We start from the raw sequence: 288,358 nt of genomic DNA, 5'->3' as shown, positions 1-288,358 counted from the left end.
GAGATGGGTGTGTAGATAATTGAAGGGATGGTATATATGAAAGAAGCGGTGTTACTGAATACTGTATTGCTGAATGCTTGTGGTCTGATTGGCTGTGCCTACACCCCTCCTTTTGCTCCTCCTGGCTGGTTTCTCAGTCTGGTTGTGTTCAGAAGGCGAAGACGTTCACTGTCCTGAGTTCCGGCTCCAGTTACAACATTTCCTCCCTTTCCAGCGCGTTGTCCAACACCAGGCTCGACCTGCTGGACTTGGAGAACTCTACTGCCTGCGATGTCTCGTCCACCTGTCCCTGTTCAGGAACAGAAACGCCAACGCCGATTGGTGGACAACCCAAATGAGGTTCATGTTCTGATGATAAACACCGGAGGGACTATGACCATGGATTTCCAAGATAATGGTGAGTGAGAATATTACAGTCAGAGATAGTCCACAAGGACACATCCAGAACAGGAACATGTCAGCCTTGAGATGTTTCTCCCTAAAACATCCTTAATTCCATATTCTACTAGAAATCCAAAAGTGAATCTGGGATTTGATGGCATTTTTCATGATTTTTTAAAATGGGGCAGTGGATCATTCAGTGGTCACTGAAAACAGACGTAGATTGTAGACACTCGTTACTTAAAGGTAAAGAATAAACTAAAGGGTAGAATGAGGTGACCTTATCACAAATCCTTTAGTGTCTTATTGATGAGATCACATTGCTGTCAGCCGTGAAATGATGGGAAGACACTCAGTGTGGGTAGGAAGTCAGTTAGACATAGGTCTCCTGATTGAGTTAATAGCTCAGCTTTCAGAGTTCATGAGGAGATTAGACACATTGACTCCTAGAACTTGCTCAGATACCTTAAACATATTTTGCTTGGAGTTTTCTTTAAGACAATCCTTTCTTGAATGAGAGCAAGAGAGAGAGAGAGAGAGCATTGCTTCTTTGCCAGCCTGTGCACAACAGGACAACTTTTCAAGTGGCTAAACAGAAACAGAAAGAGCAGAAGCTGCTGCGAGGCAACAAAACAGTACAGATCCAGTAGTGGTTTCCAACTCTGTTTGCCCAATCAATAAAGTAATAAAACTCCACCCTTAAATCTTTGTAAAAACTTTTCTCTAAGTAACTTGGCTTTTTAAAAACAACAATCCCCAGTTCTTTTGACTTTCTAACTCCAAGAAGTCACATGGTGAACTGTCTGCAATCCAGAAATTGTCCAAACCTCCCCTTCTTTTCCAAGTCTCATAATCCACGAATATACATGTATTTCTTACATGGTGCAAAAATTTATGAGAATAGTTTCCAAAGGCATCAGTAATTTCAATAAAATGGAGAAACTGGGTTACTTCTCATTAGCAAAGGGAGATTCAGATGGTTCATGAATGATTGATGATAGTAAAGATACATAGGTGATGAGCATTGTTCGAATAAGTATTGACAACATGTATAAAGAGAGTCAGAAGGGGTCTTGTGGTGGACTGGTTGTGTCCCTATCTCTGAAACATACTGCTACACTCAAGTTCGACTTCAGGATTCGATGACCAGAGAGCTGTGTCACCCATTCAAACAGGTTGATTTAGATAATCTTTTCATAAAGAAAGTCAGTTGAAACACTATGTTAGTGGATAGGAAGTAGAGACCTGTAATGTTGCGGTCTGTGAATAAACATACGAACAAGGAAAAGATTTGCATCCTATTTGTACTTCATCGTCTAACTTGGATCTATTTAACATGGTAGCAGAGAATAATGTCTAAAAGTCAAGATTGGAAACTGAGAAGAATTTTATTTTGGACAAAAGATTGTAAGTAGACTTACTTTTGAGATGAATGGTTGAAAGTACATGCAAAGTGTGAGAGTATGATTTTTGACCAATGTTCTGTAAGTCTGAAACCTATGACCAATGGAACAGTGAAATAGATTGATGGATGTGGATTATGTCCTTATTGAAGGAAAAACAATTGGACTTAGCACTGTCATTTCCTAGCTAAAGTGGAATCAGATATAAAGGATCAATGAAGCTTAATGCTGATCAGTTGATCACTGTCTTCCTTTGTGGACAGATTTCAAACTGCCCTCTCTTCTTTGCAGTCTCCTTCTCCCTTCTCTCTTGCAGCTACCACACCTTCTCAGCCACATTGAAGCCTTCCTCTTTCCCCCCACTCCATTTTAGTTTTCCTCTGTCTGCCACATCCCCTTGTAAACTGCCTCCTTTTCTCTCCCAGCTGTTAGGAATCCTCATTCTTTCAACACCCCTGACTCTACACCCAAAATCTTGCAGACCTCTATCTCCCTAGGCTTTCCCCCCACTACACCTCTTGCAACGTCTTTGTCTCCATGGTCCACTTGACATCTGCATCTTTCCCTAGTCCATTTGAAGAACTCCATATCTCCCCAGCTCCATTGCAGACACCCCTGTCTGCATCCCAATTGACTGGTGACCTCTCCTTCCCAGTTGATTTGCAGCATCCTTTATTCTCTCTAACCTGATTGTGGCCTACCTCTCTCTCACAGCCCCCATTACTACTGTCTGCCTCTTAAATCTTTGCAATCCCCTCAACCCTTGGCCTTTTGCAGCCTTCCTTTAATCTTAACCTCCACAAAAGCAAAATGGTAGCTGTACATCCATCCCTAGTGGCATTAGAAAAATGACTGCTCCCATCTGTGGCAGAGGTCTGTGCTGGGGCTTCAACTTTTACAATAATATAGTTAAGGGAAGAGGAAGCATGGTAACTAAATCTGCAGATGATAGATAGAAACATCAGAAAGTATGTTATGAAGAAGACATAAAGAGTTTGTAGGTGATATGGATAAATTTGAATGGGCAAAAATCTGACAGATAATGTATAATATGAAAGTTGTTCACTTTAGCAGAAAGAATTAAAAAAACACAGTTGTACTTAAACAGAGAAAAAACTGTGGCATTCTGAGGTGTAGAAGGATCTAATTGTTCCATTGCATGAGTCACAAAAAATTAATATGCAGTTTCAGGACACAATCAAGAAGATTAATGAGATGTTTCTATTTACTTTGAGAGCAACTGAACAGAAAAAATTAAAATGTTATGTTTCAGTTACACAGGGCATCAGTGAGACTCTGTCTCAAATATGATGTACAATTTATCAAAAGAAGGACACAAATGTATTGGAATCAATTCAGAAATGGTTTACGAGATTGACACATGGAATGAGCAGGTTTCCTTACAAAGTCTAGAGAGGTTGGGCTTATTTTCACTGGAGTTTATCACAGTAAGGAAAAATTGATTGTGAGTCAGTCTACAACAAAGAAATGATGGTTTAAAATTAAGGTTTGTCCTTTCAGGACAGAAATAAATTTTTTTTTGTCTGCGGTATTGTGTAACCTTGGAATCCTTTGCCTCAGAAGGCAGTAGAGGCTGTGTCATTAATTGTTTTTGGGACTGAGGTAGATGGATTCTTGTTATGCAGAGATTTAAAGGTTATCGGGGCACAAAGGTCATCAATATGGATTTCAGATTGCATACAAATCAGCCATGATCTTAGTGAATGAGGGAACAGGATTGAAGGACCAAATGGTCTATTTATACACCTGGACCTGCTCCCCTCTGCCCCATTTCCATATTACTGGCACTTACCTTTCTAATTGCTCATTGCTTCTTCAATCATAGGTTGGTTTTCTCCTACATTCACTGCTGATAGGTTCATTCGTGGACCTATCAACTTCAAGGTTAGGAGAAGATCACTTTGTGATTTGAAGAACAATTCCTTATCTTTTCCTTCCATTCAACTTACAGAGTGGAGCAATTATTTTCTGATTGGTGACCCCAGTGAGTGGATATTCTAGATTATCTCCCTCCCTTGAAAATGAGTTCGGATGGGTCTTGCTACAAGTATAGCACTAGATGTTCTTAGAATGGCAATGATATGAATAAGCTGATATATATTCAGATTTTTTTTTAGTTCAAACTATAAAGAATGAGTTGATCATCATTACTGTGTGTTTAAAAATCTTTAAATACACAGTAGAAATGATCAACCCATTCTGGGAATTGATTTTATCCCAATGTCAATCTTCATTTCTTTCTTACTAAACTTCTATTTTGATTCATTGTTAAAATAAAGACTGCAACATTGTGTGCTTATGTTTTCATTAAAAAAAACACTTTGGTTAAAAAAATAATAAATTAGGCCTATCCAGCAAGTTTCCTTTTGAAAATCTACTTGTTAGGTACGAACATCAACTGGGCATTTTCCCATAACAGTTGGATCATGACTTTGTTTACTAAGGAACATTGTTGAACTATTAATAGAAGTAAAGATAATGAATATGATTTGCCTGGTCAGGTGTCTTGCACTCCAATTGCCAAAGGGAGTTTGGTGTGCTATAGAGGAAGTTGTGTTATTTTCCAAAGTTCCTTAGATATTGTAGGTGGGCAACAGAAGGCACCAGAGGGTTGGACAGTGGCAACAGTGAAACCTATATTCAAGAAAGTGTATCTCTATGCTTCCAGTAGTGAGAGATCAGTCAGTTTAACATCTATGGTGGTTGAAGTTTTAGAAACAGTAATCTGGGAAATGTGAGAATCTTTGAAAGGCTGCAGAAGAGATTGACTTGACTGGTTCCATGGCTGATGGGTCACAGACTTGAGGTTATGAGTAAGAGATGCAGGGAAAGATGTAGAAAAGCCTTTTATTCAATGAGTTATAATAGTCAAAAGGTCATCGCTTATGAGAATAGTGCAAGCAAAGACAATGATTTTAAGGTAGATTTTCTGGCCATCTGAAAGAAATAAACTTTCAAGGCTATGCAGGTAGAGCAGGGAACGGAACTCATTGGATTGAACTGACAGAAAGGTGGCAGGATCTTAATGGGCTGCATGGACATCTGTACATGAATGACTTAATACGGTAAGAATTTCTCACATTAACATTCCAGATGTGTCTGCATTTAATTGATTTATCAATGACAATCCTCCCTTCATAAGCTTAGGAGATGGAGATACTCACTGCTGACTGCAGTGGTAAGTTTTGTTTGTAGCTCCTCAAATAATTAAACTGTCCATGTCCACATGCTGCAAGACTCATTCAACATTCAAGCTCAGCCAAATGATGGTGAGTTACATTCAAACTCTATCTTGTTTGTCTGTATTATATGCTCACTATCCTTTTCCTTCGGGAATTGAAAGAATTGATGGAAGGATTATCAGATAGATTGATTATTAACCTGTTTAAACTGGATCATGAAATCTCCTCCTTTGCCAGCAAGTAACAGGGCATTCTGACTCAGAGGCAAGGGTGCTACCAGATGATCCACAAAAGCTACCATACTAGGTGATAATCAACAAACAAAAGCATTGTCACCTTAATTTCACATTTAAAGATATTACAACCTAAGTCCCTTGCCACCAATATCCTGTGCATCACCATTTGCCTGCAACTGAATTGGACTGGCCACATAAATTAATAAAACAGGTCAGCTCTTGAGACTCTCCAAAGCACCTGTACCTCCCACAATCAGGAATGCATGCCATTTTTCCACTAGCCCAGAGTGGTAAAAATTCAATCATACTTGAAGCTTATTACCATCCAGGAAAGAGAACTCTACTTGATCATTTCTATGACTTTTCAACAGTATAACCAATCAGCTATTTCCTAGATCCGATGTCAGAAACACATCCGTGGTAATTTTGAACAAAAAATAATTAAAAATTACTTGATACAATAGCACAAATTGCATGTGCCCAGTTTTAGGCTTGGAGACTATGAAGGTCAAATTCTATATATTTAGTTACTTTGCAATAAAAAAAATTGCCCGTTGTGTCTGATCCTATCAAATTCCCAATCACAATGCTAATTTTAGACGTATGAACCTGATAATGTGAATTTAATGAAGGTTGCTATTATGTGAGATGTAAAAGTGTTTCCACCAAATCTTTTGGATTTCTCATTCAGCAGTTACCCCCATGCAAGCTTACTTGTGATTCAGGAGTTACGTTGCGAGTAATCCATATTCATATATCTTGTTATATTGAGACATCTATGACTTTTACACTCATGGAGTAAAGAATGCTTTGTTTCAATGCATGAAGTGACTACATTTTAAAGTATTGATGTAGTTAAAATTCAAGTTGTTCAAAATTGAGTGTGATGCTGTACTTTCATCACTGGAGCATGGCTTCAAATATTCCTCCACAGTAGCTGGGAATAAAGTCTGTCTGTTTTTAAATATTGCTGATGAATTGTTCTTATGATTTCTATCTTGCTGATCTTGGTATGCATGACTGCAATATGTCCTGACAAGACACGTTGATAAAATTTAGAATTAGACTCCCTATTGTGTGCAAAAAGGCTCTTCGGCCCAACAAGTCCACACCGACCCTCTGAACATATTTCACCCAGACCGATTCCCTTACACTTACCCTTGACTCATGCACCTAACCTATACATCCCTGAGCACTACAGGCAATTTAGCATGACAAGTTCACCTAACCTGCGCATCTTTGGATTGTGGGAGGAAAGTGGAGCACCCGGAGAAAACCTACGCAGACATGGGGAGAATGTGCAAACTCCACACAGTTGTCCGAGGCTGGAATCAAACTTAGGCCCCTGGTGCTGTGAGGCAGCAGTGGTAACGACCAAGCTACTGTGCTGCCCAAAATAGAACTGTAAAATTAATAGGGAGCTTTAATGTATGGATCTTAGTGCAATTTGAATTGATTAACTGCTTGAAAATTACATGACTTGCACATTATCAAGAATTTATTTAATAGCCTTGTGTTTTAAAGAAATAAATATGAAGTGAATAAATACACCAATTCCAAACCGAATACTTCTGTGTACATCAAGAAAGATAATCATTATCGTATTGCTAAAGGTAACTGCCTGATGAAGAAAATAAGTTTGGTATTTGGTTATAAGTATGTACTTTTGTTTCTCTCGTTTTAGTACTTGTGCCACAACCAAATGCCCTTGTCAAAATCCTTAAAAAAATGACAATGCTGCATGATGAAGAATATGCTCAAAATTCCAAACTTTACGACTATTATGGCTCACCAGAAAACACTTTTGTTCTTCCGTAAGTAATTCTTTCCTGAATTATATAAACTAAGGAAATACTAAACTTTACAGCTGCATTTTCAACCCTCTTTCTGGTCTGAAGTGTAATTGTAGAGGGACTAAGAAAACATGAGCATCCATTAGTACATCAGTCTGGAGATGTTATCTTTGGTGCTACAAATGTTCACAAGGGTGAGACGAAGGTGGGACAGCACAATGTCTAGGTTGGTATTTCGCCCAACTTCAAATGCCAGATCTCTGATTCTTCTTAGTTCCCACTAGTCCTGTGGAAGACTTTATACAACACCAGTTTCTCCCTTAGATGAGCCCCAGAGCTTGTGGAGTCGAAAGCAGCATTTCATCCAGTTGATTTGACCTGCCTCTGTTCCTGCTCCAGACAGGGAGCCCACTCTTCATGTCAGTTAAGGGCTCACTTCAGAAATATTTGCAATCTTAATCTGTTTCACAACTGTGGTGGAATGTCTCCTTTCTCTTTGCAAAAGTTCAGCCCTTAGAAATGTAGACACTGATTTCAGATTTTGTTAGGATAACATTGAATTAAGTTTCACTTTAATTAGTCACTGCAGCTGATAATTGTTATGAATAGGTGAGGGGGGTGATTAAATCCTCTTTTAACTCCATCTAGGTTGGTCACAACAAAGATTTTTTATCTCTTTCTTCAGCAATTGCTAGCATACTTGTATTAAAGTTAACCATACAAAAATGAAAGTGAGTCAATTTCAAGCTTTTCTTGAGTGAAATAAAGATGAATTTTATTGCTTACTACACTAAGAAAATAAGTTTTTAAAAAATCATCAAAAATCACACACAGAAATACAGGTAATAAGCTTAGAAAGAGGAGGAGGATGTCTGCAGATAAATACAGACATTTGCAGTTTAATATTTTTAGAATCCTTGATCTGTATGGGTGAAACCTGAATCCCAATCTTTTAACTGTTGTCCTATTTCTTCAGGAATAGCAAAGCTTACAGATGTTAAACAATGACATCTTCTATAACCATATAAATAGTAAAAGAGTGGATAACAAGAAGTGGGCTGATTAGAGACCAAAAAGGGAGGCAATGGTCATGGATGAGGTGTTAAGTGAGTACTTTGTATGCCTTTTTATCAAAAAGGACAATTCTGCCCAGGCCATTGTGACAACAGCGGAAGCTATCACTAGAAGGGAACAAAATTAAAAAGGAAGAAGTTGTGGATAAACGTCGCATTTCAAGTTGACAAGGCACTGGGATCGGATGGGATACATCCATGTGTTTTGAAGGAAATGAGAGTAGGAACTGTGAGGCAGAATCCTTCAGCCTCTCCTGGAATTGGGGCAAGTGTCAGAGGAATTGCAAACCTTATGGTCTTGTTCAAGAAAGGTTGTAAGGGTAACCCTAGCAATTTCACACCAGTTAGTTTAGCTTTGGTAGTGGGGAATTTCTTGACATAAATATTTAGGATAGACATAGTGTCACATGAAAATGTGTGAGTTGATTAGAAATAGTCAGCATGGATTTCAAAAGGGGAAATCATATTTAACGCACTTGGTGGCACGGGGGGTGGCTCAGTGGCTAGTACTGCTACCTCACAGTGCCAGAGAATCAGGTTCAATCCCAGCCTTGGGCAACTGTCTGTATGAAGTTTGCACATTCTCCCCATGTCTGCATGACGTCCTCCGTGGCAGATAAAGTTCAATGCAGAGAAGTGTGAGGTGATAGAAAGGACATTGAAAATCAATAGAAAATAGAAGTTACTGGTCTAAAGGAGGTGCAGGAACAGAGAGACCTTAAGCACAATAATTAAAAGTGGTAGGACTGGTGGAGAGAGCAATTAATAAAGCATGTGGTGTCCTTAGCTTCATAAATAGGGGCATAGAGTACAAGAATGAATACATGATGTTAAACTTAGAGAGGAGAATTATTAGACCATAGCTAGATTATTGCTACAGTTTTGGGTGCCACATTAAAGGAAGCATGCAAATGCATTGGAGAAAATGCAGAAGCACTTGACAAGAAATTTACAGAAATGAGGAACTTCAGTTATGAGGATAGATTGAAGAAGTTGGGATTGATCTTCTGAGAATAAGGCTGAGGGGAGATTTTATTGAGGTTTTCAAAATCTTATTTCAAAAGCAGGCTGGATATAGTAGATAGGGTCAACGTGTTCCTGCTTGTAAAAGATAAGAGGACATAGACATAAGGTGATGAGCAAATGAAACAGAAGTGATATGAGAGAAAAAAAACTTCTCTCACAGTCAGTAGAGAGCTACCTGGAACAATGGTGTAGGGAGGTTCAACTCCGACATTGAAGAGGACATTAAATGGTTATTTGGATAAAAGTTTGGAAGGGGAAAAAAAGCACTAGATTAGCACAAGGTAATGATGCTTATTTAACAAGCAGGAGTAGGCATAATGGGCCTTCTACACTATTAATTCTGTGATTCTGCTTAATTCTAATGAGCGATAGTCAGCTTCATTTTAGAGTCTATCACTATAGCATGCAAGTAGAATTAATACAATAGTATTACATTAATCCAGTTGTTACAGTCAAATTTTAAATTTGTAAAGCATCTTGAATGTCATAGTTATATCCCAAGGTATTTCACAGGTGCGCTATAAATGAGACTACAAGACACATAAAATGACATTAGTAAAGAGGGACAAATTTCTGGCCTAATTGGAAAATTTTAGAATGACAGCCAACAATCTTTTAATGCCTAGAGCAATTAAATCTTGTCTTCAGTCTGTTTTGCACATTGAGACCCCATGGAGTTTGTGACATTTACACTCACACTGGAATTGCCTGGGCTAATGCTAGAATTGCCTGGGAAGTTTATGCTTTCAACCAGGGACTGAGTTCAGTGTCAGAGACATCGGCCAAATCTGTGGGACTTACATGCATACTTACCCTAGCAGAAATTGGAGAAAGTGTTGGATATTTTCAAAAGTATTAAGACAGACAATTCCCCAGGACCTGATGGGATGTATTCCAGAATACTGAGGGTGGCAAGTGATGAAATTTCAGGAGTGAGCAGTGGTCCCAGAGGACTCAGGAATAGCCAATGCTGAAGAAGGGCAAAAGAGATAATAGGGAAATTAGAGGTCCGTGAGCTTACATCTGTGTTAGGGAAATTATTGGAGAAGACGTTTAGGTACAGGATTTACTCACATTTGAAAAGCTATTGACTTATTAGCAAAAGGTGGAACAGCTTTGTGTAGGGAGATAATGTCTCACAAACTTGATTGAGTTCTTGAGCAAGTTACAAAGATGATTAATGAGGGCAGGATGGTAAATCCTGTCCATATGGACTTGAACAAAGCCTTTCACAATGTTCTTCTTGGCATGCTGATAAGGAAGTTGAAGTCGAATTGGTGAGCTGGTAAGATGGATACAGACCTGGTTTGGTCATACAAGACAGAAATAGTGGTAGAAGGATGTTTTTCTGACTGGAGGCCTGTGATTAGTGGTGTTACACAGGGGTCAGTGTTTGGACCCTTGTTTTTAATACATGTAAATGATTTAGAAAAGAATGTAGATAGCCCGATTAGTAAGTCTGAGGATGACTCAAAAGTTTGGGAAGCTGCAGATTGTGAAGAGAATTGCCGGAGAATACAGTAGGAAATAGATAGGCTGGACACGAGTGGAGAAACGACAGATGGAATTTAATTCAGAAGAATGCAAGGTCTAAGGCAGAAGGGAAATATATTATAAATGGCAGAACCCTTGGAAGCATGAATAGCAGATAGATCTAGGTGCACAGGTCCACAATTCGCTGAAAATAGCAACACAAGTGGATAAGGTCAAGAAGGCATATGGCTTGCTTGCCTTCATCGATTGGCACTTAGAGTATAAACATTAGCAAGTCATATTGTAGCTGTGTAGAACTTCAGTTAAGCCACATTTGGAATATTGCTTACAGTTCTGGTTGCTGCATTACGAGAAAGATATGGAGGCTTTGGATAGGGTACAGTAAAAGTTTAACAAGATGTTGCCCGGTTCGGAAGGTATTAACTAAGAGGAGAGATTGGTTTGTTTTCACCTGAACCTTGGAGGCTGAGGGGTGACCTGATAGAAGTTTACACAGTTATGAAAAGTTATTATAGAATGGATAGCTAGAGTCTTTTTCCCAAGGTCGAAATGTCAATTACTAGGGGGTGTAGGTTTAAGGTAAGAGGGGACAGTTTAAAGGAGATGTGAGAGACAAGTTTATTTAAACACAGAGAATGCTAAGTGACTGGAATGTGCTGTCAGAAGGGTGGTAGAAGCAGATGGAATATCAACATTTAAGATCCAGTACTGTACTGTTCTTTGTTCTTTAAATTTTACGCTGGTTAATTCAGTTATTAGCTCGTGTAACGGACCTGAGCATCACAACTGATCCTCAAAATCCTCACTTAACCTAACCTCCAATCTAATTCACTGCTCACCCCACCATTCTGTAATCTGACTCAACTGCCCACTCATCCTGACCATCCACCTGATTATACACCAAACAAGACTTGACATGCCACCCAACCTAAGTATTCAGCTGATTGCTTACCGACCCCACTAAGCCCTGGACCTGACTGTCCAATTGACCTGACTTTCCATGTCACTGACATGACTACCTTATCAACTTACTCATCTACCCACTGACTCACTCATTCACTTACGAACCCAAACTGATTCACTAAAATACTTGTGATCTGAATATGACAGCTAGTGCTGTCAAAATGGTACATCTCTCTCCCTTTTTTTCTCCTGTGCTTGAAGTCCTATCCTGGATTGCCTATACTGAACCCTTTCTTCTTCAGCTGTGTATCATAGGTCCTGGCTGAAAAATGGGCAGTACCACTGGGATGCAGAAAACTTCATGAGCAGTGGCAATCTGTAAATAGCTCATGGCCCAAATCTTACTGACAGCACTGCATCTGAAAATAAAGAAATCTGCAAACAGCCCCAATGGAAGGGACCAAAAGACAAGCTTTCTCATCTAAAAACTTTTACAACATCAATCAAAGTCAACACAAAGTAAGCATGAATGAACAGACCAATGGTGTTTCAACAAATGTAGCAAATATCACTTTATATAGTCAATATGTCAAAGACTATTCTTACAAATTTCTCAGGATCAATCCTACTACATATCATGAGTAACCTTAAACTTTTTTAAAATTTTACTGCTGCATGTCAGGTCTTTCACAGTACTTGGCCTTCAAGTCTCTTTTACTGATATCTTGACCTATTTTTTTCCCCTAATCAATCTGTTCAGAGATGTTGTTACATACTTCTGGATTGGGTGTGACATTGGGTTCAGGGACAGGGAAACTACCACTGCACTACAAGGGGGCCCCCTATACTGATAGCTTTACTCCATCCAAGGTCACAAGCTATGATTAACAGCAATAAGGGACACCACAGCATACCCTTTCTTTCTTGATTATGGCAGTCTTAACGGTATAGCTTTTCAGGGCTACTTTTCAACTCATCAGCTTACCACTGGTGAAAATTGCAAGGGCTGTAGGTGCTTCGCTGGATGGGCCAAATTTATTGGTGAACCCTAGTTGTCCTTGAGAAGGCAGTGGTGAACTGCCTCCTTGAACTGCAACAGTCCTTTTGATGTAGGTACACTGACAATGCTGTTAGTGAGGGAATTCCAGGATGTGACGCAATGATACTCAGGGAAAGGTGAGATATTTTCAAGTCAGGATGATGAGTGATTTGGAGGGGAACCTGAAATTAGTGGTGTTAGAAAAAAAATACAGCGCAGTACAGGCCCTTCGGCCCTCGATGTTGCGCCGATCCAAGCCCACCTAACCTACACTAGCCCACTATCCTCCATATGCCTATCCAATCCAGTGCCTCCACATCCTTCCTATAGTATGGCGACCAAAACTGCACACAATACTCCAGTTGCGGCCGCACCAGAGTCTTATACAACTGCAACATGACCTCAGGACTCCAGAACTCAATTCCTCTACCAATAAAAGCCAGTACGCCATATGCTTTCTTCACAGCACTATTTACCTGGGTGGCAACTTTCAGAGATCTGTGTACATGGACACCAAGATCCCTCTGCTCATCCACACGACCGAGTATCCGACCATTAGCCCAGTACTCCATCTTCTTGTTACTCTTACCAAAGTGAATCACTTCACACTTAGCTACATTGAACTCCATTTGCCACCTTTCTGCCTAGCTCTGCAACTTATCTATATCCCGCTGTAACCTGCCACATCCTTCCTCACTGTCAACAACTCCACCGACTTTCGTATCATCCGCAAACTTGCTCACCCAACCTTCTAGCCCCTCCTCCAGGTCATTTATAAAAATGACAATCAGCAATGGACCCAAAACAGATCCTTGCAGAACACCGCTCGTAACTGCACTCCAAGATGAAACTTTACCATCAACTACTACCCTCTGTCTTCTTCCAGCCAGCCAATCCAAACTTCCAACTCACCCTCAATGCCATACCTCCGTATTTTTTGCAGTAGCCTACCATGGGGAACCTTATCAAACGCCTTACTAAAATCCATATACACCACATCTACCGCTTTACCCTCGTCCACCTCCTTAGTCACCTTCTCAAAGAATTCAATAAGGTTTGTGAGGCACGACCAGCCCTTCACAAAGCCATGCTGACTATCCTTGATCACATTATTCCCATCCAGATGTTCATAAATCCTAACCCTTACAATTCTCTCTAAGACTTTGCCCACAACAGAAGTGAGACTCACCGGCCTATAGTTACTAGGGTTATCCCTACTCCCCTTCTTGAACAAGGGAACCACATTTGCTATCCTCCAGTCTTCTGGCACTATTCCTGTAGACAACGAGGACATAAAAATCAAGGCCAATGGCTCTGCAATCTCCTCCCTTGCTTCCCAGAGAATCCTAGGATAAATGTCATCAGGCCCAGGGGATTTATCTATTTTCACCCTTTCCAGAATTTCCAACACCTCTTCCCTACATACCTCAAAACCATCCATTCTAATTAATTGTGACTCAATATTCACATCGACAACAATGTCCTGTTCCTGAGTGAATACTGACGAAAAGTATTCATTCAGTATCTCCCCAATTTCTTCAGCCTCCACACGCAACTTCCCACTACTATCCTTGACTGGACCTATTCCTACCCTAGTCATTCTTTTATTCCTGACATACCTATAGAAAGCCTTTGGGTTTTCCCTAATCCTACCAACCAAGGACTTTTCATGTCCCCTCCTTGCTGCTCTTAGCTCTCTCTTTAGATCCTTCTTGGCTACCTTATAACTCTCAATCGCCCCAATTGAACCTTCACGCCTCATCTTTACATAGGCCGCCCTCTTCCCTTTAACAAGGGATTCCAATTCCTTATTAAACCACGGCTCCCTCTCATGACCCTTTCCTCCCTGCCTGACAGGTACATACTTATCAAGGACACTCAATAGTTGCTCCTTGAACAAGCTCCACTTATCGATTGCACCCTTCCCTTGAAGCCTACTTTTCCAAGCCACGCATCCTAAGTCATGCCTCACCGCATCATAATTTCCCTGCCCCCAGCTATAACTCTTGCCCCGTAGTGCACACTTATCCCTCTCCATCACTAGAGTAAAAGTCACAGAATTGTAGTCACTGTTCCCATGTATCTTCTCCTCTTGTCCTAGATGGTGGTAGTTGCTGATTTGGAAGGTGCTGTCTAAGGAACCTTAGTGAATTTCTGCAGTGTATCTTATAGATAGTCCACACTGCTACTATGGAGCATTGGCTGTGGGGTGAACGGATGTTCATGGATGTGATGCCAATCAAGTAGGCTGCTTTGTCCTGGATGAGCTCAAGCTTCTTGAATGTTGCTGTAGCTGTACTAATCTAGCCAAGTAGGGAATATTTCAGCACACACCAGTCTTATGTCTTATAGTTGTGGTGATTTTGGCGAGTCATAGAGTCATTGACATGTACAGCATGGAAACAGACCCTTTGGTCCAAAGGTGAGTTCTGTATCAAAGTCCCCAACCTTGTATTTATATGCTAATCATGTTCAGTTTCTGGACAATTCTAAACCCCAGGATCTTGATAGTGGTGGATTCAGCGTTCAGTGAAAGCTTAGAGATGATGTTAGATTCTCTCTTACTGGAGATTGTCATTACCTGGCATTTGTGAGGTACAGATGTCATTTGTCATGTGTCAACCTAAGCCTAGATATTGTTTAGGTCTTGCTACATTTTGACGTGGACTTGAGAAGTTGAGAATGATGTCAAACATTGTGCAATAATTAGTAAAAAAAAGTTGTCCTGTGGCTTTATGATGGTAGGATGGCCTTATGATAAACTGAACTGTATAAACATTTGGATGGTAATGGAATAGTGTAGGTTAGATGAGCTTCAGATTGGTTTCATAGGTCGGCGCAACATTGAGGGCCTAAGGGCCTATGCTGCACCTGTAATGTTCTATTTTCTAATAACCAAGCTTGCAAGTTAAATGTCAGTCATCATCTAACTGGTGCATTCTCCATGGCATTGCCTCTACCGATCAGAGTCTACATACTAACTAATCAGGACTCTCTTCTCATACAGTATCTGTTGTTTTCACTTTTGTATCTGTATTCTTTCAAATTGTCCTATTAATTACCAGATAAAAAGCATCAGTGTAATTTTTCAGCAGATTCTGTGCTACAGTTTAGCATGTCTAAATTACTTACACCAAGTTTTAGTGCCCATTAATTTAGCTCACGCATTTCTTCAAAGAGCTACAAGAATTTTCCTGCTTATGAGAAAACTTGATTCTTTTCATGGCGAGCTCTGCTTGCTTATTCTACATGCTACAAGTTCTGGGTTCAGATGCCTTGATTCTGACCCAGATTAGAAGTTTTGGACTATGATTTCATGGTGATGAAGAAGCACACCAAATCTCATTGACAATGAAATTAGGTAGGATTTTCAGATATATTTCTTGATAAGGAAGATATGTTACATGTGTGAGATAAAACAAAAATTAATTAATGACTTGTTTGTTGACATTGAGTAGGTTAAAATTTTAAGCTTTACTTTTTATTCTGTTCACAGTTTATCAAAGACAGATAAAAGGATTGTATATACTGTGTTGGAACATATGCCTCAGCTGGACTCTTGTAACATGACCACAGAGAATTGGTCTAAAATTGTGAATGATATAGAGGTGAGTTGAGACTTGGGTCAAGCATCTAACTTTAGAGGATTTTAAAGATCAATTAAAAAGCCTACACAAGCAAAATGATAAAGGCCTGAAATCCCTCGTGTGAGGGAGAGTATTTTGGACAGATTTCTTGCCATTGGATGTGAATTTTGGGCCTGAATCTTATTTCTGCCCTAGTTGAATTTTTCTCTCTGAAAGCCTTAATGTCTGAAGGAAGGGATCTCTCAATTTTACAATTACTCTTTCATTGCATCAGTAGTTTTTGGCAATGGTGGTGGAGAGTGTTGCTAAACTAACCTGGGAGTTCTATTGTTACATGCCAGTTTTGGTTCTGGTGGATCCCCTAAGTAGTAATGGGGCCATGATTTCTGTATTAGGTTTTCCATCAAAGGTAACCCATCATAGAGCAATCAATAATCTTTAAGTTGGTAGGGAGTTACCGATTTTAGACACCTTTGTTTTTATCAATTAGAATAAAGCTGCTGAGCCACAAAATCATTAAAGATTCCAAAACTCATATTTATCTTTGTACTCTGAACATTTGATTCCACCTTTGCTTACGATAATTATTTTGAAGTTAATGATTCAGTACCAACAGGAGCAAATAAGACCAAACTTAGTACTCGGTGGGATGATAGGGAAGTAATTGCTGGGCCTCTTACTGAAATATTTGTATCATCAATAGTCACAGATGAGGTGCCGGAAAACTGGAGGTTGGCTAACATGGTGCCACTGTTTAAGAAAGGTGGTAAGGACAAGCCATGGAACTATAGACCAGTGAGCCTGATGTCAGTGGTGGGCAAGTTGTTAGAGGGAAACCTGGGGTACAGGAAGTACATGTATTTGGAAAGACAAGGACTGATTAGGGGAGTCAACATGGCTTTGTGCGTGGGAAATCATGTCTCACAAACTTGACTGAGTTATTTGAAGAGTTATTTTATGAGGGCAGAGTGGTAGATGTGACCTATATGGACTTCAGTAAGGTGTTTGACAAGGTTCCCCATGGGAGACTGGTTAGCAAGGTTAGATCTTGGAATACAGGGAGAATTCGCCATTTGGATACAGAACTGGCTCAAAGGTAGAAAACAGATGGTGGTGGTCGAAGGTTGATTTTCAGGCAGTGGAGTGCCACACCAAGGACTGGTGCTGGGTCCACTACTTTTCATCATTTATATAAATGACTTGGATGTGAGCATAAGAGGTATAGTTAGTAAGTTTGCAGATGACACCAAAATTGGAGATGTAGTGGACAACGAAGAGGGTTACCACAGATTATAACGGGATCTTGATTAGATGGGCCAATGGGCTGAGAAGTGGCAGATGGAGTTAAATTCAGATAAATGTGAGGTGCTGCATTTTGGGAAAGCAAATCTTAGCAGGACTTATACACTTAATGTTAAGGTCCTAGGGAGCGCTGCTGAACAAAGAGACCTTTGAGTGCACGTTCATAGCTCCTTGAAAGTGGAATCGCAGGTAGATAGGATAGTGAAGAAGGCTTTTGGTATGCTTTCCTTTATTGGTCAGAGTATTGAGTACAGGAGTTGGGAGGTCATGTTGCAGCTGTACAGGACATTGGTTGCGCCACTGCTGAATATTGCATGCAATTCTGGTCTCCTTCCTATCGGAAAAATGTTGTGAAACTTGAAACAGCTAAGAAAGGATTTACAAGGATTTTGCCAGGGTTGGAGGATTTGAGCTATCGGAAGAGTTTGAACAGGCTTGGGCTGTTTTCTCTGGAGTGTCGGAGGCTGAGGGGTGACCTTACAGAGGTTTACAAAATCATTAGGGACATTGATAGGGTAAATAGTCAAAGTATATTCCCATGGGTGGCGGAGCCCAGCACTACAGGGCATAAGTTTAGAGTGAGAGAGGAAAGATATACAAGAGACCTAAGGGGCAACTTTTTCATGCAGAGGATGGTATATGTATGGAATGAGCTGCCAGAGGATGTGGTGGAGGCTAGCACAATTGCAACATTTAAAAAGCGCATGGATGGGTATATGAATAGGAAAGGTTTAGACGGATATGGGCCGGGTGCTGGCAGGTGGGACTAGATTGGGTTGGGATATCTGATCGGCATGGATGGATTGGACCGAAGGGTCTGTTTCCATGCTGTACATCTCTATGACTCTATGACTGTATCTGATATAGAAGCTGAAGTAGGCCATTCAGCTCATCACGTCTGCTCCATCATTCAATGAGATCACGCCTGATCTGGTAACCTTCAACTCGACATTCCTGCCTTTGCCCATATCCCTTAATTCCCTTACTAATTAAAGATCTGCAGTTTTGAATAAACTTAACAACCCAGCCTCAACTGCCCTGTGTAGTATTGGATTCCACAGATTCATAACCTTTTAAAGAAGAAATTCCTTCTCATCTTTATCATAAATGTGCTAACCCCTAACTCTGAGATTATGCTCTCTCGTCCTAGACTCTCACTCAAGTAGAAACAATCTTCCCGCATTTATCCTGTCAAGTCTTTTAAGAATCTTATATGTTTCAATTAAAGATGGAAAGAACAATGTGGCAATATTGATTGTCAAAACAAGAAATGATGCAATAGACTCCAGACATAAAATCTCACTGAAATTGGTCCTGTGGAGAAGATCTCAGTACACTATGTACATTTCAGAAAAGCTGTTTATAGAGTCATAGAGATATACAGCATGGAAACAGACCCTTTGGTCCAACCCGTCTATGCCGACCAGATATCCCAACCCAATCTAGTCCCACCTGCCAGCATCTGCCCCATATCCCTCCAAACCCTTTCTACTCATATACCCATCCAAATGCCTCTTAAATGTTGCAATTGTACTAGCCTCCACCACATCCTCTGGCAGCTCATTCCATACATGTACCACCCTCTGCGTGAAAAAGTTGCCCCTTTGGTCTCTTTCATATCTTTTCCCTCTCACCCTAAATCTATGCCCTGTAGTTCTGGACTCCCCGACCCCAGGGAAAAGATTTTGCCTATTTACCCTATCCGTGCCCTTCATAATTTTGTAAACCTCTATAAGGTCACCCCTCAGCCTCTGACGCTCCAGGGAAAACAGCCCCAGCCTATTCAGCCTCTCCCTATAGCTCAAATCCTCCAACTCTGGCAACATCCTTGTAAATCTTTTCTGAACCCTTTCAGGTTTTACAACATCTTTCCGATAGGAAGGAGACCAGAATTACACACAATATTCCAACAGTGGCCTAACCAATGTCCTTTACAGTCACAACATGACCTCCCAACTCCTGTACTCAATACTCTAACCAATAAAGGAAAGCATACCAAACGCCTTCTTCATTATCCTATCTACCTGCGACTCCACTTTCAAGGAGCTATGAACCTGCACTCCAAGGTCTCTTTGTTCAGCAACATGCCCCAGGATCTTACCATTAAGTGTAAAGGTCCTGCTAAGATTTGCTTTCCTAAAATGTTTAATTACTTTAGTTGCAGTGATCACATTTTAGGACTATATTGGCTACATAATGCTTTCTATTGAAGATACAAAGAACAGCAAAGGAACAGGCCTCTTGGCCCCAAGCCTGAGCTGACACATGTGCCTTTCTAAACTAAAGGTTTTTTGTCTCTATGCAGTCCATTTATGCCTGTCTATTCAGGTATCTGTCAAAATGCCTCTTAAATGTTGTTATTGTATCTGCTTCCACCACCTTCTCTGGCAATGCATTCCAGGCATTTAAAACCCTATGTGTAAAAAACCTTATATCTCACACCTCCTTTAACTTTCCCCCTTTTACTGTAAACCCACCTCCCCTAGCAATTGACATTTTTACCCTGGGAAAAAGACTCTAACTATGTGTTCTATCCATGCCTCTCAAAATTTTGTAAACCTCTATCAGGTTGTAGCCCACCCCCATCAACTCCCTCCAGCACCCAAAGTTCAAGTAAAAATAAACCAAGTTTGTCCAATCTCTCCTTATAACTAATACCCTCAAAATCAGACAACATCCTGGTAAACTATTTCTGTATCTTTTCAAAGCCTCCACATCCTTCTGGCAGTGTGGCAACCAAACTGTAAGCAATATTCCAAATGTAGTCTAACTGAAGTTCTTTACAGCTGCAACATGACTTGCTAAGTTTTATACTCAATGCCCCAACTGATGAAGGCAAGCATATCATATGCCTTCTTGACTAACTTATCCACTTGTATTGCCACTTTTGGGGAACTGTGGACCTGTATATCTGGATCTGTCTGTATGTTAATGCTTCTATAAATCCTGCCATTTACTGTATACTTCCCTCCCACAGGAGACCTTCCAAAAACATCACCTTGCATTTCTCTGGATTAATTCTATCAGCCATTTCTCCTCTCAAGTCTTGATCCTGTCTATATCCTGCTATATCCTCTGGCAATCATCCTCACTATCTGCGTTCCTCCAACCTTTGTGTCATCCGCAAACTAATAAGATCACCCACATTCCCTCCAAATCAGTTGTATATGTTACAAACAGCAGTCCCAGCACTGGTGTCTGCACAACACCAGTGGTCATAGATCTCCAGTCAGAAAAATACTCTTTCACTGCTACTTTTTGTCTTGTATGACTAAGCCAGTTTGTATCTTTCTTACCAGTTCATTGCAGATCCCATGTGATGTCGCCTTCTGTATTAGCCTATTGTAAAGGACCTTGTTAAAGGCCTTGCTAAAATCCACATAGTCAATATCTATTGTCCTTCCCTAATCAACCAACTTTATCACTTCCTCAAAAAACTCAATGAAGTTTGTAGGTCAGGAATTCACCTGCAATAAGCCATGCTATCTGTCGCTAATAAGTTTATATTTTTCAATTGTGAATAAAACCTGTTTCTAAGAATCTTTTCCAATAATTTCCATATCATTGATGTATGGCTCATTGACCTGTAATTTCCCAGATTATCTCTATTGCCCATCTTAAACAAAGGTAAAACATTGGCTATTCTCCAGACCTCTGGAACCTCACCTGTGACTAAAGAGGATACCAAACTTTTGTAGAAGGCCTAAACAATTTCCTGCTTCACCATTCTTATCAGTCTGGGATAAATCCCATCAGCTCTTGTGCACTTGTCTACCTGAATGCTTTTCAAAACACCCACAGCTCCTCCTTTTTGATATTGACATGTTGTGGAATATGAACATTTTCCCCTGTAGATTCACCACCCACCATGTCCATCTCCTTTGTGAATACCAATGCAAAGTATTTGTTCAGGACCTCACTCATTTCCTAGATTAGAGTGGTGCTGGAAAAGCACAGCAGTTCAGGCAGCATCCGAGGAGCAGGAAAATTGACGTTTCGGGCAAAAGCCCTTTAACAGGAAAAGAGGCAGGGTGCCTGCAGAGTGGAGAGATAAATGAGAGGAGGGTGGGGGTGGGGAAAAAGTAGCATAGAGTAGGGACTGCCTGAGATTCTTGCAGAGACAGGAGGAAAACTTCTTCGAGGCAGGTTTCCAGCATCTGCAGTCATTGTTTTTACCTAGTTGATTTTAACCCGACTGCGAATAGGAGGAAAACTTCTTCAAGGCAGGCACGAGGATTCACAGTCGGGTTAAAATCAACTAGGTAAAAACAATGACTGCAGATGCTGGAAACCTACCTTGAAGAAGTTTTCCTCCTGTCTCTACAAAAATCTCAGGGAATCCCTACTCTATGTTACTTTCTCTCCACCCCCACCCTCCTCTCATTTATCTCTCCACTCTGCAGGCACCCTCCCTCTTTTCCTGATGAAGGGATTTTGCCCGAAACATCAATTTTCCTGCTCCTCGGATGTTGCCTGAACTGCTGTTCTTTTCCAGCACCATTCTAATCTAGAATCTGGTTTCCAGCATCTGCAGTCCTTGTTTTTACCTCAATCATTTCCTGCAGCTCCACACACAAATTTGCTCCTTCATCCTCGAATGGCTCAACCCTTCCTTAGCTATCCTCTTGCTTCTTATAGGCAAGGCTAGGAAGGAGGACCTGTTTGGGGATTATCAAGCACCAGGAAGGAAATTGAAGAAGAGGTCCTCAAAGGGTCATAATCCCTGGATTACTGCCTGCGCCACGTGCTAATAGGCATAGGGATAAGAAAATTAGGAAAGTAAACATGTGGCTAAGAGATTGGTGTGGGAAAGAGGGGTTCCATTTCATGGGACATTGACATCTGTTTTGGAACCGGAACCGATCTGGAACCAGTGTTTTGGTGAAAAGAATAAATAGGATGGTCACTAGGGCTTTAAGCTTGTGAGTTGGGGGGAAGGAAAAGGGAAAGCAATAGGGAGTATGAAATCAAGTAGAAAGATAAACAGCAGGTTAGCCTGTGTGCAGGGTTTAGGTTCCAGGCAGACTAGGAATGAAGCAAAAAGGAATGATAACTTAGGACATATTACTAGTGATGTTGGAAATCATGAGGATAAGAAAATTAGCATGAAGGCGATTTATCTAAATGCTTGTAGTATTCATAACAAAGCAGATGAATTAAAGGCACAAATCATCGTGAATGATTATGATGTGGTAGGCATCACAGAGATGTGGTTGCAGGGGGTTCAGGACTGGCATTTAAACATCCAAGGATTTACAACATATCGAAAAGACAGGGAGATGGTGTTGGGACGGGACCGTAGGGTCTCGTCTCCACGTGTTCTTTGGAAGGAGAGATCAAACCGGCTAGAGTTTGGAGCAAAAACACCGTTTATTACAGAATCAAGACTGGCAAACTGTACAACGAATTCAAGTGCATGCAATTCGTTGGAGAAGGCGTTCTGTCTCTCTCTTCGGATCTGGTGCAGTTATACTTCGCGCTTCCTCGAGTTCCCGGTCAGGTTCCCCTCGTTCGGTACTCTCATTGGTTGGTTCACCTGTCTGTGAAGGGATTAGTGTCTCTATTGGCTGCCCCGAGATACCTGTCCAGCTCCTGCTGTGCTGAACAATGGGTAGACATCCTGGGTTCAGCAGTTTCCGATCTTGTAATTTAAAAGTTTATTGTTTGGAAGGGTTTCCTCATTGCCATGCGTCTGGCTGTCTGGGCGTTCACAATAGTTCTCCATAGTTGAATATACAGGTATTATCATTTAACACAGGACCCGAATGAGTTTGACGTCAGCGGAGGCATTAGCAAGTACTTTATCAATCAAGTGTAGTATCGGTGCGATTTACACTATCCGATAGTTACCGGTTTCCTTTATTAACAATGAGAGTGTAACAGGATGATCTGAAACTGACGGACATGTTCTAATCCCCAAGGAATGTGGCCTGCAGTGGCTGGGTTTACTTTACATGGCTGTGTTTTAGCTGGTACCTGACAGTGTCTGCTTTAATAATGATGCTCCCCTCCCTAGCCCCAATGTAGGTACCCCGATAGCAGATTATCCCCAACATTCCCTCCCTTAGCCTCGAAAGAGGCCACACCCCCTTATCCCGTAAGGAACGCAACCCCACGAGGCGACCGGTGTCTGGTGTTGTATCGACCAGACTCACCGGTTCTAAGGAGACAGTCATGTGGGGATGAAGGGTGCCCTGAAAAACGCGCCGCTACACAATTAAGCAATAGATAGTTACAGCTGCATGCTAAGCTAAACTAATAGTTGAAGTAATTGAGGCAGTGTCTGCAGAAATAACGAAAAGCACAGGATTAGACAAGCATTGCAATAAGTCATTCAGAGCTGGCGAAATGTACGCGAGTGCGTTAGAATGAGTAAGCCATTTAGTAAACGCAAGTCTGTAGTCCAAAGAGCCGGCAAATGTAAATAGGCTTTGTAAGTTTGGAAAGGGAGTAGGAACAGCCTGGTACCAGCAGTTAGGTACCTGCTAGAGATCTGAAACCCAGTCTGAAACTGTACTGTGCCCCGGTGGTCCCGTAGATCAGTATGCTCCAGAGAGCAGCAGCGCTGTCCAACCGTCCGACACGGATGCAAGCAGGCAGAAATCTCATCAAATGGAGACGAACGGAGGCCACCCGTTCCGATGTCAATGCGCGACTGTGCCTGTCTTAGGTTGTCCCTCAGCCGAGGGATCTTACCCGTCATTGGCTAACCAGTCGTGCTGCATTGAGTAATAGATGGCGACATCCATGTCACCGCCACAAGGACAGACGTGGGCAGCTCAGTAGCATGGTCAGTGGCCTCCGAGAGTGGCTGAGGCCAGTCAAGGACCCCTTGCGAGAACAGCAGTGTTTCGATTGTCAGGGCACACAGTACATCTCACCCACCCGCTGTTATGGAAGGATCAATTCACATATCCCCAATTTAGACGGGCAAAATAAATGAGTAGGGGCTCTTTGGACAACCAGGCTTCATTCAATGTACATGAAGATGAAAATTTAGTCATGAGCACAACAGGATGCACAACAGGATCATATGAATTCGAAAGAAAACCATTGAGGGAGCTGGCACGCACCGGAGAGATAGCCTCTACTACGCCCGAGCCGCGAGCTCATGCAACGGCGGTAGTATACCAATGGAGAAAAGAAGCTGGGAGGTCCGCACTCGCCCGTCCTTATCGCAACCGGCCGTAAGCAAGAAACCCGGTATCATGGCTCACGAGCGGAAGTCGCATTACAGCATGCATTGGATATGTCCCTGTCCGTTTGTAGGAGGTCACACACAGGCTGTCGTGTTGTTGGAGTTGGTGGCAGCGGCGTCACCTGGTGGAGCTCAACGTATGGGGGTCCGGTTGAAAAGTAATGATACCTAATCACCTTTAAATCAGTGAGATGGGGCTGTGGGAATGCAGTAAAAAGGAGTCCCCGCATCACCAGGGTGATATATGGCGGGGTCAGTCAGGAACTACGTGCCCACTATGGGAAATAAAGTGTTGTGTTGTATGGGGTCTTTGGGGTGGCATGTCTGGGAGACCGGAATGGACGGGAGGCAGTCCCCAAATTCTCCAGTCAGTACTCCTGGACATAAGGTCTGTGCTCATGTGGACTGTGAAATGCAATGAGGAAGAGTGTACTCAACCATTTGTGTAAGAGGAATGGGGGGGCCGATATAAAAAGACCATGGTGAAAATAATGACGGTAGTGTGAAAGCCTTAACTATTCTTATGAGTCGCGGTCCTGTACGTGGCAGTATTCCACAAAAAGGAGTCACATCAAAATAGAGAGAACTCTGTGTGAGGTAGAAGGAGTGGTTTCATGTAAGGGAAAGGGTACAACTTTACACAAAGGTAGTCAGAGGGATTCGTGACCTCAAATCAGAGAAAAAGGGTCCCCAGCACGGGCTGCCACAAAAAGGCAGTCGAGGCAGGGGTAGCCAGATTATACTGTAGGTGTTTTAATGTTCGTCGAATTACGAAGAGGCAGAGGAAAAATGTAAAAAACGTAATCATGACACTGATCCAGTGTCAGTGAGGTAATTGCGGGGAGCAGTCACGCAAACGGTGTCAAGTCGCAATATTCTGACAAAGTTAAAATCAAGTGTGCGCAGACTGTGGAGGACAATTAGTAGGATAATCCGTGCCCATTTGAGCAGCAGCACTACACGGGGTAGATGAAAGTCGGGACACTGATATAAATGCAAGATAGTATGAGTGGCAGTTCTGACTCGGTAGGAATGTATACTAGCAGCTGCAGGAGCGCAGACGCCTGTGTGTATTAAAAATGCAATGTTTGAAGAGTAAAAAACATTTGGCCAAGAGTTGTGTCGAAAAAATAGAGTAAGTCCCTCGAGAGGGAAGTGGGATTGGTAATAGTGAGAAGGGGACCACAGTAGACTGCATAGGGGAAGGCAAACGGTACGCTTTGATAATGAACGGTAAGGGGCACAAGTAGTATCGATTTGTACCCCGGGGAACTGCCCGTGCTCGGGGTGCACAACCAGTGGGGCTGTCGTAGGACAATCGTTTGATGAGGCATCCATGGAGACCGTTTAGGATAAGGGTCATTAATGTGGAAATGATGAGGATCCCCATCAACCCTGTGGTAATAGGACAATAGAGCAGGTGAAATTCCAGTGTGTGGTTAGGGAAGACAAAGCGCAGGAGATGCCCCTAGCCTCACAGGGCGCGCAGAATAAGCGGCAAGGTAGCCGGGAACCCCCTTTAGCAAGCAGGGCGGGATTGTCGCCCCCAGACACTTGGGTAGGATATTGGAGCGATCCGCGACTGTGAGGCAGAAAGTATTGGTAACATCAGGAAAGGCGCCTGTACAATGGAGAAAGACCGATGTAGAAAAAAAAGGGGGTCGAGGCACCAGCTAAAGGGCACAACCTTATCCTGGTGGCTAGTTGCCCGCTCGAAGCGGAGTCCATGACAAACAAGGTGGATCTCTTAAGATAAGGCTGAATGAAGAGTTTAGAGAGCGGAATAAAGTACACGAAGAGTAAGGATATTAGTGAAATGGACCCATGTCGGGCCGTAGCTCAGACTGCACCTCCCCATCAGGTCGTGTCTCATCGAGTGATTTTAGAGATATATTAGGTTCTGCTGACCTGGAGGAATGAGAGAAGTGGTGCGTGTAGTGGCGTATGTGTTTCCACCCAGCTCGGTACAAGATATGATGATGATGATTATGGAGCGGGGCCGTTCTCACTGGGAGCCTCATGAGCAAAGCAAAACTCTGGGCAATTGGGAGATTTGCGGTGGTACGAAGTTGGACCAATTCCCTGAGGGGGCTTGTTGCCCTGAATGAGGCGCAGAACGAGAGGTGTAAGGACGATCCTGGCCTAATGAAGAACCTGCTTATGAGAGGGGCCGTGTGCTCTAGCCAAAAGAGTGTGCGCAGGTGCTGCGGGCGTGTTGGAAAGGAGACAGAGAGAGAGAGAATCCCAAAAAGCTGGTCAGACAGATCAGGGCAGAAATTAGCTGTGTAGCAGTTTCCTACGTGAAATACATGAAGATTTGATGAATTTGGGGGAAGTAGCAGCCTTTAAAAGATACCCCTAGGGGTGGATTCAAAGAGGAACCTGGTCACCCTGCCGTTCTCAGTGCGAACCTGTGCGTCGCAAAAGATATGAACAGATGAATTGGCGAGGAGTACTCGCAGTTGAGGAGACTGAAGGATTTGGGCAGGGCATGAGGGTTGGGAAGTCCTGGTAGCAAACCTCAGGGAGCATGAGAGCGGGGAAGGTCCTGGTAGCAAACCTCAGGGAGCATGAGACTTTGGAAAGAAGATGGGGCGCAGAGCAAGGCAGTAGAAGCATAGTGAGTGAAATGCCCTAATGGAGAGATGAGGCTAGAAGATGAGTTACTGTGTCCTGGTAGAAAACCTCAGGGAGCTTAAAACCTTAAAAAGAGATGGAGCGTAGGGATCAGCGGATCCTCAATTCAGTGAGAACCAGGTGAATTCAATGCAGGCTGAGTGAAAGACAAAGCTAAGACGACCTCAGATCCGGCGGTGAACATAAAGTGTGTAGGTTTGGGAGAAGACGATGAAGGGGCGTGACCACGGCATGGGGAATGGAGAGCGGGGTGTAGGATAGGGCAGCACATCGGCAAGAGGAGTCTGTACTAGATTCCACTGGGGAAGGTTTGGTAGTGTCTGGCAGTTACAGGTTGTACATTCAAAGCATTGGAGAGTGTAGCCTCAGACAGGTAGACTGGCTGGCATCTGCACCCCGCATGGTTGCCAATACCCGCTTTAGGGACTGGAAATGGCAGTGTCTGTGGCAGCAGTAGCTCAACCCTCCCTAGCCGCAAACTTGAGGAGGGGGGGGACAAGTAGCAGGAGGAAATTGCTTTAAAATGAGCGTCCATAATGCTTTAGCGAAAGAAAAAAATCTGTGGACTTGGGAGAAAAGATAAAAATGGGTTCGTGAGAGGGGGCAGAAAAATTTGGAGGGCATAGACGGAGGAAGGGGTGGTTGGGCCCTCCCTCGTTCTTGGCACTTTGTGAAGACGAGGGGAAAAAAGGGATGGCTAAACACCCATGTCGGCGGACAAAAAGATGAGTGAGCGGCCGCGAGGAAGAGAGATGGGCCAAGCACCCTGCTGTGTGCTGAGTAGCAGGTCCTAGTTGGAGGCCCGAGGCCTGTGACCAGCGGGGGAAAAAGAGAGAGAGACAAAAATAAGTGGGTTGGGGGATATTTGGGCAGTGGGACGGCCAAACACTGGACATACAAAACATTGCAAATGAAAACGCACAGTATGGCGAGACGGCAATGCGCATGTTGTTGTTCGAGACGTTATAGTTAAAAAGGTACAACCTGTCAAACAGGATGTGGTTAGAGGCATGATTCATATCGACATCCTAGTAACTGAAGAGGACCTGTTCATCGAGTAATCCCATGGAGTAGGGCAATGGCGCTTGAGAGACCCATGGCTGTAGTGGTGGTGCGGTAGTTGAGCTAATAGGGCCGCGGAACGTCCGCAGGCGAGCAGCCCCTTCTAGACTGTGCAATCCTGCCAAGAGTGAGCATTCGCGCCAAAAGCGAACGGGCACCGCCCCAACTGAGCGTTCGCGCCAAAAGTCAGCTGGCCCCGCCCAACCTGAGCCTTCGCGCCAAAAGCAAGAGAGCCCGCCAAGAACTAAGGTGACCCACCCAGAGAAGGGTGACCCGCCAAAACTAGGGTGAGCACGGGACACCCCGGGATTTACCGTCTTAGGATTCCACAACCGTAGTGTTATTAAATAAAAAGCTCCACCATCCCTTCCTGCGCCCCCTCCCTACATCCAGGTATTCCTTTCGAAGTATAAGAGTAATTAAAAGTGATAGTGGGGGGACAAGCGGTATTTAATCCTAAAAATCAAGACGAGACTATGGAGAAAAAATCCCAGACCGTTAAGTGATCAATCCCAAACCGCTAAGTGTAGAGAACAACACTCACGTACTCCGACACCAGTAAAACTGCTTTCGGCTGCCGGGCGGCTTCCCACGGTCCGTCTCCGTCATTCAGGCTGTCGGCGCCGGTCCACTGTACACCGAGACCTGGGATGAAATATTTGCTGCGACACCTCTGTTCGCCACGTCTGTTAAAATCACTGCACTCACTCACTCACTCCCTCTCTCACTGGGCCGGCCCCACACTGGTTTTCATCCACATACATGCCAACCCACGCATACTGTTGGTGTGTCCGTACTCTCGTCTCAGCCTGTCGCAGTCCCTTGTCCCCAGTTTTAGTGACATGTTTCGAGGCATTACATCCTCGCAGAAACTGACAATCTGTGTGAAATCGTAGCCTAATACCGGTTTCTATAATCCCGAATAAAGTCGGCCGTACAAAAACATGTCGTTGCTTGGTGTTCAGTAAAAAAGTAAAGATTACAACCTGTTGGGAACGATGTAATTGGAAGCATGATGTATAATCTCCTGTGTGTTGTTGTTGTGAAAGGACAAAAGATTGATTAAAAGGCTGATAGTGAAGCAGTTTTTTAGTTGTGGGAGGACAGAAGTTACCATCCCTAAAACAAATCAATGTGAGATTGTAGGGAAGTCCCAATTGAACCAGGGACGGACCGTGAGGTGCAAGGAGGAAAACTTACACAGTCGATCCCCAGTAAAACAGCTCTTAGTAGTTGCGCAGCTCACCATGCTATCCCCATCTGTCATGGGCCCGTCAAGTAACCCTTGCGGTTCTCCATTCTTAGGCAAGACCCATCCACCCATTCCTGTCTATCCCGTGTTCTGGGGCCCTTTTCCCTAATCCCTTGGTTCTTTCCCCCCGTTGTCGGGGTTTGACACGTCTATACTCAGGGTGTCTATAAGAGGGTGAGCCAGCTGGGAGTGTGGACCCCGCTTGTTGCACCCTTTCCCTGCCGCAGTGGCGTGCTTTATGTCCTGTCCCTTTACAAATCCAGCATGAGTCATCTGTCTCCATATCGCATTTATAAGAATTATGTCTAATTTCGCGACACTTCCAACAACGCCCGGGTAATGGATCTGTCCTTCCCCCCTTCCGTATCCCAGCGGGCGGTCGGGTCGGTCTACTGCGGGCAGGCATGTGGTACTGAGAACTGCCCGCCCTGTTAAGGGAGGGCGAGGGCAATAGTCCCTGGGCGTAGGGCGAAGGGGAACTACACGTCTGTGGAGCCGAAGGCATAAGCCCCTGCGCCGCGCCCTTCGTTTCCAACAGTAAAAGAACCTTTTCGAGTCGCTGTATAAGTTGCATAGGCAGTTTGGATGCCTGTCTCTCGGCTTCCGCCTTTTCTGATGCTCGGTACCTGGATAGATAGTGGTGTGCCTGTTTTTTGCCCTGGTCCTCCGGCACTGAATGTACCCCCACAAGGTCATTCAATTTGCTCTGTACTTGGGCGGGAAGTTCTTCCATTACCCCCCGTTGAAAACGTGCTATTGGCAAGGGGGAGCCATTGGGCCTTTCCCCTGTGCCAGTCTCCCAAAGGGCCGTGGCCCTCACCAGATATTCATGTACACCGTCCCCGACCTTTAGCATGAGGGTGCCCAGCGCATCCAGAGAAGGGGGCGGCAGACTGATGTTGTGCACTTCGGCTTGGGCTGGTCGTAGAACTGAGGGTGTGTGGTGGGGAAGGGGGTAAAGTGGGGTCTGGTGGGGGATCCACTCGGGTTCATACTCCGGGAGGGGGTCGTGTTCGTTCTGACTCGGCGTCTCTGCGGGCGGGGCTGGCAAATGGGTCAGAGACCTTACTAAGAGCTCCCGTAGGGAGACAGATTCGTCAGTTGCCTTAGCAGAAGGTTTTGACAGATTGAAAAGAACTTTCTGCTTCCCATCTCTTTTTCCATCTAAGTAGGTGTGGAGACTGGTTTGGAAGTTTTCAGAATGTACTGGTGTGAAAAAGGGCTGGTCAGCAGCAGGGAAGCACAAATTGAGGTTGCGGAGTGTCCGCTGAGCCTCTTTGGTGGTGTTGTTTTCTCTGAGCTGTGCACGAATCCCGTCTAGCACCTTTCCCATAAGGGGTGGCGGTTCCGGGGTCTTTGGGAGTGGGGTGTACTCGGTGGTGTGTGCATCAGCTGGAATGGAAACGGTGGCAGTGAGGTGGTGCAAATCTCGGTCGGGGGCGTCCGAAATGGCTGGGGCTGTGGTGGAGGTACAGTGGCCCTCTTGCCACTGCGGGTTGAATGTGACTAACAGTTTCGTCTTCCACCCCAGGGATTTATCGGCGGTCGGTGGTGCCTAAGCAGTAGTGGGTTTCCCTAGGGCTATTGTTTGCCGCACTGAGTATTGCGGCGAGAGTAGGAGACCGTTTAAAATTTTGGTCATTAGCGCCGTATCTGTGAAGGTCTCTTTTAGTCTCGTCAATATCAGGTCTTTTTGGGCGGGCGCTTGGTTAAACACTTGATCCAGTGCTGTCTTGTGCACTGTTACACTGTCCAGTAATAAATGGGCATGCCAAGTTACGTCTGTGCCAACCGTGAGGTGCCACCAGGGCACTCCGGGGCGTAATGGTCGAAATTGGGTCATTTTTGGTGGTCCAAAGTTCAAGTCCCCCATGACGGATCTCATCTGGTGGGTACCGCTTTAAAACCAGTGCGTTTTTCAAAAGCCTGACCTTCGCGTGGCAGATCTCTGCTCTTAACAACCGGTCTAAGGCAAACGCCTGTGCAGGTAAACCCTATCCAGGAGATGAGATCCGCCCTCTGTCCCCTTAGGATGCTAGCAGCGAGTGTGTCTATCGATAGTTGTCAGAGTTAAAGTGCTTGAAATCCACGCATTAACTCAAAAACCACGTCCAGGATCCGAAATCCACGCGTAAAACTCAACTCAAAAACTGCGTCCAGGATCCGAAATCCACGCATTAACTTAACTCAAAAACCGCGTCCAGGATCCGAAATCCACGCATTAACTTAACTCAAAAACCGCGTCCAGGATCCGAAATCCACGCGTAAAACTCAACTCAAAAAACTGCGTCCAGGATCCGAAATCCACGCATTAACTTAACTCAAAAACCGCGTCCAGGATCCGAAATCCACGCGTAAAACTCAACTCAAAAACTGCGTCCAGGATCCGAAATCCACGCATTAACTTAACTCAAAAACCGCGTCCAGGATCCGAAATCCACGCGTAAAACTCAACTCAAGAACTGCGCATTAACTTAAGGCTAGCCACGGATCAATTAGTCACTTCAGTACCGCAAGAACAGGCAGGTATTAGTGAAGAAGTGAGAAAATAGCTTACCAGTATGGACTCTGCAACGTTGCTGCCAAACTGATTTAAAAGTACTGTTTGTGTTGGTGAGGATCAGGGAGCAGACAAAGACTGACTAACTAAAAAATTTACCTACTGGAAGTCTTTGCTTTAACAGGCGCTTCCTCACCTTTTAAAAGTTCGGCCGAAAATTTGTCTGCCCTCCGGTCCGCCAACGTGGCCAACTTGCGGTCGTCTCTTTCCCTTCCCACGTTCAGGCTCACCATCTGTTGGGACGGGACCGTAGGGTCTCGTCTCCACGTGTTCTTTGGAAGGAGAGATCAAACCGGCTAGAGTTTGGAGCAAAAACACCGTTTATTACAGAATCAAGACTGGCAAACTATACAACGAATTCAAATGCATGCAATTCGTTGGAGAAGGCGTTCTGTCTCTCTCTTCGGATCTGGTGCAGTTATACTTCGCGCTTCCTCGAGTTCCCGGTCAGGTTCCCCTCGTTCGGTACTCTCATTGGTTGGTTCACCTGTCTGTGAAGGGATTAGTGTCTCTATTGGCTGCCCTGAGATACCTGTCCAGCTCCTGCTGTGCTGAACAATGGGTAGACATCCTGGGTTCAGCAGTTTCCGATCTTGTAATTTAAAAGTTTATTGTTTGGAAGGGATTCCTCATTGCCATGTGTCTGGCTGTCTGGGCGTTCACAATAGTTCTCCATAGTTGAATATACAGGTATTATCATTTAACACAGGACCCGAATGAGTTTGACGTCAGCGGAGGCATTAGCAAGTACTTTATCAATCAAGTGTAGTATCGGTGCGATTTACACTATCCGATAGTTACCGGTTTCCTTTATTAACAATGAGAGTGTAACAGGATGATCTGAAACTGACGGACATGTTCTAATCCCCAAGGAATGTGGCCTGCAGTGGCTGGGTTTACTTTACATGGCTGTGTTTTAGCTGGTACCTGACAGTGTCTGCTTTAATAATGGTGCTCCCCTCCCTAGCCCCAATGTAGGTACCCCGATAGCAGATTATCCCCAACAATGGGCAGAGGGGGGCGAGGTTGTTTTGTTAGTTAAGAATGAGATTAAATCTATGGCACTGAATGACATAGGGTCAGATGATGTGGAGTCTGTGTGGGTGGAATTACGGAATCACAAAGGCAAAAAAACCATAATGGGAGTTCTGTACAGACCTCCCAGCAGTGGTCAGGACCAGGGGCACAAAATGAACCAGGAAATAGATAGGCAAAGTTATGGGGGGGGCTTCAATATGCAGGTGGACTGGGTGAATAATGTTGCCAGTAGACCCAAAGAAAGGGAATTCATGGAATTCTTACAGGTTGGCTTTTTGGAACAGCTTGTGATGGAGCCCACAAGGGAGCAGGCTATTCTGGACTTAGTTCTGTGTAATGTGCCAGACTTTATAAAAGATCTTAAAGTAGGGGAACACTTAGGAGGCAGTGATCATAATATGGTAGAGTTCAGTCTGTAGTTTGAAAGAGAGAAGGCAAAATCGGATGTAATGGTGTTACAGTTAAATAAAGGTAATTACAAGGGCATGAGAGAGAAAGTGACGAAAATTGACTGGAAGCAGAGCCTAGTGGGGAAGACAGTGGAGCAACAACGGCAGAAGTTTCTGGGTAGAATTGAGGACACAGAACAAGGTTCATCCCAAATAAAAGAAAGATTATCTGGGGAGGGGTTAGACAGCCAAGGCTGACAAAGGAAGTCAGGAAATGTACCAAAGAAAAAGAGAGAGCCTATAAAGTGGCCAAGAGCATTGGGAAATCAGAAAATTGGGAAGATTACAAAAATAAACAAAGGATAACGAAGAAAGAAATAAGGAAGGAGAGGATATGAAGGTAAGCTAGCCAATAATATTAGAAATGATATTAAAGGTTTCTTTCAATATATAAGAAACAAACGAGAGGCAAAAGTACAAACTGGGCCACTCCAAATTGATGTAGGAAGGCTAGTGCTGGGAGATAATGAAATAGATGAATAATTTAATAAGTATTTTGTGTCAGTCTTCACAGTGGAAGACATGAATAATATCTTAACAATTAAGGAGTCAGGGGCAGAGTTGAGTATGGTAGCCATTACAAAAGAGAAAGTGCCAGAAAAGGTAAAAGGATTAAAACTTGATAAATCTTCTGGCCCTGATGGGCTACATCCTAGAGTTCTGAGAGAGGTGACTGAGGAAATATCAGAGGCGCTGACTGTGATCTTTCAAAAATCACTGGAGTCAGGGAAAGTCCCAGATGATTGGAAAATCGCTGTAGTAACCCCCTTGTTCAAGAAAGGATCAAGACAAAAGATGGAAAATTATAGGCCAATTGACCTAAACTCAGTTGTAGGTAAAATCCTAGAATCCATCGTTAAGGGTAAAATTTCTAAATTCTTGGAAGTGCAGGGTGGGGTTAGAACAAGTCAGCATGGATTTAGCAAGGGGAGGTCATGCCTGACAAACCTGTTAAAATTATTTGAAGAGGTAACACATAGGTTAGACCAGGGAAACCCAGTGGATGTCATCTATCTAGACTTTGATAAGGTGCCTCACTGCTGAGTAAGTGAGAGCCCATGGTATTCGAGGTGAGCTAATGGTATGGATTGGGGATTGGTCATTTGACAGGAGGTAGAGAGTTGGGATAAAAGGTTCTTTTTCAGAATGGCAGCCAATGAGAAGTGATATTTATCACTTTATATATTAATGATTTGGATGAAGGGACTGGGGGCATTCTGGCGAAGTTTGCCAATTATAGCAAGTTAGGTGGATAGGCAGGTAGTACTGAGGAGGTGGGGAGGCTGCAGAAAGATTTAGACAGTTTAGGAGAGTGGTCCAGGAAGTGGCTGATGAAATTCAGCGTGAGCAAATGTGAGGTCTTGCACCTTGGAAAAAAGAATACAGGCATCGACTATTTTTTAAATGGTGAGAAAATTCATAAAGCCAAAGTACAAAGGGATGTGGGAGTGCTAGTCCGGGATTCTCTAAAGGTTGATTTGCAGGTTGAGTCCATGATTAAGAAAGCAAGTGTAATGTTGTCATTTATCTTAAAAGGGTTGGAATATTAAAGCAGCGATGTGCTTCTGAGACTTTATAAAGCTCTAGTTAGGCCTCATTTAGAATACTGTGTCCAGTTTTGGGCCCCTCACCTCAGGAAGGACATACCAGCACTGGAGTGTGTCCAGCGGAGAGTCACACGAATGATCTCTGGAATGGTAGGCCTAATATATGATGATCGGCTGAGGATCCTGGGATTGTATTCATTAGAATTTAGAAGGTTGAGGGGAGATCTAATAGAAATTTACAAGATAATGCATGGCTTAGAAAGGGTGGATGCTGGGAAGTTGTTTCTGTTAGGCAGGCAGACTAAGATGCATGGGCACAGCCTTAAAATTAGAGAAGGGTCAATTTAGAATGGAAGTGAAGAGACATTTCTTCAGCCAGAGAGTGGTGGGCCTGTGGAATTTATTGCCACAGAGCACAGTGGAGGCCGGGATATTAAATGTCTTCAAGGCAGAGTCTGATCAATTCTTAATCTCGCAAGGAATTAAGGGCTACGGGGAGTGTGCGGGTAAGTGGAATTGAAACACCCTTCAGCCACGATTAAATGGTGGAATGGACTTGATGGGCCGAATGGCCTTGGTTCCACTCCAATGTCTTATGGTCTCATGGTCTTATATTGTGGCATCTTGTGACAAAGCACAGCAGGCCAGGCAGCATCCGAGGAGCAGGAGAATCGACTTTTCGGGCATAAGCCCTTCTTCCGTACTTTTCAACTCTGGTCTCTAGCATCTACAGTCCTCACTTTCTTCCAGCATCTTGTGACAAGGCAGGTTTGCCAGCCACATCTCAGAAATGCTGCAGATTCAGCAGGAAACCTTTGGTGGGGTCAGCATGAGAAGTCTCAGATGATTGCCTGTCAACACTTAGATGTGATATGGCCATGCAGATTTTATGGCCAAACTGTATCGTAGCGTTTTAGATTAAGGTGGTATCATAGCATCCCAATGGTCAAATCAATTATTATCATCTTTGAATGTAATATTTAGAATCCTTGTGCAGTTTTATTCATACTGAAAGCTTAAAGTGTCTGATCTATGACGTGAAATTTAACTATTGGATTTATTGTGCAGTAAAATTAGACATCGGTTCTATTCCTGATAATCTAACCTGCTGTTAGTAGATTCTTTCAATAGATTCTAACTTGTCTACTGCTTCTAAGCTCTACTTTTCTTTCCCTCAGCAAAACTACCAACAGTACATTGGCTTTGTGATTCTTCATGGCACAGACACAATGGCTTACACAGCTTCAGCCCTTTCATTCATGTGTGAAAACCAAGGAAAGCCCATCATCTTGACTACCTCTCAGGTAATGGTTGCATTGGTTTAGAGTCTATCTACAGTTCCATATTTGCAACAAAGAGGATTTAATGTGTGACATCATGAACAGAATATTGTGTAACTGTGGCATGTGTACATGCATAATTATGTAAATAATCAGTAAAACAATCATAATTAATTTTCTCTATAATATTGTCAGTATCATAGAATTATGGAGTGGTTACAAAACAGAAAGAAGATTGTCTTGTCTGTACTGGCTATCTGTAAGAAGAACTCAGCTAGTTGCACTCCTTCACTCTTTCCCCAAAGAGCTGGAAATTTCTTCTGATGTTTATCCAGTTCCTTTTTTAAAAGCCGTGATGAAATTTGCCTCTATCAAACTTAGGCCAGTGTATTCCAGATCCTAATTGTTAAATCCACAAAACAAGCTTCTCCTCATAGTTCTCATCCAATTTGCCTTAAAGTGATGTTCTTTAGTCTTGACCCTCCTCACAAATGATGACCAAACATAGGCTGATGGGACGTTAATTGGCAAGGTTGGATTTTTCCTGAGTTTTGTGTAAAGGACATACCTGAGCAATTTTCCACATTGCTGGGTAGTTCCAATGTGGCAAGTTCTAGAGTACAAGTCTTCAGTGTTATAGCTGGAATAGTGGCAGGGCCCAAAGCCTTTGCCATATCCAGTGCAAAATAGCTTTCCAGTGCATTCAAAAAAGAGAAGGGTAAATGTTTTCATTTTAAGGGCATCAAAAGGTATGGAGAGAAATAAGAAATATGGCATTGAGATAGAGGATCAGCAATTCTCATATTAAATAGTGGAACAGGTTCAAAGAGCTGAATGGCCTACTCCTCCTCTTAGGTTATATGTTTCCATGATTCTGTTGTGCCTAAGATATGAGGATCAGGCAAAACTGCAAGAAAATGAAAATTACAGTGGAGGACTGGGATTTATGAAGTGCACAGGATGGGTATTGTGGCATGTGGAGTGAATAGGCTAGAAGAAATGTTTCAGTTGCCTCATGGTGGATTGAGATGCAAAGGTAAATTCTGTGGTGTGTTTGTGACATGTTGAGCATAATGCTGGCTCATTGTGGTTCTTACTTCTAACATATTTGCATACTGTTGTCATGCAACTTGACAAACTACCATTCCTGATCTGGAATTGTAGTTCAGGTAAATTTAGGGGGCTGTGGTCAGATCCCAAACAACTTCACACTGAACACTATTCAGTAGTTCATGTGAAAAGACTCTTGTGGATGTTGTATTAAGGAGTCTACAATCTTTAGGCATGTCAATCAAACAGGAGAACCTCACCCATTACAAGTTTCCAGAAGCTCAATAGTCTATGTTGAATTTGCAAAGGTCATCAAACTCGCTTTGCAGCTCATCAGTCAGTTTTTTAAAAAAGTTTTAAAATTTGTAGTTTTTCATACCTGTCCTGTCATGACGCAATCTTTCCAAATAACAAGATATAAAATGAGCACAGGAGGAACTTAGTAATTGAAGAAAATTAAAATTATTGGATCATTTAAATTAATGACATGGTATTTTTAAACATAAGGACTTTGACAAAGAAGTTAAAGAGATCCTCTTTATGTTTGTAAATGTAGTGAACAACTTCCTAACTGGTAACTACTCTTACCACTTTATCTCTCCATTTACAATATGTACGTACCACTGAATGTACCTCACATCTACTGATGCACTGCCACAAAAGTGAGTCAACCATTCCAAATCTTCACCAGGTTAGACAGATTGAGTTTTTTTTGCAGAATTAGATTTCACCAATTTGCAAGCTCAACCAGATGCCCTGGGCATTTGTGGTACAACTAGATACCTTACAGAAACCAACGTCTGATCTTCAATTCTTAATCGGAAAAACAGACTGAACTGGTAGCAACCCTGATATTTTTAATTTCACAGTGGCCAGAACGTAATGAATGTAAGCAAAAAATGGAAGGGAGAAAAGCTTTAGTCAAATAAAAATAAATAAGTATAAAAATATATCAGCATTAATAAACAGACTTTTTAAAATTTTAAACTAATTTTCATAAATGACTTTTCCCTCTCATTATCCACTCCAAAAATTTTCAAACTGGAGGTTCTCTTCCTGCTGCTAAAATTGCATGTGAAACAATCTATTTTACTGAAGTTTTCTTTGCCAAGGGTGTGTTTATGGGATGTTGCTACACAGTTACTATTTAATTGCTGAATAATCTATTTTATACTGTAAAGTTTTCCAGCAGACTCAAGTTATTCCAATTGCTTGTTTCTTTTGTTGTCTTTTAACTGTAGTGAATGAATAAAGTATACTTTGCTTCAAGTCTGGTAGTTCGACCATTCGAATTACATCCAGAACACAATGCCTTGCACTTTCCTTTAAAGTAGGAAAAAGGTCAGGTCCAACTATCTTCTTGATTTTTTTTGAGAGGATTTAGTTTGGTTCATAGCAAAACAGGTGTTTTTGTCAGGTTCAAAATCTCTAATTTTAGGTTGGGTTTCCAATTATTGGATTCAAAGGCAGTGAGTGATGAGTGTTGGTGTCTTTTATTTTGGGTGTTGCATTTGGTTGGTTTAAACCCTGTGTGGTAATGACTTATTCAGTCACTGAAGTTTCCTGGGGTGTAAGAAATCACTTTAGGTGTTTTACAGCAAGTGGGCAAGGCAAAGCTTTTGGAATTGGCAGACAAGCCAGAGTTGGGGGTTGCATGTGTCTGCGAGGAAAGGGGAAATAATTGTGGCAATTGCCCAGCAATTACAATTGCCAGGAATGCCATTCAGAATCTTTGGAAATAGCTAAAAATCAATTGAAAATGAAGCAGCTTGAGTTAGAGGTAAAAGAAAAAGGAAGCAAAAAGGAAATCAAACAGTTTGATTTATAATTAAAAGCAGAACAAAAAAAAGGAAAGGAAGGCCCTAGCATAAGAAAGGGAAAATGAAAGAGAAGAAAGGGAGAGCTTTTGAAAACTTCAGAGGTTGGAACTGAAAACTCAAAGTCAACTTAAAATGAAAAGGTAGAGGTGAAAATTAAAAGTAGTGAGGGAGACATTGATGGAGAGTAATCCCGTCATAGCCAAAGTCTTGGTGGGGCTTTGTTAAATACATCCAAATGTTGCCTAAGTTCGACGAGAGGGATGTGGAAATCTTTTCATTTCATTGAAAAGGTGGCTAAACAAGTGAAATGGCTGGTGACCATATAGGTATTGTTGATCCAAACAAAGATGGTAGGGAGAGCTGATGAGATATTTAAATCACTGACACAGGAGGTTTCTGGGGAGTATGATGACATGAAAAAGTCCATCTTATGTGCAAGTGAGTTAATACCAAAAGCCTACAGACAATGTTTTAGGAATCAAAGGAAAGAATCTGATCAAACGTACATAATGTGTGAAAGAATCAAACAAAGTAAGTTTGATAGGTGGCTAAGAGCATTGAAAATATGTCAAACATATGGAGCTTTTTGAAAACGAATTATTTTGGAGGAGTTTAAAACTTTACTTCCTGAAGTAGTGAGAACTGTGGAAGAGCAAAGAGTTAAGACTGCAAGATTAGCAGTGGAAATGGCAGATAATTATGAGTTGGTTCGAGATTTGACTTCTGATATCACTTTCAATCTGTGAGAAATAGAAATTAGTAGAGGAGAAATCCTCAAGTAATAAAGTATAGGGGAATCAACAATTAAAAATATCCATTTTAAATCTCCATCTTGTAATAATTTGTCTTGTAAGTTTAAAATGGCTACTGCAGTCACAGTGACTATGTGAATGAATTAGGAATGTAAGAATCTTGGCATAGCCCTGCAGCTGTTCTTTCTCACAGAACTTAAAATGAACAAAATACTGATAACTGTTTAGCTTTATCTGCTCTGACACAAGAGAAAGGCACCAGATGTAGAAACATGTTAAATCTATAGCTATGTTTGATCTATGAGAATAAGACTAAAATGTATTGCTAATTATGAGAACTTAATTACAGAGAGAAACATTATACGATGTAGGAAAGGGAACATGTGAGATTGTTACGCAAATAAGTGCTATAAAATATGGTGCCTTCTTGCTAAAAATCAGAGATCTCTCAGTAGTCCATCCAGAGACATCTTGATTGATACTCTGGATGATAGGTTATTGATCTCTCAGCCGGCTTGATAACAATAAAAGAGTGCTATTTTGCAATCTATGAATGGTCTGAAAATTTCTATGTTTACACAAATGGTAAGAGAAAAGGAGAACTCACTGAAGATAGTCAAGATAGCCGACCATAGGATGAAAAGGAAACCCATGAAGTGGAAAGAGAAGTAAAAAAAGCTCAGGTGTTTCCACTATAATAAAGTAGACCACGTGAAGTCGCAGTGTTGGTGGTTTAGAAAAACCACTGGGAAGATGGATGTGAGAAGAAAAAAGATAAGCCAGTGAGTTTGTTGAAGTGGTAAAGGAAAAGACAATGGAAGCTAAAAAAGCTGCAAACGAATATACAACCTGATCAGGGTCTGGTTGAGAAGGAAGTGCCTGATCTCTTTAAAGAATTTACGTACATGGGTAAGGTTTATCCACATATGCCAGAAGGAGCAGGTTTGATTCAGAATTACATTTGCACCTTAAACTGTTTAACTTATAGCAAATTCTAAATGATTCAATTAAGTTAGAATGAAATAGAAATTGTAATAGGGCATCCAGTACTTTCAGCCTATTCCCCTACAAAACAAGAACATGATCATCCACATCAAATTTATCTTCTCACACCATCTCCATCCCTCTTAATTCCTTAGACATCCAAAACAGCTATTAATCTTGATCTGTCTTGCATAGTATATACAAAATTAAAAGGTGAAAGGTGAGAAATTTACAGTGGATTTGGGGAAAAATGTTATCAGCCAGCTGGTAAAGAAATTAAGATTTTAAAAGATAGTTGAGTAAGTCAGTCTTTGGTGAGACATGAGGAAGTATGTAATTCAGAAGGACTATTGCTAGAAAGGTGGTAATATTTGGAATTCATGGTGAGAAGTACAGTGTATCATATAAAGTGAGGTTGGAGAGGCCAGTGAAAGGTGGTGAAATGGTGGTAACAACAATAGAAAAGTCCCTAGTTCCAGAAATATCGTTTATTCTTGATATACACAACTGAGAGTGATGCCACTGTGGTTGAAAAGCCAATGGAAAATCATATTACCGAGGTGACATATGAACTACATCCTGGGATTTTCCTTACTGTGTGGTAACAAGGTCGCAAAGCAGCAGGTTGAAATAGGAGGAGAAATTAACAAGTTCAGTTATCAGAAATATTTTAATCAAATGGTTGAAAAAACCAAGAACAGGTGGAGGAAAAATTTTGATACTTTTCGTTTAGAGAAAATAGCAGAATTACAATGGAAAGGTGAAAACTAAAGCAGTTGTATCAAAATCCTACACAGAAGAAGAATCTGAGTGTATCCCAGAAAGTTACGATCTTAAAAATGACACCTTCAAACACACTCAGATGGATGAGAAATGGGCAGAGGTTCATCAAGTTGTATTACTGGTTGGTTACAGAAAGACGGTATTGCAGGGAGAACATGACTTAACATTTTTTTTGGCCTCGACTGCATAACAATTGGTTCAATTTTGCCCATTGTCTCATATGTATGGGGTAATTGAAAAACCTCAGGCAGTGATAAAATGTATTCGGTAATATCCATGCCTGCATTTGAGGAATCTTTTATAAGAGTCTTAATTGAAACAAGAAGTGGGAATCATTGCTTGCTGAACATAATTGATGTCTCTACTAGATTTTGTTAGGACGGAAAACCGTATGGTCTCGTCTCCACGTGTTCGTTGGAAGGAGAGATCAAACCGGCTAGAGTTTGGAGCAAAAACACCGTTTATTACAGAATCAAGACTGGCAAACTGTACAACGAATTCAAAAGCATGCAAATTCGTTGGAGAAGGCGTTCTGTCTTTCCCTTCGGATCTGGTGCAGTTATACTTCGCGCTTCCTTGAGTTCCCGGTCAGGTTCCCCTCGTTCGGCTCTTTCATTGGTCGGTTCACCTGTCTGTGAATGGATTAGTGTCTCTGTTGGCTGCCCCGAGATACCTGTCCAGCTCCTGCTGTGCTGAACAATGGGTAGACATCCTGGGTTCGGCAGTTTCCGATCTTGTAAATTAAAAGTTTATTGTTTGGGAGGGTTTCCTCATTGCCATGCGTCTGGCTGTCTGGGCGTTCACAATAGTTCTCCATAGTTGAATATACAGATATTATCATTTAACACAGGACCCGAATGAGTTTGACGTCAGCGGAGGCATTAGCAAGTACTTTATCAATCAAGTGTAGTATCGGTGCGATTTACACTATCCGATAGTTACCGGTTTCCTTTATTAACAATGAGAGTGTAACAGGATGATCTGAAACTGACGGACATGTTCTAATCCCCCAGGAATGTGGCCCCAGGCAGACAGTCCTGCAGTGGCTGGGTTTACTTTACATGGCTGTGTTTTAGCTGGTATCTGACAGTGTCTGCTTCAATAATGGTGCTCCCCTCCCTAGCCCCAATGTAGGTACCCCGATAGCAGATTCTCCCCAACATTCCCTCCCTTGGCCTCGAAAGAGGCCACACCCCCTTATAGTATAGGGGTACACCGTGCCCTCCCTTAGTCGTAAAGTGAAGTGTCAACCTGGAGATAGGAATCCTGCAAGGGTTGCTAAGAAAGACAAATAGGTCAGTCACGGAGAGGGGGTGTGATGGGGTTGAGGTAAGAAGGGGTTGGGGTCGGGAGGGAGAGGTGGAGATGTGTCGGTTCGGGAGTTAGGTCTGCAGTCCACGGAACATCCAAAGGTAAATTCAGGAGGCTAGCAGCTGTCTCAGGCTCGGCAGTGATCAGAGCGCAGTGTACTGTGGCCTGGTCGTGGTGTAGAGTAGAGAACTTCATCGGCACATTAGAGGGCACAGACATGGACTGAGAGTGGTGTAGAGCAGGGCCATGAGTTGAGACTGAGCCTGGTTTAGGTGCGCCCTCATCCGTGTGGGGCCACCCGCCATTGGCTAACCAGTCGTGACCCTACCGGGTGCTGGCGTGCTGCTGGTCAGTGTCAATGCGAGGCGAATTCGTTCAGCGATGCCGGGTGATGTGACCATCGTAGGCGAGTCGTCGGGGCACACAGTAGCTTCTGATGTAGGCTGCCAGTAGACAGTGCTAGCGTAGAGACTGCCAATGAGCGAAGGCGTTCGTAGACTGTCGACCTAAGCATCCCCGGGGTATGAGGTTAGGATAGGGCAGGAGTGGGAGAGAGACGTAACGTTGCTGACTGGCCGGGTGAGAGGAGCATAGAGAATAAGCACCGAAAACGCGTGTACGTTGCTCAAGGCAAGAGCAGCAGGCATCACTGCACCGCAGCAGGGGTGTCCTGCTGGTAGTGAGAGACAGTGGCTGGTGAGGGAAGTCATTGGGACTTCTGGAATGGCAGGGCCTTGAGAAATGTACACAGAAAAACCGCGACCGATCGAAGTATCCCACCCCAGGTCAATCAAGGTTTTAATGTGCAGGAGATGCAGTGAGGGAAAGTGTAGCAGTGGGTCAGAGTAGAGGGGGCCTCGCGAGATGGGGTAGTCAAATTCGTGACAGCCATAATAGTTCAGGATGTAGAGGGAAAATCGTAAACCGTAGTACGGGTAGCACAGGTAGATGCTGTGCATTCTGGCCGAGAAGTTTGGGAAGTGGACGTATCAGGTGAATGGTGTAGCACTACGGCCTGGTAGATGGGTGGAGGGGAGGCGCTGCCAGATAGAGTACGGTCAATCGTGCGCGAAACAAGCGCTTTTAGGCACGGAACTCCACAGCATGCACAAATAATGATGATGGCGAATGAGATGCACAAGCCTAGAGCTGCTTGGGCTAGTACAGAACCCCATTTGCCAAAGGCGGAGCTAAGCCAGTTGAGAACGGGGTTCGAAACGCCGGACTGATGTTTTAGTTCCGTGGCCAGGGCTCGTAGTTTAACGAGGGTGGTGGTAAGTTTGCCATCCGGGCCGGTGTTATTAGCAATGGCTGTGCAGCAAGTGGTACCAAAAAGGGCACAAACACCTCCCTTTTCGGCTAATTGCATGTCCAGAGCCATCCTGTTTTGCAAAGTCATGAGGGAAGACTGTGCGAGTTGCTCGTGGATGGCATCAACAGCATCTCGGGTCAGATTAGTGAGTCGTTGTATATTGTAGTGGAGGAGGTTGATCCGGTTAACATTTTTGTTCACCGTGATAGGGAAAATGGCGGAAAAAAGGGGAAAGCTCTCAAACCCAGCGGCAACCTCATCCACCAGTTTGTACTCATCAGGGATATTCCTTGCCTGCCCGATAGCATCAATCCATACTCCGTCGGAGTTGGTGAGGGGCAAGAGTGGGTCAGCTGCGCGTTTGCGTCGGGCTGAGGAAGTGAGGCTTGGTGGTGGGTCGTTAAAAGTGTACTCCCCGGGGGCCCGTGGGGATATGAAGAGGGGAACGTTAAGGGTGACAAGGACACAGGTGCCGTCCCAGTTGAGAGGCAACCAATTGTAGAGAACCTGTCCTCCACAGTACCACCACAAATCTGCGCGGCTTACTGTTAATGTGGCTGCTTGTCGGCCAGTGAGCGGCCAGGTCCTGGCGCAGGCTGTACGGCTGACTGAGCCAACTGGGTAACCCGTGGTGATCGGTGGGGGGTTGACAAAGCAAGTGAAGTTGGATAGCGGGTGCATAATAAAGTTGGGAGGGGTGACATTCGCCGGCGACATAGGGAAATAGTTTCGTCTTCCATCCCGGGGAATTTTCGGCGGTCGGTGGTGCCCAATCAGTAGGGGGTTCCCCTAGGGCTATTGTTTGCCGCACTGAATACTGCGGCGAGAGTAGGAGACCGTTTAAAATTTTGGTCATTAGCGCCGTATCAGTGAAGGTCTCTTTTAGTCTCGTCAATATCAGGTCTTTTTGGGCGGGCGCTTGGTTAAACACTTGATCCAGTGCTGTCTTGTGCACTGCTACACTGTCCAGTAATAATTGGGCATGCCAAGTTACGTCAGTGCCGACCGTGAGGTGCCACCAGGGCACTCCGGGGCGTAATGGTCGAAATTGGGTCATTTTTGGTGGTCCAAAGTTCAAGTCCCCCATGACGGATCTCACCTGGTGGGTACCGCTTTAAAACCAGTGCGTTTTTCAAAAGCCTGACCTTCGCGTGGCAGATTTCTGCTCTTAACAACCGGTCTAAGGCAAACGCCTGTGCAGGTAAACCCTATCCAGGAGATGAGATCCGCCCTCTGTCCCCTTAGGATGCTAGCAGCGAGTGTGTCTATCGATAGTTGTCAGAGCTAAAGTGCTTATTAAAAAGAAAGGATCCAATCAGTCAAGTGCGGTCAGCGCTGTATTAATTAATTTCAGAAAGCGTCCAGGCTCCGTAAGCCACGATTTTACCTTAACTCAGAAAGCTGCGTCCAGGATCCGAAATCCATGCATAAACTTTACTCAAAAACCCGCGTCCAGGATCCGAAATCCACGCGTAAAACTCAACTCAAAAACCGGCGTCCAGGATCCGAAATCCACGCATTAACTTAACTCAAAAACCTCGTCCAGGATCCAAAATTCACGTATTAACTCAACTCAAAAACTGCGCATTAACTTAAGGCTAGCCATGGATCAATTAGTCACTTCAGTACCGCGAAAACAGGCAGGTATTAGTGAAGAAGTGAGAAAATAGCTTACCAGTATGGACTCTGCAACGTTGCTGCCAAACTGATTTAAAAATACTGTTTGTGTTGGTGAGGATCAGGGAGGAGACAAAGACTGACTAACTGAAAAAATTTACCTACTGGAAGTCTTTGCTTTAACAGGCGCTTCCTCACCTTTTAAAAGTTCGGCCGAAAGTTTGTCTGCCCTCTGGTCCGCCAACGTGGCCAACTTGCGGTCGTCTCTTTCCCTTCCCACGGTCAGGCTCACCATCTGTTAGGACGGAAAACCGTATGGTCTCGTCTCCACGTGTTCGTTGGAAGGAGAGATCAAACCGGCTAGAGTTTGGAGCAAAAACACCGTTTATTACAGAATCAAGACTGGCAAACTGTATAACGAATTCAAAAGCATGCAAATTCGTTGGAGAAGGCGTTCTGTCTTTCCCTTTGGATCTGGTGCAGTTATACTTCGCGCTTCCTTGAGTTCCCGGTCAGGTTCCCCTCGTTCGGCTCTTTCATTGGTCGGTTCACCTGTCTGTGAATGGATTAGTGTCTCTATTGGCTGCCCCGAGATACCTGTCCAGCTCCTGCTGTGCTGAACAATGGGTAGACATCCTGGGTTCGGCAGTTTCCGATCTTGTAAATTAAAAGTTTATTGTTTGGGAGGGTTTCCTCGTTGCCATGCGTCTGGCTGTCTGGGCGTTCACAATAGTTCTCCATAGTTGAATATACAGATATTATCATTTAACATAGGACCCGAATGAGTTTGACGTCAGCGGAGGCATTAGCAAGTACTTTATCAATCAAGTGTAGTATCGGTGCGATTTACACTATCCGATAGTTACCGGTTTCCTTTATTAACAATGAGAGTGTAACAGGATGATCTGAAACTGACGGACATGTTCTAATCCCCCAGGAATGTGGCCCCAGGCAGACAGTCCTGCAGTGGCTGGGTTTACTTTACATGGCTGTGTTTTAGCTGGTATCTGACAGTGTCTGCTTCAATAATGGTGCTCCCCTCCCTAGCCCCAATGTAGGTACCCCGATAGCAGATTCTCCCCAACAATTTCGAGAGGCCATCTCACTATGTAGTAGGATTGCACTATGTAAAAGGATTGCAGAAGAGTTACTCACTTCTAGATATGGACCATTCACATATAACAGATCAAGGGTCAAATTTTACATCAAAATTATTCTAGGAAGTAATGGGTATCATAGGAACAAAACAATTACAATCCACTTCGTCCCTTCAGAATCACAGGGAACATTAGAACGGTGGGATCAAACTTTAAAGACCATGTTGAGGACTTGTAGTTGACTATCCAGATTTTAGGATAAAGGAATTCCATTCATAATGTTTTGTAATTAGGATTGCAACTATTAATCAATCAAATTCAGTCCATTTGAATCAGTTTTCAGGAATGAGGAGAGAGGACCACTGAAATTAATTAAGGAGAAATTGGTGAGAGTTCAATGGTTGCACATTTGGACTATGTGACAAATTTTAGGGAAAGATTAAGTAGACTAGGTGTGTTGGCTAGACTACATTAAAAAGTATCACAGCATATAATGAACCAGGACAAGAAATCAAAAATTCAATAGTGGAGATAAAGTGTTAGCATTACTACCAGTGGTAGGTGAACCTTTAAAAGCAAAGTGTAGTTAGTCTTATGAAATTGAAAGGAAATTGAATGAGGTGAACTATTTGATAAGAACGCCTGTGGAGATACCATAAGATTCATAGATATTGGGACAGTGTAGCGAATGCCTTGGCGAAGAATTTGGGAACAGAGATTGGACCCAATGTCTCTCCTTTTGGGCTTTCTAAATTTTCCTTCTCTCGATGCATACGGGAAGAAATTATTTACTATCCTTTTCTTTTGGACTAGGCCAGACCCCTCAAAATGTTTTTAAAAAGGTAGCCCAAACCCTAACTTTTTTATAAGCAGATGTAAAGTGGTTATTCCAGAAGTGTTGCAGCTGGTCAAACCATTCAGCTTTTTTTTTGTAAATATTTTTATTGAAGAAAAAAAAATTGAGTTTTTTTTAACAAAATTACAAAATTAATGCAAAATAGTGTGTCCACTTTACAATATAACAACAGCACCAATATTAAAATAAGAAAACTAACTACTAGTCTATTCTACAAACTACCAAAACCCAAAATAAGATGTAAAAAAGAAAACTCTATGTATAAAAAAAACAGTGTTGTACATTATTGACAATAAAAAAAGGCAATAAATAAATACACATTCAAAATAAAATTATATCAAGTCACAGCAAAACCCGTATTTATACGGGATTCTTCCTCCCAGGGGCCCCCGAACCAACAAACATCATCCTCACGGCAAAACAAAGGCCATAAACAGTATGGCAGATTCATCTGCATCGGTGTTGTTCAAAAAGGGCTGCCATATTCTATAAAATAATTCCATTTTTTGGTGCACCACATTCGTAAGGAAATCCAGGGGAATATATTCCATAACAATCCTTTGCCAATTTGAAAGTTCCAGGAGGGCTTTCCGATACCCAACTTACTAAAATATTTTTCCTCACAAAAGGAAAGGATAGTAAATAATTTCTTCCCGTATGCATCGAGAGAAGGAAAATTTGGGACGCCAAAAGGAGAGACATTGGGTCCAATCTCTGTTCCCAAAATCTTCGCCTAGGCATTCGCTACACTGTCCCAATATCTACGAATCTTATGTGTGAGAGTACCAATGTCTATTTTAGGGCACATTGGGGATGCTCTTGCCTTGAACTTTGTAAGCTGCTCTGGTGCCATATGAGCCCTATGAAGTATCTTCAATTGAATAGCCTGAGTTCTATTACAGATAGAGATTTTCCTAGTATTTTCCCAGGTATCCTCCCACATCTCTAAGGAGGTTCCCTAACTCTTGATTCCAGGTTTTATATAACTGTTCCATGTCCTTCGATGCGTTATTACCTAGCAAGTGGTAGAGAGTACTGACCGAGGGTGCACCCATCACTCTCCTTTCCATATCTGATTTGTATGAATTAGTCATCAACGTGGTCATTTTTTGTGTACAATCTTATACTTGAAAATATCAAAAAGGCCCTTGTTAGGCAACCCAAACTTTTGACACAACTGTTCAAAGGACATTGTGACCTCCCCATCGAACAGATCTCCCAAACAGGCACATGCCTCTGACTCCCAAATTCTAAATCCAGCGTCAGTCAAGCCTGGCTGAAATCCCAATGTTCCCAATGTTTCAAAATTGCTCTTAGGGCTTCTAGCCTGCTGAAGAGCACCAATTATGGCCTCAAATAAGGTATATCCACAATACTCAGACCAGAGTATGGGTGACCTCTACCAGATTAGTTTGTGTTACTTTTTTGCTGCTGCCTATTTTAATTGAATATATGTATATTGTATATACTTATATACAAGGAGGAAATAGTTTATACTTTATTACAATGGACACTTTGCGGTCTCCAACCTTGCAAGGGGGAAGATGATAAAGATCGAACTTGACCTGCTGTGTAGACTTGCCATTGCCAGCATTGGTGCACAAGAAGGGACAGTTTACCTGTACGATCCTGAGCAAACAGAGAATGTGTACCAACTTGCCAGGAAGGTGTCCTTGTGTGCCAAAAGACTGAATGTTGCCAAGAAAGACTTTTGCAGTGATCAACTGCATAAAAAAAATTGACAATTCATTTAAAGAACAAGTCTAAATGGTCTTTACCATTTAAAATTGTTGTGTGCCAGTTTGATTACATTCGTACTATGGGCATCCCTGATAAGCCTTATCCCCTTTCAGATACATCAGGTAGTAAAAGAGACAAAGGGGGAATGTTTCTAGAAACCCATAATAAAATTTTTGGAGGGGATGAAGTAATTTGTTGTGCCCTTACTTCAGTAAGAAATTCCATAACCCCTTTTATCCTTCCAAATCCTAATATGGAGGTATGGAATAGTACTAAAGTATTTACAGGACATAATATCTTTTTTAGTTATTACCTATGCCCACCTGCTACTTGTTTATGGACTTCCTCCAATAAATCTGCAATATCCTATCCAAATTACTACAAGGGTAAGGAATGGGGGTGCGCTTATGTAAGAGTGCCTAAAAAATGTTTTTTCCCTGTGCTATGATTAAATGTATTAGTCATCACTAATTTTATGAACGACCTTGCATCTCATTTGTATGCCTTAACGAAAATGTATCCCTATTATCACTGGAATTCAGATTCTATGTGGAGTGGGTAACAACACACACCTTCATTATGATACCCCTAACGGCACCAATATTTTCTCAGGTATTGGAGGGGTTTGGGATGTTGACCATGTTTCTTATCAAGAAACTCACCTCATTAGTACTGGATGATTTTCACCCTCAGCACCCAGGGCTGAATTATGTAATCATGGATTATCCACATACCCCAGTAAGTCACAAATATAGACCTGCACCTTACTAGGAAGGTCCCTCTATAGCCTATGCTAAACCTGGATTTTTTTTTCAGTTATAATAAGGCAGCTAATAAACCCTGAGATAGAGGTGCGGATCAGTTTGCTTCAAAGCCTATTAACAGCTTGTGAAGCCTTCGAGTTTTTTCTCAAGTTGGAACAATAGAATCAGCCTGCACACACTGCCCTACACTCACACTCTCTCTCATACAGTGCCCCACTCACAGACATTGCCCTACACGCACACTCTCATACAATGCCCCCCACATACACACTGCCCCACACTCTCACAGTGCCCCCCACACACACTGCCCTACACTCTCACACTCTCACATACGGTGCCCCCCCCCCACCCACAAACACTCAGCCTGAATGGCTGAGGATCAAGCTCCCCTAGAGCCAGGTTTTTAGTTTTAGTTTTCAGTAGTAGTTGCCGAGATCTTGAATCTGGGTTTGGAAGCTGCAGTACATCTCTCCCTGCCTCTGAGTTTTCTCTAGATTACCTCCTGGACTGTAGAAATGCCTGTGAGACAATCTGTTTTGTTGAATTTGCCTTTGCCAAGTGTGTATTTATGGGATGTTACTATATTGGAACAGTTATTGTTTAGTAGTTTAATAATCTATTACTTCGTTAAGTTTTCCAATAGAGTTAAGTTATTCCTGTTTCTCTTTTCTTTTATTGCATTTTAACTATAGTGGATGAATAAAGTGTGTTTTGGTTGAAATCTGGTTGTTTTAATCAAATTGCAACTGGGATACAACATCTGGCACTTACCTTTAAAATAAGTAAAAGTTAGGGTCTCTTCTTAATATATTTTGAGGGGGTTTGTCTGGTCCATAACTCCACAATAGAGCCCTCAACAGTTTGCTTACCTTTTTTTAATCAATCAGTTAGTTCAAGATGTTATTACACACCTCTGGAGCAGGCAGGACTTGAAGTGAGACCTCTCAGTCCAAAGGTAGGGTGTTACCACTGTACCAAAAGAGGGCCTTCTGGTGATGACTTCCAGCTGGGCAGGTCATTGCTTATTACCAAGGGATCACTTGAAGGGATTAAAAATTATATGGAGGAGGTATTGGATAGTCTGTCTGTGCTTAACATTAGTAAGACACAAGGATCATATAAGATACGGCCGGAAGTGAGAGTAGAAATTGTAGAGGCACTCAACATAATATTCCTCAATCTCCCTTAAGTTCAGTGTGAGTCCACAACTGGAGATTTGCAAATTTACATCCTTGTTTAAAAAAGTGTACTGAGACAATTACAGGTATTACTTTGGTAGCATCTTGTAGTATTTGCCACTGATGCAATATATGTTTCATTGTAAGGACTGGAAAAATGCTGGTTACTCACCACCAGTACAGTCGGTTCTGCTATGATGTGGTATTTCCATTTTTGTGTAACCCCGCGTTATAAGAAAGTCGCTTAATAGCAGCATCATTTAAATTAATGGGGCTGGAATTGCATTATAACCAATGTATGCTTTAAAAGTTTGTAGTTTAGAAACAGTGTCCCTAATTCATCAATTGAGTTAAAGTGACTTTGTGTTAATGAAATGCATGTTACAGCAGAACAACCTGTATCTCTATCATTGACATTGCTTGTTCTCCTGGCTGAACAACATCAGTTAATGATCGTATCAGTGAATGAGCTCAAGTGGATCACACTGCTCATGCTTGTTCACAGTATTTGTGTCTTCTTGCAAATCTGGTGAACTCTATCTGTCTTTAATGATGACAGAAGTGTTTTCCAGATTTGACAATCTTAATTCACAATGAATCATGAAATGTTCAATCCCTTTTGAGGCTTCTGGCAACCACACTACTGACTGAGCCATAGTTGTATTCCTGATTGTGCCTAAGTGTCTCGAATATATTTTTTCCAATACATCTTCCTAAAACAAAATTAGGATAACAAAACTTTTGACGTAATTTAATAAATTGTCCATGATTGTGAAATACTGTCAGTGTTAAAAGTATGTGACTTCTGGTCTGGTGATTTTTCAACACTATACCAGCAAATGGTATCACACTGTTGGTCACTCTTCAGCTCTTGTCAAATTTGATTCAGCCTCCCTTTTGATTTGCTGACTACTGTTGCGTCTTGGTCATATGAAATACTTCTTTGATGTCATTGCATGTAACCAAAAAACTTTTTTTCTAATTCCAGGATCTGTGGTAAAACTAATAAATCCAATGATATGTTAAGCCATTGCCACTTGACTGATTGGATAACCAGAGTTTATTCCTGGGTCAGCATGTCAACATGATTTTTCCGACCAGTTTGTTATGGACACTTGCACTCTTGAAACCAGTGGGAATTCTCCTGCCTTAAAGAAGTTGACGTCCAAACATACATGCTGTCTCAAAAGAGATCGGGTTTTGATTGCAGGCACCATTACTGAAACTAACTTCATATTTCAGATTTAGTTTGTGTTGAATTTAATTGTTGCCATGATGGGAATTGAATCCGTGTTCCCAGCATATCAGTCCAGTAACATTACAACTGTGCCACCACCTCTCCCTGAAATCCCCTCTGGGACCAAGATAAGGAGAATCTTTTAATCCTAGGATTTCAATCTGTGGAATTATCCAACCCAGAGGGCCCTGAAATGGGAGATGGAAATTGGATGAGAAAGTGGAACTGAAGTCAGGAATCGCCAGGATCTTATTCAGTGGTGTTTGGCAGGCTTGTCCTGTCTACTTCTGTACATATTAGTCATTCACCAGTTAGCAAGGCCATACAGTTTTTGAGGGATTAGGAGAATGGAAGGAGACTGTGAATTCTCCAGTATAACAAAAAGAATGCACAACCACCTTTGGGTTTCTCCAGTAATTTCCAATCTACACATTTAGTACCGTATTCTGCCTACATACTTTTAGCCTCACTAAATCAGGTTTCACAGCTGCTGCTTTTTTCCAGATTCCCATCCATCAGATGAGAAATGATGCCTTTGATAATTTGCTTGGGGCATTGTTGCTTGCCGGATCATATATAATACCAGAGGTGAGTGTGCAACCTTCAGTTAGTTTAGATGTCAGATTCTGTTCATGAACTTTGACTTGCATTCCTGAATTTTTCATCAATTATTTAGGTTGGTCTGTATTTTCAAGGCAAATTATTCAGAGGAAATCGGGTGAAAAAGGTTAATGCAAGGATTCTTACTGCATTTGCTTCACCTAACATGCATCCACTTGTTGAAGTTGAATTGGACATTACTGGTAAGTTACACCTGTACCTCAATAATTTTCCAATTTTGAGCACCATCTTTCTTTCTTTGACATAATGGGGAATTAACAGGAGTTGTTCTTCTTGACGATGAAAATATTACGATGAAATTCAACAGAGGCTCTTAAAATCATGAATGTGGAATTACTGGAAAATTACTGGAGAAAAAATTAATATTGACACATGTCTGTGTTTAGTTACTTCAAAGCAAAGCCAAGCTAGATCACTTAAGTGTTAATCTGTCTGTTTCAAACAGGAGTTTATGCAACGATCTTTGAAAGACTTGACTGAAAAGTGAACCTCAGCAAATAGAACAGGCCAAAGAGCGGAATTCCACATTTTTAAATAGTGCCAGAGCATTACTGATGGGGGTGTGTAGAAGGAGAGGTGCTATGTATTTTAAGGGGGCCAAGAGTCTCTATAAGTATGTCCTGGGAATGACGTTCAGTAGCTAGGGTATTCTATTCATGGATTGTCATCCTAAGGATCTTGCTGCAGCACTGGAAAATGTTCACCAAACTCATGTGTATGGTCAGGTTCAATGAATGCCCTTTAAAAGCGTGACTATAATCCACTGCACTACTGATCTGTCACACTATTCAATGCACTATGGCTGATTACTCATTCATCAGCTTTTAGATCTAATTCCCATTAATTAAATATTTAATATCACTCTAACAGACTTTTGTCCATCAAACTTTGGCTCACTTTCGGCGGTACACAGATGATTTCCATTTGCAGTTAGCATCTGATGAACAATAAGTGATATCAGGGAATGCAGCACATGGTGAACACTGTCAGCACCAAGTTTCACCTGGTCACCAGGTACCACCCCCGAGTCTTCCGGTCCCCTTTACCTCACACTATCTCAGCAGCATATTTCTACTTGACCACCACCCGACCCCCACCCCCTATGTGGACACCCACCATGTTGAACATCACCTCCAACTTTCTTCTGCTATCTCAGCCCTGACACCTTCCTTACATTCACCATGGTCATGTTTGCTGTGTTATGGCCAGCCATTGTGGTCATTGCCAATAACCTCATAGTGACTATGGCCCAGTCTTGGGACTGTACTGAAACATATCATCTCAATATGACCACTCCAGCAGATGGAAGTGTGACCAAACCTCTGGACTGTATATGGACATTTCCCTTGACTGACTGGACTGGAACAATCTCTCTTGATGTAACTGCAGATTATTCCTCTTGCTTAGACTTTGAGACATGGTCATTTGTTTGAAACTCTTGTGTGTGGTGGTTACTACGTAGGCAGCTGGTACATATGTCAGGTATGACCAATATAAACACAGCAGTGAAGAGTTAGGTGAGCCTTCAAGCTGTGCCAGAGATACCAGTTTCTTATAAGTATCCACCTGTTATATCTTTGTACTAGATAGAAATTAATTTAAATTAGGTTAACTGCAGATATAGTGAAAGGTCTGAGTTCATTTGGCTAACTGATGAGCTTGCGGTTAAGAGTAGTGAAAATAGCACTGGTTTGATTTCAGTTCTCAGAGGTAGATTACGGTCCAGTTCCTTTGCCCCCTTCCTGGGAATAGAAGACATTGTAAAGCCACCCTCATTAAGAATAGCCAAGAAAACAGCTTGCAATGAAGCATCAATAGGAAATGAATCCAGAGCAGTTTAGGCAGAGGAAAGATGAACAAATGTGTTGCAATGAATTTATGTTTATTTCCTTTATAGTCCACTGGGACTCCGTTTGGAGAACAAAGACGACAAAGAAATTTAGGGTACAAACCAATATGAATCAGAATGTGGGATTGTTAAGGTTATTCCCAGGAATCACGACTGTAACGGTAACCTTCCTTTTCAAACATGTTTATATTTTGTAAAGATTAAAATGTAATTAAGTCCGCACATCAGCATTAATAAAGGGGATATGTAACATACGTTAGTATTTTTTAAACAATGGACCAGTACAAAATGGTAAGACAGCCCAAAGAGTGAGCATTGGACTACTGGAAATGAGGCCAGAGAAGTAGAAATGGGAAGCAAAAAAATGGCAGAGGAACCGAATAGATACTTTGCATCAGTCTTCACATTGGAAAACACCAGCAGCATTCCAGAACTTCAAGAGAGTTAGGAGCAGAGGGGAGTGTCGTGGCTATCACTAAGAAGGTGCTGGGAAGCTGAAAGGTTTGAAGGTAGATAAATTGCCCGAACCAGATGGACTACACCCCAGGGTTTTGAAGGAGATAGCTGAGGAGATTGTAAAGCATTTGTGGTGATCTTTCAGGAATCACTGGAGATGGGGATGGTCCCAGAGGACTGGAAAGTAGCTAAGGTAACACCCTTGTTGAAGAGAAGGTGGCAGAAAATGGGGAATTATAAGCCAGTTAGCCTGACCTCTGTTATTGGTAAGATATTAGAGTTCGTTATTAGGGTGAGATCATGGAAAAGTTGGCAGTGCAAGGTAAAATAGGGCTGAATCAGGATGACTTCATCAAAGGGAGGTCATGCCTGACAAATCTGATAGAATTTTTTGAGGAGGTAATGAGCAAATTACACAAATGAGAACGCTTGTACACGATCTATTGCCCGAACTAGATGGATTTCACCCAAGGGTTCTGAAGGAGATATCAGAGATCTTTGACAAAGCGTTGCACTGGAGGCTGCTAAATATGATAAGAGCCCATGTATGAGGGGAAAGATACTAGCATGGATAAAGGATTGGGTGACTGGCAGAAGGCAGAGAATGGGGATAAAAGTGTGTTTTTCAGGATGGCAGCCAGTGAGTAGTGGAGTTCCACAGGTGCCTCTCTTGGAACCACAACTATTCACATTATACATGAACAGTCTGGATGAAGGAACTGAAGGCATTGTTGCTAAGTTTGCAGATAAGACAAAGGTAGGTGGAGGGTCTGGTAGTGTTGAGCAAGCAAGGAGGCTGCAGGAGGACTTAAACAGGTCAGGAGCGTGGACAAAGATATGGCAGTTGGAATACAATATGGGAAAGTGTGGGGTTATGTACTTTGGCAGGAAGAATAGAGGCATGGTGTCTAATTTCATTCAATTACACTCATGTAAAGTGCCTTATTATATTCTATTGTTATGCTAAAGGTGCTTTATAAATATAAGTTATTGCTGGATATCTTTCTATCATATTTGCAATTTGTATCCAGGTAAAAGCATTTCTACAACCACCGATGGAAGGAATTGTGTTAGAGACTTATGGAATGGGGAATGCTCCAAATAATCGCCCAGATTTATTGGACGAGTTTAAGAAAGGCATTGATCGTGGAATGTTGATAATAAACTGTAGTCAGTGTTTGCAAGGCTCAGTTCAACAATCTTATGCAACAGGAAAGGTGAGTCACTGATCTACTTAATGATTATGAGTAAAATCTCGTATTGAATTTCTAGCTCAGATTTATTCATCTATTCATATCAGTGGCTAGGGAGCATAAGAATAAATAATCTTCACTATCAACTGATGAATATCATTACTTGACCCCAAAATTGATCAAATTAAAAGTAGTTTTTAGTTTATTCAAGTATGGATAATTATGCAACCTGATTATTTAAATGAATGCTATGAGCTATTCTTTGGGTTGATCTGTTTGATGGAGTGAGGTACAAGATAGGAGTTGGACAACTTTACCTTACTCTTGACATGCTAGCTCATGCTGCACTGGTTCTCCAACCCTTTGATTAACACAACATTGAGCTTGGCCTTCCCTTCATACCTACCCAAATAGTGCAACTGCAGCACTTAGCAGGGATGTTACATTTTAAAAATAAATTACAAAGAATCTCTTTTTTTTGTGAGGCATTTGGGTGGTTAATGGAAATAGTTGGAATGATTTAACTATACTTTGAGAATGGACAGTCGCTGTGATAGATATTAGCATGCCTCATTAGTATGTTATTGACAAACTGCCAGTACCACAAGTGCTCTGCTGCGGTTCACAGGAACCTGGGAAGGTGGGCCTGTGCTGAGTCAACAGTTGGTATGGGCAGTAAGGGGCAGCTCTGTCAGCAAGCCACTTCAGAGATAGCTTAAAGTAGACCAGGCTTTCATGTTTCTACTTTGCCTGTATTTGATGACAGATGCACAGGCACATAATTGAACCTATAACTCCAAACAATTTTGCACAGGCTGTAATAGAGTACTGTTAAGTTCAGTAGTCCTGTGGAACATGTGAGATATTTGTAATCAGTGTGGGTGGATACATCGGAGTGATCGGAGACAGACTGAATATTTTGAGTTTGATTCAAATTGGAAATTTGGTGCACAGGCAGAAGCATGTACTCGAAGTAAAATTTATTGCAAGATGTTCAGCTTGCTGAGATGAGAGTTCAGTGAAATGAGTGAGGAGGTGTTTGTTTATGATCGTATGCTTTGGGGATTACATTGCAAAGTCGGGAAGTTTTAAAAACATGAATTTTAGAAATGAGAACAACTATCATGAGAGATGTAAATCTTTAGTAAATTGTACAAAAATCAATCTAAGGTATGGGAGGGTAGCTCTGCCAAGTGAATGCCAATCCTGTGGTATGTGGGAAGTCATGGACACTTCACGTGATTTAGACAAGTATATTGTAGGAAGTGTCACCAACTATAAAAACTTGAACTTGAGTTTCAGAGCTTAAGCCAACAGCTGGAGTCACTGATGCATCTGTGAGGTAGAGAATTACATAGCAACTTCAGAGAGATACAGGAGAAGAACTTGTAGACAGAGTACGAATGAGTGATGGCCAGGCCAAGAGAGTCTGGCAGGTAGTGCAGGTGTCCCTTGAGGTTCTGCTGAAGAAACAGTTTTCCATTATCCATTCTGGCGAGGGGTCCTCTGAAAAGTGCAGCAAGGGGAAAGCCTATGGAGGGAAGGAAGAAGAGTAGATAAACAGCTCTGATAGGAGATTCAGTAGTCCACAGTACAGAAAAGTGTTCCAATGGGCATAGACATGATCCCAGTAATGTATGTTGCCTCTTTGATTCCAAGGATGTCTGGGGGAGAATGCTCAGCAAGAGTTAGTGGTTGATGTTGGTACCAATGACATTGATAGGAAAAGGGATATGGTCCTGCAATCAGAAACTACGGAGCTTCTTCAAAAATTATCAAGCAGGACCTCAAAAGAAGTAATCTCCAGATTACTCTCAGTGCAAAGCGTAAGTGAATAAAGAATTAGGGCCTGTGACCATTGAGCCACCATGCCACACTTGGATGAAGGAAATGAATGTACTGTAGCTAAGTTTGCAGATGACACAAAAATAGGAGGAAAGGAAAGTGGTGAGGATGACACAAAGAGTCTGCAGAAGGATGTAGACAGGTTAAGTGAATGGGCAAAATCTTGGCAGATGGACTGTGGGAAAATGTGAAGTTATGCACTTTGGCAAGAAGAATAGAGGAGCTGAATATTACTCAAATGGAAAAAGCTGCAGCACAGGGATGTCGGAGTCCTCATGCATAAATCAGCAAGAGACTAGCATGCAATTTCAGCAGGTAATACGAAAGGAGTAGAGTGGTGCTGAAAAAGCACAGCAGTTCAGGCAGCATCCGAGAAGCAGGAAAATCGATGATTTTCCTGCTCCTCGGATGTGCCTGAACTGCTGTGCTTTTCCAGCACCACTCTACTCCGGAATCTGGTTTCCAGCATCCGCAGTCATTATTTTTAACTAGGTAATACGAAAGACCAAGGGAATGGAGTATAAAAACAGGGAAGTCTTGCTAAAACTATACAAGACACTAGTTAGTTTACACGAGGATACTTGACAATTATTTCTTATCCAAGGAAAGATATACTTGCATTGGAGGCAATCCATTGAAGGTTCACTAGGTTCATTTTGGGTCGAGAGGGATCTTTTTATGAGGCCAGTTTGAGTAGTTTGGGCCTGTACTCATTAGTGTTTAGAAGAATTCGAGGTGACCTTATTGAAACACACAAGATTCTTAGCAGGCTTGACAGGATAGGTGTGGAGAAGTTTATTTATCCCCATTATGGGAGAATCCAGTGTCAGAGGGCATAATCTCAGTTAGCACACAGATATGTAGGAATTTCTGATCTGAATGTAATGAATCTGCAGGACTCTTAACTGCAGAGGACTGTATAGACTGGATCATTAAGTATTTTCAAGGCTGAGATGGAAAGAGTTTTAATCAGCAAATGAACAAAGGGTAATGGAGATAAGGCAGGAAAGTGGAATTGAGAATTATCAGATCAGCCATGATCTCATTGAATGGCAGAACAGACTCGATAGGCTGAGTGGTCGACTTTTGTTCCCACATTTTATGCTCTTAATCCTCTTTTTCACTCTCTGAAATGTATTCACAACCTTTCCATAGTACGTTGCTTTCAACTGTTTGTAATACTCCAGCTGAGGTAAACTTAAAAAAAAATCTGTTAGCAGGAATGGTGTCAAAACCCACACAGACATATGTCCATTGGATCTTAAGTCCAATACCTGAACAACTCAGCATTCTGATTAGTAAGATATTATCCTAGGTGTTATCACCCCTGACATTGAGGAACAGGAGCAATATTGTTATGCTAAAATTGAAAACAACACTAGTTAGACCTCAGCGGGAATATTATGTAGAGTTCTGGGCACCAGACTTTAGGAAGGATGTGAACATATTGGAGAGAGCTCAGAAGAGGTTTATGAGAATGCTTCCAAGGATAATAAACATGAATGAATATAGATTGGAGAAGTAGAAACTATATTCCTTGGAGAGGAGAAAGCTAATTGGAAGCTTTGGAATTCCTGAGGCAGCTAAATAGCATGGATAGGGATAAACTGTTTCCTTTCAGAAAAAGGATCTAGAATGGAAAGACACAGATTTAAGGTATTTTGAAAATTAAGCAAACGTCATGTGAGTGCTCTTTCAAACAGCAAGTATTTCAGGTCTGAAACATATTGTCAAGAAGTGTGGAGGCAGGTGTTATTGATGCATGCTAGAGGGTTTAGATGATAATTTGAATAGGAACAACATACAGACTTATGGTGAAAAGTCAAGACAATGGCACAAATTCATTATGCTTATTCAGAGAGCTGGTCCAGACTCAATGGACCAAATGAACTCCTCCTCCACTTCAACAATTCTGTGAACATCCAAAGTTTAATATCAGTAATTTAGATTCCTGCTGATTTGGGCCACTGGGTATTAAATCTAATATTAATTGTAAGTAATTATTGCATATCTATGTTCTGTTCTCTTCAAAATAATTTTATCACATAAGTTTAATGTATTTCAAGTTGAATTTGTTTCATATCTTGTGAATTTTTGATTTCAGTCTCTTACTGACCTCGGCATCATTCCAGGACATGACATGACGCCTGAAGCTGCATTGGCCAAATTGTCCTATGTGCTGGGCAAGACTGAACTGACCATAGGGGAGAAGAAAAGGGTAATTTTATTTCAGTTACTAAATAATGTTCGGTGCTGTGCACATAATGCTTTCTTTCTTTTAATACACTTTAGATACAACATGATTTTATAAATACTCTGAAAGGCATTTTCTTTATGCAAATCATTTGTTTTTGCTATTCATTCATTGGATGTGGCAATAAAATGGGCAAATGTAGTACTTGCTGCACATTCCTAATTTCATTTGAAAAGCTGGGGGTAATTCACCTTTTTTGAACTGCTACCATCCATGTGATAGGTGTACCACAGTGTAGTTAGGGAGGAAGTTTCAGGACTTTCAGGACAGCAAATGAATGAGGATGTACTTCAGTCAAGATGCTTACAGAGAGAAACTTTTAAATACTTGGAAGCAGTCTGGCCAAATATTTATAGAATTTAAGTGGGTAAAGCAACATAGTTTGAATGTAGGCATTAAAGATTGAACTATATATGAGACCCTTAGGCAAGTAATTTTCCAAAAAGAACCGAAACATTCACTCCCTCCCTTAGTGAAAGTAAGCAAGGTACCTGTGAGTTGCATTACCTTTTGACAAAACAAAATCAGGTACATTGCTTACATTCCCTGCACACTCGGTACATGAGAAATGTCCAGTTTTCTTTTGGCCTTCTCATCTGCTTAGCTACTGTTTTTACATAAAGAGGAAAAAGTGATTCCGTGTCCCTTTTATCAAATTGCCTTAATCTTGACAATACTTTGAAAATCATTTAGTAATAAACCTTCCATATGCAAAAAAAAACTTCTTGGCAATTTCCAAATCCATTTTGATATATAAATGCCCAAGAAAGCTGATGCATTTCTTGTCATCATTTTCTAATTATTAGCCTGCCAATTTGAATTAAAGAATGCCATCAGTTTTGTGCGTCAGGATGAGCCTTCCCTTTTATGTTATGAACAAGGCTGGAGGAATGCACTATTGCTGTAAGTCTCACTATTCCTTGGCTCACAATATTAAATGAAAATATTTTTTCTAGTTTCCAGATGACCATTTAAATACATTATTTGTATAAGGCTATAAACCAAAAGATCAACCAAGTTTTGTAATGAACTCAATTGTTGTTATCTAGACAAAACTTATTCAATAAAGTTACAATAATTCATTAACATACACAGTTAGTAACATAGAAGGATAAATTCAGGAAAGCAGAAGGGAAATATCAGATTTCCCTTCAAAAATTGACTTGCTGAAGAAAGAAAACACAATAAGTTATTTTAGAAGGCATAAGATGTTCCAAAATCTTTTCCATATTCTGGCACATGTGGTCAAGTCACTAATCATTGCAGAGGTATCTGTAGTATTGCAGACACAAAACAAGATATAAAAAAATGAATAGGTTTCACCCTGAACTAAGCTAGAGGGTTTTGTTTTCATAAGTTGCCAAATCAGCTGGGCAGTTCATTCATTGCAAGCTTTCCTCCAAGTCAACTTGTTCTTAGTAGATTGCTCTCCAACTGAACCAATAAAACACTCTGTCCAAGCCAGTGATTATTCAAATCAGACCTATCAGGATCAACAGCAAAGCAAACTGTTATTGCCAGCCTTGTGACTTCTAGAAAGCTAAATTTAAAACAAAACTCCATAGGCAACAATGAATTTCCAATGATCTATTTTAAAGACACTGCTTCAGGAATGCCCAGAAAACCCAAAATAAATCAATTTTCCACAATCCATCAAGGTGTAAATCTTCTATGCAATAATAAATATAAAGAGTCTCCATAAAAGCATTCGCATGAATACTTTAGACATATAAGAATGCCATTGCAATTTAGTCTTTCTTGTTACAACTGGAATTATGCACAAAGTTTGCCCCAGCTGATTTGTTAGGCAACTGACCCCCACTGCAGTGACAACTGTGAATTCTGCCAACCAACACAGCTTGACTAGGCACAGCAGGTCATGGTATCAATATCCATGATTGAGAACTTTCCTCTTGCTGTGCTGTCTTGGATCACAGAGTGTTTCTAAGGGGTTCTTCAGATTTGGTTAAAAGTAGTTAAGAGAAGGCTTGACACAGGAACTTGCTTTAATCTGAATATTTATGAAGTGATCATCAACGAAAGGGAAAAAAAGAGCAATAAACCTCATGTCTTCCTGCCCTTCAGGGACCCCTCCATTGATAGCTGGTCTGGAGGCTTAGGTTCCTTCCTGGCGCTGTTTGCAATCCCAGTCCAAGGTGAAGTCCCAGCTACTTGAAATGAAACTCTTTTATTCAGGGTAACATACAGCAAAGTATAGAAAACCAAATACAGAAAATAAGCTGTCTTCAACACCTACAAGAATGTTCACAGGACTCATTCAAGGTCATGCAGCTGTCAAATATCATCAACAATTTTAGCCCTTCAGCCCATCCAAACATATGCTCACTATGGTAGTAATGTCCTGCTGGATTGGTGTGGAAAGTTTTGCCAACAGTGACTGCTGTGTGATTACTCCCTACGCATGTTCAAAACATAATTTATACTTTACCATGAAAGGACTATAATGGTCATTGCTTGCTGCATTAATAACCAGTTGGCCAAAGTTTACAGGTTATATTCACATAACAGCATTCTGACATCTCCTTCACAAATTTGTTATTCCTACAACTTTCTTTCTCTCGCAATCTTATTCTTTTGTTTTTATGTTCTATGTTCCTATTTGTACTGGTTGTACATATTTATGCCTCAACACTAGAGGATGCACTTTTTTTATTCATTCAAGTGATGTAGGCATTGCTGGTTATGCCAGCATTTCTTGCCTTTGCCTAATTGAAAGATTATATAGTGGTGGGTTGGCTTCTTGAATTGCTGCAGTCCTGAGGATTATTTACATCTACAGTGCCATTAGGGACGGAGTTCCGGGATTTTGACCGAGCAACAATGAAGGAATGGGGGATATAGTTTCAAATCAGAATAATGAGCAGCTGAGAGAGGAACTTCTAGGTGGTGGCATTCCCATGTATCTGTTGCCCTTTTCCTTCTAAGCTGTGGAGAATGTGCGTTCGCCTTTGAACAAGGCGTATGCAGTCCAGCAAGAAAAATGCTGGAAGAAGGTTGTTATTGCTCACTACAAATTGCAGTTTAAACTGTCAGTAAACCTGTTTGAACCCCTCAAGTAAACTGAAACCATGCTACTCAATTACTGATAACACAAGAATTACCTGCCTTGTAGCCACAGTATTTATGTGACTTGTCCAGCTGAGTTTCTAGGCAATAGTAACCCAGTATGTTGGTTATGAAAATTTGATTCACTCTTATTGAAGATGAATGTTGCCTGGCACCTGCATGGTGTAAATGTTACTTGCCACTTATCAGCCTAAGTTTTACTATTGTCCAGGTCTTGCTGCATTTGGATATGGACTGCCTGAGTATCTGAGGAATCATGAACAGTGTCGCACTAGTGCAAACATTAGTGAACACCGCCACTTATGACCTGATGATGGAGGGAAGATCATTGATATAGCAATTGAAGATAGAGACATAGAGATGTATAGCACAGAAAAATAACCTTCTATCAACCAGATTTTCGAAATAAATCTAGACCCTTTTGCCAGCATTTGACCTGTATTCCTCAGGCAGGGAGTAAAGGGTCTTGTGAGGGAGCCGTGGTTTAATAGGGAATTGGAATCCCTTGTGAAAGGGAAGAGGGCGGCCTATGTAAGGATGAGGCGTGAAGGTTCAGTTGGGGCGATTGAGAGTTATAAGGTTGCCAGGAAGGATCTGAAGAGAGAGCTAAGAGCAGCGAGAAGAGGACATGAAAAGTCCTTAGTTGGTAGGATTAGGGAAAACCCAAAGGCTTTCTATAGGTATGTCAGGAATAAAAGGATGACTAGGGTAGGTATCGGTCCAGTCAAGGATAGTAGTGGGAAGTTGTGCGTGGAGGCGGAGGAGATTGGTGAGACACTAAATCAATACTTTTCGTCAGTATTCACTCAGGAACGGGACTCTGTTGCTGGTGTGAATATTGAGTCACAAGTGATTAGAATGGATGGCCTTGAAGTATGTAGGGAGGAGGTTTTGGGAATACTGGAAAGGATGAAAATAGACAAGTCTCCTGGGCCTGATGGCATTTACCCTAGGATCCTCTGGGAAGCTAGGGAGGAGATAGCAGAGCCATTGGCCTTGATTTTTATGTCGTCATTGTCAACGGGAATAGTACCAGAAGACTGGAGGATAGCGAATGTGGTCCCCTTGTTCAAGAAGGGGAGTAGGGACAGCCCGAGTAACTATAGGCCAGTGAGTCTCACTTCTGTTGTGGGCAAAGTCTTAGAGAGAATTGTAAGGGATAAGATTTATGAACATCTGGATAGGAATAATGTGATCAAGGATAGTCAGCATGGTTTTGTGAAGGGCAGGTCGTGCCTCACAAACCTTATTGAATTCTTTGAGAAGGTGACTAAGGAGGTGGATGAGGGTAAAGCAGTGATGTGGTGTATATGGATTTTAGCAAGGCGTTCGATAAGGTACCCCATGGTAGGCTAATGCAAAAACTACGGAGGTATGGCATTGAGGGTGCATTAGAGGTTTGGATTAGGAATTGGCTGGCTGGAAGGAGACAGAGGGTAGTAGTTGATGGACTAGGTTCATCTTGGAGTGCAGTTACTAGCGGTGTACCACAGGGATCTGTTTTGGGACCGTTGCTGTTTGTCATCTTTATAAATGATCTAGAGGAGGGGCTTGAAAGCTGGGTGAGCAAGTTTGCGGATGACACAAAGGTCGGTGGAGTTGTGGACAGTGAAGAAGGATGTGGCAGGTTACAGCGGGATATAGATAGGTTGCAGAGCTGGGCAGAAAGGTGGATTCAATGTAGCTAAGTGTGAAGTCATTCACTTTGGTAGGAGTAACAAGAAGATGGATTACTGGGCTAATGGTAGGCTACTTGGTAGTGTGGATGAGCAGAGGGATTTTGGTGTCCATGTACACAGATCTCTGAAAGTTGCCACCCAGGTAAATAGTGCTGTGAGGAAGGCATATGGTGTACTGGGCTTTATTGGTAGAGGAATTGAGTTCCGGAGTCCTGAGGTCATGTTGCAGTTGTATAAGACTCTGGTGCGGCCTCATCTGGAGTATTGTGTGCAGTTTTGGTCGCCATACTATAGGAAGGATGTGGAGGCATTGGAACGAGTGCAGAGGAGGTTTACCAGGATGTTGCCTGGCATGGTAGGAAGATCGTATGAGGAAAGGCTGAGGCACTTGGGCCTGTTCTCATTGGAGAAAAGAAGGTTTAGGGGAGATTTGATAGAGGTGTATAAGATGATTAGGGGTTTAGATAGGGTAGACACTGAGAACCTTTTACCGCTAATGGAGTCAGCTGTTACTAGGGGACACAGCTTTAAATTAAGGGGTGGTAGGTATAGGACAGATGTTAGGGGTAGATTCTTTACGCAGCGGGTTGTGAGTTCATGGAATGCCCTGCCAGTAGCAGTGGTGAACTCTCCCTCTTTATGGTCATTTAAGCAGGCATTGGATAGGCATATGGAAGTTATTGGGCTAGTGTAGGTTAGGTAGGATTTGGTCGGCGCAACATCGAGGGCCGAAGGGCCTGTACTGCGCTGTATTTTTCTATGTTCTATGTTCTATGTTCTAAACCTTTCCTATTTATATACCCATCCAGCTGCCTTTTTAAATATTGTAATTTAACCAGTCTCCACCACTTCCTCGAGCAGCTCATTCCCTATACTCACTACCCTCTGCATGAAAAAAATTACCTCTTAGGTCTCCTTCGTATCTTTCCCTTCTCACCTTAAACCATCTAGTTTTTGACTACCTCCACACCAGGGAAAAGACCTTGTCAATTCACTCTATCGATGCCCCTCATGATTTTATAAACTTCAATAAGGTCACCCCTCAGCTTCTGATGCTCCATTACTCAGTGTCTCCCAATAGCGCAAACCGTCCAACCCTGGCAACATCCTTCTAAATCTTTTCAGAACCCTTTCAAGTTTAACAACATCCTTCCTACAGCAGGGAGAGCAGAATTGCACACAGTATTCCAAAAGTGACCTAACCAATGTCCTGTACAGCCTCAACATGACTTCCCAACTCCTATATTCAATGTACTGACCAATAGAGGACTGCAGTTGAAGTCTCAGTATCAGAGTGTCAGCTTCTGCATGGCTTTACATAGGGTGACTGTGTAAATTTCAGATAACCCATTTTTGGATCTGTATTCTTCTTATCCAGTTGCCAGTTCTCATTTTCACATTACCTGACATTTCTGAACAGTGTTCTCTATAAACACTAGTGAAAGCTGAAGATACACAATCAGGAAATTTCAATAGATGAGATTACCAACCTCCATGAACTCCTAGACTAGGTGTAGTGTTATCTGCTAAAAATCAATAAATAAATATTTTTAATAAATAGTTATTTTGGAATAAATTTATTATCCTGTGTAAGGTTTGAAACAGCACCCTGGGATTACGTATGATTATCCTGACACATTTTCAACTTGTTTTTACGACAACAAGCGTTTTAAAAATCCCAGTTAAAGAAGAATAAAATTCAATTTTAAACTTTTTCCAGTCCTTCCTTCAATTTGCCAAAATGATATTCTTGGGGATTGAAAACAACAAAAGTCACTGGAAGCATAATCATTTCAAAGAAGAAGTAACAACGCAGAGTTGCCAAGTCTGATACCCATGAGGATGGTCTCAACCGGGATATGGGTTCACGACAGGCGACCCCACTACACTGTACTGTTATGACATGGGGTAAGCTCTTCTGTGAATTTAAACCAGCCACACAGAAAAGCTCATCTTATGCCACAATTGGTTAAATTTCGAGACACAAAGAACTCTTCCAAATACCAATATTTAAAGAAAAAAATTTAACAATTTTATTCTTTAAGTCCAAAAGAGAACAATAAACAATAACTATTTATAACTGCTTTCTCCTAAACCTATTTCTACCTCTCACTCTCCAATACTGGTCCAATAAATTCCCTCTTAAATTTATGGCAAATCACTTTCAAACCCAGTTGTCACCTCTGGATATCAAACTTTCTCTGTAGATTTCTCTAGGTTTGCTTTGGTGTTCTGCTGCACAAATTTCTCATGGACAGGTACCTTTCAGAGAGCTAATCTGCTGGCTGTTATGTTGATGTTTGGCAGCTCTTTGCTGTTCTCCCCCAACTGTTCAAAATGTCTGATTTTATACTGCAAAACATCAGATCATTTCATTGACTTGATGCCATCCAAAACAGTAAAATTCAATTTCGATTGGAATTTGGTATCTGGGGCATAATTTAAACTGATTGGCCAAATTTGAATTTGTTTCATCCAAATGTTACACTTTTAAATCTTTCAGCACACTCTGTGCCAGCCAAAAATTTCAGCTCCCTTAAAGGTATAGTACATGTCTACAACTTCATAACAATACACACACATACACCCATAATATTACACACGATCACACTCACACCCTCATGTCGATACTCTCTCATACTAATCCTGTCTCTCAGACAGACAGACAGACACACACACACAGGTGCACACCCTCTCACAAGCATATACCCTGTTACACCTGCGCATTCCCTCTCCCCTCCCCCCTCCCTCTCCCGCACATGTTTGCGCACACAAATATAAATCTGTGGGCTGAATTTGTATTTGCAGATATATTCAATTTTGTTCAAATAGCACACAATCTGTAGGCAATTAATCCATGTGACATTTTGAGTTCCTACTTTGGAAATATAACTGGTCTGACTCAAGGTTGGAATACAGACAGATTCTAACCTCACATCTTTAATGCATTGTTTGAGCTGACATGTCACTTTTTTTAAATAAAACCTTGTTATCTTGGGAATGTGACTTGAAAGAAGTTCTGGGATTTATGTCTTAATAAATTGAAACATACAATCCATTCTAAGAGATTAAAGACTTCACAGCAATCTAGGTTTGTTCAATACATCGCATCAGTTGTATGACACTTTGAACTTTTTCTATAAATTCTGTGTCCTATGATCCTGCCTCACTAGATACCTGATGAAGGAGCAGTGGTCTAAAAGCTTGTACTTCCAAATAAGCCTGTTGGACTATAACCTGGTGTTAAGTGATTTTTAACTTTGTCCATTCCAGTTCAACATCAGCACCGCCACATCATCTTTTCTTTACTTTTCCATCATGTGAAGTACTTGTAGTCAACTTTTCAGGTAAAAATGCTTGTAGAATTATAGCACAACATTACTCCTGCTCTATCTCATTTAGACAGTTTTTTACATTGATCCAAATACTAATGTCTCTTTTTCGCCAACACTATCTTTGTCTTCTTAAAGCTTTTATTTCATTTTACTACCTTATCATGGAACAGAAAGTTTCATTTAAAAGACAAGTATTACATTCAATTTGTTAGGGACAAAACCTAGATCAATTTGTTGTTTTCCTTACGGATTTAGATGTAATTATTAAGAGTAAAACAGGGGAAGCACTGAAAAAGAAAATGCGCTAATGTTTGTCAAATCAATGTCAAGTCAGGAACTGTAAAAGAAAAACAAACAAAAATAGTATTAAATTGAGAGAAAAATAAATGGCTGAAAGAAGAAATAAGAAAATGTTGACAAATTAAGATTTAACATTTTACAAAATCCAATAGTTCACCACAAAAGGAATGAAATTCAAGTTTTGTTTGTTTGATTTCTGGGCAAAAGGCTTGATTGGATTTCAAGGGGTATTTAAAGCTCTTTTAAAAGTTAGATTTTCTTTTCTATGCTGAGTTGAATGGGCAAATGCAGCAATTTCATGAGTCTCACAGAGAGGTTAAGGACAAGGTATTATTTTCAGCAAGCTCACTAGAGTAGTAGTTGATTTATAGGGTACCTCTACTTCAGTAAGGTGCTTCACTAATTTGCACATCCAGTAGGGTATTCATTGTTCACCTGCTGTTCATTTTTTTCAGCATATTTTGACCAGATATTTTTGTCTTGTTTCAAATGTTACAGACTTGGAATCCATTTGATAATATTTTATTGCTGTTGATGAAATATAACTTAAATATATTTACCCATCATTTGAGCAGATGCTCTTACATGATTGTGCATGTTGTGATTTTGCAATGTTGAACTACTGAAATTTGTTTTGCTTTGAGATGCTGTATGAAAATCTGAGAGGAGAAATGAGCACAACACTTGGGAGTGAAAAGATCTCTCTTCAAGACAATCAATTTATTCAAGCTATTGCCAAGTCTCTCAATGTCAGCTGCAAAGAGGTAAACTTTATACTCAGAAGTTTTATTGTCCCATAGTTATAGAATTTACCATGTAATTTCTGTTAAACTTATGATAAATATTTTCAATCACTTTAAAGACTGCCGTGCTTTTGTGCCAAAATGTTATGATCAGGAAGTTAATAGGTAGTATTTGACAGAGGAGAACCAGCTGGACAGATAGTGAGAGCCCTGTGTTGCCACTTTGCACATAGAGTCTTATAGCACAGAAACAGACCCTTCAGTTTTTTAAAAGTTGTAATAGTACCTGCATCCAACACTTCCTCTGGAAGCTTCAAGAGCCAATTCAGCATTTAACTGACCAATGGTGGACCTTCCCCAGGATCAAGGAAAGAAAAGCAGAAGTTCCACTGACAGTGAGGCCCTTGTTAATCATAGGCTGGCAATTCTATTAAATGGAGACATAGCTGATGAGTTGATAGTTGCTTCTAGTAGAATATGGATGAGGGTTTTAAGGGAGCCTCAAATGGCTTTAAGTTGAATAGACTATATAAACCTTCCAGTCATGGAGCAAATCAGAATGTAGATGGGAAGATGATGGGGTTCACACCAATCATCATCCCCCAAAACCAGATGGAACCCACCATCATGCTTGCAATGTGAGAAACAGGGAGATTCATAGAGTCATAGAGATGTACAGCATGGAAGCAGACCCTTTAGTCCAACTCGTCCATGCCGACCAGATACCTTGACCTAATCTAGTGGCATTTGCCAGCACTTAGCCCATATCCCTCTAAACCCTTCCTACTCATGTACCCATCCATATGCCTTTTAAATGTTGCAATTGTACCATCATCCATCACTTCCTTTGACAGCTCATGCCATACATGCACTACACTCTGCATGAAAAGGTTGCCCTTTAGGTCCCTTTTATATCTTTCCCCTCTCACCCCAGACCTATGCCCTCTCGTATCCATACCCCTCATGATTTTATAACCCTCTATAAGGTCACCCCTCAGCCTCCGACACTCCAGGGAAAACAGCCCCAGCCTGTTCAACCTCTCCCTGTAGTTCAAATTGTCCAACACTGGCAACATCCTTCACCTTCTGAACCCTTTCAAGTTTCACAACATCCTTCCAATAGTAACCAGTGACAAAGAAAAGGAAAAGGATGATAATCAGAAGGGAGAATGCAGAAAATTAGGCAGGAATTTAAAAAGGAGATCCTCGAGGGGAGTAATACCTGAATTACTCCCGGTGCTACCAGCTAGTGAGAGTAGGAATTGGAGTAGAGAGCAGATGAATGCGTGGCTGAGGAGCTGATGCATAGGAGAATGGTTCACATTTTTGGATCATTGGAATCTCTTTTGGAGTAGAAGTGACCTATAAAAGAAGAATGGATTGCTCTTAAATTGGAAGGGACAAATATACCGGCAAGGAGATCTGCTAAAAGTACTTGGGAGGATTTAACTAGTAGGGTGTGGGGGGCAGGGGGATAGTGAGGAAAGAGATCAATCTGAGACTGGTACAGTTGGGAAAAGGAGTGAATCAAACAGTCAGGGCAGGCAGGGACAAAGCAGAAAATGAGATAGGACTGATAAATTAAACTGCATTTACCTCAATGCAAGAGGCCTAACAGGGATGGCAGATGAACTCAGGGTATGGTTCGGAACATGGAACTGGGATATCATAGCAATTACAGAAACATGGCTCAAGGATGGACAGGACTGGCAGCTTAATGTTCCAGGATACACATCCTACAGGAAGGACAGAATGGGAGGCAAGAGAGGAGGGGGAGTAGCGTTTTTTATAAGGGATAGCATGACAGCTGTGCTGAGGGAGGATATTCCCACAAAAACATCCAGGGAAGTTATTTGGGTGGAACTGCGAAATAAGAAAGGGATGATCACTTATTGGGATTGTATTATAGACCCCCTAATAGTCAGTGGGAAATTGAGAAAGAAATTTCAGTAAGAAAATTTCAGTTATCTCTAAGAATAATAGGGTGGTTATGGATGGGGTTTGCAACTTTCCAAACATAAACTGGGATTGCCATAGTGTTAAGGGTTTAGATGGAGAGGAATTATTATTGTGTACAAGAAAATTTTCTGATTCAATATGTGGATGTACCTACTAGAGAAGGTGCAAAACTTGACCTACCCTTGGGAAATAAGGCAGGGCAAGTGACTGAGGTGTCAGTAGGGGAGCGCTTTGGGGTCAGCGACCATAATTCTATTCGTTTTAAAATAGTGATGGAAAAGGATAGGCTGTATCTAAAAGCTGAAGTTCTAAATTGGAGGAAGGCTAACTTTGACGATATTAGGCAAGAACTTACAAAAGCTGATTCGAGGCAAATGTTCACTGGTAAAGGGATGACTGGAAAATGGGAACCGTTCAGAAATGAGATAATGAGAGTCCAGAGACTGTATATTCCTGTTTGGGTGAAAGGAAAGGCTGGTAGGGGTAGACAATGCTGGATGACTAGAGAAATTGAGGTTTTGCATCATATGAATACCAAAATATTTTGCTGTTAAAAAGTTCGTTAATGTTAAAATTTTGTTTCTAGTAAAAGATTAATGAATTATATTATTTATAACAAGTTTCTATCCTCTATTAAAACAATAGGAACTGGAGAATATCCGAGATGTTTTAACTCCTTCCTTGGCTTGTGCAGCTGCAAAGTCCGGTGATATCAATACATTGCAGGAGATACTGAAAATGGTAAAGAAAAGGAAAACACAAGCAGCAATCAAAATCAATAGGTGTTGAAGTTACAAAACAAAATACCAAGTAGTGGAAACATTTGAGAGCATCAGATAGCATCTTTGGAGAAAGCAGTGAATGAGAATTCCAACATGGCCATTTGTGAAAATTGTTTTGATGACAGCTCCAATCCTGAACTGTTAATATCTTTATTTCCTTCAGTTATGATTTTTGAGCAACTCAGTGTTTTCAGCATTTTTTATGTTTGTTTTACAACAAAAAAATCTCATTAGGCAGCTTTGTTATTATTGAGTTTTCCGTCAATTTAGTCGTCTTCATTGTCTAACATCTACATGGTTCAGACAATTTAAATGGAAGGACAAGAATTAATTTATTTAGAGCTTTTTTTTTGGTGTATATTTTTCTGTTTGATAAACTCAGACCAGACTTCAAGGTGTTTCTTCAAACATCAGACTGATGAAGGTCACTGGACCCAAAATATTAGCTCTGCTTTGTCCCCACAGATGTTGGCAGATCTGTTTTTGTTTCTGATCTCCAGCAATTCTTTGTTTTGTTCAACAGTTAGGCTGTTGAGGTTGCTGACCTGTATTCTGAATAGTAAGTCCATGATAATAAGGTAAATTAAGGTGGAAGAAAACTTGTTAAATGCGTTACTAATGGCAGATCATAGAACATGAACTGAACAGCGCAGGAATCAGTCCTTCGGCCCAGGATGTTGTGCTGACTGTGCTGCGAAATTAAACTGATCCCTTCTGTCTGCCTTTGGTACATATAGCTCTATTCCTTGCATATTCATGTACTTATCTAAAAGTCTCTTAGATATCCCAATCATATCTGACTCCACCACCATTCCTGGCAGCACATGCCAGACTCCTACCACTCTCTGTGTGATAAAAAAAACTTGCCCCTCCCATCTCCTTTAACTTTTCCTCCCCTCACTTTAAATACATGCCCCCTAGTATTAGACATTACAAATCTGAGAAAATGTTTCTGACCATCTACTATATCTATGCATCTCATAATTTCAAATCTGAAAAAAAGTTTGACTGTTAACCATATCAATGCATCTTTTAACTTCATACACTTCTATCAAGTCTCCTCTCAGCCTGTGCTGTTCAAGAGAAAATAACCTGAGTTTTCTAGCCATCCATTATACTTCATACCCTCTAATACAGGCTGGATCCAAGCAAACCTCTTCTGCATCTTCTCCAAAGCCTCCACTTCCTTCTTGTATTGTGGCAATCAGAATTGAATGCAGTACTCTAAAGTTCAGCCTAATCAAAGTCTTATGAAGCTGCAACATAACATCCTGACTCTTGTATTCAATTCCCCGACCAATAAAGGCAAGTATACCATATGCCTCCTTTACCACACTATTTAATTGCAAGAAGCTCTTCAGCCTGATCTCCAGCATCTGCAGTCCTCACTTTCTCCTATTTAATTGCATGGTCACTTTCAGAGAACTATGGACTTGAACCCCAAGATTCCTCTGTACATCAATGCTGTTCAGAATTCTGCCATTAACTGTATGCTTTACTTTTACACTTGATCTCTCAAATTGCAGTGCCTCACACTTGACCGGATTACACTCCATCTAATGTTTCTCTGCCCATATCTGCAACTGATCTATGTTAAATTGTATCTTTGACAACTTTCTACAGTATCCACAACTCCACCAATCTTTGTTTCATCTGCAAACTTATTAACCTACCCAACTAAATTTTCACCCAAGCCATTGATATGTATCACAAATAGCAGAGGTCTCTGTACAGATCCCTGCAAAACGCTACTAGTCATGGACCTCCAGCCAGAAAAACAACCTTTCACCAGTACCCTCTGCCTTCTATGGGCAAGTCAATTCTGAATCCATGTAGCCAAATCACTGCGGACCCCATGTGTCTTAATCTTCTGGATCAGCCTACCATGAAGGACCTTGTCAAAAGCCTTACAAAAGTATATATAGACAACATCCATTGCTCTAGCCTCATTGATCACTTTTGTCATCTCCTCAAAAAATTCAATCAAATTACTTAGACATGACCTGCCCTGTACAAAGCCATGCTGACTGTCCCTAATTAGATCATGCTTTTCCAACTGTGCATAAATCCTATTCCTAAGAATTCTGTCCAAAAGCTTCCCCACCATTGATGTGAGACTCATTGCTCTATAGTTTCCTAGATTATCCCTATTTCCCTTCTTGAAAGGAGGAACAAAATTAGCTACTCATCAGTCCTCCAGGACCTCTGCAGTGGTTAGTGAGGATAAATAGATCTTGGTCAAGGCCCTAGCAATCTCCTCTCTTGCCACTCTCAATAACTTAAGGTAGATACCATTGGGTCTTGGGGTCTCATCCAACTTTAATGCTCTTAATGTTCTCTTTTGATCTCAGAAGGCCCCAGCATATTAGCATGCTCCACACTAATCTCACTATCTTCCATACCCTTCTCCTGAATGAATATCGATGCAAAGTATTCAGTTAGGATCTTGCTTAAATCCTCTGCCTCCAAGCAATAGTTCCTCCTTTCTCCTTAAGTGGTCCTACTTTTTCCCTAGTTATTCACTTGATTTTAATATATGTATAGAATGCCTTGGGATTCTCTTTAACCATACTTGCCAAGGTCATTTCATGGTCACTTCCTGCTCTCCTAATTCCCTACTTGAGTTCTTTCCTGCTTGCTTTATATTCCTCACAGGCTCTGTCCAAGTTTAGCTTGCTAAACCTGACATATGTTTCCTTTTCTCTTTTTGACTTAATTTCTCAACCTCCCTCATTATCCAAGGATAGCTTACCTTGCTATCCTTGTCCTTCTTCCTTACTGGAACATGCTGATCCTGAACTCTCATCAGCAGGTTTTTAAACAATTCCCACATGTTAAATGTGGACTTGCCTGATAACAACTCTTCCCAATTAACACTTCCTTGTTCCAGCCTAACAGTGACTTAATTTGCCCTCCCACAATTTAGGACCTTGCCACAAGGTCGTGACTTCTCCTTATTCATAGCTATCTTAAACATAAGGAGTTGTGATCACTGTTTCTAAGCTGTTCTCCCACTGAAAGATCAGTCACTTGGCCAGGCTCATTAGCCAATACAAAATGCCTTCTCTAGTTGGACTTTCCAGGTACTACTTCAAGAAACCATCTTGGATGCACTTAATAAATTCTACCCCTGTTGTTCTAAAGGAGGCCAAGTAAATATTGGCAAAATTAAAGTCACCCCCTGTGACAACTCTGTTTTTGTTCCAACTTTCCATAATCTGCCTACATATATGTTCCTCAATGTCTCAGTGACTGTTGGAGGGCCTATAGTATAATCCAATTAGAGGTGATTGCACACATCTTATGTTTGAGCTTTACCCATATTGCTTCAGTGGAGGGGCCCCCCACTATGTCCTCTCTGATTGCAGATGTGACATTCTCCCTGATTAGTAATGCAACTCCTCCACCTCTTTTACCTTCCCCTCTATCTCGCCTAAAGCAACAAAACCCTGGAATGTTGAGCAGCCAGTCCTGCCCCTCTCCCAACCAAGACTCTGTAATAGCCACATCTTCATAGAGCCTGGATCAGTACATGGGACTAATCTCATTGGCCTTACCTACAATACTCCTTGCATTGAAATTAATATACTTCAGCACCTTAGTATCGCCAAATTCATTTACCTACCTCTGTCTGTCCTTTCTTTGACTTACTGATCCTAATAACTCCCTTCCTCTCAATCCATCCACTTGCAGGCCTTCTGCTGTGGTTCCCAGTCCCTGCCACTCTAGTTAAAAGCCTCCTGAATAGCACTAGCGAAGCTCCCTGTGAGGATGTTGGTTCCTCTCCAGTTTAGGTGCAACCTGTCCCTCTTATACAGGTCACTCCCTGCCCCAGTAGAGGTCCAACAACTTGAATCCCTGCCCCCTGCACCAGCTCCTTAGTCATACGTTTATTGCTCCGATTTTTCTATTCCTTGCCTCACTAGCACATGATGCTGGTAGTAACCCAGAGTTCACTGGGCGACACGGTGGCACAGTGGTTAGCACTGCTGCCTCGCAGCACTAGAGACCCAGGTTCAATTCCCGACTCAGGTGACTGACTGTGTGGAGTTTGCACGTTCTCCACGTGTCTGCGTGGGTTTCCTCCGGGTGTTCCGGTTTCCTCCCACAGTCCAAAGATGTGCAGGTTAGGTGAATTGGCCATGCTAAATTGCCTGTAGTTTTAGGTAAAAGGGGTAAATGTAGGGGAATGGGTGGGTTGCACTTTGGCGGATCGGTGTGGACTTGTTGGGCTGAAGGGCCTGTTTCCACACTGTAAGTAATCTAATCTAATCACTACCCTCGAGGTCCTGCTTTTCCTGACTTCCAATACTCACTCCGCAGGACTTCATCCCGCTTTCTACCTATGTTGTTGGTACCACTGTGCATAATAACTCCTGGCTGCTCATCCTCCCCCTTAAGAATTTTTTGCAACTGCTCCAAGACTTTCTTGACCCTGGCACCAGGGAGGTAACACATCATCCTGGAGAATTGAACGCTGCCACAGAAATGCCTGTTTGTGCCCCTAACTAGCAAGTCTCCTCCTGTTATCGCTGCCTTTAACTTTGTCTGACTGTGCTCTGCAGCATAGCCAGTTGTGGTGCCACAGACCTGGCTGGTGCTGTTATACTCCCCTGAGAAGTTATTATTCCCCACGAAACAATATCCAGAATTGTACACATATTAGAGAGAGGGATAGCCACAGAAGACTCCTGAACTACCTGCCTGCCTCTCCTGCTTGTCACCCATCAATCTGACTGTACCTGCGGCCTGACCACCTCCCATAACTAGTGTCTATCACACTCCCTGCCCCATTTGCTCATCAATGTGTCCAACTGCTGCTCCAACCAAACAATGCAATTTGTGAGGAACTGCAGCCAGTCACACTTTCTGCAGACATAGTCATCAGGGCCACTACACTGCTTCCTGATTTCTCATATCTGCCAGGAAAAGCACACCACTGCCCCAACTGCCATCTCTGCCCCTTTACACTAAGAAAGATGAAGGAATCTTACTTTGCCTTTACCTTGCTTACCTTACTCACTGAAGCTCAGTATTCATGTAAGCCCATCCTTCTACTAACTAGCAGCACAAACTGGTTGTTCATATTCCAATGCAATCTTTAGAAACAGATGAAATATCCTATAGGCTACAATAAATGTCCTACCAGCCTCTCTCAATTTGTCTCTCCTTTTTTGGTTAGAGGAGGGCGGAAGGATGGGAGCACCATGGTTATGTAATGAATGTAATGTCACATGTACTCAAACAAAAAGTTTATACATCATCACTCACAGCGCCATCTGAAGTGCAAAGATACAGCTTCTTTAGTTCTAAGATCTTAGAAAACAGAAAAATAACATTTCTAGCATTGCAGAAATAAAAATCCAGAACAGCGGTCTTCGAACCCACACCACACTACCACTTGCCTTCAGGCTACATGAGAGCCTGGCTCCAGACTGCACTGATCTTCACCTTGAGGATCATGAGGCCTGGGAGATCTCTCCAGACTGTCACCCTGGATGCCACACATGTACAGCTCCGCTACACTAAGAAGCTGGGCCAGGAGGCCACTATGCCAGGCAGGGAGGTTGCACCCCAAGCTGTAAGTTGACTGGAGGCTGTGAGTCGAACATAATGTGAATATCCAAATCATGATGAATTGAGTCATTCTATCAGAATTTGGTGTTACACTTATTTTTAGATTCCTGCTGCAAGTCCACTTGTAATATCCTAACCACAATGTTGGAGCCCCTTTGCCACATGAATTGCAGAAGTACAAGAAAGTCAAACATCACCTTCTCCACAGACAACAGGGCTTTGGTAATAATTCCTGGTAATGCACATGTCAAAGGTCCATTCCTAGCAATGCTGTCATGTAATGTCTGGGGCTTACTGTTCCTTGACACCTGGTGGGCGGGTCTTCCTTGCTTTGCTGATCAATCGAGATGATTTAGCTAACTTCTTTCAGAATGTTTCTCTCTGCCACTGTCTATTGAATTCATTAACATTCTATTAAAAAGACCAAAAATAATGAAACAAATATTTTTCCAAAGGTAAATTTACAATCCATGTTTTCTCAGACACTATAACTTCAAAACAAATTCTTTACAGGGTGGAAATTTGTCCGGTGAGGATTATGATGGACGAACCCCATTACATGTGGCAACTCATGAAGGACACTATGAAGTTGTATTATACTTGCTGAAACGTGGAGCCACTATTTATTCAAAAGATCAGAATGGTAATACTCCACTGAAGAATGCAGTGAAACGCAGGTACAGTTAACTTTTGGGGCAAATAAACAATAAACTACAAGTCACAATCATTGAAATCTAATTCATTGTGTGATGGACATTTGTGGATTTCATTCCTTCATTTCACAAAATTCAGGAATTCAGCACAGATCTTTCTTGAATGTTTGCATAAGTGCTATTAAAGATGATAGGCGGAAAATCAGGTGGCTTGTGACAGGGGATAGCGTAAAGAGTGAGTACTGCAGTTTACCTTGCTTCACTGCCTCAGTTCAGATAACCTGACTTCTCCGTATCTTTTGTCTACACCATTGCCTGTGTATACCCCAAGAACCCATGATGAAAGGACATTTGGCTCCTCAGAAGAAAGAAATTGCATTGTCATAGTTTTATTTTGAACATAAAATTAGCTTCTCATATTCTACTGGAAATACAACATAGAACATAGAACATTGGAGTGGAGCACAGGCACTTCGGCTATTGATGTTTCACTAATCTGTGAAATCAATCAGAAGCCTATCTAATCTACAGCCAGGAGTTATTATGCCCAGTGGTACCAACAACATTGGTAGAAAGAGAGATGAGGTCCTGCGGAGTGAGTATTGGGGAATCAGGAAAAGCAGGACTTCGAGGGTAGTGATCTCTGGGTAACTATCAGCATCATGTGCTAGTGAGGCAAGGAATAGAAAGATCAGAGCAATAAATGTATGACCAATCAGAAGCCTATCTAATCTACACTGTTCCATTTTCATCCGTATGTTTATCTAATGATCATTTAAATGTCCTTAAAGTTGGTGACATTGGCCCATCTACTACTGTTGCAGGCAGTGCATTTCATCCTCCTACTACTCTCTGAGTAAAGAAACCACCTCTGACATCTGTCACCCCTCAATTTAAAGCTAAGACCCCTCATGCTAGCGATCATCATCTGAGGAAAAAGGTCCTCACTGTCCACCCTACCTAACCATCTTAGTCCCATCATTTAGTCCCAAAATGATGGGACTAATCAGCAGGTCTGACAGCATCTGAAATTTTGGGAAGGATAATTAACTAGAGTCATAGAGATATACAGCATGGAGACAGACCCTTCGGTCCAACCTGTCCAGGCCGACCAGATATCTCAACCCAATCTAGTCCCACCTGCCAGCACCTGGCCCATATCCCTCCAAACCCTTCCTATTCATATACCCATCCCAATGCCTCTTAAATGTTGCAATTGTACCAGCCTCCACCACATCCTCTGGCAGCTCATTCCATACATTTACCACCTTCTGCGTGAAAATGTTGCCCCTTAGGTGTCTTTTATATCTTTCCCCTCTCACGCTAAACCTATGCCCCCTAGTTCTGGACTCCCCGACCGCAGGGAAAAGACTTTGTCTATTTATCCTATCCATGTCCCTCATAATTTTGTAAACCCCTATAAGGTCACCCCTCAGCCTCTGACGCTCCAGGGAAAACAGCCCCAGCCTGTTCAGCCTCTCCCTGTAGCTCAGATCCTCCAACCCTGGCAACATCCTTGGAAATCTTTTCTGAACCCTTTCAAGTTTCACAACATCTTTCCGATAGGAAGGAGACCAGAATTGCATGCAATATTCCAACACTGGCCTAACCAATGTCCTGTACAGCCACAACACGGCCTCCCAACTCCTGTACTCAAACTCTGACCAATAAAGGAAAGCATACCAAATGCCTTCTTCACTATCCTATCTATCTGCGACTCCACTTTCAAGGAGCTATGAATCTGCACTCTAAGGTCTCTTTGTTCAGCCACACTTCCTAGGACTTTACCATTAAGTGTATAAGTCCTGCTAAGATTTGCTTTCCCAAAATGCAGCACCTCGCATTTATCTGAATTAAACTCCATCTGCCACTTCTCAGCCCATTGCCCATCTGGTCCAGATCCTGTTGAAATCTGAGGTAATCCTCTTCTCTGTCCACTATACCTCCAATTTTGGTGTCAACTGCAAACTTACGAACTGTATCTCTTATGCTCACTTCCAAATCATTTATGTAAATGACACAAAGTAGAGGTCACGGATCCTTGTGGCACTCCACTGGTCACAGGCCACCAGTCTGAAAAACAACCCTCCACCATCACCCTCTGTCTTGTACCTTTGAGCCAGTTCTGTATCCAAATGGCTAGTTCTCCTTGTATTCCATGAGATCTAACTTTGCTCATCAGTCTCACGTGGGGAACCTTGTCAAACGCCTTACTGAAGTCCATAGAGATCACATCTACTACTCTGCCCTCATCAATCTTCTTTGTTACTTCTTCAAAAAACTCAATCAACTTTGTGAGACATGATTTCCCACGCACAAAGCCATGGTGACTATCCCTAATTAGTCCATGCCTTTCCAAATACATGTACATCCTGTCCCTCAGGATTCCCTCCAACAACTTGCCCACCACCGAGGTCAGGCTCATCGGTCTATAGTTCCCTGGCTTGTTGTTACCACCCTTCTTAAACGGTGGCACCACGTTTGCCGACCCCCAGTCTTTGGGTACCTCACCTGTGACTATCGATGATACAAATATCTCAGCAAGAGGCCCAGAAATCACTTCCCTAGCTTTCCACAGAGTTCTCAAGTACACCTGATCAGGTCCTGGGGATTTATCCACTTTTAACCATTTCAAGACATCCAGCACTTCCTCCTCTGTAATCTGGGCATTTTGCAAGATGTCACCATCTATTTCCCAGTTCTGTATGCTTTTCCACAGTAAATACTGATGCAAAATATTCATTTAGTATCTCCCCCATTTTCTGCGGCTCCACACAAAGGCTGCCTTGCTGATCTTTGAGGCGCCCTATTCTCTCCCTAATTACTCTTTTGTCCTTAATGTATTTGTAAAAACCCTTTGGAGTCTCTTTAATTCTATTTGCCAAAGCTATCTCATCTCCTCTTTTTGCCCTCCTGATTTCCCTCTTAAGTATACTCCTACTTCCTTTATACTCTTCTAAGGATTCACTCGACCTATCCTGTCTGTACCTGACATATGCTTCCTTTTTCTTAACCAAACCCTCAATTTCTTTAGTCATCCAGCATTCCCTATATCTGCCAGCCTACCCTTTCACCTGACAGGAATATACCTTCTCTGGATTCTTGTTACCTCATTCTGAAGGCTTCCCATTTTCCAGCTGTCCCTTTACCTGTGAACATCTGCCTCCAATCAGCTTTCGAAAGTTCTTGTCTACTACTTCAGGAAAAGAGGCAGGCAAGTACTGAAAATAGTAGGTCTTGCTGCTTTTCTGCACAAATGAACATAGGTTCAACAGCTAGGTGGATCCCAGTATATGAAGGAATTAACGATGACTTGGAGGCTAATGTCTCTGGCTATTACAACAATTCGACAAGTGTTTGGCAATTCAAAACAACAACAGAGAATATCAATGTTTACTGGGAAAGGAGTAACGTGGCAAGTGATGATTTTTTTTTGTAGACCACTGCTTCTGCACGATCAATTTTTCCCTGACGTCGATGCATGGGAAGTTATTCCCTTCAAATACACTATGCTTGTTGAAGGAGTAGAGGTCATGTAGAGCAGGACCAATTGCTGAAGATGGAGGATGGAATCAGAAGGAGTACTTTCCTCTACTCCAGAGACCGAGGGAAAACTCTGCTAGTTAAGGTTCAAATCCCAAAAAGAGCAGCTGGTGGAATTAGCGTTCTATAAAAATCTGTAACTAAAATTCTAATTATGATCATGAATCACTGTCAATTGTAGGAAAAGTCAAACTACGGGAAAGAGAACTGCTTTCCTTACCTGGTCCAGCTGACATGTGACTCCAGACTCAGCAATGTGCTTGACTTAACTATCCTCTGAAATGACTTTGCAAGTGGTTCAGTTGTGCAACTGTGAGAAAGGAAAAGAGGAATGAAATCCAGTGAACCATGCAGCATTGACTAAAACAGCAGAAACAATAAAAAATAAACAAAATCCTGTCAACCCATGCAAAGTTATCCTCCGAAAATATGGGGCTAAGGCCAAAATTGGAAGACTTGCTTCATAGTCTTGCTTCATAGACCTGCTTCAAGTAACAGCGTGACATGGTCGTACTCGTGGAATCATACCTTACAGACAGTATCCAAGGCACCATTACCTGGATATGTCCTGTCCAATTGGGAAGGCCCAATAGAGATGGCGGTAAAGTAGTGTGCGGCTAGGGGGAAGCTTACCTAGGAGTCCTCAACATTGGATCTGGATAGCATGAAGTCTCATGGTGTAAGATCACATGATTAAGGAAGCATCCTACTGAGTACCACATATGGTCCCAAGTAGCTCGTAAAATCAGTACTCTTCCAGACCACATTTGGAGGAAATACTGAGAATGACAAGAATGCAGAATGTACTCTGGGTTGGGGACTTCAATTTCCATCAACAAATTTACCACCATCTACACTGGGCCAATCCTGCTGGTCAGACAGTCAATATCCAGGGATGTTGGTAATGGTGTCTGGGACATAGTTATATGTATGGATCTACACTTCACAGACAATTGTGAGTGGCAGTTGGCAGAAGCAAAGGAAAATATTTCATGTAGACTCTGCAAGTTAGTGATTTATTTAATGGAAATATAAAGAGAAGGAAGAAAATGACAACATTGGGAGAAATATAAATTACTGTTTAAAATCACATTTTGCTATACGTATGATAGGGAATGAAAGTTAAAAAAAATCTTCTCTTGCTACACCCTTTTTTTTCTCTGTAGAAAATACGCCATTTCCATAAATTATTTTATCTGATGGAGTTTAATTTAGATAAATGCAAGGTGTTGTATTTTGGTAAGATGGACAAGGGCAGAGCTTACACAATTAACAGTAGGGCTCTGAGGACTGTTGTCGAACAGAGTGATCTCGGCATCCAGGTACATAGCTGTTTGAAGGTTGCTGCACAGGTAGAGTGGTAACGAAGACATTTGGTGAGCTTGCCTTCAGTGCTCAGACCATTGAGTATAGGAGTTGTGACATTATGTTGTGATTGTAAAGGATGTTGGTGAGGCCACTTTTAGAATACTGTGTATAGTTCTGGTCTCCCTGCTTTATTATTAAATTGAAGAAAAGATTTACAAGGATGATACTGGAAGTGGAGGGTTTGAGGTTGGAAGGAGAGGCTGGATAGGCTTTTTTGCCTGGAGCATCAGAAGCTGGGGCGACCTTATGGAAGTTTATAAAATCAGGAGGGACATTGATAAGATGAGAAAGGTCTTTTCTCTAGAGTGGGGGAGTTCAAAACTACAGGGTAAAATTTAAAGGGAAAGATTTAAGAAGAACCTAACTTTTTCACACAGATGGTGGTTCATATATGGAATGAACTGCCAGAGGAAGTAGTAGATGTAGATATAGCTACAGCAGTTAAAAGAAATTTGAACAGTTCATATTACATTGTCCAACGAGTTCAGAACCGGATCCAAGAGTGAACAGAATCCCTGACACTCCTGTTTATTTTATGTTTAAGCAAAGGGAGAGTCCTGGACACTCCAGCTCCCTCAGAGCCAGCTCTCAGAATGAACAGAAGCTCTGATGGTCCACACTACCGTCTAACTGCAGTAGTGCTTATTTTTTCCTCAGCACCCATGTTGTGTGTGTGCAGGTGTGAGACACAGTGAAAGACACAAGGTGTATTCAGTTTCCACCACCAGGAAGAAGAGAAACACCCAAGTGGCCAGTGACAAGCAGTGCCCTTCACATCAAAGGGCAATGCTCACACTCCTGTTTGTTTTTTTTTCTTTTTTTTGTGAGACACAGTGAAAGACACACGGTGCATGAATCTTTATTCAAATTTCCATCACCAGGAAGTAAAGAAACACCCAAGTGGCCAGTGACAAGCAGTGCCCTTCACATCAAGGGGCAATACTGTGTGATCAAACAGTGAAGAGGAGGGCAGGGACTAAATCAAAATAGAGTTGGAGGGGGAAATAATGCACTCCACTCCCTGCAGTGCCCACCTCTCCCTGAAACACACTCCTGTTTATATCTGTAACCCAGGACTCCCTGATTGGACCCAGTTAACAGCCCCCATCAAGGAATTCATTTCCAAAGAGCTCCACCTGATTGACCTCATTCCAATCATTACACTACTATAGATCCAAGAGCACTTGAGTAATAGGTAAAGTACAGTCTCAGCATTTTAATGATCTCAAATTTATAGAGGGTAACATGTAGGATATGTGGTGGGAATATTGTGGGAATAGTCAGTTCTGGAGGTAATGAAGGCATGAATGAGGTACAATTTGGAGGCAAGAACATAAAATATTGCAGTGTGCTAACAATATAAGATGAATTGCAGAATCAGAAGAAGGACTACAAATTATCATAGATAAATTAAGATCAAAAAGTTTAAAATGCACATTAGGTATGCACATCAGAAAGTCAAAAACAATGGTAACTGGAAGGAATACATTACCAGAGTGAAGATTGAAGAGGATGGTATTAACTCAATCTGTTTGTTTATTGGACAATGATTACAGAAGATGGTGGATGTAATGCAAAAGTCAGAAGTGGGCACAAATAGTTGACAAGATTAAGGATCAAGAGGAAACAAGAAAACTCAAGTTGATAAAAAAGGAAAATCTCAGTTACACTTATTTCTGTTGAAACAATTTTATGGTTTCAATTCAATTCTTTATTTTATTCCAAGCAAAACACCATCTTTATATTGATTTTACTCATTTCATAGTTTCAAGCAACTCTGAATGAGACCCACTTAATGTTCTGAGTTTGTTAAGGATCAGCACCGTGGCGCTACTTTTTTGGTTTTTCTTATTTGCCAAGTATTACGGTGTAACTGTTTTCTATTTGCAGGCATATGAATATCATCAAGTTATTGCGACAGACTGGTGCTCATTTCTCAAAAGAGGAGATTATCAATGTGGGCACCAAATTGTGCAGGTAAGATTCTAATTTGTCATGTATCTGAGAAACCTGATTTTCATACATTACTCACTTGATAACCCCACCATCATAACATTTTTGTTACTGTTTAAGTTTCAATGACTTGTGGTCCCCTAAAATGGAAATTGCCTTGTTTATGCTTCTATTTTTTGACAGTGTATGGAGAAAATCAATGTTGTCTTAGAGGTTTAATTTATAAAATAAATATATAAAAATGTACAAGCTTAAGAAGAATAATCTGCAATATTCTTCACAAATAAGGAATTATTTTTCCTCTCCCCAGTCAGACCAGAACATAAAGGACAAATCACTGGTTGTTCAGGATCAAGTATAATTGACATTAAATGCAACTGTGTAATAACTTGGTTTTTGTGCCACATTAAGAACTGTGTTTTTATTAAAATAATAGAGCTGTTTTTACTCTAGTTAATTCCTTTTGCGAGCTCACCACCTCAATATTAAGTTCAGCAGACAATATAGAATACACTTGTTTCCCAAAATAGGAGGAGGAGTGGACTATTCATTATACCATAACTCACATATCAAGTTGCTAAGTATCATTTTTAATTAGAGTCATCGAGTCATAGAGATGTACAGCATTGAAACACACCCTTCAGTCCAACCTGTCCATGCTGACCAGATATCCCAACGCAATCTAGTCCCATCTGCCAGCACCCGGCCCATATCCCTTGAAACCCTTCCTATTCATATACCCATCCAAATGCCTTTTAAATGTTGCAATTGTACCAGCCTCCACCACTTTTTCTGGCAGTTCATTCCATAGTCATACCATCCTCTGTGTGAAAAAGTTGCCCGTTAGGCCTCTTTTATATTTTTCTCCTCTCACCCTAAACCTACGCCCTCTGGTTCTGGACTCCCCCACCCCAGGGAAAAGACTTTGTCTATTTATCCTATCCATGCCCCTCATAATTTTATAAATCTCTGTAAGGTCATCCCTCAGCCTGTGACGCTCCAGGGAAAACAGCCCCAGCCTGTTTAACCTCTCCCGATAGCTCAAATCATCCAACCCTGGCAACATCCTTGTAAATCTTTTCTGAGCCCTTTCAAGTTTCACAACATCTTTCCGATAGGAAGGAGACCAGAATTGCACACAATATTCCAAAAGTGGCCTAACCAATGTCCTGTACAGCCACAACATGACCTCCCAACTCCTGTACTCAATATTCTGTCCAATAGAAGAAAGCATACCAAACGCCTCCTTCATTATCCTATCGTCCTGTGACTCCACTTTCAAGGAGCTGTGAACCTGCACTCCCAGGTCTCTTTGTACAGCAACAATCCCTAGGACCTTACCGTTAAGTATATAAGTCCTGCTAAGATTTGCTTTCCCAAAATGCAGCACCTTGCATTTATCTGAATTAAATTCCATCTGACACTTCTCAGCCGTTGGCCCGCCTTGTCAAGATCCTGTTGTAATCTGAGGTAACCCTCTTTGCTGTCCACTACACCTCCAATTTTGGTGTCATCTGCAAACTTACTAACTGTACCTTTTATGATTAGATTACTTACAACGTGGAAACAGGCCCTTTGGCCCAACTAGTCCACACCAACCCTCCGAAGAGCCACCCACTCATACCCTTACATTTACCCCTTCACCTAACACAACGGGCAATTTAGCATGGCCAATTCACCTAACCTGCACTTTTTAGACCGTGGGAGGAAACCGGAGCATCCGGAGGAAATCCACGCAAACACTGGGAGAATGTGCAAACTCCACACAGACAGTTGCCTGAGGCGGGAATTGAACCCGGGTCTCTGGTGCTGTGAGGCAGCAGTGCTAACCACTGTGCCACCATGCTCGCATCTGATATATTCTGACTTTTCTGAAAAAATGTGCAGTGTGTAGGAGGGAAAGTTGACTGTTAATTGTCAATGCTGAAAAATGTGTTACTGAAAAGGCGCAGCAGATCAGACAGCATCCAAGGAGCAGGGGAATCAACGTTTCGGGCAAAAGCCCTTCTTCAGGATTCCTGTTGCGCTTTTCCAGCAACACATTTTTCAGCTCTGATCTCCAGCATCTGCTGTCCTCACTTTGTCCCTGTCAATTCTCATCTGAACATTGGGAGACTGGAAGTTGAGAAATGGACATTGGGTGGCACCTCACCTAAATCCCTAGAAACAGCTTAAAGAAGAGTCTATAAAAGGGAAGAAACCTGAGTATAAGGCACCTTAAATAATCAAGTCAAATCAAATCAAGGTCATGCTCAAGTATTCATACTAAGATTGGAATTTTCATGTGTACAGGCTGTGCACTGTGCATTTCCAATTTGTGTCAATTAATAAGCAGCCTAATTACAGGCTTTTGATGGCAACACCAGTGGCCACTGAGGAAATACTTATTAGCGACCAGGCAAAACAAGAGTGCCCCTGTTGGCTCCAGAAAAATCACATGACATGTCGATGATTCATAGTCGAAAAGTGTGGCACTGGAAAAGCACAGTAGGTCAGGCAGCATCCAAGGAGCAGGAGAGTTGACATTTCTGACATAAGCCCTTCATCAGGAATGACAATGGTTCATGTTGGATCATTCAAACTCAATCCTGGATTTGTTACCATGAATCGAAAATGGAAGCTTTCAGTACAATTACTCACTGTTTTACTAGCATAATTGGAGGAGTCAGAATGAATATTCTGAATTAGTTTGAGGAAGCTACTGACCTATGGTTAGTACGATTTAGGTAATTATATGGTAGAACCTCCGCTTGCTGGGAAGATGTTCTTAATAAGAGTCAGTTTTCCTATCTATGATTTGCATCAGTTGATAACATTTTTGTTACCAGCAAGTGCACTACCTGTCATTGAATGGAAGAATCAATTGCAATTGGCTTTAGAGGTTTGCTAAATTTTTACAAGGCAGGTCCTCTCTGAAGTTTTGTTCAAGTTTTTTTCTCACTTAAATTTAGACACAGTGTGTGTGTAAAATAGGTGCTCTCTGTGAAATTAGAGACATAGAGATGTACAGCATGGAAACAGACCCTTTGGATCAAGTCACCCAGGCCGACCAGATATCCCAAATTCATCTAGTCCTATTTGCCAGCACTTAGCCCATATCCCTTCAAACCCTTATTATTTACATACTCATCCAAATGCCTTTTAAATGTTTTAATTATACCAGCCTTCACCATGTCCTTAGACAACTCATTCCATAAATGCACCATCCTTTGCACGAAAATGTTTCCCCTTAGATCCCTTTTAAATCTTTCCCCTCTCATGCTAAATCTATGCTCTCTAGTTCTGGACTCCTCCACCCTAGGGAAAAGACCTTGTCTTTTTACTCAATCCATGTCAATTTTACAATTTTGAAAATGAAACCTCTTACTAACTTTGGATGCGAGAGCTTGAGTGATTGAGTGCTGATTTTGTGAGAGTAACAGAATTGCGTTGTTTACCCCATTCATTATTTTTAGTTAAAATATGCCCATAAATAGATGGATGTATGTTTGTGTAATTAGTTCCTGTTGCACTAGAATTACTCAATGTTTCATGTTGTGCTGTTGTTCTGATTTGGTATACATTTTGTTGCACCGTTCATACAATTTGGTATACATAGTCATACAGTCACAGAGTTGTATAGCACTAAAACATACCCTTCAGCCCAACTCATCGATGATGACCAGATATCCTAAATTAATGTAGTCCCATTTGACAGTAAATGACTCATATCCCTCTAAATCCTTCCTATTCAAAAACTCATCTTTTAAATGTTGTAATTGTACCAGCCTTCACCACTTCCTCTAGCACCTCACTCCATACATGCAGTGCCCTCTGTGTGAAAAAGTTGTACCTTCTATCCCTTCTAAATCTTTCCCCTCACCTTAAACTACACCCTTTATTTTTGGACTCCTTTACCCATATCCATCCCCCACCCGCCTCTTGATTTTATGAACCTCTATAAGGCACCCCTCAATCTCCGAGGCTCCAGCAAAAATAGCTGCGGCCTACTCAGCCTTTGCCCAATAGCTCAAACCCTCCAACCCCGGCAACATCCTTGTAAGTCTTTTCCACACCATTTCAAGTATAACAACATCTTTCCCATAGCTGGGAGACCAGAATTGAATGCAGCATTCCAGAAGTGGTCTAACCAATGTCCCATGCAGGCACAACATGACATTCCAATTCCTCTACTCAATGTACTAACCAATAAAGGCAAGTGTACCATGTGCTTTCTTCACTATTCTATCTATCTGCGACTCCACCTTCAAGGAATTTTAAATCTGCACCCTAAGGTCTCTTAGTTCTGCAACATCCAAAACACTACTCATATAATCAGTTTTGGATATCTGTTGACAACTTCTGCTGCATTTCATAAGCCTTCAGTTGAGCATTGTACTTGAACATTTTGCCGGATGTTGAGGTTAGATATTGGTCATGGGCACATTTTAATTCCTCCCGTTTGTTTAAAGTAATACAGTTTGTACTGTTGGGATTATCAATGAGTGGAGAGGGTTGTCTTGCAGTTTTATGCTGAATATTAGTTCTGCATTGGATCCATGGTTTGAAGAAGTTTTCAATTTTGGTATAGTACAGTATATATAATCATTTAAACTGTTCCATACAATCTGTCAGCTTATTATCTATACTGTAGAGTAAGGTATTTTAAATGTGGGGTTTCTAATCATGCTACTGCCTTTGGACTATGGTGTTTGTAATTGTCTTAACACCACCATGGCTGGTGACCAAAGATGGGTCCTGTATACCAGTAGGCCTGCCATCACTGGATCAGTGGTATTCTCAACATAAACATCCAGGTTGACCAAGGCAAATTATTGAAATGATGCTTGAGTTAATGGATGACAGGGATGATCCATTATCTGTGCTGAGTTTAGCAATGATTGTTGGAACTGTCACTTACCAGTTGGTCTCATTAAACACTCCCTTGCTTCAACTTTACTGTCCCAACAATGACACACAGGACACAGTGACTGTGTACCGAGTGGTTGCATATTTAGCAGGTTGAAATGCACCATAATGGCATAATGGTGTAACCCAGAGACTACTACCCTCGAGGTCCTGCTTTTCAGCTACTATCCTAACTTGCTGCCCTCACACCCCAGAGCCTCATTCCACTTTCTGCCTATGTTGTTGCTACCACTGTAACAACAACCTCTAACTGCTCACCCACCTCCTTCAGAATTTCATGCAGCCACTCAGTGTCCAACTGCCACTCCAACCGAACAACGCGGTTTGTAATGAGCTGCAGTCGCTCACACGTCCTGAGGACATAGTGATCAGGTATACTAGACTGCTTACTCATCTCTCACATCTGGTAGGAGGAGCACACCACTGGCCCAATTGCCATCTCTACCTCTTTAGACTAAGGAAGAATAAAGAATCTCACCTTGCTCGCCTCACTAATGAAGTCCAGTATTCACCTAAGCCTGCATTTATACTAACTTGCAGCACCAAGGGCACCAAGACATCCATGAGTACAAGAATGTGCTCAGTCCTGTTACTACCATGGTTTAAGGACTGGAAAAATCCATTGCAAGAACCTCTCTTGCCGTTTAGTGACGCTTCTGGATCTTAATCTGAATAGTAAAGGAAATTAGGATTGGAATTCTATTTTTGACTTTGGATATGGCATCAGCCACAGGCAGCTCCAACTTTGAAAGGGTATGTTCCCTCCCATGGGCAGTTTCCCAACTGACAGCATCAGATTTTTGGATTAACGTTCCCTAATTTTTACAGACCTGGAATCAAAACGCATAAGTTCAGCATCCCACTGGGTCTCTGTTGCTCCCAGCTTGGCAGATGTTTCAAAGCAGCCGATTAGATTGTTGTCAATAAATCATTCAAAATCTGCACCACTTAGATTGTCTCTAAACCTCTGGGAAATAGCTCATCTCAAAGCCAGCAGTTTGAGTGTCATATTGAAGTAATTCTCCATGTTTCTTTCATTCAGCTTGAGACTCCAACTAGCCTAAGCCGTAACCACTCTTTTCTGACCTTCTATGATACCATCACTCCGAGGTCAAGGAAATTTTTGAAAGGAAGATGGAAACCTCGGTAGCCAAGGACAGATGATGAGACAAGTTTCTATTTGAAAGTCTAAAATGAGACTTCACAAGGAATTGGATGCCAAATTGTGATATCCCAGGAAGTCATTTCTTGTAAATTCTTTCCCAACCATTCTTGCAGCATTCTGATTTCCTCAGTAAATAATGGAATGTGGCATCCACCTGTGCATAGCCTTTCACAACCCATCTACAGTAGCCAGCTAGTCAAAGGAATCCGCACAGCTCCCTCACATCTTAAACCAGGACCATTCCTTTACTTCTTTGATTTTTCTATCATCAAGAATAATGTCTTCCTTGGTAATGAGACTACTCAGATACAATACTTTTGTCCAGAAATATTGGCACTTCTTTGGTTTGACTTTCAAATTAAACTGCAACACGTGGGATAAGACAATGTCTCATCTTACAAAGGTCTTGATTGTCAAGCTGAAAATTAATATGTCATCCAGATATACCAAGAGAGATTGGAAATTAATGTTTCCTAAATCTTTATCCACCAAATGTGTGCAAGTGGCAGTGGCGTTATAGAGCCCAAAGGGCATTCTTCTGTATTTGTAAGGTTTCCTGATTCCAGTTCAGAATGCCATCTAGTGTTGAAGGTGGCTCCCAGAGTTACACCAAGTGGGAGCTCTGACACGTATGGAACATAATGTTCCACCAAGGTCTGATATTGACAATTCGGAGATAAATGGCATGAGCATTTAAGAACAGTGATTGTGCAGATGGAGAAAAGAATAGCAAAATTCCTTGCTACTCGAACAGAGTACTCCAGAGTGCTGTCCAGTTTGATGCACCGTGACTGCATGAACCAAGTTGAAGGACTTCATCTGCAAAGCTCATAATATGCTGCTCACAGCTCACCATACATATTTTCAAAGAATGCCCAGTTATCTCTTGGTATGTTTGGCCCCACCACCATGGGTATTCTCAACTTCCTTCTCTGCACTCGAGTATCAATCAAAGCATGAACTACCAGAAACCCCAGGCAATGAAAAGTGTGATTGAGGACAGATAGGGAAGAGCTGAAAAATGTGTTGCTGGAAAAGCGCAGCAGGTCAGGCAGCATCCAAGGAGCAGGAGAATCGACGTTTCGAGCATAAACCCTTCTTCAGGAATGAGGAGGTTGTGTCAAACAGGTTAACATAAAAGGTAGGGAGGAGGGACTTGGGGGAGGGGCGTTGGGAATGCAATAGGTGGAAGGAGGTTAAGGTGAGGGTGATAGGCCTGAGAGGGGGTCGGGGCAGAGAGGTCGGGAAGAAGATTGCTGGTCAAGAAGGTGGTTCTGAGTCCGAGGGTTGGGACTGAGATAAGGTGGGGGGAGGGGAAATGAGAAAGCTGGAAAAATCTGCATTCATCCCTTGTGGTTGGAGGGTTCCTAGGTGGAAGATGAGGCGCTCTTCCTCCAGGTGTCGTGTTGCCATGGTCTGGCGATGGAGGAGGCCAAGGACCTGCATGTCCTTGGCGGAGTGGGAGGGGGAGTTAAAGTGTTCAGCCACGGGGCGGTTGGGTTGGTTGGTGCGGGTGTCCCAGAGGTGTTCTCTGAAATATTCCGCAAGTAGGCAGCCTGTCTCCCCAATGTAGAGGAGGCCACATCGGGTGCAGCGGATGCAGTAAATGACGTGTGTGGAGGTACAGGTGAAGTTGTGAAGGATATGGAAGGATCCCATTGGGGGCCTTGGAGGGAAGTGAGGGGGGAGGTTTGGGTGCAAGATTTGCATTTCTTGCGGTTGCAGGGGAAGGTGCCAGGAGTGGAGGTTGGGTTGGTGGGGGGTGTGGACCTGACGAGGGAGTCGCGGAGGGAGTGGTCTTTCCGGAATGCTGATAGGGGAGGGGAGGGAAATATATCCTGGACAGAACCCCACTGGTCCCCACCTACCACCCCACCAACCTCCAGATACATTGTATCATCTTTTGTCATTTCCGCCACCTCCAAACTGACCCCACCACCAAAGATATATCTCCCTCCCCTCACCTTAAACCTATGCCCTCTAGTTTTGAACTCCCCCAACCTGGGGCAAAGACCTTATCTATTCACCCTGTCCATGCCCCTCATGATTTTATAAACAACTAAGGTCACCCCTCAGCTTCCAACAGTTAAAGGAAAATAGCCCCAGTCTCTGCCTAAAGCTCAGACGCTTCAACCCCAGGGCATCAATGTGGACTTCAACAGTTTCCTCATTTCCCCTTCCCCCCACCTCACCCTAGTTGCAAACTTCCAGCTCAGCACTGTCCCCATGACTTGTCCTACCTGCCTATCTTCTTTTCCACCTATCCACTCCACCCTCCTCCCTGACCTATCACCTTCATCCCCTCCCCCATTCACCCATTGTACTCTATGCTACTTTCTCCCCACCCCCACCGTCCTCTCATTTATCTCTCCAACCTGCAGGCACTCTGCCTGTATTCCTGATGAAGGGCTTTTGCCCGAAACGTTGATGTTACTGCTCCTCGGATGCTGTCTGAACTGCTGTGCTTTTCCAGTACCACTAATCCCAAAAGCTCAAACAATCCAAGGTGGAAGTGAGCACTGCAGATGCTGGAGATTAGAGTTTAGATTAGAGAGGTGCTGGAAAAGTACAGCAGGTCAGGCAGCATCTGAGGAGCAGGAAAATCAATGTTTTGAGCAAACGCCCTTCATCTAATCTTGACTCAACACTCCAACCTTAGTAACATCCTTGTAAATTTTTTCTGAACCCTTTCAAGTTTCACAGCATCCTTCCTATAGTGGGGAGACCAGAACTGCATGCAGTATTCTAAAAGCGGCCTAACAAATATCCTGTTTAGCTGTAAAATGTAATCCCAACTCCTATAGGCAATGCATTGATCAATAAAGGCAAGCATACTAAGTCCCTTCTTCACTATTCTATCGACCTGCACTTCGAGGTCTCTTTTATTCAGCAACACTACCCAGGACTTTACCATTAAGTGTATAAGTCCTGCCCTGATTTGCCTTTCCAAAATGCAGCACCTTACATTTCTCTAAATTAAACTCCATCTGCCACTCCTCAGCCCATTGACCCAAGATCCTGTTGCAATCTGAGGTAACCTTCTTTGTTGTCCACTACACCTCCAATTTTGGTATCATCTGCAAACTTGCTAACTGTACCTCCTGTGTTCACATCCAAATCATGTAGATAAATGAGGAACAGCAGTGGACACAGCACAGATCCCAGTGGCACACCACTGATCACTGGCCTCCGGTCTGAAAAACAACCCTCCACCACCACCCTCTGTCTTCTACTTTTGAGCCAGTTCTGTATCCAAATGGCTAGTTGTCCCTTTATTCCATGTGATCTAACACTGCTAACCAGTCAACCATGAGAAATCTTGTCAACTGCCTTACTAAAGTCTACATTCCAGCCCCATTAATTAAAATGGTGCGGCTACGTGCGATTTTCTTAAAACATGAGATCACACCAGAACAGAACTATTGCATTAAATCAGAACTGACTCTACACAATTAATAAATTTCTCTTCATCCAAGCCTTTAACACTATGGCAGTCCCAGCCTAAGTTTGGAACATTAAAATCCCTTACCATTATCACCCTATTAATATAGAGATATCCAGCATGGAAACAGACCCTTCATTTAACTCGTCCATGCTGACCAGATATCCTAAATAAATCCAGACCTATTTGCCAGCATTTGGCCTATATCCCTCTAAACTCTTTCTATTCATATACCTATCCAGATGCCTTTTAAATGTTGTAATTGTGGCAGCCTCCACCAGTTCCTGTGGTAGCTCATTCTGTACACACATAGCTGCCCCTTAGGTCCCTTTTAAATTTTCCCCCTCTCGCCCTAAGCCTATGCCCTCTAGTTTTGAACTCTCCCAACCTGAGGCAAAAACCTTGTCTATCCACCTATCCATGACCCCCATGATTTTATAAATCTCAAAAGGTCACTCCTCTGCCTCTGATGCTCCAGGGAAAATAATGCAGCCTTTTCAGCTTTTCCCTATGGCTCAAACTCTCCAATCCCATCAAAATCCTTGGAAATCTTTTCTGAGTCCTCTTCAGCTTAATAATATCCTTCCTATAATGGGACACCAGAACTGGACACAGTACCCCAGAAGAAGCCTCACCAATGTCCTGTATAATCTCTATATGTCATCCCACTTCCTATATTCAAAGATCTGAGCAATGAAAGCAAGTGTGCTAAATACCTTCTTAATCACCTTGTGACGCAAACTTTAAACAATTCTGTACCTGAACTCCTAGGTCTCTGTTCTACAGTACACCCCAAGGCCAAACTTTTAATCGTATAAGTCTTGCCCTTGTTTGTTTTAGCAAAATGCAATACCTCGCAGTTATCAAAATTAAACTCCTGTCTGTCATTCCTCAGCCCATTGACCCAATTAATCAAGATCTCTTTGTAATCTCAGATAACCTTGTTCAATGTCCACAGTGGCTCAGTGGTTAGCACTGTTGCTTCACAGTGCCAGGAGAATGGTTTCAGTTCCACCCTTGTGCATCTGCCAAAGTGGAGTTTGCACATTCGTCCTATATCTGAATGTTCTTACAAATAATTGAGACCTCCTTACAAACTTGTTTCTCAATCTCCCGCTATTAGGGAGTCTATAGTACAATCCCAATAAAGTCATCATCCCTTTCTTATTTCTCAGTTCCACCCAAATAATTTCCCTGGACCTATTCCCAAGAATATCCTCCCCAAACTACAGCAGTAATGTTATCCCTAATCAAAAATGCCATTCCCCTTCCTCTCTTGCCCCCCATTTTATCCTTCCTTTACCATCCACACCCTGGAATATTAAACTGCCAGTCCTTTTCATCCCTGAGCCACATCTCCATAATTGTTATGATATCCCAGTCCCATATTCCCAATCATGCCTTCAGTTCATCTGCCTTAACTGACAGGCCTCTTGCACTGAAATAAATGCAGTTTCATTTATCACTCCTGTCCTGCCTACCCTGACTGTTTGACTTGCCCCTTTCCCCCAAATGTACCAGTCTCAGACTGACCTCTTTCCTCACTATCTCCCTTGATCCCAAATCCTTCCAAACAGCTCTAAAAAATCTCCCTACTAGTAAATTAGTCCCTTTCCAATTCAGGTGCAATCCGTTCTTGTTATATAGGTCACTACTACCCCAGAAAAAATTCTAATGATCAAAAAAATGTGAATCCTTCTCCTCTGTACCAGCTCCTCAGCCACACATTTCTCTGTTCTATCCTCCAGTTTCCAAACTAACGAGCCCATGGCACTGAGAGTAATCCTGATACTATTACCTTGAGGATCTCCTTTTTGAATTCCTGCCTAACTTACTATATTTTCTCCTCAGAATGTCATCCTTTTCTCTTTCTATGTCATTAGTTCCAATGTATAGAACAATCTCCTGCTTGTCTCCCTCCCCTTTGAGAATGTTCTGCACGCTGTCCAAGATATTCTTGATCCTGTCACCAGGGAGGCATCACACCATTCTGATGTCTCACTGTCAGCTGCAGAAACATCTGTCTGTGCCTCTGACTAGAGAGACCTCTATCACCACCGATTGCTTGGAATCTTTGGAATCCTCATTGTATTAGAGCTAGTCTCAGTACCAGAAACCTGGCTATCAGTGCTCCATTCCACTGAGAATCCATCAACCCCTACATTTTCCAAAACAGCACATTTGTTTGAGATGGGGATAGCCGCAGGAGACTCTGCGTGACCTGCCTCTCTCTCCTACCTTTCCTAGAAGTAACTCACAGACATGGCTGTATCTTTGGTTATCTCCCTTCCTGCATCATACCCCCAGCTCCTGTAAATTCCTCATTGCCTCTAACTGCCACGCCAACTGATCCATGTGATCCAATTCACAACCACACATCATCATTAGTACTCTCTCTATTCGCCCACATCCAATAGAAGAGCGCATCACTCTGCTAAAGGCTATCTTTGCATCTTAACAATTTACAGACCCAAGAAATTTTAATCAAGAGACAGATCTCAATAAAACATAGAATTAAAAAGAACCCACTCCACTCACTATTGTAAGTTTACAAAATGCATCAGTAAGGTAATACTGTAAAAGGTCACATAGTTGCTTCCCTGCTGTAAGCTCTCTGACACAGGTTTCTTGAAGGTCAGCTGTGAATTTTGCTTTTTGCTCATTTTTCTTCAAACAAACTTTGATGTCCAGAGATACTTGAAATCAAACAGCAGAAAAGTCAGCTGTGCAGATTCACTGCTGAGTCAGACAGCAGTGCATGTTAAATTCTCCATTTGATTCATGCACTTGTGGTCACTGCATTTTTCTGTCTTCCTCCTTTTTAAAGTGTTGTTGTTTTGATCTTTTTTTATTCCCAAAGTTCTGAAACAATGCATCAGCTTACAAAGCAGCAATTACTTCTCCTAGAATTTAAGGAAATCAGCTCCAACACTGAAAATATCTCAAAAAAGGAGTGGCTCTCAGATTTGATCGGGGAGATGTAAAAATGTTTGTTTTTCCTTTGAGGGAGAATCTAGGACAAGAGGGTATAATTACAGAATGAACATTGTGTGTTTAAGACAGAGATGAGGAGGAATTTCTTCTCTGAGGGTAGTGAATCTGTGGAATTCTTTACCACAGAGGGCTGTTGAACCTAGGTTGCTAAAGGCTGACATACATATGGTTAATCAGTTAGGGAATCAATTATTATGGGAAAATGCAGGAAAATGGAGCCGAGGATTATCAGATCAGTCATGACCTCATTGAGTAGTAGAGCAGACTTAATGTGCTGAATGGCCTACTTCTGCTCTATGGTTTAAAGCTTTATGGTCAAAGGTTGATGTTTGAGGAGAGGCAGATTAATAGTGATTTTGAAGAAGAGGCCAGTATCTGAAGAGATAAAACAGTTAACAATAGCACCCGATGCTGCAGTGCTTCAGTGCAATAATTTGCCATTACAGTAAGCAAAATATTAATCTTCAATTGATATGTAATGAATGAGAAAGAACATGTACATTATAAATACTCCTTGAGTTTATGATTATGACAATTCCATATCTAATTACTTTTGTTGACTTGAGTTAGAAAGATTGCGGATAGCATTTTTTAAAAAAAAAGATGCCAATGAAAGGACATTGAAGATTTTTTATAAACAATGTTTTTCTTGATACTCACATGTCTTATCAACTCTGCTGTCTATTAATGACCTGCTGTAATGGGTTTACAACTATGAGGTTCAGGCTCTGCTTTGGAGTTTCTAATTGCCATTTGAGGAAGGAAAAAAGCTTCCCATCTCAGCTCTGCTGTTTCTGAAAAGTTGTGGATCCAATGTTAGAGTTGAGCCTATGTCCAGTCTGGACCTTCACTATTCTGCTGAAGAAAATTCGAAAGAATTACGTCCTACAAAAGATGCTGTAACAATGATGCTAGAGACATCTTCCTATGCTGATGATGCACATCTACACATGTCAGAACACAAGACTGGCCGAGGTCTGAACATTCAGTACTTTATCCTTTCTTTCCCCAATGTAAATCTTGACAGAAAGAAATTTTTTTTGCCTTCTGCCCTGTGCTTTTGTGTGTTTTTGGTTATTTAGATAGGTGGTTCTATTTCCTTTGTAACAAGAAATTATTGATTTAAAATTACCTTTTAAATAAGAGATTATTCTTTTATCCACTCAGTTTTTATGATGAAGTGTTATGTAAAGCTGAACAGATTATGAGTTGACTCATGATGATATTAGCAAAAACACAAGATATTTACCAACTGATTGATGCCTTTAAACAAAATGAGTCCTACATAACTTTCTACATTTGCTTTTTCTGCCTCTGTGATAAAAGTATACAACATTTTTGTTTTTGCACACAGCCTGGCTGCATATGGTGACATGGAAGGATTGAAGGCTTGGCACCTTGCAGGGCTCGACATGGACCACTGTAGCTACGATGGACAAACTCCACTGAACGTTGTAAGAAAATGCAATTGTATGGTATTTGAGAGAAACCCAGGAAAGTTAAAAAAAACTCTCCAGGTGGCATTCCTCCCAAATGATGTACATGTGCTACTTTGCTAAAAGGAAGGAAATGTTCTTCTTGCCCTATCAGGGCAAATACAAAAATGTCAAATTTCAAATTACCACAATAATTTATACCACAGAATAAATGAATGCTGATTAGTTTATTTGCTAAATAATCAGCACCCTTTTCTTTCCCCTGTAGCATAAATTATTGCTTTGTAGTTTGAAATTTGGTATTCTTGTGTTTGTTCTGATGAGTGCAAGATGAAAAAACATTTGGTTCTGATGAAGTGTCATTGGACCCAAAATGTTAATTCTGACTTCTCTCCACAGATGCTGCCAGAGATAGTCAGCTTTTCCAGCAATTTCTGTTTTTGTATTTGGCAGCCTGTCTCATCTTTCAGCAATGTTCAATGTTTGTACCACCATACAGTTACTTTGATAGTCTTAGCTCAATCGCTCCTTTCTAGTATTTAAAGATAACTTTTTGCACCTCAGTGATATGAATCACATTTTTCACTTGGGTGAAGCTAAGTTGTATCAATGTATCTGACTTTGCTTTCAGGCTTTGGCTGCTGGTAATCAGGAGGTTGTTGAATTTCTTCAGTCAACACTCAAACAAAACAAGAAGGTAAGAGTTGCATAAATTCAATGGCTGTTGACCACAACAATTCCATTATGACTTAGAACTCTGAATTAAAAGATTCATTAACTGTAGTTTTTGCTTCAGGCTTTGTGACAATAAAGGTATGAACTTTTACTCTATGTTGTGCTGTGTAAATACATACACCTGCTATGTTTGTAGCATGTGTCTTTAAATGATGCAGAGTAACATTTACTTATATCAATGTATCTTATAGTAGATAGTTGAAGTTCAATTAAGTCAATTAGTTAAAAAAGAATAAGCTGTAGTTTTCCATCATATCAACTCACAGAGCTCCTAAACAGGGCATATCATAAGCAGGATTTAAAAAGTTCAAAATAAGTATTAACACATCAATCCTCGTAATTAATTTAACTCTCATTAATTAGCAAGAAAAATACATAGTAATATTTCCCAGGATTCTAACATTCACCTGGAAGTATCTTGTCACTTAACATATACAAGAGAAATCTGGGAAAAATCTATTTTCCTCTTCATATGAAAACAAAGTACTGTTCACTTCCTCTAAAATAAAGGATAGCAACTTTCTATCCTTCTTGAGTGCTTTACCTGCATACTAACATTTTGTGACTCGTACCAGAACATATGATTCCCTGTGCACATTTAATCTCCCATTATGTAAGACACTGTGTTTCCATTCTTCCTGCCAAAGTGAACAACATCGCATTTCCCACATCTTATGCCATCTACCAGATGTTTGCCCACTAACTCAATCTTCCTGTATCCACTTGCAACTTCCTCATGCCATCAACAGAACACATCCAAAACATTGTTGTAAATTTTAACAGATACCTGTGGGACTCATCTTATCACATTCTACCAAACAGATTTTTAACCAAGAATCATTTACACATACTGTTTCCTGCCAGCCAGCCAATCTTCTCTCCGTGCCAGTATGATACTCCCTACAGCATGAGCTTTTATTTTCTGAAATGTCCATTGATGTGTCATCTGAGCAAATACTTTCTGGCAATTCATTTATTCTGTGCCTATAGGCTCCCCTTTATCCACAGCGCATGTTAGTGCTTCAACATTAGTGCAACATTAGTTGGTGAAGCAATGGCAGAGTGGTAGCAAGCTCAAATCATGACAGATGGTGCAAGTAAAAGCAATGAAACCATTTTTAATTGTCAGAAAAAACATCTAGCTAATTAATGAAGGGAAAGAAAATGCCACCCTTACCTGGTCTGGCCTACATGTGACTCCAGACCCACAGCAATGTGGTTGAATTTTAACTGCCCTTTTGAAATAATCTAGCAATCCATTCAGTTGTAACAATTGGCAGAAAGTCTAAACAAAACAAGACAAATCATCTGATGTCAACCTCGGCACTAAATATAACAACAGCCAACACGGTCTGGTCAACCCTGCAAATCCTACTTACTATCATCTAGGGGTGAGTGCCAAAATTGGGAGAGCTGTCACATATACTAGTCAAGCAACAATCTGAATAAAGGCAATCAAAATTATCTTTAAGGCATTAGTATGAGTCTGTCCAGATACCACCATCACCATCCCTGTTAAGTACTGTTCTACTGACTGGAAGACCCAGTTGGTCCTTCCTCCATATTGAACATACCTGGGGGGAAGCACTGAGGGTGGCAAGGAACTGTTCCATTCTGAAGAAGGGTCACTGGATTCAAAACCTTAACACGTTTTCCCTCCACGTGTGCTGCAAGACCTGCTGATTTTCTTCAACAATTTCATTTTGTTCATTTCGGACCTCCAAAATCTGAAGTTGTTTAAATTTAGAGAAGGAAGACTACTTGATCTCATCCTCACCAATTTGCCAGCTGCAGATGCATTTGACCATGACAGTATCATAAGGGTAACCACTGCACAGCTCTTGAAGAAACAATGTCCAGCCTTCACATTGAGAACCCTGTGAGATAGTGTTGTGCGGCACTATGACCATGCTAAATGAAACAAACCTTGAACAGATCTAGCCACCCAGGACTGCATGTTAACGTGACACCATGGAGCAGCAGAATCATACTCCTAATACAATCTGAAATCTCAAGATCTAGCAAATCACTCCTTCTACCATTACCATTAAGCCAGTGGCTCAACACTGATTCAATGATGAGTGTAGGACATGCCAGAAGCAGCTCCATCATATCAAAATAATGAGATATCAAACTGGTGAAACTGCATCACAGGATTATTGAGTTCCTAATAGCACTAGTGATTGATGGAGCTAAGCCCTATAGTCCTGTCTAGTTCTGAATGGTGATGGACAATTAAACAACTCAATGAAGGGGGAGGCTCCACAAATATCCCCTCCTCAATGATGGAGGAACCCAATACATCACTGCAAAAGATAAGGCTGAAACATTCAGTCAGAAGTGCCAAGTGAATGATCCAACTTGGCCTCCTCCAGTAGTCCCGAGCATTACAGATACCAGTCTTTAGCCAATTTGATTCATTTCAAGTGATATCAAGAAGTAGATGGAAGAACTGGGCACTGCAAAGGCAACAGTCCTGACAACATTCCAGCGATAGTACTGAAGACTTGAGGCACATCTAGCTTTATGTTCCAATACAGCTACAACATGGCATGTATATGACAATGTGGAAAATTGCTCAAGTATGTCTTGTATACAAAAGTAGGACAAATCCAACCCAGCCAATTATTGCCCATCAGTTTACTTTTAATCATCAGTACAGTGATGGAAGGTGTCATCAACAGTGATATCAAGCAATACCCGTTCAGCAATAACCTGCTCACTGATCACCAAGTCACTTAGCTCCTGACCACATTCCAGATTTGGTTCAAACATGGACAAAAAACTGAATTCTGGATATGATCTTGTTGGAATAGTGAATAGATTCACAAACTCTTAACATTCGCCTGACCCTGTGTTTTTGTTTTTGTCGCTGTTACCTATTATTTACTTATCTATGCTACTTAACTATGTGATCTGCCTGTATTGCTGCAAGATAAAGCTTTTCACTGTGTCTCACTACACATGACAATAAATTCAATTAAATTCATTTCAATTCAATTTGAGTTACTGCCCTTGACATCAAGACTGCGTTTGTTCAAGTGTGGCATCAAGGAGCCCTAGCAAGACTGGAGTCAATGGGAATTGGGGGTGGGGGTTTGTGAAGATGGTGAGTGGAAAATCCTCCACTGGTTGGAGTCATGCGTGACACATAGGAAGATAATTGTGGTTATTGGAAGTCATCTCAGCTTCAGGACATCTTGCAGGAGTTCCTTAGGCTAGTGTACTAGGCCCAAGTACCTTCAGCTACTTCATCAATGATCTTTCCTTCATCATAAGATCAGAAGTGGGAATGTTTGCTGATTATTTAATGTTCAGCACCATTTATGATTCCTCAAGATGTTGAAGCAGTCCCTGTTCAAAAGAAACAAGAACTGGACAATATCCAGGCTTGGGCTGACATGTGTTAACTAACATTTGCACGATCTAACTGGCAGGCAATGACTACCTCCAACATGAGAGAATCTAACCATCATCCCTTGACATTCAGTGGTGCCACCATTTCTGAATATCTCACAAACAACATCCTGGAAGTACCATTGACCAGAAATTGAACTGGACTTGCCATATAAATATAAATATTCTTCCTGAAGAAGGGCTTATGCCCGAAACGTCAATTCTCCTGCTCCTTGGATTCTGCCTGACCTGCTGCACCTTACCAGCAACACATTTTTCAGCTCTGATCTCCAGCATCTGCAGTCCTCACTTTCTCCTTGCCATATAAATAGAACGGCTACAGGAGCAGATCAGACGCTAAGAATCCTACAATGAGTAATTCAAGTCCTGACTCTCCAAAGCTGTCTACAATCTGCAAGGTGCAAGAATGATAGAATACTCATCACTGACCTGGACAAGTGCAACTCCAAAAACACTCAAGAAGTTTGAGATTATGCAGGTCAAAATAACCCACTGAATTGATATTGCATCCACAAACACCCACTTTCTCTACCACCAATAGTTTGTGCCATCTATGAGAAGCAGTGCTGAAATTGATCAGCATTCCTCAAACAGTACCTTCTAAATCAATGACCATTTCCACTTTGACAGTCATGAGCAGTGGATATATGAGAACACAACACTTGGAAGTTCCTCTTCAAGTCACTCACCATCCTTCCTTCACTGTCGCTCAGTCAAAATTCTCAAACTCCCTCATTAACAGCATTACACGTTTACCTACATCATATGAACTCCAGCAGTTCAAGAAGACAGCTTAGCACCACCCTCTCAAGGCCAACTAGGAACAGACAATAAATTTTGACCAGCTTGTAATACTCACATTTCATGAATGAATTTTAAAAAAGAGTTAAACATGATTTCCCTGTGATGAAACCATACTCTTCCTGATTACCTTGAATTTTTTTAAGTGTGCAACTACAATATCTTCAATAATTGATAATAACAATTTCCCCACAACAGTCGTCATGTGAATTGGCCTATATTTTCCTGTTTCTGACTCCCTCCCATTTGGAATAGAGTTATATTTCTATGCTCTACTTCAAAGGCATTTTTGAAAATTAATGTTAACTTATCTACTACTTCACAAGAAACATCTTTTAAGACTCTAGAATGAAGTCCATAAGTACCCAAAGGTTTGTCAGCCTACACTTCACGAATTTGCTTAGTACCACTTCCCCCGTGATTGTAATTTACTACATTGTTCTCTCCCTTCTGTCTTGGCAAACTATTTGTTCATTTCATCCACCATTTAGAGTCATAGAGATGTACAGCACAGAAACAGACCTTTTGGTCCAACTCGTCCATGCCGACCAGATATCCCAACCTAATCTAGTCCCATTTGCCAGCACTTGGCCCATATCACTCTAAATCCTTCCTATTCATATACCCGTCCAGATGTCTTTTAAATGCTTTACCAGCCTCCAACATTTCCACTGGTAGTTAATTCTATATACATACCACCCTCTGTGTGAAAAAGTTGCCCCTTATTTCCCTTTTATATCTTTCCTCTATCATCCTAAACCTATGCCCTCTAGCTCTGGGCTCCCCCAACCCAGGGATAAAACTTTGTCTGTTTATCCTTTCCTTGCCCCTCAAGATTTAATAAACCTCTATAAGGTCACCCCTCAGCCTCTGATGCTCCAGAGAAAACAGCCCCAGCTTATTCAGCCTCTCCCTATAGCCCAACTGGCAAAATCCTTGAAAATCTTTTTCAGAACCCTTTTATGTTTCACAACGTCCTTCCAATAGGATGAAGACTAACCAATGTCCTGTACACCTGCAACATGACTTCCCAATCCCTACACTCAATGCTCTGACCAATAAATGAAACCATACCAAAAGCCTTCTTCACTATCCTATCTACTTGCAACACTACTTTCAAGGAATTATTAACCTGTACTCCAAGGTCTCTTTGTTCAGCAACAATCCCCAGGGCCTTACCATTAAGTGTATAAGTCCTGCTCTGGTTTGCATTTCCAAAATGCAGCACCTCACATTTATTTAAATTAAACTTCATCCACCACCCCTCAGTGCATTGGCCCATCTGATCAAGATCCCATTGTACTCTGAGGTAACCTTCTTTGCTGTCCACTACACCTTCAATTTTGGTGTCATCTGCAAACTGACTAACCACACATCCTATGTTCACATCCCAATCATTTGTATAAATGACAAAAAGTAGTGGACTTCGCACCGACCCTTCTGGCATACCACTGGTCACAGACCTCTGGTCTGAAAAGCAACCCTCCATCACCACACTCTGTTTTCTACCTTTGAGCCAGTTCTATATCCAAATGGCTAGTTCTTCCCGTATTCCATGAGATCTAACCTTGCCAAACAGTCTCCCATGAGAAACCTTGTCGAACGTCTTACTGAAGTCTATATAGATCATGTACACCAGTCTGCCCTCATCAATCCTCTTTGTTACTTCTTCAAAAAAGTCAATCAAATCCATGAGACATAATTTCCTAGCCACAAAGCCATGCTGACTATTCACTATTTTACTATTAACTCCCCATTCTCATCTCTTGAGGACCATCACTCACTTTACTTATTTTTTTCTTTCTTAAATGCCTATATAAACTCTTGCTATTCATTCTACATTTCTAGCTTGTGTTCTTTCAGACTCTGTCCTCCTGGTTAATCTTTTTGTGTAATTTCCTGCTTTACTTTATATTTTGATCAATCATCTGATCTGCCACTCTTCTTTTTGCAGTTATATGCTTTTTTCTTAAGTTTGACGCTGTTCCTAACTTTTTCACTCACCATGAATGGTGGGTCTTCCCTTTAGAGGTTTTCCTTTATAGTACAAATATACTTAATTCTGATTTTAGTGAAACACCCCCCCTTAAATGAATCTATTGATGTACATTTAACCTAGTATGCCAGTTCATTTCAGCTAGCTCTACTTTCATGCTTAAATATTTGCACTTCTTTAAGTTTGAAATTTATTCTGAGACCTAATTTTCTCTTTTTAAAATTGGAGGTATTTAATTTTAGCATCATTAATTAATCCTGTAATTAATTACACAGCACCAAGTCTGGGATAATCAGCTCTCTGGTCAGTTCAAAAATGTTTTGCTCCGAGAAATCTATGTCAAAGAATTCAATGAACTCCTTGTCCAGGTTACCACTGCTAATCTGATTTTTCGAATTCATATGTAGATTAAAGTCACCCATGATTAATGCCATCCTTTAAAATAGGCAGGCAATAGTTTCCTTCTTGTACACTTTGTAGTTATTGTCAGGCAGCCTCTAGATTACTCCCATTCATGACATCTTCCCTTTACTATTCCCCATCTCCCTCAAACTGCTTCGACATTCTGATCTCCTGAATCAAGGTAATCTCGAACTATCACACGAATGCCATCCTTGATAAATAGTGCTACTCTTCTACCTTTTTCTGGCTTCTTAATTTTCTTACTATATATCCTTGATATTCACAACTCAATCCTTGTCATTCTGAAGTCATGACTTCATTTGGCTATCAGATTGTATTTATTGACTTGAGCGTGAGCTATCAATTTATTGACTCTGATGTGAATACTACCTACATTCAGATCCAAAGGCTCTAGTTTTGTTATTTTGTTATCTTGATAAACATGTTGTATCCCAGTTTCTTTTTTTCTCTGTGCCTTCTTGCCATTCTCTAACCTTCGTTTCCATATCACTATTTTCCTCTCTTACCGTTTCACTCTTTGATGTGCCAGATATTTCCACATTTAATCCTTTGCTTCCACTATTTAGTTTAAAACCCTCTGTACTTTACTAGTTATGAATTTCACAAGAACACTGGTCCTAGCCCAGTTTAGATGTACACTATCTCAAACTTCTAGGCCCACTTTCCCTGGCACTAGTCCATGAGGCACAACCCATTTCTCCCACATCAGTCTTTGAGCTGCATATTCAACTCCTTAAAGTTATGTAGCCTATGCCAATTTATATGGAGCTCAGGTGATAATCCAAAGGTTATTAACTTTGATATTCTGCTATTCAATCTAGTTCCTAGCTCTTCATTAGTTCTCTCTATGTCACTGGTATTTACATGGACCATGACAATTGAATCTGTCTCCTCCACTGCAACATCCATTTCTAGCCCTGAGCAGATGTCCTGAACCCTGGTACCAGGCAGGCAACACAGCTTTCTGGACTCCTGCTCTTATCTATCCAAGAATCATATCCAAGTCCCTCACTCCCTTTTCACCTTCTCCTACTATTATTACTATGAATACATTATTTATTGCTCCTCCCTCCCCTGTAACTTGAACGATCTTATGTGCTATGGTCTCTTGGTCTGTTTGCATGTCCACCCTACAGTCCCTGCTCTCATCTCGCATCCTCAAACCTATTGGACAATTTCAGAGCCTCTGGATCCTGAGTTCTAATACCTGTCTCACTCACAGTCATGTCCTCCTGACCCTGATTACTGAGCAAATCAGAAGACCTTTCCAAAGTAGTTTGACTGTTAGTTACAAAGCAGTAAGGTTATTTTTTTTCCATCCCTGCTGCAATGTAGTGTCTTATGGTTCAGTCGCCAGCTTATAAACCCAGTGCTGAAGCTTCTCAAACTTCAAATAGTCGTGTTTGTCCTGAAGCACAATGGTATTCAGGAGCTCCTACATGCTACAGTAGTCTTGACACATCACCTGCATTGTTATTCATGATGTGTTTTAATTACATTCTTAAATGCTATTGTTTTTATTTTTCAGGCTTAGGTGTCCATTGTTAAGAACAGATATACAGATGCACAATCAAAAGTCAAGAATGTTTCATGAAATTCTTCATTCTCTTCGAAATTGAAAATAATTGCTACATAGTATATCATGTTGTGATTTTTACAAGGTCAGCCAAGTCGACATCAAAGAATATGAGTTCCCTGATTGGGTCTGTTTACCTGGTCAACCGGGGAGCCCTGGCTGACAGATATAAACAGTAGTGTTTACCAGGGGGTGTGGAGTGTTTTATTTCCCACTCCGATTCTATTTTGATTTAATCCCTGCCCTCCCCTTCACTGTTTGATCACACAGCATTGCTTTTTGATGTGAAGGGTCCTGCTTGTCACTGACCACCTAGGTGTTAATTTTCTTCCTGGTGATGGAAACTGAATAAAGATTTATACACCTTGTGTCTTTCACTGTGTCTCGCACCTGTACACACACAACATAGGTGTGGGGGAAAAATAAGCACTACCGCAGTTAGGCGGTAGTGTGGGGGGGTGAAGAGAATAAAAGATAAACAAAAAAAAGAAAAAAAGGAGAGAAACAGCAGTGTTGACCATGGGGTGTGGTGTGTTTTATTTCCCTCTCCGATTCTATTTTGATTTAGTCCCTGCCTTCCTCTTCACCTTCTTTGATCATTCAACATTGTCCTTTGCTTGTCACTCCCTACATGAATTTTCCTTTCTTCCTGGTGGTGGAATATAAATAAATACTTATGCAATTGTTGTTCTTCACTGTGTCCTGCACCTGTGCCCAGACATGACACGGATGTTGGGGATTAAATAAACACTACCACTGCATGGCAGTAGTGTGGTGCTTTAAAAAAAATGTGACCAAGTGATTAGAATCTTCTCAGAAAAAGAATAAATGAACAGTAGTGTCAGGTATTCTGGCCACTCTCAAAGCTGGCTCTGAGGAAGGCCAGAACAGTGAAAACTACTACGCAAATATAAGTAAGTGTGGGAGGTGAGTGGCACAGTGGGAGTGTGTTGGGCCCATAACCCACAAGTTGATGGATCGAAGCCATCTTCTGCTATTATAGGCCTCCATTCCTGATGAAGGGCTTTTGCCCGAAATGTCGATTTTCCTGCTCTTCGGATGCTGCCTGACCTGCTGTGCTTTTCCAGCACCACTCTAATCTAGACTCTGGTTTCCAGCCTCTGCAGTCCTCACTTTAGCCTAAATATAAGTAAAGGGTGACTTGGTGATAGCAAGAGAGAAAAAATACTCTCCTGAAGAAATTTGTTTGCAACAGTTGTCTTTGAATTGGGTTAAGCATTTCTGGAACAATGCCATTATTTGGAAAGCGTGACTCATTCAATCCTCTCATTGAAACCTGGGCCAAGTATTTGGAAAGAATGCATTACTTTTTCCAGGCAAAAAATATTTGGGAAGATGGAAAGCAGTGAGTAATTCTCCTGACAGAATGTGAACCTCAAGTTTTTTAGTTATTAGGAGCCTAACGTTTCCCGAGGCATCAGATACTAAAACCTTGCAGCACCTGATGGACCTACTTAAGGAATATTATGACACCAAACCTCCTCTAATTCTGAGATACTATAAGTTTTACTCAGCAGTTCGAGAACCGGGGAATCCGTTTCAGGATTTTTGACGAGGTTAAGTCAGCTGGCAGAGACAAATGACTTTGGTTTAACCTTAAATGAGATGCTGACAGACCCTATGGTATGTGGGATTAATGATGTAACCATGCAAAGGCACCTATTAGCTGAAACACAACTGGATTTCAAACAGGCACTAAAACTGGCTTTGTCATTAGAAATTGCTGCAAGGGGAACATATGAGTTAGAGTACACTGGGCACCCCACCCGCACCCTCCCCCCCCCCCCCCCCCCCCAGCTAGGCTGACTCAGCTTGGTAACACAGTGAAGACAATGGCATACCCTGAACACAGGGACTCTAGTCACTTCACACCAAAATGGCAAAACACAGCCAAATCTTAGCCAAATGGTTAAACTTTCTCCAGAAACCAGCAACTTTCTCCAGCAACCTATTATAGTTGCTGCTGGTATGTGGACTTGAGACAACAACAGAGTTCCACTAGGCCTGAATTGATGAAGAGAACTTACAGCTTAGTATCAGGAGAGTGCACACTCTGGAAAGTCCACCCAACATCTGGCTTGGAACAGATAAATTGCTTAACAATGTCCAAATCAGAACCAATTAAAATAATTGGTTTAGTAGTCACCAGCTTCTAATGGAGGTTGATACTGATGTGGCTGTATCAGTGATTTCAGAACCAACCTTTAATAAAATTCAGCCTGGATTCCAACCCTTAAATTTGCATAAGACCTTGGCGAGACTGAAAACCTATACCAGGCAACTTTACAGAATAAGGGTACAACTTTGGTTCCGGTCTTGTATGAGAAGCAGTTGGCTCAGTTGCTGATTTGTATTAAAAGGCTTGGGATTTTAAACAATGGTGAGCTACTTCTCACATGTGGATAATTACCCAAACCCGCACATAGAGGACTTATGCACAGGTAGAGGGCTGTCCTTTTACTATAAATTATAACTATAATTTTATATTACTTTTACGATAATATATTTACTATGAATCTTTTACAATAACTTATGTGTCCTATGATCCTGCTCCATTAGTTACCTGACAACGGAGCAGCACTCCGAAAGCTTGTATTTACAAGTAAGCCTATTGGACTATAACCTGGTATGTGACTTTTAACTTTGTTCACCCCAGTTCAACACCAGCACCTGCATATCAAATTTAGGTAACATCAGGCTGAAATAGCAGATAAAGGAAATTTAAGACAAATATATTTAGTACACTTAAATGGTATAATATGATTTTAATTTAATGAACTGTAGAGTCTGACATAGAAAAATAAACAAACCTTATTGTTTGCAAAATGAATGTTTACAGTTAATATTTCTTAATCATACAATTGCAACAAAGCCAACTACAGTGTTCAACTTGCATTAAATAGCAATTCGTAATCTAAAAAAAATGGAAACATGCGTGCTGGGAAAAATAAGCACTACTGCAGTTAGGTTGGGGGGGTCAGAAAAAAGTGAAAAAAATTAACTGAGGATTTAGAACCTCTAAAAAAAATGTACAAAAAAGTGGACCCTTCTGAACCTGCAGGAAAGAAGGAAACAGAAGGCCTTGAAGCCGCAGGAGATAGAGGATATACTAAATGAGTATTTTGCATCAGTATTTACTATGGAAAAGGACTTGGAAAATATAGAATGTAGGGAAATAGATTGTGACATCTTGAAAATTTCCATATTATGGAGGAGGAAGTGCTAGATGTCTTGAAACACATAAAAGTGTGATAACAATCTGATGCACAACCACCTGACAAAGGAGCAGCGCTCCGAAAGCTAGTGCTTCCAATTAAACCTGTTTGACTATAACCTGGTGTTGTGTGATTTTTAACTTTGTAAACCCCAGTTGAACACCGGTGTCACCAAATCAAAACTTGATTGAGTTTTTTGAAGAAGTATCAAAGAGAATTGATAAGGGCAGAGCAGTGGACATGATCTATATGGACTTCAGTAAGAGGTTCAACAAAGTTCCCCATGGGAGACTGGTTAGCAAGGTTATATCTCATGGAATATGGGACGAACAAGCCAGTTGGATACAGAACTGGCTTGGAGGTAGAAGACAGAGGGTGATGGTGGAGGATTGTTTTCAGACTGGAGGCCTGTGACCAGTGGAGTGCCACAATGATCGGTGCTGGATCCACTACTTTTCATCATTTATATCAATGATTTGGATAAGCGGTATAATTAGTAAGCTTGCAGATGACACCAAAGTTGGAGGTGTAGTGGACAGCAAAGAAGGTAATATTACAATGGGATCTTGATCAGATGGGCCAATGGGCTGAGAAGTGGCAGATGGAGTTTAATTTACAGGAATGCAAGGTGCTGCATTTTGGGAAAGCAAATTGTAGCAGGACTTATACACTTAACGGTAAGGTCCTCGGGAGTGTTACTGAACAAAGAGACCTTGGAGTACAGGTTCATATCTCCTTGAATGTAGAGTCGCAGGTGAATAGTATAGTGAAGAAAGCGTTTGGTATGCTTTCCTTTATTGGTCAGAGTAATGAGTGGGAGGTCATGTTGCAGCTATACAGGGCATTGGTTAGGCCACTTTTGGAATATTGTGTGCAATTCTGGTCTCCTTCCTATGGGAAAGATGTTGTGAAACTTGAAAGGGTTCAGAAAAGATTTACAAAGATGTTGCCAGGGTTGGAGGATTTGAGGGGTTGAATATGCTGGGGCTGTTTTCCCTAGAGTGTCGGAGGCTGAAGGGTGACCTTAAAGAGGTTTATAAAATCATGAGGGGCATGGATAGGGTAATTAGACTAAACTCTTTTCCCTGGGGTGGGGGAGTCCAGAACTTAGGGGGCATAGGTTTATGGTGAGAGGGGAAAGATATAAAAGAGACCTAAGAAGCAACTTTTTCATGCAGAGGGTGGTACGTGTATGGAATGAGCTGCCAGAGGAAGAGTTATCTTATTTTCAACAAATTGTGGAGGCTGGTACAATTGCAACATTTAAGATGTATCTGGATGGGTATATGAATAGGAAGGGTTTGGAGGGATGTGGGCCGGGTGCTGGCAGATGGGATTAAATTGGGTTGGGACATCTGGTCGGCATGGATGAGTTGGACCGAAGGGTCTGTTTCCGTGCTATGACTCTATGACTCAAGTGATTGTCATTAAGATCAAAATGTTGTTCCTTTCTGCCTTTGCACAGATTCTGAGTGGAAAATCCCCTGGATGATCTTATGCACTAGTTCCACTAGATTCTTAAGTGGTCAACTATTGCACCATCAACAAGAATGTGATGGAATCCTCTTCATTTGCATGAATGAATGCAGCTTTTTTTTTGTCAAAACAAGAAGGACAATTGTTATAGAGTATATATAGCCTGAGTCAAAAAATTGATGTAGAATGTGTGAACATGGAGTGGCTGTTGTGTTGAAGTTATTACATGTAGGGTTCTGGCTGACCAGGAGGTTCTTTCATTCGTACCACCTATCATTGACATATTAGAAGGGTTTACAGGATGGTAAGGTCATATGTGAGGTCATTGAATTCCAGAGGTCGGATTATCTCAGTTGACTGGATGATTGGTTTGCATGGAGTGTGATGCCAACTGTGTGGGTTTGATTCCTACACTGGCAGAGATTACCATGAAAGACTCTCCTTTTCAACCTCTCCCCTTGCCTGAGGTTACCATGAAGTACTCACCTTTGAAACCACTTCCCTTGCCTGAGGTGTGGTAGCCCTCAAGTTAAATCACCAACAGTGAACTCTCTCTAATGAGAGAGCAGCCCTATGATTTGGTAAGATTATGGCAATTTGAGAATCAGCCTGTTTGGGCATGCTATGGATGAACCTTCGTGGTCATTCAGTCGTAAATTGTGACTCAAACAAATCACAAAATTGCAACACCAACAACTCTGAAGACACTCATCGACATCCAGAACCAAACTGCTGACTTGGTTGGCACCCCATCAATCACCTTAAACATTCACTCCCTGCAAGAGCGGCACACAGTGGTAGCAATGTGTATTGTATACAATAGGCATTGCAGAAACTCAATCAAGGTCCTTTGACAGTATAGAGTCATAGAGATGTACAGCATGGAAACAGACCCTTCAGTCCAACCCGTCCATGCTGACCAGACATCCCAACCCAATCTAGTCCCACCTGCCTGCACCCGGCCCATATCCCTCCAAACCCTTCACCCATCCCAATGCCTCTTAAATGTTGCAATTGTACCAGTCTCCACCACATCCTCTGGCAGCTCATTTCATACATGTACCACCTTCTGCATGAAAAAGTTGCCCCTTAGGTCTCTTTTATATCTTTCCCCTCTCACCCACCTTCCAAACCATGACTAGTGTTCCTATGAAGAATGAGATTGCAATTCCTTCACTGGAATCAAAAATCTTTCCAAAACAATTACAATATATGGATTGTAAGAATTCAAAAAAAGTGATTCGCTCCCATCTTATCAAGGGCAATTAGGGATGAGTAACAATTGCTGCCTTTGTAAAACTTGGGGTTCACTATATTTTAAACTATAATACCCAATTCAATGATAACCTCAGATTAGGTTAAAAAGGCCAATCCAAAGGTTTACTAGTCCTGATTAGTTACAAAACCCACTTCAAGTTTTCAGAACATTCACAGCAATTAGGGTGAATAGCCAAGGTCTTTTCCCCGGGTAGGGGAGTCCAAACTAGAGGCATAGATTTAAATTGAGGGAGGAAGAGATTTAAAAGGGACCTGACGGGCAACTTTTTCATGCAGAGGGTGATGTGTGTATGGATTGAATTTCCAGAGGCAGTGGTGGAGGTGGGTACAATTACAACATTTAAAGTGCACCTGGATGAGTTCATGAATAGGAAGGGTTAAGATGGAAACGGGCCAAATACTAGCCAATGGGACTTGATCAGATTAGGATATCTGGTCGGCATGGATGAGTTGGACTGAACGGTCTGTTTCTGTGCTGTACAACTTTGTGACTCAATTAGATTTATCATTCATGCAAAAGAGATAATGCTTAAAAAGAGCAATGGTTTTCATCGCTCCGTTTCATGATGCCTGTTCACAATTGTTTGATTGGTCACAATTTTCTTGTTCTGTACTGAAGTTCTACTTCTATCTAATGATTGATGGTAAATGGAAGAGTTACCTTACTTTCAACAAATGGTAAAGTTACATTTAACCTTAAAATTATTTAATGTAAAACAAATACATAAAATTATAAGGTGTGCTCAAAAGCTATACAGAATGTATCAAATAAGTCAAAACTAATCACAGACTATTATATAATTCTAATTCAAAGAATTTATTTAGCAAAATGTGATCACTTCTTTCTCTCTATACACTACAAATGAGCTATTATTTTCCTTTACCACACAAAAAAACCTTATTTACTTACCTGTCATAACAATAGCAGCAGGTAATTGATAATAATTTAATACGTGAAAGAACATAAGGTTGCTTATGCAACATTGAAAAGTTGCATGTTCTCACTGCCCCTGCTCCCCCCCCAATAATGCTGGGTACAAGGTGAGTTTGTCACATTGCACGTAAGTGTCTTATATTGACTACAACTGAACATAATATAACTTAATGCCTTGCTTGCTTAATCAAAGTAATTACTTAGTGAAAAATAACTCAACCCTTGCATGCAACACACCCAGGGATGAATAAAACAAAATCCTGTTGACATAAAGTGCATTGCTGCACATAAATTAACCCAAACAAGAAATGAAACTTCCAGAAAATAGAAAGGATCTGTGTTAAATAGTAACAAATTAGCAATCATATCGCTTAAACATTTATCTCAGGCTGAAGATGAGGTTTCAAAAACTTCACTAAAAATGCTTGATGACATCGACAGGTTGATTTGACAGATTGTCTTAACTAGAGTCTCCCCAGAATAAAACAAATACAGAATACAACTACTAATTTTAATGTTTTTCTTCTCCTTCCACATAATCCTGTAATTTTTCATTTGTATTTAACAAATCCCCTTTAAAAATGAATGTTGAATCTGATTCCACCATTGCTTTCAGGCTTGCATTCCAGATCATACCATCTCACTGTGGAAAACAATTCTATTTATCTCTGACTTTCTTTGTCAATTTCTTAACAAATTACATAATTGCAAAAGTCTTGGTTCTGCACTGTTCCTGCACCTGTCCCCAACACTCTGCTGCAATCTGCTATTTTTCTGTCATGGCACTTAAGTCTTCATTGAACCTCTTCCCATGACAGAGTGACATTAAATGCCCCAGTTGGTATTAAGGGCTGGATTTTGGGGTCAATGAGAGCGGGAATGGAGGCAAGCAGACGTGAAATATACCTTTGCTGGTCAGCATATTGACTCCTTGCAAGTGGTTAGACAGCAATTACTTGATAAGTATGATAAATAAGAAGCCAGTTATGATAATTGAACCGAGGTCAACTGGAGTTTACACTCAACCTGCGAAACTGATGCAGCTTAGGGAGCACTGTTGATGCATGGAGGGGATCCCCATAATAATTGACTGCTGGGAGGGGAAGTGATGATGCAGAGTTTACCAGGTTGAATTTAAGACTTCCTTGCTGATACAGGAGACCTCTTCACAATGGTAAATTGAAAACAAACTCAGAAATGTTAACATCAATAGGTTTGAAACTATCATAGTAGAGGGGGAAATTTGAGTTCAGTAAAAATCTTGAATAAAAATCGAGCCTAATGGTAATCAGATAACCTGCTGTTACATCAAATGCTGTATATTAAATTAAAAGAAGAACAGGTTAATTGCTGTTTCACTTCGAGGGTTTTTTGGGACTTTAATTTTGAGATGCAAGGGAGATACAAGGACAGGGTTGCATCATGTGGAAGGGTGCTGAAGGAAAGATGGGGTATTGAGGATAAGTGGAGAATGGAATTGGCTGTTCCAGAAGGAAAGATTCCTTTGGAATATTGAAATGACAGGGCAAGGGAAGATGTTTTTGGCAGTGGTCACCTTGGATTTGGCAGATGATGATTGACTGAATATGAAGGCGGGAGCGATGAAAGTTAAGGACAAGGGCAACCTATAGTAGTTTTAGGAGGGTGGGGGTAGGGGTGAGAGATGAAGTGTGTGAAAATATATCGAACTGTTAGTATTGAAGATTGCACTGCCTGAACTGACGCAATGCAGACCAAGAAAATGAAATGGATTGATTGCAGTCTGCAGCAAGTCAGAAATGTAGTAATCCATGGGAATCCATGGGCTTGCAACTATATTAAATACTGAAAAAGATTTGGAAAATTTAAAGAAGAGAAGGGCAGAGTCCAATTTGAAGGTGAGAGCAGGATGGAATTTGAAAACCAAGATAATTAAATTTCATGGCAAGAGCAGGATACAGCACTAATCTAGTCATCAAGATCCTGGAAAAACAACAAGAGGAATTAGACCTTCATAGGCTTAAAAAGGAATGTTCCAACTACAAAGCAAATTTTCTGCTGAACCGATTTTCCACAGCGCAATCTCTTATTGCAGTTTACTGTAGCTCAATTTTCTATAGTGCAAGGTTGCAGAGGAACACAACTGTTGAGTTATAGCAGAATGACCTGTAAAAGGCAGGCATTGCTAAGATCCATGCATGTAGGGTAATAGAGGCAGGCACGGTAGATTCATTTTTTTTGGTATATTTATTAGCAAAAAAGAAAATTCTTTTTGACTTTACAAAAATACAAAGTTATTTAAAATACATCAATAACAAATAACAGGATAATAAAGAGAAAGAAAACACAAATTACAATATAACTACTGCCTACTAACTACTAGCCTGCCCTATAATACAAAACAAAACCTAACACTGTGCAAAATAACACTTATAAATAAGTAAGTGACTAATCGATCAAAAAAAAGCAGAAAAAAACCCCCAAAAACCCGCAACATACAGAACAGCTGTGCTCGGCGCAAAGCTCCCAAACAAAAGAACGGGAGTGTTGTATATATATATCTGTATTAACTCAGGAGTCCCCCTTCCAGGGCGCAGGGCTCAACAAACCTAACCGTCCTGGTTAAACAAACGCCATAGTTAAGATAGATGACAAATCTATTTCCAAATAAATCAAATAGGGCTGCCATGTCTAATAAAAATGGTCTGTTATGTGCTGCATCATGTTTGTAAAAAGATCCAAGGGAATGTGCTGCATATTTAATTTCTGCCAGCCCAGCAAACCCGGCGGGTTCTCAGACACCCAGTTCATCAGAATATTCTTCTGTGCACAGTATGCAAGAATATTAAATAGTTTCTTCCCATGCCCATCTAAAGGTGATAAATTCAGTAGACATAGAAGGAGAGATATTCGGTCTACTTTAACTTCAGTCCTCAGTACCCTCCCTATCTCGCCCGTCACAGCGCTCCAGTAAACACAGAGCCTGTGGCATGTCCAGAAGCAATGGGTCAGAGTACCTACACATATTTTACATTTGGGGCACATTGAACACGCCCCCGTTTTTAAACTTCGCCAGATGGTCTGGTGCCAGATGAACCCTGTGCAGAACTTTTAACTGCATAACGCATGTCCCATTACAGATTGAGATATTTTGCATGTGTTCTCCCATGTTTCAGAAGAGATCTCCACTCCTAGCTCTTGCTCCCAGACCTCACATTACCGGTTAATATCTTGCCAGGCCCTGCCACCGAACAGGCGATAGAGGGCACTAACCGAAAGGGTGCTTGTGGAACCCAGCAACAACCTCTCTGTATCAGGCCCATAGGGCTTAGTAAGAAGCATGGTCTTCCTCTGGATGAAATCCCTAACCTGAAAAAAATGGAAAAGGTCTCTGCTGGAGGCAACTCATATTTGCAGCTCAGTTGCTCGAAAGACATCATAACCTCGCCCTCAAACAAGTCTCTCAAACTGCAAACTCCTCTCGCTGCCCATAGTTTGATGCCTGAGTCCATCACCCCTGGTTGGAACCCTGGCATACCAACTATAGGTGTAAGTGACAAAGTCTTGGATAAGTAACCCTCACTTTGACGCATCGCCCTCCATGACTTGACTGTACTAATAACAATGGGGTTCCGGCAGTGGTCCATAACTGTCCTCATCTCATCCATGAACAACAGGTTAGTTATCAAAGGAGGCCTCGATATCCAGCCAAATTGAGCCCAAATTGTTACCTACCCAATTGCAGACAAAGGACAGCAGGGATGTCTGGGAAATCAACTCCTCCCTCTCCTTGAGGCAACTACAATTCAGTAAGTTAAAAATCACACAGACACCAGGTTATAGTCCAACAAGTTCAATTGGAAGCACCAGCTTTCAGAGCGCTGCTCTTTCATCGGCTGGTTGTGAAGTATAAGATTATAAGACACAGAATTTATAGCAAAAGTTCATAGTGTGATGTAACTGAAATTATATGTTGAAAAAGACCTCGATTGTTTGCTAAGTTTCTCATCTGTTAGAATGACTACGTTGGTTTCAGTTCTTTCATACGAAACTTGCAAAACTTTTTTTAAAAGTTACATTCTCAAATGAATTTAACAATTGGTGTCTGTGAGCTGAGATAATGTATTAAAGATGTGTGTTCCCCTGTGTGATACTGTCTGTGTCATAATGTTTAGACTGATTCTAAACTATAAAAATCAATTTAATGGATTCATGCAGTTTTTGAGCGAACTGAAATGTAACTCTGTAGGTGCAAATTCACCCCACAAACATATATGCGTGTGTGTGTGTGTGTGTGTGAATATAAATGGGTATAAGTCTGTGAGAGGGTGCATGTGTGTGTGTAGGAGTGTGTGTGTGTATAGTTGTGTGTGTATGTGTATAGTTGTGTGTATGTGTGTGTAGGTGTGTCAGTGTGGCGTATAGTATAATGGGGTCACCTTTAGTGTAACGTGAACCCAAGGTCCCGGTTGAGGTCATCCACATAGGTACCAAACTTGGCTATCAGCCTCTGCTTGGACACATTTCATTGCTGCCTGTCCCGAAGTCCACATTGGAGATGGTCACCCAAAGGTCCGAGGTCGAATATTCCAGACTGCTGAAGTGTTCTTCTCCGACTGGGAGGGAACATTCCCGTTTGTTAATTGTTGTGCGATGTCCTTTCATCCATTGTTGTAGCCTCTGCTCGGTCTCATCAGTGTAGCATGCCTCAGGGTATCCTTGCCTGTAGTGTATGACATGGACAACGTTGGCTGAGTTGCATGAGTTCCTGCCACGTACATGGTGGGAAGTGGGAAGTGGGAGGTGGCAGATATTCATGTGACTCAGCCAATGTAGTCCGGCAAGAGGCTCTGGCAATGAATGAATGGGCACTGCGCAACAATCAACAGACACTCTCTCACAGACACACACACACACACACACACACACACACACACACACACTCTTGTGGGTTGAATTTGTACCTGCAGAGCAACATTTTACTTTGCTCAAAAACTGCATGAATCCATATAAGATGCCGTCAACCTGTTTAGAATCAGTTTAAACATTGTGGCACAGACAGTATCACACAGGGGAACTCTCACCTTCAATACATTATCGGGGCTGACAGACACCAATTGTTTAAATTCACTTGAGAATATAACTTTTAAACAAAATTTTGCAATTTGCAAATGAAAGAACTGAAACTAACGTGGTCATTCTAACAGATGAGAGAAACAATCAAGGTCTTTTTCAATATATAATTTCAGTTACATCACACTGTAAACTTTTGCTATAAATTCTGTCATACAATCTGATACTCAACAACCACTTGATGAAAGAGCAGCACTCCGAAAGCTAGTGCTTCCAATTAAACCTGTCGGACTATAACCTGGAGTTGTGTGATTTTTAATGTTGTACACTCTAGTCCAAAACCAGCATCTCCAAATTACAATTTAGTAAGTTTGATGAGGGGCTGCCCTTGATGCCAGACAAAGGAACCAAACCAATCCATAAGTTTCCACAGCATTGACCTGGGAAACATATAGGAAACATACACATGGGATAAAGCAAATGAGGAAGAACATCATTTTAATGAGAGATATCCGGCCCAACCATGAAATTGGAACAGCCTCTCATCTCTGGAGATCCCGCCTAATATTGTCGAGCAAGTGAGCAAAGCTAGTCCAAAATAACCAATCAAACTTGGGATAAATAAAAATGCCAAGGTATCAGAACCCCGCCTGTGACCACTTAAAGGGGAACCTAGAGCCTCCTTCAACTCTGGCACTTCCTTAAGGTCGCCTAAAGGCACAGCCTCTGACTTTGCAAAGTTGATCTTATATCCTGAAATAGCCCCAAACGAATTCATACATTGTATCAGATGGGGTACAGAAGTCATTGGGTTTGATAAAGACAGTAGGACATCATCCACATACAGTGTACTCTTGTGTACCCTTGATCCCACTTCCGGAGCAGTTATGTGGACTTTCCGACAAATGGCCTCTGCCTGTGATTCTATCATCAACGTAAACAACAATAGTGAAAGGGGGCAGCCTTGACAACTACTCCTACCAATCCTAAAGGTCCCACACTTCACCACATTGGTGATGACTGTGGCCAAAGAGTGGTGATATAAAACCCACCCACCTAGGAAAGACCCCACCCAACCCAAACCGCTCTAAGACATAAAAAAAGATATGGCCATTCCATCTGGTCAAATGCTTTCTCTGCATCTGAGGAAATCACCAACCCCAGAATCAATCGTTGCTGACAAGCTTGGACCATATTCAGCAACCTTCTAATATTATTAGAAGACCTACAGGCCCTTATAAAACCTGTCTTATCCTCTTTAACAATATGGGGCAACACCTTTTCCAATCTCAACACCAAGACAGAAACTTGAAATCTGAATTTAAGAGACAGATGGGCCTGATTGTGTAAGAGGCACAATCCTCAGGAACTTGCCCCTTCTTAAGAATTAAGGAAATATTAGCTTCTCTCAAAGATGGTTGTAAGCAGTCATGCATATAGGAGTGATTGAACATCTCCAACATCGGCCCTGCCAGAATCCCTACAAACATTTTATAAAACTCACCCGGGTGACTATCAGGGTCAGGCACTTTCCCACTCTGAAGTTGCCTCGCTGCCTCCTGTATTTCCTGAACTGTCAAGGGGGCATTAAGGAGAGAGACCTGTTCCAAGTTACCCCCGGGAGGTCCAGGAACTTAAGAAAGGCCTCCATTTTAGCCCACCACTTCAGACCGATACAATTCAGAGTAAAAACTCCGAAAGCCTCATTAATCCTTTTATCATCATATGTAAGGACCACAGCGCTGTTTCTGATTGCAGTAATGGATTGGGGAGTCACTTTTCCCTAGTCAGGTATGCCAAATACTTCCCTGGCCTATACCATATTCGAACAGCCTTTGTCTCGCAAAAGCAAGTCCTTTCTTTGCAGTTTTTATATGTATTGACTCATAGAGTCAAAGAATTGTGTATACAAAAACTACTCTATCATAACTATAAACAACTATTACTACCAAAAAACTACAAAGTTAACCAACTATAAAACCCTGAATGGGAGACTCTCCCCCCTGTCCATAGGGGCACTCATCCTACCCACCCACTCCTTCACAGCTCCCTCAAGCACGGACTGTACCCCAGCCTTAGGTGAAAAAAACCAAGGAGATGATCTTTAATTCAACAAAAAAAGTCAGGATGAGAACTCTGCCCAACGCTGGCTTCATGTCGCCCTTACTTGTGATGAAAAGAAAAAGAGAACAAACAAAAGAAAGGAGACAACAAAGGATATCCACAAAATTTCCCATTATAAAATCCAATTATAAAAAAAAACATATTCCAAGTTTTTTTAAAAATCATTAGGTGTAGAGAAAAAAAACCGGAAAACACAAGGAAAGGAAAAGAGGACAAACATGAACCATGTTCTTCAGACCAGTCTGTCCATTTTAAAATGTCTACAAAGTTTTTAGCTTTATCCGCTGAGTCAAGTGAATAAACAGTCTTCGTGGCTGAAATGGAGCACTGCAGGATACCTCATGGAGTACTGGATACCCAGGTTCCTCAGCCGCTTTTTAACTTCAGCGAAGGACTTCCTCTTTCAAATTAAAGTTACCCAGAAATCCTGGAAAAACATGATGTTTGACCCCTTGTACAGCAGTGCCTGTGGATTATTTTCCAGTAATCTGGAGGCTTCTCCTTTTTGCTTGTCCTTGTAGGTGTGGAGGAGCACTAGGATCAGGCAGGCCCTTTCAATCAGCAGCTGGCTGGTTTCGATTTGAGGGCCGAGGAACTGTGGCAGCCAGCTATTGTGAGAAACAGAACTCACTCACAAATCAATCAGCCTGAGACAAAGCCTTGGAAACAAGAACAATTTATTACAGCCTTGCAAATACCAGGCGCTTCTGCAATCAAGCAGAAATGCGTGCCAAAACAGAGCCTGTTAGCGGAATCACGCCTCCCTTTTCCCATCCTATCATAAGCCGATTACCTCACTTGTTAGTAATTTTCTTATCTGGCCATCCTGCTGTCCTTGTCTGCATTCTTTGTTCCTTGTTTGTTACAGCTTGTTCTTTTATCCAGTTTCTCTTATCATACTATAAGCTTTATTGTGAAATGCCCCTGCGGCTTCTTTTTGTGGTCAACTACAACATTTTAAAGTTATTTCCTAGCTTAAAACTATTTTCTTTAAAAGACCCTCTATATTCATTAAAGTCTTAGCCTTAAGTATGCTACATGCTGCAAGAATTCTGTGACCATTTGTATAATGTTCCCCTTGCCTTCCCCCCACTACACCCCCTCCCCCACCTGCAAAAACAACATTTCCAATCTCCCACACTATCAAAGAAGCTGACTAGCTGCCCACCTTCTACACCCTCCGGGAGCCCGATAATTCAAAGATTCGTCCTCTGACTTCAATGTTTGAGGTCGTCGACCCGGTCTCATAAGGCCTACATCTTCCTGTTCCAGTTCCTGAATCCGACCAGATGACGTCTCCATCATCGCTTCCGAGGCCTTGGTTTGACCATCCACTTCCTCCAGCCCCTCCCCAAGGCCTTGGATCTCCCATCCATGTTTCTGCAGCATGGACGCAATGGGTTGGATCCGGGCACGAATCTCCTCAATTGCAGACCCAGCCTTCGAGGTAAGTCTCTTCATCACCGTTGCCTATTCCTGTGAATCTGTCAAGGGGATTTGGAAGAAGCTGCTGCTGCTGTGGCCTTTGGCGTGCCCCGTACTGCAGGGGAGTGTCCTCCCTGCTGCTGTTTGCTTGCTCCCTTTCTTTTTGGCATCCTTCCCACTTCCAAATATTTACAAATATGTGTTCTGTCAGATTTTAAACTAATAATTCCTCCTCAAAAGTTGGCCAGGGGTGGCAAAAAACACTAATATGCTTGGCTGTTAGGCAGAGTCATCCACGGCAGTTCTACAGGATCGCTGCCATCTTGCCGAGTTGATAGGTTCATTTAAAGTGTGTCTGGACTGATATCTGAGTAGGTGGTGAGTAGAGGGATAGAGATCCTTAGGAATTTGGCAATAGGTTTAGACAGTGGATTTGGATCGGCTCAGGCTTGGAGGGCCAAAGAGCCTGTTCCTGGGATGTAAATTTTCTTTGTTTTTGTTAATTCCACTCCAGGACATTCCAGATGGCCTCCTATTTCAAGGACCACAATTTCCACTCCCCTCCCTCTAACGCATCTCCCCTACTTCCCACACCACTGCCCTTGAACACCACCACTCCAACTGCATCAAGGAAACCCCCCCACACCCCACCCCCGGTCCTCACCTTCACCCCCATTAATCTCTGGATACAGTGCATTATCCTCCACCATTTCTACCACCTACAATCAGACCCTATCACCTGAGATATATAATCCCTCCTCACCTCTATCTGCATTCTGCAGAGACCATTCCCTGCGTGACTCCCTCGTTAGGTCCACGCATCCCAGCAACCCACCCTCGACACACCTGCTCCCACACCTCCCCCCTCACCTCCGTCCAAGACCCCAAAGGATCTTTTCACATTCAGCAGAGATTTTTCTGCACATCCACCTGTTGAATTCTCGACTCTTAACTCTGGACAACACAAGTTTCAGTTCAAAGTTAAACAATATTATTGAACAGCCGGTGGCAAAAGGAGTTGTGTAGCGTACTTATGGTGGCAACCCTCGATGAATCTCTGACAGTTACTTGCAAGCGGTGTATTTTACATCTTATTTGGATGTGACTAATGCAAAGTTCTTAACATTACATGGTTGATTGCAATTACATTGTTAAACCAGGCATTTCTCAGTCTTACAATGACTGCTGGTTGCGACCTTCCAGTGACAAATATCAAATAGTTCAAAGGAGCTTTTTATTGTATTATTCACAATCTTATGTTAATCAGTAAGGAGGTAGATAATAGGATTTTTGTGCTGTTCTAATTGTTGATCTTCATATACCCTTGTTAATAGGTAAGGATGTATGTTACCAGGAACAGGAGGCAGTTAATAAGATCCATAATCAAGGCTGACAATCTTATTAAGGAAACAAATATATTTGCCTGGGGCTGGGAGTAGAATACACATGTATGGCTCCAGGCCATTTTGGCAGTTCCGAGATAGCTAGACACCCGCTGTAATTTCCTGTCTCAGCCTGTCAGAGGACAGGTACACAAGCAAACATACAGTGAGTCACTCTAATAGGGGATTTTTAATCATTGAATTCCCAATACTTCAAAACACTATGATAAGCCAGTAAAGTAGAACTTTTTTGCTTTTGGGATTCTCAAACTTCATCACACCCACCTCATCAACTATGTCCGTTGCTCTCCATTTGGTGTCCTCTACGTCGGGGAGACCTGATGTCAACTTGCGAAGTGTTTCAGCGAACTTCTCTGGGGCACACACACCAAACAACTCCACAGTCCTGTGGCCAACCACTTCAACTCCCTCTCCCACTCTGCCAAGGGCATACAAGTCCTGGGCCTCCTCCACTGCCAAATCCAAGCCACTCGATGTCTGGAGGAAGAAAGACTCATATATATCATCTTGGGACCTTTTGGCCATATGGTGTCAACATTGACTTACTAGTTTCCAAATCTCCCTTCCCCCCACCTCATCCAATATCCAACCCTCCAACTCGGCACTGCCCTGTTGACCTTCCATCTTCCTTCACCTATCCTGCCCACCCTCCCTATTGACCGATCACGATCACCCCCACCTGCACTTACCTACCGCCTTTCCAATTACCTTCCTCCCAACCCCACTCCCACCTCCCACTCCCTCAGCTGCAAACCCCCCAACAAACCCCCAGCCCCCCATACCTCCCACTCTCTCAGCTGCAAACCCCCAACAAACCCCTAGACCCCCATACCTGATGAAGGGCTTGTGCCCGAAACATTGATTCTCCTACTCCTTAGATGCTGCCTGACCTGCTGTGCTTTTCCAGCACCCGCAGTCTTCACTTTCTCCACATCTTTTGTGTTTTTATTATTCCTACTGTTATTTTTTTTGGCTCTCATACCATAAAACCTTTGTGATTTAAGTTCTCGTGCCTTCCACCCTGTTGCAAAATCTTCTCTTTGGGGATCCAAGATGGCGGCGACCCAGCAAGACTGAGTCCACAGTGCTCTACCCAAAACTTGGGAAAAGTGGGCTATCCACCCCCACCACACTCACTAAACCATTTATAATAGTTGTTAACCTTAAATAGTTACCTATTAGTACATTTAAATAGTCTAATACTAGCTGGAAAATGAGTAAAGGGAAGGGAACAGGCGGCTCTAAGAAAGCAGGGACCCCTCCCCCACCCTCTCCCTCTTCATCTGCAACAAAGGTGTCTTCAGCTACTTCAGGAGATTTACCAATGAAGATGAGCTTTGAGGAGATGTTTGCCAGGTGGGAGGCGAAGATTGATGCTTTTATCGATGAGTCTCGGCAGAGCAGAGAAGCACTATCAGCCGAGCTGCAGAAGCAGGGCAGAGACATTCAGGAATTGGAGTGCCGAGTCAGAGAGGTGGAGTCGAAGGCCGCAGCCTCAGAGACTGTGATAAAATCAACAGCCGACCACATCCATTTTCTCGAGAATCGAGTCCAGAACCTAGAAAACCACATTGATGACCTCGAAAATCGATGTCGTAGAAAAAATATTCGGTTGTTGGGCCTGCCCGAGCAGGAAGAGGGAGGTCAGCTGACAGCATTCTTAGAGCATTGGCTGCCACAACTTTTAAATCTGCATAATGGATCAGGCCAGGTAAGGGTAGAATGGGCCTACCGGGTCACAGTACGTGGGCCCGGCTCAACCCAGAGCCCACGCCCGGTCCTATTCCAGCTGCAGAGCTATAGGGAGAGGCAGATGCTCCTGGAAGCCTCAAGAAATCTGGGAAAAGATCCCCAAGCTATGACCCACAAAGGATCCAGGATCATGCTGTTCTAGGACTTCTCCCCAGCTTTGGTCCGAAAGAGGAAGGCATTCGATGAGGCGAAGAAGCGTTTAAGGGACTTAAATATCCAGTACTCCTTACGATATCCAGCGACGCTACGCCTTAGCCATGAAGGATCCATATATAACTTCGGATCACCGGAGAAGGCTAAGGAATTCTTGGACTCTCTTAAATAAACTGTAAGAGATTGTGGACGCTGGTCTGCCTTTCCCATTATTTTGGTTTACATCCCTTCATCTTTTCTTATCTTTCCCCCTATGTGTGTATGTATATATATATGTTGGGGCGTTTGGTTAATGTTGATGGGGAGAGGTGGTTACCTTATTCTATTTTACTTCTGTTTTTAGGAGCGGGGTTGCTTTTCTTTCCCCTGTTATTTTGTGGTATTATATTTAAGTATTACATGTTGAGATTGTAATCTTATAGTTATATACGGTATTAATATTCCCAAATATATTTAGATGTGGGTGTGGGTGGGGGTGGGGTGTTCACTGTTAACTCTAGCTTTATATTATATTTGAATTCTCCTCATTTTATTGAGGAACACCTGGGTCAAGGGTGGGGCACTGGTTGGAAGAGGGTAAGATGGACTGTGGGAGAGGAAGTGACGCTCCCTGGGAACAAGGGAGAAAATCTCCAATTCGGAATGTTTTATATTTTTTATACTTAGAAAGAGTTTTTTGTTATATTGTTTTGAGTGTATCAGAGAGTCTTTACTTTTGTAAATCTTGTATGCTCCATGCTCGGGATGTTCTAGATAGGGTTTCCCCTCCCGAGGGGTCTCTTTTTAGATTAGATTAGATTAGATTTACAGTGTGGAAACAGGCCCTTACGGCCCAACAAGTCCACACCGACCCGCCGAAGCGCAACCCACCCATACCCCTACACATACCCCTTACCTAACACTACGGGCAATTTAGCATGGCCGATTCACCTGACCGGCACATCTTTGGACGGTGGGAGGAAACCGGAGCACCCGGAGGAAACCCACGCAGACACGGGGAGAACGTGCAAACTCCACACAGTCAGTCGCCTGAGGCGGGATTTGAACCCAGGTCCCTGGCGCTGTGAGGCAGCAGTGCTAACCACTGTGCCACCGTGCCACCGTCTCGGATCTGTCCAGATGATTATGGCTGAACAGTCGGTTAAGTGGTGCACCTGGAATGTCAGGGGGAGTAATTCGCCAGTTAAAAGGAAGAAAATATTATCAAATCTTAAGAAGGAGAGAGTTGATATAGCTCTCCTACAGGAGACACACCTGTCGGATAAAGAACACTTAAAATTACGACAGGGCGGATTTGATCAGGCCTTTTTTTCCTCTTTTAATTCAAAAAGCAGGGGAGTCGTTATCCTTGTCCGGAAGAACTTCCCTTTGAAAATTCTAAATCAGATAAAAGACGAATCTGGACGATATATTTGATTAAAGCCCTCATAAATGGAGAGGAATATGGGATCTTAAATGTGTACTGCCCCCCGGCACACCCCTTTAAATTCATAACGGAAGCTTTTTCAAAACTGATGGCCTTTGGTGCCCGTCATACAATTATAGGGGGAGACTTTAATTGTATTATGGATCCGGAAATAGACAGGATTCCCAAGAGTGCCGCTGGAGTATCTCCCAGATCTAGACAACTGGCGGACCTGAATAAAGAATTAGGATTGGTAGATGTATGGAGATGTCTCCATCCACAGGGTAGAGATTTTTCTTTCTACTCTAATCCACATAAATGTCACACAAGAATTGATATGTTTTTTGCCCCATCGATTTTTCTAAACTCTATAGCAACCTGTAAAATAGGTACTATAGCAATTTCTGACCATGCCGCTGTATACATGGAAACTAAGGTAAAGAACAATGGGACATCTGCTCGGCATTGGCGTATGGACCCCTTCCTGATAAAAGATAGCAAATTTTTAAAGTACTTCTCCCAAGAACTTAAAACTTTTTTAGAAATTAATACTGGTACGGCTAGCAATCCGTCAATGATGTGGGAGACCATCAAAGCTTATGCACGAGGTTTGATCATCTCCTATTCAGCGACCCAGAGGAAAATGAAGGGAGAGCAACAGCGTCTGCTCGAAGCTCGCCTAAAAGCAGCCGAAACAGCATACGCTGATAGACCTTCTATCACAAAATTGCAGAGGATTACAGCTCTTAGGACAGCTTTAAACACCGCGCTTACTCAAACGGCTAAAAGGGAAATATTATTTGCGAAACAAAGATTATATGAATATGGCGACAAACCGGGTAGATACTTAGCATTTCTTGCAAAGAAAAAGAAAGCCCCTCAAACTATTCCGACCATCAAGGAAAGTACAGGTACCCTGACTCATGATCATAAAAAGATCAATGCGACCTTTAAAGAATTTTATTCTGAACTATATAGATCGCAGGATTGTGAAGATAGGATTAGGAGGATGCAGTCATTTTTTAAAAATTTGACCTTCCCGGGCCTGACTCCGGAACAGGTGTCGGCCCTAAATACCCCTTTAACAGTCCAAGAAATACTTGAGGCAATTAGGCAACTTCAGAGCGGAAAAGCACCGGGCCCGGATGGTTTTCAAGTTGAATTCTATAAAGAATTTACAGGAATATTGGTTGACCCACTTTCCCGCCCACGCTGAAAGAAGCAAATATTTCTCTTATCCTCAAAAAAGGAAAAGACCCAGAAGATTGTGCATCTTACAGACCAATATCCTTACTAAATGTAGACTTTAAAATTCTCTCAAAAATGTTAGCACTAAGACTAGAAAGGGTACTGCCATATATTATAAAGGAGGACCAGACGGGATTTATTAAGGGCCGCAGATCATCCAATAATATCAGAAGGATCTTGAATATGATCCAAGCCTGTCATCAGGGAAAGATACCAGGAGTAGTAATTTCATTGGATGCGGAAAAGGCATTTGATAGGGTTGAATGGTCATATTTATTTTACACATTGGAAAGGTTTGGCGTTGGACAGGTGTTTACCAAATGGGTTTCAACATTGTATAATGACCCCAAAGCAGCTGTTATTACTAATGGGTTAAGATCGGATGGCTTCAGTGTGGGTAGGGGCTGCCGTCAAGGATGTCCTCTCTCACCATTGTTGTTTACACTGATAATCGAACCATTAGCAGAAGCCATCCGGACTGATCCTAATATAACGGCCCCGAGGATTGGTACAGATAAACACAAAATTACCCTCTATGCAGATGACGTTCTCTTATTCCTCAGTAATCCTTTAATATCAGTGCCTCGTCTAATTCAAGTTATTAATACATTTAGTGCATTCTCAGGCTATAAAATTAATTTTTCAAAATCGGAAGCCATGCCAATGGGTGGTCTGGCTATGATACCCCACTTAATGGACGGATCCCCTTTTCCCTTCCGTTGGTCCCTGGAGGGCTTCTTATATTTAGGTATTTTTATCACGCCAGTATTTGATCAGCTGTATAGGGCTAATTTTGTACAATTAATGGAAAGGATAAGGCAGGACCTCCAGCGATGGAGAGACCTTCCGATTTCCTGGCTAGGGAGAATAGCATTAATTAAAATGAATGTTCTGCCCCGTCTCTTATATCCTATGAGAATGCTCCCGCTGATGCTGCCAAGGCTAGCCCTACGTAAATTATATGGCTGGTTGGGCTCCTTTATTTGGAACCATAGACGGCCCCTTATTAAGCTGAAGAAGCTACAGCTTCCACAGGCAAGGGGAGGACTGGACTTCCCAGACTTTAGGAAATATCAGTTAAGCTCCCTACTAAGTTACATAGCTGATTGGGTTTCATCTGATCCACAATCAATTTGGCTGGATATCGAAGCCTCCCAAGTAAAATACCCACTTATTAACCTTTTATTTTCAGATAAGAGGAAAATCATTACAGACCACTGTAAAAATCCCATAATATTAAACACAATTAAGGCCTGGAATATAATGCGGCAAAATGAGGGTAACTCACATAAAACATCCCCCCATGCACCAATAGTAGGCGCATGGGGATTCCAACCGGGGATTACAGATGCCACCTTTAAACTCTGGAGATCCAGGGGCATCTCATGCTTAGGGGACCTATTTAAAGATGGGATCCTGATGTCCTTTGAGCAGCTGCGTCTGAAATTCGGAATACCTAATGGGGATCTCTTTCGATACTTCCAAGTTCGAGATTATATACAGAGGAAGACTACATTAATAGATAGTCTTTATAAATCAGACAGAGAACGTAATGTCTTACGACCAGCGGGGGCATCCTCCGTTAGTACTATATACCATTTGCTTCATGATGGAGTCTCAGGAGACATGGATGACCTGCTTAAAACATGGGAGCAGGACTTGGGGCTAGAAATCTCTGAGGATATGTGGAATGACATTTGGGAAAATGCTAGAAGAATTGCTATCTGTAACAGAACTCAGGCTATCCAACTAAAGATACTTCATAGGGCCCATATAGCTCTGGCTCGACTGGCAAAATTTAAGGCAGGAGCATCTCCAATGTGTCCTAAATGCAAAATAGAGGTGGGTACTCTTGTACATTGTCTGTGGACTTGTCAGAAAATCCGCAGATACTGGACTAAAGTGGCAAATACCCTGACAGAAATTTTAGGAACGGAAATTAGGGTGGACCCTGTATCTCTCCTTTTGGGCTTTTCGAACCTCTCATCTCTGGATATGCATGGGAAGAGATTATTTTCTATTCTCTCTTTCTGTGCAAGGAAAAATATTTTGGTGAACTGGGTGGCTGAGGGCCCCCCTGGACTTTCAAATTGGCACAGATTAATTATGGAATATATCCCCCTTGACTTCCTCACAAGTATGGTGCACCGAAAGACTGAATTATTTTATAAAATATGGCAGCCCTTTTTGAATTATATAAATGCAGATATTTCGGCTATCCTAACAAGGGCTTTTATTTAGTGAAGATTTCAGACCGGGCTGCTCCGGGGCCCCTTGGGAGAGGAATCCTGCGCGAATACGGGTTTTATTATATTTGATGTTTATACATTCCGAGCATGTAAGAGACTTAGGTATACACTCTGGTTAGTTATAGGTTAGATTAGTAGAAAGTTGAGTTTTTCTTTCTTTTTTCGTTTCTTTTTTTTTCTTTTTTTGTTTTCTTTCTTTCTCTTTTCTTTGTTAAATTATGACTATTGTATATATGATTTAATTGTACATCAATGTTTGTATTTGAGAGTTTTGTTTATTTTTGTAAATTTGCAAAAATGTTAAATTTCAATAAAAATATCTACAAAAAAAATCTTTTTTTTTGGTGCCTCCTCCACCCACTTTTGACTTGTGCAAAATATGTTAAATGTCCATCTTGCCTCAGTTCTGATAAATAGGGCCATTAATCTAAAATGTTTACACTGTTCCTCTATCCACATGATCTGTCTGGTTTGCAGACTATTTCCAGTGACTTTTTTTATTTCACATATCTAGAATCTGCAATACACTGCTTTGTAATCTATGAAGCAGATCATGAGAAACCGTCAATGAAGTAACACTGTGCCCTTGGGTGGGTAAAGAAATAATGACATTATTTTCCTCTCGCTGAGGTGGTGAGAATAATGGTAAGCATGATGACTTAATCAGACAAGAGTCAAAAAAATAAGATTCTCATCATTGAGTCAAACTGTCACTATTAAGTACTTCTTCATTAGATGGTGAGATCAAATTCTTGTCATCAAGCAATGAGAAGCCTAATTGCATGTATTTGCATCTCAATAATCAACCTTCCTTTATGTTAGGTGGAGCTGCTCCAACTGCAGCAGTGCCTCAATGGTCAACAGGTACATTATCTCTCTGAACCAAATGTCTTATGATCTTTTCCACAGCTACCTGATGAAGGAAGTGAAAGAAAGATGAACTCCAAAAGCTAGTGCTTCCAAATAAATCTGTTGGACTATAACCTGGCGTTGTGTGATTTTTAACTTTGTCCACCCCAGTGCAACACCAGCACCTCCTCATCATGAACCCTCCAAGCACACAGTTAGGTGAGAGCAATACATCAGCCTCAGAATATCAGGTTGTTTGTAAGCAGGTAGCACTTGGTCTCTTAAAGGTAGCTTTTTGTGGGCAGTCAAGTAGTCATCGTTGTCTCAGAGGTAGTACTTTAGCACCTGGCTTCTGGATCTGAGGTTGAACTTTAGACAAAGACAGCCTCTAAGTGAATTTAAGTTGAACTTTAAATGGGTTGGATGCAATGATAGCAGCCCATGTGATGACAGGGCCATTTTCACCCACTAAAGCTTTTCTTCTTCCCCAGCTCACAATTACTTGTTCTTTTGTCTGGCCAACTGCCCTTCCTCTTTGAACTCCATCTCCACCCAAGGTTTAATCCTTTACCTGTCCCCTCTTCAGCATACAGAGCAATTGTTTCCGAGCTACCATTAGTTCTGAAGAAGGAACACTAGACCCAAAACACTAAACTCTACTTTCTCTCCACGGATGCTGCCAAACCTGTTAAATTTCTCCAGCAAAGTGTTTTTATTAGGCAACGCCTGAACCCAGCAAACAGATCTGCACATGTGCTGGTCTTAAGTGACGTTCCTGATGAAAGGCTTTTGCCTGAAATGTTCCTGCTCCTCAGATTCTGCCTGACCTGCTGTGCTCTGCCAGCACCACTCTAATCTAGACTCTGATCTTCAGCATCTGCATCCTCACTTTCGCCCTAAGTGCTGTACAGGTGAGCAACAGTGCGCAGGTGCTAACGATATTTGTGCTATCTCGTTCTGATCCGCATGTTAGACAGTTGTAACTCGTGCACCATGATTCGAAATCTGATGGTGCAGCAAATACAGGACTGGTTCACCATCAGGAAAACCGTTACTGGTGTCGAACTGATGGCTGATGCCTCGAGCCTGGAGGAGGAGGAGGTGGTGGAGCCTAAAAAGCCCCGAGCGAAGCAGTGAGAAATCGACAATCACCACGTGTGGGTTTCATAAACAAACCAAAATATAGCTTGCTGGAGAAACTCAGCAACTCTGGCAGCGTCTGAGGGAGACATATTCTCTCTCTTCCTCCCTTGTCTGGGAAATGGGCACCAATATTCATATTTCCTATGCACAGATACATCAAGGCCTATGGTTATATTTTATGGTAAATCTACATTTCTTTAGATGTTAAATTCATGGTATGGATTTTAAAACTTGGCAAATGAATTAGTTTCAAGGAAAATACTGAGTGAGATGGACAGACTAAAATTACTGGTTTTATTGCCACCTTTTTATTCTTCTTTCAATGTAAATATTGTGTCCAGTGAAATAAACTTTTGCAGTGGCTGACTATGATTAAGCTGTAGATTTCCCCAGAGGGGGGAAATGTTCTTGCATCTACTCTGTCAAGTTCTCTTAGAATTTGGTATGCTTCAATGAGATCGTCCCCCATTCTTTTAACTGCAGAGAATATAAGGCCGGTCTTCTCTGTCTCTAGTCAGTCTTACTTGCCTGGAGATCAGTCCAGCCTTTATCACACAGTCTCTCAGGCAATTATATCCTTCCTTGGGAAAGGAAACCAAAACTGAATGTGGTACCTTCGGGGCAGTCTCAGCAAGGCTCTATATTGTTGCAGCAATACCTCTTTACATCTATACTCAAATCCTCTTGCAATAACTGGAAGCATATTTACCGTTTTGCTTGATATATCTGCATTTTAACTTTCGATGTCTTATGAACACGAATATCGAGGTCCCTTTGATTATCAACTCTTCCCAATCTTTTAGCATTAAAGAAATAGTCTGCATTTCTGTCCTTTCCTACCCAAGTGATAACTCTTTTTTTTCATAATATTTTCCATCTGACATGTTCTTGCATGTCAAAGTCTCCTGAAAGCCTTTTTTTGCATCCTCTTCACAGTTTACATTCTCACCTACTTTTATATGTGCAGCAAACTTAGAAAATGACATTTAGTCCCTGAATCACTGATATTGATTGTGAATAGCTGGGATTGAAACACAAATCTTTGTAGCCCCCCACCAAGCACAGTTTATCAACCTGAGAATTGTGTTTTATTCATCCTCTTTCAGTTAACCAGTTCTCTGTCCATGGCTGTATATTATCCCCAATTCCATGCGCTCTAATTTTCTTTTACTAACCTGTGTGGAGCATTTTGACCCAGTGGCAATAAATAATAATGATCTGTTTCTGGGTTTGGAAGGTGATTTGGAACAAAGCCTGGAGCTGGCATATTTGCATGCCTCTGTTGCTTTTGTCAGCAGAAGTAATGGATTTGGAAGCTACAGGTGTAGATAGTAGACACTGCAATCAAGGAATACTAATGACAAAGGGATTGCATTTTTGTGAAGGATTGAGTGCCTGCCAAGAGTTGCTTGCTCGGCTGCTATTTATTGCCCGTATTTTTCCCACCTTTAAAAAGATTATGGTTTTGAATGGGTGCAGTCTGGTGAAATTATTACCCCAAAACTGTTGGAAGGGAGTTGAAGGTTTTGGACAAGAGAGATGATGAAAAAGGATAGCATGAGAGTTGAAGGGGCATTTGGAGGCGAGGACTTCTCATGCATTTGCAGCCTTGTAATTTTTGACATTTGAAGTTACAGCTTTCTAAATTATTGCTAAAGAAATCTTGGCAAGCTGCTGGTACATTTTTAAGATGGTACATACTTTTAGCACTGCTGCCACACAGCACCGAGACCCAGGTTCGATTCCCAACTTGGGTGACTGTCTGTGTGGATTTTCAACCTTTTCAAAGATGAAAGTAATTGCTACTTTCATAGCACAGATAATTTTTATGAATAGAAATCGTATTTGAGTAAGTTGGAAACATAACCAAACCAGGTAGTAACAAGAAGGATGGTCCAAATCCGAGAATGCAAAAGATCTGTCCTTACAAGGCAAAACATTTGGAGCTATGCATGGAATTTACAAACAACAACAACTTATGTTTACATTGCAGCTTTAATGTAATGAAATATCCCGAGGCATTTCAGAAATGCATTACAAAATAAAAATGACAGAAAAGTTAAATCAGAAATCAAAGGGAGTTGCATTGGAAACACAATAGTATTTGTTATTATCAACCCTCAATTATGTGCAGATGGTAGCAGAGATAGAAGAACAGTGAGTCTGTAATGTTACCAGAAAAACATCCAGTTATATCAGTAATTACCACAGAAAATCAAAAATCCAGGTATCATTTACTTTGCTCCTATTTTCCTTTTGCTCGTCAGCTTGAAATAAAGTAGTATCACTGGGGATTGCATGGAACCAATTAGATCATGAGAAAGTCTATAGCCTTAAAACTTGTCTTTAAACATTTAGACTAAAATGTACTGGTGAATTATAGAACACATTTACTGCACTATAAAATCGACAGGCAGGAAGGCTCAGAAAAAGGGGGGAACTTAAGGAACGCAAAAGATAGGGACACTTGTGCTCACCAAGTGATAACAGGATGCTGTAAGACAATTAAGAACATTTGCCTTAGCATCGGTGAATCTGTGTGAAAAGGACACCAAGTGTTGACATTCACAACCATTCCCTTGTGAAATTAAAGACAGTGTTTGATTCTGACCCTGAATCAAAACTCGGTACTATCAAAAGCCTTGCAATTAATGGTCAGATGCTGTTAATTATAATGGATTGTTATTACCCCTTGCAAGCAGAGCAGACACAGAGGGAAGAAAAATCTTTGCTGGCTTGAGAGTTCAAAAGGACACCAGAGAGAGAGAGACCATTTTAGTACTGAGGCTGTTGGTGCCAGTAGAAAAATAACTCTTAGTGCTTACTTGCTATGGATTGAATTTAATTGCATTTTAGGACTTTATGATGATATTAAGTAGCCATTATCGGTTATGAAATGCAAACTCTGTAAAAGGTAATGCCCCACTGTCAATTCTAACTAGTCAGATCTTATATGAATGTGAATCACAAACTTGAAAAGAAGGCATGTTTAATTCGAGACTAATTAATCATTTTAAATACAATTTTGCAGTAACATTTCAGCATCAGGTACAGAATGATTCTGCGCTTAAGATAAAAAGCAGGAATCTGCTCCCAGCTTAAAATTATTCTAAAACTAACATTGAAGAGATTCTGACACAATCTGTCGGGAAGTCATTTATGGTCAAAAGTTTGTCCTTCTTGCGAAGAAGCCATTTCGTAAAACAATTGTATCAGACATGTGAGCTGTGCAAGGTTACCTTATAAACTCTTCAATTAGCTTAGACTGGTACCTCTTCATGATAGGAGCTTATCTCACTAACAGGCGCTTAACTCAGCTGGGTATCTTTTTCCCACCTGATGGATAGCTCAAGGCCTGTGGGAGTGATCAGTCAAGCGCACACAGATCTGTCAATTAACTTTTTTTCCTTATGAATTATTGTCTTTCATTGTTATCTGTCTAATTAAGAACATGCAGTGTTTTCAAAAACCTTTTGTATCAAGGAAGCCACTTTATATCAGTACATCGGAGTAGCCTGCTAGGATACTTGAAGAGCTGGTACCCTACTCTCCTAGGTTATTAGAACTTAGTTTGTTTAACTTATAGGTATCAATGTTATGGTGTAACAGTGATGCTATTAGTGAATAAAGGGGGATGACTAAAATTAAACTAAACTGTCTGTAAGAGGGAAATTGACGTTTCGGGCAAAAGCCTTTCATCAGGAATAGAGGCAGGAAGCCTGCAGGGTGGAGAGAGCTTCCTGCCTCTATTCCTGACGAAGGGCTTTTGCCCGAAACGTTGATTTTCCTGCTCCTTGGATGCTGCCTGACCTGCTGTGCTTTTCCAGCACCACTCTAATCCAGACTCGGGTTCCCAGCATCTGCAGTCCTTGTTTTAACCTGTCTGTGAGAGGTTTTTATTCCAGACTTCCAAAGGGTACGACGTCCGGGAGGAACCAGCAGACAGGCTTTACAGGTCTGAATCCACAAGGGATTCCCTGGACCGTCTCAACTCTGTACTTGAACAATCAGATCACTGATTTCATCATTTACTTCACTCACAATTGCTAGATTTCATTTTCTTTTTAATCCATTTGTACATAGGTGAACTACTTCCATAAGCTCAGACAGCATAGGTGTCAGAGCCCATTTTTTGTTCATGCTTCAACAAATTCTGAAACATAAAAATGATTGTTGGTAGTAATTGGCAACAAGTGCTATATCAGCTTACAATGAGGAAAAGAAGGGATAATTAAAATAACTTTTAGTAATAGATGACTGGGAAATGACAGAGTTCTCAGATATACGAAAATATACAATGATTGAACTTGCACTGTGAACTAAGTGTGGAGTTGCTCGTAATCTGTCAAAATTAGATAACATCAGGCTGAAATAGCAGAAAAAGGAAACTTTAAGGAAATATATATAGTACGTTTGATGGCATAGTATGGTCTTAATGAAATGTATAACTCAATACAAAAATAAACAAACCTTATTGTTTATGAAATGAATGTTTACAGTTAATATGGCTTAATCAACAATGCTAATACGGTATTCAACTCTCATTAATAGTACTTTGTAATACAGTATAAGAGCAGATAACCTTGAAAACTCAGATTGTCATGAGGATCAAAATATCATACGTTCCTGCCTTTGCACAGATTTTGAATGGAAAATCCCTTGGGTGATCTTCCCATGCTACTTCCACTAAAGATCCTTAAGTGGATAACTATTGTACCATTTACAATGCACAAGTAAGAATGTGGTGGAATACTCTTCACTTGCAAGAATGAGTACAGCTTTTATTTTGACAAAACAAGAAGGACAATTGCTGTAGAATACAGACTATGGCAAATAGTTGATGTAGCATGTGTTAAAATGGGGGCTGTTGTGTTGAAGTTACTGCATGTTGGGATCTGGCTGACCATGAAATTCTCTCATTCTATCCACCTGTCATAGACATAATAGAAGAATTTACAGATTAATAATTGGCCTGTTTAGCCATGCTGTGAGTGCTCCTTCTGTGGTTATTAAGTCCTGGAATGTGACTCATCAACAACATTCAAAACACTGAACAACATCTGGAACCAAACTGCCGACTTGGTTGGCAGCCTACTAACCACCTTAAATATTCACTCCCTACAAGAGTGGCACACAGTGGTCGTATTATATACGTGATGCATTGAAGAAACTGAATCAAGGTCCTTTGACTACACCTTTCAAACCATAACTATTATCATCAAGAAGAATAACACAGCAATTCCTTCACTGTCATTGGATAAAAATTTGTTCCAAAACATTGACACCAGTCTGAAGTTACAACACCCATTTCAACACTTTCATAAACATCACAGCAAATATGGTGAATAGCCAAGGTGTTTTTCCCAGGGTAGGTCTAAAACTAGAGGGCACAGATTTAAGGTGAGAAGGGAAAGATATAAGAGGAACTTAAAGGGGAACCTTTACACACAGAGGTGGTGTGTGTAAGGAACAAGCTGCCAGAGGAAATGGTGGCGATGAGTACAATTAGAACATTTAAAAAGCATCTGGAGAGCTACATGAATAGGAAGGTTTAAGAGGGATAGTGGATAAATGGAAATGGGGCGTGATCGATTTAGGTTATCTGATCGACATGGACGAGTGGAGCCGAAGGGCTGGTTTCCGTGCATATAACTCTATAACACTGTGACTCAATTAAATGTATCATGAATAGAAAAGAGATAATGCTTAGTATGAGCACCGGGTTTCAGTCAATCCATTTTTTGATGCCTGTTCACAACACTGGTTGACTGGACACAGGTTTCTTGTCCTGTACTGATCTTCTTCTAAGGATTGTTGGTAAATGGAACAGTTGCTTTTTTTTAAAAATGGTAAATTCGCATATAGTCGTAAAACTATTTAAAACAAACACAGAAGATTAAAAACTATACTGTGTATCAAATACGTCACAAAAGTAATCACAGACCATTACAGAACTTAATTGTAATCCAAAGGATTTATTCAGCAAACTGTAATTACTTCTTTCTCTCGAAATGCTACAAATTAAAATTAGTGTAAAGTAGTATACAGTTATGTTTTTCGTATTCCCTTATTCACACAAAAACCAGATTGATTTACCTCCCATAACAATAGCAGTAGTTCCTTGGTAAAGATTTAATGACATGAAAGGACATGACAAGAAAGAAGTTGCTTCTGCAACATTGAAAAGTTGTGTTTTCTCATTCTTCAATATGTAAATAAATGTAACAGCACCCTGCCCAAGTAATGCTTGGTCACAAGCTGAGTCAGCTGTGTGGTGTTCAAGTGTCTTATGTTGACTGCAATAAACAGAATATAACTTAACACCTCACTTTGCTTACTCAGGATTACTAATATCTCAATCCTTGCTTGCGACACATCCAGGAATGAATGAAACAAAATCCTGTTGACATCTGGCTGCAATCACATCACTTAAATATTTATCGTAAGCTGAAGATGAGGTTTCAAAAACATCTCTTAAAAATTCTTGATGGCATCCAAACTTCCTAATTTAAATAGATTCGCTCCAGAATAAAACAAATATAGAATAGAACAGTTTGGTTTATCATATTACCTCTCTTAAAGAGCCACTGATTTTAAGCATAATCCTGAAAATTTCCCTTTGTACATATCAAATTCCCCTTGTAAAAATGAAGTTAAAATCACACAACACCAGGTTATAGTCCAACAGATTTATTTGGAAGCACTAGCTTTCGGAGCACTGCTTCTTCATCAGGTGGTTGTGGAGAATAAGATTATAAGACACAGAATTTATAGCAAAAGCTTACAGTGTGATTTAACTGCAATTATATATTGAAAGAGACTTGGATTGTTTGTTAAGTCTCTCATCTTTTCGAATGACCATGTTGGTTTCAGTTCTTTCACATGTAAAATGCAAAACATTTTTTTAAAATTTACATTCTCAAGTGAACTTTAACCATTGGTGTCATGTCCGCCCAGATAAATTATTGAAGGTGTGAGCTTCCCTGTGTAAGGCTGTCTGTGTCACAATGGTCAGACTGATTCTAATCTAAAAAATAGATTTACAGAAACTGATATGGATTTGTGCAGTTTTTGAGCAAAGTAAAAGATAATTCTGCAAGTACACCCCACAAACTTATATGTGTGTGTGTGTGTGTGGTGGGGGGGAGGTTATGAGAGTGTGTGAGAGAGTATGTGTGTGAGTGAGAGTGCAAAGGGGTATAAGTCTGTAAGAGGATGTGAGTGGGAGTGTATGTGTTATCATATGAGAGAGGGATTGTGTGAGTGTATGTCTGTAGGTGTGTGTGTGTGTTTGCATGTGTGTAGTGCAATGGGGTCACCTTTAGTGTGACATGAACCCAAGGTCCCACTTGAGGCCATCCCCATGGGTACCAAACTTGGCTATCAGCCTCTGCTCGACTACTTTTCGTCGTTGATTGTCCCAAAGTCTGTCTTGGAGAATGGTCACCCAAAGGTCCGAGGTTGAATGTTCTGGACCACTGAAGTGTTTTCCAATTGAGAGGGAATATTCCTATCTGTTGATTGTTATGCTGTGACCCTTCATCCATTGCTGTAGCCTCTGCTTGGTCTTGCCAATGTACCATGCCTCAGGGCATTCTTGCCTGCAGCATTTGAGATAGTCAACGTTGGCTGAGTCGCATGAGTACCGGCCACGTACATGGTGGGAGGTGTCTCCACGTGTAATGGTGGTATCCATGTCGACATTCTGCCGCGTCTTGCAGTGTCTACAGTGACAAGGTTGTATGGTATTGTCCTGAAAGCTGGGCAATGAACAATGATCTCTTTGAGGTTTGGTGGTTGTTTAAAGGCAAGAAGTGGAGGTGTGGGGAAGGTCTTGGTGTATTGCAGACTGCGAAGAACATGGCGTAGTTTTTTGGACCTGGGAAGTACTGGACAACAAACGGTACCTTGTCAATTGCAGCTTGTGTCTGTCTCCTGAGGAAGTCATTATGGTTCCTCACTGTGGCAAGTTGGAACTGGTGGTCGATTAGTTGAGCATCGTACCCTGTTCTTATGAGGGCATCCCTGAGTACTTCCACGTGCTTGTCACGTTCCTCCTCATCTGAACAGATCCTATGTATGCGTTGGGCTTGTCCAGAGGGGATAGCTATTTTAATATGTTTTGGATGGAAGCTGGAGAAGTTTAGCATCGTGAGCAATGAATGTTGCATCACATTCCACTACAGCTTTCAGGCTTACATTCCAGACCGTACCATCTCTCAGAGTAAAATGTTTATCTCCCTGACTTTCTTGTCAATTTTCATAACAAAATAAATAATCTTTGGTTCTGCCCTGTTCATGCACCTGCCTCCTACACTCCTCTGCAACAGGGCCCTTTATTTTCTATTAGGACATTTACACCTTTATTGAACCTCTTCCCACTGCATTGTGACATTTAGTGCTCCAACTGGTTTTAAGGGCTGGATTTTGGTATCAGTATGAGCAGGAATGGAGGCATGCAGATGTGAAATTTTCCATTGCTGATCAGCACATTGACTCCCTGCAAGTGGTATATAGCATTTAGTAAGATAAATAAGAGGCCAAATGAGATCATTGGACAGAAGTTACCTGGAGTTTTAGTCAACCTGCAAACGTGATGCAGCTTATGGAACACTGTTGATGCATGGAAGGGATCCCATAGTGACGGACAGCTGAGAGGAAAAGTCAGGGGCTGAGGATAGTGGAGTGGTGGGCTGTGGCGTGGTGATACACAGTACACCAGATTGAATTTAAGACTTCCTTGCTGATGCAGGCTGCCTCTTCACAACAGTAGCTGAGTAGTTCTGGCCACTCCTTTCATAAAAGCTAGTAAAAAGAGAAAGTGGTTGGGGATGAGCTATATTAGCGTGAAAAATCCTCTCAGCTTACTGATGGATTACAATGCCTCATTCATTGTACCATTTGTAGTGCCTAGCAAGTTTTAAAAGTTGTAATGCCAAGCTTCTGAATCTCACCACCAAATGTGACAGTTTATTATCTTTGTTACAATTACAGCCCCTACTCCAACAAGATTCAAGGCCAGAATAATCAGCTGTAAACTATAAGGGTAGGGGATAGGCTGGAGCATATGAGGCTGAGGGGTGACGTCATAGAGTTTCATAAAATCATGAGGGGCATTGATAAGGTGAATAGCCAATGTCTTTTCCCCTCGAGTCCAAAACTCGAGGGCACAGGTTCTCGGTAAGGGGGAAAGATTTCAAAGGGACCTGAGTGACAACGTTTTCACACAGATACTGGTGTATTTTTGGAACAGGTTGCCAGAGGAAGTGTTACAGCTGAGTACAATTACAACATATAAAAGATGTTTGGACAGGTACAAAGATATGAAAGATTTAAAAACATATGGACAAAACACAGGCAAATGGGACTCGTTCAGTGTAGGAAACCTAGTTGGCATGGACAAGTTGGGCCGCAGAGTCTGTTTTTGTGCTGTTTGACTCTATGACTCTAGCACTGTGGAATCTGATGTGCAGAGTACTTACCTTCGCATTGCTGCTGCTCAAAAGATTTAGGCCACCAATATCAATGATCAACAAATGAAGCTTCTTCCTACAATTGGTGAACTCATTACCTTGGGTTTATGCTGACACATCTTCAAAATGTTGTCAATGAGTGTTAATCTGCTTTAGCCCTGGGACTTCATAATATTAATTGATATAATTTAGGTGTAGCAGAAGAAAGCAATAACTAAAATATCACAGAAAACTCCTTTCTACCAGCCTATCATATGGCATTCAGTTAATGTTATTTTTTAAGCACTTTGATGAAAAAAAAATTTAATAAACAGAAAAGAGAGCTCACTCAGTTGGTTTTGATGGATATTTCAGACAAGTTGGGTTGGGGGCACATATTTTTAACTCAAAATATTCTCTACACAATATTACTCTTTTTATAAATGATGAAAATAGTGGATTAAATGTCAGACAACTAGAATAAAATGAAAAGGTAAATTGTGCTAAATTTGAATTGAGAACAAACTCTGAAATTCTTAACTTTGACAGGTTTGAAACCACCACAGCGAAAGGGGAAATTTGTGTTCAATAAAAATCTTGAATAAAGATCTCGCATTCAGATAATTTTCTGTTACAGCAAATACCATATATTAAATTAAAAGAAAAATAAGTTAATCGCTCTTTGACTTGGGAGGGGTTTGTTTGGGGCCTTAATTTGGAGAAATTAGGAGATACAAGCACAGATATTGCATCTCCTGTGCTCAAATGGAATGGTGCTAAGGAAAGAAGGAATATTGAGGATAAATGGGGAATAGAATCATGTGTTCCAGAAGGAAAGATCTCTTTAGAACATTGAAAGGCAGAAACAAGGGAAGATGTTTTTGGCAGTGGCAAAACATTGAATGTGGCAGAAGATGATCTGCTGAAAGTTAAGGACAAGGGAACCTATGTTAAATCTTGGGGAGAGAGAAAGGGCTGAGAGATAAGTGTGTGAAGATGCATCAGAATTGTTAGTATTGAAAGTTGTACTATCTGAACTGATATAACGCAAACCAAGAAAGTGAAAATGAAATAGATTCATTGCAGTATGCAGCATGTCAGTAACATAGTCATGATAGCTCTAGGAATCCACAGGCTTGCAATGAATATTAAGTACTGAAAAAGATTTAGAGAAATTCGGGAAGAAAAGGGGAGAGCCCGAGTTGAAGTTGAGCGCAGGAGGAAATTCAAAATCAAGATAATTAAATTTTTGCTAAGAATGGGATGGAGCACTAATTCAGTCATCAAGGGTCCTTGGAAAGAAGGAATTAGACCATAGTAGACTGATTAAGGAATGTTCCACATTATCACTGAAAGGCAGGCATTACTGAGATGCATGAAAGTAGGGTATGAGGCCAACAGGGCAGTCCCACATAGAGGAAAGATATTGTAGATGGGTAAAAGGGTCTCCAATCAGTGGTAATGCTCCTGGCCAAAGATATAGTTGAAGATGGAAGAATAGTTTACTGTCATGCTGAGCTCAAAGTTATTTGAAACAGGTGTGTAAGTGTTTGAAATTGAGCTCACCACCAAGGAAATGCCATTACCAAAAACATTTTCCCTCTCCCATCAGCAGGCCTCTGACCTTTTTATCTGCAAGCATGACCCTGAATTTTCTGCCTTTTAAATTATTCATCTTGTTCCCACTCTGATTTTTCTGTCCATGGCTTGCTACTATATTCCACTGAAGCTCAACACAAGGTGGAGGAGCAGCATTGTTTTGTCATTGTCCCCAAAAACCTTCTGGACACGTCACTGAATTCAACAATTTTAGATCAGATGGAGTTTAATTTTGCTAAATTTAAGGTGCTGCATTTTGGAAAAGCAAATCAAAGCAGGACTTATACATTTAATGGTAAGGTCCTGGGGAGTGTTGCTGAACAAAGAGACCTTGGAGTGCAGCTTCATAGTTCGTTGAAAACAGTCTCAGGTAGATAGGATAGTGAAGAAGGTATTTGCTATGCTTTCCTTTATTGGTCAGAGCATTGAGTATAGGAGTTGGGAGTTCATGTTGCCGCTGGAGAAGACATTGGTTAGGCCACTTTGGAATATTCATACAATTCTGGTCTCCTTCCTGTCGGAAGGATGATGTGAAATTTGTATGGGTTCAGAAAGGAGTTACAAGGATGTTGCCAGTGTTGGAGGATTTGAGCTATAGGGAGAGGTTGAATAGGCTGGGGATGTTTTCCTTGGAGCGACGGAGCCTGAGGGGTGACCTTATAGAGGTTTATCAACTTGAAACCCTCCACAGGTTCTGTCTGACTTGCAGATTATTACACATGTATTTCATATTTCCAGCAACTGCAATACATTGCTTTGTAATCTATGAAGCGAATCATGACAAACTCTCAATGGAGTAATCCTGTGCTCTTGGGAAGAAAACATTAATTTTATAATTTTTCCCTTGCTGAGGTGGCAAGAATAATGGTAAGCATGATGATTTAATCAGACCAGAGTCAAAAAATCAGATTCTCATCATTGAACTAAATTATCACTTTTAAATACTTCTTTCTTAGATGGCAAGATCAAATTCGTATTAAAAAGCCTCATTGCATATATTTGCATCTTATTAATCTTCCTTCCCTAGATGGAGCTGCCTCCCTGGTCAATAGGTACAGCATCTCCTTGAACCCTCCAAGCACACAATTGAGGTACAGAAATGCATCAGCCTCAGAACATTGGATTGTTTATGAGCAGGGAGCACTCGGTCCCTCAATGGGAGCGTTTCTGGACAGTCAAGTAATCGTCATTGCCTTCGCACAGAATGAAAGGCACCTAGCTTCTGGCTCAGAGGTTGAACTTCAGTGCAGAGGGAAAGGCTTTAGCTGACCTTTAGTCAGAAGTCTAAACGGTTTGGCTGTGATGACAGTGCCACTTCACTCCCACCAATACTCCCTATTATCAGCTTTTCTTTTTCCCCAGCTCACCATTAACCGTTTTTTTTTGGTCTGGCCAACTGCCCTTTCTCTTGAGCTCTACCTCCACTCATTGTGTCATCCTTCAACAAGGATTCAGCATACAGAGCAACCTTTTCCTAGCTACCATTAGTTCTGAAGAAGAAACGCTGGACCCAAAACATTAACTCTACTTTCCCTCCATGGATGCTGCCAAACCTGTTAAATTTCTTCAGCAAAGGGTTCTTTTTCACAACTCCTGAGCCCAGCAGCAGATCTGCACATGCGCTAGTCCGACGAGCCGTTCAGGTGTGTGACAGTGCGCAGGCGCAGTTGACATTTGTGCTGCCTCGTTCTGCTCCGCGTGTTGGGGAGTTGTCGCTCGTGCACCATGATTCGAAATCTGCTGGCGCAGCAAATACAAGACTGGTTTACCATCGGGAAAACCGTCACCGGCGTCGAACTGTTGGCTGATGCCTCGAGCCTGGAGGAGGTGGTGGAGCCTGAAAAGCCCCGACTGAAGCGGTGAGAAATCGACAACCACCACGTGTGGGTTTCACAAACAAACCAAAACATAGCTTGCTGGAGAAACTCAGCAACTCTGGCAGCGTCAAAGGGAGACATATTCTCTCTCTTCCTCACTTTTGTGGGAAATGGGCACCAATATTCACATTTCCTGTGCACAGATATATCAAGGCCTATGGTTACATTTAATGGTAATCTACATTTCTTTAGATGTTAAATTCATGGTATGGATTTTTAAACGTGGCAAATGAATTAATTTCAATGAAGATACTGAGATGGACAGACTAACAATACTGATTTTATTGGCACCTCTTTATTCTTCTTTCAATGTAAATATTGTGTCCAGTGAAATAAACTTTTGCAGTGGCTGACTGATTAAGCTGTAGATTTCCCCAGATAGGGGAAATGTTCTTGCATCTACTCTGTCAAGTTCTCTTAGAATTTGGTATGCTTCAACGAGATCGTCCCCCATTCTTTTAACTGCAGAGAATATAGGGTCGGTCTTCTCTGTCTCTAGTCAATCTTACTTGCCTGGAGATCAGTCCAGCCTTTATCACACAGCCTTTATTTACAGTTTTGCTTGATATATCTGCATTTTAGCTTTCAGTGTGTTATGAACATGAATATCTAGGTCAACTCTTCCCAATCTTTTTGCATTAAAGAAATATTCTGCATTTCAGTCCTTTCCTATCCAAGTGGATAACTTGTGTTTTTCATGTTATACTCTATCTGACATGTTCTTGCAAGTCAAAATCTCCTGAAAGCCTTTTTTGCATCCTCCTCGCAGTTCATGTTCTCACCTCATTTTCAGCAAGTTTAGAAATATAACATTTGGTCCCTGAATCACTGATATTAATTGTGAATAGCTGGGGTTGAAACACAAAACTTTGTGGAAGACAACCAGAATTGTATGCAATGTTCTGAAAGTGGCTTTCCCAATATCTTGTACAGTCTCAAAATGACCTCCCCACTCCTGTACTCTGCGGTCTGATCAATGAAGGCAAGCATGCCAAATGCCTCCTTCACCTCCCTGTCCACCTGTGATGCCATTTTCAATTAAATATGAATTTGCACCCCTAAGTCTCTGTTCAACAGCACTCCTCAGGGCCCCACTATTAACTGTATGTATTCTGCTCTGGTTTGCCTTACTGACACCTTGCATCTATCTAAATTAAACTCCTCCCGGTGTTTCTCGGCTCATTGGCCCATCCGATCAAGATTTCGTTGTACACCGAAATAACCACCTTCATAGTCCACCATATCACCTATTTTGGTATCCTCTGCAGCCATATGTCCTATATTCTCATCCAAATCATTGATATTAATAATGAACAACAGTGGACCCAGAGCCAATCCCTGTGTGCACTGCTGTTGACAGACCTTCAGTCTGTGAATAGCAACCTTCTACCATCAAGCCAATTTTGTATCCAATTGGCAATCTCTCCCTGGATGTCATGTGATCTAATCTTGCTAACCAGTCTACCATGCAGGACCTTGTCAAAGGCTTTACTAAAGCCTATGTAGATAATGTCTACCACTCTACCTTCATCCATCTGCTTGGTAACCTCTTCAAACAACTGAATCAAATTTGTGAAACATGATTTCCCACACACTAAGCCAAGCTGATGATCCTTAATCAGTTCTTGCCTTTACAAATGCATGTGATTCTTATTTCTCAGAATGTCCCACAACAGCTTAACCATTCTGCAAGAGCTGGGAATCAAATTAAAAGAGAAAATATTGGAGAAACCTGAGCAAGTCTTACAGCATCTGTGGAGAGAGAAGCAATTAGCATTAATCTGAGTATGACTTCTTTGGAATTGAAGGAAGCTGGAAAGTCGTGGCTTTTGGACTGTAGATAGAGGGGGAGGCAGAGAAAGTGGAACAATTTGCTCAGTCAACCATGTCATTCATAATGGTGGTAAAGGAGGGTTCGATGTATAAAGTAGAAATAAATGTTAACTGTGAAGAGGAGAAAATTGGTGTGCTCTACTGAGAGCAAAGTGAACAAAACACAAACAAGACAGGGTCAGGGAGGACACTGGATGGACACATTGGAATTCTGAGGTCACACTTCTAAGTTGTGTAATTCAATATTTTGTCTTTTGAGGTTTAAGGTGCCCTAATGGAAAGACCGATGTTTCTATTGTTGGCCTTTGTTGGACACCTGCGGGCCATGGATTGAAATGTTAGCAGAAAGTATATTATGAATTGGATTTATTTTGAACCACAAACTTGTAGTTTTGTGGTTATAATTGCTGAGGCATCTTCTTTGAAATTTCAAAGCTTGGGCATCTTAGTACATGAATCGCAGATTAGTTTTGTTGCAGCTGTGCTCTGAGGACGATGTTGGAATCAAGCTTATAATTCAAATAAATGTTTTGATTCAATCATCAAAGTGGCCAATTGATTCCCTTTTGTCCTATTTGAATAAAAGAGACTTTCACCAAGGTTCTTTAATGAATTATATGTAATCTTTATTATATCACAAAAACTTTCTCTTAAAACTGGTAGTAAATTCTGGTTAACATTTCAATTAGAATTGAGTTAAGACTTGTTATTCCTGAACACAACATACAAGACAACAGTCTTTGGAGAGTTTTTTTCAGGCGAGGGAAAAGCGCCCCTTTTGAATAAGCATGGAATATAATGACTTAGGCTGATGGCATTAAACACTTTCGAAAGACTTGGATCAATATCTTCCACTCAGTTTTTAAGGGTTTATAAAGGTGTTAGGAATGCTAATAATTGAAACTTCAGCACATTTCCTGAAATCTTTGCTGTGAAAGGCAAAGAGACTTGCAGCTCCTGATGTTCATTCTTTTCTGACCACATGAATCTGCAAACTGGAAAGCTAAATCCAAGAGAAGTTACTGGACAGCTATTAGTCTGGAGGTACCCAGGGTCTTTCAAAGGCAACTTTTCAAGCAATTGAATATGATAATCCCCATCTCTTATCTCCCTAAAATGTTGCATGGCTTTACTCCAGAGTTCATAAACTTTCTGTAATCACTGTGATCTTACTAAATGATGGAGCAGGTTAAGGGGACCAAGTGGCCTCCTCATGCACATAATTTATATGAACTGTCTTGAAATTTAATGGACACGGTTAAACATCGACACTCGTATTCAATTTTAACAATCAAAGTATATGTCCAAACAAAACACAGTAATGTAAATAAATAATTGTCTGGTCCTGTTGGTTTCACCACATATCAAAAGCAAGAGACCTAAAAATTGGTGAACATTAGCGTTGGGCGATTTTTAAGGTTAGCTGCTGGCAATGTCAACAGACATCATTGTTAGGGTTCCAGGCTTGCAAGCAGTGGTCCTGTGCTAAATTGTGCTAAGTACATTTTATGGTGAAATGAAGGATGAATTGTTTTCAATCCTCTACTGTTGCTATTTTGAGTTGCTGATGAAATAGAAATTTCTATGAATTATAATCAATTAATGTTTTGAGGTAGATGGCTGTGACATGAGATTGTCTTCTTGGACATGGTTTTGAGATGCCTAATCTCTAATTCTCTCCCAAAGTGGTAAGATGAAAGTTTGGGATGGGCTCTAGAAAAGATTTGCATTTACATTGACTGACTGCATAATTATAAATGTCAGTCAGCACTACTATCTCACAGCACCAGGGACCCGGGTTCGATTCCAGCTTTGTCTCTTTGTGAAGTTCTCATTGTATACATGTTGGCTTCTACGGTTTGTTATGGTTTTCTCCAGTGGTCCAAAGATGTGCAGATTAGGTGGATAGGTCATGTTAAATTGCTCTGCAGTGTCCAGAGATGTACAGAATAGGTTGATTTGCCATGGTAAATGTGGGGATTGTCTGGGCAAGATGCTGTTCGAGGGTCAGCGTAAACCTGATGGAATGAATGGCCTCTATTTGCACTGTAGGGATTCTAAAAATCCATGATTCTGTTACTTGCTATCTAAGTTATTGGAAGAGTAGTATTGTGGAAGGTCCCGAATCTTTTCCACTACAGTGGGTTGGATGTTATGTTGACTTTTGTCTACATAACTTGAAATAGTTGGAATTTCTTCTTTGTATTCGTACACAGTTTTGTTCTTTGTTGCAGATGTTTTAGTCCATTGTTGTTTGATGCTTTGCTGCTCACTCTCTTCAGCGTTGTTGATGGAGTCTTGCAGAGCTTGCTTCAAAGTATTGATTGGTTTCTGAGGTACAAGTTCAGTACCAACTGATACTTCTTGACATCTGTATAAAAGATCATTTCCATAGTTAAAGTACTAACATTGCTGTCTTTATATTGGTGTATGTATTTATAAACAAATCATTTTTTCCATTCCTACATCTTATGGTCTTATGTCCATAAATTAAATCATTGGAAGCATTTGCTTGGATGGAAATTTTTTTATAGCGTTATAGATTTGATTAAAGAGAGAGATAGATGGATAGAGTCGAACAGCCCGGAAACAGACACTTCGGTCCAACTTGTCCATGCCGAGTAGATATCCCAACCCAATCTAGTTCCACCTACCAGCACATGGTCCATATCCCTCCAAACCCTTCCTATTCATGTACCCATCCAGTTGCCTTTTTTAAATGTTGCAATTGTATAGCCTCCACCACTTTGCCTGGCAGCTCATTCCATACAGGCACCACCCTCTGCGTGAAAAATTGCCCTTTAGGTCTCCTCTTACCCTAAACCTCCGTGTCTCGTTCTGGACTCCCCCACCCCCCACCCCAGGGAAGAGACTTTGTCTATTTATCCTGTCCATGCCCCTCATGATTTTGTAAAGCTCTCTCAGGTCACCCCTCAGCCTCCGACATTCCAGGGAAAACAGCCTCAGCCTATTCACCTCTCCCTATAGCACAAATCCTCCAACCCTGGCAATATCCTTGTAAATCTTTTCTGAACCCTTTCAAGTTTCACTACATCTTTCCAATAGGAAGGAGACCAGAATTGCACACAATATTTCAAAAGTGGCCAAACCAATGTCCTGTACAGCCGCAAAATGACCTGCGAACTCCTGTACTCAATACGCTGATCAGTAAAGGAAAGCATACTAAGCGCCTTCTTCACTATCTTATCTACCTGTGACTCTACTTTCAAGGAGCTATGAGCCTGCACTCCAAGGTCTCTTTGTTCAGCGACACTCCCCAGGACCTTACCATTAAGTGTATAAGTCCTGCTAATGTTTGCTTTCCCAAAATGCAGCACCTCTAGTTTTCTGGCACCTCCCCTGTGACTATCGATGATATAAATATCTCAGCAAGGGGCCCAGCAATCACGTTTCTAGCTTCTCGGAGTTATACAGTACAGCTGATTAGGTCCAGGGGATTTATCCATTTTTATGTGTTTCCAGACATCCAGCACTTGCTCCTCTGTAATATGGACATTTTTCAAGATGTTACCATCTTCCATGTCCTTTACCACAGTAAACAATGATGCAAAATACTCATTTAGTATCACCCCATCTCGTGCAGCTCCACACAAAGGCTGACTTGCTGATTTTTGAGGGGCCCTATTCTCTCCCTAGTTATTTCCCGAGACTAGGTCAAGTTTTGCACCTTCTCTAGTAGGTGCATCCACATACTGAATCAGAAAATCTCCCTGTGCACACTTAACAAATTCCTCGCCATCTAAACCCTTAACAGTATGGCAGCTCCAGTCAATGTTTGGAAAGTCAAAATCTCCTACCATAACCACCCTTTTATTCTTACAGATTAATGAGATGCCCTTTAAAATTTGTTTCTCAGTTAGATAAAGGAACGGCTGGAAAATGGGAAGCCTTCAGAAATGAGTTAACGAGAGTCCAGAGAGTTAACGTCCTAGGGAGTGTTGCTGAACAAAGAGACCTTGGAGTGCAGGTTCATAGCTCCTTGGTCAGAGTATTGAGTATAGAAGTCGGCATGTTATGTTGTGGCTGTACAGGACATTTGTTATGCCATTTTAGGAATATTGCGTGCAATTCTGGTCTCCTTCTATTGGAAAGATGTTGTGAAACTTGAAAGGTTTCAGAAAAGATTTACAAGGATGTTGCCAGGTTGGAGGATTTGAACTAAAGGGAGAGGCTGAACAGGCTGGGACTATTTTCCCTGGAGAGTTGGAGACTGAGGGGTGACTTTATAGAGGCTTATAAAATCATGAGGGGCATGGAGAGGGTAAATAGTCAGTCCTTTCCCTGGGATGGGTGTGTCTAGAACAAGAGGGCAGGTTTAGGATGAGAGGGGAAAGATATAAAAGAGACCTAAGGGGCAACTTTTTCCCGCAGAGCTTGGTACGTGTATGGAATGAGCTGCCAGAGGAAGTAGTGGAGGCTAGTATAATTGCATCATTTAAAAGGCATCTGGATGGGTATATGAATAGGAAGGGTTTGGAGGGATGTGGGCTGTATGCTGGCAGGTGGGACTAGATTGGGTTGGGATATCTGGTCGGTATGGACAGGTTAGACCGAAGGGTCTGTTTCTGTGCTGCATATCTCTATGACTGTAAATGCAGTTTAATTTACCTTGTCCTCTGCTTTGTCCCTGCCTGCCCTGAACGTTTGACTCTCATATCAACTGCACCAGTCTCCGATTGATCTCTTTCCTCACTAGTTCCCATCCCCCCCTCCCCACCTTACTAGTTTAAATCCTCCTGAGCAGCTCTAGCAAATCTCCCTGCCAGTATATTAGTCCCTTTCCAATTTAGGTGCAATCTGTCTTTCTTGTACCGGTCACTTCTACTGCAAAATAGCTTCCAATGATCCAAAAATGTGAATCCTTCTCCCATACACTAGGTCCTCAGCCATGCATTCATCTGCTCTATCCTCCTATTCCTGCCCTCACTAGCTCGTAGCACTGGGAGTAATCCAGATATTACTGTCCTTGAGGGGCCTACTTTTTAAATTTCTGCCTAACTCTCCGTAATCTCCCTTCAGAGTCTCAACCTTTTCCCTTCCAATGTCGTTGGTTCCAATGTGGACAATGACCTCCTGCTGGCCCCTGTCCCCTGTGAGAACATTCTGCACCCTCTCTGAGACATCCTTGATCCTGGCACCAGGGAAACAACACACCATTCTGCTTTTTCTCTGCTGGCCACCGAAATGTCTGTCTGCATCTCTGACTACAGAATCCCCTAACAATATTGATCTCTTGGAAGCCAATGTACCCCTCTTTGCATTAAAGCCAGTCTCAATACCAGAAACTTGGCTGTTCGTGTTATGTTCCCCTGAGAACCCATCACCCCCTACATTTTCCAAAACAGCATACCTGTTTGAAATGGTATATCCACAAAAGACTCCTGCCCTAGGTGCTGACCTCTCTTGCCCTTCCTGGAGTTAACCCATCTATGTGACTGTATCTGAGACTTCCCCCCCCTTCCTATAACTGCCATCCATCACATCCTGTTGCTGTTGCAAATTCCTCATCGCTTCTATCTGTGTCTCCAACCGATTCACTCGATCTGATAAGATTTGCAGCCAACAGCATTTATGGCAGATATAATCCGCAATAACCCTTAAACTCTTTAAACTCCCACATCTAACAAGAAGTATATCTCACTGCAAAGGCCATTTTTGCTCCTTCACAATCTACAGACCCAGAAAATAACACCGTCTTATTCTTCTACAAACACTGCCCCAGGTTAAATTAATAGTTATGGCTTATATTTTAAGTTTAATCAAAATACTTACCTCCAAAAACAATCATTTCTTTCTTGAGCTAACTAAATCAAAATTTGCAGACTGTTCTCTAGGAAGGGCCTAACCAAGCTCTGATACAATGGAACAAGTATCACTACTGCACTCGTTTCCTCTTGCAAAAAACATTAACATTCCATTAGCCTTCTTAATAGAATAGAATCCCTATAGTGTGGAAACAGGCCCTTCAGTCCAGTAAGTCCACACCGACCCTCTGAAGAGAATTCCACTTGAATTCAATCTCCTATTACTCTACATTTGCCCTTAACTAACACATCCCTGAACACTATGGGCAACATAGCATGGCTAATTCACCTAACCTGCACATCTTTGGATTGTGGGAGAAAACTGGAGCACCCGGAGGAAACCCATGCAGACATGGGGAGAATGTGTAAACTCCACACACGGTCGCCTGAGGCTGGAATTGAACCCAGGTGTCTGGCGCTGTGAGGCAACAGTGCTAACCACTGAGTCACTGTACTGCCCTCTTGCCTGCTGCACCTCAATATTAGCCTTTAGTAACGTATTAACAAAGACATCTAGTTTCCTTTGTGCATCTATACTTTATAACTTCTTATTTAAGAAATACTTTGCACGTTTGTTTCTCCTTCTAATGTGAATACTCTCTCAATTTTTTTACCTTGTGTTCCACCTATCATGTTCTCGATCATTCACCAAGCCTGTCCAAATCCTTCTGAAGCCGCTTATTTTCATAGCACACATTTCTGCTTAGCTTTGTATCATTCTACAAATTTGGAAATATTTCACCTAGTTGCTATCTCCAAATCTCGATATATATACTGTGAAATACTGGAATCTAAGTACTGATCTTTGCAATATTCCATTGGTCACAGCCTGCTACTCTGAGAAAGATCCATTTAATCCGACTGTGTTTTTAGTCTGTAGCTAATCATTGATCCATGCCAGTACGTTACCTCCTATCCCATGTGTTTTAAACTTTCTCTCCAGCCTTTTGTGGAGCACTTTATCAAAAACCTTCTTAAAATCAAAGTATACTTAATTCCATTGGCTCTGCTTTATCAATTTTGTTGGTAATGGAAAAAGAATAAAATTATAAGAATAGGACAACAAGGCCACAGATTTGAGGTAGTGAGATGTGCAAATCTAGAATTGTTTGCATGGATAGTAAATTGAAGAACTTTATAGTCGAGGTAACAATGCAAATGAATGCTGCAAATGGGACACATTGAAAGGGCATTTTTGAATAATTATGTTGTGATGGGCTTTTATTTCCAATGTTATTTTGTTATCTTCGTGCACAACAAATTAGCCCAGTAAAGTGTAAAAACAATGAATGATTAACTACCATGAGTGTTTTTCATTAGCTCACTCAGAGATATATCAGCTTGCCTTTTAACTCCTGTTTCATGGCTCATTGCATTGCTGCTTTTTGCATCCAGTGTACAATAGAAATGATGAGGAATGTTTGTCTTTATTTTCAAATAAAGTACTAGATGTATTTATTGCAGTTAAATTTTTAGGCCCATTTTTTCCCTTTGATATCGCAATTATATTTTCTAAAACTATGACCAAAATGTAGTTTAAGTTTCAAACTTATGAATGCAGAAAGAACACAATGAGGAACAGGAGTAGGAAATTTGGCTCTTTGAACCTTTTTATCTACCATTCAGTATGATCATGGCTCTATCTCAATGCAATATTTCCCACTTTATCTCCACACCCTTGATGGCTTTAATATAGCAAATACTAAAGATAATTCTGTCTTTCCTGGGCTAGACCATTTTGAAAACTAAGATCATCATGAACAGTATGATAAAAAGCTCTAGATTTCATCGCGAATGTTTTATTGCTGTGTTCGTGTGCTTGACTGACTTTTCATTGCACTTGAGTGCTGCACAATTTGAGATGCTTCATTGCTTGCACATCCAAGATACATTGGCATTATTTTGAAGGAGAGCAGAGAAGTTCTCCCTAGTGAGATGTTAAAGGGTTAATTTGTTCTGCTGACCTGTCAGAAATTGGATGTTTTGGGTGGAGGGTAGTATGTCTTGCAGGCAGAATGTACAAGTTTATATTGCTATCTCCTGCAGTTCAGAACCAATGTACATAGCCATCTCCTGCAGTTAAGAAACAATTTAAATAAACATCTCCTACAGTTAAGAAATAATGAGAACACTGTATTTCAGAATCTAACCACATGCTGTAGTTAAGCAACAATGTAAATCGGATTCTGTAGTTATGAAATGTTCAAATCCCTACATTGTCTTGAGTGGCATATGACTTTGGGGGAGTAGCAGGGTCTGTCTTGTGGGCATTCTGATGGTAATGTAAAATTCTGCATAAAGAGAGGACTGTTTTCTTGTTCAGGGAGAGCTTTGCTTGACATGGTTCGCAAGTATTGCGAAGTGTTAAGTAATCCTCCAAACGCTTGTACTTAATAAATTTTGGCTGTTCCCAGATGTTGGCGTTTTGCAGTTGCATCAAGTGTGTAAGAATCTCAAGGAAAAGAACTAACACCAATGTCCAGACTAATTTTAACCTCACTATAAGAAAATATCAGATCATCCCATTTGTTTGGGAGATCTTGCTGTAGCTACTTATTAGATTGCAGCGCAGAATTCAGTTGTACTTCATTTGTTGTACAATGCTTTGGAATGTCCTGAAATCAGCAAAAATACTTTATCGATACTCATCTGTGTTTTGCATTACCAGATAGGAGAGCAGCATTACTAGAAGCTGAAGCAAATTTTGCCTGCTTGAATTCTGATGGCTGTTCAAAGCAGGATCGAAAGAGGATATCTGACGGTAGGATGTTGGAAGTGAGGAAATGAAAGTAATCCTGTTATGAATGGGTGCATCCTAATTTATTGAATTCTAGTTTGCTATATTGTGTAACTGGATAAGTTCCATTTTCATTAGGAATCAACTCACTTTGAAAACTTTGACATGACAGGGATGGATGTATGAACACAGAAATTTCAAATATATCTGATTGTCAGGTTGAATGCCATGTTCCTTACTCAGGTAGGTGGCAGATTTCTGAATTTTTTGTTGATCATTGGATAAGTTTGCCAGCTTTTGGGATTCTTTCGAGATTCAGTTACATATTTTGCTGCCGCGGTTTGATTGGATCTGTGAGAATGGTCTTGCTCACATATATTTAAAAAAATGGTAATTGTGTAATTTAAATTAATGAGGACAAATGTTTCAGAATTTTGAAAGTCGTGTCACTACGTGACTGTTTCATACAAAAAAAATAAAATGACAGAGTAATTCCATTTGCTTAGTATTTAGACCTGAATGTTTTGGTTGGATTGAAAAGACAAATTTAGCTGTACCTTAGTAATTCAAAGAGAAAACACAATGTAATGTGTAGAAAACAATTGCTGAAAGTTAATTTCTAAAATGTCATTTGTATTTCAAGGAGACAGGTGACATTTTCTCAGGTTCTGATTAATTCCAAGAATGTCTTCCAATTAGTCAGCATTAACAAGAAATGAGGAATCTGAAGCGCAAATACAGCTGACTTGGCATAACATTGAATTAGTATGTTCCAGCTTTTTTGCATCTCTTTAGTCAGCATTGTGCACTCAGCTCGAGTAAGGCAACATTAAACAATCTGCTTTCAACCATTTGGTCTTGTTCTCTTGTTCTGAAAGACGTTCTTGAAATAGAACATAGAACATGAAAATTACAGCACAGAACAGGCCGTTTGGCCCACAATGTTGTGCCGAGGATTAATCCTAATCTAAAATAAAATAACGTAACCTACGCACCACTCAATTCACTGCTGTCCATGCGCATGTCCAGCAGTCGCTTAAATGTCCCTAATGACTCTCCTTTGATCACCACCACTGGCAACGCATTCCATGCATTCACAACTCTCTGCATAAAGAACCTACCTGTGATGTCTCCTTTATACCTTCCTCAGCATCTTTAAAACTATGATCCCTAGTGGCAGTCAGTCCTGCCCTGGGGAAAAGTCTCTATCCATGCCTCTCATTACCTTGTATACCTCGATCTCTTCCTCTTCCTCTCCGGAGAGAAAAGTCCCAGCTTAGTCGACCACTCTTTGTAAGACAAGCCCTCTAGTCCAGGCAGTATCCTGGTAAACCTCTTTTGTACTCTCTCCAAAGCCTTTGCATCTTTTTTATAATAGGGCGACCAGAACTGGACAACCACAAAATCTCCTGTTGGTCTGTCTAACTATCGAGTCCCCTACCACTAGTGCTTTTTTATTCTCCCCCTACCCTTCTGAGCCTCAGTGCTAGAGATCTGACAACTATGGCTTTCCCCTGGTAGGCTGTCCCCACCAGCAGTGTCCAAAACGGTATACTTATTGCTGAGGGGAACAGCCACAGGGAATCCCTGCTCTGTCAGTTCCCTTTCCTCCCCCTGACTGTGACACAGCTGTCCTTATCCTGTGTCTGAGGAGAGACCACATCTCTGTACATCCTCTCAATTCCCCCTCAGCCTCCAGTTGATCCACAGCTCATCCAGCTCCGGTTCCCTAACTCGGTTTTTGAGGAGCTCGAGTTGGGTGCACTTCCTCCAGATGTGGCCAGCGGAGACATGTCGTGTCCCTCAGCTGCCACATTCTGCAGGAGGAACATGCAACAGCCCTAACAGGCATACTCCGCTAATCTGAAAACCCACGCAGGACTAAACAAAGAAGAGAAAAAGAAACCCGAAGAACTTACCGAGTTTACACCCTTATTAAGGTTAGAGGAGGTGGATGGGAAGGAGACCCTACAGTGTAAACCCTACAGAACATTAAATGATTATGAAGTATATTTATTTTTAAATGGATGAGATCTAAACCGGAGATCCAACAGTGTAGGGTCTCTGGTTTGGATGTCACCCACTTTAAATGATTATTAAGTATATTTATTCTTATGTTCTTCCCTTACTTGGCACCCATTGGAAGGTTTAGCTGAGATTTTATTTGTAGCATAGAAAAATTCAAGTAAAATTGCAAGGTAGGACAATGGGCTAGATTTGAAGTATAATGTGCAAATCTAGAACTGTTTGAATGGATAGTAAATAGGCAAACCTTTATAGACTGGACGTAAAAACACAAATGGCATTCTGCAAGGGGATACATTAAAAGAAGATTTTTGAATAATTATGTTATCGTAGTCTGAATTACAATTCTTTTCATTGTTATTTTCTGATCTTTGCATGCAACAAATCACTCAGTAAAGTGCAGCTACTGTGAAAGGAAACCTGCTGACTCTGCGTTTAGTGCAAAAGTCCATGGTGCTATCAGAGTTTGATTTTTTTATTTTTAAATAAAATTGAAAGATTCTAAAACATCATTTTCAATAAGCTTAGTATGAAAATTTACTTCAGTTTGCAATATATTTGCTTAAGGAATGTCTGTGGCATTAGTTTAGCAACAGATAGAATTATAGAATCCCTGCAGTGCAAGTACGTTGTTGAAATAATCTTCAAATCTGCTTACCTGTCAATTTGTTTCCTTTTTGACATTGGGAGAAATATCTCAAGGTGTGATCAATTAATCTGAATCTTCTGCGTAGCTGAGAGGGGTGGTTGACAACTAATACTACCTGAAGCTGCTGTTCACTGTTGGATGTAGCTTCCAGTTAGCAACCTCATCTGTGGAAGGCAGACCCAGTTTCATTGTAACATAACTTGTCACATGCACCATACAAATCCAGCTAAGTAATATAAACTTTGATTTTAGCCTTCAGTCATGATCTGCAAATGTAGAGACTGAATTTCTTTAAAGTATTTTTTTGATATCAAAGGCTTTGTCATTGATATGTGAATTGGAAATGCATTTGAGTGTTGCGCTAGATGTGTGCCTCTGGGGATAGCATCTTTATTTGTTTCAGTTTGTGTACCTCAAATTATGTTAAAAAAATTTAAGCATTAAATGTTTTGAGAAGTTTATATTTTGTTAATTTCAAAAGTGAATGGTGATGACAGGTTTTTTTTGTTGTAAAATATTTATTGTAGAAGATTGTTTTTTTAAAAAAATGCTGAATTGAGGAATTTAGCATAAGTATATTTAATAAAAAAATTGTACAAAGGTTAATCAGTGACATGACACTTGTGCATTCACGTGAATTACGAAAATAAGATGACGTGCTAAAAATGATAATGTGGGGATTATTATATGGTCAGTGCTAGTTGTATGTTTCATGCAGCTTTTATGATATTTTGTAATCTTTCCCTTCCTTGCCTCAAATTTACTCTTCACCTTAGCTTATGACATCATTGACTGGTAGTATGATTTAATATTTGGCTCGTCAAGTCCATTGTGACTCCCTGCAAGGCCACTTTAGCTATTTCCATTCCCTAACCTTTCACTTGGCTTACACCATTCGTGAATCAAAGGGGTGTTTTTCGTTGTCATGGTTGACATAGTCTTTGAGAGTAGTCTTTGCTGTGGCAGTCTTCATTCTTGTGAGAGGATTTTTTGCTGTGAGGTACTGTGACCTTTGCCTTGATTGCTTTACCTACTCCTTAAACACAAATTAGATTTGGCAGGAACTGTTGTATTTGGTAGCTTTTTGTGCCTCTGTATTATACTTGATGGCTGTTTTTGTGGAACCAAATTTCCAATTATTGATTAAATTTTGTGGTTGTTGACTTGCTTGCTGAGCTGGTAAGTTTGTTGGCAGGAGCTTTTGTCGCCATATTAAGTAACATACCACCGGTGAAGCGTTGGTGTTCTGTCCCACTTGCTATTATATGTGTCAGTTTGCTGAGGTGGGTGGTATCATTTCAGGTTTTGTTTCTTAGTGGTTGGTATATGGAGTCTAACCCTGTATATTTGTTAATGGAGTTCTGGGTTGAATGCCAGGCCTCCAGAGATTCCTGTGCATTACTTGTTTGCTTGTCCTATATTGTCCCAGTCGAATTGATGTCTGTCTTTGTCTGCGTGTATGGACATAAGTGATAGTTGATTGTGTCTCTTGGTTATGAGTTGGTGTTTGTGTACCCTGATGGCTAGTTTCTTTTTCCGGTTTGCCCTGTGTAATGTTTATGGCAGTCTTTACATGGTATTTTGATATTGGAAGCTGTAATGCCAAGACTAGAATGGACAGCCCTTCCCACTATCCAGCCAAAACTATGGATCTGCTACGGGAATGACACCTTTTATCATTGTTAAACGTGCTCAACTCGAAGAAACCCATTAACTCATAAACAACATGTTATGGTTCTGTTCGCTGAGCTGGGAATTTGTGTTGCAGACGTTTCGTCCCCTGTCTAGGTGACATCCTCGGTGCTTGGGAGCCTCCTGTGAAGTGCTTCTGTGATCTTTCCTTTGGCATTTATAGTAGTTTGAATCTGCTCTTCCGGTTGTCAGTTCCAGCTGTCTGTTGCAGTGGCTGGTATATTGGGTCCAGGTCGATGTGCTTATTGATTGAATCTGTGGATGAGTGCCATGCCTCTAGGAATTCCCTGGCTGTTCTCTGTTTGGCTTGTCCTATAATAGTAGTGTTGTCCCAGTCAAATTCATGTTGCTTGTCATCTGCGTGTGTGGCTACTAAGGATAGCTGGTCGTGTTGTTTCGTAGCTAATTGGTGTTCATGGATGCGGATGCCGATACCCAGCAGGAGCAAAACCAACGTAGTGTACAAAATCCCATGCAAGGACTGCACAAAACACTACATAGGACAAACGGGAAGACAGCTAACGATCCACATCCATGAACACCAACTAGCTACGAAACGACACGACCAGCCATCCTCAGTAGCCACACACGCAAATGACAAGCAACATGAATTCGACTGGGACAAGCCAAACAGAGAATAGCCAGGGAATTCCTAGAGGCATGGCATTCATCCACAGATTCAATCAATAAGCACATCGACCTGGACCCAATATACCGGCCACTGCAACGGACAGCTGGAACTGACAACCGGAAGCGGCAGATTCAAACCACTACAAATGCCGGAGGAAAGATCACAGAAGCGCTTCACAGGAGGCTCCCAAGCACTAAGGATGTCAGCTAGACAGGGGACGAAAGTCTGCAACACAAATTCCCAGCTCGGCGAACAGAACCACAACAACAAGCACCTGAGCTACAAATCTTTTCACAAACTTTGATCATAAACAACATCCTTATGGGTATGAAATTCACCAACGAAGAGGAGAACAACTGACTTCCCTTCCTGGATGTAATGGTCAAATGCAAGGCCAAAGCTGAGCTCCAGACTAGCGGAAAGAGGAAGGCCACAGATAAAATACTGAGCTACAACAGCAACCAACCCAACACCCACAAACGGAGCTGCATCAGAACATTATTCAAGTGAGCAGTAACACACTGCAGCACCCTGGAGCTGTGCAAAGCCAAAGGACAACATCCATATGGCATCTTCAAAAACAACGGTTACCCAAAAAGTGTAATTCGCCAGTACAACAGACCACAACATGCCTGGATATACTAGTCACCTTGCCATACACCAAGGACATATTGGAAATGACCACCAGGCTACTTTGACCCCTAGGCATCATGGTAGCTCACAAAACATCTGCACTCGGCCAGCACTGACAAGTTCTGATCCCATACCCACAAATAGCAGAACCACTGTTTATATACAAAATACCATGTTAAGACTGCTTCAGACATTATATAGGGCAAACCGGAAGAACACTAACCACCAGCATATACTAGCACCATCTAGCCACCAAGAGACATGATCAGCTATCGCTTGTGCCCATACACATGGACAAAGAAGCACACCAATTCGACTGGGACAGTGTATCCATCCTAAAACAAGCCAAACAAAGACGCATGGGAATTTCTGGAGGCCTGGCACTCAACTTGGAACTCTAAACAATTATGTACCATTTGGAGCTGATATATCAAGTATATCAGAAATGTTGCTACCCATCTTGGGATGCACAAATAGCAAGTGGGATAGGACACCAATGCTTCACCAGAGGTGCACTGACGATGTTACATAGTATGGTGACGAAATGTCTGCCAACAAACTTAGCAGCTCAGCAAGCAAATCAATGACCTCATCCACAACCTGGGCTACAAATCGTCTCATTAAATTTTGTTTTCCGTCATTATTTTTGGATCCTTTTTCAAATTATCCATGTGTCTTTAAGAGTTATGATTTCAGTTATTTAATATGGAATTAATTTTGGGATCTCATTCCTCCATCAGTTTTTCTATCTTTGCAGTCTTTAGTAAACAGGTCCTGAGCCCTTACTTTTGCAGATAAAAATGAGGTGACATATTGACAATCCACCCATGCTGAGTATAAATATTTTTTGATATACTTTTGGAATAAAATTGAGTTTTCTAATTTATAAACAATAAAAATATAATTAATTCTATTTTTAAATAGTGATACTTTGTAACTGCACATGGATTATAACTTATGAAAGTGAATTCATTCTAAGTTGCCAGCAGGGCACTGATATAGAAAATGATTTTCTTTTCATCATGTTTTACATACTGTGGGGTAAATTTTCCATTAAGCAGCCATTCATGTCATTCTTGCAGAGTTCGCTGTCACTGAAAAATCAAATGTAAGAAGAATGTTTCTATTCTTGGAAAGCACTGGACAAAATGCAATGAGTGGACTTAAATATTCTTCACTGCCACTATCTGTGGCAGTCGTCAGTGTCTCAAATGTTCAAACTATATTTGCCTTCAGGCAGTTTTCAATATGTCAATACTGTGGAACCCATAAAAGATGAGTCCTGAATTTGTAAATTGCTCCTTTATGTTTCCACGATCTAAGAGGGAGGGCAGGTTAAAGAGTAGATGTAATGGTAGACATTAAAGGGAGTATTTCAGGATATATCAAACAGTTGCAGCACAGTGATTGAGAAGAAATCTGTCATGTAGACCCACTATCCATGCTTAACTAGAAAGGTTAAAGCATATTATTAAACTTAAGGAAAAAGCATATGTGCAAAGGCATGTGTTAAAAGGAAAGAAAATCAGTGCAAGAGAAAACTAACCAGAAATATAAAAGCATGCAGTTTCTCTAAATAGGCAAAGAAGGAAAGAATGAACCAAGTGAGTTAGGTTCAATATAAAATCTATCTAGAGAATTGTTGATGAAAACAGAAATGGCACAAGAATTAAACACATTTTGCATCAGTCTTTACACAGCATTGAAGCCAAATCCCAAATGCTGCAATAAATCAGGAAATCAAAGCGAGGAAGGAACTTGGGCAATTCACAACACCAGAGATGTGATACTGAGAAATTTCAAGAGTTGTGGGCTGGCAAATACCTGAGTAAAGATGGTTTTCATTTGGGATCTTAAAAACATTGCGTTTTCCCCATATTGTACCTCACATACCAGATCTTGCACCCAGCACATTACCCTGAGGAACTCCTGCACAGATGTTCTGGGGTTAAGATGATTGATATCCAACTGTGACCATCTTCCTGTGTGCCAAGGATGACTCCAACCAGCAGAGGGTTGTCCCTGATACCCATTAATTCCAGTTTTGCTAGGATTCCTTAATGCTACACTCAGAAGGATGTCAAGGGCTGTCACTCTCATGTCACCTCTGTAATTTAACTTATGTCCATGCTTGAACCAAAGCCATAATATGGTCAGGAGCTGAGCAGGTTATTGCTGAGCAGGTGCTGCATGATAGCACTATTCATGACCCTTTCTAATACTTTACTGATGATCAAGAGTTGACTGATGGGGTAATAATTGACTGAGTTGGTTTGCTCCTGCTTTTGTACAGGGCATACTTGGGTAATTTTCCACAGTGTTGGCTAAATGCCAGTGTCGTTACTGTGCTGGAAGAGCTTGGTTAGGGGAGGGCAAGCAATGAAACCTGATCGAGCAGCTGTGTACTTTAAGATCTGACAATCAACGAGTAGTGCTGCTGCCAAGCTGCTCTTGGTGGTGGATGTTGAAATTCCCCATCTGGAGTACGTTTTGTGTCCTTGCCACCCTCTGCTTCTTCTAAGTGTTGCACAACATGGAGGAGCATTGGTTCATCAGCTGAGGAGGTTGATCTGTGGTAGTCAACAGGAGATTTCATTTACCTGTGTTTAACCTGAATTTCATGGCTTCATGGTGTCTAGAATCAACATTGAGGACTTCCAGTGCAACTCTTTCCCAACTGTACACAACTGTGCCAGCCCTCTGCTGGTCTGTCCGACAGGTGAACAGGACATATCCAGGTGGTAGTGGTATCTGGGACATAGGCATACATATGGAGTCATATCTTACAGATGATGTCGGACTGTTGCTTGACTATTTTGTGAGACAGCTCTCCCAATTTTGGCACTCCCCCTCAAATGTAAGTAAGGAGGGCTATGCAGGGTCGACAGGGCAGCTTCTCTCTTGTCTTTTCTGGTGCATAGGTCACAGAGTCATAGAACTGTACAGAATGGAAACAGATCCTTTGGTCCAAATCGTCCATGTCAATCAGATATTCTAAATGAATTTAGTCCCATTTGCTAGCGTTTGGCTCATATCCCTCCTAAACCCTTCCTATTCAGATACCTATGCAGATGTCTTTTAAATGTTGTATCCATCTGATTTCATTTTTATGCTGAGACTTTGTAGTGATCGATACAGCTGAGAGAGTCAACCACATTGCTGTGGGTCTGCAATCACATATATTCCAGACCAGGTGAGGATGTTACATTAGTGAGCCAGATGGGTCTTTCTGACAATCGACAATGGTTTCATGCAGCAGTGGATTCTTAATTCCAGGTATATTTTATTGAATTCAAATACTCCCAAGTGCTATTGCAGGATTTGAATCTCAGTCCCCAGAATGTTAGCTGAGTTTCTGGGTTAATAGCCCGGTGTTAATACCATTAGGCTGTTGTGAGGATCTAAAATCTGGATTTAGGCTGTTGTCAGAGGCAACCAATTAATGCATGCTTTTACTAACTACAAATGGCTTCTTAATGCAAGTAACATAAAATAACATAACAAAATGGCTTAAAACTGCAGAAAACTGCATTACTGAACTAATTGAAAGAGATTAGCAAACAATGCTGTGTTCATAGTATAAATTAACTAAGTAAGGTATGACGTTATTAAACTATCCTAAACTACCGTTGGAAACCAGATGTCTCAAAGACACACACAACAAGTCAGTTCCCAGGAAGTAATCGTTGGCTTAATTTTATGTCTGTTTGTCATTTTATTTCATTTTTATTGGATTAATTTTGCAATTAAAGCTGTTCTGTTTGTTAAGAGACCTATAAATTTGTCTGTGTTTTAAGCTAAAGTGTGTAGCTTTTCCAGAGTACACAGAGGTGCTTAATCCATGTGTTGCTAGATAACCTATGCCTGCCGTCGTAATAAGTTGTTAAATTTTGTTGAACCAGATCGAGCTGCTAGTGTTTATTTGACCGATTGCGGAACCAAGAAGCCCTTCCCGAGTATCTGGATCGTCAATTGCCTCACCAAGAACATAAAAGTTGTTCTAGGCAATCTTAATTCCAGATTTTCTTTGAATTAAACTTGATTGAGTTTTTTGAGGAAATAACGAAGAGGATTGATGAGGGCAGAGCAGTAGATGTGATCTATATGGACTTCAGTAAGGTATTCGACAAGGTTCCCCATGGGATACTGATTAGCAGGGTTAGATCTCACAGAATACAGGGAGAACTAGCCATTTGGATACCGAATTGGCTCAAAGGTAGAAGACAGAGGGTGGTAGTGGAGGGTTGTTTTTCAGACTGGAGGCCTGTGACCAGTCGAGTGCCGCAAGGATTGATGCTGGGTCCTCTACTTTTTGTCATTTATATAAATGATTTGGATGCGAGCATAAGAGGTACAGTTAGTAAGTTTGCAGAGGTGTAGTGGACAGCGAAGAGGGTTACGTCAAATTACAACAGGATCTTGACCAGATGGGTCAATGGGCTGAGAAGTGGCAGGTGGAGTTAAATTTAGATAAGTGCGAGGTGCTGCATTTTGGGAAAGCAAATCTTAGTAGGATGTGTACACTTAATGATAAGGTCCTAGGCAGTGTTGCTGAACAAAGAGATCTTGGAGTGCAGGTTCATAGCTCCTTGAAAGTGGAGTCGCAGGTAGATAGGATAGTGAAGAAGGCGTTTGGTATGCTTTCCTTTTTCGGTCAGGGTATTGAGTACAGGAGTTGGGAGGTCATGTTGCTGCTGTGCAGGACATTGGTTAGGCCACTGTTGGAATATTGTGTGCAATTCTGGCCTGCTTCCTATCAGAAAGATGTTGTGAAACTTGAAAGGGTTCAAAAGATTTACAACGATGTTGCCAGGGTTGGCGGATTTGAGTTCTAGGGAGAGGCTGAACAGGCTGGGGCTGTTTTCCATGGAGCGTTGGAGGCTGAGGGGTGACATTACAGAGGTTTACAAAATTATGAGGGGCATGACTAGGATAAACAGACAAAGTCTTTTCCCTGGGGTTGGGAAGTCCAGAACTAGAGGGCATTGGTTTAGGGTGAGAGGGGAAAGATATAAAAGAAACCTAAGAGGCAACCTTTTCACGCAGAGGGTGGTACATATATAGAATGCCAGAGGATGTGGTGGAGGCTGGTACAATTGCAACATTATACGAATAGGAAGGGTTTGGAGGGATATAGGCTGGGTGCTGGCAGGTGGGACTAGATTGGATTGGGATATCTGGTCAGCATGGACGGGTTGGATGGAAGGTTCTGTTTCCATGCTGTACATCTCCATGACTCTATTATTGCACAAATACAGATGAATGGCGTTTATCTTGTGACTACTACAGAAACATGGTTACAAGGAGATCAAAGCCGAGAGCAAAATATTCAGAGGTATGTGACTATGGAGAGGAAAGAGCATGGAATAAGAACAATAGTAAGAAATACCTTGAATTGGAAGTAGTAGAATCCATTTGGATGAAGTAAAACATAAAAAGCGGAAGACACTGGTAGGAATATTATAAATGCCTTTGAACAGTACCTATACAGTTTGAACAGGAGGAACTTAGATCAGAAACAATAAGCTTAAGTGATAATATCTGCAAAAAGAATGTGGGCAGAGCGGACTGGAGTGGACTGGGAAAGGAGTTTGCAGTAAAACCAGTTGAGGAGTAATGGCAAACATTTTAAGAAAATAGTTATGACTCACAGCAAATACATATTTCAGTGAGGAATGACCTGTACTTGAAGGTGTTTTCATTGAAATATGCAAGATTCTTTGAGGATTTGACAGGGTAGAATGCGGAGTGGTTTTTCCTTATGTGAGAATCTAGAACCCGAGGCCTCAATCTCAAAAGAAGGAGTTGCCTATTTAAAGTAGAGATGAGGAATTTGTTCTCTGAAAGTAGAGAATTTGTGGCATTCTTGAACACAGAAGACTGTCGAGGCCCTGGTGTTCAGTATATTCAAAGCTTTTTTAATCAGTAAGGGACTCAATGGTTCTGGGGAGAAGGCAGGAAAATGGAGTTGAGGTTTATCAGATCAGCCCTTGATCTCATTATAGTGGAGCAAATTCAGTGGGCTGTATAACATACCTCTGCTCCTACCTCTTAGTCTGAATCAGCTGAGTGACGTGCCTAGTTACATTGCAAATCCATCTGGTTACTGAACTTTGTATTTTGCTTTGCGCTATTTCTGAAATTAATAACTTTACAATAATAAAATGTAATGGTGTCTACTTGCATACTATATTGATAACTAACCGTTGGCGTTATGGCGTTAGCAGGCATGTGGTAGCAAATTATACTGCATTGCTTTCTATTTTATTTATCAGAATATTCTATGAAGTTTGAAACTGTGAAACACATTTTTTTCCCTCTGTTTCTCCATACCACAATTCCAATTTAACCAAGGCATCATCTGCTTCAGCAAGTTGCAGGGAGGGCATGCAGGTGTGATTCTTTCCATGACCAAATCGGATTGGTGAGGCCTCTTCTGGAATATTGTGTATAGTTCTGCTCCCCCAGTTATAGGAAGGATGTTATTAAGATGAGATGGTTCAGGGCTTTTTTACCAGGATATTGCTGGGTCTGGAAGGTTTCATTTATAAGGAAAAGCTAGATAGACAGGGACTTTTTTTTAACTGGAGCATAGGAGGCTGAGAGATGACCTTCTAGAAGTTTATAAAATCATGAGGGGTATTGATGGGGTTAAAGGTAGATTTTTTTTTCCCCCTAGGATGAGGTCCAAGAGCAAGCAGGTGAGACTAGTTTAGTTTGGGATTATGTTCGGCATGGACTGGCTGGACCAAAAGATCTGTTTCTGCGTGACTCTATGACTTGATGTTAGGAAAATAGTAGCCTGGACTTTAAGCAGTGCCTTGTTGCAATTCAGACTGGTTTGCCAACTCTGCTGGATTTCAAAATATTATTGAAGCCCAAAATATTATTAGTGATTCTTCATCTTGGAATGTGTGGCTGAGGCATCCCCACATTGCAGGAATGGAAAGTCAGTGATGTGAGGAGAATTTCCATTATTCGTCTCACTGTAAATACTTCTGGAGAAAGCTGTTGAGTAAGATGAGATGTTTACTGGCCTGCTAATTTGATAATTGCTTGAGCAGCCGGTGGCTCCCCACTTGACTCCTCAAGGCGTCTCTGCCATCTACCAGTCACCAGGAGGTGTGTGATAGAAAACTCTCCCATTGTCTTGGAAACACACAGCAGGTCAGGCAGCAACCGAGGAGCAGGAGAATCAGGAATAAAGGGCTTATGCCTGAAACATTCATTCTCTTGCTCCTCAGATGCTGCATGACATGCTGTGTCTTTCCAGCACTACACACTTGACTCTGATCTCCAGAATCGCAGTCTTCACCTTTTTTTCCCCTCTCCCATTGTTTTGATGAATATAGCTCTTACAATATTGTAGCTTGACATCTTTTCAGGACAGAGCAGCCTGTTTAGTCTACACTCGTCCAGCATCGTAACAGTTCACTCTTTCTTTCTGCTACCAAAGCAGAGACAGCAGCATATAACATGCAAGATGCATTGTACCAATCTGTAGGCCTCCTTGAGTAGTTTGCTGACCTGTAGCCTTTAGCAGAACAAGGAAACCCAACTGCAAACTCCCCTCCAAGCTATACAGCATCTTGACTTTAGAATATGTTGTTGTTCTTTCAGTACTACTGGGTTAGTATTCTCAAAATACCTAACATCATGTAGGTATACCTTCACTAGATGGACTAGAGTGCTTCAACTAGGTGGCTCATTGCCATCACTTCAGCAGTTACGACTGAGCAACAATTCTAGTTTTACCAGCAATGTTCACATGCCACAAAAGAATAAAAACCAACATCCTTAAGTGGCCTGAATGACTATTTGGTGAAATGCTAAATGTCTTCATTATGCAAGCAGTTCCACATTTTTTTGGAAGATTTTTCTTTTTGGTGTTTGCAAATTATACTTTTGAGAAATGTGCTCGCGGACCTTGTAACGTGATTTATGATGCAATACTAGGTATAATTCAGTGTGGTTTATGTGGAAGAGTGCATATTCCAGGATATGCTTATTGCATTGATTAGAAACTCAACTATCTAGAAGTTTAAGCTAAAATTGCCAAGTTAACAATTTGAATAAATATTTGAGCATTAGCAATCCTTTTCTTTGTTTCAGCTGTGAATTAGAAGAGCAGATGACTGAAGCTGAACAGGTAAACAGCTCCAGAGATCAAAAGGAGCTGCAAAACACTCACTGGGAGGCTTTGCCTGAATCAGGTATGATAGAATTGTGTAAAGTGATAAATGGTGAAGTTCAATTGAGGTATATTTGAGGTCACTAATATTGTAGGTGGATTTTTCAGCTGATGCAGATGACTACAAACAGAATCATCTATTACAGCATGTAGTTGTGAAGTTGCTGCACAGATACATGGCAGCTGGAATATTTATAATAATCATTAAAATAAAACTGCCGTCTAAGAATATTTTTTATGAATGTAGTAATCATTGTGCATGTTTTGACAAGTCCTGTCTGAACTGCAAATAAATGTTAGCGGCCTCTGATTCAAACTTTGATAAAACCAATTGTAATGTAGAATGACCACATGATCTTTCTTTCGTTCTTCCTTTCTTTCCACTCCTTTTGACACAATGCTGCAGTTGCCAAATAAATCTCGATGACGATAGGAAAAATCCCTGTAAAATATTGCAGGATGGAATAGAATTTATTGGATATTCCTAATGTTTGATTTTATCTTGTGTGTGTGAAACTTTTCATCTATGAACCATGCGTAAAGCCTAATTTTTTTATAACTTATATTTGTGTTAATTTTCCACTTAATTTCTCATGTCCATATTTTAGATCGAAAATGTCAGTATAAACTTGTCAATTCGTGATTTCTGTATTCTGCTTGTTGTACTATTATGAAGCCATTTCTCTCAAGCATAATCTTGCAGTACTGCAAATTTTTTTATCTTCTTCTCAGGTGCTTAGTTCTAATTTTATATTGCACACTTGGAAGCTTTTTGTCTTTGTCTTTGTCCTCAAAGATTTTCTTTGAGCATTTCCCTCTTCCTTCTAGTTGCTACTTGGTTGAACATCTTTTGTTTTATACAGATATTTTATTGAAAAAGAAAATCTTAAAAGATTTTTTTACAAAATTACAAAAGTAATACAAAGAAATATAAGCGTCAATATAAAATTAAATAAGTTAAAAAAAACCCCAAAAAAAGAAAAACCCAACTAACTACTAATCAATCCTACAAACAACCAAAACATAAAATAGAATATCATACATTACTAGCAATAAACAAAATAATTAAATGACTAGATGCATGCTCAAAATAGATTTACATCAAGTCATAATAAAACCTATATTTATATGGGATTCCTCCTCCCGGGGATCCCCGAAACAGCCAGAATCATTACCACAGCTAGACAAAAACCCTGGACAGTATGGCTGAAGTATCTGTGTCGATATAGTTCAAAAAAAGCTGCCATGTTTTATAGAATAATTCCTTTTTTTTTGGTGCACCATATTTGTATGGAAGTCCAAGGGGGATGTATTCCATGATTAACCTGTGCCAGTTCGAGAGTCCTGGAGGGCCTTCGGCTACCCAGTTCACTGAAATATTTTTCCTTGCATAACAGGAAGGAATGGTAAATAATTTCCTGTCATGCGCATCCAGGGAGGGAAAATCTGAAGAGCCCAAAAGCAGGGACACTGGATCCGACCTAATCTCCGTACCCGAGATCCCTGTCAACGCATTCTCTACTCTGTCCCAATACCTACCGATCTTATGGCATGTCCGTAGACAGTGCGTGAGAGTGCCAACTTCTATTTAGCATTTAGGACGCATTGGGGTTGCTCCTGCCTTGAATTTTGAGAGTCGTTCAGGTGCCATACGAACCGTATGGATTATCTTTAATTGAATAGTCTGAGTTCTATTACAAACAGAGATCTTTCTGGCATTTTCCCAGATGTTCTCCCACATTTCTGATGAGACTTCCTACCGTAATCCTTGATTCTAGATTTTAACTAATCGTTCCATGTCCTTAGATACTTTATTATATAATGAGTGATGAAGAGTACTAACTGAGGGCGGCTCCATTGGCCATAGCACTCTCCTTTCCCTATCTGATTTGTAGGGGTTAATTATCAGTATGGTCTTCTTTTGTATATAGTCTCGTATTTGGAAATACCAAAAAAGGTCTCTGTTTGGCTCTCCAAACTTCTGGTGCCACTGCTCAAAGGACATCATAACCTTCCTATCGAACAGGTCTCCCAAAAAGAAAATACCGCTGGACTTCAAAGTTATAGACGTAGCATCTGTCACCCCTGGCTGAAATCCTGATGCTCACACTATAGGCGTATAAGTAGAGGTTTTTTGCATGTTACCCTCACCTTGTTGCATTATCCTCCAGGCTTTAATTACATTTAATACAATAGGGTTTTTACAATAGTCCATTGTCTTATCCATAAATAAAAGATTGATGTGGGGACATTTTGCTTGGGAGGTTTCAATATCTAGCCAGATTGGGTCTCTTGTGATCCACAATCAGTCAGCTACATAGGACAATAAGGAGCTCAATTGATACCTCCTAAAATCTGGAAAGTCCAATCCTCCCCTTGCTTGTGGAAGCTGCAGCTTTTCTAATTTAAGATTCCAAGTAAAAGAGATGAGCCAGCCGTAAAGCTTACGCAACGCCCATCTCGGTACCATTGGGGGAGCATTGTCACAGGATATAAAAGACGAGGTAGGATATTCATCTTAACTAGGGCTACTCTGCCTAACCAGAATATTGGAAGATCTCCCCAGTGTTGAGGTCCTGTCTTATTTTCTCTAATAAGTGCATAAAATTAGCTATATACAGCTGTGCAAATACTTGGGTGATAAAAATACCTAAGTACAGAAAACCTTCTAGTGACCACCGAAAAGGAAAACAAGATCTGTCTGGTAAATTAGATACACTGGCAAGGCCTCCCAACGGCATGGCCTCAGATTTCATGAAATTGATTTTATAGCCTGAGAATATACCAAATAAGCTGATCACTTGGATTAGGCGGGGCGTGGATATCAAAGGATCACTTAGGAAGAGGAGGATATTATTTGCACATAGACTGATTTTATGTTTGCCCGATTCAACCCTCAGAGCAGTTATGTTGAGGTCAGTTTGTATAGTTTCCGCTAGTGGTTCAATCATTAGCGTGAATAATAATGGTGAAAGAGGGCATCCCTGATGACATCCCCTGCCAACACTAAAGCCACCAATGATCACTTAGACCATTAGTGATCATTGCTGCTTTGGGATCATTGTATAACACTGAAACCCATTTACTAAATATCTCTCCGACACCGAACCTTTCCAGTGTATAAAAAAGATATGGCCATTCTACCCGGTCAAATGCCGCCTTTGCGTCCGAGGAGACAGCTAAACCAGGTATTGTTCCCTGTTGGCAGGCTTGTATCATATTTAAGACTCTTCTGATATTATTAGTTGACCTGCAGCCCTTTATAAATCCCACCTGGTCCTCTTTTATGATATATGGTAAGACCCTCTCCAATCTTAATGCTAACATTTTAGAAAGAATTTTGAAATCTACATTTAGTAAGGATTTGGGTCTATATGATGAGTAATCATCTGGGGCCTTTCCCTTTTTAAGAATAAGAGATATTTGCTTCCCTCAATGAAGATGGGAGGCAGCCCTGACTATGTGAATAATTATACATATTTATGAGTGGCCTGACCAGTTCTCCGATTAAATTTTTTTTAAAGATATTTTTATTAGAAATTTAACATTTTGACAAATTTACAAAAATAAACAGAACTTTCAAGTACAAACATTAATATAAAATTAGATCTTAAATATATAATCATCAAAATTCGACAAAGGAATGATACTGAAGAAGAAAAAAAATGAAACTCAATTAACTACTAATCTAATCTACAATTATCCAGAGTGTACAATTGAGTCGCTTACATCTTTCAAATAAGAGACAGTGTTCTTTAATACACTCATAACAGTATGATAAAAAGGAAACTATTAAATGGAGATCCTCCCCCTTGTTCTCAGGGGGCCTTACTTCCTTTCCATAGGTCCACCATATCCTCTTCCAAACAGTGTCCCACCTTGACCCGGGCGCTCCTTAATAGGATTTAGATATAATACAGAGCTAGAGTTAACAGTGAGCGCCCCACCCCCACCTGAGTATATCTGATAGCATCAATACCACGTACAAACACACATAACTATAAAATTACAACTCCAACAGATTACAGTTAAGTATAGTAACATAAAATAACAAGGGAAGACAACCCCACTCCCAGAAACAAAAGTAAAATATAATAAAGTATCCATTTCTCCCCACGGAGTGTGGAAAAGGCAAGCCAACATAAATTGTCTCTTACGATTTATTTAAACGAGTCTAAAAGTTCCTTAGCCTCTTCTGGTGATCTAAAATTATACTCGGATCCTTCGTGGTTAAAGCATAACTTCGCTGGGTAGCGTAAGGTATATTGAATATTTAAGTCCCTTAGACATTTCTTCACCTCATCAAACGCCTTCCTCCTTCGGGCCAAAGCTGGGGAGAAGTCCTGAAATAACATAATCTTGGATCCTTCATGGATCATGGCTTTAGGATCCTTTCCAAGATTTCTAGAGGCATCCAGGAGTATCTGCCTCTCCCTATAACTCTGCAGCCGGAACCGGACCGGGCGTGGGCGCTGATCCGAGCCAGGCCCGCGTGCTGTGACCCGGTAGGCCCACTCCACCCCTACCCGGTCCGTTTCAGCCCGCAGGTTTAAAAGCTGCGGCAACCATCGCTCCAGAAAAGCTGCTAGCTGTCCCTTCCCTTCTTCCTCAGGAAGGCCCAGCAACCGATTTTTTCTCCGATTTCTATTATCGAGGTCATCCATGTAAATTTCAAAGGTCCGGATTCTCTGCTGGAGCGTTTGCACCTGTTCTGCAGCTGTTTGAGCTGCAGCCTCGGAGGTCGTGGCCTTTAGTTCCGCCCCCTCCACTCGGCCCTGTAGTTCCCTGATGGCCTGGCTGTGTTTTTGCAGCTTTTCTTCGAATGCATTCCAGCGCTGTCGGGACTCTACAATAAAATCGCCGAGCGTCGCCTCCAGCCTAGCAATCATCTCTTCAAGGCCCGTTTTTACTGGTAGGACCCTCGGGATGGCTGCCGACGTTGCAGCTGCAGCCGAAGGAGGAGAGGGTAGGGGAGGGGTCTTTGCTTTCTGAGAGCTGCGGGATCTCTTTGGTTTACTCATTATCCACTTAATATAAAACCGCTTAAATATAATAGTAAGCAGCTAATTAAGGTTAAAAAAAAAATTTTTTTGGGTGGTTTGGTAAATGTGGCGGGGGCAGATAACCCACTTTGCCCAGGTTTTGGGAAGAGCACTGTAAACTCAGACTTGCTGAGTCGCCGCCATCTTGGATCTCCCGATTAAATTCTTTATAGACCTCGACCTGAAATCTGTTTGGTCCAGGTGCTTTGTCACTCTGAAGCTGCCTAACTGCATCAAATACTTCCTGGGTTGCTAGGGGGGCGTTCAAGATCGACACCTGTTCAGAGGTTAAGCCCAGAAGGGTCATATTTTTAAAAAAGGATTCCATCTTCTCAGTTCTATCCTCACAGCCCCACGATTTGTACAGTTCAAAATAGAACTTTCTAAAGGCTGTATTGATCTTTTTTTTTGATCACAAGTCAGGGTACCAGCACTTTCTCTAATGGATGCTTGAGGAGCCTTTTTTCTTTCTAGCAAGGTATGTTAAGTATCTACCAGATTATATTCATATAATCTCTGCTTTGCAAATCATATTTCCCTCTTTGCTGTTTGAGTAAATGCGGTATTCAAGGCTGCCCTAAGTACTGTGATCCTTTGTAGCTTCATAAAGGAAGGCCTAACAAGATACCTTGTTGCCTTCAAGTGAGCCTTGAGCAGGTGCTGTTGCTCTCCCTTTTGTCTTTTCTGGGATGATCAAGCCTCGCACATAAGCCTTAGTGGTCTCCCACATCATCGATGGGTCACTGGCCATTCCTGAGTTAATTTCCCAGAAGGTTTTGAATTTCTGCAAAATATACTTTATAAATTTGCTATCCTTCTTTAAGAAGGAATCCATACAACAATGTCAGGGGCCTATTCCATCATCCCTAATCTTGACTTCCATATATACTGCGACATGATCAGAAAAAGCTATATTACCTATTTTGCAAGACAGTATGGGATTCAAAAGGGTCAAGGGGACAAAAACATATAATTTCTGGTATGGCACTTGTGTGGGTTAGAGCAGAAAATAAAGTCTGTACCCTGGGGGTGAAGGCATCTCCACACATCTTCTAGTTCTAGCTCCTTATTCAGACCCGCCAATTGTCTAGATCTCCGGGATATACCAGTAGTGTTCTTAGGTATCCTATCTGTGTCTGGGTCCATAATACAGTTAAAATCTCCTCATATAATTGTATGGTGGACTCTAAAAGCCATCAACTTAGAGAATGCTTCCGTTACAAATTTAAAGGGGTGTGCCGGGGGAAATAAAGATTCAAAATTCCATATTCCTCTCCATGTATTAGGGCTTTGATCAATATATACCGTCCAGACTCATCTTTTGTCTGGCTTAACATTTGTAAAGGAAGATTCTTCTGAATAAGAATGGCTACTCCCCTACTTTTTGAACTGAAAGATGAGAAAAAAAGCCTGATCAAATCTGCCCTGTTGTAGCCCTGTTCTTTGTCAAGTAGATGTGTCTCCTGCAACAGAGCTACATCAACCCTTTCTTTTTTGAGAATTGATAATATCTTTTTCGTTTTGATTGGTGAATTACTCTCCTTGACACTCCAGATGCACCATCTAAGTGAATGGCTAGCCATGATCGTCAAGGCAAGCCTGAGTCCCTCCCCCCACCCGGAGGAAGATCCCCACTCAAAGAACCTTGAATAAAGACTGTAAGAATTTCACAAATACAGAAATTCTTTAAAACATTTAAATCAACACAATTAAAAGCTATTCCTAAGTGAAAAAAACAACGCAAAGCATATTTGAAAGGAGACTTTCCCCCTTGCTCCCAGGGGGCATAACTACCTATCGATAACCCCACCATAACCTCTCCTAGGTAGGGCCCTGCCCTTGGCCCAAGCATTATAGAATGGAGTAGATAAATTCAAATATTTTATAAAACCAGTTAAGTGAGTGAACCCTCCCCCCCCCCCCACACACACACACCAACATCTGGATGCGTTTCGCAAACGCAGTAATAAAAAAATAGAAATATATGACATTACAATATTACAAACTCAGCAATTTTAGGCAACTAAGTAAAATGATGAAAGAAGAAAACCCTGCCCTTAAGAAAAGGGCAAGTCAACACAAATCCCCCTCGCCCACAAATCGAGTAATCCGCACGAACTGTGAAAAGGAAACCAAAGGAAGAGAAAAGAACAAGCCCCATCCCCTGGGAAAAATAAGTGGAAGGAGGATGAAAAAAAATCTTAAAAAGGGGGGTAATAAAAGTAATTTTACGTACAGTTCGAGTCCCGCAGTCTACTTAAGAGAGTCCAAGAAGTCTTTTGATTTTCAATCGACCCAAAGTTGTAAATGGATCCTCCATGGCTGAAGTGCAGTGTTGCCGGATAATGCATGGAGTATTAGAAATTTAGGTCTCTCAGACACTTCTTCGTCTCATCGAATGCCCTCCTCTTGCGCACCACAGCTGGAGAGAAGTCCTGACATAACATTATTCTGGAGCCCTTGTGCATTATGGCTTGGGGATTCTTCCCCAGGACTCTTAGAGGCTTCCAGGAGTATTTGTTATTCTGTGTAGCATTGGGGTCTGAATAGAACCGAGCGGGGGTGCTGGTCTGACCCGGGCCTGCGTATAGCAACCTGGTGTGCCCACTCCACCCGCACCCGGCCCGATCCCGACTCCAACTTCAATAATTGTAGGAGCCATCGCTCCAAAACGTCTACAAACTGGCCTTCCTCTTCCCGTTCGGGAAGGCCCAGCAACCAAATATTTTTCCGAGGTCGTCGATGTGCTCCTCCAGGGTCTGGATTCGCTACTCGAGAGCCTGGACCTGATCTGTGGACAAATCGGCAGCCGTCTCTGAGGTTGCGGTCCGTTGCTCCGCCCCTCTGACACGCTGCTCAAGATTTTCGATTTCCTGGTCATGCTTCTGCAGCATGACCGAGATTGACTCCTACCTGGACATGGACTCCTCAATAAGAGCGTTGATCTTCTCTTGAAGTTTGGTGATCCCGGAGAGCATGCTCACCTCCGCAGGGAAGTCCCTGAGGCAGCCACAGACGTCTCCGCTGCTGCGGGGTGGGTTCCTGCTTGTTGTGAGCTGCGGGAATTTTTTTTCCTTTAGTCATTTTAAAAACAACACCAAACTATCCATGTTTGTTGTAAATTGACTAACTACGCTGGGCAAAAGCTATGTTAAATGATTTAAAGGGTGAGGTGGAGGCGGGTGCCACACTTTGCCAGAAGCTTAGGCAGAGCACTACAGACTCAGACTTGCTGGGTCGCCGCCATCTTGAATCCGGTTGAACATTTTAAGCATTTACTTGTCTATCACTGGTCAAGAGTGGCAGTATTATGTATTGTCTGCAAGATACATTTCAGCAATCTCCTGCTACCTATTCAGAAGCACGTTTCAAACTCAGAACCTTAATCAGTTAGAAGGGCAAGGGCAATGTGAGCATGGGGACCACAGCAAAAGCAAGTTCCCCTCCAAGCCAAGCATTGCCCTTTCTGACACTTCAGTTGAGTGAAAAATTAGGATCTTGCTCCTGAACAACTGTCAGTGTACTTGTACCATGTGGGCTGCAGATGTTAAAGAAAACCATTCGCTACCACATTCTAAGACAAATTACGGCGGTTAAAAAAATGCTTGCTTTGTTAGCTATGCTCGCATGCCCTGAATTAATGAAAATAAAATCCTATCTTTGAATGAGCTTTGGCTCTTGTTAAGCTATTTTATTTCCTATGTTTGCAGATGTAACTCTATCATATGTTCATCAGCATTAAGATGGCTCACTTTAATCTCCTTTTCTCTTTTTTTGAGTTCCCCAATCCCTTTCTTGCCATGAAATAGAAATTGCTAGGCATTTGTTCTATAAATTTTAACCTAATTAATTAAAATTAATTATTCTCTGGAGGCCTTTTGTGAACATTTTGTCTTGCTTTGCTTGTCCTTCAAGTAAACTAATGTCTATTTCTTCAGATAAGCTCACTGTTGAGTTTTGGCACTCTGATTATTTTGCAGTGGAAACTCTTGATGTGATGCATGTAAAAATGCCACTTCCTAAAATGTATTTCTTAAAGTATTAGACTCTTCCAATCAGTAAAGCTTGCAGAATTGCTTTTGATGCATTGTTGTGCTAGTTAATTGTTGTGTTTCTGAGATATTATGTCACTTAAGTTATTGGGGAGCTGATCTGCAGTATCTGTTGTATGGTCAGGTGGTAATCTGAAAATTACCCTGTTGAATGTGGAATTAAACAAAAATTGTAAATTGCTTGAGATTAATTTGCAGGATTATGTTTGTATGATGTCTACTTGCTATTACATTTAATATTGGTGAATAGCAAAATACTGACTATTTTGACAACACTTGGTAATTTAAAGTTTGATGCTTTTACATATAAGATATATTTACCTTCGGAAAAAATAGTATTTTTATTAAACTAACCTTTGAATGTCTTCTGGAGGTAGACAGCACCCTGTTGGAGAATGATGATGAATACCTTCCTGGCATTTCCCTTCTGACATCAAGACCTCGTCTTTCCACATTAAAGACAATAAGTATGATGCAAGTAGCCGACTATAGATATCCAGAATTGCCAATCACTAAACATAGAGAACAGGTAGGGAAGCACTTCAGATTGTGTTATTTATTCCTATGCCATAAGGAAATGTTGAGCACATGAATGATCAGGTATAAGTGCACAGAAAGTCTTTGTTGGAAGGCACATTTTTCATATTACCATAAAATTAATCAATGTTTTCGTGCAGCCTATCACTCAATTAATATTTTGATTACAGAAAGAAACTGAATGGATATAGAAAGTTGTATCAATTCTTTTATACTGAAGTAAGTAACAGAAAAGATTTTATAATATACCTTTCACACTAGGCAAATGTTTCAAAGCTCTTTGCAGCCTTTGTTGAAGCATAGATGTTGTAATGTGAGACTTAAAAGTCAGCCTACACAGAATAAGGTCACATGAACAGTAATGTAATAATGACCAGATAATATGTTTTCTTCTAATGTTGATAGAAGGCTAAATGTTGTGCAGGACACACAGTCCATTGCTTGAAATAATGGCTTTGGATTTTAATGTCTATCAAGTAGGGCCAAAAAAGGCTTCAGTTTTGTCTCATTTCTTCCGTGTGTGTGAGAGTCTTGACTTTGGCACTCAAGGCCTGAAGTTGAATTTGAATGCACAAATCTATCAACTGAACTACACACACACACAAAACCGAAAATAGGCTAAGTTGGTGGGCAGTGGAACAGAATCTCTGCTTCAGGTTGATGATTTCTTGTTGGACTAGAAGTTGTTTAGAGATGTAACAAGGTATTGAGCAAGTACCGAGGCATGGAAAGGGAGCGAATGGTTAAAGTCGACAAGATGAGGAATGAGAGAAAGGTCCCAAGACAAGGATTAGCAACTCGTAAGAGGGTGTGTGGAAGACCCTGTTGTAGGCCATTTGTGACTCTGAGAAGAGCAGGTGAAGGAAAGAATTTTGTTGTGGTGGATAGTCAGCAACCCAGAGAAGGCAGTTTATTGTACTGAGAGGAATAGGTAAGCAAAGACAGTCAATAGCACTTTGAGGACTATGCAAGAGACCAGCAGTCTGTGTTGCTTAAAGGAGCAGCTGAGAAAAGCTCTCCAGATAGTTAGTTACATTCATTGGAGCTAATTGGTTCGTAGTTTTACTTTGTACGACTTTATCTCCATTTTAAATAACTTCTCTGAAATTCAGCATGAGGCATGGCTGGTCTGCATGAATTAACCATATGGGAAATTGTGGATATTTCATCTGATTTAGATGATCACTGCGCACAAAGTGTTTCCAGCTGCAAATGTGTGGTCATGTTATTTTGAAATTTAATCAGTGCTAGCATGTTTAACCAAGTGGTCACAATACAGATTAAAATCAGGCACGAAGAGTGGGAATAGGTCAACAAAGACCAGGCAGGTAGTACAAGTGTCCCTGAGTCAAACTCACTCAAGCACTTCTTTAAACATTGGATTTAGGTGAGGGCAATGTTTTGTGAAAAAATATGCAGGGATCCAAGCTTGTGGTCTGGGAACAGGTTGGAGAGCAAGATAACTAGAAGACCGATGGTGGTGATTTCAATGTTAGGGGAACTGATGGGCATTTATTTGGTCATAGACTTGTCTTGTAAGGTGATGTATTACCCCATGGGTGCTAGGTTCAAGAATATCCTGCAGCCTCTGGCGTTCATTTGTGAGATGGTGAAGAGTCTGAGTTTCTGGTCCAGATTAGTATCAGTGATGTAGTAGAAAGATTAATATAATTTATGGAACTTTGCAGCAGACTGAAAAGCAGGAGCTCTGAAAGCAGTTACCTAACTATTATTCATGTACTTTATGCTGGTAAGTACAAAACATTGAGCAAATGAAAATGAAAAGGGTTGCTACTGCTATTGGGGAAGGTTTAAACAGGGCAGGCGAAGATTCAGAGTGAAAACCAAGTTGATTATTGGAAATTGAAAAGCTGTAAATTCAAATGGAAATCACCAGAAATAATTTGTAGAATGAATTCACATTTAATTATAAAATAGTGTTAAAGTACTCTTAATTTTGCCTTTTTCTCAGAATGCATACACAGATAAATGAATTGATGTATTTGTAAAATGAAAGGGTGCAATTTAATTACCATTGTTGAGACCTTGTGACCAGGACTGGGAACTGTATGTTAAAGGATATTTGGAACTAAGAGAGTTAGGCAGAAAGGAAAAAAAGAACTGCTGATAACACTGGAGCAGTGTATTATTGAGAGATATCTCCTAAACTGAAAAACAGGATGTAGAACCTGTTTGTTTTGAATAAACAAGTGCAAAGGCCAGCAAACATTGATAGATGTGATTTACAGGCCACCAAACCAAAATGGTAATGTGGGACAAAGTATAAATCAGGAAATTGGAGATGCATGAAGCAAGGCAAATGCAATAATCATGGATACCTTGAATCCACATGTGGGCTTGGTAAATCTAATGAGCAGCAATGATCTGAAGGAAAATTCTTGGCATGTCGGATAAGTTTTTGGATCAATGTGTTGAGGAACCAACAACAGCACAGACCGTTTCAGATCACATATTGTGAGATGAGAGAAGGCTGACTAACAATCTTGTGTAAAAAAAACCTTTAGAAGTAGTGACTAATAGTATAGCATTCTGTTAAGTTTGAAAAAGATGCATTTCATCTGAAACTAATCCCTTCAGTCTACATGTGAAATTCTGAAGATGTGAGGCAGAAGCTGGCTCTGGTGGGTTGGAAAAGTACACTAAAAAGTTTGTAATGCTTAGAACGTAGACTGATACAGCAAAGTATCAGTCCTTCGGCCCTCTATGATGTTGTGTCGACCTATGGAAACAATCTGAAGCCCATCTAATCTACACAATTCCATTATCATCCATATGTTTATCCAATGACCATCTAAACAGTGAGTCTACAACTGTTGCAGGCAGGGCATTCCATGCCCTTACCACTGAGTAAAGAACCTACCTCTGACATCTGTCCTATATCTACCACCCCTCAATTTAAAGCTATGTCCCCTTGTCCTAGCCATCACTATCCAAGGATAAAGGTTCTCACTGTCCATCCTATCTAAACGTCTGATTATCTTGTATGCCTCTATTAAGTCACCTCTTAACTATCTTCTCTCTAATGAAAACAGCCTCAAGCCTTTCCTCATAAGACCTTCCCTCCATACCAGGCAATATCTTGGTAAATCTCCTCTGAACCCTTTCCAGTGCTTCCATGCCCTCCTTACAATGCGATGACCAGTACTGTGTATAATACTCCAAGTAAGGCTGCACCAGTTTTGTACAGATGCAACATCATGTCATGGCTCTGAAACTCAACTCAATCTCTCTACCAATAAAAGCTAACCCACTGTATGTCTTCTTAACAATCTTATCAACCTGGGTGGCAACTTTCAGGGATCTAGGCACATGGACCCAGAATTCTCTCTGCTCATCCATACTACCAAGAATCTCGCCATTAGCCCAGTACTCTGCATTCCTGTTACTCCTTCCAAAATGAATCATCTCACACTTTTGTGTACTTAACTCAGTTTACCAGCTCTGCAGCTTATCTATGTCCTTCTGTAACCCACAACATCCTTCGGCACTATCCACACCTCCACCAACCTTCGTGTCATCTGCAAATTTACTAACCCGTCCTTCCATGTCCTCACCTAGGTCATTTATGAAAATGACAAACCGCACTGACCCCAAAACAGATCCTTGTGGAACAGCACTAATAATTGAACTCCCAGGATGAACACTTCCCATCAACCACCACCCTCTCTTTTCTTTCAGCTAGCCAATTTTGATCCAAACTGCTAAATCACCCTCAATTCCATGCCACTATTTTCTGCATTAGCCTACTGTGGGGAATCTCATCAAATGCTTTACTGAATCCATATACGCCACATTAACTGCTTTACTCTCAAATGCCTGTTTGGTCACCATCTCAAAGAACTCAACAAGGTTTATGAGGCACTACCTACCCTTCACAAACTATGACTATCCCTAATCAATTTATTCCTTTCTAGATGATTATAAATCCTACTCTTAAAATCCTTTCCAACACTTTAGCCTGAACCAAAGTAAAGCTCACTGGTCTGTCATTACCAGGATAGCCTCCACTTCTGTTCTTGAACAAGGGAACAACATTTACTATTTCTTGCACTATTCCTTAGACAATGCTGACATAAAGATCAAAGTCAAAGGCTGTGCAGTCTCCTCCCTAGCTTCCCAAAGAATCCTAGGATAAATCCCATCTGGTCCAGGGGACTGTCTTACTTTCACACTTTTCAGAATTGCTAACACCTCCTCCTTATGAATCTCAATTCCATCTAGTCTAATTGCCTGTGTCTCCGTATTCTTCACGACAACATTATCATTTTTGTCAGTATTCACACAGGAAAAATATTCATTTTGCACCTCTCCTTTCTCTTTGGACTCCACAATTTCCTACTGCTGTTCTTGACAGGTCTGAATCTTACTCTAGTCATTCTTTTATTGCTGATATACCTACACAAAGCTTTAGGGTTTTCCTTGATCCTATCTGCCAAAGACTTCTCATATCCTCTCCTGGTTCTTCTTGACTCTCTCTTTAGGTCCTTTCTGGTGCTCTAATTGAGCTTTTACGTCTCATCTTTACATAGCCTCCTTCTGATTGACGAGAGATTCAACTTCTTCTTTAGTAAACCACGGTTCCCTTGCTTGACCACTTCCTCCTTGCCTGACGGATGCATACTTAGGAAGGACATGCATTAGCTGTTCCTTCAATAAGCTCCATATTTCAATTGTGCCCATCCCCTGCAGTTTTCTTTCCCACCGTATGCATCCTAAATCTTGCCTAATTGCATCATAATTGCCTTACCCCAACCCCCCGCCCACTCCTTGTCTCTAACTCTTGCTTGATTATCTGAGCGAGGCAGGTGGAGAGTGTTTTGTTCGGATAACTGTTCTGATTGTAAATAAAGAAACATTCTCAAGTGTAAATGGAACCCCATAACACACAGTCTCAGCCAGAACCACTGACTCATGTATTTCACCAGTCAACTTGATCAAATCAAAACTAGGACATTTATAATGAGTGAGAATTTTGAAATGGTTAAAATAGATTGAATTGTTCCATTACTTAAATGGATATATTTTAAAGAAATGTTAAAGTGAATTGGAGCTTCCCAGATAACTCAGAACATTTTTAAGTGCAGTCCTGTTCCTTTAACACCAAAAGGATGTGGACGCTTTGGAGAGGGTGCACAGAAGGTTTAGGAGGATGTTGCCTTGTATAGAAGGTGCTAGCTATGAAGAAAGGTTGAGTAAGTTAGGTTTTTTTTCGATAAAAGGAGATTGAGGGAGGACCTGATTGAAGTTTATGAAATCATGAAGGGTATAGACAGGGTGGATAGAGACCAGCTTTTCCCAGGGTGAAGGATTCAATAACGAGAGGTCATGCTTTCAAGGTGAGAGGTGAAAGGTTTAAGGGGGATACACATGGCAAGTACTTCACACAGAGGGTGGTGGGTGTTTGGAACGCATTGCCAGCAGAGGTGGTTGGGGTAGGCATGGTAGATTATTTTAAGATCCGTCTGGATAAATGCATGAGTAGGTGGGAGTAGAGGGATACAGATGCTTAAGAATTGACCGACAGGATTTGGATCGGCTCAGGCTTGGAGGGGTGAAGGGCCTGTTCCTGGGCTGTAAATTTTCTTTGTTTTTGTTATGACATAGTTTGAGGTATTGCAACACGAGTCTCTGTGCAACAGTAAACTTTCTCAAAGAGTTTTTCAATTGCATTTTTTCTTGTAAGAAGTACCCAGATGCTAAATTGAATTTGTCCTGCATTGTTGGAAAATGGGCTTCCCATTTTGAACACAAGCAATTATACCTGTATCTTGTTACTTTCACTCTTATTCGGCATCATCTTTGCAATCCTTTCCTCTGGAACCTTTCAGAGGCCTATAGAAAACTCCCAACAGGTTGACATTACCTTTCCTGTTTCTAACCTCAACTCATGCTACCTCAGTCGACAAGTCCTCATCAAATGTCCTTTCTGCCATCGTAATGCTGTCCTTGACTAACAATGCCAAACCTCTTCCTCTTTTACCACCTTCCCTGTTCTTACTGAAACATTTAAACCTTGGAACCTGCAATGACATTCCTATCTGTTTTTTTATCCATGTCTTTGAAATGGCCACAATGTCGAAGTCCCAGATACATGCTACAAGTTCATCCACTTATTCTAGATTCTCCTGATGTTGAAGTAGACACACTTAAAGTCATTTTCCTGCGACCTTGAAACCTTATTTATGACCTCACTACTCTCAACCTCTTGTACCCTGGAGCAAACATTCGGGATCCCATGAAAAGTATATTGCTTCAAGAATACTCAACTGGAGATAGAAGCACCGTGGCCAACGTGAAAAGTGAAAGGTAATGTCAAATCAAAGGGAAAGGCCTGATATTAGGAATCTTCCAGGCGTAATCTATGATCTCCAGAATGTGGAACACATTGCCACTCTCACTCAGACCTAAGACCTTGCATCGGTCTAAAATAGCTGCCATCACTCTTCCAACGGGGCCACTTTGCTGTGGGTAGAGCTGCATAGTGTGACAGAGATGGCATTGGATTCAGGACACAGATGCAGTGGGCCGAATGGGAGGTGAAGGGGCCTGAGTCTCTGTAGAATTTGGCAGCTAATGGATGGGAACTAAGGAGGAAGTGGTGGAGCCCAAAGTTGTCCAATACAGCACCTATGATTTGTGAAATATCAAGCACACTATGTCCACTGCTAGTTATCCATTATGTGAATTTAAGAGTGCAAGATTCATTTTTAAAAATTGACCCAGGCCCCTTATTAAATAAGTTTCCACTAATTACAAAAGTCTGTGAAACATCTAGAGAGTATTATGATTCATGTGTTCATCTTGGTAATGGTGACACGAATAATCATCTTTTAATGTGCTCAGAAACTCATTACTGTACATGATAAAACTAACAAGTGTTGTGTAGTTTCTAGAGTAATTTTTAATGATTTAAAAGTTGGGTTGCTCTCAGGTACTAAACTAGATACTCTGATTGGAAATGCTATGATAAATCTATTTCAGCTGCATAAACAGGACTAAATCATTCTCAAATTTACCAAACATTTCTAACAGTCTTTTAAAAATAACATTCCAAAGCACTGACCAATTCTGTTGGTTCACAGAAGATGTTAATTTGATTAGCAAATGAATTGGAACACAACCTTGGCCAAAAAAAGACACTTAAAATTATTGCTACTTTTGAAGATTTCCTGTTTCTGAATTGCTGATTACACTAACATCTGAGTGTTTTAGCAGTTAGTCAAATACATAGCATTAAGTAAATGTGGTCAAGAAAAGGTGCTTGCATGCTTATCCATCCTTGATGTTGATATTGTTTTGAAGATATTTATTGCTCATTCTGGTTTAATGCAACTGAGAACCTTGATAAGCAGTTTTGCTTTGTTCACGCTGGAGTTATTATTAAAACCAGATGGATGAAGAATGCCCTGAAAGAATGTTAAATGGCAGTTCATTTTAGCATGAGAAGATTATCTATCATTTTCAATTCACTAATAGTTAAAATTTTGGCACATGCAAGTATGGGGAGAGGTTCTGAAGTTGTTCCATTTGGCCTCATTTCATTGATGTGTAAGGCCCAAATAGAAGATTGCACTCTGTTTGCCGATTCCTATGTTTTGAAAAATTGAGTTCAGATTTTGAAACCGCTGACATCTTAATTTGTACACTATGGGATGGTCCAGGTCATTTTTTTTGTCCAGTGACCTCCATTATGTAATCAGATCTGCTTGTGCTGAGATTAATTTCACTGTTTAATCTTAACGAGCTTTCATTTTGTCATTGTAGCTTGTTGATCTCATTGAAAATAACTCCGTAGTCATCGTCCGAGGTGCAACGGGCAGTGGTAAGAGTACACAACTGCCTCAGTATATTCTTGAATACTATTTAAAGAAACCTGCATTCTGCAATATTGTTGTAACACAGCCACGAAAAATTGGAGCAATCAGTATTGCACGCTGGATCTGCAAAGAACGTTGTTTGTCAATAGGAGGCTTGGTTGGATATCAGGTATGTTGATTCTGCCACTTGTAAAGGTTACACTTCTTTATGATGCTCATAATATTATCTTTGAAAGTTTTTTTCTTATGTGACTGATCAGTGTTAACAACTATTGTGTTAGTGGCTTTAAATATATTTTATATTCTCTATTCTGCCAAAAGTGTTTGATTTTTATCTTCTCCATTTTTTTTTGAATAAAGTGCTACTTTAAGAATAAACACATGTGTTTGACACCTTGGATTTTTTTTACAAGGGAGAAATTTAATCCAAAATTCTAGTTTATTTAAATTCCTTAACTGGAAATGAAGATTTTCATTAGCAGATCTTCAGAATAACTGAGTCAGAGCAGATCAGGTAGCATTCATGGAGAGAGACCCAGCTGACATTTTGAGTATAGGTGACTCTCATCAGAGCTGACATTAAGTGTGGAAAAGGCAACATTTATGAAATAGTGGGAGGTTTGGGGGTTGGGGTGGAAAACTGGGTGCGTGCTCAAGGAATGGACTCCCTGGTCTCCGGGACACCTTATTCCATTCCTCGACTACCAACATCACATCTCCTTCCCATGGCAACTTCTCTTGTAACTGTAGAAGATGCAATGCTTGCCCCTTCACCTCCTCCCTGCTCACCATCCAGGAACCTTAAGTGTTTCCAGGTAAAGCAGCATTTCACCTGTACCACCTCCAACCTGGTTTGTTGTTGGACCCAGTATGGTCTACTCTACAATAGAGAAACCAAATGTAGACTGGATGTCCACTTTGCAGAACACCATCAGTATGTGCACAAGCGTGACCTCAGCCTTCCTGTAGCTGGTCATGTTAACACAGCATTCTGCTCGCATGCCCACTTGTCTGTCCTGTAATGCTGCAATACACCAGAGGATCATAGTGCAAATTGGAGGGACAACATTTCATCTTCAAACTAGGTACCTCGCAACCTTCCAGACTTAATATTGAGTTTAATACCTACAGATTGTGAACCCAGTCACGTTTTTGTCCTTTTCTTATAGCTTTGCTTGTTGCATTCTCCATCACCATGTGCTCTATCCCTTCGTCCCACTCCAGTGAGACTGTGTATCCTCTACATTTAATCATTGTTTTGTCATTCTCACTTTCCGGTCACTTAATCTGCACTATCAATACTCTTTTTCTCTCTGCACTGCACCCCCCCCCCCCACAAAAAAAAATGCTGCGCCTTCTGTGAGCTGGAATAGTGCTGAAACTGTGTCCACTTATGCTGTAGGCAGTGCAGTATTCTGAAGGCTAAAGATACTCGAGCTATTTTTGACAGCCACTGAGTGAAGATAAGAGTGTAAATACTGAGGGGATCGGCTCCCATATGAGGGGGTTGTATGGGTCATGTGAGAGGGCCAGGTATACACGAATATTCCCTGGGCAGTGGGTCTGCTCGAGATCAGAGTGAAAGGAATTGGGTCAAGTGTGAGTAGTGGTTGTGGGAATCAGGTATGGGAAGTTGAATCAGGTTAGATCAAAGTGGGATTCATAGGGATATGGGAAATATGGTTTGATAGTTACTACGTGGAAGGGTTTGATGGCAGTCAGTCAGAGGTCTTGCTGTGGGGTCTGTCCTCAGTGCAGAACTCAGAGTGTCCATGGATGGTCGGGAAGTACTTTTGTGGGGGAGGCTGCAGTTTTATAGTTTGGGTTAAAACAGGTTTTCATCTCTAAACTTTCCTGGCTAACTATTCAGTTAAATGAATTTGATCCATCTGAAGTCTCCAACTCTAAACTGGATTTGGGACATGTACAGAGGTTTTCAGATACTGGACAAAAGCCTATAGGAAGCTACAGAAATTTCTGTCGGTTCAACTTTGTTGAATTTTCCATGTGATCCTCAAGTGCAACTCCAGTTTATGATTTGGTAACAATTACCTTTCCAGCAAAACATCTGGGCTCTTACTATTATTAAAATTTCTGTGGCTGATGTTGAAGACAAATTAATCATGGATGGAGTAGTCATTTCAACTGATGATTTGACTACACAAGTCAGATCCCAGTCCAAAATCTGACTTGATAGAAGTTTTTTTTTGGTTTTGCTATGTGTCTTTCACTGAAATGCAAATATGTAAAGCTGCAGATTTGTTTTAAACAATGAAACATATGTTTATTTCGCAAAAAATAGTGAAGATAAAATACAATAAATTAAACTATTTGCGTATAATGCACATTTAAAGATTGAGAAACACTTGCTAAAAGTACTACTCTATCAATCAAATCCCTCATTACCAGTAGTTTCACAGAGGTAATTTCCTTCTATTTCATGTTTATAGAGCTTAACTTAATTGTGGCGTCATTTTCCCATTTTGAGAATCTGAGCTTCTTCCTAGCACCTTTTATACAATTGGGCTTAGACTTTTGAAACTTAATATCACTCTGCTAAACAAAGTTTAAGAGGCATTTAGACAAACACAAATGACAAGCAAAGAAAAGAGGGAACAAAACAGAAATTGCCAGAGAAGCTCAACAGGTCTGGCAGCACCTGTGAAGAGATATCAGAGTTAACATTTCGGGTCTGGTGACCTTTCCTCAGTTCTGGGTCAAAAATTAATTTTGAGTAAAATAAGACAACTGAAATTCCAGTGGCACAGAAGAAATGTTTCATAGAAATTGTATGCATCATTGTGTTGGCATGTTGCATCAGTTTGAAAGTAGATTTCAGTTAATGCACCTAATTTATTTTTCTTCGAAATCCTAATATCTGTTATTACTTTGAATAATTTCATGTTTTTTGTTGTTGAAATAGGTTGGATTAGAAAAAGAAGTTGGTGCAGACACTCAACTAACTTACATGACAACAGGTGTTCTGCTTCAAAAAATTGTTAACGCAAAATGCTTGACTGAATTTACACACATCTTCATTGATGAAGTAGGATATTTTCCGTCTTTCTCATTATTAAATGATATCTTTCTCATTATTAAATGTTGAAGCTTGATTTAACCAAAAAATCATTCCTAAGATCTTTGTGTATTTACCAGTCCCTAATTGCCATTGAGGCTGATTGGCAGCCTCCTTAAAGTGAAGTCCATATGATGTCTGTACACATACAATATAGTTAAGAAGCTGTGAAGGCAGGTTCATTGCATTATTTTAAGATAGAGTTCTTGATTGTTAAAGGGACCAAAGGTTATGGGGAGAAGGGAGGATAATGGGGTTGAGAAACATATCAGCCATGATTGAATGATAGAGCAAACTCAGTGGACCAAATGGTTTATTTTCTGCTCCATTGTCTTCTGGTGTGTCAGTGCTGAGGGGGAAGTGAATATTTAATATATATTGAATGGACAAACATGGAAAGTGGGTTGCTTTGTTCTGGGTGATGATGAGCTTTTTTTGACTTAGCTAGGTATCAAAATGTAATGTTTTATGGCTGGAGGATAGGTTCTTTGGAGTCATGAGCAGAGTGGCCTCTAAATTTCTTGCTGGCTGCACAGGCCTCCGAGGTATGTACTAGCAACATCCGGAACTGACTGTGCCATAATTGGCAAGTTGATGCTATTCTGTATGTGTGGAGCGTTGGAGCTGCTGTGCACACAAGTAACTCGTAATTGAAAAAGTGAAGTTAATCCTTTGTTTCCTTTTAGACCAGATAGGACTCAGATTAATTTGTTTAAACTCAGTTTGCATGCCTGGGAGACGTACATATCCAAAAATGGCATACAGCTCAAGTATTGATTGCAAGAACAAGGCTTTTAGACAATTTATGCAGATAACAAGCTTCCAATCAAAATATTACGCATTTACTCACCCATATCTCTATCTAATCATGTTCGCAAAGTTTACGTTTCATGTTAGTGTACCTGACTATGTTATCAAATCATTTTACATGTTCACATCTCCTTACTGCAGTAGGTACTTGATGATTACCAAGAAACTGAAAATGCTTTCCCCTTTCAGACCCTCCTATTATATATGCTGTCTATTTTCTCTTTTAGAGGCAACATTGGTCAGGAGGTGAAATTCCCACCACAGTTCACAGCCTTGGACATTAAGTGGATGGATCAATTATGCTGTTTGTCTGATTGGTTCCCTTAACTTTTTGTACTATTTGATTATGAGTGTCACCATTAAGTAAAGCATTTGTTGCTCAACTTTAATTGCCTGTGAGAAGGAGATAATGAGGTAAAAACAATGACTGCAGATGCTAGAAACTATATTCTGGATTAGTGATGCTGGTAAAGCACAGCAGTCCGAGGAGCAATTCAGCTGGGGTATTGTCTCTACCTTTGATCCTGGAGATTGAGGTTCAAGTCCTATCTGCTCCACAGGTGTGTTAAAGCATCTCTGAACAGCAGGGGGTTTTAGTAATGAAATGTGAGGAAATGGCCGAGGCATTGCATAGGTGTTTTGTGTTGCTCTTCGCAGTGGAGGACATGAATAACATGCCAGAAATTGACAGAGATGAAGATAGGTGAGAACCTGGAAACAATCATCATCACGAAGGAGATAGTGTTGGGCAGGCTAATGGAGCTCAAGGTAGACAAGTCTCCTGGCGCTGATGGAATACATCCCAGGGTGCTAAAAGTAATGGTAGGAGAAATAGCAAATGCACTTGTGGTAATTTTTCAAAATTGACTGAACTCCAGTGGATTGAAAAACAGCCACTGTTGAAAAAGGGAGGTAGACAAAAGATGGGGAATTATATACCAGTTGGCTTAGCTTCTATAGTGGGGAAAATGTTTGAGTCTATTATCAAGGAAGAAATAACAAGGCATCAAGATAGAAATTGTCCGGTTGGGCAGACACAGCATAGGGCCATGAAGGAACAGGTCATGTGTAACTAATCTTTTGGAATTCTATGAAGACATTACAAGTATGGTGGACACCGAGGACCCAGTAGATGTAGTGTATCTAGATTTCCAAAAGGAATTTGACAAGGTGCCGCACCGAAAGCTGCTGCCTAAGATAAAGGTGCAAGGCATTATGGGCAGTGTCTTAGCAAGGATTGGTTAACCAACAGGAAGCAAAGTGTGGGAATAAATAAATGCTATTATGGTTGACAGTTAGTGACTAGTGGTGTGCTCAGGTATCAGTCTTGGGACTGCAATTAGAGATGATTTCGAGTTGGGGACCACATGTAGTGTAACCAAGTTTGAGGCTGACACTAAGATACATGGTAGAGTAAAGTGTGCAGACGACTGTGAAGTCTTGCAAAGGGATGTAGCCAGTTCAAGTGAGTGGGCAAAGGTCTGACAGATGGATCACAGCATTAGTAAATGTGAAGTCATCCATTTTGGTAGGAATAACAGTAAAAAAGGCTATTACTTGAACGGTAGGAAATTGCAGCACACTGCTGTGCAGAATCGCAGAAGGTAAGTCTGCAGGTGCAACAGTTAATTAAGAAAGCAAATGGAATTTTTTCCTTCATTGCGTTGAGTTTAAAAACAGGGAGGTTGTGTTGCAGCTGTATCAGGTGCTGGTGAAGCCACACTTGGATATTTGGTTGCCTTACTTTGAGAAAGATTACTGGCACTGGAGGGGGTGTAAAGAAGGTTCATTAGGTTGATTCTGGAGTTGTGAGGGTTGGCTTATGAGGAGAGACTGAGTAGATTGGGATTATATTCATTGGAATTCAGAAGAATTTTGTAGAAACATAAAACTATCAAGAGAATAGATAAGATAGAAGTAGAGAGGATGTTTCCACTGGTGCGTGAAACTAGGTTAAGAGGCATAGCCTCAAAATTAGGGAGAGCAGCTTAGGACGGAATTGAGAAGCAACGTCTTCACCCAGAGGTTTGTGAATCTATGGAATTCCTTACCCAATGAAATGGTTGAGGCTTCCTGAATAAATGTTCTTAAAGTTAAGATTTTTTGAACAGTAAAAGAATTAAAGGCTATAGTGAGAGAGTGGGTAAGTGGAGCTGAGGCCACAAAAATATCAACCATGATCACCTTGAATAGCGGAGCAGACTTCAAAGTCCAGGTGGCCTGCTCCTGCTCCTAGTTTTCATCTTATGTTCTTATTTACTACAAAATATTTGCATCCAGTGATTGTGGGATATTTGTGCAACTGGAGCTCTGAATCCATTTTTGGGAGCTGCCCAGTCTAGCCCTAAATGTGTTCCAGGGATTTTCTCTGTTATGTCAAGCAAACTCAGTTCAATGTAGGAAACACTTGTTAGGTTGGTAGTTAACGTTAGGGATGAAACAGATATCAACTGAGATTTCCTCTCCTGTATTGCTCAGTCTGGCTTGATGTTTGTCAAAAGGATTAGACATGGATGAGACTTTGGAAAGTTGTTGTACTTGCGAGCCAAGCAAGAGTCTGCAGTTTCTAGCAAATTGGGGGTGAAAGTTTGGCATGGGAAAGCAAATTAAACCGATTTCCTGAACTCTCGAAAAGCTCCTTATAAGGTGGTGAGGACAAGCCAGGGAACTATAGATCAATGAGCCTGATATTTGTGGTGGGCAAGATATTGGAGGGAATCCTGAGGGACAGGATGTGCATGTATTTGGAAAGGTAAGGACTGATTAGGATTAGTCAGCATGGCTTTGTGCATGGGAAATTGTGTCTCTCAAACTTGGAGTTTTTTAAAGAAGCAACAAAGAGGATTGATGAGGGCAGAGCAGTAGATGTGATCTATATCGACTTGAGTAAGGCGTTTGACAAGCTTTCCCATGGAAGACTGGTTAGCAAGGTTAGATCTCACAAAATACAGGGAGTCTTTTGGATACAGAACTGGCTCAAAGGTAGAAGACAGAGGGTAGTGGTGGAGGGTTGTTTTTCAGACTGGAGACCTGTGACCAGTGGAGTGCTGCAAGGATCAGTGCTGGGTCCACTACTTTTCTTCATTTATATGAATGATTTGGATGTGAGCATAAGAGGTATTGTTAGTATGTTTGCAGGTGACACCAAATTTGGAAATGTAATGGACAGCAAAGAGGGTTACCTCGGATTACAACGGGGTCTTGATCGGATGGGCCAATGGGCTGAGACGTGGCAGATGGAGTTGAATTTAGATAAATGTGAGGTGCTTCATTTTGGAAAAGCAAATCTTAGCAGGACTTATATACTTAATGATAAGGTCCTGGGGGGTGTTGCTAAACAAAGAGACCTTGGAGTGCATGTTTATAGCTCCTTGAAAGTAGAGTCGCAGGTAGATAGGATTTTTGGTATGATTTCCTTTATTGGTCTGAATATTGAGTACAGGAGTTGGGACGCCATGTTGCGGCTGTACGGGACGTTGGTTAGGCCACTGTTGGAATATTGCGTGCAGTTCAATAGGCCTCCTTCCTATTGAAAAGATGTTGTGAAACTTGAAAGGGTTCAGAAAAGATTTACAAGTATGTTGCCAGAGTTGGAGGATTTGAGCTATAGGGAGAGGCTGAACAGGCTGGGGCTGTTTTCCCTGGAGTGTTGGAGGCTGAGGGGTGACCCTTATCGAGGTTTACAAAATTGAGGGGCACGGATAGGATAAACAGGCAAAGCCATTTCCCTGGGCTGGGGGAGTCCAGAACCAGAGGGCATAGGTTTAGGGTGAGAGGGGAAAGATATAAAAGAGATCTAAGGTACAACTTTTTCACGCAGAGGGTGGTACGTGTATGGAATGAGCTGCAGAGGAAGTGGTGGAGGTAAGTACAATTGCAACATTTAAAAGGCATCTGGATAGGTATGTGAATAGGAAGGATTTGGAGGGTTATGGGCCAGGTGCTGGCAGGTGGAACGAGATTGGGTTGGGATATCTGGTTGGCATGGACGGGTTGGACCGAAGGGTCTGTTTCTGTGCTGTGCATCTCTGACTTTGACTCGAAGTTGTATGTGTTCTAGGATTATGACTATATCTGATCTTTTAGGTTCAAATGATAATTGGAAAAAGATGACATGTTGTGAATAATTGTGAAGGTTTCATAAAGCTGACATAAAAACAGGAAAAATGAGCAGCTTCTGTACTTATTGTCATCATGTTCAGGTCCACGAACGCACTGAAGAAATGGATTTTCTGTTGCTGGTTGTCCGTAAGCTACTCCGTACAAATTCACGGTTTGTTAAGGTGAGTCCTTCGTAAAATGCCTAAATAGATTCCTTCGATGATTACCAGTTATACCAAGATATTTACAATTATATCTGTGCAATATCTAGTGCAAAAGTATAGCACATTTCATTCAGTGTTGTAAAGTATGTTATATGTGCTTTGAATGAGTTGCTCAGGCCATGTGAGGAACTAAAGAAACACGTAATTGTTGGGGCTTATATTTGTTAATTGTTTGGAGTTTGGTCAGTTTGGTGACATTTGACAATTCCTAACAATGCTATGGTGTTATATTTTGTTCAGTGGTAGCACTTCTGCTTCGTATCAGAGCATTGTTGGGTCACACCTCATTATGAAGTGTTGCGCATGTCATCTAGGTCAGTCTGTCCCAAATTATTTTTCAGTGTAACCCCATTTTAACACTTGAGAATCAACCTAACGTCAGGCACCAAAAAAAAGCTCTGTAGCATTCAGTGTATAATTATTGATGTTTCTACATTGCAGATCAATATGTAATACATGATATCAGTCGGAAAATATATTTTAGTTTACTGGGTGAAAACATGATTTCATATTCTTATGTAGGCTTTAACCATGCTGCTCACAATCCTGGTGATAGATGACTCAGTGGATGTCCTTTTCACCTCCTGCTTAGTCTAATGCAAATGCTGTGTTGCCCATTGTCCTCTATAAAGATGGCACTTGTTCGTCTGGGCATGTCAGCAGGGGAAATCTGTCAGCTGTCTCCCTGTTCAGCACAAACACAAGACCAGTAGCTACTTATTTGGCGTTGTGCCCTCAATGTGAAGTCTCTCTGTCCATCCTCCATGCTGTCCTCTGCCATGAGAACTGACCTCTATGTCACAGAAGCCAAACACCAACTCTTCATCACCACATCCTACCTCCCCATTGCCCACAACCCCACTATACCCTATCAGGCCAAAATCACCTGCACTGTCTGTGTCCTCGTTGCCTCCGGTGATTTCCCCTCCACTGTCTCCAAACTCATGGTTTCCCAGCCCTATACTGTCCAGTTCTACCTGATCCCCAAGATCCACAAGCCCAACTACCCTGGCCCACTGAACTCCTACCTCGACTCCATCCTCTTTCCCTTAGTTCACGCACTTCCTACCTCTATCCACGATACCAACTACACCCTCTATCTCTTCAGCAACTTCCAGTTTCCTGGCCCCCAGTGCTTTAATTTTACTATGGACATCCAGTCCGTGTACACGTTCTCCCCACAAGGATGGCTTCCAGGCCCTCCGCTTTTTCCTTTCCAACAGACCCATTCAGTCCCCCTCTATCAATACTCTCGTCTACCTTGCCAAACTAGTCATCACCCTCAATAATATTTCCTTTAGCTCCTCCCATTTCCTCCAAATCAAGGAAGCGGATGGGCACCAGTTACACCTGCCTCTCTGGCTATTTTGAACAGGCCCTCTTCAGTACCTGCACAGGCACTGTGCCCCAACTCTTCCACTGTTACATAAGGGTGGGGTGGTGGGCATGAATTCATTTGTTGTTTCTGACTCCAGCGGGGATTGTGGTCCATATTTGAGAAGCACTGATTGAAGTTGATACTGCATAAGACTGGAAGAGGTGTTGATCTCTTTTGGCAGATGTGTTCAACCAAAATGCCATCAGACCTTTTGAGGTGAGAATTAACAATTGCATGGCAGTATTTGAACAGGAATATACCAGTTCTTTTGGTGTCCTGCTCAACCCTATATAACAGATGAAATTGTGATTTATCTTGGTATTGTTTGTGGATCCTTGTGGTCAGATTTCCTGCTGCATTTCTTCGCAGCAGTTTAGACACTGCCTAAAGATTTGTGTTACTGCGGAAGTGCTTTCGAAATTCTGAGGCATTAAGCGAATGCAATTTTTTTTCCCATGCGATTCCTTCTTGGTTTTCCCTATCCTGTGTCTCCAAACTATAAGAGAAACCTCATTGGAGTTTCAGTTTCTAACATGACATTTAAACTATCTCCTTGCAGCGATGCACCTTTCTTATGGTATAATTCAGGTACAGGTCAGCATGGATAGGTATAAAATTAACATAGAAATTTATATATTTATAAATATTGATGCTATAACTTGCTGTTGCTGAAGTTCTTTAGAAATAGGAGCATGCATAGGCCACTTAGATCCTGAGCCTGCTCTGCCTTTTAGCTGGAGCATCCCTGAAGCATTCTACCATGATACCATTTTTTGCTGTATCCCAATTTCCTTTCAATATCTAGAAATCTCTTGATCTGTCTTGAGAATACTCAGTCTCCACGGACCTCTGCATTGATCTGGATTCAAAACAAGAAAGGACAACCTAAGCCTATAATTTATTTTCTCCATAATGCATTGATTGGATGGCATCTGGAGTGCTTATGTACTTATAGTGTTTAAAAATATTTTTGTTTTAATTTTGAAAAGAAGTGTTTGTTAAATTCTCACAGGTGATTCTAATGTCTGCTACAATTAATTGCATGGAATTTGCAGACTACTTTGCAGTACCATTCCGAAAGACCCTGACCCCTGCCTATGTATTTGAGGTAGATGGGGTCCCATACAGCATTGACGAATATTATCTTGATGATCTCAAAGAGCTGATCCATTTCCAGGTGAGTTGGTTTATAAAAATTTTTTGCAAAATAAGCTTTTTTTTGGGTTTTCTGAAAAATAGAAATCAAGACGGAAGTGCATATTTGAAATTTTATGTTCAACTTTCATGACTTTGGAGTATTTGTGTGTTTTAATGTTCTCCAGAGCTAAGGATGGCTTTTATTCTAATAATCCAATTGCCCTCTGTGGGCACAGGCAGGAATTAATTTTTTTTCCCATGGTAGAGTGATCAGTGACCAGAGTAGGGGAGAGGAGGGTTAGAGGGGACGTTAGGATAAGTCTTTTTTTTTAATTATTCAGAGTTGGAACCCATTACCTGTAAAGGTGGTACAGGCAGAAACTCTCATGACATTTAAGTCGTCTTGAGATGTGCGTTTGTGATGTCAGTGCGCACAAAGCTCTGGGCCAAGTGCTGGACAATGGGAATAGAATAGTTAGGTAGTTGTTTTTGATGTACGCAGACTTGATGGGCCCCAAATGTCTTTTCCCGAATATCTCTAATGCTGAGAGAAATCGACAGACAGCAGGTCCTGGCAAGTTAAAATGATCACCCCAACAACCTTGTGGACAAGGGGCATTGATCTTCCTTCTCCGATTTCCCCTTGACCCTTAATAGCAATATTTTATTTTTGTGTTTGTTCACGTGTGTATAAGGGAAGTGTTAAAATTCTAACAGGGAGAGACACATGTCAGTAGTTCATAATTGTTTACCTAGTGTTCCATCTTTTCATTACTTTTCCAAAAGTAATTCTTAAGTACAGAAAGCTGGTCCATGCTTTCTGTCGATCAGGGTGTAAAAAACATATAAGTTGGGGAGTTTTGTGTACTTCTCATAAAAGCTTTAACTAGTGATTAGTTAGGAAATTGTTGGCCTTGATTTCCAGTACACAGTTCCAGTGAGATATAACAAGTGTTAAAAGTGTGTGTGTGTATTGACATTTAGAGGGGATCACATCAATGTGCATCATCTGGCTAAAGCTGATGTATTTATTGGCCAATCACGGAACGTCTTTTTTCCCTTTCTTTGTTTTCTACATGGTTTTTCTCTCCACTGTTGCTGCTAGACCTGCATTGTTTCTTGAGCGCTTTGTGTATTTATTTCAGGTCTCCGGCATCCACAAGTTTTGCTTTCATTATTCAACTTGTGTTTGTTGCCTCTTCCAATCTAGGAGAAGAAATTGATTAGAAATTGTTGTCTCTTAAAGTATAAGTAGCGAGGATGAGGCACCCCTTTGATATACGAAGAGGGTTGAGAACTAAGGTCCGTATATGAAGCAAAGATGGTCATGTCTGTCTGTCATGGATTTGAATAATGTCAGTTGAGGAGAAATATCTCGAGCTTGAGTAAAAAAAACGGAGTCATGTAAACATTAAACATAGTTGCACAGCATGGAAACAGACATTTCGGTCCAACTCGTCTATGCTGACCAGATATCCTAAATTAATCTAGTCCCATTTGCCAACATTTGGCCCATATCCCTCTAAACCCTCCCTATTCATATACTTATCCAGGTAACTTTTTAAATGTTGTTATTGTACCAGCATATACCACTTCCTCTGGCTGTTAGTTTGAGACATGCACCATTCTCTGCATGAAAATATTGCCCCTTAGGTCTCTTTTTAAATCTTTCCCCTCTCACCTTAAGCCTTTGCCGTCTAGTTTTAGACTCCCCCATCCCGGGGAAAATTCACCCTATCCATGCTCCTCATGATTTTATAGACGTCTACATAGTGACCCCTTAGCCTCTGACGCTCCATGAAAAATAGCCCCAGCCTATTCAGCCTCTCCCTATAGCTCAAACCCTCCAACCCTAGCAACATCCTTGTAAATCTTTTCTGAACCCTTTCAAGTTTCACAATATCTTCCCTATAGCCAGGAAACCAGATTTGCACTCAGTATTCCAAAGTACCCTAATCAATGTCCTGTCGTCAATGCACTAACCAGTTAAGGCAAGCATACCAACTGCAGCCTTGACTATTCTCCATACCTGCAATTCACTTTCAAGGAGCCATGAACCTACACTCCAAGGTCTCTTTGCTCAGCAACACTCGCTAGGACCTTTCCATTAAGTGTACAAGTCCTGCCATGATTTGCCTTTCCGAAACACAGCACCTCAGATTTATCTAAATCAAATTTGCCACTCTGCCACTCCTCAGCCCATTGGCCGATCTGATCAAGATCCTAGGCAAAAGTGAGAACTGCAGATGCTGGAGATCAGAGTCAAGATTAGAGTGGTGCTTGAAAAGCACAGCAGGTCAGGCAGCATCCGAGGAACAGGAAAATTGATGTTTTGGGTGAAAGCCCTTCATCACAAATGAGGTGTTGTGTGCTCTGTGGTAACCTTCTTTGCTGTCCACTGCAGCTCCAATTTTGGTGTCATCTGCAGACTTACTAACTATACCTCCTATGTTCACATTCAAATTGTTTATGTAAATGACTAAAAGCAATGGTCCCAGCATTGATCCTTATGGCACACCACCATTGTAGTTGGGAAAAAGTATAAAGGCTTTAGATTGGGAAGAGGCAATTTAGCCAGATATGGCAATCTTTGTAGCTTGATCATGATCATGAACTTTCACAGGAGGTCCATGAGCAAAATTAGTCATGAATAAAGGGAGGGATCACCTGGACTATCAACTGTTGTAATTTGCTTAAAAATGATTTTGGCTGCTATTTGGGATCTTGGCTATGGTAATAGTTGAGTATCTAAAGTTCACCTTAGTGGCCTTGCAATGGTTCCTGCACCTGACTGCAATCCTTTGAACTTTGCAGCATTTTCCACATGTTATCATCAGATGAGGACAGAAGCAGACGTTAATAAATCTGCATAAAGCATAAATCCGAGCCACTTGGAAGAGAAGTATTAAGGATCATGGATAGTTGTGCATCAGATTCTTGTTTGGAAATGTTAACTCAAGGAAAAGTAGAAAATTGCAGATAATGAACCTTTAAATGTAATTTGGCATTGAGTTGTGTATTCTAAGGTAGTATTGTCATGTAATGATTGTATCACTGGATTGTATGGAATGATATTGCAGAGAAAGTTATGCCATAATGTCAATTTGATCATTTGTATACAGCTTAAATGTGATCAGCAAATAAAAATTCAGATCATTATAGGGCCTTGAGACTGTCAAATTATTATTTATAGCAAACTGGTTCGCTGATGTCCTTTCGGGAAAATGCAATTGTCATCCTTATTTGCTCTGTCTTAACCTTGTCTTTATTACCATCCTAATGTGCTTTACAGTTGACTTTGAAATAAACTGGCAAACTGCATCGATTTTAGACCAAAATTGCTACCACTTTTTCAAGAGAAATTGGGGATGTGCGATAAATAAGTAATAGTTTTTCCAGTAATGTCTACATCTCATGAATTTATTTTATTAAAAGAAGTTTTCTTGCGTTGCTTTGTTAGTGCTTTCTAGATATGGAATGATTGTTTTATTCTGTTTAATTCCTAGATTTCACCTTCATTTTGTAATGAACCAAAAATCCTGCCTGAAGTCTATAACACAGCAGTAACTCTGATCCTCTACTTTGATGAGCTAGAAAATAAAGAAAATGGGTAAGTGACAAACAAAGAGTTACATGTTAATTTGAAATACCATAATCTCATTATCAGGGACAAAACAACAAGTAGATGAGACTTCGTATTTTGTGCTGATCGGACCAGTGGCCAAAGAAGGACTGAACCAACTACTATACACTGAATGTAGTCACAACTCCTCCTGGTTAGATATAAGAAAAATGTATGGAACATGGATAGTACGGTAGTCAGGCTGCATCACTGCTATACCTGTGATATTAAGGAAGTCAAAATGTTTTGTCATCTAGTTGTCAGTTTAAAAGGTGCAGAGGCATGGTGATTTTTTTTGTGTCTTATTAATAACTTACTGTTCTAATTAAGAATTATAAGGTAATTTTCAGCAATTTTCTCACCTCTTTGTAAATGAGTTTCAGTGCTTTGCTAGGTGCTTTAACATTTTGCAGAGAATCATAATCTTTATTGGAATTTAAAGGCATAATGTCTAAAGTGTGATATTGAATTGGATCCCCAGTATGTGTCTCCAAATTTTCTTTCCATAATGGCTGGCAGAGGCATAAACAAACATCTGATATGATGTTGCTGGTTTTACATTTATCACTCAATAACAAAGTTACAATGTAAATTATCCCAAAAGATCACAGCAGGCAATCACAGAGCATCATAGTTTTAGTGCTAAAATGTGGAAAAATGGACTGCTTCCCACTATTGATTGTTCTACAAAAAGACACAGATTTTTAAAAATGAATGTGACACACAGTAACTTTACTGAGTTCAAGTTGGCAGCAAGGTACCCCTCACCGCATTATTTGTACACCTGGAAATCTTGAGTACACTTTGGCAATTTTTCCTTCCATCCCTTTTGGTTGCATTTTCAGGTCAGTAATTGTGACAGCTGAGGTACTTTGCTGACACATTGATTTGGACAATGTAAGATGTTAAAAATTTGAAGGGGTTGGGGTAACCTTTTTGTCTTCTGTTGTATATCTATATCAGTTACTTAACAATGTTAGTGTTCTGAACATTATCGATTGTGTTTGTATTGAGACTGGAAAAGATCTCCCAAATATTTCTGCTCGTAGTTGAATTTTTTCAAACTTGGGACTGGACGGTTGAAGTTATAAGGAGAGGCTGGATAGATTGGGACGTTTCTCACAGTAGTGTAGAGGTTTGAGGGGTGGCCTTAAGGAGGATTATAAAATCATGAGGAGCATAGATCAGGTGTGTAGCAAAGCTCTTTTGCCTACGGTAAGGGAGTTCAAAACTCTTTTTAAGGCGAGAGGAGAAAAATTTAAAAGGGACCTGAGGGATACCTTTTTCATAGAGGGTGGTCCAGTTATGGAATGAACTGCCAGAGGATATGGTAGATGCAGTATAGTTACACCATTTAAAAGACATTTGGACAGGAACATGAATAGGAAGGGTTTAGAGGGATGGGGCCAAATGCAGGTAAATGGGACTAATTTAATTTGGGAAACCTGGTCAGCATGGACGAGTTCGACTGAAGGATCTGTTTCCGTACTGTAGGACTTTATGCAGTATTTTAAGTGTTGTACTTGTGTTTCCCCCAAAATTAAGTAAGCATTTCATGATAAAGTTAATGTTGAAGCAAATTTTCATACAATTTTGTTAACTCTGATTTTAACAGATCAACAGGAATGAGCTTGAACCGTGGCAGCGTATTGGTATTTTTGCCAGGTAATGTTTAAAAATTGTTCTAATGTTCAACAATATAATTTGAACAAGGGTGCCAAACATATTTCAGTTAACATGTTCAGCTCGGATTTAGTCGTTTCAGTCAAACTGGTGAAACTAGTCGACTATGTGAGCAGAAGACCTTGCATCATGAAAATCCATCTCTTACTTCCAGGCTCAGTGTAACTCAGAACTAACAGAGCAGCATGAAGGCAGCTACTCAACAAATAACTTGTTCTGTAACATCAAGAAAATGTGACATGGCTGTTGTTTTTCTGATTTGAACAGAACCTCATTAAGTTAGTGCCTTGCACTGCTTTCCAAGAGTGTGAGAATACCTTAGTATTCATTATAATACCTAAAAACTCAAAGCAGCATCACTGATATTTGCCCAATCTTTGGCTTGTGGTTGTTGTTAGAGTTATTTTAAGTGCAGACTTGCTCTTGACTTACTAAATAGAATATTTGTAGTAGCAGAAATTGCAAACTTTCCTGGTCTAACTTGGCTCTGTTTTGTGCTGTAAGTACACTGGAGATCCATTTTAATATGATTTAACATACCATGACGAGTAATTATAGGGGGGGGGGGGGAAATAGGTGTTACAGCTCCCAAAAGTAGACCATCATCATCAAAATCTTGGTTTTCCTAGTTAAAGTGGTGAGAAAATAGGTGTTTTCTTATTAATATGGTGTAGTTGTAATGTGGTTTCATTTTTTGGATCTCTGTAATTACTCTGTAAAGGCCTTTGTAATATTAAGTCTTAAATATCTTTTCAAAATCAAAAGTGCTGCAAATTACTTTGCAAATTTAAAGTGATTTTGTTTTTGTTTTCTTGTACGTAGATGTCAGATATACAATATAGCTACAATTAGGATATATACTTTGTTCAGATTTTGCGTTAATGCATTTTCTCCCAGATACTTTGTCTGTCTTCACCTCTAATGTGTCCTATCTTTAGGCCTGGCAGAAATAAATTACCTGCATGAAGTCCTCACCTCCATGGTTCAGAAGAGGTATGGCATTGTTATTGATGTACAATGCAAGAGAGCAAATTCTTTGATAATGTATTGGTTTACTGACTCCTGGTTGCTCAGCATCTGCTTTCCTCCTGCCATTGAGGTCGCTTGAACAGTTTTTCTCCCTTCACAGCTGTATATAAAAGCATGTTACCATAAATCTGATTCACTAAAAAACAGTTTGTGTAATTTTGTTGAATTTGAAAGTTGGTACATTTTCCACTGTAATTGAGCAGTCCAGTCTTTCCTAATAAGCCCACTGTTGCAACTTATTACTTGAATTATTTCTGGAGAGTTTTCAAGTTAATAAACTGGGATTGTCAAAATGTCAATACTTTACAATACTGGATGATGCTATTCAGCCTGTTACATTGTTCTCGCTCTTAGACAGCAATTAATGCAATTTGTATTCTGTTTTGTCCATAACATGCAGTTTTTTCAGGAAATCTCTTGTAATATGAATTCTTCCTTCAAAAGAAGGTGCATTTTAAAAAAACAAATACTCTAAATGCTCATTAAAAATGTGTGTTTTGAAAAGAATGTTGCAAGCAACTTAGCATTTTTAATAAATAGTAAGTAATCAAGTACAACCAGTCAGAGTTCCATCACCATGTGTATATGTTAAATACCAGTGTCAACATTTACCTATCAGCAATATTATGGTTTGTACATGGCACTTTGACAGAGGTTGTTAATTTAATGTAGAGTTTAGTGGTTCTAGTTGTTTGTCTGACATGATGGAGAATAAGATTTTTTTGTCTATACTTAAGTAAGAGTAAGGGTACAATAAAAGCAAAGGTCTATATTCTGCTCAATTAAGCTAGGTCTGGAGAGCTCCTAAATAACTATGTGTGCAGGAGGTACCTCTATCTGGAGCAACCCAAGCCCTGAGTTTTGGAACTTGAGTCGGAGTGGGGGAAGCATTCATGAGTTGGGAGGTTCATTGATAGCCCATGTGATGACCTTACAACTTAAGTGCAGGCATAGAGGGAATAGGTGACCACCAGACAAATGAATGGGACCAAATGGGTAGTGAGGGTATCCCTTGAATACATTTAATTTGCAAACTATTTTTGGAATCAAAGCCAGACTATTATTTAAATGATAACGTGACTCCAAAAAGTTCAGCAGAGGGATTTGAGTGCAATTGTTCAAGAAACAGAATGTTAGCATGAAGCTATAACATTTGATTGAAATGGCATTATTGCTGGGCAGTTGGAGGTTAAAAGTGGGAAGTTCTGTTGCAGCTGTGCAGGCTTTTGGTGAGGTCGCACATAGGTGTACAGTTTTAGTTGCTATATTTGAGAGAGAAAATACAGGCGTTGGTGGCACTTCATAAGAAATTCACTAGGCTGGTTCCTGAGATGAAGAGGTTGACTTATCAAAAATGGCTGGACTGTTATTATGGAAGTTTAGCAGAATAAGAGGTGACCTTATTGAAACACACAAGATTCTGAGGGGGGTTGACAAATATTGTGAAGATGCTTTTCTCCCCAGTTGAGGAACCTTGAACTAGGAAACACAGATAAAGAATAAGGGGACATTTATTTAAAGATGCTTCTTTTCTGAGGGTAATGTCTATTTGAATTCTTGATCCTGAGAGTTGGGGAGGCTAGATCACAAAGTATTTAACAAAGACATCAGTAGATTTTTGAAATATCAGGAATTAAAGACTATGAGAAATGGCAAAGTTAATGCATGGGCAGATGAGCTATAATTTGACAGAATGGTGGGACAGGCTTGAGGAGTTGAATGGCATACACCTGTTGCTTGTATTCTTATTAAAGATTGGCAATTCACCATTCCTGATTGCATGATACTCAAATGAGATAGAGCGGGGGACAGAAGAGGAGAGGAGTTTGCAGTATCGATCAAGAAATCAGTTATAGCCATGAGGAGAGTGATATCTTGAAAGGAACATACATTAGTCATATTATTAGAAGTAAAAAAAGCCAAAATGGGCAAGCACACTTCGGTGTGTACTCCTGGCCTCCAAAACAGTCAAGTATAAGAAAGGGTATGAGTAATAAGCCAGTCATGTTATGGGGATTTTACTTATCCAAATATTAATTGAGTAGGTTTAGTCACCATAATTCACTTAGATTGGCAATAGTTATAGAAAAGGTTAAGGGTGGGCCGAGACTCAAAGTTCTAAACTGAGCAAAAGCTGATTTTACTAACATAAGGTATGAATTGGCTCAAATTAATTGAGCAGCTACTTGTAGATAAGACTGTTACAGCAGTCTCCCACTGCATTCAAGGAGGAAATAGGTCTGAATAGGGATGGGCCAGAATCAAAGTTCTAAACTGAGTAAAAGCTAACTTTACTAAGGTAAGATTCAACTTGGATATCATACCAACATCTGACACCATACTTGCCAGCTTCCTGAGGAGGATAAAATTTCCCTCCTCCAGAACTTCAGTGCCAGGATTGGAAAGGAGTCAGAAATTACAACTCCAAAGGGATTCTCCTACTTAACAACTGTGCAGTATGCTAGCTGGTCATCAAGAATACTAGTCCAAGACTACTTGGATGCAGTCTTGATCAGAACACTGGCACATGATCTACTACATCGTCATTCAGTCCCAAGGCAAAACGAATGTTCTCATTACCAAAGTGATGAAGGGCTTTTGCCCGAAACATCGATATTCCTGCTGTGCGGATGCTGTCTGACCTGCTGCTCTTTTTCAGCGCCACACTCTCAACTTTGATCTCCAGCATCTGCAGTACTTGCTTTCGCCTGAAGACCAGTGCAGATGACCCCAACTCATCTGTTCCTGTATGTCTATTAAATGCCACTAGAAGTGGCTGAAAACAGAAATAATTCAGAAGAGAAGCTCAATGTTGAGCCACTTCACGAACGAAGCAGAGTAGTGAACTTCCAACAATGTCTTCACTAAAATCTCCAGAATTGATTTCAATAGAATAAAGGTAATCTGGAAAGAGCTGAAGACTGTAATCGTCTCATTCAGTGAAGAAGCCATCAGCTACTAAGCAGTAAATACCAAGACTGGTTTGATGAGAATGACAACATGATCTAAGAGGCCATCGACAAGAAGAGAAAAGCTCTTTGCTTCACTGGTGATATCATTTTGCCAAATACAAAGAGGAAAACTCATCAAACAGCAAAGATGCCATTAGAAAGAAGAAATAGAGGACCAGTGGTGGATTGAGAAAGCAAAGGAGCTGCAACTCCTAGCTGACGAGCATAACACCTGGGGCTTTTTTAGTGCCACCAAGACAATATAAGGACCCAAAACACTTGGCCTCAAACTGGTATTTTGAGACTTTTGAGAGAAAACATCAGCCTTAGATGAAAAGGACACTTCAAAGAACTTGTAAACCACATTGCACTGGCAGATGAGGACATGTTTGAGGAAATCCCCCAAATCCCATAATGTGGCAGAAATCAAAGCCACCACTAAACACGTGAAGAATGGAAAAGCCATCAAAGTGGACAGGATTTCATTGATGAAGCAGAGCTTACCTGTCATTTCGATTAAATGCTGATAAAAATCTTGGACAGAGAAAAAATCCCTGATCTTGGGGATGCTGTCGTAGCCACTGTCTTCAAGAAGGAGACAAAGTAGACTGTGGAAACAACCCGCAGAATTTCCCTATTCCCAATCAGTGAGAATGTTCGGTGCCTTTTCCCAAACTTTGAGGAAATTCTTCCTGAAAGTCAGTGCGGAGCACTTCTGACTACTCCATGGAACTATGACCATAATGTTCCGTGTTCAGCAACTCCAAGAGACATGGCAGGAACAGCACCAACCGCTCTACATGGCCTCCTTCAATCGAACCATGGCTCTTGACCCAGTCAATCAGGAAATGCTATGGAAGATCCTGTCAAAGACCAGCAGTCCAGTGAAACTCATCAATATCCTCTCTCTTCCATGGCAATGTCAGTGATGGTCCTCACTGACGGAATATGACAGAATTCTTTGAGGTCAAGACATAGTCACATAGGGATGGGTAATGGCCGCCATCATTTTCTCTATCTTCTTTGCCACCATTTTTCATCTTGTCAAAAACACGTTTCCTGTGATGTGGACCTTGTCCACAGGATGGATGGGAAACCTTTCAGCCTCCTCAACCAGTTGAATCTTGAGAGAAATTATCATTTGTGGAGCTACAATATGCAGATGACCATGTCATTTGTGTTTTTGGAACAGAATCCTCAAACCTTACTTAACACCTTGAGGAATGCACTGAAATTAATAGACTGCAATCCTTTATTAAGCCACTCCAGGTCAAGTTCCAGTCCACCCGCCCCTTAAGATTAACGGAGAAATCCTCTCAAATATGGAATCTTTCCCCTACCTGGGAAGACCCATTTCATCTAACACTGATGTCAATGCAGAGATCGAATGCCACATCGTATCTGAGAGTGTTGCCTTTGGATTCCTAAGATTGAGACTTCGATATGACCCTGACATCCATGCTGATGCTGAGATCCTTGTTTATGAGGCAGTCATCCTCCTTTGTTTCACTCTGAAACTTATACTTTGTATAGATGCAGCCTCAAAGCCCTTGAAGTAGTATCAATGCTATTTTGAGATGGATTCTTGGTATGAACGGGGCAGACAGATGTATTAACATTGAAACTCTTGAAGGAGGCAATAGCATCAACAATGAGATCATGATCTGTCTAAGCCATGCATTATCTTGTAAGTTTCTATTAGATCTCCCCTCAACCTAATAAACTCCAGTGAATAAATCCCAGGATCCTCAGCCGTTCATCATATGTTAGGCCTACCATTCCAGGGACCATCTGTGTGCATCTCTGCTGGACATGCTGCAGTATCAGTATGTCCTTCCTGAGGTGTGCGGCCCAAAATTGGACACAGTATTCTAAATGAGGCCTAACTAGAGCTTTATAAAGTTTCAGAAGCACGTTGTTGCTTTTGTATTCTAATCTTCTTGAGATGAATAAACCACGCAATGACCTGGAGCCTGTGACCAATGACATGGAGTTACCTTGGTGGACAATCATATTCAGTCATGTGTAATTGCAGATGAGTGACCATTATTCACTTAAATTGATGATAGTTATGGAAAAGGATAAAGATGGGCCTAAAATTCAAGGTCTTAACTGAGCAGAGGTTAATTTTACTAAGGTGACTCATGATTTTACTCAAATGGACTGTAAGCAGCTACTGTATGAAACTGTATCAGAGCAGTGGGAGGCATTCAAGGAAAAAAAAAAGTGAGATTACAAGGCACTCTTTCAAAAAAATAAGAATGGGACCAAGATCAGAGAACCCTGAATGTCAAGTACCATAAAGGTTAGAATTAAGAAAGTAAGAGCTTATGGCAGATACTAAGGTCTCAATCTCGTACAATTCATGAAGGAGTATAAAAAGTACAAGGAGGAATTTAAAACAATATTGTGAAAGTGAAGAGAATGTGTGAGAAAGCAGTGGCAGGAAAATCTCTTCCAGGTTTTAAATGTAAAAAGAACATGAGAGCAATTTTAAGGATCATAGCAATAACTTGCAAACTAACTGGACATGAAGAAATTCACATATATACATCAGAGGGGGTACTTGACCCTCAGCTCTGAAGCTTGCCCCTTGCTCTGAAGAACCTCTGTTGTTTTAGACTAAACAGCATCACCATGACCCAGACACACACACACACACATACACACACACCTCCTGTTGTCCATGGAAATTGCCATTTGTCAACCTGTCGTGACCATCTTGTGACCTCTCATACACTTGCAGACTGCTTGGGAAGACTTCATTTGTAGGGTGCACTAGCAAATTGTATTGAAAGGCAGCTTCCTGGGTACTTTGCAAGCAGGGCCAGGCAACCAATTCATGGATTGGACCAGGCTGCAGCAAAGGCTACTTACTTTCTCTTTTCGCACTTGCATATTTGACACCTACCTGGATACTTCTACCATCATGCTGTGCTAGATAGAACAAGCATATGACTTGGCTACTTAGCTTGCTGGTTAGCTTTCCTCAGTCAAGGTGTTTACATCTTGCTGTATGGCAGTGCTATTTGGCATCTGGAGCATGTGATTGCAGTTTGTATGGCAAACACACTACTTCCATTGGACTTTGAGACATGGCAGCCTGCTTAGTGCGGATGCAGGCCTCAGCAAAGTCTATGCAATGGCCTGCAATGGATTCCCATTACAGTAAGTCAATGGCATTCTCTGATACCACTCCAGCAGGTTGGCAGCAGACTAGTATCTGTTTGGAGTGTTATTGGTCAGGGAGTTGGTACCTCTGCAGTCTGGGAGTGGATTTGTCAGTTCCAAGGCTGCTTCAAGGCTCTATAGCAGCCAGGCTGTGGGATAGGGTTAATGTGGTCAAGGCAATGTACAGTCATCAGTCAGGGGTTTGGGCACTTGCTGTTTGCTTAGGTCGCTCATGGTGTCTATATCGTCTGTCTAGGTCTCCTCATGCCAGGAGCTAGGAGAAAATTGTGCAGTGTGGGCTCATGTGGAAGAGTTTGGTATGACCCTGGGGAAGTGTGAAGCCCATTGCATTTACAAGAAGGGGATTTGGATTGTTGAGGGTTTAACAACACATAGAGGCTGACGTTTGGAAGCTGCTGGTCAAAAGTTGCTCATTGTCCCCTTGCATCATGTTGGATATCAAAGATTGTACATTGGGGAAGGAATTGGCAGTGACCACATTCTGAATTGGTGGGGATACTTGACTTGACCTGTGTGTAATGGGGCTGTAAGGCCCGCTGTAAAGAAAAGCAGTATTACACTGTATAGACCAGTGGTTTTCCTAATACATTGGCCTCCAATATGCTGTGCACCTTCCTGTCACAGATATCACTGACTCATTCATACCATTTGGAGACAGGGAAGGAATAGGGATGGTCTCTGAAGAGGGCAGTGGTTTCTCTAAAATCCATTACCCTGTAAATACTGTGTTTCTCTTGTTCCTTGATGCTGTAGCAGGCTGCCAACACAAACATCAATCTGTGTTACATCCTGTGTGACCATGAAGTAATGCATGATGTTGGCACAGTTACATTCAGGGCTGTGGAAAGACAAACATCCAAATATAAACCAGTGCTATTTTGAGACAAAACGTCAAATAATATGCAGTGCATGGTCATCCATGCAACCCAAGTATCTTCTGTATGTTCACTCTTTCTTCCTTCCCACTACAACTTAGCTACGTACTTCCTGATTCTACAACTGAGGTCAAGAGAGCTTGCTTGGCTGTTGAGTCCATTGGCTTAGGAGGTTTATGTCTGCTGGCCCAGACATGTCTAAGGTCATCTTATCAGATAAGTTAGAATCTCTTCAGTGTGAACTTCTAAGAGTTGCAAGGGCGCAGGCAAGATGAAGAATCCAATTACATAAAGTGTGTCCTGTGTAGAGACTTCTGAGGGGCCTGTGTATGGTACCCTCTCTGGCTGATTGCTTCCTTTGCACTGCAATCCCTCCTTGTGAGGGAGGAGCACTTGAAGTGCTTGCCAGGACCCCCGCATTGATGCATATCTTTGGTCTTCAGAACCAATGTCTGGGGCAGGAAATCGCAGATGTGTGTGTACCTCTCCAGGAGATCTGAAGGTGTGCTGGATCTGGTTCTCCAGGGCAGCTGCCAACCTGTTCCTGAAGGCAGTCAGGTATTGCATGACTGTATAACATATCTACACTGCTGCGGCTTGAACAATGTGGGCCATTGTATTTCACATCCCTGCCTGCTCCTGTTCCTCCTTTTGCATGTGGATAAGGTTCCTGATGGCTGATACTATGGGCTTCTCACCTACCTGGGACTGAGTAGGGGCCTGTTCTTCACTAGTCCTCCAAATACCAACGGCCTGGGGCATTTCTTCTTTGGCCAGCTGCTGAGCTGTTGTAATGAGATTATGCACTCTGTTTGTAAAGCTGAAATTCCAACCAGTATGTTGCTGTTTGGATGCCTCTAAAATACCACTGCACTCCTGAGGTCGAAGAGATAGCTTCTTTGGGATTGGGCCGTTTCACTACATTGGTGGTGGTGATGCTGGTGGTGTGTGCAATTCAAACAAAAGCATTGTAGTCAGTAGTTAGAAATGGTGTGCAATGAGTGATACTGACGGTGGAGTTACTTTGGGATTTACGGTCTCGCGAAAGCCAGAGTTCTTTCCTTCTAGATGATTAGTGAGCCTCAAGTTGGCTGTTTCTAGCCTGCTGTAGACTTTTTTCCTGTAATAAAAGAAAAGGAAGGTTGGGTGAAATGAAAGTGGGTTAAACTGCTTTTAAATCTGGCACAAAGGTGAGGTGTTTTGAGGGAATGAATATTCAGACAGAGGCCATTCAGGATTTGTGGTGTGGGACGTTAGCAATGTTGAGAGCAATTGAGGGAAGAAGTAAGGAATGGTAGGCATTTCAGAGACTGAATCTTGTTGGGAGGTGTATGCAATAGCAGATAGAACCCTGGTGCACAGATGGCACTGACTTGGATGGTAACCTCAGACTAGATTGCCAGGTCTAGTGACGTGGCTTTTACAGCAAGAGAGCCCTTCTCCTCTGCACTGACCCCTGAGCCTGTCAGAGGATCATGGTGCCATCCTCCTGTTCTCAGAAAATGTTCTTAACTGAGCAGGCCAGCTTAGAAATGCCAGGGCACATCCGGATGCATCATGACCATTAAGATGGCAGAGGTGCAAGAGGTACTGGTCATTTAAATCGATATCCTCTAGAGCGACAAGTTCTATGAACTTTATGTGGTAAGATAGGGATAGAATCAGATGGATGCCATTGGGTCAGGTGTAAATAGTTACTGTGTAGTGTGTGTAAACAAATGCAAGAAACCTCACAAAGCCTTACAGCAAATAATACTGCAAAAATCTTGTTGCAATAGCTAAAGTCATGTGAAATTTAGCTGCTGAGATAGGAAATTTTCAACATTGGTTGAGACATCTCTGCTCATCTTGTTTGTGCTACCTGAAAAGCAGTTACAAACTCTAATTTCAACCCTGGCTCTTTCTGTAGTACTTTACTGTATCAGTAAACAAACAATTGTTTGTTTGCAAATCTTTTGTCACATTGTTGAAAATTTAGCTACACTTGCATTATATTTTAGTCTTTTTAATGGGTAAAATAGAAATCTCCCCATCACCTAGGCAAAAGTGAGTACTGCAGATACTGGAGATTAGAGTCAAGAATGTGCTACTGGAAAAGCACAGTAGGCTAGGCAGCATCCGAGGAGCAGGAAAATCGACGTGTTGGGCAAAAGCCCTTCATCAGGAATGAAGCTGGGAGTCTCCGGGATAGAGAGAGATAAATTAGAGGGTGGTGAGGCTGGGGAGAAGGTAGCTGACAGTGCAATAGTTGGATGGAGGTGGGGTAATGATGATAGGTCAGAGAGAACGGTGGAGTGGATAGGTGGGAAGGAAGATGGAAAGGTAGGATAGGTCATGAGGGTGGTGCCGAGTTGGAAGTTTGGAACTCTGGTAAGGTGGGGAGCGGGGAAATGAGAAAACTGGTGAAATCCACATTGATGCCAGGGGTTCGGAAGGTCCCAAGGTAGAAGATGAGGTGTTCTTCCTCCAGGCATTGGGTGGTAAGGGAGTGGCAATGGAGGAGGCCCAGAACCTGCATGTAAGTAGACAATAGGTGTAGGAGTAGGCCATTCTGCCTTCGAGACAGCACCACCATTCATTATGATCATGGCTGATCATCCTCAATCAGTGTCCTATTCGTACCTTATCCCCATAACCCTTGATTCCACTATTCTTAAGAGCTGTGTGCAACTCTTTCTTGAATGTATCCAGTGACTTGGCTTCCACAGCCTTCTGGGGCAGAGCATTCCATACACCCACCACTCTCTGGGTGAAGACGTTTCTCCTCAACTCTGTTCTAAATGCCTACCCCTTATTTTTAAACTATGTCCTCTGGTTCGGGATTCACCCATCAGCGGAAACATGCTTCCTGCCTCCAGAGTGTCCAATCCTTCAAAAATCTTATACGTCTCAATCAGATCCCTTTTCAGCCTTCTAAACTCAAGCGTATACAAGTCCAGTCGCTCCAATCTTTCAGCGTAAGATAGTCCTGCCATTCCAGGAATTGACCTCATGTCCTCGGCTGAGTAGGTGGGGGAGTTGAAGTGTTCGACCACAGGGCAGTGGCATTAATTGGTGTGGGTGTCCTGGAGATTTTCTCTGAAGTGCTTTGCAAGTAGGCACCTTGGCTCCCCAATGTAGAGGAGACCGCATAGGGAGCAACAGATACAATACATCACATGTGTGGAAGTGCAGGTGAAACTTTGATGGATGTGGAAGGATCCTTTGGGGCCTTGGATGGAGATGAGGGGGGAGGTGTGAGTGTAGGTTTTGCAATTCCTGCAGTGGCAAGGGAAGGTACCGGGTAGGGAAGGTGGATTGTTAGGGGGCATGGACCTTACGAGTGGTTGTGGAGGGAACGGTCTTTATGGAAAGCAAATAGGGGTGGGGAGGGAAATATATATCTGGTGGTGGGGTCTGTTTGTAGGTGCTGGAAATGACAGAGGAAGATGCGATGTATCTGGATGTTGGTGGGTGAAGGTGAGGACCGGGGCATTCTGTCCTTGTTGCGGTTGGAGGAGTAGGGTTCGAGGGCGGACGTGCAGGATATGGATGAGATATGCTAGAGGGCATCATCAACCATGTAGGAGGGGAAATTGTGGTCTTTGAAGAAGTGGGCCATCTGGTGTGTTCTGTGATGGAACTGGTCCTCCTGGGAGCAGATGCGGTAGAGGTGGAGGAATTGGGAATAAGGGATAACATTTTTGTAGGAGGCAGGTTGGGAAGAGGTGTAATCCAGGTAGCTGTGGGAGTTTTTGGGTTTGTAGAAAATGTCAGTGTTGAGTCAGTCACCGTTGATGGAGATGGAGAGGTCCAGGAAGGGCGGACAATATCAGATGGTCTCCCAATCACCTGTCAACATATTGAGATTCTGCTGTTGCAAATTTCTGCAATAAATAAAAACTAGCTATGAGTTTATAACTTTATTAATTTCTTAATTCAGAAGTATGAATGTATTGAAATTAAGAACCTTTTTTAGAAAGCATTCTTATCACTAAAAAAAAACTAAAAATGATGTTTTGATTGTAGGCTACATGTATATCCACTACATTCAAGTGTGACCTTAGAAGAACAAAGTAATGCATTCCTGACCCCTGTGCCTGGCTATAGAAAGGTGAGAGTATCATAGAAAGTGCTTGTAAAACACTTAATTTGAATAATTCTCCAGTGATACTTAACTTGCTTTTGTGACTCATTAGGAGTTTAGCAATCATCTTGATCTTTTCTAATGCAATAGCAAGATGTTTTTTTTATAGTTAAGTTATTTCTGGTAAACATTGCAGTAATGTACTGAATTTTGAATAAAAATAGCTTCTCATTGTTAAATAAGTCAACAGCAGTAGAGATCCATAAATATGTTCAGTTCAGATAATGAGCTGCTGGCCAATCTTGCTAAATGAAGGTACTTGCAGATCAATCACAAAATGTGGATAGACATCTTATTCTTAAGAGTGACATGAAAATGCATTTTCTGAAGTTCTGGTTTGCTTGAGGTGCACTGTGCACATCATAGAAACAAATCCTGATGAAATCCGAGGTGTGTTGGAACAGTTTGGAAACTATGACTCTGAGTTGTGCCTAAACTGCTGTTCAGTCAGTCTTGCAGAAAGTAGGTCTTGCTGACATGGCAAGGGGAATGTACAGCAATTAGCCCAGAGTTGCTAATTTTCTTGCAAATTTTTACACCATTGAAATAAACCAAAAGATAGAAAGTTATTAACTGTTTTAAAACTGCTTCAGGTATTTTCCAGATGAATGTCATCACATACATCATGTAGATGTTGCCAGCTTTACTACTTTATACATGTATTGCAATATCCCGATATGTGGATTGAGTAGTTGGCCCCTTAGCCTGTGTGTTCACTGCACTAACTTCAGAGGTAATGGGGCGATTACAGAATTATTGTAAGATTACCATGGGTCATTTGGAGAGAGGGTCTTGGAGTAGAGTCCTGAAAAATTCCTCTGTAGTGCTTGCTGAAATGGCAGGTTTATTTGCTTTCATTAGCTCTGGACCTGATTATTCCATTCTGCTGCTAGGTTGCGTCCCATCTCCTACACCCATAGACTTCACCTTTGTGATAATCAACCTGCTTTGGGTTTCAGTTGAGTTATGCCTCAATTTTTTAAATTTCATCTTATTTTCAAACCTCCCATAGGCTTTTCTTTCTTTATCTCTGTGACCTCCTCTGAGATAGCTGGACTCCTCAGTTCTGGTCTTTTGCCTTCCAGATTTTAATGCAACAATATTGGCAATGGTCAACACCAGTTTTCAAGGATGTATGCTCTGAATCTTTCTCTGTAAAACTTTCTCCATCCCTCCCCCTTTTTCTGCTTTCAGAAACCCCTTAAAACCGATACTTTGCCCTGTGTTTTTGATCCTCTGCCCTGTTGCCTCCTGATAGCTTTTGGTGTTGAATTTTATTTGGTAGTGCATTTTGTGCTTTGGGATGCTTTACTTCAGTAAACATCATAGCTATTGTTATTTTCTTCACAAGAATAGGCTCTGAGATGAATTGTGGATTTAAAATCAAATCATTGTTCTATTATGCATCAAATTTATTTTCTCATATAGTGCCTTTTTTGTGCTTGGTAATTTTATGTCTCAAGATTGGCATAGAAGTAAGGACTTTGTAATTTATTCATTTTACTATTTCATATTATTGTTATTGATTCTGTTTCCCTTAAAAATAGATTATTTTGTCAACAAATATTGCTGAGAGCTCTGTCACTGTTTCAGATGTTAAATATGGTAAGCCTTTGTTATTTTGTCCTACTTAAAACTGTTTATAATTAACCTATTACCATTTTGCTATTGAAGTTGCCTAATAAGCTTGTAAAATGACAATTGTAAGAATGCTTGTTTGAATTTGGAGAATAGCTGGACAAAGTAAAGCAAGGAGATGGGTGAGTGAGGGGAATCTTCAAGGTGAAACTCTTGGAAAAATATCATCTTGTTTTCATGTATCATTTAAGTAAAATTGACTGTTTTGGTTTAACTTTCAGTAACTAAAGTTAAAAAGGTAACTAGATGATCGTGTTTTCTTGGTTGTAGCACAGCTGATCACCGGAGTCTCGGGTAGTATAAATCCATTAGTCTGCCACTTCCATAGAGTGGAACTGGGAATTTGATTAGGTGAGATGAAAGGCAATGATTTGCTTTTTCAGTATCCAGTATCTGGAACTTAATTTCATATCGGGAAAGATGCTGATTGATGAGTAACTGGTAAGCTAATCTGCTCACAACAATTAATCAACTTCAATTCCAGTTAGCCAGCTCATTTGAGTATAATTTGACGCCTGTGATATGTGGGAAGTGATAGACACCCCATATAACCTTACCAAACATATGAGCAGACATTTCTCCAGCAGTAAAAGATTGAGCTCTGGAGTTTGAAACTTGAGTAGCAACTAGAGTCACTTTGCTTTTGTGAAGCAAAGATTTAGACAGACAGCACTGTTAAGGAAGTGGTTTGGAGCTTGCAGAGAGAGTGGGAACAGGTGACAATTGGGTAGTCTGAGGGAATTAAGTAGCTAATACAGGAGTCCCTTGAGTTATTCGTGCCCGCTAACTGGTTTTTCTTTTGGATACTAATGAAGATGGTGGTTCCGTACCAAGTCCATGGCAGCAGAGGTGCCTTAGCTGAAGAGGAAGGGAAAAAGAAGATTAGTGATATGAAATTAATGTTAATTGTAGGGTCCTGGGGAGTGTTGTCGAATAGATAACAAAGGGTGCAGGTGCATAGTTCCTTGAAGGTTGCATCACAGGTAGGCAGGCATTTGGCATGCTTGCCTACATCGCCCAGGCCATTGAGTATAGGGATTGGAGGTCCTTAATTAGTGGTGTTCTGCATGGATCCATACTGGGACCTCTGCTGTTTGTGATGTATATAAATGACTTGGATGAAAATGTAGATTGGTGGGTTCGTAGGTTTGCAGATGACAAAGATTTGTGGAGTTATGGCTAGAAGGGCAGGTTGTCAATTGATACAGCGGGACATAGATCAAGATGCAGTATAATCTGGGTAAATCTGAGGTGCTGCACTTTTCAAGATCAAATGTTAAAGGAAAGTGCACAGTTAATGGCAGGACCCTGAACAGCTTTGTTGTGAAGAGGGATCTTTGGGTTCAAGTCCGTAACTCCCTGAACCTAGCCACACAAGTGGATAGGGTGGTAGAGATGATGTATGGCATGCATGTCTTTACTGGTTGGGGAATTGAGTACAACAGTCAAGATATCATGTTGCAGCTTCAAGAACTTTTGGGTGAGGCCAGACTGTCAGTATTGCATTCAAGTCTGGTTGCCACATTACAGGAAGGATGTGAGGTTTTAGACAAGGTGCAGAAGAGATTTACCAGGATGCTGCTTGGATTAGACAGTATGAACTAAAAAACTTGGGTGTTTTCTCTGGATCAGCATTGGCTGAGAGGAGACTTGATAGAAGTCTGTAAGATTTGAGATGCAGAGATAGGGTTGACATTCAGGATCTTGAACGTGCCCCCACCCTCCAGAGTTAAAATGTCTAAAGCTAGGGGGCATGCATAGAACATAGAACATAGAAAAATACAGTGCAGCACTGGCCCTTCGGCCCTCGATGTTGCGCCGATCCAAGCCCACTTAACCTACACTAGCCCACTATCCTCCATATGTCTATCCAAAGCCCATTTAAATGCCCATAAAGAGGGAGAGTCCACCACTGTTACTGGCAGGGCATTCCATGAACTCACGACTCACTGAGTAAATAATCTACCCCTAATATCTGTCCTATACCTACCACCCCTTAATTTAAAGCTATGCCCCCTCATAATATCTGACTCCATACGTGGAAAAAGGTTCTCATGGTCAACCCTATCTAAACCCCTAATCATCTTGTACGCCTCTATCAAGTCACCCCTAAACCTTCTTTTCTCCAATGAAAACAGCCCCAAGTGCCTCAGCTTTTCCTCATACGATCTTCCTACCATACCAGGCAACATCCTGGTAAACCTCCTCTGCACCCGTTCCAGTGCCTCCACATCCTTCCTATAGTATGGCGACCAAAACTGCACACAATACTCCAGATGCGGCCGCACCAGAGTCTCTACAACTGCAACATGACCTCAGGACTCCGGAACTCAATTCCTCTACAAATAAAAGCCAGTACGCCATTTGCCTTCTTCACAGCACTATTTACCTGGGTGGCAACTTTCAGAGATCTGTGTACATGGACACCAAGATCCCTCTGCTCATTCACACTACCAAGTATCCGACCATTAGCCCAGTACCCCATCTTGTTACTCTTACCAAAGTGAATGACTTCACACTTAGCTACATTGAACTCCATTTGCCACCTTTCTGCCCAGCTCTGCAGCTTATCTATATCCCACTATAACCTGCCACATCCTTCCTCACTGTCAACAACTCCACCGACTTTCGTATCATCTGCAAACTTGCTCACCCAACCTTCTAGCCCCTCCTCCAGGTCATTTATAAAAATGACAAACAGCAGTGGTCCCAAAACAGATCCTTGCGGAACACCACTGGTAACTGCACTCCAAGATGAACCTTTACCATCAACTACTACCCTCTGTCTCCTTCCAGCCAGCCAATTCCTAATCCAAACCTCCAACTCACCCTCCGTATTTTTTGCAGTAGCCTACCATGGGGAACCTTATCAAACGCCTTACTAAAATCCATATACACCACATCTACAGCTTTACCCTCGTCCACCTCCTTAGTCACCTTCTCAAAGAATTCAATAAGGTTTGTGAGGCACGACCTGCCCTTCACGAAACCATGCTGACTATCCTTGATCACATTATTCCTATCCAGATGTTCATAAATCCTATCCCTTACAATTCTCTCTAAGACTTTGCCCACAACAGAAGTGAGACTCACCGGCCTATAGTTACTAGGGTTATCCCTGCTCCCCTTCTTGAACAAGGGAACCACATTTGCCGTCCTCCAGTCTTCTAGCACTATTCCTGTAGACAACGAGGATGTAAAAATCAAGGCCTATGGCTCTGCAATCTCCTCCCTTGCTTCCCAGAGAAAACCTTTAAGGTGAGAAGGCGAAAGTACAAAGGAGATGTGAGGGGAAGTTTTTTTTTACACAGATTGGTCAGCGTGTGGAGTATGCTGCTGGGGTTATGGTGGAGGCACATACAAAAGAGGCATTGAAGAGACTTTTAGGCAAGCACATGAGTATGCAGGGAATGGAGGGATATGGACCAAGAACAGGCAGAAGGAATTAGTTTAATTTGGCATCATGCTTGGCACAACAATGTGGGCTGAAGGGACCATTCCTATGCTGTTCAATTCTATATTCTATGTCATGTTGTGGTTGTGCAGGACGTTGGTGAATCCACTTTTGAAATACTGTAAAGTTCTGGTCGCCATGCTATAGGAATAACATTATTAATTGGAAAGGGTGCAGGAGAAATTTAGTCAGTAGAGCTTACAGCACCTAAAACACGCCCTTTGGTCCAACTCGTCGATGCTGATCACACGTCCTAAACTGATCTAGTCCCGGATGTAGGTTTGCTCGCTGAGTTGGAAGGTTCATATTATTAACAGTACATGATGCTTCATATTTGTTGCTAAAAGATTGCTGTTGATAAACTGTTTATTATGATACACCCAAGCTTGTGGATAACAGAACTAGGAAGGAATGTGAGTTGAGGCAAATGCAAGGAGGTTTTTAAAGGGATTTGGACAGATGAAGTGGTTGGGCAAGAACATGGCAGATAAAATATAATGCAATTAAGTGTGAAGTTATCCACTTAGGTGAAAAAAAATGGCAGATTATTTCTTAAATGATAAGAGGTTGGGAAGTGTTGATGTCTAAAAAGACCTGGATGTCTTTGTTCATGACTAAATGCAAGCGTGAAACTGCAAGAAGCAATTGGGAAATCAATTTGTATGTTGGCCATTATCACAGGGGATTTCAGTACAAGGGTAAAGATGTCTTAATGTAGTCTGAATCTTGGTGATACCACATCTGGAGTGTTATGAGGGAGCACAATGGGAGTTCCCAGACTAACCACTGGGCTGGTGGAATTGCTTTAAGTGGAGTGATGGAAGAAAAGCAATCTATATTCTTGAAAATTTACAAGAAAAAGAGGTGAGCACATTAAAATATACAAAATTTCTATTGGGTGTGACAAGGTGAATGTGGATAGGACGTTTCCACTAACTGGGAGGCTTTGAAGTAAGGGGTATAGCCTCAGAGTAAAAGGTAAACAATTTAAGGTTGAGATGATGATTCACCAGTCTCTTCACTCAGAAGCTAAAAGTCTTTTAGCCTGCTTGCTTTGACTGTTTCTTATTTGAGAATGGAAAGAATAATTAATTGTGGAAACTATCTTACTTTTTGGAGGAGGATGAGGTTATATTTATCATCCTAATTAATGCATTTATTTCTGGATCATTCTGGAAAAAAACTAAATTTTGTTTTGCAAATGATTCATAGTGTTTGTGGAGTAACCTAAAGATTTTATACACTTTTTTCTGACCTAATGCAAGTTCAATACAAGAAGCATAGGATTGAGCAGGGGAAGTGGCCAAAAGTTGGATTCATTTATTCACAGGAATAAAGAAGGTTAACAACAATTGTCAGGTTTTGATGGGGCTATATTTGGAGTGCTCTGTCCCCTTTTGATCACCATATTTTAGCAACAATACATGTACTGCTCGATGTATGAGCAGATTGGGCTGGAGGTGTGGAGCGACTGAGAGCTGGAATGGAGTGGGCTGGAGGCCTGGAGCAGAATAAGGACAATTGTTCGACTGGGCTCTGGCACAGGTGGCCAGCAGCAGCAAACTATGTGTTGTATCTAAGATTTGTATTTGGGTACTTTTGTATCTCAGATGGCTCCATGACTGGCAACATTATAAACTTTCATTGTACTCCTGTACCTCTGTACTTGAGTACACATAACAGTAAAGAATATTCTATTCTATCTGAAGGATTCTGAACTTCTAACAATAAATCTGAACTTCCAATAACTGGATGGTACAAAACATTTGTTTTGATGCATTTACGGTATCAACATACACGCAGCACTTTTGATTGAATGTAACTTAAACTTTAAGCCACCAAATGGAAGACACTCAACTTATTTTTAGCACAACCTGAAAAACATATTTGGCATTCATTATGGTATGCTTCAGGCAGACATTAGGCAGTCCAAAGTAATTGTTAACTCCATCAAGATTTTCTACTGTGGTTATTTTTTCTAAATATAACAATTTCTAATCCTGGTATTGTCCTTGGTGAGAATATTATTGAAGGGCCACTCTCTTGAGCAAGGTAAAGTTAATCTAAATTTGCTTTAATTGAAATGAAAAAAATCTTCTTGTAAATATCTATGAACCTTCGTTTTCCTCTACTTCCGAGTTTTGAATATATTTAAGGTAGAAGTATACAGAGATGTGGTATCTTGGAACTGAGGGATATGGGAACAGGTTGAAAATGTTCAAACTGAAGATCAGCCATAATTGTATTGAATAATGAAGCATATGGCCTGCTCTTGCTGTTGTGTTCTTTTGTTTGTCCAACAATCTAATTACTATTTGTTCCAACAACATTGTTTTTCTTCCTCCAAAATACTAGTGGTAGACTTCTGTTTAACTCGTCATCTCGTTTGTGACGAAGACACAAACTACCAAAGTCTTCGTTTGAGCTGGGCTTCAAAGATGAGTTGTAACCAGAGGAAAGGTAGGGAAAGAAAACGGTCCAGTTTGAATTTTTTGTTGCATGTTTTGAATGATTTGAGGAGAAAAATGCACAAATTTCAGTTTTGGGTTCTTCATTTATCCATGTATATGTATTGGTAACTGCTTTAATTGTAGTGTTAATAGACAACACAACGAATTCCATTCAAACTTTTCTGTCATGTAGATATAGTTTGCTTGCATGATTTGTAACTGGTTTGGATTTCAGTATGTGGTGAACTACATTTGAATCACTAAAATAGGTCACGTATTTGGGTCGGCTTATGATGTTTTCATTTTGAGGAATTATTATTCACTAGGACATGATTAGAATTCTCTTGAGATAGTTAACTTTATAATATCCCATGATATTACCAGGCAGGTAGATCCTTTGACATCTCTGAAAGAGCAATAAATTTAATAAAGAAGTATTAAATGTGGAATTGGTCTGTTTACAAGATGAACTTGAAATTCTGTTATCCAAATTCTGTAACCTGTAGTTAGATCGTGTAAAACAAAATTTCTTCATTTCTTTCTTTTTAAAGCAAGATTTTATACATATCTTGAATAGGCCGTGCTGGTCGTGTTTCAAAAGGATACTGTTATCGGTTGGTAACGCGTGATTTCTGGACACATTGCATTCCTGATCATGCAGTACCAGAGATGCAGGTATTAACTTTTTTTTCCAAAAATCATTCTTGCATATCTGTTTTCACTTTCAATGAGACTAATTCAAACACTCTTGGTTTCGTTAACTGTTTGATCCATTTAACAAAAATATTTTTCATGATCATTTTTCAGGAGAATTCATTTGAAATTTTCATTATCTGAAGTATTGCATAAAATACATTAAATACAAATCAGACATATAAAGGTATATTTTCAAATTTTTTAAACACAAAACTGAGGTCAAAATCCTTTTTCTTGCACTTACCAGTATTTGAAGAAAGAAGCCAAACTTAGAAAGGAAGCAGCTATTTGTACAGTGTGATCACACATTTAAACCCTTTTCATTGAAGAAACAGTTATGGAATTAACCAATCTTTGCTGCAGTCCCGTGATAGCACCTGGTTTGCATGTAATCAGCTGACTGCATGTCTATGCCAACCATAGTCTAATCAGTTGAAAACATATAAATTGTTTCTTCTGAAGTTGGTTTTCTTGTCCTTTAGCCTTGATGATGGCAGAATAAAAAGCATCAATTTCATGTTTCATGTTAGCATTGTTTATACTCTGTACTATAAAGCAATTAATTGTACACTAATTAGTAAAGTCTGAAAAACTTATTCAAACTAGATAGCTTTTTGACTTAAGTTTTAAGGTATAGTAAAGAGAAACTTTTTTTTATTTCTTAGCGCTGCCCATTAGGTAGCACTGTACTGAAAGTCAAATTACTGGACATGGGAGAACCAAGAGCATTGTTGGCTTCTGCTTTATCGCCACCCAATTTGAAAGACATTGAACGCACAGTCCTACTACTGAAAGAGGCAAGTCATTGAAAAGTGCATAAAAACTGACCTTTTTGTAATGAACTTTAAGTAATCATATATACTTGAAATATTACCTAAAGTGGCAAAAGGCACTAACAACAGTTCTCTCTCTTCCTGTATAAAGGTGGGAGCACTTTCTATTGAAATAAAAGGAGTCGATAACCCATACGACGGAGATCTAACTTTTTTAGGAAAAGTATTGGCATATTTGCCTGTGGACCTCCACTTAGGAAAACTTATAATCCTAGGACATGTGTTTGGCTGTTTAGAGGAGTGCCTAATTATTGGTAAGCATGTAGAAATATTTTTAGATTAGATTAGATTACTTACAGTGTGGAAACAGGCCCTTCGGCCCAACAAGTCCACACCGACCCGCCGAAGCGCAACCCACCCAAACCCCTACGTTTACCCCTTACCTAACACTACGGGCAATTTAGCATGGCCAATTCACCTGACCCGCACATCTTTGGACTGTGGTAGGAAACCGGAGCACCCGGAGGAAACCCACGCAGACACGGGGAGAATGTGCAAACTCCACACAGTCGGTCGCCTGAGTCGGGAATTGAACCCGGTTCTCAGGCGCTGTGAGACAGCAGTGCTAACCACCGTGCCGCCCGTGGCACAGTGGTTAGCACTGTTGCCTCACAGCGCCAGGGACCTGGGTTCAATTCCCGCCTCAGGCGATTGACTGTGTGGAGTTTGCACGTTCTCCCCGTGTCTGCGTGGGTTTCCTCCGGGTGCTCCGGTTTCCTCCCACAGTCCAAAGATGTGCGGGTCAGGTGAATTGGCCATGCTAAATTGCCCGTAGTGTTAGGTAAGGGATATATGTGGGGGTATGGGTGGGTTGTGCTTCGGCGGGTCGGTGTGGACTTGTTGGGCCGAAGGGCCTGTTTCCACACTGTAAGTAATCTAAATATATGGAGAGTATTCACTTAAAATTTTAAAAAATGAATTCCAGGTAATAAAACTGACAAACTTTCTGAAGTTAGTTCTAAAAATTGCAATTTTCATTCCAGCCGCTGCTCTTTCACTGAAGAACTTTTTTGCAGTGCCTTTCAAGCAGCATCTTGAAGGATATCGGTAAAGTTGATTTTACGTTTGTTGGTTGGGGCGGGATGAAAAGCAGAGGGAAAGAAGATGAATTCAGTAGAATGTTTCTTAATGCACTTGGTCCTCTTCCTCTGGAAATCTGCAGGAAATCCCCACTGGCCGTAAGCAGAACGGTCACCTTTGTCTGTTTCCTCTTCAATCTTCCCCAGTTTCCTCTCCAAACTCCACTTATCTATGAGATCTCCCCCTCCCACTTTAACTTTATTTCCTCCAAATTGCTGATGAACCACCCCCTTACGTCAATAATGGCTTGAGAGTTAATGGTTTTTTTGTCCTCAGTTCATGACCCCCTCACCATCAAATTTGTCGTCACCAAATCTCTCCTCAAAACAAAATTCTTTCCTTGCAAACTACTGCTTTTTGTTATATTATGTGAAATGTCCCTTTCTTTTGAAAGTCCTTTTAATGTGCTGTTATTTCTAAAACTAATACCATTTTTCCCAGAAGTTGATGTAATCCTTTCATTCAGTTTCCCTGTGCCACAGGGTGGTACACTCTCTTCCTCCTCATCTCTCTCAACTTTCTGCAGTCTTTGACATGGTTGAGTCCACATCTACCTCTAACATTTCTCCACATTGTCCAGTTGGATGGAACTGCTTGGTTGACGGTCCTGTCTGTCACAGTTGAGATGGGAATTCTTGGTTGAGGAAAATGGAAGACATATCTGAAGCACAGTCATTGAAAGTAACAGCATTGGAACAAATGCAATGAAGATGGTGAAACAGGGAGAATGGAGAGGAGTACTTACAGAAGTCATGTTGTAAGGAAGTGCTCTGGGTCGTTGTGAGAGTTGATAAGCTTAAAATGTACATTAGTAGACAGTTTGTGTTCAGAAGTGAAGACTGAGAAGTTAAGAAAGAGAAGGCAATAATCAACAGAAGGTAAGAGATGCATGAGGATCTAACATTAATGATAGGGATTCCATTTCTTAGGTGAGTTATTGAACCTGTCTCCTGAGGTGGATCTGAAAGAGTCCATGACACTATTTTGAAGTTTAACAGGTGAACTGTCTAGCCAATATTTCTCCCTATCTGCTCTTTCTGAACTTGCCAGGGTTTTGAGCAAATCCATCATATCACGCTCAACAGACAGCACATGGACTGCAGCAATTCAAGGAGGCAGCTCACCACCACCACGTTCTTAATGGAAACTAGGGACAGACAATAAACATTTGATCAGCCAGTGATGCCCACAATCAGCAAGTGAATGAAAAAAAGATCCTTCATCCAGATAAGGGTTTGCAATACCCAAAGGTATAGTGAACCACAAGTCTTTCAATGGTCAGACTCCATGTGAATTTGGAGGACTGGGCCATATCTTGTCTTCCCATTATGGAGGCAGATGGCTTGGGAGTTCAGGTGTAGGCTTGTGATATACAGCAGGTGCTGTAAGAATCAGACCCCAGCCACCATTTTTGCAACTTCATAGATATTCTTTTTCATGAAAATCAAGTCTGATGTATGATGAGCAAATTTCAAAATTGTGCCCAGCACACACAATCTAGTTTATTATACATCAAATAAAGTAGTAGCTCCCACTTATGAGTAACCTCACTATATACCATTCTCCATAAACAATCATTCATCATGTTGTTTACTGTCATTCAATCAATTTATTAACCATGCTGCCAATGTTTATCTAAAGGCTTTGCTGACAAACATATTTTTGACTTCAGAAGGTGCTTCCAGGAGTTTGCATATGCCACACATTGCAGGGCTCATTTTTTTTCTCTTCAAGGGCTCCTCTTGAAATTTCATAAGGGATACTTTTATTATTTTCAGTTTCAGTATCGCTAACAATTTGTAAACTCTCTTCCTCCCCTTTTTGCAGTCCTTGTGTCCCCCACCCACACATTTTGCATTTTGCAGCCTGTATCCTTGATCAATATCCTTGATCTCACTTTTGCGCTTCTGTCAGCAGCAAGTATGAAATGCGACGAGCATGTGATTGGAGCTCCCGACTGTTTTACTTGATTTTATTTACTCGGGAGACCTTTCTGATTTGTTGACATTGTGAATGAATTATCCCAAGTGAACTTTGACAAATTTGGGAACAAATTTGCCCATTGTCCCAATGTATTGAGTGTTGATCAATTACATTTTCCTAAACCTGCATTGTTACTATATCAGAAAACTCCAATCACTTTTGTTTTAGCTAGATTATACTATTGGATACAGGGAACTTCTGTGCATTTTACGTGTTCAGTTGAAGCAATCCATATTCTTCTCAGTGACACAATTTTGGGAAATATATTAATTTCAAGCACATATTTTAGAGCAGGTTTGAGCTGTTCACGTAAAATTTTACTATTGTTGCATCAGACCATATGCAATTTGATCACTATGTTTTTTATTTTGGTCAGTGGAAGGAAAATTCAGTAAGCATTTTCAGAACTGTAAATGTTGAGGTTGCACAACTGATAAACATAGACATTTTCATTAAAATGCAAACCTCAATTTACATTTGATGGGATTTTAATGTGTAAATTTGTATTGTGCTTATCACGGAATTTCATGTTTAAATTCTAATTTTATATGTGCAGGAATAAAATGGAGTATTCAGATGGAACTTTAAGTGATTGTATAGCACTTGTGAATGCTTTCAAGGTAAAAAAAAATTGGAAAATTTATATATCTGCAAATGTGTAATATTTGTTACTAATTGTGTTACCAGATAAAATATTAATGCGGTTAGTAATGATTTTTTGCAGTAATTTAGTAATTGCTCTCAACCAGCTTAACACTTTTAAAGATTAGTTAAACCCTTAAGATTTGTACTTCATATTATCCCCTTTATAATAGTAGAGCTCAAATTAGTTGAGAAGAATTGTCATGAAAAATTAAGAATTTAGTTAGCTTGGTTGGTTGGATGGATAGTTTGTGATGCGGAGTGACTTCAACAGTATGGGTTCAATTTCTGCACCAGCTGGGGTGACTGAAGGACTCACCTTCTCAACCTTTCCCTCACATTCAACCGTCATCAGTCGTCTCTCCCTCTCTCTCATGAGAGAGCAGTATCTGGTAAGACTATGGTGATTTTTCCTTATTTCAGAATCTGTATGATACCAAAATAAATCTCTGGTTCAAATTATTGAAATTTATTTTTGGGTGAGGAGAACATTATAGCGGACTACACTCTCTCAGGTATAGAAAAAATGTAGGTTTGAGTTCACATTCCTGATCAATGTGCAGTTGTTCTGTAGCAAGTACACATAATTTGTCAAAAAAGTGAGTATATTATTGGCTTTGACCATTGATCCTGTCCTTTTAAGGTTGATTAGCTTAACTTCAAGGCTCTAACAAACATTGGTTAAGTAACTATTTGCTCAGCCCTTCAATCCTCCGTGGCTTCTCTCTTCCTGTGGTCTCTCTCCCCCTCTGGTCTCAATCGCAGAGATACCAACTCTTATCGCTTCTTCTGAATGTGTTTTGTGTATTCTGCGACTTTGAGCATCATAAGACTAAGGTGCAATTGTTTAATCAGTATTTTGTGTGATTTTGTTTTCTCATAGGCATGGCGTACTTGCAGAGAACAAGGACAGCTGAGATTTCCCAGGGTTCGTTATTGCATGTTTACTGTTTCAAAAATACTTAGCATCCAAGTGTTTGAGAGTTATTGTTCATTCATTGACAATGAAATGCAGCACTTCAAACCTTACATTATAATTGATCAATGCTTTCTTTACAAAGTCAAATGCTTTCAGACTAAGGCGATGCATACTCATTTTGTTCAGGTTTTAATTCAGTACAAGCTGCAGATAACTTGTATATATACTTGATAGTCATACAAACAGAAAATATGAGCTAGGGTAGCCATTTGGCCCATTTGAGCATGCTCTGCTATTCAGCATGATGATGTCTAATCAATTCAGTACCATAACTCCTCCTTGAAACCATTCAGTGTTTTTGGCCTCGACCTGTTTCTGTGGCAAAGAATTCCATAGCCTCACGACTGTGAGTGAAGAAATATTTCCTCATTTCAGTCCTAAATAGCCTACCCCTATCCTTAGACTTTTACTCCTGGTTCTAGACTCTTCAGTCATCAGTAACATCTTTCCTGCATTTACCCTGTTAGAATTGTATAGGTTTCTTTGAGCTCTCACCTCATTCTTTTAAATACAAGCGGAAATAGTCCTAATCAATCTGGGCTTATGCCCGAAATGTCGAATTTCCTATTCCTTGGATGCTGCCTGACCTGCTGTGCTTTAACCAGCAACACATTTTCAACACTAATCAATCTAGTGCCTCTTTATATATCAGTCCTGCCATCCCAGCAATCAGTATGGTGAACCTTTGTTGCTCCCTCTTTATAGCAAGAGTATCCTTCATCAGATAAAAATGATGAAAACTACAGACACCAGATGTGGTTTCACAAAGTCTCTGTACAACTGCAGTCCGACATCACTGCTTCTGTATTTGAATCCTATTACTATGAAAACATATTTTAATGATTGACTGTCTCCACCAAATATAGTATATATGACTTCCCCTTTTATGTAAAGTATCCAACCATGTTTTGATCAGTAATAATAAAACTGGATATTTGTAGAAAGTGATGACTGCAGATGCTGGAGAGTCAGAGTCAAAAAGTGTGGCCTGGAAAAAGCAAAGCAGGAAATAATCACTGACTGTATCAGCAAATGTGTGGAGGACTGCATACCGAGGAAGTCAATCCGGGTGTTCCCCAATGGGAACAGGGCATACAGAACCTGCTAAAAACCAGGCATGAGGCCTTCAGATCTGGAGACCCACTCAAATATAAACAAGCCAAGTATGACCTTTGCAGAACCATTAAGTCAGCCAAAGACCAATACCAACCCAAACTAGAGACCCATACAAATACCTGGTGACTATGGCAAGGGCTGAATGACATCACATGTTCTAAAAAGAGACAATGCAAGATAGCAGACATGATACATCCCTCCCAGATTGTCTCAATGTCTTCTATGCTTTGAGCAGAATTTTGGTGGGAAAGTAACACCTGTTCCCACAAGTCCTGACGAACCTATCCTGACAGTCACAGCATCAGATGTCAGATCAGTTTTCCTTCGTATGAATGCAAGAAAAGCGATGGGACCACACCAAATACTAGGCCGTGCACTCAGAGCATGCGCAGATCAACTGGCAAAAGTCTTCTCAGACATCATCGACTTCTCCCTGCAGCAGGCCACTGTCCCTATCTGTTTCAAGAGGGCCAACATCATCCCTGTGCCGAAGAAGGCTCATGCAACATGTCTCAATGACTACCACCCAGTGGCCTTAACTTCAGTGGTTATGAAGTGCTTTGAAAGGCTGGTCATGGCATTAATCATCTCCAACCTCCCTGCTACTCTTGACCCACTCCAATTTGCTTATCTGACTAACAGATCCACATCAGATGCCATATCACTTGCCCTTTACTCCTCTCTAGAACATCTTGACACCAAGAACAGCTACGTAAGAATCCTGCTCATTGACTACAGTTCAGCCTTTAACACTATTATCCCCTCAAGACTGATTACTAAACTTAGTGTTCTCTGACTAAGCCCCACTCTTTGCACTGGATCCGCAGTTTCCTGACCCACAGGCCTTAATCAGTGAAGATTGGGGACAATATGTCATCCTCAGTAACACTTAACACTGGACCCCCCAAGGGGTGCATGTTCAGAGTGAGTACCTGGAACATGCCACCAGAGGAGGTGGTCAAAGCAAACACAATAGCAGCAGTCAAGAAACCTTGGACGAATACATGACTAGGAAGGGAATAGAAGGATACAGTTGCTGTAAGGTTGGTGCAGGCTTGGTAGGCTGAAGGGCTTGTTTTTGCACTATATTTTTCTTTGTCTGAATTGTCCACTCTGTCATGCAATCTCCGCCATTGAGAGGCTGAGCAGCAGGATTGTGGGAGCAAAGTGACCTCCAAGTTGTCATCTTAATCAAAATGCATCCTGATTTGAACATCCTTTGTCTTTATTTGATCACACTTCTATAATCTCCTCTGCCATTGCCATGACAGCACCACCACCATATTGGCTGTGTAGTGAAAGAGAGTATGTAAAAGAAAGATTTCCTCTACATTGGGGAGACAGGCCGCCTACTTGCGGAACGTTTCAGAGAACGCCTCTAGGACACCCGCACCAACCAACCCAACCACCCCGTGGCTGAACACTTTAACTCCCCCTCCCACTCCGCCAAGGACATGCAGGACCTTGGCCTCCTCCATCACCAGACCATGGCAACACGATGCCTGGAGGAAGAGCGCTTCATCTTCCACCTAGGAACCCTCCAACCACAAGGGATGAATGCGGATTTCTCCAGCTTCCTCATTTCCCCTCCCCCCATCTTATCTCAGTCCCAACCCTCGGACTCAGCACTGCCTTCTTGACCTGCAATCTTCTTCCTGACTTCTCCGCCCCACTCCCTCTCCGGCCTATCACCCTCACCTTAGCCTCCTTCCATCTATCGCATTCCCAACACCCCTCCCCCAAGCCCCTCCTCCCTACCTTTTATCTTAGCCTGCTTGGCACACCTTCCTCATTCCTGAAGAAGGGCTTATGCCCGAAACGTCGAATCCCCTACTCCTTGGATGCTGCCTGACCTGCTGCGCTTTTCCAGCAACACATTTTTCAGAAAAGAAGGATTTTCAAAGCTTCATGCAATCCCAATCTAAGACTGTGTATTTTCAGACCATTTATGTTATATTCACCTTGAATGAAGAAAGTGTGAGATAATCAGTGAAGATTGGAGTGATCATAGAATTGTCCAAACAATTTGTATTTGAAGACACACTGAAGATGTGTAAGGAATATTTAAAACAGCATCATCTTTATCACCAATGTTCTCTTTGTAATGTACATTAGCAGCGGCAGCTGCCTAGATTCTAATTTATGTTTTTAATGAAATTGAAGGACAGGTATTATTGAAAAATGTCCATTCTTCATTGATCTTGATACTACAGTACAGTTGTTGTTATATCCAGTACCATTTTATCTTATGAAAATTTTCAAGATAGATCAAAACATGCTTGTTTTCATTTCTTCACTTCAGAGTTTTGCTGTTGTTGGCTGCTGTCAGTTGGTCAGTTGTATTCTTCAACCTTAGAGTTTGGCTTCCGGTGTATTATTTGAAAAACTGTCCTTATAAGTTGATAATTATGTAGCTGTATGATTTTATTTGGCTACATTTGTTATGGATAGTTGTTAAAATTGAATGAGATTCCTAAAAATCATCACTCTTGAAATAACTGGACCATAATGAATTTTATTGGGTCATTCCAACTTGGATGCTTCATAAGACAATTTGTAAAAAATATACAGCTCTGTTAAACTGATTTCAACTCTTGGCATTATTGACTTTTATTCATATTTCAACATTTTGATTTTGTGTCTCAATGTTCAGTTTTGCCCTTTGTAAATTGATATATTGTGCATCTATTCTTACCATTGTTATTGATATGACACAGGCTGAGTTAGAATGGGGAAAATCAAATTACATCCAGATAAAAAGAATTAAAGAGGTGAGTTTATTGTCAAGGACTAATATATAGCAACAAAGACTGTTAGTGTGTGATAATTTAACAATTACCTGGTAGCTGTAATATTCCATTCCCATAGCTGTACTTCTCTTCACAATTTTAAGGAGTTGTTCACATGTCTGTTTTCTTCAATTGCAAGTTTCCTGAAATTACTAAAATGTATTCAAGTACTTCACAATTGCAATATTCTTCTTTATCAGTATGCATCTCTGTAGGGAGAAAGAATTCATGAAACTAATAGTGAAGTGAATTTAATGTCATTTTGCCTGTGAGCTGTTTCTTGCTATAAGTCTGACACCGCAGTAATGAATTGAAGAAGTGGGGATCTGCTCATAGGATTTTTTTAAAAGGAATTTGTCTCTTGTGTATTTGGCTGAAGTTCAAACAAAGTAAGGTTTGAGAGCTATTGTAACAAGAATGGAAATGGTGTAACACACAGAAGTGATTAATTATCTTAGTCTAAGTTATTGAAGGACCTGGGTAGCTGAATTGCAGTAAACTTCTGCAGATTACGTAATTAATTACAGCACAGAGGACCATTGATTCTAACATATATGTGCCAGCTCTCCACTAAGCAGTTTCTCTGGCCCCATCTCCTTCCTTTTCCAGTGACCCAGCAAAGTTTGCTTTTCAGCTGATCAATAAATTCTTTTTGAGAAACCTTGATTCTGCCTTCAGCATATTGTCAGGCAGTGCACTCCAGTTGCTAACTGCTTGCTGCATTAAAACAAACGTGCCTCCCATTTTTCCTTTGCTGCTTTCAACATTTACCTTTTAAATATGTACCCTTTGGTCTCAACCTACCATTAAAAATGATTTCTCCTCTCTGCTCTGCCAAGTTTGTTTTTATTTTGAACATCTTCATTCATTTCTTAATCTTCTCCTTCAAGGAGTACAGCCACAACTTCATGCAATCTGCCCATGAAGTTGACTTACAGAATCCCTAATCATGATTCTTTTCTGCACTTTTTCAAATGTCTTCACATGACTCCACAGCTGTTTTTTGAGGTCATGCCAAATGAATCGAATTGGCCGAAGACTGACATCTGTTATATGTCTGCTCAGTCACCAACTTTTCGATGTTATCCTGAGTTTTGTCACGATGTTATTCACAATACATTTTGTGTCATCTTCACACTTTGATATTGTGCAATTTATGATCTGGGAACTCCATTTTGTAACTTTCTCCAGTTGGAAGTGCAGCTATTTATCAGCGCTCTGTTTTCTGTCTGTCAGTCAGGTTTGTTTCCATACTGGTATAATTGCCATTGTTACATCGACGCTAACTTGGCAGACGTACCAATTAGGTGACACTTCATCAACTCTTTTTGTCAATCCTTTTATCTTCTCAACCTTCTGTGATCACTCATCAAACTCTAAAAGGTTTGCCTTTAATAGTTATTAGACGGGCTTTTGTTAATTAATCTACATTTGTCAAAATGATTGTTAATTCTGCCCTAGTATTGTTTCCAAAAGCTTTTCCATGAACAAGATTAAACTCTCATGGCTATAGTTGGCTGGGCTTATAGTTTCAACCTTTTTTGAACAAGGTTGATATTATTTATTGTTTTTCAGTCCTTTGACTCAACCCCTTTATCCAAGGAGCATCAGAAAATTATGGTCATTGTCTGTAAATTGCAGCCTTATTTCTCTAAGATTCAGGTGATGTGGAACTGTTGAGCTTATCAGCTTCAAGTTTAACCAGCCTATAAAAGATTTTCTCATCCCCAATTTTTAACACAGCTGGCATCTCAGCTACCTCCTCTTTTGAATTGACTCTGGGCAGCATTTTCCTTGCTAAATACAGGAGCGAAGTACTCATTTAGTACTCACATTATGCTCACATTCAGCCTCTCTGTTTAAATCTTCTTTTAGGACCTTTCCTGTTTCCCAAATATGTATGATTTATATGCTGAAAGAAAATTGAGATTTTCTTTCATAAACGTTGTCTATCTTTTTGTACTTTTTCTATTTTCACTCATTACTGTTTTTCATATTCTCTTCAAAGTTTTATATTCTGCCTGAATCTGAATTATAGAATAATCTAACATCTGTCTTGTCTGCTTTATTTTCATTATCCAGGGAGTTCTGGCTAAATGTGTTTGAAACAACAACTCTTGTTGTTTTGTCTGTCAGTTTTTGTTTTCCATTTCTGGGTTGGATAGTCTGCCATCCGATTGATCTTGCCCCTCACTTGATTTATTATTCTTTTAGATATAATAGCGAAGACCTGTGGTAATTATATGATTTCAAAACTAGGTAGGATTTCCAGCACAGGATTTCAAAAGAAGAAATTAATTAAGTTCTGAAAAAGGGTTATTGGACCTGAGACATTAACTCTGATTTCTCTCCACAGATGCTGCAGACCTGCTGAGATTTCATGTATTTCAACATGAATTCCAATTAATTCATTTTTGACTGGTTCCTCCTAGGTGGCACAGTTGTATGAGGAATTGAAAGAACGGGTCCAATGTTTTAATATGTGTGTTGATCACCCCAGTGGCTGTACAAATGAAGAGTATGTGCATAAACAAAGATTCATTCTGCAGGTACTGTTTTGTTTTTTCCATGTTTCTATTTTCAAAACTTTTCAAGGTTCACATCTTACCTAAATATTGACCAAATTTGACAACAGCCTGATGTGATGTGTGCACCTGTTATTCAACAGAGGTATCCTGGTCCCTTCCTTGCATGACTGGTCTGGTAAAAGACAAAGATACTCTGCCCCTTACGCACCTAGCATGAAGTTCCTGCAGAGGCCAGGTCCTTGCACATTGACAGCGAAGGAGGACTGGGAGCAGGAATAGATCATGTGGAACAACATTTTGCTATGCTTTAATTATGATCGTGGCTGATCTGGTTGTGGTCTTTGGGTTACTTTTTTTTTGTTCTCCACCCTCCTCCCCCACACCCCCCCATGTCTCTCCTAAAAGGGCAAGCATCCTCTCGGCACTTACCCTGTAAAGTCCCTCCTTGTATGTTTCAACAAGATCACCTCTGAAGGTTTTCTGAAGTGCAAAGAGTCAATCTGTTCAACCTTTCTGCATAACTTGAGTCTTTCATCCTGTGGAAGAACCAAGCAAACCTCTGAACCGCTAAGACAGTTCCTCTTCAAACAAACGTTTATTTTAATGCATTGATGCACTTCGAGCATCTGTTTTGAAGACCCCTATTTAGGTATCTACTTGCCCGAGTGAATAGACGTGAGTTTTAAAAATTAGAGTTGGCTGCTGTAACTTGTGCTTTGTTTATATTGCAATGTAATTTTTCCACAGGTTGTCCTGGCTGGAGCTTTTTACCCCAATTATTTTACATTTGGTCCAGTCTCTGAAGAAATTGCAATGAAAGAGCTGGCAAGAAAAGACTACAAAACTACAGTAGTGGTATGTAGGCATGACTTGGGAGAATTTTGGTTATGCTTCATTGATTTTTTTAGTATAAAAACTCTGGCATATTTGTTGGAGAATACAGACCAAAACGCTATATTGGCACATGCTTAATTGTAAATGCTTTGTTCGGTTTAAATGTCGAAAAGTGCAGAGCTGGAAAAACACAACAGGTCAGGCAGCATCTGAGGAGCGGGAGTGTCAATGTTTTGGGCATAAGCGAAGGGTTTATGCCCAAAACATTGATTCTGCTGCTACTCAAATGCTGTCTGACCTGCTGTGTGTTTCCAGCTCTGCACTTTTTGCCTCTGATCTCTAGCTTCTGCAGTCCTCACTTTCTCTTGAGTTTAAATATCTACATGTAGAGTAATTATCATTTTTTAAATAAAAACCCTTGACAAATAAAATATTTCAAAAACTTCATTGAATTGTAAACCTTACTTTGAAAGAATTAAAAATAGCCACTTCCATGATTCAAATGAAAAAGATTCTGTGGTATCATGCTCAACTATAAACGTTGGTTTGAGGTGGTCACGCTCAAAATCATGGTTCTGTTTTGTTTTTATACTTGCTTTTCACTGTCATGAAACAATTCTCTTCCTTTAGTTTAAATTTCTGAAACATTTGTGTTAGTGTTGTGAATATTAGAACCATTTCTTGTATGTTGTATTAAGCACTAAAAATTCCTGAAGAAGGGCTTATGCCTGAAATGTCGATTCTCTTGTTCCTTTGATGCTGCCTGACCTGCGCTTTTCCAGCAACACATTTTTAAGCTCTGATCTCCAGCATCTGCAGTCCTCACTTTCTCCTACTAAAAATGTATTGTTTTGGTTTAAACATAAAATGAATTACAGTTGAACAATTACCAGTTCTGAGGAAAGGTCACTTGAAACATTAACTCTGATTTCACTCCACAGATGCTTTTGGAGTTTTCGGAGCGCCGCTCCTCCACAACCGCCTGATGAAGGAGCGGTGCTCTGAAAGCTGGTGCTTCCAATTAAACCTGATGGACTAACCTGGTGTTGTGTGATTTTTAACTTTTTTGTTTTCTTATGCTCTTTGTGCTTATAAAAGCCATGCTTGTTTTGATGAAAAGGTGAAAACAGGCATTGAATGGCTGCTGTCCAGGTATGACATGCCTGTTTGCAATTGTAGTTTTAGCAGCTTTGGTCTTAGTACATATTTTTTGAATCAGCCTCATAATATTTTTTAATCAAAAATGTTATGAGGCCTCTGAAATAGGTAGGTTTTGAGGACAGATCTCCTGTTTCAGAGGTAGGGATATTGCCACAATACCACAAATGGCTGGATTCTTGTCTTCATTGATAAATACTGTAATTTGAAATAGGCTGCACTTGAAGACATAGTACTTGTGCTGATTGGTTGGAAGTTTTCTGAGCGCAGGTAGGTTTTACTCATCCAGTTCAACCAGGATGGTTCGGGAGCCAAGAGACAAGAACATAGCGGCACTGAAAGTCCTGGTAGATGGCTTTCAAAGAGAGTAATCAGTGGTGTTATGAAGGAGAGTCATTGGACTTGAAATTTTAACTCTTTCCAGCTTCTTTCCAGCTGCTGTCAGACCTTTCTGGTTTTGTTCCAGATCTCTATCAACTGGAGTATTTTGCCTAATTTCAGCTACTGTGTGTTACGGTCTTTATATATCATGTACTCTTAGTAGCGAATGTCCAACTCCTTGTCTTATCCCTTTGTTTTGAAGCAGTGGATACTGCTGTGCTATGGTCCCCTACCTTCCTCCACTTCTTGCAGTTTGCAGGTCTATAGGAAGACACCACTGACCAAATGTTTATTGTTCCTGGTGAATGTAGAAGGATTCCCAATCTACAAGTTAATCCTTGTAGAAGATTTCTAGGATAACTATGGACAGTTCTTATGAACTCTTGACATTGTATTCCAGTAAGTCTCCACATATGTTTCAAAAGACTGCTTCAAATCTGCAACAACAAGTCCACAGGGAAAATAGACAAGGTCGATGTCAATCCTTGCAATGACTTGTTCACTCCTTAAATCATTGGTTGTTGTTAGGTTAGGGTGATCTGCAACAGCTGTTCATTAAATGTACAGCTGTATTAATAAGTACAAACAGACAATTCAAGTTGCAGTCTGCCTGTCAACAATTCTACGTAGAAATTAATGATAAAATGTTTGTCTCAAATAAGAATTAAACATTCGCTTGTATTTCAGAATGAGTACTATAGCCACCATCCTGTCAATTTTGTTGGAGGAACTAAAATCTGATATCATTGTGCTGTAGGTGAGGAATGTCCCACCTTATGGATTCCTATACTACCAACAGTTGCTATCTCTGTTCAGGCAGTGTGGTCAAATCAGAGCTCTTTCATTTGATGGTTCAAAGTAAGTTGAATTTGGTTTGCTGATAACTTCATTGACGTGTTTAAATGATCTTTGACTCAATATATTGGGTGGTTTCTCAGCTTTATTGTAACAATGCTAATGTTTAGATTTGTTTTCTTACTGATCCAAAATGCTTTGAATATTCAAGGAAGTGTACATTAATTATATAGAAATTCAAAAGATAAAGGGGGGATTGTGTGAGGCAAAGTAAATTTGTGATTTCACTGTTGATCTCATTAAGAAAATGTCAGCATTTGTACGGTTTATATAAATATAATATTAGTGTAGTCATTAATATTAACTTTAAGTACTGGTGCTATGATACTGCAGGAGTTCTTCTTCCAGTAAAGTAATACGTCACTACGTTATCCACAATTGAATTCAGAAGCAAAGGGTTCTCCTCTATTTACTGCTGGGTTGAGTTATAAGATCATAAGATGTAAGAGTGGAAGTAAGCCATTAGGTCCATTGATGTCTGCTCTGTCACTCAATGAGATCATGGCTGATATGATAAACCTTGCCTTCACTTTCTTTATCCCATAAACCTTACAGATTAAAAATCTGTTTATCTCAGCCTTGAATGTACTTAATGACCCAGCCTGAACAGCCCTCTGTAGTAAAGAATTCCATAGACTCATTGCTCTCTGAGAGAAATTTCTCCTTATCTCTGACTTAAATAGATGACGACTTACTCTGACATTATGCCCTCTGGCCTTACACTCTCCCACAAGAAGAGCCAACCTTTGTATCAACCCTGTCAAACTGAACTTAAGGAGAGAAAGAAAAACCACGTCAGGAGGCCAAAGTCAGTGATAGTCCCAAAGACTGGGATAATTTCATATTGCAGCACAGGAGGACAAAAAGATGATAAAGAGATACAAAATTAACTATGAGAGCAAACTGAGAGCAGGCCTGTACTTTCCCCCTTCTTGCGTACCCTCTAATTAACTAAAAGCCCTAGTTATTCAGTTTGCTGGGACACTAGTTTAAGATGATTCAGGATAGCTATTTGTGCGAAGTTGTTTGTAATACTATTTTCTGAATGAAGTCTTAATGGAATTGCTAATCCAAGTTGTTCACCCTAATCTCAGTGTACCCAGCTGCTCTAATTTTGATGCTTTTACATTTTTTATGGTTCCTTAATCAGCATTATCTCACTAATTACAGAATTTCTTGGCATCTGTGCTTACAGCTTAGCAGCAGGCATGCCCTGGCAATGAACTACTTACACCTGTAAACAATATAGTACTTCCATAACACAATGCTCAACAAATGCAACTCCTTGATCAACTCCACATCTTGTCACCGAGACCCCTGGAAATGGAGAGTTTTATATATATATATAATGCAATGTTATCTAACACTGTTTTTCTTAAAAAAAACCAAATTCTTCCAATTTACTAGGATTAAGACAGACTTACCGGAAGAGATATTTGTTGTGACATGGGTACCTTCAATCAGTGTGGTCAACCAGTTTGTAAAACATTGGGCTCTAAAGACTACAGAAAATTATCAAGGCTATCATCTAGCTGAGGGAAGTTTTCATGTAATTTGTACAATTCCCTCAAATCATAATGGCAGACCTAAAATGATGCACTCCAATGGCGTTCACACTTCATTTTAGTAGTTTGCTAGTTATCTATTCCTGCTGAGGGCAGAGTTTTCTATATGAAGACATTTTTGTTTTTTGGATTCCAACCAGTATTGTCTGACTTGAATTTTGGATATCGTGTATAAAAGCCAGGGATTTGGAAGTATTGATAGATCCTCAGATGTTGGTTTACAATTATTAAAAACTTTAAGACAATGTGGTGAGGAATCCTGTTATTGAAAAGCCTTTAATCGGAAGATTTGTGTAGCCAAATTGCATGAAATTCTCTTCAGTGCGGAGCAACCAATGGTCAGTGATCTCAAAATATATGAAGTGCAGTGGAACAAGTCAGAATGCACATGTCATATTAGTACAACTGTACCTGTCTTTAGATGTAACACACATGAATAAACATGTATAGCATGACAGTAAATAATGTGCCGATAGCATTCTAATGTATATATGCTTTATTTAAAACTTGGACTGCTGATAATAAATAAACCATTTTAGTAACCATTATTCTGCTGGAAGAATGATCTAAACAAACTTAAACTGTTCAGATTCTTCAGGCAAAGACCAGAGAATTAAACTTGGGGTTGACAATTATAAATTGTCAGTTTCAAATCTTTTATTCTGGTATTCCAACCAAGGCTCTCATCCAATCACTTTAAGATAAAATGAAACAAAAACTTTTTCCACTTGTCATGATGACCAATTAAATAGATTATCTTCATGATGTTTTAAATTTAAAAAATCTATCAACCTGCTTTCTTAATGAACAATTGAGTTTATTCTCAAAACAGAACCTATTCATTAAAGATGTAGTAATTGATTAATAAATACAATTAGTAATATCTATCCCTCTAAATGTTCCCAATAGCACAGCCACAGTCTTCAGAAAAACAGGCAAAATAAAATCTCTGTAGAGATTGACATTTTGAAAAGAATGGTTCATCGGCCAAAAGATAAAGTACAGGATATTATGGAGTTTGTTGCAGTGGTTGGCCAGCACAAACGATCAAGTCACTAATCGCTCATGTTTTGTCTCTGAAGTATTGCAGATACAGCTTACTCAGGAAGTCCAACCGGAGATGTTCTTTCAATTTCTCTTTCAAAATATGAAGTAGGTTCCACTTCCACTAGGTTTACTTTTCAGAAATAGGCATGGTCAGCTGGGCAGTTTGTTCATAGTAAGCTTTACTCCAGCTCACCTTGTTATAAGTGGCGGTGGGGGGGGGGGGGGAGAAATTTTGCCAACTCTATTAGATAACATAAGAATCTCTCCAAGTCAGTTCAAATAAACAGTTTATACAGCAGTATAAAAACCAAGTCCTGAGCAAGGGTCACCAGACCCGAAACATTGATTTTGATTTCTCTGATCCCCAGCATCTGCAGTCCTCACTTTCTCCTGTTTAATTTCTCTTTACAGATGCTGCCGGACCTGCTGAGCTTTTCCAGCAGCTTCTGAATTAGTGTCTACAGCAGTACTTTCCAACCATTTTACACTGTGACCCTAACATTGAGGCTTGAAAACAGTTGCAACCCCTTGAGAGTATATAAGAGTAGAGTGGGATGCTGCAAAGCAGGGGACAGTGGGAGCCTAGCAGTTATAGTTGTTTGGAGTGACCATTGCTGGCTGAGAACTTAGGACTCCAGAATTTCAGCTCGCAACCCAAATCGACTCCCACATTTGAAAACCCTGGTCTTCTGAAAAGCAAGCAATTATCACTATTTAAATGATTTCTAGGCAATCATGTTTTGAAAAATCTCAACTGCCCACCATAAACTTCTTTTTAAAAAAACCTCTCCAGATATGTTGGTAAGACTTGAAAAAAATTCCTTTGCCATTTTCCTTCAAAACCTAACTCCTCCAAGTGGCATTAAATATAAAATGCTTTTGTAAAACTGTTACCTAACAAACGTTTTTTTCAATGAAAAATAGGGGTTTTATTGAATTTGTGCAAAATCCAATAAAAAGAGCACAGATCCATCCTGCAGTATATATGGCACTGAAGATGGCCCATCAACGTATTCCCTTGCAGTTAAAGGTTCATTCTGTGGAGGAGATTGAGTTATTGATCCAAGGACAACCTAGTTCAGGCTTGCGGAGTCCAAGGTAATACCTTATTTGGGTGATAAAGGAATAAATAATGTATATTTTGGCTGAGTTTTGAAAATTGCAATATTGGGAAAGGCATACACAATATATTTTGATGGTAGGTTTGTGGCAAACTCTGATATCATGCTGATCAGTGGAGAGCCTGCACCTTCTGTTCTGTTACTGCAGTGGTATTAATTCTTTTGATCAGGGTGTAGAACTGCAGAGGAAAAAAATGAAGCATATTTTCTGCTTTCTACAATTTTGTAATATTTTCTTGACAGAAAGATATTTGTTCAAATATTTTACTGGCAATCTAGGTAGCAACACTACAGCAGAATGTTTTATTTGGAGCTGTGGTCACCACAGCCAATGAGTGGAAGGCAGGTATTGTTTTTTATTTCTTGAAAATTCTGAAATGAACCATCAAATGATGCAGTTGGAGGAGCCATGAGAAATATGACAGAAATCCTATGTTTTAAAATAAAACCCGAGAACTACAGAGGCAGGCTTTTGAAAAATTCATTCATGGGATGTCAGCATGGCTAGCCCAGCCAAAAGTTATTGTCCATCCCTAGTAGCCCTTGAGAAGTTAGAGGTGAACTGTTTGTTTTTTGAATTTCTGCATTTCATGCGCTCCAAAACATCATGTAGCAGTATAGAATTTCTGGGGAAGAAGCAGCCATATGAAAGAATGAAGGGAAAACCTTCCCAATGGTTGGAATCATACTGACCATAAAGAAAAATCATTGTAGTTTTGAAAATTGTTCACCACAGTCCCAGAACATATTTGCGGAGGTTTCTCGAATCGATATTTCCTTACCAACCTGTTCAGAGATATTATTATGCATTTCTAGAATAGGTGAGATTTGATCCCAGGCCTCCTGGCTGCAAACCAGAGATCAGTAGGTGAAATTTGGAACTCATGCTTTCTGACCCAGAGGTTGGGACAATAGCACTGTTGTGAGAGCCATGATCTGTTTCTCAGTGTAGATACCTTCCTAAACAACCTGTTCGGGCATGTTATGACAACTGTCTGGTGGGACTTGAACTCAGGACTCCTGGTTCAGAGGTAGACACACTACCAGTATGCCTCAAGAGCTGCTTACCATTTCTCAGGGTACTTACTGATCTATCCTCAACCATCTTTAGCTGCTTCATCAATGAACTTCATTCCATCATAAGGTCAGAAATTTGCTGAACATTGCGCAATGTTCAGCATTCATAACTCTGCAGATACTGAAGTAGTCTTGGCCATATGCAGCAAGAGTTGGATAACATTCAGACTTAGGCAATAAATAACAAAGAACATTCATGCCACACAAGGAAAAAGCAATTTCCATCTCCAACAACAGAGAATCTAGCCATATTGCCTTAACATTTGTGGGTGGCACAGTGGTTAGCACTGCTGCCTCACAGCGCCTGAGACCCGGGTTCAATTCCCAACTCAGGCGACCGACTGTGTGGAGTTTGCACATTCTCCCCGTGTCTGCGTGGGTTTCCTCCGGGTGCTCCGGTTTCCTCCCACAGTCCAAAGATGTGCGGGTCAGGTGAATTGGCCATGCTAAATTGCCCGTAGTGTTAGGTAAGGGGTAAATGTAGGGGTATGGGTGGGTTTCACTTCGGCGGGTCGGGGTGGACTTGTTGGGCCGAAGGGCCTGTTTCCACACTGTAAGTCTAATCTAATTTAATGACATTAACTGATTCCCCCACTCTCAACACCCTGGGGGCTTTCATTAACTAGAAACTGAATCAGACTGGCTTTAAACACTGAAGTTACAAGAGCAGGCCAGCTACTAGACTGAGACAAATAAGTCATCACCTGACTCGCAGCCTGGAATCTTGGTGGCTTGTGGTGGGTCTTGGCCTAGTCTGTTGGTGGCTTGTGGCGCATCCCGGCCTGGTCTCGCGACAACTTGTGGCGGTGTCTTGGCTCAGTGTATGAGTGGTGCAGCTTCAGCAACAGCGACAGTATCTGCAATGGAGCTGTTGAGGGAAGAGCAAGATAAGTGAAGGACTCATCAAAGCCTGTTTTACCTTTTAACTAGTCCTTTATATTTTCTAGTTTAAACTATGAAAGACTTCAGTAATGATTTATTACCTTATTTCTTTATTTATCTACTATTCTGAAGTAATACTTAACATATTAACTCTCTCTTTCTTTTCTTACTACTTTGACCTTAAGTTTTTTTTGTACCTTTAATACCTAAGATGGTGCCACCTGTGGCAAAACTATACACCTTTCTCTATTCTCCTGTACTTCAGTACACGTGCCAATGAAACTCTAAAATCTAAATCTACTATTGTCATAGCAAAAGTTAGGAATGTAATAGAATATTCTCCACTCACTTGGATGGCTACAGCTCTAAATAGACTCAAGACGCTTGACACCAATCAGGACAAATTGACTTCCACCTTATCCATCACCTTTCATAATATCATAAGAGGTAAGAGCATAAATGGACCTTTCAGCCCATCAAGTTTGCTCTGCTATTCAGTGCCTTTTCCCCATAGCCTTTGATTCTCTCACACAAAAACTTGTGTGGCTATTCTCAGCCTTGAATAACTTAACAACCCAGCCTTTACAGACTTCTGCAATTCCACAGAATGACTACCCTCTTGAGATGAAATTGCCCCTTATCATTGACTTAAATGAGGAACACTTTTTACTCTAAGATTATGCCCTCTGGTCCTAGGCTGTCCCACAAAGGGAAACATCCTTTCTGCATCTACCCTTCCAAATTCCCTACGAATCTTCCATATTTTAAGAAGGTAATTGCATTCTGAATTGCAATGCATACAGGCCCGACCTACTCAACCTTTCCTCATAAGACAGTTTCTCCATATCCAGCATCAACCCAGTGAATTTTCTCGTGACTGCCCAAATTTCACCTTGGATAAGGGGACCAAAACTGTTTGCAGTGTTTCAGGAGTGGTCTAATTAGTGCTTTGTGTAATCTTAACAATGCTTCCCTATTTTTACACACCATTCTCTTTGAAATAAATGCCAACATTTCATTTACCTGCTCTGTTACCCACTGAACTTAGATGCTGGCTTTTTGTGATTAAGCATGAGGACTCCCAAATCTTTGTATGTAATCTTTCTCTATTTAAATAAAATACAGTTCCCCAATTCTTCCTGTCAAAGTACATAACCTCACAACTTCCCATGTAATATTCTGTCTGCCAAGATTTTGCACACTTGCTCAATCTATATCCCTCTGCAGATTCTTTGTGTCATCCTCACTACTTGCCTTTCCATATATTTTTGTGTCAACATTTAGTTCCTCCACACCTGACGCAATAGTGCATATAATCTCCAAAAGCATTGCAGTGACTTAAAGAAGGCTCCTGCAGCAGCATCTTTTAAGCCCACAATTTCAACCACCTGGATTGATTAACAGCAGCAGAAGCGTGGGAGCACCTCTACCTGGTTCCCCTCCAGTGAGGAGAATTGGAATAATGAATTGGAATAATTTAGCCATTCCTTCCCTGTTTGAGATCAAAATCCTGGAGCTTCCTTCCTCACAGCACTGTGGCATCCCTCCATCCCAGGACTGCAGCACTTAAAGAAACATTTAACAGTACTTTATTGAGAACACTTGGGTATTGGGAATAATGCTGGCCTTGCTAATAAAGACAATACCCTGTAAATAAATATAAAAGAAAAAAGGCCTTCAACTAGAATGTTCATAGGTATAGATAACTGCTCACAGACATTAAAGAATTGGAATTTAGCTTCAAAAAATTGTTGAATGTATTATTCAAAAATCAAGACAGCAGAAACTGAATTGTGGACAGTATTTGACATTTGCAAGATTTATGTTAGTTTACTTCAAACCTGGGTGATCTTTCACTTGACAAACGCTCTTCTGTTTGAACATTCTCAAGATCTGAGTCGTCTGACAAAGTGTGTTTTGCAAGCAGATAGTGTGTGTAATTGTAAATTTTTATTCTTTGGACCTGGACTGGCATGGCTGATGCTTATTGTTCATTCTGATTTGCCTCTGAGAAGTTAACAAAAGGTGGTCTTTGTATGAACTGCTGATAATAGTTTTGTCATGTTGGCTCACTGGGCTACTTCAGAAGACAATTAAGAGTGAACCAAGTTAATCTGGCATTGATGTTGCGCTAGGCCCAACGAATAAGGAGGTAAAAACAAATTGCTGGAAAAGCTCAGCAGGTTTGGAAGTATCTGTGGAGAGAAATCAGAGTTAATGTTTTGGGTCCAGTGACCCTTCCACAATTCTGATTTCTCTGCACAGATGCTGCCAGACCTGGTGAGCCTTTCCAGAAATTTCTGTATTTGTTTCTGATTCCTAGTATCTGCCGTTCTTAGAGAATGAGGATACAAGCTTGTTTCTTCCAAATGGAAGAACACTGACTTAATACTGGAAGATTAGTGTCCACTTTGGAAAGTTTTAGCATCAACTTTAATCTTTTTTTGTGAGTTTGGACGTCAAGAATGTTGCAATATTTATTGTCAATGCCGAGATCGTTTGTAGTCATTGTACATCTGAATATAACTAGTTAACTCCATTACAGGTTCTGTGTGGGCTATCAAAATTGGACTGTTCAACTGATGCCTGAAGAAAAATCACATGGTCCTTTGGAATTGCCTTGTAACCCTGTTCCACGCTTTTTCACCATGAATGTCACTGAGGTAATGACAAAAAAACTGAACACAACGTAAATGGTTGAAGCAAGCATCATGAGATCAAGGGCAAGGGTCTATATTTGAAGCAGATGAAGATATAAGTCTGTGCAAAGTGAGAGACTAAACAATATGCTGAATGGCCTTATGTACTGTGATCATTTATACTTCTAGTTTGCAGAAGTGTAGCATGATTAGAGTTCAGTTATTGTTGAAATAAATGTTAATTTTTATTTCTATGCAGTGGTACATGTTAATACGGTTGATGGAATACTGTTTGTAACATAAATTTTGATTAGCACTTTATGATTTAATGCAAAGTTAAAACCCTGTTACAATTTTGGTTTTTTCAACTTGACCAGAATGTATTTAGCGTGTCTAGCAATCATAATTGCAATTGCAATTTTTGACTTGATGTTAGTTATCTAACTGCTTTTTGGTATTGAATTATTTAATTCCTTTCCCTCAGGTTGTTGAAGTTGGGCACTTTTGGGGTTACAGAACAGATGGACAAAGCTTGCACACTTTAAGCAAATTGATGACTGAAATTAATCAGTTGAAGTTGACAGCACTGAGCTTGGAGCCATGTCCTGACTTTTGTCTTGCACCATTTACAGAATGCAATGAAACCCACTATTACAGAGCTAAAGTCTTGCAAGTCTCTGGCGATTCTGCTGAGGTCAGCTTTAAAAATTGTAATCTGTGTATCTTTTTCTTAATTATTAATTTAATATCACATTTGTAGATTTTGCTCTGCTTAGGTAGTAGCACTCTCCCTTCCAAATCAGAAAGCTGTGGGTTCAGTTCATTCTGAACTTGATGTACAATGCTCATATTAAGGAGTATTGGTGAATTTATTCTGCCAGGTTAAAAACTGGTGCTTTGGTTTAAATGTTAGACAGTTGCTTCCGTTTACTGTTTGGATGAGTATTTAAGCAAACTTGACAATGTGATTTAAAGGACCGAGAGTTCTCCTGTCCTGGTCATAATGCTTTCAAGCATCATTGTCAGAAACAAATTAACTGTTTCATACATTAATTGCACAAAGAAAGAACATACTTGACTATGTTATGGCAATTATTTGGCAGATATTACATTCAGCCTATACTGTATGGAGGATGATTCATAAACTCTTAACCCACAAGTTAATGCATGCTACCTTGTAAGGATATTTGGTGACTCCATTTTGTAATTTTCTGTTTGTATGATACTTTAAAATAATTCAATGACATTTTTGCCCAAATGCTGGTTTTACAGGTAGATGCGTTTCCATGCAGTCATGTTATAGAAAATTGTGCAATCAAAGTATTTGGGTCTATGGGAAAGACAGGGTTATGGACTCAAGTTTAGTGGACCTGTCCATTTGTGGTCAGTTACAGAAATGCCAAATTGTTACAAGTGAAAGCTCCCAATGTATTGTTGTATTCCCAGCTCCTTCTGAAGTGGAATTAATCCAGATCCTGGCTCTCTGCCATGAAACTTCGTGAAACTTCCAGAAGTTTCTTTTTTGGCACAAGTAAGATCTCCTCCCTTCGAGAGGGTAGCTAAAGGGCTGGGAGGCTCTCAATGGCTGGACATTTTGATGGTTCTTAAGTTTCAGAGAGAAGGAGGGGTCAATAGTCTTAGACCCCACCTACCCCTTCAAACAGAGACTGGGTGAACTTGGATCTGGCATAACCTGGGTATGGGTGGGATTGGGAGAGATGAGGCTCACCAGTAGTCTGTCCTTAGTTTCACATCACCTCCATTCTACTCACAAATCCTCTCTTGTAAAGTCATTGTGCGTTAGAGCTTCAGATACTCAGCAACTGAGCCTCTGCTTAACAAAAGCTCTGATTACGCAACAGCATTCACTGGACGTTACTGTATTTGGTTTTTTTTGCTCCTGATCTCTGTCTGTCTGTCTCTCTCTCTCTCACTCTCTCTCTCTCTCTCCCCACTCCTCAGCCCCCATCCCCCCCACTCTGTGCATGATCCAAGTAAGCATTCCAGCAAAATATTCCAATGTTCACTTCCCCATGTTAGTTGCAGATAGAAGCAAAAAAACACACGCACACAGACGACAGCCTATTGCAATAGATGTACCAGTAGAGTAAATCGCAACTGGCTTGTAATAAATGTGATTGAATCGCATAACAGCGAATAGGAGCTTGTTTATAAAAATTACAAATCCTGTTGCAGCCAAATCATGTTTATGAAATGCGCGTTATACGAGAAATACTGACATCTTGCTCCTAAGATTGGCCATTTTTGTTTCAATTTATTTTTTTAAATTAGCTTCCTTCCACTTTATAGGCTGGTAACATGGTTTCACATATTTGCCTATGTACAACTTTATATTTTATAAAGTATTGTTCCAATCCACCTTAACCAATTTGTGTTTCATGCCTTCATAATTTCCCTGCTTCATATTGAACATTCTTGCTTCAAAATGAATTATCACACTACAAAGCATCATGTACAAAGTAGCATATTGTGATCAATCATTCAGAAAGATGCTTTTGCAAGTTTGTTAATCAGCCATTTTTCACCATATAACCCTCGAGAATCTCATCCTCCATGCCTTTAGTGTTTAAACTTCTCTGCATATAGATGGAAGTCACATATGAAAACCGTGAGGCTCATGCTACTTCTGTCATCACCTGATTAATACTACACCCTCCACCTGACACTACTATTTGGTGGCCTGTAAACAACTCCAATCAATGTCTGCAGCTACTTGCTGTTGGTTAGATCCGTCCAAACAGATTCCAAAATTTGTTCTTCCACCTGATATTGTCCCTTACTGCTGCATTAATCTTCCAATCCACCTCCTTTTCTTTCTTGTAAGTTAGTTTAAAGCCACACCAATAACACAAGCAAACCTACTTAAGGATACCAGTTCTGTCCTCAAAGGTCATAAAGATATACAGCATGGAAACAAACCCGCCAGTCCAACCTGTTCATGTCAACCAAATATCTTAACCTAATCTAGTCCCCTTCGCTAACACTTAGCCCATATCCCTCTAAACCCTTCCTATTCATGTATCCATCAAGTTGCCTTTCAAATGTTGTAATTGTACCAGGCTCCACCACTTCCTCTGGCAGCTCATTCCATGCACACACCATCTTCTGTGTGAAAAAGTTGCCCTTAGTTCCCTTTTAAACGTTTTCCCCCTCACCCTAAACCTATGTCCTCTAATTCTGTCTTCCCCACCCCACAGAAACAACCTTGTCTATTTACCCTATCCATGCCCTTCATGATTTTATAAACCTCTCTGCCTCCAATGCTCCAGAGAAAACACCCCCACCCTATTTAGCCTCTCCCTTCTGTTCAAATCCTCCAACCCTGGCAACATCCTTGTGAATCTTCTCTGAATCCTTTCAAAGTTTTGCAACATTTTTTCCAATAAGGAGGAGACTGGAACTGCATGCAATATTCCAAAAGTGGCCTAACCAATGTCCCATTCAGTATTAATACGACCTTCCAACTCCCACACTCAGTGCTCTGACCAACAAAGGAAAGCATACTAAACACCTCCGTCATTATCCTATCTATCTGAGAATCCACTTTCAAGGAATTATGAATCTGCACTCCCAGGTCTCTTGGTTCAGCAACCCTCCCAGGACCTTACCATTGAGTGTATAAGTCCTGCTTTGATTTGCTTTTCCAAAATGCAGCACCTCACATCCATCTAAATTAAACTCCATCTGCCACTTTTGGCACATTAGCCCATCTGATTAAGATCCTGCTGTACTCGAGCTAGCCTTCTTCACTGTCCAGTACACCTCCATTTTTGGTGTCATCTGCAAACTTACAAACTAGACTTGCTATGTTCACATCTATATCATTTAAGTAAATGACGAAAAGCAGTGGACCCAGCACCAATCCTTGTGGCACACCACTGGTCACAGACTTTCAGTTTCAAAGGCAACCCTCTATCACCACCATCTGTTTTCTACCTTCAAGCCAGGTTTTTATCCAAATAGGTAGTTCTTCCTGTATTCCATGAGATCTGACCTTGCCAACCAGCCTCCCATGAGGAACCTTGTCGAACACCTTACTGAAGTCCATATAGATCATGTCCACTGCTCTGACCTCATAATTTCTCTTGGTTACTACAAAAGCTGCAATCAAGTTCGTGAGACATGATTTCCCACGCACAAAGCCATGTTGACTATCCCTAATCAGTCCTTGCCTTTCCAAACACATGTAAATCCTGTCCCTTAGGATTCCCTCTAACAACTTGCCGCAATCGATATCAGCGTCACCAGTCTATGGTTTCCTGGTTTCTCATTATCACCTTTCTTAAATAGTGGCACCATATTAGCCAACCTCCAGTCTTCCGGCACCTCACCTGTGACTATCAATGATGCAAATACCTCAGCAAGGGGCCCAGTAATCACTTGCCTCGCTTCCCACAGAGTTCAAGAGAAAAGGCATACAAAGGCACCAACATCAGTGAGAAACAGACCATTGGGAAAGCTTTAAAAGTCAACAGAAAACCGCAAAAAGAGCTATAAAGAAAAGTAAGATAAAACATGAGAAAAAAAACTAGCACAGAATATAAAGGCAGATAGCAACAGTTTCTATAAATATATAATAAACAAGAGTAGCTAAAGTAAACGTTAGTTCTTTAGAAGATAAGGGGCATTTAGTCATGAGGTATGATGAAATGGCCGAGGCATTGAATAGGTTTTTGTGTTGGTCTTCACAGTAGCAGACATGAATAACATGCCAGTAATTGAGAAAGAGATGAAGGTAGGTCAGGACCTGAAAACAATTATTATCATGGAAGAGGTAGTGTCGGGCAAGATAACGGAGCTAAGGATAGCCAAGTCTCCTGGCCCTGATGGAATGCATCCCAGGGTACCAAAAGACTTGGCAGGAGAAATAACGAGTTTACTTGTAATTTTGCAAAATTCGCTGAGCTCTGCAGCAGTTCCAGCAGATTGGAAAATGGCAAATGTGACGCCACTGTTTAAAAAGGGTGGTAGACAAAAAAAAATAGAGAATTATAGACCGGTTAGCTTAATTTCTGTCGTGGGGAAGATGCTTAAGTCTATTATCAAGGAAGAAATAGCAAGGTGTTTAGATAGAAATTGACTTGTTGGGCAGACGCAGCTTGAGTCAGATCATGCTTAACTAATCTTTTGGAATTCTATGAAGACATTACAAGCACAGTGGACAATGGGACCCAGTAGATGCAGAGTATCTAGATTTCCAAAAGGCCTTTGACAAGTTGCCACACAAAAGGCTGCTGCATAAGATAAAGATGCAAGGCGTTACAGGTAAAGTAGTAGCATGGATAGAGGATTGGTTGACTAATAGGAAGTAAAGAATGAAGATAAATTAGTGCTAATCTTGGCAATCAGTAGCTCGTGATGTGCCTCAGAGATCAGGTTTGGGAGTTCAATTATTCACAATTTGTGTAGATAATTTGGAATTGGGGACCATGTGTCGTGTCAAAGTTTGCAAATGACACGAGGATAAGTGGCAGAGCAAAGGACTGTGAATCTTTGCAGAGGGATATATACTTTAAGTGAATGGGCAAAGGTCCTACAAATGGAATACTATGTTAACAGTAGGACTATTTTGGCAGGACTAACAGTAAGAAGGGCTGTTACTCGAATGGTAAAAGGCTATAGCATGCTGCTGTGCAGTGGGACCTGGGTGCCCTTGTACATGAATCATAGAAGGTTGGGCTGCAGGTACAACAGGGTATTAGGAAGGCAAATGGAATCTTGTCCTTCATTGCTAATGTGATTGAGTTTAAAAGCAGGACGTTTATGCTGCAGCAGCACATTAGTGCTGGTAAGGCCGCACCTAGAATACCGTGTACAGTTTTGGTCTCCCTACTCAGGAAAGGATGTATTGGCACCAGACGGGGTGCAGTGGAGATTTACTGGGTTGATTGTGGAGTTAAAGGTTTTGACTTATGAGGAGAGACTGAGTAGAGTGGGACTATATTTGTTGGAATTTAGAAGAATCGCCTGCTGGTACCTCTCCCCTATGAGAACATTCTGCACTCTCTCCAAGATATGCTTGATCCTACCACCAGGGAAGCAACACACCATTCTGATTTCCCACTGCCAGCTGCATAAATGGCAGTTGCCTTGACGGACTAGAGAATCTCCTGTCACAGCCTATCACTTGGAACCTGTTGTATTCCTCATTACATTAAAGGCATTCTCAGTACCAGAAACTTAGCTGTTCATGCTTCATTCCTCTGAGAGTTGTCACCACCTACATTTTCCAGAACAGCATACTTATTTGAAATGGGGATAGCCACAGGAAACTCCTGAATTACCTCCCTCCCTCTCCTGCCTTTCCTGGGGTTAACCCATCTACCTGACTGTATCTGTACCTTTTCTCCCTTCCTGCAACTGCTACCCATCACACCCCCTAACTTCTGTAAATTGCTTATTACCTGTAACTAGAGCTCCAACCGATCCATGCAATCCAATAGGGTTCGCAACCAAAGACACTTCCTGCAGACGTAATCATCAGTAATTTGGAATCTCTCCTTAAACTCCCACATCTGACAGGAAGAGCACATCCCTTCATTAAAAACCATCTTTGCGCCCTCACAATCTGTAGATCATAAAATAGCACCGTCTTATTGCTCTAATAAGAACTGCTCTGAGCCAACTCAGTACATGTGGTTTATTTTCAAAACATTTAATCAAGAGACAGATCTCAATAAAATATATAGTCAATAAAGAACCCACTCTACTCACTATTGTAGATTTACAGCAAGGTTACGCTTTAAAAACTATGCACTTACCTCCTCCTGTGCTGTGAACTCTCCCACACAGGTTCCTCCAAGATTAGCTGTGAATTTCGCTGTTTGTGAATTTTTCCTAAATGCACTCTGATATTCAGAGAGATTTGAACTCGAACAGTAAAGGCAGTAACTGCAGATTCATTGCTGTGTCCGATAGCCGTGTCGGTTTCTTTGTCTAACCATGTGGTTCCTGCCTTGTCCGCCTTCCTCTTTTTTAAAGTGCCGTTGTTTTGATCTTTTCTCCCCCGAAGTTCCAAAACAATACAACAGCATATAAAACTGTAATTGCTGCTCATGGAATTTGAGGAAATCATCTTTAACACTTAAAATACCTGAAAAAAAGGAGCAATCTTATAACCACAATTTTTTACCATCTTCCATCTTGGATTATCCAGAATAAGGTATAATTACTTAAGTTATTATTCCTTATTTGATTAAACTAATTCCTCCAGATGTGATTAAAATTGGTCTTCACACAAATGATAAATTGTCACATTTGCTTTAGGTGTTTGAAAATTAATTTATCTCATTTTACTTTGTAATTCCCTCTAAACCCTTCCTATTCATTTACCCATCCAGATGTTTTTTTAAGTGTTGTAAAAGGCATCTAGATGGGTATATGAATAGGTAGGGTTTAGAGGGAATTACGAAGTAAAATGTGAGAGATTAATTTTCAAACATCTAAAGCAAATGTGATTATTTGTGAAGTCCAATTTTAGTCACGTCTGGAGAAATGAATTTAAATGTTGTAAAAGGCATCTGGATGGGTATAAGAATAGAAAGGGTATAGAAGGATATGGGCCAAGTGCTGGCAAATAGAATTAGATGAATTTAGGATACCTGGTCAGCATGGATGAGTTGAACCGAAGAGTTTGTTTACATGATGTACATCTTTATGACTGTAATTGATGTAAGAGAAGTGAAAGGATTATCACGTGACTCCTTGTGGTCTGAACTCACTCTGATTTATCTTCACTGTGTTGTCAGATCACTGCTGCTACATTCACTCCCATGCCTTTCTTAGCACACTGAGAACAACAGCAGACAATCTTCAGCCCTTTCTGTCTTTGAGTAATGTTTGCTTTTTGAACTATATTCCAAGTTAAGCAGTAATGCCAAATGTATACATATTTTTAAGAACTCTAACTCATGTTTATGGAAATACTTTACAGGTATTCTTTGTGGATTATGGAAACACGGCTAAAGTTGTGATAGATCTATTACGGAATATTCCACATAATCTTCTGGAACTGCCTTTTCAGGTATCGGTCCTATGGCAGATACAATGTCTTTTGTTTGGAAAGTAACTGACAACTAAGCCACTCGCTGTCCCTTAAATAAATTTGTCTCTCCTGATGTGTAAGTTTGAGCAAAGTTGTAAATTGCATGCTAAATGCTTGAGAGAATAGCGTGGATTTATGGAATAAGAATCCAACCATGCAAATTGGCGTTGGGGGACTAGTTGCATGGCTCAGGAGTTTGGTATCTAGGCTGTCATTGCTACAATTGGTGGAGCGAAGAAAATTGCTGATGTGCAAGAGACACTGAATTGGAGAAGTGCAGTCATGGGATTCTTCATTGTAGCTATTAATGTAACCCCCAGAAATTTTTTTTAAAACTTAGTTTCTGGCTAATTAGTTCCTGATTCTTTACAGAATATATTTGAAAACATGTAATGCAAGCTTCCATGTATTTCACTTAATGACATAATTGATTAAGTTTCTCATTTGTTCTGTCACATAGCCTGTAAAATTATGCCAGTTGAATGTTTACCTTGTATGGGTAGTAGTAGTAGTTGGCATTTGTATTCTGGTGGTAAGAGATGGGTTTTCTATTGTGTTCAGGCTCTTCAGTGTCAACTTTGCAATGTCCGTCCTTCTGCATATTCTCTGATACATGGAGATCAGTGGAATGTCAAGGCCAGAAGAAGATTCAGCTCCCTGGTGAAAAACTGTGTACTGCTTGTGAAAGTTTTCTCTGTTGTACATAATGTGCTCCGTGTAGACCTCACCATACAGACTTCCAAACTTGACTGTAATGTACGGGAAATACTCATTAGTGAAGGTTTTGCTGAACCAGCTGAAGAGACTTATGAATCAAAGGTTTGATGTTTACAAGTTAATATTGTTAAATTTTAAACTGTTTATGCAAACTAACACAATTCCAATTTAGAAACTAGGTGGACTTGAGTTTGAATTTAGACCACAAGATGAAAGGACAGAGGTACACCAGTTGGCCTCTCAAGTTTCCTCTGCCAGTCAATGAAATCATGACTCATCTCATTATTCTCGATTTCACATTCCTACCTTATCCTGAGAATTCTTGTTCTCTTTTCTGATTTAAAAAGCTGGTCCTTGAACTGAATGACTCAGCCTTGAAGGTCCTCTTTGATAAAGAATAAACATTGACTTCCATCTGAGAGAAGAGTTTCCTACTCATCTATGCCTTAAATGAGTGACTTTTTTTCTCTGAGATTATGCCCTCTAGTCCTACAGTCTCCAACAGGGGGAAACTGCCTCACTGCATCTACCCTATCAAGTCTTCTAAGAGTCTTGCATATTTCGATAAGGTTGCCTCTCATTCTTCTAAAGTCCAACAAGTACAGACCTATTTCTGAACCAATTGCCTACCCAGCCTCTCCTTATAAGAAAATCCCTGCATATATGAACAAAACTTCATGAACTTTTCTTTTAGACTGCTTCCAATGCCTGTATATCTTTTCTTAGGCAAGACCATCATATCATTTACCTTCTTTATTACCTGCTGAGCTTGAATGCAGAATTTTTGTGATTCATATGTAATGACCTCCTAATCCATCTGTTCTGCAGCTTTTTGTCATCTTTCCCTCATTTTAAAAATACTCAGCTCTCCTATACTTTATACCAAAGTGATTAATCTCTCATTTTCTCACATTATAGTAGTGGAAAGTTGTGTGTAGAGTCTGAGATATAGGGCAAGTGCTTAATGAATACTTATTGTCAGTATTCACATTGGAAAAAGGCAGTGTTAGTGAAAGTATGGAGATACAGGCTGGAAGATTAGATGGATTGAGGTTGACAAAGATGAGGTTTTAACAATTTTGAAAGATCTTAAAATCGATAAGACCCCTGGGTCGGGTGGAATTTATCCTCTGATTCTCTGGGAAGCTAGGGAGGAGCCGGGGCTTAGTTGTTAGCACTGCTGCCTCACAGCGCCAACGTTCTGGGTTTGATTCCTGTCTCGGGCGATTGTCTGTGTGGAGTTTGCACGTGCTCCCAGTGTCTGCATGGGTTTCCTCCGGGTGCTTCAGTTTCCTCCCACAATCCAAAGATGTACAGGTTAGGTGGATTGACTGTGCTAAATTGTCCATAGTGTTAGATGCATTAGTCAGGGGTAAACATAGGCAAATGGGTCAGTGTGGACTTGCTGGCCGAAGGGCCTGTTTCCATACTGTAGGGAATCTAATCTAAATATTCACAAAGCTGAAGAGATTGCAGAGCCTTTGGCTTTGATCTTTATGTCATCATTGGCATTACTCCTGTCAACACAGGACTGGAAGATAGCAAATGTTGTTCCTTTGTTTAAGAAGGGGAGTCGGACAACCCTGGTAATTATAGGCCAGTGAGCCTTACTTCGATTTTGGGTAAGGTGTTGGAAAAAGTTATGAGAGAGGATTTCTAATCATCTAGAAAGGAATAATTTGATTAGGGATAGTCAACATGGTTTTGTGAAGGGTAGGTTGTGCCTTATTTACCTTTTGAGTTCTTTGAGAAGGTGACAAAGCATGTGGATGAAGGTAAAGCAGTTCATCTGGTGTATATGGACTTCAGTAAGGTGTTTGATAAGGTTGCACACAGTAGGCTATTGCACAAAATACAGAGTTTTGGGGTTGAAGGTGTTTTAGTGGTTTAGATCAGAAATTGGTTAGCTGAAAGAAGACAGAGGGTGATGGTTGATGGGAAATGTTCATCCTGGAGCTCGGTTTCCAGTGATGTGGCGCAAGGATCTGTTTTGGGTCCACTGCTGTTTGTCATTCGCATAAATGACCTGGATGTGGACGTAGAAGGATAGGTTATTAAATTTGTGGATGACACTAAGGTAGGCACAGTTGTGGCTAGAGCTGAAGGATGTTGTGGGTTACAGAGGGACGTAGATAAGATGCAGAGCTGGCCAAATGGAGTTTAATGCCAAAAAGTGTGAGGTAGTTCACTTTGAAAGAAATAACAGGGATGCAGAGTACTGGGCTAATGGTAAAATTCTTGGCAGTGTAGATGAACAGAGAGATCTTGGTATCTAAGTGCATAATTCCCTGAAAGTTACCACCCAGGTTGGTAGGAAGGCATATGGTGCATTGGCGTTTATTGGTAAGGGGATTGAGTTTTGGAGCCACGAGGTCAAGCTTCTGCTGTACAAGACACTGGTAAGGCTGCACCTGGAGTATTGCATGCAGTTCTAGGCACTGCATTACAGGAAGGATGTGGAAGCTTTGGAAAGGGTTCAGAGGAGATTTACAAGGATGTTGCCTGGTATGGAAGGAAGGTCTTACGAGGAAAGGCTGAGGGAACTGAGACTGCTTTTGTTGAAAAGAAGAAGGTTGAGAAGTAACTTAATCAAGACATCTGAGATAATCAGAGGGTTAGGTAGGGTGAACAGTGAGAGGCTTTTTCTTTGGATGGTGAAGGCTAACATGAGGGGACATATCTTTAAATTGAGGGGTGAAAGATTTAGGGCAGATATTGGGGATAGTTTCTTCACTCACTAGTAGGGGTGTGGAACGGCCTGCCTACAACAGTACAGGACTCGCCGACATGAAGGGCGTTTAAATGGTCAATGGACATACATATGGATAATAATGAAACGGTGTAGGTTGGATGGGTATCAGAATATTTTCACAGGTTGGCGCAACATCAAGGGCTGGAAGGCCTGTACTGTGCTGTACATTCCATGTTCTATATTCCATCCAGATTTTTGCCATTCACTTAATCAGCTTTCCCTTTGTCGACTATCTCTGTCATCTTCACCACTTGCCTTCCCATGTGTTTTTGTGTTATCTGCAAACTTAGCAAGTGTACATTCACTTGGTCACCCAAATTACTATATTTTAAACAGTTGTGGTTACTGGTTACAAGAAAACCAGTGATATTAGATCCACTGGTTCTCTTTTATTCATCCTGCTTGTTACCTTCTCAAATGCTTGAAAAAAATTAAAAAGTATTATCATGAAGCCATGCTTATTCTTAATTATATTCTATATTTTCGAATAGCACATCACGGTGGCTCAGTGATCAGCATTGCTGCCTCAACACCAGGCACCTGGGTTCAATTCCAGCCTTGAGTCTGTGGAGTTTGCACATTTTCCTAGTGTCTGTGTGGGTTTCCTCCAGGTGCTCTACTTTTCTCCCCCAAACCAAAGATTAGATTACTTACAGTGTGGAAACTGTAATCCAACAAGTCCACACCGACCCACCGAAGCGCAACCCACCCATACCCCTACGTTTACCCCTTTACCTAACACTACGGGCAATTTATCCTGGCCAGTTCACCTAACCTGCACATCTTTGGACTGTGGGAGGAAACCGGAGCACCCGGAGGAAAGCCACGCAGACACGGGGAGAACGTGCAAACTCCATACAGTCAGTCGCCTGAGTCAGGAACTGAACCCGGGTCTCCGGCGCTGTGTGCCACCGTGCCGCCCACAATGTGCAGGTTAGATGGATTGCCCACGCTAAATTGGCCCATAGTATCCAGGGATGTGCTGGCTAGGTGGATTAGACATGGGAGATGGATAGATACAGGATCAGTATGGACTCGATGAACTGAATAGTCTTCGTCCACACTAGGAATTCTATGACTACTCTATAAAATTATTAATTCCTTTAGAATGGACCAAAATGATAGTGTGCTACATTGGAAAACTCCCTGATGATTGGAAAATAGCTAAAGTTGAAGGATTCCTGGAAGATTAGTACCAGTACATCTACTATCTCCATAAAATCCTAGGATGTAACCCTTGAGATCCAGGAGAATGTAGCAGCCATTTCTTTCTCAGTACTTTTTATACTGCCCTAATATGTCATATGTGTTTCCTCCTTGCCTTTGGATGCTTGCTTGTTTAATTTCTTCAGAATGCTATTAGTGTCTCTACTATGAAGGTGATGCCAAGGATTTAGTCAACTGCTTTACCATTTCCTGGTTTCTCATTGTTATTTCCCTAGCTGCCTGTGAGTCACCTCACGAGTGTTAGGCAATCTGTGTAAGAGAGAACTTCACTACTACCCTATGACAATCAGCAGCATTTCCACTATTGAACTCCCCTACTGCTAGCATTTTTGGGCTTACCACTGACCAAAATCTCAACTGAATCAGTTGTGCAAATACTATGGTTTAGAAGCTTGTAGTTCTGTGCTAAGTAACTTGCTAACTGTCTTCCAAAAGCCTGTCCACCACATACAAGGCAGAAGTCAACTGTGTGATGCAAAAGTCTCCAATTGGTTGGATGGGTGTAGCTTTGACAATGTTCAGTATATTTGACACTATTTGTGACAAAACAGACTATCTGACTGACATACTATCCACCACATGCTGCATTCACACCTTCCATGATTGACACACAGAGTAATGGTGTTCCAGACTTCGAACTGTACCTGTTATTGGGTCAATGTCCTGGGAGTCTCCCCCACCCATCAAAACTAAGGGGACATATTTTTAAGATGAGAGGAGAAAGATTGAAAAAAGACATGAGGGCTGATTTTTTTTTTAACACACAGAATGGCTCAAGTATGTTATGAACTGCCAGAGAAAGTGGTGGATACAGGTAGTTATAACATTTAAAAGACGTTCACATTAGTTTATGAATAGGAAAGGTTGGAGGGATATGAGCCAAAGTGCAGGCAGGTGGAACTAGTTAAGTTTGGTAACATATTCGGGGTGGATTGGTTGGACCAAGGGGTTTGTTTCCATGCTCCGATTCTCTGACTTTAATCCCTCAGCACCTTTCTAACCTGGCAAACACAACACCACCTTTGAAACATCATCTCCTTTCATTTGCCAACACAAATATAATGTCATCTATTATACTGTATAGTAATAGATAAAGTATATGTTTCCTGATGAGTTTCACAAAAATTTTACTGTCATAAAATAAGTCTCACTCCTCATTAATGTCACTGATGTATCTTTTGAGTTCTTCGAATATGTGATAACTTACATTGCAGTTGGTTAAAAATTTGACTAAGTGAATAATTCATACTTGTGCATGTTTTTTTTTGCTGCGAATTTTCTTCTGTTAGTCCACTGACATCTTGTCACTGTATTCCTGAGCGGGTTATATTACTAAAAGAGGTGTGTTATGAGCAAGTATGTGACCAAACCTTTTCTGATTGACTTGTAAGTGCTGCTAATCGGAGTTGTGGAGTTAGCAATTAGCAGTTCATTTTTACTTTCTCACAAGAAAGATGGTGACGGCACTTACCAGTCTCAACCATCAGTTTGGCAAGAACAAACCATATTCAAGGTGTATCAAGCCTGGGATATTCCTGATAGTGAATATGCAAACAAATCTTTTATGAGTAAAACTGCTTTTAGTTTTTGCTTGCTGTTCAAATGATGTCACTGTTTAGATTGCAAGTTTGCTCGCTGAGGTGGTAGATTTGTTCTCAGACTTTCATCACTATGCTAGGTAACAAAATCAGTGAGCATCTGATGAAGCGCTGGTGTTCTGTCCCGCTTGCTTCAGACCCATAGTCTACCTATACAACGTATTCAGGAACAACGGGCATCTAATAAGCGCAGTCGCCTGATTCCTGCACAAGAGACCTAAACAAAAAAAACACAACATGCCCAGAGACTCTAGCCACCCTGCCATACATTAAAGACTTCTGAGATGATGACCAGACTACTCTGGCCCTGAAGCATCATGGTAGCCCACAAACTTAGGCACATACTGAAACAGCTCCTGATGAATTTAAAGGAATCTGTACCAATAACCAGCAGAATGAACGTCATATACAACATACCCTGCAAGGACTACGACAAACGTTATATTAGAAGATGGGTAGGAAACTAGCCAGCAGGATACATGGAAACATGAACACCAACTAGCCCCCAAAAGACGTGGCCAACTATCACTAGTATCGATACACATTGATGAAGAGGGACACCAGTTCGAATACATCTATCCTGGGACAGGCTAAACGAAGATATGCACGGGGATCCCTAGAGGCCTGGCATTCAAACAGGGACTCCACCAACAAACGCATTGATTTGGACCCTATTTACCAACCTCTTAGAAAAAGAACTGGAAGTGATATCACCCTCCATAACAGACCAAAACACATGAATAGAAAGCAGGAGAGAACACCAGTACTTCATAGGAGGCTCACTGATAATGTTCGAAGAGAAAGTGAGGTCTGCAGATGCTGGAGTATCAGAGCTGAAAATGTGTTGCTGGAAAAGCGCAGCAGGTCAGGCAGCATTCAAGGAACAGGAAATTCGATGTTTCGGGCATAAGCCCTTCATCAGGAATGAGGAAAGTGTGTCCAGCAGGCTAAGATAAAAGGTAGGGAGGAGGGACTTGGGGGAGGGGCGATGGAGATGTGATAGGTGGAAGGAGGTCAAGGTGAGGGTGATAGGCCGGAGTGGGGGTGGGGCAGAGAGGTCAGGAAGAAGATTGCAGGTTAGGAAGGCAGTGCTGAGTTCGAGGGATTTGACTGAGACAAGGTGGGGGGAGGAGAAATGAGGAAACTGGAGAAATATATGATGTTACCTAGCATGGTGATGAAATGTCTGAGAACAAATCTACCAGCTCAACGAGCAAACATAAAACCTAATCCACAACCTGAGTTACAAGTAGTCTTTAAATTCGCAGATATCAGAGTTTATTTGGGCCCGACAGGGAAGTGGAGTTTAGGCCACAGTCCCATGAACCAAGATGTTCTTGATTGATGGAGTTGACTTCAGGGACCAAATGATGTTCTTCTCGTATTGTTTCTTACTTGTATTTCCTGAAATAATCTAACATTCTGCCATTTCAACATGAATCTGTTTTGCATAGATAAGTCATGAGCAGCTGAAGACCATATTAGACTCTTCTCTGCAAGAAAAATTGGGCTTAACTCAAAAAACTGTGTGGACCCAGAAGGAAGAAGACTGGAAACATATTCAGACACTAATACAGAAGTTCTCCTCTTCTAAACTGGGTTTTCCATCTTCAACGGTAAAGTCAAAAGTAGAAGTGACTGGAGATGTTCAGCAGGTCTTGCAGCATCTGTGGAGAAAAATCATTTAATGTTTCGGGTTCAATGACCCTATCTCAGAACTAATGGTAGCCAAGAAAAGATTGTTTTTTATGCATAAGAGAGGGTGTGGGAGGGGGTAAGGAGTAAATGATGGGTGCAGATAGAGCCCAAAAAGAGAAAAACAGATGGACAGACAACAAAGCAGATAATGATTGGCCTGAGAGGATGATTAGCTATTAGTGAACAACTAGTGGATAATGATGGGTAGTGTGAAATAGCAAACTGTGATAACAAGTGCAGATAAATAGCTTATGCTTGAAATGTCAAACCTCCTGCTCCTTAGATGCTGCCTGACTTGCTGTACTTTTACAGCACCACACTTTTTGACTCTGATCTTCAGCATCTGCAGTCCTCACTTTGTCCTGTGTGATATAACAAGGCCTGGTGTGTGGGGGTTGGGGTAAGCACAAACGAAGATGCCTCAAACTTTGTGGCTGCCTTTTAGATGGAATGTTAATTTCAACAATTTTAGGGCTTGAGGGCTAAGGTCATTGAACCTGAAACATAAATGCTGATTTCTGTCACAGATCCTGCCAAACCTGTTGAGCCTTTCCAGCATTTTTTTTAATGATTTCCAGCATCCGCAGTTCTTTTGGTTTTTATTCAAGATAAAGTAATTGTTGCTAATAAAATTATCATTTAAATTTAGAAATTAGAGCAACCTTTTGAAATTGTAGTTTACAGGAAGCTCATTACTCATTGGATTGTCTTTTTTTGTTTGCTAGGTTCATTTGCATGGTCCCTATAGTCCCTATGAGACAAAGTTTCATAGCATGACTACAATGTCCAGGTTCAGGTATGGGAAAGAATCTTCTAGAGTATAAAATTTGCTGGTGTTGAACTGAAGGGACTTTCTTGTGTTTAGAGAATGTACTTTTTAAGTAGATGTTTCAATTCTGTTAAAATACTGAGGAACTTCTTAGTGCTTTTGCAGATTAACCTCAAAGGCTTTGGTGTTACTAGTGCACTTCAATAATAGCGACAGCAAGATCACTTCATTGTGCTCGAGTAGTGTGCTATTTTATGCGATATCCTTATTTTAAGGGATGCAAGGCACAATATTTGAGGTCTCAGAACAAGTGAAGCAAAGCTGTGTTCATACCAAAACCCTTACTGAAAGAAAACACTTTTTATAAAGTAGCATAAAGAGGAGTTCAGGAGAGCTTATTCCAAAGCTGCAGTCAGAGAAGTGATACTAAGGAGGAATGCTCCCCCTGTTGAAGACCTGTATCCACTTAGGAATCTGGTTAGAAGTCTATCTGGGTGGGGGTCATTGGTGCAGATTTGTGCAATCTTGCACATCTGTAGCATACCAGAAGATACAAAATATATGTTCTGAAATCATGAGGTTCTCCATTTATTGTGAGTGACTCGGTTTGAGAGTCTTGAGAGTTCATCTCGGAGTCAGAAGATTGTGAGCTCAAGTCCTGTTCCAAAGACCTGAGTGCAAAATCGAAGCTGATACTAAGATGGAGTATTGAAGGAGGGTTGCATGATGAGAGTGCCATCTTTTGAATGATGTCTTGAGTTGAAGTACTGCCTGCCTTCTCAAATGATGTAAAAGACTTTGTAACACTAGTTTAGCTAAGAACAGGGAAGTAATCACTGGTGCCCTAATCATTATTTATCCTTTACTCAAAGTCCCAAAAACAGTCTGACAGGACATTATTTTATTTCTGTTATTTTAGAACTTTTAAATGCTTATTGATTGTCTCATTTTAATGTTAAAACAACTGCACTTAAAGACCAAACCACCATAAGAGATAGTTCATTCAGCCTATCAAGTCTGATCTGCCATTCAGTGATATCCTGGTTAGAGACAAAAAAAAACTGCAGAATGCTGGACTCCAGGGTAGACAAGCAGGAGGTTGGAAGAGCACAGCAAACCAGGCAGCATCAGCAGGTGAAGAAGTCGATGTTTCAAATGTAACCCTTCTTCAGGGTTACACTCAATGTCGACTTCTTCACCTCCTGATGCTGCCTAGCTTGCTGTGTTCTTCCAGCCTCCTGCTTGTCTACATTCAATGATATCATAGCTGATCCATTGATCCTTAACTCCACTTTCCTGTCTTTTCCCTTTTAACCTTGATTCTCTTAGAGATCAAAAATCTCTATCTCAGCTTTGAAAATGACTTAATGACCCAGTCTTGACTGTGCATTGTGGTAAAAAAAGTCCAGAGATTGACTACTCTTTAAGAAATTCCCCCTCAACTCTGTTTTAAATCTGTGATCCCTTACTCTGAGAATCTGCCATCTGGTCCTTGACTGTCCTACAAGGGGAAACAACCTTTCTGCATCTATCTTGACACGTCCCCTAAGATTGCATCTTATTCTCTCAATTTACAACTTTTCAAAATTTTGTTTTGTGGCAAACTTTTTGAAATTGTCTCCACACCCAGATCTAGACTGGGGGCTAGGGTGGCACGGTGGCTCAGTGGTTAGCACTGCTGCCTCACATTGCCAAAGACCCGGGTTCGATTCCAGTCTTGGGTGACTATCTGTGTGGAGTTTGCACGTTCTCCCTATCTGAGCTTGGGTTTCCTCCAGGTGCTTTGGTTTCCTACCACAGTCCAAAACTGTGCATGTAAGGTGGATTGGCCATGCTAAATTGCCCCATAGTATCCAGGACTGTGTAGGATAGATGGGTTTGCCATGCTAAATGCAGGTTTATGAGAATAGGGTGGGGGCTGGGTCTGGTTGGCTTGCTGTTTGGAGGGTCAGATGACCAGTCTTTTTCCGCACTATAACGATTCTATGATTCCTGTAAGGCTACTACCAATACATTCACTGTCTCTGTCACTACTTTCTTCAATATCTTTAGGAGGACCCAGGGACTTGTTGATCTTTAGCTTCATTAGCTTCCAAAGTACTTACTGTCTGGTGATGTTGCTCATTTTATTTTCTGTCCTTCTTTTGCTCCTCAAATATTTAATAATTTTGAAATGCCTTTAGTGTCTCCTACTGTAAAGACTGATACAAAGATCGATTCAACTCCTTTGCCATTTCTTGGTTCCCCATTATTATTTCCCCATACTCATTATCTTTGTTCACTTTGGCCTCTTTCTTCTTATCTTTGAAGTCTTGTTCCGCTTGAAATTACTTGCAAGTTTATCTTCTCCTTCTATATTATTTTTAAATACTTAAAACATAACTCAAAGATCCATCCCCTATTTTAAGTGATAGAAAACTCATTTGTTTGCATTTATAGAATTGAATGAAATCAGTTGAGAAGCATGTTTGAGTTGTTTTTATTGAAAAAGGAAATTGCTTTTTTTTTGCAAATAGCTTTTTTCTGTCAAACATGGTTTCATTTTTAATTTTGTCACAGAAATGTTTGGATTGAGAAAGAAAGTATAAATTCAGTCTCCCTGAACAATGCTCCTGAAGATACTCACCAGAGGATGCTCATTGGTGCATCAGTATCAGTAAATACATCAGGTATTTATCAAGCTGCTTCAGACAAGGTTGTTGTGTAATTATGTTTGTAATCTAATTTTTGTTGTGATTTTGCAATTAGAGGTAAAGTAAATTTAAAATTCTATTCACTGTACATTGATTATGAGTATTTAATAGTGTGTGTAAGAACACAAGAAATGGGAGCAGGAGAGAGCTGTCTGGTCCTTCATGCCTGCTCCGTCATTCATTGAGATCTTGGCTGATCTTTTCATGGACTTAGCTTCAATTACCCATCCTCTCACCATAACCCTTAGTTATTTTACTGTTCAAAAATCTGTCTTTGCCTTAAAAACATTCAATGAGGTAGCCTCAGTTAATTCACTGAGCAGGGAATTCCACAGATTCATGACTCTTTGGGTGAAAAAGTTCCACCTCAACTCAGACCTACATAGGCTGCTTTTTAGTTTGAGGCTGTGTCCCCCTATTTCTAGTTTCATCTGTCAGTGGAAACAACTTCCTCACTTCTATCTATGATGAAATTGTATAATGGCTTTTATTATGTTTGTTCTCTTGAAAATGAACAGTTTTTGAAAATTTGATTAGAGATGGCATATTTTAAAGAATGGTAATTTAGATATCTGTAGAATTATTGAAAACATTACCTAATTCATGCCAAATATGATTTCACGGTGCTACAGTTCCTGCTTCATAAATCATATCACTGGATCCACTCTCTGATTCCCGACTCAGGCGACAGACTGTGTGGAGTTTGCACGTTCTCCCCGTGTCTGCGTGGGTTTCCTCCGGGTGCTCCGGTTTCCTCCCACAGTCCAAAGATGTGCGGGTCAGGTGAATTGGCCATGCTAAATTGCCCATAGTGTTAGGTAGGGGTAAATGTAGGGGTATGGGTGGGTTGCGCTTCGGCGGGTCGGTGTGGACGCGTTGGGCCGAAGGGCCTGTTTCCACACTGTAAGTAATCTAATCTAATCTCTCTGGAGTGAGGCTGCTTGTTATGCAATATCTAAATGATATCAATTAAAAATTTTGTAAATCAAGAAAAAGGATTGCAGCAGTGGTGTGGGGGTTTGGGGGCATGGTGTGGGGGTGAGGGGTGTGTTGGGTGGTGGGAACAGGTTGCCCAAGAATCTTTGTCTTTTGAATATTTAGCTTTGGGTCCACTCTTTGGCACTCCTGGAGTGCGTCGTTGATATGTTGGCACAGAATAGTATAGCACAGGAACCAGCCCTTCGGCCCATGATGCTGTGTTGAATGTGATGCTAAGTTAAACTAATTCCTTCTGCTTACCCTTGGTCCATGTGCCTTCATTGCTTGCATATTCATGTGCTTACCTAAATGTTTCTATCGTATCTGCCTCCACCACCACTCCAGATACCACCTGCACTTTGTTAGGGGTGGAGGGGGGTGGGGGGTTGGAGAAACAGCTTGTCCCTCATATCTCAGTTGAACTTTCCGCCTCTCACCTTAAATGCACACCCCTTACTATTAGACATTTCAATTTTGTCAATCCAATCTATGTATCTAATGATTTTATAGACTTCTTTCAAATCTCCCCTCAGTCTCCTCTGTTCCAGAGAAAATAACCTTACTTTGCTTAGCCTCTCCCTATATCTTATACCCTCTAATCTAGACTGCACCCTAGTAAACCTCTTCTGCACATCCTTCCTGTAATGTGATGGCCAGAAGTGAACACAATACTGGTCTAACTAAAGTATAGCCTAACCAAAGTCTTAGAAAGCTGCAACATGACTTGACCAATAAAGACAAGCATGCCATGTGTCTTTATTTACCACCCTATTTTTCTGTGGCAAGAGTTTCAAATTTCAAATATACAAAGTTTACTGTATTATACTGGTCTCCATGATATTCAAGGACTCAGTTGAGGGTGTGAATGAGAAGGCTGCCTGCCGCTAAGTTTTATGACAAAGTTACATTTTTATTTAAGTGGTTTAAGCTGTAACTAAAGTACATCAGTGATGCATTTACCTCCAGCAATGCTTTTCTATTACTTAGTGTGTATTTTTACATTGCTGTGGACCTCTTGAACATTTGTTGAACTGGCACATTCCTGGTTCCATAGGTGGCAGTTAATAAAACATTTGCTGTAGTTGCAGTGCAGGAATATGATCCTCAGTAGAGTTCAGAAAGTTCCTAGTTTGTGTGATTTGCAGTTAGTCGAGGATATTGGAGATTCAAGTTGGTGAATATGTTCCTTCTCCCTAAACAAAGCAGTTAATTGGTAAGAAGGGGTTGGTGATTATTTCTGATCTTAGAGTCAAATTAAGGCTTTTTGTTGTGTTTAGGGGTCTCATACGATGGACATCGTATCATCCGTCGTCATTTCCGCCACCTCCAAATGGACCCCACCACCAGAGATATATTTCCCTCCCCTCCCCTATCAGCGTTCTGAAAAGACCATTCCCTCTGTGACTCCCTCGTCAGGTCCACACCCCCCACCAACCCAACCTCCACTCCCGGCACCTTCCCCTGCAACCGCAAGAAATGCAAAACTTGCGCTCACACCTCCCCCCTTACTTCCCTCAAAGGCCCCAAGGGATCCTTCCATATCCGCCACAAATTCACCTCCACACACATCATTTACTGCATCAGCTGCACCCGATGTGGCCTCCTCTATATTGGGGAGATAGGCCACCTCCGTGCGGAACGTTTCAGAGAACACCTCTAGGACACCCGGACCAACCAAACCGTGGCTCAAACTTCAACTCCCCCTCCCACTCCACCAAGGACATGCAGGTCCTTGGACTCCTCCATCGCCAGACCATAGCAACATGATGGCTAGAGGAAGAGTGCCTCATCTTCCGCCTAGGAACCCTCCAACCACAAGGGATGAACTTAGATTTCTCCAGTTACCTCATTTCCCCTCCCCACAACTTGTCTCAGTCAAATCCCTCGAACTCAGCACCGCCTTCCTAACCTACAATTTTCTTCCTGATGTCTCCGCCCCCACCCCAACTCCGGCTTATCACCCTCACCTTGACCTCCTTCCACCTATCGCATTTTCAATGCCCCTCCCCCAAGTCCCTCCTCCCTACCTTTTGTCTTAGCCTGCTGGGCACACTTACCTCATTCCTGAAGAAGGGCTCATGCCCGAAACGTCGATTCTCCCGCTCCTTGGATGCTGCCTGACCTGCTGCACTTTTCCAGCAACACATTTTCAGCTCTGACAAGGAAAGTAATCAGTTGACCTCTTATAATTGTTTGACAGTATAGAAAACTGAAAGTTTTTCAAGCTCTTTGTCAGTCAGTTCCCATCAAATCTAAAAAGAAAACCAGGCAGCTCTGAAGTCAGTTTTAGCAAAAGTAGAGCTGGGCAGTGCAAAAGATATAATTGGTGGTGTTGATAATTTGGTTAGATTTAGTGGCATGTACAGATATATTTAATGTATTGGGATGAAAGATTTGCTGACAAATTATTCAGTTTGGAAAACCGATGAAACCAGATATGGAGTACATGACTGACCTTTACTTTGAAGAGCTACTTTAGGTACAGGAGTCAAGCAAGAAAATTGGATTTGTCAGCCACTAAAACCTTTGAATCATATCCTGGTCAAACTTGACTAGTAGACCTCAGATTGGATACGGTGTAGCCAACATATTAATTTTTAAGTTTTACTTATTTTCTTTTTCCTGATCAAAGCAGAACTGGAAGAACATCTCCCTACTTTCTCTCTGCCTGTTTTTAAAAAAGGATGCCCGCTATCAGCGAAATTGGGAAATATCAAAATTATCAAAATGTAGATGATTTTGCTGTTTCTAAGGACATGAAGCAACCATAGCTTTTAGTCTGAGACTAGCCTGATAAGGATTTTTAAGAAGCATATTCTCTTATCTTTTAATGTTACTCGCCTCTTTTTAACCTTTAACTATACTTATATTTCTGTGTTTGATGTTTCATTTTTTGAGGGGTGGTGGCGGGGGGTGGGAAGCATTTAGTAAGGAAGGAATGAAGATCCTGGTTGTTCCACCGAAGAAAATATTATAATTGGCTGCATAATTTTGAACAAGTCAGCTAAGTTCAGTTGAAGTGCGATATAGCTGTATGTCAAAAAGAAATAGAATCTTTGTTATAGCCAGTTGAGGGTTAGAAAGAGGGAAGCAAATTCACCACTCCTCGCCTGGTCATACAGATAATAGTAAGAAGATTTATATGGCTTTGCCAGAGATGAAGCACATTAGCTACGAGGAAAAAAATGGACTGTGTGGAGTTAGTGTTCAATTTATTTGAAGTATATAAAATTGAGGGACTCAGATAGCGGAGAAGAAGGGCATATTTTCTTTAGCAGGCAAGTCCATAACTGTGAAACACACGTTTGAAATAATTGACAAGGAATTTTCTTACAAAATAACCATTCATGGGATGTGGGGGTTACTGACTAGGCCAGTGTTTATTGGCGATCCCTAATTACCCAGAGGGCAGTTGGAAGTCAACCACCTTGCTGTTGGTCTGGAGTCACATACAGTCATGGTCAGAACAACAATTTTCTTCTCTAAATGACATTAATGAACTAGTTGTTTTTTTTCCCAACAATTGACAGTGGTTTCATGGTAATCATTAAACTCTTAGTCCAGGTTTGTTATTGAATTCAAATTCCAGCATCTGCTCTGACAGGATTCAAACCCAGGACTGGATCTCTTCATTAGTATTCTAACGATAGTATCATTCGGTCATCATCTGATTAGAACAGAGTTAGACCTCAAGACTAAAGGAGCTGAAGTATGCATTCAGTCCGTTAAGGCTGCCCTGCCATTTAGTGAGATCATGGTAAATCTGATCATCCTCGGCCTTGTTTGCCTGCCTTTTCCCCATAACCTTTTGATTCTGTTACAGATTTAAAACTCTATCTCCGGCTTGAATATATTTCATGAACCAGCCTTGACAGCCGTCTTATAGAAATGAATTCCACAGATTCATAACCATCTGAGAGAACAAATTCATCCTTACCTTTGCCTTAAATCTGTGACCCCTCATTCTGAGATTATGCCTTTTGGCCTTCCATTTTCCCACAGGGCATCTACACCGTCACATCCTCTAAGAATCTTGGATGTTGAGAAGATGTTTCCATTGGTAAAAGAGTCAAGGATCTGAGCGGAAAGCCTGAGAATAAAGGAAAGACATGTTAGAATGGAGATAAGGAGAAACCTCTTCAGCCAGAGAGTGGAGAATCTATGGAATTCATTGCCACAGAAGGCTGTGGAGGCCAGGTCATTGAATATATTTAAGATTGAGATGAATGGGTTCTTTTGTTTCTCAACCCCATTCTCCCACTTTCTCCCTATATTCCTTGATTCCCTGATCCTCTTGATACTCATCAGCCATCAGTCCCTGATTCCTCATACAGGGAGAATCAACTTCTCAGTGCCAATCCAATCAAGCCTCCTCAAGATCTTGTATGTTTCAATGAAATAATCTCTCCCTTTCTAAGCTCAAGAATAGAGATTCATTCTTTAGCTAATGAGTTGTGAGCAGTTTCTGTTCCACGTGACCTTGGAAGATCAGTTAAGAACTGCCCTTCTGTCTTGCAGCTGCACTTTAACACATTCTAGCCACTTGCTGTCTTTTAAGATGAAAATTCCTGAGTATTCTACACTAACTCCTTTACTGAATAAGACAACATCTATTCCATCAATAAGACTTAAACTCAATCACTTTTCATAATTCAGTGAAGTTGTCTAAACTCCTAGGTTTTTACGAGACAATCTCATCCATATCATTTTTCTCTGTAATTGTGGGGTCATATACTTTAATTTCACTTGCTAAATTCAGGCTGTGTGTCCTCGGATGTCTCTTATCAAACTGAATCTTACAGTCATCTGCACCTTTTTAATAGAACGCCCAGTGTATTGTAAGATTCTTTGTGTAAGGTAGACCCTGAAATTTTGGAATTACTTCTTTTCAAAAACACACTTTTCTCATTCCTAAAGAAGGGCTCATGCCCGAAACATCGATTCTCCTACTCCTTTGATGCTGCCTGACCTGCTGCGCTTTTCCAGCAACACATTTTCTGCTCAAAATCTTCGCCAGGATTGGTTGTCCCCTGAGACTTCACTGGATAGTTCAGTCATTTCACGCAGACATGAAGGGCGTCATTCTGTTTGATGGCTCTTCAGAGACCTTCAACATTCACTGCGGTGTGAAGCAGGGTTGTGTGCTTGTCATCACCCTGTTTGACCTCATTTTAGCAGTCATGCTGAAGCACATCTTTGGAACATCAACTGTTGGTTTCTGCTGCCACACCAGATTGGACGGGAGGTTGTTCAGTCTCTCCGGCTGAGGGCAAAAACCACGGTTCGTGAAGTCCTCATCAGGGACATGTTGTTTGCAGATAATGCAGCACTGGTAATATATTCGGAAGAGCAACTGCAACACGTAATGGACAACTTCTCAAGAGTCTGCCAGGTCTTCCGCTTGACCATCAGCTTGAAGAAGACCAACGTGTTGGGTCGAGGTGTTGTGCACCCCCTCCCCCCAATTATCATAATCAACTACGAGCTGGAGGTGTCCACAAGTATACGTACCTGGGCTCCATCATCACGGATAGTCTCTCCCTAGACTCTGAGATCAACAGATAGAACAGCCTCAACGTTCATCAGGTTGACACAGAGAGTCTGGGAGAGCAGAAAGCTGATGACTCTCACCAAAGTTGCAGTCTATAGGGCCTGCATCCTCAGCACACTGCTTTACGGCAGCAAGAATTGGAGCCTTTACTCCAGGAAAGAGCGCCGTCTCAATGTCTTCCACCTTCGCAGCCTGAGACACATCCTGAACATCAAGTGGACTGACTGAGTCACTAACAATAAATCCTGGCCTGTGCCCAGACACCCAGCCTCTTCACCCTGCTCCAACAATGCCATCTCTATTGGCTGGGCCACGTACACCGCATATCAGACAGGAGAATCCCAAAAGACCTGCTGTATGGGGAACTGGTCTTCAGCAATAGAGCACAAGATTGGCCCCATCTTCATTTCAAAGATGTCTGCAAGAGAGACATGAAGTCACTGTCCATGAACGTAGAGAGTTGGGAGGACATTGCAAGCGATCGCTCTCACTGGAGGCTTGAATTACAGAGGCCTGAAAAGAGAAGAGAAGCTGAGGCTTGCTGCTGAACAGAAATGCACCTGCTGATAAAAGAGCAAGACAACACAAGACAAACAAGACAATAGCACCTTGAAGTGCAGTCACTGCAGCTGAGACTGCCACTCCCGTGTGGGCCTCTACAGCCACAACAAAAGCTGCTCTGCCAACAAAGATTGAAGCAAGGCTTCCCAGGCACAGATCCATGGTCTCACGCGATTACCAGATGCCACTCAACAAACAGGAAGACACAGCACACCTAGAGACTCCAGCCACACTTCTGTATGTCAAAGCCATCTCTGAGATGACGACCAGACTACTCCGATCCCTTGGTACCATGTAGCCCACAAAGCTTCCAACACACTGAAACAGGTACTGATAAATCTAAAGGACCCCATACCAACAACCACAGAATGAACGTCGTATACAAAATGCCCTGCAAGGACTGTAACAGGCACTACATTGGACAGACGGGCAGGAAACTAGCCACTAGTATACATGAACACCAACTTGCCGCCAAAAGACATGACTAGCTATCACTAGTGTCCTTACACATAGATGAAGAGGGACACCAGTTTGATTAGGACAGGACATCCATCCTAGGACAGGCTAAACAAAAACACGCACAGAAATTCCTACAAGCCTGGCATTCAAAAAGGAACTCCATTAACAAGCATGTTGATTTGGACCCCATTTACCAACCTCTCAGAAAAAGAACTGGAAGTGATATTACTCTCCACAGCAGACCAAAACACATGAATAGAAAGCAGGTCAGAACACCAGTGCTTCATCAGAGGCTCACTGATCGTGTTACCTAGCATGGTGACTAAACATCTGAGAACAAATCTACCAGCTCAACGAGCAAGCTTATAACCAGAACCAGAACCTGATACAAACCTTCGCACAAATCGCAATCATATCCTTTTTTGATTTCTTTTTTTTATATAGATATTTTTATTGGGAATTTAACATTTTGACAAATTTACAAAAATAAGCAGAATTTTCAAGCACAAACATTAATATAAAAATAGATCTTAAATATATAATCATCAAAATTCAACTAATCCACAATCATCCAGAGTGTATAGTTGAGTCGCTTACATCCTTCAAATAAGAGAAAATGTTCTCTAATACACTCATAACAGTATGATAAAAAGGAAGCTATTTCCAAACAATAAGAACAAAAAAAATTAAACATGTTTGAATGGAGATCTTCCCCCTTGTTCTCAGGGGGCCTTACTACCTTTCCAACGTTCCACCATATCCTCTCCCAAACAGTGTCCCACCCTCGACCCGGGCGGTCCTTAATAGGATTTAGATATAATACCGAGCTAGAGTTAACAGTGAGCGCCGCACCCCCACTCCTCCCCACCCATACCTGAGTATATCTAATAGCATCAATGCCACGTACAAACACACATAACTATAAAATTACAACTCCAACAGATTACAGTTAAGTATAATAACATAGCAAGGAAGACAACCCCGCTCCCAGAGGCAAAAGTAAAGTATAATAAAGTATCCATTTCTCCCCACGGAGTGTGGGAGAGGCAAGCCAACATAAATTGTCTCTTACGATTTATTTAACCGAGTCTAAAAGTTTCTTGGCCTCTTCTGGTGATCTAAAATTATACTCGGATCCTTCGTGGGTAAAGCATAACGTCGCTGGGTAGTGTAAGGTGTATTGAATATCTAAGTCCCTTAAACATTTCTTCACCTCATCAAACGCCTTCCTTCTTCGTGCCAAAGCCGGGGAGAAGTCCTGAAATAACATAATCTTGGATCCTTCATGAATCATAGCTTTAGGATCCTTTCCAAGCTTTCTGGAGGCATCCAGGAGTATCTGCCTCTCCCGATAACTCTGCAGCCGGAACAGGACCGGGCGTGGGCGCTGGTTTGGGCCAGATCCGCGTACTGCGACCCGGTAGGCCCACTCCACCCTTACCCGATCAGTTTCAGCCCCCAGGTTTAAAAGCTGGGACAGCCATCGCTCCAGAAATGCTGCTAACTGTCCTTTCCCTTCTTGTTCTTGAAGGCCCAGCAACCGAATATTCTTTCTCCGATTTCTGTTGTCAATATCATCCATGTAGATTTCAAAGGCCCTGATTCTCTGCTCGAGGGTTTGCACCTGTTCTGCAGCTGTTTGAGCTGCAGCCTCGGAGGTCGTGGCCTTTAGTTCCGCCCCCTCCACTCGGCCCTGTAATTCTCCAATAGTTTGATTCTGTTTCTGCAGCTTTTCTTCGAATGCATTCCATCTCTGTCGGGATTCTGCGATGAAATTGACGAGTGTCGATTCCAATCTAGCAATCATCTCTATAAGGCCTGTTTTTACATCAGCTGCAGCCAGAGGAGAGGAGGGTGGGGGAGGGGTCTTTGTTTTCTGAGAGCTGCGGGGTCCCTTTGATTTACTCATTATCCACTCAGTATTAGACTATTTAAATATAATAATCAGCAGCTAATTAAGATTAAAGAAATTTTTTGGGTGGTTTGGCAAGTGTGGTGGGGGCAGGAAACCCACTTTTCCCAGGTTTTGGGAAGGGCTCTGTAGAGTCAGACTTGCTGAGTCGCCGCCATCTTGGATCTCCCACCCAAACTGCTCATAATACCTCAACAGAACATCTTCCTGAGATGTACCTATCTTATTGGTAACTGCATAGATCACAACACCTGAATCCTTTCCCCACTGACTCCAAGTTCCTCTCCAGTAGAGAAGATATGTCCTGAACTGGGAACAAGAAACTCATATGTACTGGACAAGGGTACCATTCGAGGCTTCCACATTGTAAAATGCTGGATCCTCATACCTGCCTCACTCACAGTCTTACCCTGCTGTCTCTGACCATGGACAAAAATTTGATGTAATTAACCTTAGCAGTATGATTGCTTCCTGAAACAATGTATTGTTTTCCTAATAGTTGTCTTTTTTTTTTGGAATGTTTTGTGGAGGAGATGGTGTTTTACCCATTCATAGCCATTGAAATGCAGGATCAGAAAGCATTTTATACTGTTATGGTTTTAAAAAAATGCCTGCTTTATCATTATCTGATCTTACAGGTTCAACTATAATTGTGAGAGAAACTACTTTGATGCCAAATATCCATGGACTTCCAGCTCTCATCTGTTTGTTGTTCGCTCCAGTTGTAGAACTAAGGTACATGTAAAAATATGCTTGAGAATCGCTGCATAAAATTTCATTTATTTTATGTCTTTCTCTTTTGTCACTTTAAACATTCTTCCTTTAACCAGACTAGTGATCTGGGTCACTTCTCTATAAAACTATCTGTGGTGTCCGATGAGTGTATTTGTAAAGAAGCATTTTTGATGATGTGATGATATTGAATTTAAAATTTCCAAATGGTAGGCATATATTCTTTCTCTTAGAGCTGTGTATCTTTGCCTCTGAACACAAGCATCAGTTGTCAAAACTGCTCAAAGATTCTGGTTGATGCTTGTCTTCAGCAGCCACAATGAAGCATGTGAGAATAGCACACAAGTTATAATTTTAGAGGTAGGATGGTTGTACCTTTTGGTGTTTTTGATTGTCCTCGCCGAGGCTGATTGTTAATTTTCTGTTTCTACAGAACTGAGAGACTGAGAAAATATTACACTGGTGCTTTGTGTGGCTTAGGGTGGAATCCAATAAACAATGCCCCTCTATTGGAGGAACATGATCTGGAAGTTGTTTTTGATGTGCATTTTGATGTAAATGATATTATGGAGGTAGTGTGCCAATACCGTGTGATTTGCTAAGAAACTTAACTGTTCTCCACCTGAATTCCATCTATAATATTTTTAAATTTTGTTAAAGGGTTGACCCGTGCCTTCTGGATAATAATTTATTTTACATGAAATTTCTTAAGTTGTGTAATTGAATTTCAGGTGGCTGATATTTGATTGTGAATATTCACAAATTGAAGATTTAAAATTTTGAAATACTACTTGCTGTTTGGTAAACATTTAGAAATTATGCTAACTATCTGAAACTAAAGATAATTTAATAATGATACAATAGCTAGTTAGGAAGGAAAGTTGAGACTTTGTTGGTTGAGCTTTCTTATTGTTGACATCAGATTTCCAAATGTTAAATTAGTTAAAATTAACTTGCATCATTTGATATGTAGTCACCTTTCATTTAAAAGCTGAAATATTTTTTACTTAATAAACTCTAGGGAAGTGTAATCTAGCAGGAGGAAGACTCTGGATGTAAATTTGCTCACTGAGCTAGAAGGTTCGTTTTCAAAAGTTTTGTCACCATATTAGGTAGCATCAGTGAGCCTCTGGTGAAGCACTGGTATTGGTGACCCGCTTTCTATTTGTGTTTAGGTTTCTTTGGGTTGGTGATGTAATTTCCAATTCCTTCTCTCAGACGGTAGTAAATGGGGTCTAAGTCGATCTGTTTGTTGAGAGTGTTCTGGTTGGAGTGCCATACTTCTAGGAATTCTTGTGCATGTCTGTATTGACTTTTCCTAGGTTGGATGTGTTGACCCAGTCGAAGTGGTGTCCTTCCTCATCTGTATGTAAGGATAGTAGTGAGAGTGGGTCATGTCTTTTTGTGGCTAGTTGATGTTCATATCCTGGTGGCTAGTTGTCTGCTTGTTTGTCCAATGTAGTGTTTGTTACAGTTCTTGCAATGTATTTTGTAAATGACATTAGTTTTGCTTGTTATCTATATAGGCTCTTTAAAGTTCATTAGCTGCTGTTTTAGTGTCTTGTGGGCTACCATGATGCCAAGACATCTGAGTAGTCTGGCTGCCATTTCTGAGATGTCTTTGGTGTATGGGAGAGTGGCTAGGGTTTCTGGACGCATTTTGTCTTCTTGTTTGGGTTTGTTGCTGAGAAATCGGCGGATTGTGTTCATTGGGAACCCCTTCTTTTTGAATACACTGTGTAGTATTTTCCTCTGCTCTGCGTAGTTTCTCTGTGCTGCAGTGTGTGGTGGTTCATTGAAATAATGTTCTAATGTTGCTTTGTTTGTGGGTGTCGAGATGATTGTTTCTGTAGTTCAGTATTGGTCTGTATGTGTTGTTTTCCTGTACACGCTAGTTTGAAGTTCCCCATTGGTTGTTGGCTCAACTATGACATCTAGGAATTCCAGTTTGTTGTTGTTTTTTCTCCTTTTTAGTGAATTTTATGCCAGTAGGATATTATTGATGGTCTTGAAGGTTTCTTCCAATTTGTTTTGTTGAGTGATGACAAAGGTGTCATTCACATAGTCCACACAAAGTTTAGGTTGGATGGTTGGTAGAGCTGTTTGTTCAAGTCTCTGCATTTCTGCCTCAGCTAAGAACCCTGATATCGGGGATCCCAAGGGTGTTCCGTTGGTTTGTCTGTAAGTTTTGCTATTGAAAGTGAAGTGGGTGGTAAGGCATAGGTCTGCCAGCTTGATGACATTGTCCTTGCTGGTGAAGTTGATGGTGTTTGGTGTATGTGTCTTTGCTTCTTCTAATAGTGTAGTCAGTGTTTCCTTGGCCAGATTGATGTTGATGGATGTGAACAGGGCTATTACGTCAAAGGAGACCGTTGTTTCATCCTCTTCTATCTTGGTGTCTTTGGAATTCAGGAATTCTTGGGTGGAGTGCTGTGAGTCTTCTGCTAAGTGTTTTAGTCTTTGGTGTAGCTCCTTGACTAATCTGTATGTTGATGTGCCTTGCAAGAACTGTAGCAAACACTACATTGGACAAACAGAAAACTAGCCACCATGAAACATGAATATCAACTAGCCACAAAAAGATGTGACCCACTCTCACGAGCATCCTTACATACAGATGAAGAAGGATACTACTTTGACTGGGATGACTGGGACAACACATCCATCCTAGGACAAGCCAAACAGAGATCCGCACGAGGATTCCTGGATGCATGGCATTCCAACCGGAACTCTTATCAACAAACACACCAATGACACCCACCACCCTCTGAGAAAAGAACAGGAAATGATGACATCACAGGAAGTGACATCACCAACAAGGAAACCTAAACACACAAATAGAAAGCAGATCACAAATGTCAGTGCTTCATTGGAGGCTCACTGATGATGTTACCTAGTACAGTGCCGAAACTTGTGAAAACGAACCTTCCAGCTCAGTGAGCAAACTTAGATCCAGGACCTCAACCTGAGCTATAGATCTTCTCATAACTCGCTAAGAACAAGGCTGTTTATCTGGTGATAAATTGTCTAAGGATATAAGATGTAATATTTTTTGGCAATGGGTTTACGTACAGCTTCGTAAAATAATTCTGTACTTGGAAGAATGAAAATTTCTTTTTAATTCATGTACAAATAATGCCACTTTCATAGGGATTTGAGTCTGAAATCAATTCTGCTCTATTGTGCATAATGGGTCATTGCATTGCTAATTTGCATTATTTTTGACATCTTATGAAAGAAATCGAATTTATGACTGCACAAGTGTTAAGGCTGCTTCTTCGTGATGTTGAAAGGTGATAGGAAGTATTTTAACATTTAACTAAATTGCTACATTGCCCTTGAAATTCATTCAAATAATGAAAAATTGTTTGTTCTGAAATCTGAACTCCACACTGAAATTACAAATTAATTCTGTGGTTCAAGATCAGTTTAGTATAATTTCAGATGGACACAGTCGTTTTGATATGTGACACTGCTGTTAAGTATATAATCATTCTCGTGTCAAATATTTAACAATAAATTTCTGTTCTCCAAATATCTGTTAGCTACCTCAAATAGATTTCATCTTCTGTAATGAGTTACGGGCCAGTATATTTGTCAGTCTTCTCAGACTGAGTTCTTGAGTTTGTGTGTTGATAGAATGGAATTATTTTTTTCCATCAACTTTTTTTTAATCAACTTAGCTACGTATTGGATAGATTCAACAAAATGTTTCTTATCTTGAAATTGTTGAAAAATTATGTTTGAACCTTTACCTTTAGATAAACCTACTGCGGAGCACAATTAACATGCTAGTTTGTGATGGACTACTGCGTTCAGGAAATCATGAGAAAATACGTAAACTGCAAAATGAAGCCCGGCAGAGACTTATAGAGTAAGGCCACCTAGAATGCTATAATAATTGTCCTGATAACATCCAGAGAACGTGTTGCTTACACAATTGGAAGACGAGAAGATGGTCTCTTTAGAATTTGGCATTTGAAAACGTTGAAGTCACATTGTTAAACTTGTAAATTCTAAATATTAGTACATTATAGGCAAGTTCAAAAGAATGAAATGTATTATATCCAGAACATTCAGAATGAAGTATATTACAAATGGAGTACTTTGTACTAGTACATGCTACTGAATTCCAAAAAAACCACTCGAAGCCTAAAAGTAGCACTTTTCTTCATTGGATGTAGGTGTCACTGCCACAGCTACAGTCACCATTTGTTGCCTGTGCATGATTAATTTTGAACTGAGTGGCTTGCTAGACCATTGCAGAAGTTAACCATATTTCTTTGGGTTTGGTGTCACATGTAAGCTAACCTGGGTATGGATAGCAGATTTATTTCCCTAAAGCAGATTCATGAACCAAATGAGTTCTTACAACAATTGACAATAGTTTTATGATGATCAACACTAAGATTATCTTCACATTTGGATTTATTAATTGAGTTTAAATTCTAATAACTGCTATGATGGAATTTGAGCCCCTGTGCCCAGAGCAGATGGTGGCACAGTGGTTAGCACTGCTGCCTCACAGCGCCAGAGACCCTGGGTTCAATTCCCGACTCAGGCGGCTGACTCTGTGGAGTTTGCATATTCTCCTCGTGTGTGCGTGGGTTTCCTACTGGTGCTCCGGTTTCCTCCCACAGTCCAAAGATGTGCAGGTCAGGTGAATTGGCCATGCTAAATTGCCCATAGTGTTAGTGAAGGGGTAAATGTAGGGGAATGGGTGGGTTGCGCTTCGGTGGGTCGGTGTGGACTTGTTGGGCCGAAGGGCCTGTTTCCACACTGTAAGTAATCTAATCTAATTATCCTGGATGTTTTTATTACTTGTCCATTGATATTAGCACTATGCCACCATCTTCCTCCCCCAGAAAAAGATTGAGAATGTCTCTGTGAGATAATAAACATCAGGGTTTTTTTTTACCATTCCTAAGAACTTAGTTGCATAATTTGTGAATTGTTCAAGGAGCAAAGTGGCAGCTAGTGAAGGTAGGGTGAATGAGTGGGGAAAGAAGAGGTGACGGAACGCAGTTTGTAGAGAGATGAGGTGGAAGAAAGAGCATTTCAGAAAAGGCAAATGGGAAATTGGAGGTGAATAAAATCCAAAGGGCTGATGGGAAAGAGGTACACAGGGAAATTGAAGAATGAGTATGCAATTCTTCTTTAAGCAGGAAAAGGAATGGCACACTTTCCTGTTTTCTAGAAAAGAGCTAGGACACTAAACTAATTTCTTTAAAAGAGATGGTGGATTTAATCACCTTATTCTAAAGCAATATAAAATATTCTTCAGTTCACTATTTATTTTATTCTGGCTGTTTTTATTTAAAGTGCTAACTTATTTGCATGAAATTGTCATTTGGATTTTTCTCCTTTCAGGAAATTTTGTGATCACTTCAGTACTTGATTTTTGATCATTTTGGCTTACTCAATTTGAGAAGAGAATTTTGTACAGTGTTACTATCTGCAAGTCATTGTTTAAAATTAGAACATCCAAAATGAAATGTATTACAAATGGAGTACTTTGAAAGCAATCTACTAGTATAACATGTTGCCGAATTCGAAATAAATCACTCGAAGCTTAGAAGTAGCACTTTTCTTCAAAGATGGCATTGTTTACGTTGGTTGATCCTGTGTGGTCACTTCTATGGAATTTTGCAATACAGAGGAACCTCGATTATCCACAGGACATGGGTGGGGAGTATTTTGCTTGGATGATTGAATATTTGGATAATACAGTTTATCCAAACATCGGGACCTTGAGATTTTGTTTGGATAATCTGAAATTCGGATAATCGATATTCCTCTGTAAATGATTCTGCACTCAGGAAGATCTCCCATGAGACAGTCCTGCAAATTTAAGCAATGTTTTGATATTACTAATGTGACACGACTGATCACCTATTGATATCATGCCAATATTGTGCCGGGACAGGTTCTAACAAGATCCTGATTTTTGGTCTGTTTACAGCATATTCACTGGAAAGAAGCTGAGAGAAAGTATTACACCACAATACTGTGAAAGACCATACAAGTGGAATCAGGTAGATATATAATTTCAACATAATCCTCAATTCATGCTACATGACAACAGACATATGTCTATCTGTATTTTTCAAATCATGAACACAATAATATTCCAATTTAAATGTAAACAAAACTAATCATTTTGTTGCCTTTCAAGATCGCTAGTTTCAATTTTTGCTGTGTTGTCACAGCAGTGCTAAGAAATGTAGGATTGATTTCTACTGGCAGGGTAGAGAAAGATGATCATCTTTCTTTACACTCATCATATATTCTTCTTAATAAGTTATGTGATTTCGAGCAGAAAGTATTGGAGTCCTTTGTCTTTCTTTTACTATGAAATAAAGCATTCAGGAGAGGACAATAAAGGAAAGATAATGTAAATCATAACACAGTTTATCTACTCAAAACCAGGGAAGGAGAAATCAGTCAATTTCATATCCCGGCTCTTAGATTCTGCTTCAGCATACCTGAAACCGTCTCATCATCATAGAGCAGACATGCCATCTACCAGTTGAAGTCTTGGGAAAGATGAATTTCAGAGTTTGAAGCTCTAATGTTGTATTTCATTCATACTGCACTAGTATTAACACGTTGTACTGAAAAGACAGGAGAAATGGCCTGGCTGCTACCTTTGTTTGCCACTAAAGTTATCAACTTGAACTGCTACAGGTACATGTAAATGTATTATGAAATAGTTGCCAACAATTCTACTTGTTATTTTTGAGAGGATATATTTTATTATATAGTTGAAATCTGTCATTTTTATTTTGCTTTACTCCTGAAGGAACTGGTAATTGGGAAAATAGATTACCATATTGCATTGTGAATATATCCTAAGTGATTTACATGGTGAAAGACTTTTAGTGAATTTTTGATAATGATTTCTGTTGTGATTGCGAGACTATTTGCGGAGTAGTGGACAGAGGAATCAGTGGTGATCTGTAATGCCGTACTTTTGCTCCTTTTGCACTTCATATAATTTCTGGAATATTTCCCATGTGGATAGGCAGTTCGATGTAATGTTCCTCTTATTTTATCTTGTAATTCCTGGGAGTAGAGGAGTGCCAGGGCTACCTTTTCAGGTTGGAAAATCTTAAGAGGCTGCTTGGAGGATTATGCAATAAGCAAATTTCAAACATCCAAGCAAGGAGCAGGAGAAGCCCCTCAAACTTGCTCTGCCATTTAATAACATCAAGCATCAACATCAACATGATTGTAACCTCAACCTGCCTGCTCCTGAGACCATTCCAGCTCACTCTTAGCAAGAATCTATCCACATCTGCCTTAAAGATATTTTTTAAAACTGTTTCTACTGCTTTTTTCTCAAAGAAGGTTCCAAAGGTACTGAACATTCCTTGAGAAAAAGTATTGTTTCTTTTTTTTCAAATGGGTAAACCTTTATTTTTAAGCAGTAAAAACATGGCATTTTAAATGGGAAAATCATAGATGTTAGGAATTTGTGGAATTTAATTTTATTGCTATGTCCTATTGCTCCATGCAATATTTAAATTTAGATTAAGTTGCTTTGAGAGATGATGTGATTGAAGAAAGGCTGCCATTGGCTTTAAAAATGGTTTAAATAATTCAAGATGGTTTGAACATTTTGATCTTGATCATAATGACCTTCTTGTTAATCTGATTGGATTTCATGTAATATAATTTAAATTGAAAAATGTCAGGATTCACTAAGAAGAACATGTGTTGAAAGAATACATCAAGATAGTTCAATAAATATTTTTCTTGTATGTGTTTGTTTCTTTAGGTGGATCCCAGTCTTCTCTTGAACCAGTCCAGGGAAGAAAGCAAAATAGTTCTATACCAAATGCATTCCATAGTGTTGCTGAATCCTTAAGCCATTGAAATAAAGATGTGGCACTGTTCAGAATTACTGACTTAAGAAGAAAAGGATTGGAACCAGTTAAACTCCCAAAATATCAAAAATGCTCATGTTGGTTTTCAGTTGAATGCTTCCTGCTTTGGAAGAAACAATTATAGCTGATGGAACAGAAATGGCCTTTAACACAAGATGTTACACTTGCTTAATTTCTGGATTAGAAGGTACTAAAGTACAAGCAATTGCTTTAAAACCAGTAATGTGATCCAATTGCAAGCTTATTTTGGGAGCAGTAAATCTGGTTTTGGCTTTCACTTTGATTACAAATTGATGCATTATGATTTGTTTTATTTGTAAGGGGGCATTGAAGCTAGTTGCATGCTAATTAAGGCTAAAAATTATTACATGAGCAAAAGGTTTGAAAATACTATTGGCTATATTGCTAAGCACTTCTTATTTGATTTATTTAAGTTGTTCAAAGAAGCAATGTTCCATCAGATATCCCATTGCTGCATAAAGTACAGAAGAAATATTTTGTTCATTGTAGCATTATTTTGTTTAAACTTGTTAATAAAAAACACACATTTTGAACCATTAAGTTATATGGATGAATTTTAAATGTTTTGCAGTGCCAATACAGTCCTCATATATATGTCAAAGTGTTTTGAGGAACACTGCCTAAGCAAAACCAGAACAAAAAATGTTCCGCGTGTCCTTTGAAAAGATGGGTACAACTAAGTCCCATGCGGGTACTAATGACAACACCTTTTATTCAGAAGAAATTAGATCAATTAAAAGAGAAGTTATTAAGTAGGAGAACATTTTGTCTAAGGGAGAAATGGTGGATAAAGACTGGTTTGACATCTTTGGGATGGAGTGTGGGCTGGAGGTGGAGATAGATTTAGATACCAGTGATGAATAGAAGATGGCAAGTGGAAACTACTAAAGTGGTTATCAAAAGAATCACAGACATAAGTCAGGAGAACTGAGTGAGACTGGAAGAAAATTATTTCAAGGGGCTTGGAGTGTAAGAGTCAGAAAATCTTAATGCAACTGTGCAAGGTGCTGGTGAGACTGCATCTGGAGTAATGCGAGCTGTTTTATTCCCCTTATTTAAGGAAATACGTTATTTCTTTTGGAGGCAGTTCACAGAAAGTTCATAAGGATGATCCCAGATATGGAAGGATTGCCTTATGAGCAAAGGCTAAACAGTTTGGGACTCTACTTGCTGGAGTTCAGAAGAATGAGGAGTGATCTCATTGAAACATGTAGGATTCTTAAGGAATGTAAGGGTAAATGCTGAGAGGATGTTTACCCTCATGGGAGAATCTAGGACTAGAGGGCACAGTCTCAGAATAAAGGGGTGCCAATTTAAGATGGAGATGAGGAGGAATTTCTTCTCTGAGGGTTGCAAGTCATTGAAAGTTCTTTCTACAGTGAGCTTTAGCA

At 40.9% G+C, this 288,358-nt stretch overlaps 2 protein-coding genes across 2 annotated transcripts; both read left to right on the top strand.

Moving 5' to 3' along the window:
- Positions 1-270: 270 nt before the first annotated feature.
- Positions 271-109,012, top strand: LOC132818198 (60 kDa lysophospholipase-like). The gene is made up of 16 exons (XM_060828975.1): positions 271-397; positions 6,908-7,037; positions 16,048-16,159; positions 36,362-36,487; positions 53,469-53,552; positions 53,641-53,767; positions 55,483-55,595; positions 56,922-57,107; positions 61,033-61,146; positions 70,228-70,347; positions 72,931-73,026; positions 79,158-79,321; positions 86,099-86,185; positions 100,025-100,124; positions 100,738-100,803; positions 109,007-109,012. Exons 1-16 carry the CDS (start codon positions 271-273, stop codon positions 109,010-109,012), a joined length of 1,758 nt encoding a protein of 585 aa, XP_060684958.1.
- Positions 109,013-147,557: 38,545 nt separating this feature from the next.
- On the top strand, positions 147,558-286,927 carry tdrd9 (tudor domain containing 9). The gene is given in 37 exon segments (XM_060828974.1): positions 147,558-147,691; positions 151,777-151,878; positions 171,847-171,947; positions 181,397-181,548; positions 189,342-189,563; positions 192,318-192,440; positions 197,483-197,563; positions 199,996-200,160; positions 203,627-203,748; positions 205,358-205,407; positions 206,364-206,418; positions 217,481-217,565; positions 219,146-219,203; positions 225,046-225,150; positions 225,718-225,815; positions 226,502-226,633; positions 226,761-226,923; positions 227,653-227,716; positions 230,289-230,352; positions 231,258-231,302; positions 235,187-235,240; positions 237,691-237,807; positions 238,534-238,641; positions 240,917-241,017; positions 244,551-244,724; positions 249,252-249,369; positions 249,830-250,039; positions 257,300-257,389; positions 257,972-258,229; positions 265,159-265,320; positions 266,128-266,198; positions 268,731-268,840; positions 278,964-279,060; positions 279,491-279,629; positions 282,819-282,931; positions 285,020-285,092; positions 286,838-286,927. Coding segments are annotated over 37 exon segments (4,206 nt in total).
- The last annotated feature ends 1,431 nt before the right edge of the window (positions 286,928-288,358 follow it).

Source organism: Hemiscyllium ocellatum, chromosome 8, assembly GCF_020745735.1.
Source record: "Hemiscyllium ocellatum isolate sHemOce1 chromosome 8, sHemOce1.pat.X.cur, whole genome shotgun sequence".
NCBI classification, from domain to species: Eukaryota; Metazoa; Chordata; class Chondrichthyes; order Orectolobiformes; family Hemiscylliidae; genus Hemiscyllium; species Hemiscyllium ocellatum.
This window is presented reverse-complemented; position numbering and strand designations above follow the sequence as displayed.

Excerpts from the sequence above, each read along its gene's own strand:
- LOC132818198 (XM_060828975.1), top strand. The coding sequence starts at position 271 with ATGTCTCGTCCACCTGTCCCTGTTCAGGAACAGAAACGCCAACGCCGA. Across the intron at positions 79,322-86,098 it reads AAGAATGCAGTGAAACGCAG|GCATATGAATATCATCAAGT; the intron begins GTACAGTTAACT and ends TTCTATTTGCAG. Across the intron at positions 100,125-100,737 it reads GACAAACTCCACTGAACGTT|GCTTTGGCTGCTGGTAATCA; the intron begins GTAAGAAAATGC and ends CTTTGCTTTCAG.